Genomic DNA, 288,358 nt, shown 5'->3' on the forward strand with positions numbered 1-288,358 from the left:
ACCTTCACGCCTGAATTTAGTGAGGAAGGCCAACTTCAGGTCGTCCCATGTGCCAAAAGTTCCTGCTGCTTGTCTCTCATACCACTGAAATGCCGCGCCCTTGAAAGTGGCGGGGAATATTGCTAACCAATGCTCAGGGGTTCTGGCATTGTTAGCCACACACGCTACCATAAACTCTGCTACATGAAGATCGGGGTCTTCATTGTACTCTCCCTTAAAAACTGGCAATGGGACTACATTCGCTGGTCTGTCATCAATATTTCCAGGACGGATCTGGCTTGGAAGTGGACCTCCAGCAGGAGGAGGAAGGGCTTGATGTGCCATTGGGACTTCTGTAAAGAGTTCCGCAAGGGCGTCAAAGGCGGCTTCTGCTGCGAGCTCGCTCTCGGCTCTGATTCTTGCTTTCTCTCTTCTCACGTACCTCTAGACTCGTTCCAACGCTTGCCTTTTTATTGCGTCATTCATCAGGGGGTTGACTCCACTATGTTGTTAGTGCTCCACAGAGGGTTAACAGAAGGCTTCAGTCTCTGGAGGACTCTCTTGCCAACATTTCTTCTACTTCTTTCTTTTCAACGTCCCTGAATTCTGCTTTCACGCCGCTGCACAGAGGAAGGTATTCGGTTCTGAAGGTGTCAAAATGCATACGTCTGAGCATTGTGGTGGTGCCATCATCATAGTAATGCCAGCTTCTGATGGTTTCAATAGTGTATGTTGTGAAAAACACTCTATCTACCAACTTCCAGTGGGTTGCTAATTGAACAAACAGAAGATTATCAGTACACCAAGCATCCCATGTATCTTGCTGTTGAGCATCCACGAACAAATTCCAACTCTTTTCCTTCTTGTCTTTGTGAACCTCTACAGATCAAGACTCCTGAAGCTTCTTCACAATCTCCCACTTGATGTTGTCTGGAAACTTCTCAATGAATGCCAAATCTTCCATGGATGTTCATTCTCTCTGTTTCTGTTCTTCAGTTTGTTCCCAAACAGTTTGCCACCAAGATGCAAGTTTCTGCTGCTTTAATAGGAAGAGAAAACTGTCCACCACATAGAGCATGCATCATGATGGTGATATGTTTCCGCCATTGTGGGATGAACTTCTTATGAAAAGTGGCTTTGATTATAAGGAATTCCAACTCTTCAGTGGAAGAAGGAACTTTACAATCATCCATTGAATTCTTCTCTTCTTGGCAATGCCATTTCCTTCATTTTCAGCCTCTTTTGGTGCTTGTTGATGGCAAGTTTCCCCGGCTGCGCACCAAAAACATGGAGCCCCGAGAGGAATACCAAGGAAAAGGGAATTCTCTTGCAAGAAAATCTATCTTGTAACATCAACAAGCTTGTTTATCATGTTTCATATTGTCACAATGAAGAAAAGAACACCAGGCACAACAAATCTTCATGCAGCATCATGTAAATCTCCCACGGTTTTAATAGAATCAACCATATTCTTCAATATCTTCACAAAATCCATCAATATCACAAAGAAAGCAAAGAAGTACACCATCTTTGAATGGAAATACATCACATAGTATTCATCTTCAATATCTTCATAGTCTTCTCTCTCAATCTCTCATATACAATCACTCTGTTTGAGTAGAATTGGCTATCTCTGACTCTCTCTCACTCACTCCATCAATAATACATCATATCCTCACTACAATCTCTCAAAAATTACTCTCAATAATCACTCTTAGGTCGTGGATACCCCTCCCAAGAGGTATGTCTGATATGAAAGGTCACCAGAGCCACTACAGTGTCTCTTCACAGCTCACTACTGTCACTTCACTCTAGTCTTCTCTTGAGTCTTCAACAGCTACTTCTTCCAGCTCCTTCAGCTCCTTTGCACTTGTATTCACCTCTTTCCAAGGCTAGAAAACTTTCCTCAAAGTCACACATACATTCCACAGAACACTTACAGAACAGTCTACAGAACAGTACCAGAACAGAGACAGTACAGAAACAGAACAGAAACAGAACAGAAACAGAACAGAAGCAGAACAGAAGCAGAAGCTCTACAGAAGATCTACAGAAGGTTACAGAACCATTCAGAACCTATCAGAATATCACAGAACCATCAACAAACATCATGATCTTCCAAAACACAATCAATATCATCCAAAACACTCTCAATCCACTTCCTAATCAATCAATCATCTCATAAAATCAACCATTCAGCTCTCAAAAACAACAAAAATCAGCCAAAAAACAAGTCATTTCAACACTCAACACAGCCATAGCAATTACTGCTCTTACGGTTGCCATCCCTGCAACCGGACTGAATGTTTCTTCATAGTCAATGCCATATGTTTGTGCATACCCCTTGACTACTAATCTTGCCTTGTATCTGTTCACAAAACCATCTGCATTGTGCTTCATCTTATAAACCCACTTACAGCCAATTGCATTCTTACCTTTAGGCAAAGGTACTGCTCCCATGTAGCATTTGCTTCCAAGGCATCCATTTCTTCATCCATGGCTTTCTCCCATTTTTCTTTTCCCATGTCTTGCTCAAAAGAAGTGGGTTCTGGTTCCTGTATCACTTTGACTATATATGCATAGTGAATGGTTGTAAATCCATCATATTTCAACCTATCCACAGGATACCTAGCTCTGGTAGACCTGCGCAAAGTAGGTTCACTCCCAGGTGCTCTCAAAACATCCCTGGTCTTCCTTACTCCAAGTGTAACAATAGAAGGAATACCCAACTCATCATCAATGCTCTGTTCTGAGCCACTGGATTCACCATCCACATAAGAGTGACATGCATTCACATCAAAGATCTACCTTCTCTTTTCCTTTTCGTGAAACCTGCATACCACTATCTGCATTGTTTTGAGGAGATTCTCTTGATCTCAATCCGCCTGTCCATGGCGAAGAATATGAACCACTGCTAGAGGACACTCCAGGTCCACTAATATTTTGTGACTGCTACTGTGAATTCTGTGCAGCATTACCATTTTATGCATCTACATCATCAATCACATTTACTGGTTTATACTAGCTACTCATCTCATAAAAAACAACATCTCTGCTCACTGTAAACTTACGAGTAGAAGGGTTATAGCATATATACCCTTTTTGCTGCAGAGAGTAACCAATAAAGATGCACTTCTCAGCTTTTGGATCCAACTTGGATCTCAACTCATCTGGCACATGTACATAGGCAATGCAACCAAAAATTTTCAAATGAGAAATATCTGGTTTCCTACCAATATACCTCTCCTCTGGAGTCATCTCATGTATTGCTGCAGTGGGAGTCCTGTTTAGCTGTAGCAACTGCTTCAGCCCAATAAAAATCTGGCAGGTCTTTTTCATTGAGCATGGAACGAGATACCTCTCCAATATGCCTGTTTTTCCTTTCTGCAATTCCATTTTGTTGTGGGGTATGACTGCATGAATATTGCTGCTTTATGCCATGCTCCTGCAAGAACCTTGCAAACTCATTTGAGAGGTACTCTCCCCCTCCATCTGACCTTAGGCATTTTATTTGCAGACCTGTTTCTTTTTCAGCCATAGCTTTAAGAGATTTGAAATGCCCAAAAACTTCACTTTTCTTTTTCATAAAATACACCCAAACTTTTCTGCTATAGTCATCAATAAAAGTGACAAAATAATGACAGCCTCCAAGAAATGCAGCTTTAGTAGTCCACACATCAGAGTGGATTAATTCCAATAGCTTCTTACTCTCTTGAACATGTCTAGGAAATGGTTTCCTTGCCTGTTTTCCAAATTGACAGGCTTCACATACCTTATGCATTTTTGCAACCTTGAATTTAGGTAACCCTGCAACAATATTTTGGGCCTGCATTGATTTAAGTCGCTGTACATTAACATGACCAATGCGTTTATGCCAGATATCAATATCTGCAACTACACCGGTCCCATGTGCAAACATTGCTGCACTCAATTCAGGCATGTCTGCATCTAACGTAAACATTCTGCCCTTCTTCTTTCCTTTTGCTATCAAGCGACCTTTATTTTTCATATCCTCAACAAAGCATCCATGAGGATTAAATCTGACCTGCAAGCCCTGCTCAACCATTTGACCAACAGAAACCAGATTCTTGGTGATATTCGGGACATGAAATACATTGTACAGGTATTTCTTTTTCCCATCCTGCATAGACAAAGGAATTTTTCCAATCTGCACAATAGGATGTGCAGTATCATCACCAGTCTCCACAAATCCTGGTTTTTCCATTTTCCTTGCATCCTCCATCCATTCTGCATGACCTGTCATGTGGTTTGATGCACCTGAGTCAACATACCATACATCATTGCTTTCTTCTGCACTTGTCACAGAATTGTTCATGTGCTGCACCATAAATAAGTACTCATTTCTGTCCTCACCCTATCTACTAGAAGATGCATAATTCCCTTGTTGCAATTTTCCATTCATGATGTCATTCTGCTTTTTATAGCAGTCTTTAGCCATATGACCCATTTTACCACAGTAGTAGCATTCAACATTGCTGTTTGCATTTTGACCTCTTTGCCATCCACCACGACCTCTTTGGCTCCCCCTGCCTCTAGAGTTACCACGTCCTCCTCCATAGGACTGGTTTTCTTGAGTTTGCTGCATATTTTGATTTTTACCACCACGGCCTCCAAATCGGCCTCCTCTACCTCTGCCTCTACCTCTTCCAGCATTTGAGTAGAAGACAGCTTCTTTTGAAGTTCCTCTTGAAGAAGATGCACCACCATTTCTCTGCTCCTCAGAAATTAGAAGAGCAATCAACTCCTCAAAATCAGGAAATCTTTCACGAACTGAAATGGATGTTCAAAACTGTGCATAATCCTTTCCTAGACCATTCAAGGTCACAGAAACTAAATCATCATCTTCTAGTGGCGACCCAATGGAAGCAAGTGCATCTGCAATCTTCTTTACCTTCATGTGGTAGTCATTGATGCTCATACTTTCTCTTTGCACATTATGCAACTCTTGCTTGAGCTGCATTTTTCTGGCTTGCGTATTTGTGCTATACATTTTTGACAAAGTATCCCATGCCTCCTTTGGCGTGCTTGCATCCTGAATATGCACAATCATAGAGTCTGAAATACTGATAGACAGCCAGTACATAACTTTCCTGGCTCTCTCATGCCATGCTTTGAATGCCTACATTTGCTGTTGATTGGGAACATCAGGAAGAACTGGTTCTTCTTCATTTCCTGCAACAAATTCCCAATATCCTTTTCCCATAAGGAAAATTTTCATTCTAAACTTCCATGCTTGGAAGTTGTTCTTGTCAAGCTTTTCAGTGACAATCTGTGAAAGAGAATCAGACGCCATTACAGAACACTGAAAAAAATTCTGTCACTGCAAAGAACACAGCTTCAGCCTCACAAGGGCAAATCTGCAAAACTAACGAAAGTGGTATTTGACCACACAGTCACTTCCTAGTGACGATTTTGCATCAACAGGCAACAAGGATGATTCTGTAACTCCCAATGTCTCTGCGCATAGGCATACAATGCAATTTCTACAATAACTTTTCACCGACCTGTAGAACAGTGGTCGCACAGCATAAAACAGGGCTGTTGAGATATCGAGCTATTATTCATCGGTGACATAAATGCACAACGGTCACCCTGGCATATCACGAGTGGAGCTCGATATCTCAACAGAACATTCACTTGGGATAAGCTTAAGGAAGCTGTGCGAGGGAGGTATCTGCCACCTGCCTACCGCACACAAAACATGAATGAATTCTATGACTTGAAGCAGCTAGGATTATCCCTGGAAGCATATTATTCAAAGTTTGTTTCACTCCTAAAGTATGCACCCCCAATGGATATGACACAACAGGTGTCAAAATTCTATGTTGGGTTGACTCTACCCATAAACACTTGATTGGAATTAATGCGCCCAATGGACCTACAAGACGCACTCATTCAAGCTGCTCCAATAATACAGGAGGTGCAGACCAAACCAAGGAACAACAAGATTTGGCCTTACAAAGATCAAAATAAGGGTATGTCTAAGGCTCAGACTAAGAGAGCGTAGGGTCAAAATTAGGGCCAAAGAAAGAAAGCTAGGGCCAATGCTATCAACAACTTTGTTCCAACACAAAGCAATGATCACAACCCACGTTGCTTCCATTGCAAGGAGCCCAGACACTTCAAGAGAGAGTGTCCCAAGCTTGGCAAAGAGCATCACCAAGGGCAATTCCAAGGTCAAAACAAAGTCACTCATGGCCAAGGAACCACCATTATGGCCAGAGGGAGAACCTCAAGTGTTCCCAATAAGGAGCTGGACAATGAAGAAGATCCATCCATGGATGCTGACATTGAGAGGGCAATGGTTCACGCCACTCTTCACAAAAAGGGTCCAAGTCGCCAATTCTCGGTGATTCAAACTCCATCAGAATATCGAGGTAAAAGCTTCAAAACCTTGATTGACTATGGCAGTACACATTCCTTCATCTCACCAATCTGTGCAAAAATATTAGGGATAGCCATGATAGATGCACCTACCTTACTTGTGGAATTAGCAAATGGTCGTGAGGTCACTTGTACTAGGCAAACTGCTAAGGTGAAATTCCTACTAGGTGGGAAGCCAACTTCTGTGAGATTCAGGGTAATGAACCTAGGTGTCCACGAATGTTTACTCGGAATAAATTGGCTAATACCCAATGATGCCCACATCCATTGTGGGAAGGGCCAAGTATCCTTCCAAAATTCTAAAGGGGAACTAGTCATGACTCAAGGTGAGGCTAGTAAGCCAAAAATACAGCTGGCAAAAGCAACACGTATAAAAAAAGGTGTTCAAAAGGGTCTATCTATCTATCTGATTAAACTGAATAAGCTAGATCAGAATCGAGAATCTGGAGAAGAACCTTCATGGTTAAAGGAATACGCAGACGTATTCCCTGAAGATCTGACAGAACTTCCTCCCCAAAGGGAAGTCAACCATGAAATCAAACTTGTGCCAGGAGCTGCACCAGTTGCAAAGAGGCCGTATAAGATGTCCATTTCAGAAGCTATCAAACTGAAAGAGCAACTCAAGAAATTGTTAGACCAAGACTACATCCATCCTAGCAGTTCACCATGGGGAGCTTCAGTGTTGTTCCAAAAGAAGAAATATGGAACGCTTCGCCTATGCATTGACTACAAAGGGTTGAATCAAGTAACCATAAAAAATAAATACCCCATTCCAAGAATAGATGATCTACTTGACCATCTTCAAGGGGCAAAGATCTTCTCAAAGATAGATTTTAGATCTGGATATTATCAAATAAGGATCAAAGAAGAAGATATTCTAAAGACTGCATTCAGTACAAGGTATGGACACTTCAAATTCCTAGTGATGTCATTCGGGCTAACGAAAGCTCATGCTACCTTCAATAGGTTAATGTAGGATATCTTTAGGCCCTATCTTGATGACTTTGTACTTGTCTTTTTTGACGATACCCTAGTCTACTCAAACAAGGAAAGGATCATGAACCCTAGCTTTGCATTGTTCTTGAAACAATGAGAGTACACAAGCTTTATGCCAAGAAAAAGAAGTGCACATTTTTCAAGCGACAGATTGAATATCTAGGATTCATTGTATCATCACTGAGGAATTTCAGTAGATCTAGCTAAGGTCAGAGACATTCTGGAATGGCCAATGCCAACTTCTGTCAAAGAAATACGTAGTTTTCTTGGGTTGTCAGGGTGGTATAGAATTTTCATCAAAGATTATGCCTTGGTTGCAGCACCTCTGATGACTGATCTACTAAACAAGCAAGTAGCAATTGTATGGTCACCTGTTGAACAGACAAGCTTTGACAAACTAAAGCAAAGCTTAGTATCAGCACCACCCAGCCTAAAACTTCTTGATCTTAGTAAGGAGTTTGAAGTGGTAAAACTGATGCTAGCGCAGTTGCTTTAGGATGTGTACTTATGCAAGAAGGTCATCCCATAGCATATTATTCAAGAAAATTGAAGATCCATGAAAGGAATTATACTACCCATGACCTGGAGATATTGGCTATCATCCATGCACTCAAACTTTAGAGACATTATTTGCTAGGTAACAAATTTTCCTTAGTAACAAACCACAAGAGTCTTAAATGGATTTTCACTCAGAATGAGCTTAATATGAGGCAACGTCGATGGATCGAAGTGCTGGAACAATATGATTTTGAAATCAAATATAGGCTTGGAATAGAGAATGTAGTTGCTGATGCACTCAGTCACAAGGCATTTCTAAATTCTCTTATTTTGCAAGATCCATCAACAACAAGGTCTCTAGCCACAAAGGTATCAATGCCAAACAACTTGATTCTTGAGCGAGAAAAAGAAGGGACATATCATGACCCAGTCTATCAGAAAATGCTAAGGGAGATCCCCATCAAGGATCAAGACCCGAAGCTAAAGACGAAGTATTAAGAATTCTCCATCAGTAGTGGACTTGTCTACTTTAGGACAAGATTATGTATCCTTGCAAGCCAAACTCTCAAGTAGAAGATACTTTGGGAAGCCCATGACTCCCCTTTCTCAAGGCATCCTGGTTATGTCAAGACCCTTAATACGGTCAGGAAGAGCTATTTTTGGGAAAGGCTCAAGGGAGACGTACTCAAATATGTCACGGAATGTTTGTCTTGTCAATGCATTAAGGCAGAGCATGTTAAAATGCCTAGGAAATTGCAACCACTTGACATTCCACAAATGAAATGGGAGTTCAGTAGTATGGACTTCATTGTTGGCTTACCCCAAGTTCAGGGAGGATATAACTCTATTATGGTTGTAGTAGATATGCTCACCAAGTTTGCACATCTCATCCCTGTCAAGACGAACTATAAAGCTTCAGACATCGCAAGATTATTCATCAAGAAAATATTCAAACTTCATGGGTTACCCAGAAGAATCATTAGCGATCGTAACTCTCTTTTCACATCACACTTCTGGAGGGCTATTTTTGAGGCTATTGGAACTCAACTCTGTTTCAGTACAAGTTACCATCCCCAAACTGATGGTAAAAAATAACGAGTCAATCAAGTCATTGAAGATATGCTTAGGGCATATTTCTGTCGCGAACCCAAAAAGTGGATTCAATACTTACCAATGTTGAGTTTGTTGAGATATCGAGCTCCACTCGTGATATGCCAGGGTGACCATTGTGTATTTATGTCACCAATTGTTAGCTGCAGATGCGGTTGGTACACTGCCCATGAATAATAGCTAGATGATAGCTATCCTTATCTACTCTAGTTCGTGGCTCAGTTAGTATGCCACCTTAGTTAGTTGAGTTTGGTTTGAGACCCATATATAGGGTTCTTCTATTTCTTTGTACTAGTGTTCTTTTTGGCTTACACAACTAAGAAGAGGAAAACTGTTTTCAGCCTCCACCTTTGTGTGTATTCCCCCATTGTGCAAGCAGAAAAGCTACAAGTGAAACTCCTTCCTTCTCTCCCACAATGTTGACATGGTATCAGAGCCTTGTTCGTGGTAAGGAGCTCAAGAAAGCAAACCAAGTTCGCGGTGTTCTGGTAAGAGGACCAGTGTTGCTTTCATTTTTCTGTTTTGGGAGCAAGTCTCTGCAGGTAGCACAGCCAGAAAGTGCAAGAGTGCATTGTCTCAGATTGAGACGCCCTTTGCGGTGTAGCAAGAGGGCGGTATATGCTGCGGGACAGGCCTTTAGCCCTTGGTTGCTCTATTTTTTTTATTTGAGGCCATTTCGGGGCCTGTTTTGGAGGCGGAAGTTTTCTGCACTCACTCAGGAAAAGGCCCAGTTTTATGCTGTGCGACCACTATTCTACAAGTCGGTGAAAAGTTACTGTAGAAATTGCATTGTATGCATGTGTGCAGAGACATTGGGAGTTACAGAATCATCCTTGTTGCCTGTTGATGCAAAATCATCACTAGGAAGTGACTGTGTGGTCAAATACCACTTTCGTCAATTTTGCAGATTTGCCCTTGTGAGACTGAAGCTGTGTTCTTTGCAGTGACAGAATTTTTTGCAGTGTTCTGTAATGGCGTCTGATTCTCTTTCACAAATTGTCACTGAAAAGCTTGACAAGAACAACTTCCAAGCATGGAATTTTAGAATGGCGAATTTCCTTATGGGAAAAGGATATTGGGAATTCGTTGCAGGAAATGAAGAAGAACCAGTTCTTCTTGATGTTCCCAATCAACAGCAAATGCAGGCATTTAAAGCATGGCATGAGAGAGCTAGGAAAGTTATGTACTGGCTGTCTATCAGCATTTCAGACTCTATGATTGTTCATATTCAAGATGCAAGTACACCAAAGGAGGCATGGGATACTTTGTCAAAAATATATAGCACAAATATGCAAGCCAGGAAAATTCAGCTCAAGCAAGAGTTGCACAATGTGCAAAGAGAAAATATGAGCATCAATGACTACCACATGAAGGTGAAGAAGATTGCAGATGCACTTGCTTCCATTGGGTCGCCAGTGGAAGATGATGATTTAGTTTCTGTGACCTTGAATGGTCTAAGAAAGGATTATGCACAGTTCCGAACATCCATTTCTGTCCGTGAAAGATTTCCTGATTTTGAGGAGTTGATTGCTCTTCTAATTTCTGAGAAGCAGAGAAATAGTGGTGCATCTTCTTTAGGAGGAACTTCAAAAGAAGCTGTCTTCTACTCAAATGCTGGAAGAGGTAGAGGCAGAGATAGAGGAGGCCGATCTGGGGGCCATGGTAGAAATCAGAATATGCAGCAAACTCAAGAAAACCAGTCCTATGGAGGAGGACGTGGTAACTCTAGAGGCAGGGGGAGCCAAAGAGGTCGTGGTGGATGGCAAAGAGGCCAAAATGCAAACAGTAATGTTGAATGCTACTACTGTGGTAAAATGGGTCATATGGCTAAAGACTGCTATAAAAAGCAGAATGACATCATGAATGAAAAATTGCAACAAGGTAATTATGCATCTTCTAGTAGACAGGGTGATGACAGAAATGAGCATTTGTTTATGGTGCAGCACATGAACAATTCTGTGACAAGTGCAGAAGAAAGCAATGATGTATGTTATGTTGACTTAGGTGCATCAAACCACATGACAGGTCATGCAGAATGGATGGAGGATGCAAGGAAAATGGAAAAACTAGGATTTGTGGAGACTGGTGATGATACTGCACATCTTATTGTGCGGATTGGAAAATTTCCTTTGTCTATGCATGATGGGAAAAAGAAATGCCTGTCCGATGTATTTCATGTCTCGAATATCACCAAGAATCTGGTTTCTGTTGGTCAAATGGTTGAGCAGGGCTTGCAAGTCAAATTTAATCCTCATGGATGCTTTGTTGAGGATATGAAAAATAAAGGTCGCTTGATAGCAAAAGGAAAGAAGAAGGGCAAAATATTTACGTTGGATGCAGACATGCCTGAATTGAGTGCAGCAATGTTTGCACATGGGACCGGTGTAGTTGCAGATATTGATATCTAGCATAAACGCATTGGTCATGTTAATGTACAACAACTTAAATCAATGCAGGCCCAAAATATTATTGTAGGATTGCCTAAATTCAAGGTTGCAGAAATGCATAAGGTATGTGAAGCCTGTCAATTTGGAAAATAGGCAAGGAAACCATTTCCTAGATATGTTCAAGAGAGTAAGAAGCTATTGGAATTAATCCACTCTGATGTGTGGACTACTAAAGATGCATCTCTTGGAGGCTGTCATTATTTTGTCACTTTTATTGGTGCCTATAGTAGAAAAGTTTGGGTATATTTTATGAAAAAGAAAAGTGAAGTTTTTGGGCATTTCAAAACTCTTAAAGCTATGGTTGAAAAAGAAGCAGGCCTACAAATAAAATGCCTCAGGTCAGATGGAGGGGGAGAGTACCTCTCAAATGAGTTTGCAAGGTTCCTGCAGGAGCATGGCATAAAGCAGCAATATTCATGCAGTCATATCCCAGAACAAAATGGAATTGCAAAAAGAAAAAACAGGCATATTGGAGAGGTATCTCATGCCATGCTCAACGAAAAAGACTTGCTAGATTTTTACTGGGCTGAGGCAGTTGCTACAGCAGTCTACATAATGAACAGAACTCCCACTGCAGCAATGCATGGGATGACTCTAGAGGAGAGGTATACTGGTAGGAAACCATATATTTTTCATTTGAAAATTTTTAGTTGCATTGCCTATGTTCATGTGCTAGATGAGTTGAGATCCAAGTTGGATCCAAAAGCTGAGAAGTGCATCTTTATTGGTTACTCTCTGCAGCAAAAAGGGTATAGATGCTATAACCCTTCTACTCGTAAGTTTACAGTGAGCAGAGATGTTGTTTTTTATGAGATGAGTAGCTGGTATAAACCAGTAAATGTGATTGATAATGTAGATGCACAAAATGGTAATGCCGCACAGAATTCACAGCAGCAGTCACAAGATATTAGTGGACCTGGAGCGTCCTCTAGCAGTGGTTCACATTCTTTGCCATGGATAGGCAGATTGAGATCAGGAGAATCTTCTCAAAACAATGCAGATAGTGGTATGCAGGTATCAGGAAAAGGAAAAGAGAAGGTAGATCAGCCCATGTTTGATGTGAATGCACGTCACTCTTATGTGGATGGTGAATCTAGTGGCTCAAAACAGAGCATTGATGATGAGTTGGGTATTCCTTCTATTATTACACCAGAGTAAGGAAGACCAGGGATGTTTTGAGAGCACCTGGGAGTGAACCTACTTTATGCAGGTCTACCAGAGCTAGGTATCCTGTGGATAGACTGAAATATGATGGATTTACAGCCATTCACTATGCCTATATGGTCAAAGTGATACAAGAACCAGAACCCGCTTCTTTTGAGCAAGCCATGGGAAAAGAAAAATGGGAGAAAGCCATGGATGAAGAAATGGATGCCTTGGAAGCAAATGCTACATGGGAATTGGTACCTTTGTCTAAAGATAAGAATGCATTTGGTTGTAAGTGGGTTTATAAGGTGAAGCACAATGCAGATGGTTCGGTGAACAGATACAAGGCAAGATTAGTAGTCAAGGGGTATGCACAAACATATGGCATTGATTATGAAGAAACATTCAGTCCTGTTGCAAGGATGGCAACCATAAGAGCAGTCATTCCTATGGCTGCATCAAAGGGATGGTCTTTACATCAAATGGATGTAAAGAATGCCTTCTTGCATGGTGATTTGCAAGAAGAGGTCTATATGGAGCAGCCACCAGGTTATGTGCATGCTATTCATCCTGAGTTTGTTTGCAAGTTAAATTAAGCCTTGTATGGCTTGAAGCAAGCACCTAGAGCATGGTCTGACAAGATAGGATAGTATCTTGTCACTATTGGCTTTCAGATTTCCAAGGCAGATTTCTCACTTTATGTGAGAAAAACAGAGAAAGGTATTATGCTACTTGTCATTTATGTTGATGATTTGATTATCAGAGGTGATAGTGATGAAGATACCCTTCATGTGAAAATGCTATTGAAGCAAAAGTTTAAGATGAAGGATTTGGGAGAGCTGCGTTATTTCTTGGGCATTGAGGTGATTAGATTACCAAGTGGGATATGGCTCTTGCAGAGGCAGTATGGATTGGACATGCTGTCCGAATATGGGATGACATGATGTAAGCCTATTTCAGTTCCTTTAGAGCAGAATGTGAAGTTGAGTGTAGATGCAGGTGAGCTTCTTGAAGACCCTACTATGTACAGACGCATAGTAGGAGGTTTGATTTATATGACTATTACCAGGCCAGATTTGAGCTATGCTGTTGGCTTGGTAAGTCAGTTTATGCAGGCTCCAAGGAAACCACATTTGGATGCGGCTAGACGCATACTCAGGTATGTGAAGTCCACATTGTAGTATGGACTACTTTATGAGATTGGGGTTTAGATACAGTTGCATGGATACACTGATGCTAATTGGGCTGGTAGTATTTCTAATAGACGATCTACCAGTGGATATGTGTTCTCTTTTGGGAGTGCTGCAGTCACTTGGAGTAGTAAGAAACAGCCTACAGTTGCCTTGTCGAGCACAGAGGCTGAGTACAGGGGCGCAACAATGGCTGCATGTGAGATAGCTTGGTTGCATAAGCTACTTTATGATATGCATCAGTCTACAGATAGGCTAATTGTCATTTATTGTGACAACATGAGTAGTATACACTTAGCAAATAACCCAGTCTATCATGCTAGAACAAAGCACATTGAGGTGCATTATCACTATGTGCGGGAGAGGGTTTTACTAGGTCTTATTGATCTAGTTTATGTCAGCACAGAGGATCATGTAGCTGACATATTTACGAAGGCATTGGGCGCAGAGAAGCTATGCAAGTTTAGAGACCTGCTTGGTGTGCAGGAATTGGGATTGAGCTCGAGGGGGAGTGTTGAGATATCGAGCTCCACTCCTGATATGCCAGGGTGACCGTTGTGCATTTATGTCACCGACTTGTTAGCTGCAGATACGATTGGTACACCGCCCATGAATAATAGCTAGATGACAGCTATCCTTATCTACTCTAGTTCGTGGCTCAGTTAGTATGCCACCTTAGTTAGTTGAGTTTGGTTTGAGACCCATATATAGGGTTCTTCTATTTCTTTGTACTAGTGTTCTTTTTGGCTTACACAACTAAGAAGAGGAAAACTATTTTCAGCCTCCACCTTTGTGTGTATTCCCCCATTGTGCAAGTAGGAAAGCTACAAGTGAGACTCCTTCCTTCTCTCCCACAATCTTGACAGAGTTTTCCTACAATTCTTCTTACCAACAAAGTATTCAAATGACTCCTTTCCAAGCATTGTATGGGCATGGTTGTCGTACCCCTTTGAACTTCTCAGATCCAACTTTGAGGGTAGAAGCTTCAAGACAGATGCTGGAAGACATGGATGATCAAATCAAATCAATAAGACAAGACATTCAAGCTGCCAAGGATAGACAGAAGGCTTGCGCTGACTTGAAATGGCAAGACAGATCCTTCGTTGGAGGTGATATGGTCTTCATCCGTGTACGCCGTAAAAAGAGTTCACTGTCCTTTGGAGAGTACAAGAAGCTAAGTCCAAGGTATTGTGGACCTTATAAGATCACCAAGTGCCTAGGGCCTATGCTTACAGACTACAGTTGTCCGCAACTCTAAAGATTCATAATGTATTCCATGTTAGCCTATTGAAAAAGTATCTACCTAATCCAAATCATGTACTTGATGATCAACAAATTGTAATGCCTAGCCAAGGAGTCCTTGAGCTATGGCCTAATAGAATCCTAGATGTTAGGGAGAGGCATTTGAGATCAAGGACCTTGAGGGAATACCTCATCTAGTGGAAAGATTATCCTGAAGAGGATGCCACCTGGATGGATGAAAATACTCTCAACAATACCCCCAGGTCTTCTCGAGATGAGGACATCTTGATTCCTCTAAGGGAGAGAGGATGTAATATCTCCCCCCCCCCGTACCTTCCCCATAAGAACCCCCCCTTAAAAATTTTTAAATTTAACTCAAATTTTATTACTCTCTCCCTCTCTCCCCCTACCAACTGCATGGTGGGGAGAGAGAGAGAGAGAGGAAGTAAAGAGAAGGAGGGGCATGCACCCCCCCAGGTGGAGGGGTGGCGGCCGAGAGAGGATGTAATACCTCCCCCTCGTACCTTCCCCATAAGAACCCCCCCTTAAATTTTTTAAATTTAACTCAAATTTTTTTACTCTCACCCTGCCGACTGCATGGCGGGGAGAGAGAGAGAGAGAGAGAGAGAGAGAGAGAGAGAGAGAGAGAGAGAGAGAGAGAGAGAGAGGAGTAAAGAGAAGGGGGGCATACACCCCCCCATAAACCACCCCCCCCCCACTTTAAAATGGGAGCCCTCCCCTCCCTCGTGGACAGCAGCCCCCCCCAGTGGTCTTCAGCACAGGCGCCACTCCCCTAGCCGTGATTTTAGCCCCCCTCCTCATCTTCATCGCAAGGGGAGAGAGAGAGAGAGAGAGAGAGAGAGAGAGAGAGAGAGAGAGAGAGAGAGAGAGAGAGAGAGAGAGAGAGAGAGAGAGAGAGAGAGAGGGAAGTTTCTGGAAGTTTCTTTTTTCACCCTCTTAAAGGGAGGTCACACACCCGTCTAATATTCCCGAAAATACACCCCCCTTCATTATCTTTTCTCCACTCAACGAGAGGCTACAAGAATTTACTTATAGTTGCATAGGAGAGTATGAGAATTCTATCTCTCGTACATGTGTCTTCGAGTATGGCCCCGAAGTGTAGTTCCACAAGGATGGCCAGAAACCTTGCAAGTGTGGATGGAGGTTCGAATCAAGATGGCACCGCAACCGCGAACAGTTTATCAAGCATAAATTCCATTGGAATCAAGACATCACTCCAAACCCAAGTTGCTCTATTATTAAATCATATATGATAATTATCATGGTGAAAATCATATTCACATGCATCTCATTAATTGCGTGATTGATAATTTCCTAGGTATGAACTTAGTTGTGATGTATGTAACAAACAATATAATTTTTGTTGTAAGATGACTTCATAATAGGTGAAATTGATTAGATAATTGCATCGTAAATTACCAAAAACGTCTTGCATGAATTCCTTCATAAAGTGCATTGCTCCTTGCATAAGTTCTTGCAAAATACATTTCAAAGGACATCGAAAGAAGCAAACTGCATCTCCATATCGCAAGATGGATTCTAAGGTACATGTAATAAACTGCAGAAAAGATTAAAGCTAGACTCATACAATAATCACCTAAAGTTGTAAAGATCAGATCATTCAAGAAGGTAAATAATTACATAGAGGATAATGTTGAGATTGTATGCATTGAAAATACATTCGCATGTGTGGCATAAAATATCGAATGGATTACATCAAAGTTGTAAGCGTTGAAATGAAGGCATGGCATTATGTTGCGTGCATTAAAGTTGTTGGGAAAATTCAACATTGTTTGTAATTTACCAAATGGGACTGAGATCCATGAGTCCCATGTCAAAGTCCTTGGCGACTTCAAGAGGAATAGGTAAAAGCTTAGTGCATGTGGGCATTATCCCACAAGGGTCAATTATTTTGTCAACATAATCCTCCAAAGAGTACAACTACTTGAAAAATGATATACATAACATTCCAATTTATGCGTTGGTTGCGATCAAGATAATGCATTTCAAGACTTTTCATATACTAAAAGGTTTCCTCCAAAAGGTGCAACATTTAATCATGTACAACCACTTCTTTATGGCACCACAAGGCATCTATCTTGGTGTTTAATTCAACCTAGGGATCAATGGGTCCCTTATAGACTCATCATATACTCCAATTCCTAGCTTAATGATTTAGGAGTCTAGTTTCATATGTCTAATCCTTCAAGGATTATTTCCTGTCTCAAGGTAAGGCATTAGTTAGCATATCTCAAAACACTATCAAGGCTCCGCTTAAGAACTTCGTGAGATGGTCTTTATATAAAGGAATAGTATACAAATGCATACCTTGCCTCATTAATTCCCATCTCAAGTACAAGTCCTTTGATGGCTAATCCTACATCTTCATACCTCATGCAATAGTACTAATTAAGATACATATCCTTAAGTGATGTTAATGTTGAGTTACATGCTTTTCTGGTACATTAAAGGCAATAGTAGTTAGCAAGCTTTTAAAGCCAAGAGCCGCCAATGGCACATTAAGGAGCCAATGGGCGTAGAAGAAATAATAAAAACTACCTAGTACAACATATGGGTAGAGATAATGTTTCGCTACAAGCAGTGGCCTATATGAAGGGAGCAAATTATTGTTTTTGTTGTTTGAGCATACACATAGCCATAGAGATCAAGTATCAAAGGGTTTGTCTTGCTTCACTACCATATCCTTCTCGAGTCCCTTCAGCCAATCTCTCTTGACTAGCACCTTGAGTGCTCTTTATCAGTAGAGCATATATTGTGTCATCTTCCATCACTACATTTAGTAGTAGTATTTCCTTAGTCTTGTATCTTACAATTATTTAGCACTCATGAGCTTGCACTAGTTGTTCCTAAAGTCTCATATCAATATCTAATTTTTGTATTGTCCTTATTTCATCAATATATTTTGGATTGATCTTTGAGTACATTTGGTTTTTTATCTCTTTGTTGTGATTATGCCTTGCTATACAACCCGAATCCAGATTGTCGAAAGTGATGTTAATGTCCACCTATGTCAATGTTCTGAGCACGCATGTTGTCTTTTCCATGGTGGTAGTGACTGGACAATTGATTACACATGGCAATAGCTATTACCATTCCTCCACACACTAAATTGAATGCATACACATTCACACAATCTACCTAAGGCAGTTCCAGTTTTAGGCCCCACATGACAGTCAAGGTCTCAACAATGCTAAATTATACTACCTTTTGAGGCTATTTTCATCCTTAATGAGGCTATATCTGGAGTGCAATAAGCTTCTCTAGAATTCTGAAAGTGTCATTCGTGTTCCACTCCTTCAATTGGCTACAAACCTTACCTTTCTGTCATTCTTCCACTACGCCCTTAAATCTAACAAGCTATTTCCTAACTTTTCTCAATCCGATAGGTATCCCAAAAATAGCCCCAACTCCACCCTCACTTTTTATTTCAATGGCACACCAACCGAGCATATCCTTCCCCAAGTTCTTTGGATCTTCCAATGAAGATCCAGATCCCTTTACATGACAATTCAATGTGGCATACATAGTTAACAACCTTGCTAGGTCAATGAAGCCCACAAGGTCGCCATATTCAAATCCTAGATGTAGAAAAAGTTACAACCTTCCTAGTAGCAAAACATGGTTGGATTTTATGGAATGAAGTAGTAAATGCCTTCTGTATCTGGTTCCAACCAGTCCAAGCAGATGTGTAGAAACTTGAAAGACTCCATCACCTTAAGTAAGGTGACAAATCCATTTAGGTGTATATCACCAAGTTCACAATACTCAATAATCGCATTGATCCCAAGACCTAGCCAAAAGATGACATAGTGAATACCCTTTATGTTCAAGGTTTCAATAAACCTATCTAGAAAGCATTCACTTCCTATTATCTATGGGGTGGGGTAACAGTATTGACCTATTTTATAAGAAAGCTCTCCAATTAGAGCAATTATTGTCAAAAGAAAAGTCAAGAAAAGGGAAGAAATCTAGTAAGTCCTCCCTAAAACATGAACATGATGACAACAGTGAATCCACTTCTAATTATAACCTAGAAGTAGAATCCAACAATGCAAAATTTAACACTAAAGAGGATGAAGAATAGTGGAAAACGCCAAGAACAATGAGGTGAAAAACCTCTAGTGCACACAATACAACAATCCTAGACATGTTGGTTGAATGATGTGACTTAAATCATAGATGGTGTAGCATGTGCAACATGGCCACACACAACACTAAGTACTACTAGTACAATGCCACGTATGAGATGGCCCGTCATCTTGAAGGATGGCAAGGAATTGGAGTGAGCACTTCTAACCAATGGACAAACCTCTAGGCCAATTTTGTTCCCACCCCAACTATGGTGTATACCAATCAAGACTACCAGTAGCTCGACAATGACTGTGGTGGGCATGGTAGAGGCCAAGGGAATTTTTGGCCCTTTGCTAAATATTACTTCTTTTGTATGCAAGAAGGGGACTAGAAATCCAAGTGTCCGGACACCCAAGCCTATGATGCTCAGAAAAGACAGGGACAAGGCTTGGCACATATGCCTGGTGCTAACATAGTGGAGATTAAGGAATTATCCAAATCAAAGGTACATGTGATTACCCAATCCAACAAAATATATAAGGATGTTGCATTGTGACCCATTGGCACTTCATGGGTTGACAAGTAAGAGAAAGTATGCCACCACGTGGTAGCAGGTGGGGCAAGCCAGTGGCCATGTACCATTCAGCCCCAAGCTTTAATCTAGAGGTTAATCTCGACAATTGGGCCCGACCGCTCAAAGCAGTCACAATCTACTTAGCATATCCCACCTAGTCATGGAATGTAGCAATCTGTGAAACTCATCCCCACCTAGCATGCCAAAACCCAATCCCCAAATCAAAAATTTAGATTCTATGAAGTTGAGACTGTAAAGTTCAAGACTTTGTCCAAATAACAACACACTCAACATAGAAGAAAAACAAGGTTGCACAAGAAGATCTACAACCAAAGGGAGTGAAGAACCCAAACAATTACCCTAGAGTTCAAATAACAATGTAGCTAGAACCTCACCTTGGCAAGCAATAAATTCATATTCTGGATGCCAACTCTAAAAAATCTCACAATGAGAATCCAAAAGATCATCTCAGATGATAGAGGCAAAGTAAAACCCTAGATGTTAATCCTAGAGGTAGTAGAAGTCAACAGAATGAAACCAAACCCACATCAATGGAAGGGAATCAAACCCACATCAGTGGAAGGGAACATCCCAACCACTTCAGCTATTTTGAACTCATACGAAGCATCAACTAAATGGGGACCTATTAATATTATCGCTCCACTAGGTGATCTCATAAATCTTGTCCCGTCTTTCAAATATCACCTCCTAAAAATGATTCAATCCGAGTGCCCCTAAACTAGAAAGTAGCGGCCCCATGACAACCCATGCTTTAAAGAAAATAGTTCAAAAGATCCAGTTTTCCTAGCAACAACCCACATCCCAACACGCCCCATGTCTAATCTGACCATTCCAATGATTCATGTTTGATGCAAGGACCACATCATCTCGAACATCCTGCTCAATAGTGGATCAGGGGTCAATATCATCACACTGGTACTTGCTAAGAATTAGGATTGATGGATTAGGAACTAGTCCCTTCCTAGAGTGAGTATGGCCAATTAGCAATGGGTAAGACCTCTAAGCATCATAAAATTTGTACTTGCCAAAATTACCATAATTCAGTCTCTAGTTTTCCTAATAGTCTTGAATATAGAGCGTGCTGGTGAAGATTACCACTTACTATTGGAAAGACCTATAACATTCCCACGCCTCCAATAAATTTTTGGTTAAAACATAAGGCTATTTATACATTACTTAGTAAGTTAGTGTATAAGTTAGTAAAGCTAGTTAGTAAGTTATGAGTTAGTAGTGAGTTAGTTATAAGGTTAGTTTATGTGTTAGTTAGTAAGTTCAATAGTTAGTTAGGTTAGTATTTAGCTTATATAGCTTGTATCACTTGCTAACCATTATAACTAACAATTAGAGCTAACGTTTTTTTGAAAGAAAAGAAAATGATTAGAAAAGATATCGGACTAAACTAGCGACGCCGAAAAGAGGGCCGCCTCCCAATTGAATAGGCCACATGCCTCATCATCATCATCATCATTAACAACCTCACAACTACATTTTACAAAAAAAAAAACTTTCACTCTAAGTCAAGGAGCTAATGTGTCTTAAAGAGAGGAGAAAGAGAAGGGAAGGGAGAGGTAGCATGCACTCCCTTCTACCTATATAAAGGCATTCCCTCTACTCAAATTATGAGGAAGAAGGATTCTTTGAGAGTCTCTGAGAGAGAGTTAGAGAGAGAGAGAGAGTTACCACGAGAGGTTGCAAGAGAGTGAGTTAGAGAGGAAGAGAGTTAATGCAACCACCCCCCTCTCTCGATCATCAACTAGGCAATCTTGCCTCACGCTCTCCCATCCCAAATTCATCCCTCCTTTTTATCTCTCAAGCTCACTTGCGAACAATGGCTCTAAAGCAATGAGGTACAAATACCATGAGAACCGCCGCAACCGGTCAAGGAACGGGTATTGCCAGAGATATGAGAGTGCCCGAGGTTGCTGGAGTTGCCACTACCAATGGAACATCAGGTGTGGTGAACACAAGTGTAAGCAAAGATGAAATTCTCAATGTCATCATGTCAAACCAGGTTATTCATGCCTAAAAAATAGACCATTGTTTTAAGGTTTTTGTCAAATTTTTGCCTAAAATGGTACAAGAACTACTTGTTAGATTGCATGAACAGGATCCATATAAAAATTAAGTACATAAAAGATTAGCTTCCATATTTACACCTACACAAAATGACAGCTTTCATCTAGAGAGTGTATTAGTATATGCATAAACTATTAACTGCTACCTATGATTTGTAGTTAGATGAGTCGAGATTATAATTTGTAGAATTATGATAGAAATAGTTGTAGGTGGATATTGCATGAAATAAGTAAAGGACTATATGTGCATTCAAGATTAGTTAAATAAAATAACTTGATATATCTATTGTCAAATGCTACAAGGTTAAGTATTGATTAAGGCTTGTAAAATTCTATTTAAAAGCCTTGTAAATCGTCTTGTCGCCATATTTTTAACTAGGTACCAACTAAAGTAAATTCGTTATTTCTTAGGACAGATCAATGTTAAGAAGATATTGGATGGAATCTAAAAATGTGAAGAACAACTTAGACTCTCCTAGTCTATCGTATTACCTACAAACTCCCAAAAATTGAAATAGAAGGATATTGCATATTCTTCATAAATAGTTTGTGCAATGATATTGCTTATGTTGGGTAAGTTAGCCCTCAATGGGAAATTCATGTCTTGCTTAACAAAGTTGAAAGAAATGTACTCAACACTTCTTTATGGGGAGGAGAATCCTCATTAGATTGTAAGGTTACCTTAAGCTAAGGTCTACCTTGGCTATGTGAAGCTATGAGCTGCACTATAGTATGATTGTCATTGCATCATTATATGTTTAAAAAGATTGTTTATGTTTGCTAGAATCTAGATCTCTTATTAAAAACATTAACAAACAAGATAAAAGAAAAGATCACAGTAAGCTACCCCCAAGCTAGTTGCAAGACCCTACTCCAAGGGGGTCATGGTTATTACTTCAAGAGGCTTAGACCAGCTTCATAGCGGAAAGGTCTATCCATAAGAATAGTCTTGAGCAATAGGAAATGTGGATGTGAGGGTGGCTCTGGCTGTAAATTCCACATTACTCCTAGAATCTGATGAGCCCCTTCTTTGTGACTCAAGATGGGAATATTTCCACACGAAATATTAAAGAATTTTGACAACTACACGCCCCGTGCTAAAGCAATGTTGAGTCATCTCCCGCAAGGGAATAATGCTAGTGACTAAGTCCTTACCCCGCACACGCAATAATAAACCCCAACCGCATTGTGCAAATAAGGCTGAGGCTAAAACCCGCAACCCGAGAAAAGTTAAATGGATAGTGGTCAATTTTGTGCAAATTTTTTTATTAATTACCCCCTCCCCTCAGCCAATGCATGTCAGGGGGAGAGGGAGTGTGAGAGGAATGGCATAGTGGTGGAGTGCATGGGGGAAGGGAGGAGGCATGCAAGCCATCCACTTGGTGGCTATCTCTCCCCCCCTCTTAGCCTATATAAACTCCCCCTTGGAGCTTGGGGAGAAAGGAGAGAGCGCCGTGCTGATAGGAGAGAGACGAGGAATTGGACACCGTGCTGCAGCCCATCATCGTCGCCCTGCTACAGCCTGCCGTCATCGCCGCCTTGCTGCGCCACGCAATCCGCTAGGCTGCCGCCTTCTTTGCCACGACCACCATCATCATCACTATAATCATCATCTTCATCTCGCTCAATCGTCGCCTTCATCCCTCCTCCCCAATCATTTCCACCCCACCCCACATCATTCTGTACTGGGAAGAGGTATAGAAGCTTCTAATTTAGAAGCTTCTAAAAGGCTTCCATAAGCCTTGTTCTTATCATGCCTTCCGGGGTGCTGTAAACCACGTCTTGTAAAAGAGATTCCTACGCAAGGGGGGGAGTACGCAGTTTTGAGGCCGTTTTGCCAAAGCCGGGAGGAAGTTCGTAGATCGGATAAAGGCAAGGACGAGTTTCTGGAGTCAAGAGTCTATGTCATCGATGGCCCCCAAACAAAAGACACAAGTTGCTCACGCGGGAGCCTCCAACCCAAGTTTACACGTGGACATCGCTGTGAGTCCTCATGCCCACGTTCTTAGAAGTTTAATTCCACATAAAAGGAATGAGGTAAGCACGTTTAAATTTCATGAGGAAGTTATGAATGCAATTATTCATTCGTCTTACAATTTTTAGTTGCATGTTGCACTTTGCTTGCATTTCCAAAGCTGCAATCCTAAACGCATATTGCATAGATTAAAAAGATGAAATTGTTTAAATGCATCCTTGTCTTCCTTGCAAGAAAGAACAAGCACTTAATGCATTTATGCAATGATTCCCTAGATGTGATTCGTAGGAAATAATCGTCGACATCCATAAAAATGTCATCCAAGTAATTGCATTACATGGAAGGGATTTATGTACCATGCATATTTCATGCGATGTTAATTGCATCCTAGGTTTGTTAAGTGTTGAAGGAAAAATTAAAATCATTAATGATCTCATGATATTCATGAATTTCTTTATCGAAGTTGTTTTAGAAAAAGATGCATTTCATATTAAATCATGAATTCAATGCATCGGACAAAGGGTTGATGCAATTCAACGTAGGCTTTTATATGAGTTAGCCATGAATTGTCTATCATTATAGATTAGGCAAGGAAAAGAGATGGTCATTTTACATTTTATAGCTGCATAGAAGGAAAAAGCCAATGAATCGCATATTTGCACGTAATGTGATGTCTTGCAACTATTTACACATTTTAGGACAAATATTAGCGTCTCTAAGAAAAGATCGTTTCTTGTCGCAAGACAAGTAGACCGATTTAGCTAAATCACTTGTAATGACATAACACACATGGGATTCTTAAAAGCATAAACTATTAGTACAACAGACACCTAAAGTGCTAGCTAGGGTTTAGTCACGTTAAAAAATTATGCCTAGTATCGCACTTGGGATGCCTAGTCAAGACTTTCGATCCCAAAGGTCCTACCCACATTCACGGAATGTTAGGGTTAATTGGATGCCCATACAATAACGATCTAGGTTTTTTACCCTAAGGATCAATTAGCCAAAGACTAGACCTCCGTATGGATTTAGAAACCTTAGGGCCAAACATTGTCGGCCTAGTAAGGTTAGGGTTGGGTTGGGTCAAGAGGACTCCCAAACCCTACATCTTGACCAAGGTATCCTTGACTAAGGAATATCAAGCGATGGGAGAAACAATCCCACAAGTTAGATGCAACACTTGTCTCATGCAACAAGTTGCAACGTCGCATGGCTTTGTGTTTAAGTCACGATATAGATTTGCCACCCTTTAGAACAGGGGTTGGCAGATTCTAAGTACAAGTCTAATTTCCAAGAGGATGAGTAGTCATCTTGTTACATAACCTTCTGTGAGGCTGAGTTGCCAAGTTAGGGTAACTTTGGATTACCTAGTAAGCAATTGACAAATCAAGTTAGAGTGACAAGGTTGCTCAGATTTACTGTCTTAGTTTAAGGTGTCAAGATTGTGGGAGAGAAGGAAGGAGTCTCACTTGTAGCTTTCTTGCTTGCACAATGGGGGAATACACACAGAGGTGGAGGCTGAAAACAGTTTTCCTCTTCTTAGTTGTGTAAGCCAAAAAGAACTCTAGTACATAGAAATAGAAGAACCCTATATATGGGTCTCACACCAAACTCAACTAACTAAGGTGGCATACTAACTGAGCCACAAACTAGAGTAGATAAGGATAGCTGTCATCTAGCTATTATTCATGGGCGGTGTACCAACCGCATCTGCAAACTGACAAGTCGGTGACATAAATGCACAACGGTCACCCTGGGATATCACGAGTGGAGCTCGATATCTCAACACTCCCCCTCGAGCTCAATCCCAATTCCTGCATACCAAGCAGGTCTCTGAACTTGCGCAGCTTCTCTGCGCCCAATGCCTTCGTAAATATGTCAGCTACCTAATCCTCTGTGCTGACATAAACTAGATCAATAAGACCTAGTAAAACCCTCTCCCACACATAGTGATAATGCACCTCAATGTGCTTTGTTCTAGCATGATAGACTGGGTTATTTGCCAAGTGTATACTACTCATGTTGTCACAATAAATGACAACTGGTCCATCTGTAGGCTGATGCATATCATAAAGTAGCTTATGCAACCAAGCTACCTCACATGCAGCCATTGCTGCACCCCCTGTACTCAGCCTCTGTGCTCGACAAGGCAACTGTAGGTTGTTTCTTGCTGCTCCAAGTGACTGTAGCACTCCCAAAAGAGAACACATATCCACTAGTAGATCGTCTATCAGAAATACTACCAACCCAATCAGCATCAGTGTATCCATGTAACTGTATCTGAACCCCAGTCTCATAAAATAGTCCATACTGCAATGTGGACTTCACATATCTGAGTATGCGTCTAGCCGCATCCAAATGTGGTTTCCTTAGAGCTTGCATAAACTGACTTACCAATCCAACAGCATAGCTCAAATCTGGCCTAGTAATAGTCATATAAATCAAACTTCCTACTATGCGTCTGTACATAGTAGGGTCTTTGAGAAGCTCACCTGCATCTGTGCTCAACTTCACATTCTGCTCCAAAGGAACTGAAATAGGCTTACAGCCTGTCATCCCATATTTGGACAGCATGTCCAATCCATACTGCCTCTGCAAGAGCCATATCCCACTTGGTGATCTAATCACCTCAATGCCCAAGAAATAACGTATGCGCTCTCCCAAAACCTTCATCTCAAACTTTTGCTTCAATAGCATTTTCACATGAAGGATATCTTCATCACTATCACCTGTGATAATCAAATCATCAACATAAATGACAAGCAGCATAATACCTTTCTCTATTTTTCTCACATAAAGTGAGAAATCTGCCTTGGAAATCTGAAAGCCAATAGTGACAAGATACTGTCCTATCTTGTCAGACCATGGTCTAGGTGCTTGCTTCAAGCCATACAAGGCTTTCTTCAACCTGCAAACAAACTCAGGATGAACAACATGCACATAACCTGGTGGCTGCTCCATATAGACCTCTTCTTGCAAATCACTATGCAAGAAGGCATTCTTTACATCCATCTGATGTAAAGAACATCCCTTTGATGCAGCCATAGCAATGACTGCTCTTACGGTTGCCATCCTTGCAACCAGACTGAATGTTTCTTCATAGTCAATGCCATATATTTGTGCATACCCCTTGACTACTAATCTTGCCTTGTATCTGTTCACAGAACCATCTGGGTTGTGCTTCACCTTATAAACTCACTTACAACCAATTGCATTCTTATCTTTAGGCAAAGGTACCAACTCCCATGTAGCATTTGCTTCCAAGGCATCCATTTCTTCATCCATAGCTTTCTCCCATTTTTCTTTTCCCATGGCTTGCTCAAAAGAAGTGGGTTTTAGTTCCTGTATCACTTTGACTATATATGCATAGTGAATGGCTATAAATCCATCATATTTTAGCCTATCCACAGGATACCTAGCACTAGTAGACCTATGCAAAGTAGGCTCACTTCCAGGTGCTCTCAAAACATCCCTGGTCTTCCTTACTCCAGGTGTAATAATAGAAGGAATACCCAACTCATCATCAATGCTCTGCTCTGAGCCATTGGATTCACCATCCACATAAGAGTGACCTGCATTCACATCAAACATGGGCTGATCTACCTTCTTTTTTCCTTTTCATGATACCTGCATACCACTATCTGCATTGCTTTGAGAATATTCTCCTGATCTCAATCTGCCTGTCCATGGCGAAGAATGTGAACCACTGCTAGAGGACGCTCCAGGTCCACTAATATCTTGTGACTGCTGCTGTGAATTCTGTGCAACATTACCATTTTGTGCATCTACATTATCAATCACATTTACTGGTTTATACCAGCTACTCATCTCATCAAAAACAACATCTCTGCTCACTGTAAACTTACGAGTAGAAGGGTTATAGCATCTATACCCTTTCTGCTGCAAAGAGTAACCAATAAAGATGCACTTCTCAGCTTTTGGATCCAACTTGGATCTCAACTCATCTGGCACATGAACATAGGCAATGCAACCAAAAAATTTCAAATGAGAAATATCTGGTTTCCTACCAGTATACCTCTCCTCTCGAGTCATCCCATTAGTATTGCTGCAGTGGGAGTTCTGTTCATTATGTAGACTGCTGTAGCAACTGTCTCAGCCTAATAAAAATCTAGCAGGCCTTTTTCATTGAGCATGGCACGAGATACCTCTCCAATATGTCTGTTTTTCCTTTCTGCAATTCCATTTTGTTGTGGGGTATGACTGCATGAATATTGCTGCTTTATGCCATGCTCCTACAGGAACCTTGCAAACTCATTTGAGAGGTACTCTCCCCCTCCATTTGACCTTAGGCCTTTTATTTGCAGGCCTGTTTCTTTTTCAACCATAGCTTTAAGAGTTTTGAAATGCCCAAAAACTTCACTTTTCTTTTTCATAAAATACACCCAAACTTTTCTGCTATAGTCATCAATAAAAGTAACAAAATAATGAAAACCTCCAAGAGATGCAGCTTTAGTAGTCCACACATCAGAGTGGATTAATTCCAATGGCTTCTTACTCTCTTGAACATGTCTAGGAAATGGTTTCCTTGCCTGTTTTTCAAACTGACAGGCTTCACATACCTTATGCATTTCTGCAACCTTGAATTTAGGCAATCTTGCAACAATATTTTTGGCCTGCATTGATTTAAGTCGCTGTACATTAACATGACCAATGCGTTTATGCCAGATATCAATATCTGCAACTATACCGGTCCCATGTGCAAACATTGCTGCACTCAATTCAGGCATGTCTGCATCCAATGTAAACATTCTGCCCTTCTTCTTTCCTTTTGCTATCAAGCGACCTTTATTTTTCATATCCTCAACAAAGCATCCATGAGGATTAAATCTGACCTGCAAGCCCTGCTCAACCATTTGACCAACAAAAACCAGATTCTTGGTGATATTTGGGACATGAAATACATCTGACAGGTATTTCTTTTTCCCATCCTGCATAGACAAATGATTTTTTCCAATCTGCACAATAGGATGTGCAGTATCATCACCAGTCTCCACAAATCCTGGTTTTTTCATTTTTCTTACATCCTACATCCATTCTGCATGACCTGTCTCGCTGAAACTCTTCTATTGTGATGTAGACTCAGTAGGGTCTAAGTGACAACCTTATCATACTCTAAGGGAGCCTCACAGGCAGCGTCATTTGGAAAACCTACTGATGGACTACTAAAGGTCCATCTTGGAATCAGCCTAGCAGACACCTCACAAGATCTTAGCTACACCAATCGTCATAATTAGTATAAGGATAAGCAAACAATCCTCCGGAATCAGCACAAGGTAACGATCTTTTTTACCAATGTTGCCCCACCTACCCTACATTTTGACTAGCTATAGCTAAAATAGTCAATATAGTTTAGGGCTTCACTAATAGTGAGGAAGAGGAGTTCTTGAAGGCTAATGTCAATCTACAATCCTTGTATCTTATAAATGTTCTCCAAATTAGTGAATGGTACATACAACCCTAGAGTGTACAACTACAAGTCCCAAAAGAGCAGGAAAAGAACAACAGTTTGGAACTTAGAGCCAGCACTACACAAAAGGTAATACCAATACTAACTAGATTACTGATGCTAACATCTGTGAAATCCTAAATTAAGAGTGCAAGTTTGAAGCACCGATGTAGAACATGACAATAGTAAAAGAAGACGAATTAAATACAATCTAAAACAAGTCAAGTTTAGTGCCAAATTGTAGCTAGTATTAAGTCAACAACTTGTTTGTTTACTGACCAAATTTAAAGATGTGTTCACCTGGGAATATTCCAACATGAAAGGACTGGATCCTCGTTTCTATTAGCACCAAATTCCTTTGAAACTGTATATTGTCCTCATTTGAATGCAACACTACAAGATGAACCCTCATATGGCTAAACAAGTTAAAAAGGATTTGGATTGAGTGCTCAGAGTAGGTTCCCTCACTCTAGTAGATTGAGCAGATTGGATCTCCTTGATTGTCATTGTTCTAAATAATAAAAAGAAGCTACGAATATATGTTGATTACAAAAATCTTAATGCATCCACAATCCCGAATCCCTTCCCTATCTCTTACTTGGATACCATACTACTGGATAAGTAGTTGGCCAAAAGATGTACTCCTTTCTCGATGGTTTCAATGGATATGATCAAGTGTGCCTTGCTCCAAAAGGCAAAGCTAAAAGAGCTTCCATCACTACATGGAGATTCAATGTTTCTACAGTGATGTGATTCAATCTCTATTGAGTACTAAAATTTTCAACTAGTTTTTATTAGGTTTTGGGTGATTTTTATTTGATTTTGTGGTTCATTGATAAATTTTGGATAATTTGAAGTGTTTTTAATATATTAGAATGGGTTAAGTAGGTTTGAGAAGCTCATAATGGTTTTTATGAGTTATGATGTGCTAATTGATTCTGTGATGTGTCTATTTGATTGCAATAGATCTATTTGTCTTTGTTTTGATATGTTTTCTTTTTGTTTAAAAGGTTATGGCTATAGATGATTAGTTTATGTAATATTTCTACAATGAAATATTGAAGACCCTAGATCTCCCGCAAAAGTGATTCAAAGTAACTTCCCGCAAAAAGAAAAAAACCTTGGGCTAAGTGCTCCACCCTTGCGCATTAACAAACACCAGCCCTGTGTCGTGTATAGGAAGCCGTGGCTCCAAAACATAGTCCACTGCGGGAAACACCCCTTCAAGGGGGAAAAGAGATAATGATTAACTTGCAAATTTTTTTACTAGCTCCCTCTCCTTCACCCGTTGCATGGCGGGGAGATAGAGAGGGAGTAGGAGTCATGGAGGGGGATGGGGAGGGGAAGCGTGCTACCTGCCACTTGTGTGACTACCCCCCCCCCCCCACCTTCAGCCTATAAGAACCCCCCCTCCCAAGCTTGAGGGGAGGGGGTTGAAGGACATCGTGCTGTTGCCGCCGTGAAGGAGACTGCCGCCGTCAATCCGTTGTCACCGCATGAGGCTGCTACCGCCAGGCTGCTGCACCTCGTTGCCTTCATCATCATCATCTTCTTCTTCACCTCCATCGTCATCCTCTCCATCATCATCTCCAATCATCACTCCCTCACACGTCATCTCCCTCTTTCCAGAACGTTGGAAGCTTCTATTGAAGCTTCCCTAGGCCTAGTTCACCCATGCCTCCCTATTTTTAAAACTGTGTTTTGCAAGGCCTGATTCCTGCGAAGGGAAAGAAATTATCGAGCAGTAGTGATTTCATAACACGTAAGAGAGCCAAGGGGAAGTTTGTTAAGTCGAGATCTATTTCATCGATGGCTCCTAAGCAAAAATCTAGAGGAGCACACGTGGGAGCTTCCACCCAAAGTACGAGAGTGGACAATGCCCCGATGTTGAATGTCCACGTTCCGAATAATATTCCCACATGGAAAGGATGCATTAAGCATGTTTTAATTCTCATAGAGAAGTTTAAATGCATTGGAAAATTTATATACTCATTTGATCTACAAAGTTTAGTTGCATGTCGAGTATTTGCAATTGCTTGCACTTCCGTGGTCAAGGGTAGTTGCAATTCTAAACGTATGATGCATAAGTAAAAAGACGGAATTGTGCAAAGGCATCCTTGTTGCATCGCGCAAAGGACCGGGCATATAACACATAATGCACTTATGTAATAATTTCCTAGTTGTGACTCATGTATAAGATAATCGTAGACGCCCATTAAATGATGTCCAAATAGTTGCAATGCATGGAAAGGATTTATGTACTTTGCAAATCACATGCGATGATAGTTACATTCTAGGTTTGGTTAAGTGCTAAAGGAAGGATTAAATCAATTATGGTCTCATGGCATTCGCTCATGCATGGAGTTCTTTTATCAAAGTTTGAATGCATCTTCATTAAAAATATTAAAGCTTTGATTTCCATGCATCAACGTAGGGTTTATAAGAGTTAGCTCTGAATGTCAATCATTATAGTATAGGGCAAGGAAGAGAAAGATCTCTATAGATCCTTTAAGTTGCATAAAGGCAAAAAGGTCTATGGTCTCAAAATTGCAAGGAATCATGCATCTCACCTATATTGCAGTTACTTACATCTTTTAGGGGAAAGTACTTGCAAATTTAGAAGAAAGTATTTGCATCTTTAAAAGGGAAGATCATCTTAAATCGTGGGTTGGTTAGATCAACTAAGTAATTTGCGTATAATTGAGTAGCTTACATGAGAATTATAAAGGTATGATTACTTAGCATATGATGATCACCTCAATGTAATAGGTAGGGTTAAGCTATGATGAAATTCTGCCTAGTATCACACTTGGAATGCCGACTTAATACTTCCAATCTTAAAGGTTCTACCCACATCCATGAAATGTTAGGATTATTTAATCGCCGTGCAAGAATGATCTAGGGTTCCCGCCCTCAGGATCAGTTGACCAAATATGAGACCTCCGCAAGGAATTTAAGAACCCTAGGGCCAAAACAACTATCAGCCTAGTAGCGTCAAGATTTTAGATTGGGTCAATAGGACTCGCAAACCCTACATCTTGATCAAAAGTATTCTTGACCAAGGAATACCATGTGATCACAAGTTAGGTGCTGACACCTATCTCGTGCAACAAGCTACAACGTCATATGGTCTTATGTCTAAATCACAAAATAGTATTTCCACTCCATAGACCAAGTTTGGCGAGTTCTAAGTACAAGTCTAACTTTTCTAGAGGATGAGTAGTCATGCTACTATATCACTCTTCCTTGGACTTATCTGCCAAGCTAGGGGAGTTACGAATTTGCCAAGAAAGTAGTTGACCAACCAAGTTAGGGCAACAAGGTTGCCCAGGATTTATTGACCTTAATATAAGGAAACCTAAGGTATTGTCAATTTGGGTCAACAGGGTATAAACCCTAACCCAAGGAAAGAGGGTAAACAAGCAACTCAGCTTACGAAACCCTTGGGATCTTACCAAGTCGCGATTGATCCAGGATCCAATTCTGGAAGCATTCGGGGAGAAGGAATCACACCTTAGCAGTTGGCTGTACAAACGACCACTGGAATGCTCGTGATTGTACACTTAGGTGCGCTGTTTGTACTTCTTTGCTCAAGGAACTAATTCAGGAAAAATAACTAATGTTTCAGGTTGAAAGCCTAGAGAGAGAAGTAGTACCAGTTACCTCCGACTGTCTACCTGACCCTATCCAAGGGGGTTGTTAACCGCGTCGGGTACATGGACCAAACCCGCTGCGAGAGGTCTCTTTGTGGGTGCTACTTGGAGCAGGAGGACACCTGGGTGCCAAGGGAGGCTCTGACCGTAAATCCCTTCCCTTCGAATCCTACACAAGAGGCCGACATGACTCGAGATGGGATTTGGAGGCCCGCATACTAGTCAACGGGCGGAACTTGGAATAGCGATCCCTGAGGATTACTGGTATAGCCTTCGGGCAGGTTATTTGATGTATTTCAAATACTAATAAATAAAGATCAAATGTTGAAAAAGGAACCTACTTGACATTGTTTTTCTGTGTCAGTGTCTAAGTTACGTGAAGGAACCAGTGATTAATTGGTTAATTAAGGAAGCTATTTTTGCTTGTCAAACTAAATGTGGTAGGTAATTAGATAACTAAAGCAACCCGAGAAAAGTGCGATGGATGTGACCCTAGGTCCGTCCTACGGAAGGGTGGTCCCGGTTTGCCGAGAACTTTTCTCAAAGGAATTGATAGCGAGGTAACAATGATCTAGAATTTATAGAGCTAGAGTCCCGATTTATCCTGTTTTAGGGGAACGGAATGGGACTATGCCTTACGGGCAGAGAGTCGAGCTTCGCATCCCTCTCATTTTCCATTCTCCTTGAACCAAGTGCAGTATAAATCCGCTTCGACCCTGATGTTTCTACACCAAGTAGTTCGTCTAACGCTAGCTACCTCCTAAGAGCTTGACCATTTAGGAAAACCCTAATTCAGGTCGGTCCTAAGTGGGAACGGTCGTAATGCTTCCGCTTCGTGGTAGACTTGAGAAGACCTAGATCGGAAACCCCGTGACATTCCTTGTGAGTACCGGGCGGCACTTTCTAGACTCTCCTCCCGATGGGTTGCTAAGACGTGTCCTACAAGCGGACAAGGGGGACACGTTATAGTTGGTATCAAAGCAAACCAACAGAATCTAATATTTAAAAGGAAACTTAATGAGGGAAAGTAGTGCAATGTCATCATTAAGAACATTTCCTTACTTACTTTTGATGTTGGCCTGTAGAGTCGTGAAGCATGGAACAAATTCTTGGTGTTCTAGGTTGTGTTTATGACAGCAATGTGTGCTTCGGATTATTGACGAAGGCTAGGCATAATGAATATTCTAGACTGTATCTACAATCCTTTGCCCCTGTACATGGAATGGAGATGGACAGGTGAATTAGAAATATATTACATAGCGACCCACCGACTTGCGTACCTTCGGACCAACTTGAAGAGAATCAAGTGGATGGAGGATTTAAAGATCGTAAAGTTGTACATCTTTGTTGAGGCTCACACAAACGCAACCCTACATATCGGCGGTCGAAAGGTCAAACAAAACAAGTATGTGTACGAAGAAGTGACTCGAGTAATCCTTGCCGACAGAATCAAGGTGTTTGGATGTTATGAGAGAAATGGGTATCAAAGGAAGGGATACCCCAAGCTTCCTATGACCTATCGATTCCTGAAAATCCAAGACCCCTCTCCATATTATTACTCAGTCTCTCGTAGCTGAATGTAACACAATCTTATTTTCCCCAAATTAATGTATCAGTTTGTTCTACCTTCCCAAATAAATGTACTCAAAAAGGGCTATGCCCACATGAATGAATAAGATTTTTTATCACTATCTGTCATGGCTGTAAGTGTTGGTAAAGGAGTTTAATGATTAGGTCCAAGCTGGAATTGGGCTTATTAATGTAATGTGAGAAATATTTAGCAAGTTTTTAATGTAAAGAATCATATTGTCCAGGTGCAATCTCAAGTGCAGATTCCTAGTCCGACCCCTGCACTAAGTATGACTATAGTTCAAGAGAAGAAGTTCCGTCTCAAACAAATCAAGCCACCTGAATTCGATGGTAAGGAAAGGACTGTCCAAACTGATGCCGAGGTCTAGATCGAATCCATAGAAGATTATTTTGAGGCAGCAGGTACTGCACCCGCTAACAAAGCTATGCTCGCCAAACTGAAGCTTACCGATGAAGCAATACTTTGGTGGAAACAATGGTGCAGAGACCAAGGGATCTCGAAAGGGTCAGTTACCTGAGAGAAGCTTAAAAAGGTTGTGCGAGAGAGATATCTACCACCTGCCTACCGTACACATAAGATAAACAAATTCTATGAATTAAAGCAGTTTGGACTATCCCTCGATGCATATTATTCAAAGTTCGTCTCTCTTTTAAAGTACGCGCCACAAATGGATATGACACAACAGGTGTCAAAGTTTTGTGCTGGGTTAAATCCACCCATAAACACCCGCTTGGAATAAATGCGCCCAACGGACCTACAAGACACGCTCATTTGAGCTGCGCCTATAATACAGGAGGTGTAGACCAAGCCAAGGAATAACAGGACTTGGTCTTATAGGGATCAGAACAAGGGAATGCTTACGTCTCAGGCCAAGAGAGTGCAGTGCCAAAATCAGGGACAAAGGAAGAAAGCTAGAGCCAACACTGCCAACAACTTCGTTCCTACACAAGGTAATGGCCGCAATCTCCGTTGCTTCCATTGCAACGAGCTTGGTCATTAAAAGGTAGTGTCCCAAGCTTAGTAGAGGACAACATCAAGGGCCATTCCAAGAAGCCGCCCATGGCCAAGGAGCCACCATTAGGGCTAGAGGGAGAACCTCTAGTGTTGCCAACAGGGAGCTGGGTGATGAAGAAGAACCATCCATGGAAGCTGACATAGAGAGGGCAACAGGTTATGAGCTCTTCACAAGAAAGGCCCGAATCGCCAATTCTTGGTGATTCAAACCCCATCAGATTATCAAGGTAAAAGCTTCAAAACCTTGATTGATTATGGCAGTACACATTCCTTCATTTCACCAGACTGTGCAAAAAGATTAGGAATAGTCACAAAAGATGCACCTACCTTACTTGTGGAATTAGCAAACGGTCGTGAGGTCTCTTTTACCATGCAAATTGCTAAGGTAAAATTCCTACTGGGTGGAAAGTTGACTTCGGTTAGATTTAAAGTAATGAACCTAGGTGTCCACGTTGCTCGGAATGGATTAGCTAATACCCAATGATGCCCACATTCACTGTGGAAAGGGCCAAGTCTCCTTTCGAAATTCTGAAGGGGAACTAGTCACAACTCAAGAAGAGGCTCGTAAGCCGAAAATTTAGCTGGAAAAAGCAACACTGATAATAAAAGGAGTTAGGAAGGGCCTACTTGTCTATTTGATTAAACTAAATAAGCTAGACCAAAATCAGGAATCTAAGGAAGAACCTTCATGGTTAAAGGAATACGCAGACGTATTTCCTGAAGAGCTGACAGAACTTCCTCCTCAAAGGGAAGTCGATCACAAAATCAAGCTGGCGCCAGGAGCTACACTAGTCGCAAAGAGACCATATAGGATGTCCATCCAAGAAGCGATTGAGCTAAAGGAGCAACTCAAGCAACTGTTAGACCAAGGCTACATCTGTCCTAGTAGTTCACCATGGGGAGCTCCAGTGCTATTCCAAAAGAAGAAAGATGGAACTCTTCGGCTATGCATTGACTACAGAGGGTTGAATCAATCGACCATTAAAAACAAATACCCCATTCCGAGAATAGATAAACTTGTTGACCGTCTTCAAGGTGCAAAGATCTTCTCTAAGATAGATCTCAGGTCTTGATATTATCATATAAGGATTAAGGAAGAAGATATCCCAAAGACGGCATTCAGCACAAGGTATGGACACTTTAAATTCCTAGTCATGTCATTCAGGCTGACAAATGCTCCTACTACCTTCAACATGTTAATGTAGGATATCTTTAGGCCCTATCTTAATGATTTTGTACTCATTTTCTTTGACGATACCCTAGTCTACTCCAAGTAGGAAAAAGATCATGAATCCCAGCTTCGCATTGTCCTTGAAACAATGAGGGCACACAAGCTTTATGCCAAGAAGAAGAAGTGTGCATTTTTCAAGCGATAGATTGAATATCTGGGATTCATTGTATTAGCAGAAGGAATTTCAGTGAATTCGGCCAAGGTCAACAAAGACGTTTTAGATTGGCCAACACTAACAAAATACGTAGTTTTCTTGGATTAACAGGATGGCACAGGGTCTTTATCAAAAACTATGCTTTGATTGCAGCACCTCTGACTAATCTACTAAAGAAGCAAGTATCTATTGTATGGTCACCTGCTGAACAGTCCAGCTTTGAATTACTAAAGCAAATCTTGGTATTAGCACCCATCCTGAAACTTCCTGATCTTAGTAAGAGGTTTGAAGTGATAACTGATGCTAGCACACTCGCCTTAGGATGTGTGCTTATGCAAGAAGGTCATCCCGTAGTATACTCTTCAAGGAAACTGAAGAGCCATGAAAGGAACTATGCTACCCACGATCTGGAGCTGTTGGCTGTCATCCATGCTCTCAAACTTTGGAGACACTACTTGCTGGGTAACAAAATTTACCTTAGTGACGGACCACAAGAGTCTTAAATGGATTTTCACCCAAAATGAGCTCAATATGAGGCAACGTCGATGGATCAAAGTATTGGAAGAATATGACTTTGAAATCAAATACCGGCCTGGAAAGGAGAATGTAGTTTCCAATGCACTCAGTCGCAAGGCATTTCTGAATTCTCTGATTCGCAAGATCCATCAACAGCCAAATCTCTAGCCATAAAGGTATCTATTCCAAATAACCCAATTCTTGAGCTAGCTAGAGAGGAGGCATGCCATGACCCAACCTATCAAAAATTGGTAAGGGAGATCCCCATCAAAGATCAAGACCCGAAACTACAAACAAAGTATCAAGAAATCTCTATCAATAGTGGACTTGTCTACTATAGGACAAGATTATGTATTCTGACAAGCCAGTCACTCAAGCAAAAGATACTTTGGGAAGCCCATGACTCCCCTTTCTTAGGACATCCTGGCTATGCCAAGACCCTTAATGCGGTCAGGAAGAGCTATTATTGGGATAGGCTCAAAGGTGACATTCTCAAATATGTCACAGAATGTTTGTCTTGTCAACGCATTAAGGCCGAACATGTCAAAATGCCAAGGAAATTGCAACCACTTGACATTCCCAAAATGGAATGGGAATTCATTAGTATGGACTTTGTTGTTGGCCTGTCCCAAGTTCAGGGAGGATACAACTCCATTATGGTCGTCGTAGATATGCTCACCAAGGTTGCCCATCTTATCGCTGTTAAGACAAACTATAAAGCCTCAGACATCGCAAGGTTATTCATCAAGGAGATTTTCAAACTACATGGGTTACCCAGAAGAATCATTAGTGATCATGACTCTCTCTTCACATCACACTTCTGGAGGGCTATCTTTGAGGCCATTGGGACTTAACTCTGTTTCAGTACAGCTTATCATTCCCAAACTGATGGTCAAATAGAACAAGTCAACCAAGTCATTCAAGATATGCTTAGGGAAAACTAATGTCGCAAACCCAAAAAGTGAATTCAATATTTGCCACTGGTTGAGTTTGACTACAGTGCTTCTTATCAACAAAGTATTCAGATGACCCCTTTTCAAGCATTGTATGGGCACAATTGTCATAGTCCTTTGAGTTTTTCGGATTCAACCTTGTGGGTTGAAGCTTCAAAGCATATGCTGGAAGACATGGATGACCAAATCAAATCAATAAGACAAGACATCCAAGCCGCCAAGGACAGATAGAAGGCTTACGTAGACCTGAAATGGAAAGACAGATCCTTCGTTGAAGGTGATATGGTCTTCATTCGCGTACGTCCAAAGAAGAGTTCCCTATCCTTAGGTGAATGCAAAAAGCTAAGTCCAAGGTATTGTGGACCCTACAAGATTCTCAAGTGCCTAGGGCTTAATGCTTACAGACTGCAACTCCCTAAAAACCTAAAAGTTCATAATGTATTCTATATCAGTCTATTGAAAAAGTATGTACCTAACCCTAGTCATGTGCTTGATGATCAACAAGTTTTAATGCCGAGCCAAGGAGTCCTTGAGCTATGGCCTGACAAGATCTTAGATGTTAGGGAGAGGCATTTGAGATCTAGGACCTTGAGAGAATACCTCATCCAGTGGAAAGATTACCCCGAAGAGGACACCACTTGGATGGATGAAAGTACTCTCAACCAACAATACCCCCAGATTTTCTCGAGATGAGGACATCTTGATTCCTCTAAGGGCAAGAGAATGTAATATTTTTACAATGAAATATTGAAGACCCTAGATCTCACACAAAAGCGATTCAACGTAACTTCTCGCAACAAAAAAAAACCTTGGGCTAAGTGCTCCACCCTCGCGCTTTAACAAACACCAGCCCCATGTTGTATATAGGAAGCCGTGGCTCGAAAACATAGTCCACCATGGGAACACCCCTTCAAGGGGAAAAAAAGATAATGATTAACTTGCAAATTTTTTTAATAACTCCCTCTCCTTCACCCGTTGCATGGCGGGGAGAGAGAGAGGGAGTAGGAGTCATGGAGGGGCATGGGGAGGGGAAGCATGCTACCTGCACTTGTGTGGCTACCCCCCACCTTCATCTTATAAGAACCCCCCCTCCCAAGCTTAAGGGGAGGGGGAGGAAGGACATTGTGCTGTCGCCGCCGTGAAGGAGACTGTCGCCGTCAGTCCGTTGTTGCCACAAGCTGCTGCCACCAGGCTCCTGTGCCCGTCGCCTTCATCATCATCATCATCTTCACCTCCATCATCATCCTCTCCATCATCATCTCCAATCATCACTCCCGCACACATCATCTCCTTGTTTCCAGAACGTTGGAAGCTTCTATTGAAGCCTAGGTCTAGTTCACCCGTGCCTCTTGATTTTTAAAACCGTGTTTTGCAAGGCCTGATTCCTGCGAAGGGAAAGAAATTCTCGGGCAGTAGTGATTTTGTAATGCGTAAGAGAGCCAAGGGGAATTTTGCTGAGTCGATATCTATTTCATCGATGGCTCCTAAGAAAAAGTCGAGAGGAGCGCACACGGGAGCTTCCACCCAAAGTACGAGAGTGGACAATGCCCCAATGTTGAATGCCGAGGTTCCGAATAATATTCCCTCATGGAAAGGATACATTAAGCATGTTTTAATTCTCATAGAGAAGTTTAAATGCATTGGAAAATTTATATACTCATTCGATCTACAAAGTTTAGTTGCATGTCAAGTATTTGCAATTTCTTGCACTTCCGTGGTCAAGGGTAGTTGCAATTCCAAACGTATGATGCATAAGTAAAAAGACGGAATTGTGCAAAGGCATCCTTGTTGCATCTCTCAAAGGACGGGGCATATAACACATAATGCACTTATGTAATAATTTCCTAGTTGTGACTCATGTATAAGATAATCGTAGACGCCCATTAAATGATGTCCGAATAGTTGCAATGCATGGAAAGGATTTATGTACTTTGCAAATCACATGTGATGATAGTTACATTCTAGGTTGGGTTAAGTGCTAAAAGAAGGATTAAATCAATTATAGACTCATGGCATTCGCTCATGCATGGAGTTCTTTTATCAAAGTTTGAATGCATCTTCATTAAAAATATAAAAGCTTTGATTTCGTTGCATCAATGTAGGGTTTATAAGAGTTAGCTCTGAATGTCAATCATTATAGTATAGGTCAAGGAAAAGAAAGATCTCTGTAGTTGCATAAAGGCAAAAAGGTCTATGGTCTCAAAATTGCAAGGAATGATGCATCTCACCTATCTTGCAGTTACCTACATCTTTTAGGGAAAAGTACTTGCAAATTTAGAAGAAAGTATTTGCATCTTTAAAAGGGAAGATCATCTTAAATCGTGGGTTGGTTAGATCAACTAAGTAATTTGCGTATAATTGAGTAGCTTACATGAGAATCATAAAGGTATGATTAGTTAGCATATGACGATCACCTCAATGTAATAGGTAGGGTTAAGCTATGATAAAATTCTGCCTAGTATCACACTTGGGATGCCGACTTAATACTTCAAATCTTAAAGGTCATACTCACATCCACGAAATGTTAGGATTATTTAATTGCCGTGCAAGAATGATCTAGGGTTCCCACCCTCAGGATCAGTGACCAAATACTAGACCTCCGCAAGGAATTTAGGAACCCTAGGGCCAAAACGACTATCAGCCTAGTAGGATCAAGGTTTTAGATTCGGTCAATAGGACCAAACCCTACATCTTGATCAAAAGTATTCTTGACCAAGGAATACCGTGTGATGAGAAAATAATCCCACAAGTTAGGTGCTAACACCTATCTTGTGCAACAAGCTGCAACGTTGTATGGTCTTGTGTCTAAATCACAAAATAGTATTGCCACTCCTTAGACCAAGTTTGGCGAGTTCTAAGTACAAGTCCAACTTTTCTAGAGAATGAGTAGTCATGCTGCTACGTCACTCTTCCTTGGACTTATCTGCCAAGCTAGGGGAGTTACAAATTTGCCAAGAAAGCAATTGACCAACCAAGTTAGGGCGACAAGGTTGCCCAGGATTTATTGACCTTAATATAAGGAAACCTAAGGTATTGACAATTTGGGTCAAGAGGGTATAAACCCTAACCCAAGGAAAGAGGGTAAACAAGCAACTCAGCTTACGAAACCCTTGGGATCTTGCCAAGTCATGATTGATCCAGGATCCAATGCTAGAAGAATTTGGGAAAAAGGAATCACACCTTAGCAGTTGGCCATACAAATGACCACTGGAATGCTCATGATTGTACACTTAGGTGCACTGTTTGTACTTCTTTCCTCAAGGAACTAATTCAAGAAAATTAACTAATGCTTCAGGTTGAAAGCCTAGAGGGAGAGGCAGTACCAGTTACCTCCGACTGTTTGCCTACCCTATCCAAGGGGGTTGTTAGTAGCCGCACCAGGTACGTGGACCGAATCTTCCGCAAGAGGTCTCCATGGATGCTACTTGGAGCAGGAGGACACCTGGGTGCCAAGGGAGGCTCTTGACATAAATCCCTTCCCTTCGGATCCTGCACAAGAGGCCGACATGACTCAAGATGGGATCTCGAGGCCTGCATACTAGTCAACGGGCGGAACTTGGAATAGCGATCCCTGAGGATTGCTCGTATAGCCTTCAGGCAGGTTATTTGATGTATTCCACAGACTGATAAATAAAGATCAAATGTTGACAAAGGAACTTTCTTGACATTTTTTTTCTGTGTCAGTACCTAAGTTACGTGAAGGAACTAGTGATTAATTGGTTAATTAAGGAAGTTATTTTTGCTTATCAAACTAAATGTGGTACGTAATTAGATAACTAAAGCAACCTGAGAAAAGTGCGGTGGATGTGACCCTGGGTCCATCCTACAGAAGGGTGGTCCCGGTTGGCCGGGAACTTTTCTCAAAGGAATTGACAGCGAGGTAACAATGACCTAGAATCTATAGAGCTAGAGTCCCAACTTATGTTGTTTTAGGGGAACGGAATGGGACTATGCCTTACGGGCAGAGAGGTTGAGCTTTGCATCCCTCTCGTTTCCCATTCTCCTTGAACCAAGTGTAGTATAAATCCGCTTCGACCCTGATGTTTCTACGCAAAGTAGTTTGTCTGGGACTCGATGCTAGCTACCTCTTAGGAACTTGACCATTTAGGAAAACCCTGATTCAAGTCGGTTCTAAGTGGGAACGGCCGGAATGCTTCTGCTCCATGGCAGACTCGGGAAGACCTAGATCGCAAACCCTGTGACACTCCTTATGAGTGCCGAGCGGCGCTTTGTAGACTCTCCTCCCGATGGGCTGCTAAGATGTGTCCTACAAGTGGACAAGGGGGACACATTGTAGTTTGAGAAATGATTTAGAGTGTGGTGGATGATTTTTGATGGTTTGAGTTGGTTTTGGTTGAGCTCTATTGTTTTTATATCTTTTGTAGACCTTTTGTAGTGTAGTGATGAGTTATGTATGCATTCTGGTATCTTTTATATGCTTTTGTAAGTGTTATGATGGATTGATTTTTAGCTTGGATATATTATCTAATCTTGTAAAGAGAATAATGAAATATCTTATTATCTTGAAGAAGTAAAATAAGTAATTGATAAAAACTTGAACTGAAGACTGAAGTGAAAAATATACTGATGAGCTCCCAATGGTCACTATAGTGGCTCTAGTGCCTCTTCATAACAAGCACACCTCTCATGAGAGGTATCCATGACCAAGAGAGGATTATTGAGAGTCATTCTTTGTTATTCTCATGTACTACTTAGAGAGAGAATATGTGAGCAAGTGCGTGTATGAGAGATAGCCAATTCTTATGAAAAAACATTGTATCTACATGAGAGAGATTGAGAGAAAGAATATTAAGACTATAAAGATGATGAAATATGAATACTATGTGATGAATTCTATTCAAAATTGAGCATTTCTTTGTGTTATTTTGGTTCTTTGTAGATTCTATGAAGAATATATTGGGATTTTACTAAGATAAATCTGTGGGAGATCCATCATATGATGCTACATGAAGATTGGTTGTTCTTGGTATTATTTTTCTTCTTGTAGTTGATTAAAGTATGAAGAACATGCTTGTTGGTGTGATAAGATAGATTTTCTTGTAGTAACTTTCCCATTTTCTTAGTGTTTCTCTTGGGGCTCCATGTTTTTGTGTGTATTAGGGAAACTAACATCAACAAGCACCAATAGAGGTTGAAAATGGAAGAAGTGGCACTGTTGAAGAGGAAGAAAAGCAGTGGAACACTATAGAATTCTTGCTACTGTTGAAGAATTGGAGATATTCATTACCAAATTCACTTTTTGCAAGAAGTGTATTCCTCAATGGCAGAAACATGTCACTATCTTGATGCAAGCTCTATGTGATAGACCAATCCCACTATCTTCTGAACCCACAGAAAGGTATATCATTAGAGTCAACTATTTTCCACAAAATGGAAGAGTAAAAGAGAAAGAGTGAGTATCAATGGATGATATTTCCTTCATTCAAAATTTTCCAAACATCATCAAGTGGAAGGTTGTGAAGAAGCTTCAAGAGTCATGATTAGTAAAGATTCACAAGAATAATTAAAAAAAGATATATGACTTATTCATGCATACACGATAGCAAGATATATGGGACATGTGGTATCCTAACAACATTTTGTTTGTTCAATTAGCAACCCATTGGAAGCCAAAAGATAGAGTGTTCTTCACAACTTATACTATTGAAACCTTCAAAGTTAGTACTATCAAGATAATGGCACTATGGCGAGATCCTCAGAAGAATGAATTTTAATACCTTCAAAATTGATATCTTCCCCTTTGTAATGGAATGAAAGAATAATTTAGAGACATTGAAAAGAAGAAAGTAGAAGAAACGTTAGCAAGAGAGTCCTCTAGAGATTGAAGTCCCTTTGGGTATAATGGCCCAACTAGGAGGCCCCAAAAAGCCCTCGCCGCCATGCAATATAGGTGTTACCACCACCACTCCACATTTCTTCCCCTCCCCCCCAAATATTACCCTCTCCCCCATATAACCCCCCCTTATCACGGAAGGGGATAGGAAGCCTTGAAGGCCGTGACATGTTGCTGCAGTGAGAGAGGATGATAGGGTGGGAGAGAGAGAGAGTAAGAGTGAGGAGAATAAGAAGAAGAAGAGAGAGAGAAAAAGAAGAAGAAGAAGAAGAGAGAGAGAGAGAGAGAGAGAGAGAGAGAGAGAGAGAGAAGAAGAAGAAGAAGAAGAAGAGAACAAGAAAAAGAAGAAGGAGAGGGACAGAGAGAGGAGAAGAAGAAGAGAAGAAGAAGAAGAGGAAGGAGAGAGAGAGGGAGGAAGAGAGAGACTCTCCGAGAGGGATCCCATTTCTCTTCCCCTCCCAAGAGGGTGGGCATCCTTTTTTCTCCCTTGCCCGTGGATCACTATACCTTTTTCTGCAAAATTATTGTCCACCCGCAAGCCTAATTCTTTCCCCCAATTCACTCTCACTAAAGGACTACAAGATGGGTAAGCCTTTTGTGAAACACGTCTAAAAAATAAGAGATCAGGAATGACCCTCGAGCAAAAATTTTCACACCCAGATGGCAATCCCTCAACAAGCAGCGAAACCTTGGGTGAGGGCATCACTACTAATCCGCATGCGATAGTGGTCGTAAGTAATGTATTTCCAAATTAATAGATGATTGCTTTGATTTTCCACATGAGGAGCATTTGACCCCTATTATGCTGCGTGAGAATAGGACATTGAAAAGGATAAACTACTTCGCAAGTATTTGAAGGATTGAATTCCCAAATGAATGTATCAAGAGAAGTTAATTGTATTTAGATGCTATGCGATGAATTCATAAACAACATTTAAGGCTTCAAGCATGTCCTCGCAATAGTATGTGTGTTTTCCTCGCTTTGAAGGTATATGTTGCAACTTTCATGCCTAAAGGATTGCATGGTAAGCAGCTTAGTCTAGAAAAGAAATCATTATCAAAGCTCTAGACCTTTGTTCAAGCTCTCGTTAATAGCATATGTCTAGTAGATTGGGAATCTTGATGTTGTGCGTAGTTAATACAAACGGCGATCATAAGGGCTCAAATTGAGATGCCTTGAGATCCATCTGATAGCTACAATGTTATCAATCCTATTTAGGGATTGGAATAGATACAAACAACTCTAGGCCTCAAAGGCAAATGAAGAGCTCAAGGGTTAGGAAACCGACCCTAACTCAAAGGAAAGACCGATGCTTTTGTACTCATTATAAAGAAGGTTCAGTTATCAATCAAAGTAAGGGATTATTAGAACTCATGTCTTGAGCAATGTTGAGGGATTATTAGAACTCATGTCTTGAGCAATGTTGAGGGATTATTAGAACTCATGTCTTGAGCAATGTTGAAACTTCGACATATGTCCTAGCTGAATGGAGGAAGTGTTAAGTGAATTTTACATGGAATCGCTTAGATCCCAAGGGGGAGAGCAAATAAGCGATGGAAAGGTTATCGTGACTATTCTTGCAATGTTTGGAAAAGGATACCATTCTTTTTGTTGAATGATTGAATAACATCCTAAATGCTTTTGCATTAAACTGATTGTAAGATGTGATTTGGATGATTATTCCAAGTATTTGTATTTGATGATAAATGCATGGCAGGGGTCAGTAATGACAAGTTTCCATGGGAAATAAATGAATCTTTTCCTGGAAGATAATATTAGGTTGATTGCCTTGATTGTTCTTGATTCTTAATTGGATTAATTAAGGAATGATATTTTGTGTGGGTGGATCATCTCCAAGGTCAGGCCACGTTTCAACTGGAGAGGGAATTGCTTGATTCAGAGGCCGAAGATCCAGTGGTGAAAAGGTCAACCACGGAAATTGTGTCTAACTCTCAGATCACTTGGGGTCAGTGGAGCTCTGAACACCCCTTGTCGAATCTAGGACAGAGTTGTAGACTATTGTGAGCCCAACATCTAGGGAATTGGAAGATCTTATTCTAGATAATGGATGGAAATTATGGTGCCATGTGATTTGGACCGGGTACTTCTGTTGGATAGAAGGGATACTTAATTTCTCCTATATGGACAAGGACAAATCTTAACTTAAAGACAAGTTAAGAAACTTGTTTGTCAAAAGGACTTCTTGCTCTATTTTCGTGTTTGTGCCATAAATTACGCGAAACGAACCCTATTCCCTAAAAGGCTTAATTAAGGAAGTTGGTTTTAAATGTCACACATAAATGTGATAGGACCTAATTAGATAACTAAAGAGCACCTATTGAAAGAAGTGGGTGGGCGAAACCTGTGATAGGTCTATCCTACAGGCAGGGTAGTCCCAAAGAGCTGGGAGGCTTCTCACAAGGTTTTACTGTCATTCGAACTTTAAGTATTGATAGATTAGAACCCAATTTGTGCCATTTTAGGGGACTGGAATAGGACTCTGTCCTACAGGCAGAGAGGTTGTGCAGTGCATCCCTCTCATTTCCCATTCTCTTTGAACCAAGTGAATTATGGATCTGATTCGGATTGGGTATCTCTACGTAAAGTAGGATGTCCAAAACCCAATGCTAGAATGCTAAGGAGACCTTGGCCCCTGGAAACCCAAATTTTAGATCGATCCTAGTGGGTTTGGCCATGAACATTCCGTTGCAAGGCGGACAAATAAAACCCCATGCGACAAACCTCGAAAGATTCCAAGGGAGTATAAGGCAGCGACGCTTAGATTCATTTCTTGATGGACCGTTAAAAGTGCTTCAATAGCCAATAGTAGACAGGCATGTTATAGTTGGTATCAGAGCAAAACTTCGTAATGATGTGTAATTGATTAATGTAAGGTTCATAGGTATATTCAAAACAAAGTAACCTTAGTGGTATGGGTTGATTATCGAGCACCTTTTGCACCTATGAAACAAGAGAAGAAATTCCTTCTCAAGTAATTTAAGACACCTGAGTTTAATAGAGAAGGTATAGACATCGCAGTAGAGGCAGAGGTATGGATTGAGTGGATGGATGATTATTTCTCTACTTCGGGAACTACCTCTACCAATCAAGCAATGACAGGCAAGAATTAAGTTAGTATGGTGGAAGCAATGATGCAAAGATCAAGGTATTTCTGAAGTTGGTGTTACTTGGGCTCAGCTGAAAGATGTTGTACGTGGATGATACCTTCCGCCAACCTACCAAACTTTAAGGATGAATGAATTCTTCAAGCTCAAGCGGTTGGAATTAACCTTTAAATCCTACTACTCAAAGTTTGTAACCCTACGAAAATATGCGCCACCTATGGATATTGTGCAGCAAGTATCCAAGTTTTACTATGGCCTGAACACTCCTCTAAAACACCATCTTGAAGCAATGCGTCCAACAGACTTGCAAGATGCATTACTTCGAGCAAAGCCAATCGTCCAAGAACTCAAACTGGGAAATTGTGACAAAGATGATTCTCGAGATCAAGGCAAGACATGTCACACGTGAAGAGAGATAGGGCATATTCGTAGGAGATGTCCCTACCGTCAATGCTTCCATTGCAATGAGCTAGAACACATCCAAGCCAACTGCCCTTACTTAAGTCCATAAGACGTTGAGCCTCCAAGAAAATGAACCTAAACATGCGCAATCTATGGATATATAGAGGAATTAGATAAGGACAAAGACAAAGACCTAGATCCTATTACACCTCTTCAGGATGATTAGAAATCCTGGGAGTTTTATCGACATGTAATACAACTTGTATTGGAAATAAATCCTACTCTTGTACCTACGGTTAATTGCAATAATATGAGTTGCACTACTTGAGTCATTAGGAGTAGCGCAGCGGACGCATGGTGGGTCCTAACCCACATGCCTTAAGCCCCATTAATGCTTGCCTTCCTTAGTTCTTCTGAGACGAGGACATCTTGAGTTCTCTAAGGGGGACGGGATATAACATTCCGTTCAAAATTTTTATTAAAAAAATTTCACCCCCCAGTCGCCACCGAATAGGCGGGAGGAAAGGGAGGAGGCGACGATGACAGGTGTCATGAACAAGAAGAATGTCTCAATAATGAGAATAATGGAGGGGGGGAGGCCATGTGGCAAAACACCCTCCCTTGGACATAACAACCTGGCTGGGAGGCCCCAAAAAGCCCTCACCGCCATGCAAGATAGGTTGTGGTTACCACCACCACTCCACGTTTCTTTCCCCCCCCCCCCCCCCCCAATATTATCCTCCTCTCCCCTACATAAACCCCCCTCCCCCTACCATGGAAGGGGATAGGAAGCCTTGAAGGCCGCGACCTACTACTATAGTGAGAGAGGGTAATAGAGAGAGAGAGAGAGAGAGAGAGAGAGAGAGAGAGAGAGAGAGAGAGAGAGAGAGAGAGAGAGAGAGAGAGAGAGAGAGAGAGAGAGAGAGAGAGAGAGTGTGTGTGTGTGTGTGTGTGTGTGTGTGTGTGTGTGTGTGTGTGAGGAGAAGAAGAGAAGAAGAAGAAGAGGAAGAGTTAAAGGGAGAGTGAGAGAGAGAGAAGAAGAAGAAGAAGAAGAAGAAGAAGAAGAAGAGGGAGAGGGAGAGAAAGAGGAAAAGAAAAAGGAGAGAGAGAGAGAGAGAGAGAGAAGAAGAAGGAAGAAGAAAAAGAAGAAGAGGGAGAGAGGGAGGGAGGGAGGGAGGGAGGGAGAGAGAGAGGAGAAGAAGAAGAGAAGAAGAAGAAGAGGGAGGGAGAGAGAGGGAGAGAGAGGAGAGAGAGACTCTTCGAGGGATCCCATTTCTCTTCCCCTCCTAAGAGGGTGGGCATCCTTTTTTCCCCCTTGCCCGTAGATCACTATACCTTTTTCCGCAAGATTATTGTCCACCCACAAGCCTAATTCTTTCCCCCAAAAACTGACCCTCACTAAATGAGTACAATATGTGGAAGCCTTGTGCAAAGCACATCTAAAAAAGAAGAGATCAGAGATGGCACCCAAGCGGAAATTGTCACACCCAGATGGAAATCCCTCAACGAGCAATGAAACCTCGGGCAAGGGCATCACTACTAATCCACATGTGATACCGGTCGTAATTAATATATTTCCAAATTAATAGATGCTTGCTTTAATTTCCCGCATGAGGAGCATTAGACCCCTATTGTTCCGTGTGAGAATAGGACATTGAAAAGAATAAACTACTTCGCAAGTATTCGAAGGATTGAATTCCCCAAATGCATGTATCAAGAGATTCAGTTAATTTTATTTAGACCCTATGCGATGAATTCAAAAAAAACATTTAAGGCTTCACCCATGTCCTTGCAATAGTAGGTGTGTTTTTCTTGCTTTGAAGGTATATTTTGCAACTTACATGCTTGAAGGATTGCATGGCAAGCAGCTTAGTCTAGAAAAGGAATCATTATCGAAGCTCTAGACCTTTGTCCAAGCTCTCATTAATAGCTTATGTTTGATAAATTGGTAGTCTTGATGTTGTGTGTACTTAACACAAATGCCAATCATAAGGGCTAAAATTGAGATGCCTTGAGATCCATCCGATAGCTACAATGTTATCAATCCTATTCAGGGATTGAAATAGATACAAACAACTCTAGGCCTCAAAGGCAAATGAAGAGCTCAAGGGTTAGGAACCTGACCCTAACTCAAAGGAAAGACCGATGCTTTTATACTCATTATAAAGAATGTTCAGTTTTATCAATCAAAGTAAGGGATTATTAGAACTCATGTCTTGAGCAATGTTGAAACTTTGACATATGTCCTAGCCGAATGGAGGAAGTGTTAAGTGAATTTTACATGGAATCGCTTAGATCCCAAGGGGGAGAGCAAATAAGCGATGGAAAGGTTATCGTGACTATTCCTACAATGTTTGGAAAAGGATACCATTCTTTTTGTTGAATGATTGAATAACGTCCTAAATGCTTTTACATTAAACTGATTGTGGGGTGTGATTTAGATGATTATTCCAAGTGTTTGCATTTGATGGTAAATGCATGGCAAGGATCAATAATGACAAGTTGCCATGGAAAATAAAGGAATATTTTTGTGAAAGATTATATTAGGTCGATTGCCTTGATTGTACTTGATTCTTAATTGGATTAATCAAGGAATGATATTTTGTGTGGGTGGATCATCTCCAAGGTCACACCGCCTTTCAACCCAAGAGGACATTGCTTGATTTAGAGGCCGAAGGTTGAGTGGTGAAAAGGCCAACCACGAAAATTGTATCTTACTCCTAGATCACTTGGGGTCAGTGGAGCTCTGGACAACCCTTGCTGAGTCTAGGACAGAGTTGAAGACTGCCGTGAGCCCAACATCTAGAGCATTGAAAGATCCTATTCTAGATCATGGATGGAAATTATGGTGCCATGTGATTTAGACCGAATACTTCTGTTGGACAGAAGGGATACTTAATTTCTCCTATGTGGGCAGGGGACAAAGCTTAACTTGAAGATAAGTTAAGAAACTTGTTTATCAAAAGGACTGCTTGCTCTGTTTTCGTGTATGTGCCATAAATTACGCGAACGAACCCTATCCCCTAAAAGGTTTAATTAAGGAAGCTAGTTTTAAATGTCACACATAAATGTGGTAGGACCTAATAAGATAATTAAAGAATTCCTATTGAGGGAAGCGGGTGGACGAAACCCCTGAAGGGTTATCCCAGAGAGCTAGGAGTCTTCTCACAAGGTTTTACCATTGTTTGACCTTTAAGTATTGATAGGTTAGAACCCAATTCATATCGTTTTAGGGGACAAGAATGGGACTATGCCTACAAGCAGAGAGGTTGAGCAGCACATTCCTCTCATTTCCCATTCTCTTTAAACCAAGTGTGGTATGGATCTAATTCGCATTGGGTATCTCTACATAAAGTAGGATGTCCGAAACCCAACACTAGAATGCTGTCAAGAGACCTTGGCTCCCCTAGGAACCCAAATTTTAGGTCAATCCTAGTGGGTTTGGCCGCAAAAATTCCGTTGGGAGGTGGACTCAGGAAGCCCCAGGTGACAAACCCCGAAACATTCCAAGGGAGTGCCGGGCAGAGACGCTTAGATTGGACCACTAAAATGTACTTGGACAGCCAATAGTCAAGCACATTACAAGAAGCTTCCTCTGATGCCCTTGCGGCACTCTTCACAGAATTCACAATGGAAATAAAAGGTTCCCTTCCAAGCCAGATGCATCCTAGAAATGTTAATGATAGGCCAACAAATGTAGTTCCATTTCCAATCTTTAAGGGAAAATACAATGAAGACCCCAATCTTCATGTAGCTAAGTTCATGGTATCCTGTGCAGCCAATAATGCAAAATCCCAAAGCATTGGTTAGTGATATTTTCTAGTACTTTCAAAGGTGTGGCATTTCAGTGGTATTAGAGACAAGCAACAAGAACTTTTGACACATGGGATGACCTAAAGGTAGCCATTCTTACCAAATTCAGGTGCAAAGGTTTTGAAGAGCGCATGTGAGAAGAGTTTATAAACTTTAGTCAGTTTTTTTTAGAACAGGTAAAAGCATATGTCTCTAGAATTGAATTCATAATGAAGAGATGGACCAATCATAATTTCGATGAAGATATCCAAAAGGGAGTTAAGAAGACCAGTCAACTTATAAACTACAATGGAAGGTGCAAGATTATTTGATGAAGTTGAAGCAAGGTTATATATGACCTCATGAAGAGGAGTCATAACTCCTCCAATGCCAGGAATGGTATAACCACCAAATGTAATCCAAGGGACTATTCCTTACCCCTATTCCCATATGTAAACAGTGCCACAATATAGTGCATCAAATCCACATTGATCTTAGACGGCAATGTCTCAAATGATGGTTCAACCACAACAACAATGGTCTCAAACAATTTTCCCAATGGCAACTCAACAACAAAAATGGAACCCTACCAATTGGAACAAGCAAAACCAATAGCCTCAACAGGAGATCCGAATCAAAATTAGAACAGAGGACCAACCCAACTATCTATATAATGATTATAGAGACTTCAAAAAACCCTACTGCAAGTACTCTAGGAGGAGAAATTTTCAAGGACTATTTGTCCAATTCAATTGTTGCAAGCATCAAGAAAGAGTTTATGAATGTGATCACAAAATAGTTGCAAACACTGAAAGTGAATACCACTACATATCCATATTGTAGGAGCAAGAAGAGATGTTATGAGATCAAACACATGGTTTTGAAAGTGCCATCAAGCAGGAGATTTAGCCATTGAATGTACCTAAAAGCTAACTATCATTGGAGCCTTCTGTTTTTACTGTCTAAGAAAGAATCACACAGAGGATATCTGCTCTCTACATGAGATGCATGATAGAATAAAGAAAGATGAGGAACCAAGGTTCAACATGCTGGAATCCAAGATAACAACCTAAGATATCAACCCAAATCCTAGAGATTTTGGTCCTAATTTTGATCCAAGGAGGTACCCTGTCTAAAATTACAAAGGAAGACAGGATAGAGATCAAAAGTGAAATGCTACAAATATGGAGAGAATGATCACATCTCCTCAAATTGCCCAAACCCTAGAAAATTCATGGATTACAAGCCCCTCTATAGCTAATGCAAAAGAGAAGGTTACACTGCTAAAGACTACCCTAGTCTAGTTCTTGTTAAGTCTAATGCCACACACAACCAATAGAAGAATCATGAGCTTGCCTCCCATCTCATAAAATTGAAAGTAGTTGCAGTTATACGTGCTAAGAAAAGAGAGGCAACAGTTCTAAAAGAGAAAATTCCACTTATAAAAGTTGTCAAGTTCAAGCTCCCAACAGAGCCACAGAGCAATATAGTACAAGACAATCTAGTGCCATAGAAGGTTACATAGGCAATCCATGACGTAGAACCAAAGGACTAGGAGATAGAAGAGATGGATGTACCACCATTGATAGATTAAGTAGTGATGTAGCCCTTGCTTGAAGAAAGAGAAAAATGAAAGAGAATATCATTCCCCTCCCTAGCCGTTTGGAAAAGCCAATGAACCCTACCAAGGAGTATGACTTGGTGAAGGACTTGGATACCTTTCACCCTAATGTGACATTTTGAAAAGCTGTTGATGTTGTCACCCTATTGTTGTAGAAAGAGATTCAAAATCATTCTCACATGAAGATGAGGCTTGAGGCTTATCAATCGGGCATCTACATTCAAAAACCAATAAGGTTCCAAAGCCTTTCTAGATCTTGGCACTCCAAAGATTGGCATTTGGATAGAAGGCTCCTTCATTGCAAGTGCATTGATAGATGGAGGCTCTTGAGTAAACATAATGACAAATGTGATGATGAAAGATCTAGGCCTGCAAAGCATGCAACCTACTTAGTGGCTCATTAGACTAGTTTATTAGATCATAATAAAGCCTTTAAGTATCCTTTCTTACATAAAGACCACAGTTGTAGAGGCAGAGATTACTGGATGACATATCTAGTGGTAAATTCTAACTCTTATGGAACATCTTACCAGTTGTTACTCGAAAGACCATGTCTATTTGAAGCACGAGCATGGATGGATTGGTTTAAAGGAAACCTAAACCTAGGTAGGGGACCCAACAAAGTAGTGTTGAAGCTCTATGATTCGCAAAAGGAAATGGGTCCACCTTGATAAAAGTCTCCTTTGACTCTCCCAATGAATCAGAGGATGGATCAGTTGAACAAGATACTGTCAAGCAGATTTTCCAAAAGAAACCTAAAGCACAGTCCCTAATAGTGGACATTAAAAGCCTCAACTCCCAAAAGATGCAAAGTCATTATTGATGGGTTAATATCTCCTACCTAAAATAGGAATGACATTCGAAATTATCTCTAATAATGAGATAGAGGAATAAATATATTGCTCTCCTTATTACATGGCCATAGCAGAGCCAAAGACAAAAGCCGAAGCAAAAATAAAGAGCTTGTTCTTCTCTTACAGAGCCCCTATAGAGGCAGAGATAGAGTCCAAAGAGGACAATGATGAAAGTGAAGATGTAGATTATGAAAGTGACATGGAAGAAGCAATCCAACCAGAAGAGGATACTAATGAGAAAAATGTCCTAGAGGTCACTGAAGCTGAAGATCCCATTCTGTCAGATAGAATGACTATGATACCCTTCAGACCTGTAAATGAATCTCATCATATGGAAAAGATTTATAAAAAGTGGATTAAGTAAAATAAGCCTTCCTTTGGCAATGGATATTGTCCCCCTAACCTACCCTTCTCGAGAAAGGATGATGATGACACACCCTACTAGCAAGCACGAGTCCTACAGCCCAAAAAAAACTTACATAGTCCATGTTATGTGACATTCCTAAATGCATTCTCAAAAGATGAATCCTCAAGTCAAGAAGTGAGTACCCCACAACTCACATTAGTGAAAATCTTCATACTATTCTAGCATCCAGAAGGATTTGCAGAGTTGCAAAGCTGAAAGTAAAAAATGATGATTCTAGTGGAGCATCAGATGAGGACACCACTCCCTTGAAAGAGTCGGATCTATATCTAGAAGCAATCCACAGAACCTTCATCAAAGAGGTAGAAGGTGAAAAGTAGTTGACATTTATTGATATAGATGGCATGGAAAGACAGCTCAATGTGGGTAGCAACCTTCCAAAAGAGGAGTTATTGACCCTTCATAACCTACTGAAGGAGAATTTGGATATTTTGCTTGGTCTTACAAAGACTTAAAGGGGATTGATCCCACTCTATGTTAACATCGCATTGACCTAGAACCAATGCTAAACTAGTACAGTAACATCAAAGGTACATAAATCCTAACTATTCAGCCTTAGTTAAGACAGAGTTGTTGATACTCTTAAAAGCGAAGTTCATCAATCCAGTGGCAAATAGTGAATGGGTTTTTCCCATCGTAGTCATACCTAGGAAGAGTGGAAAGTTTCAAATCTATGTGGACTTTTGAAATCTGAATTTCAAAACAAAGAAATATCATTTCACTATCCCCTTCACCGATGAATTGTTAGACACAATTGCAAGTCATAAACTTTATTCCTTACTGGATGGTTTTAGTGGATACAATCAGGTAGAGATTGTAGAAGAAGACTAGTCCAAGATGATCTTCACAACAGAATGTGGTACCTATGCCTACAAAGTGATGCCATTTGGGCTTTGTGACACCCTTGCTACCTTTCAACAATGAGTCATGATAGTTGCATTCCAAAACCACTTGCATGATTTTATTGAGGTATATTTAGACGATTTCTATGTCTTCAATTCACATTGTAAGCATTGTGGACACATGGAGCAATGCTTTAGGAGTATGGAATCTCCCTCAACCGTGACAAATGTATCTTTGGAGTCTCCTTAGGTATTCTATTGGGCCGCATTTTCTCTATATAGGGGATAGCAATAGACCCTGCCAAGATTAAAAGATTGCAATCCTAATTGCACCAACTAATCTAAAACAGTTGAGGGTATTTCTTGGTCATGTGGGCTACTATAGGCGATTTATTGCTCACTTCACAACTAAGGCCTCCCCCAATATAGAAGCTCTTGAGAAAATATACAAAGTTCATTTGGACATATGACTCTAAAGAAGCCTTTAGTACCTTGAAGTAATGCTTGATCAGAGCACCCATCCTACAACCTTGTGATGATTGGATGAAGGAATTCCATGTGCACATTGATGCATCAGTCAAAGAGGCACCGACCAATTTATTATGCAAGCCTAAAAGTCATTGATAGAGAGAAGAAATTTACAATGATAACAGAGCTTTAGTGCTTGGCAATGGTGTTCGCTTTGGAGAAGTTTTGGCATTACCTTCTATCAACACATTTCAAGTTTTACATGGATCATGAAGCTCAGTCCTTCTTAATGAATAAGGCAAGTGTCAAAGGCAAAATGATGATATGGCTCCTTCTATTTCAAGTTTTACGTGGATCATGAAGCTCTATCCCTCTCAATGAATAAGGAAAATGTCAAAGGCAAAATGATAATATGGCTCCTTTTATTCCAAGAGTTTAATTTTGAAGTGGTCACTAAATCGAGTTGTTCCCATGTCCTCACTAATCATCTGTATGAATCAACGAATGGAAAAGCCTACAAAAACCAATGTAATACCACTACAACCGATCCTTCCCTTGAAGTCGTTTTAGAAATAGGGCACTGACTTCGTGGGTCCCATTGACCCTCCAACCAAAAGGAAGCAGAATAAATACATTCTAGTATGTACTAATTATGTGACAAAGTGGTGTGAAGCCAAAGCTCTCAAGTGCGATGATGGCAACAGTGTGGCTTTGTTTCTATACAAGAATATTATCACTCACTTTGGCAATCCCTTAGACCTTGTCGATGAAAAAGGTACTCACTTTCTAAATAAGATCATGGAAGAGCTAATGTAGATCTATAAGATCAATCATTACAAGTCCACACCCTATTACCCTAGAGCCAATGGCCAAGTCAAAGTCACCAATCACATCCTTTGTTCAATCTTGACAAAGATAATTGTCACATATCACCGTGATTGGGATGTTTGACTTACAGAAGCCCTCTAGGCATAAAAAACTCCATAAGGCCACAACACACCAGACACCTTTCCAATTCCTATATCGTATAGAACCTCCCATAAGGCCACAACATGCCAGACATCTTTCCAGTTGCTATATCATACAAAATTCATTTTTTCTATTAAGTTGAAATTTCCCTCTCTTTGACGACCAGTGGCCATCACACAGTGCCTAGGAGATGTTGAGTCCCTACATTGCCATCTCCTATACTTAGAATGTTTGGACGACACTCAAAGAATGGCCTTAGAATGTATGGAAGCCACACAAGCTCGATGCAAAGCTTACCATGATAGCTTCATCAAATAGAAAGAATTCAAAAGAAGGTGATCTCATCCTTATCTATGATTCACACTTTAGCATTTCTTGGAAAGGTTCAACAACATTGGATGGGCCCTTAGAATGTACTTACAATCAACCCTAATAGCTCTAGATGCTTCTAATGATCCTTTCATGATCAGTGGCTATCGCCTAAAGAAGTATCATTCTCTCTAGGGATATTGAAAATCATCGTTCATAGTCCATTTCTCCCTTTGGCATTGCTTCTTAATGCTTCTTATGTTGCTTTGATAGTCATCACCATGTGGATTTTATTGCTGAAGCGATTGATATCTTTTGTGCCCTATATTCTAGCTCTTGTTCCTATTCTATTTTTTTTCTTTCCAATCTAACAAATGTGGTGGGGTTAATTTTGAACACTGGGATTTTTTATTGAAAAAGAAATAGAGAAAAAATAATAAGTTATGGGAGAAAATGACCAGTCCTTGCCATACCAACCTACTCTTTCGGGAAAAGATGGCAACACCCTTGAGAGTGGGAGGAAGAGAAAGAAATAAAAAACTAATAAAATATTATGGAAGAAAATGAAGAAATTACATGTCATAACATGCCTCACTCTAAGCAAATGTAGTAATACCCTTGGGCGGGAAACAGGCTGTGAAAAAGGTAGTAATATCCTGCAGTATAGATTGGTTGAGTAATCAGTCAATTTTCCAAGATACAATCCTGAAGCTACCTCCCTTGGTACACTTTGTCCTATCACTTTACAAAACATCTAACTCCTACAATAGACAAAAGTTCTTCATACAACCCATATTCCTAATTTATTGGCTAACTCCATGGGTATGCCTCGTCTTTAGAAGATATTCATCATCATCAACAAGCCTAAGCTGATCTTCATTGACAACCCCTTTGAGTGATGCAAGTATTCATCCTAATCAGATGGGGATGTGAGTATGGACTACCCTATATTCATCAACAAAGTGTGAGACACATGGTGAGGTGAGTGACCAATCCTTGCCCTTCAAATCCAAATGAGAGATGAGATGTGTGAATGGAGTGTTGCACGCTTGAGTTGGGCCTCTCAATGCAAAAAGCATGATTTGTTCTTGTGAACGGCACTAAAAGGCTCCCTGGCCTTCCTTCTCGCACTCTATGCCAACACAAGATGGAATGCACATTTGCACCATCCATTGTGCACAAGGCATACAAACCTTTACACAAGTGAAAATAAGGATTACATCAATAGGTGTAAGGAGCTGGATTTCCCTTCTATATCTACCAACAAAGCGTGAGACAGAAGTGGGACTAAGCATAAGTAATCTTTTCTTCAATCAATTGAGAGGTAAGGATTGTGAGATGTTTGGGTCAAGTATGTTCATGTTTCCATCTACACACATGGGATAAGCCTTTGTCACCACATCAAGACATGTCATTATATAATGTACATTGTACCACCATACTCCTTGGCCTTCCTTCTTGCACCTATCCCAAATGGGACCAAACGAATTGATGCACCATCACTTTTGGAAGCCGGAATACTCTCTCTATGCCATCTCTTGTGTCAATTTCTAAACCAGTGTGAGATAAGGGTTTTCTTCATTCGTCTTCAAGTGACATGAGGTATGGAATGAGAGACTACTCTATCCACATGAGTGGCTGTTGAGCTGACTCTTGTATTCTTTGTCCCCTCAGCAACTTAATGCATCTTTATTAACAATGCTACCCCCCTTGGTACTGATGCTTGGTCCCTACCTAGATTGAAGTATGCTATGGAGAGTTATGATACCTCTTCAGTCAACTTCGACCCTTAGCACATCAATGTTATCCACATCAACCCCTAGCTAAATAGGCCAAGTGTTTTTAATCCTATCTCTTATGTTTATATATATATATATATATATATATATCATAGCTTAATTATGGGGATGCAAGGGTTTGATTGACTGATAAGTTTTAGACCCCTACTAATTCGCAATACCAATCCATTAAGCTTTTAAGTCTAGGAATGAGTCATTGCGTATCTATTCTATACACACTTATGAAAACCCTTCTCTATCTGCTCTTTAAATGATATAATTTTTTTTCTATACCCTGCTATGGTCCCTCCCCCATCCATCCCTCTTGTTCTACCCCGTACCTGGGGTCTTCCCTTCTCCCTTTCGTTATTTTTCTCTTTTTCTCATTTTTTCAAGTGAACACACCCTTGCTTCAGCGCAATTGCACTTTAATGTTATAGCCATGTTTGTTCCTTTGAACTCGATATTTTTTCCTTTTACAGTCCCATGTTTTGACTTACAGTTCATCCATTATTTATTTTTTACCATTTTTATACTCTTTGGATGTATTTTCATGGGCACATCAACAGAATGCCAAATTATTGTTAGGACCTAGACTTGCATAGAGATTTGCGCTAGATGCATAGATCACTTTTAATCACGACTCTATCTCCTTTGCTCATGTAATTGCAGTATCTATATCAACAAGATGAACACTACTCAATTGCACTTGGATATTGAAATCCAATCCATGTAGAAAATACTATAGTTGGACAATAAGTGGAATGGGAATAGAGGCTTGGAATTTGAAAAACACCTCCTTCAATTTCTTGGCATAAGCTCAAGCATTCTCACTACAAGATATAGGCCTTATACCAATATTAAAAGCGACGAAAATGTTCATAAAGAAATTTACCCCCATCGTCGCAAAAAGTGTCGTTATTAGCGATGCCATATAACAGTTGGTATTAGCGTTGTTATCAACATTACTATTTGCGTCGGTACAGACGCAAATAACTACGCTGATAACTATACTTTGTGACGCACTTTGTGATGCTAATAGCGACGCATGCAGTAAATTTGTGACGATAATAGCGACGGTAAGAGGAAAAAAATAATTTTTATGGCAGGGCAGCAAGATACCCTGCCACATATAGCACTATGTGCTTTATTTAGGCCATACAAAATAGTTTCAGTAATGTGTACAATGCTCATGTAAATAATGATAAAGTGTACTTAAATCATAACACTAATATATGAAATAAATATATTATCGCATAATGAAAGCGACCGGTACAATCATGGCAAGATACTACTACTACATAAAAAATGTCTACACAGGTCACGTGACCAAAAAAGAAGGGTATGTGAGCTCCAAGGATCCCAGGGTGAGCTATAGATCCTTGCCATCTGAAATCTCGTCCCACCGCAAAGGAGCATCAAATGAACTCTGCAAAAAAAGCAACAACTACACATCAGTCCACCATACAATAATGCATTCTAATTAAACATAGTAACTACGGACAAGAAAGATGAGTGACTTACAGGGTCACCACGTCCATACAATCGATCAATCAATGCAGTGAGACCATGCCTCTCTGTATATCGAGTCTCAAGGCCGATGGGATCGCGATTTGTAATGGAGTACTACAAAGAAAACAAAATACAATTGTTAATAACATGATTGTCAGTACAAAGAACATTGCAAAAAAATAAGCAAGCAAAATAAAAGAAAAACTTACAAAGTCCTTCAGATATGTCATGTGGCCACCACTTCCAAGATGATGGATCACTTTGATCTCTAGTCATGCCCTCGCCATCTCGCGCTGCTGTTTTCAACATCTTGGAGAATCTGTAGCCTCCTCCCTAAGTCAGCGCCAGCCATCCACGTCTAGCCACTCGGGCTTTGAAGCCCCACTCTTGAGTGTCTTGCGTGCATCCGATCGTCTATGTGATGTATATGCACGCATGCACTCCATTATCTAGCCCGTAGAAAATCTATCTGCTGCGACTGGTACCGAAAACTTCTCATGAAAGGATACTACTATGTAGTCATTGTCCCCCTCCGATATGTTATTTCAATGATCCAAGACGTGCCAAAAAACTTGTTGGCACAACTCTCTCATGCAAGCCATCACCCTCCTCCCCTCATCATTTATGATAATGACTCCTGATCTATCATCTATAAGGTGGGCATACCTCTCTAGAGTATGCCTAAGATGGGTTATCTCCCACCTGCGACCACGCTTCTGGGCATATCCAAGAGACCCCTGTACATCCAGTGTACCTACCGGGGTAGTATCTATCGGAGTAGCACCCATAGGGGTGCCACTTGCGAACAACTGAGCAAAATTCAAAGTGACTAGAGTAGACGTTCCCACAGGTGTGACAAATCCCGAAGGTGACGCAACTCCAGCAGATCGGCGAGATGGAGACACTGCATTCGTACCTCCATAGCAACTACCTAAGCCACGCTCTCTCGAACCACCACGAGAGCGAGGAGTAGCACCTGTATCCCGAGCCGACTGTGGGCTCACTGCATCCGGATCTCTGTAACATCCCCTTGAACCACTCCCTCCATCTAGCCTAAGTCTGAAGCGTTGAACTCGTCTGCTAGAAACTAAAGCATCAAAGCGCGTCGAAGTAGATCTAATAGAGCAGCCTGATGATGTCCGAGATAGCTCTTGGTCCGCCGTATCTCTGAATCTCACCATCTGATCTGGAGATATACGCATAAAGATCTCCTATAGCTCCTCGTCGCTCATCCTGATAATCTAAATATCCACAAAGGTCACCTGGACACACAAAAAATGATGTTAGCATAATCAATATAAATCATACAAAGCACCGTAATATAAATCTTTTAAAAATGATCTTACTTAAAATGCATATCTTATGTACTCTTATAAGCGATTCATCAACGAATTGAGTAGGTGGATGCTCCAAGTATGAAATACCCTATAGTCCCATGTCAATCTCTTGACACAACTCCGCATACACTAAAAGGTCAATAGACATGTCACCACAAAATGATGAGTCCACCTCATTCTCAAACAATTCTTGGACTCCTATATTTCCATCATTGTTACCCGATATTGGCTTCTCTATATGCTCCAAGCTTTCGGTGGCCTTCACCCCTTGCAATATCGACCCCTCTATTTGCATATTGTCCTCATCTATGCTTAGAACATCACTTTGATCATATACTCTCACACTTCGGAGAGCTAAAGGTATAACATACCACCATCGAGATCATCAGGGGTTTTGATAGAAAATTACATATTCACAATCACGTACAATAGAGATTTAACTATTGTGGCATGTACCATATCGCAATATAATTTAAAAACACATGAGTTCATGCACTTGTTCACAATGAGTCGACAACACAAACGTGTCGCGTAAATCCATCCATTTTTTTTCGGAATCTATTTCAAGAAATCCAGATGGACCTCGTCGAACTATTGCTCCAGCTCCTTCAAGTACCACTTTGAAGAACTGCACATCAAATAGGATCATGGAGAAACTACGATAATCCACCGTGACAATACTTTGCAAGTTCCCAAAATACTTCATCTCATCTATAACCATATTTGGATCCATTGCTCGTCGTCGGCTCTCTTGCTCGAACCTTGCCATGATACCACAATATGTTATGGAGTGCATATTGTTAATATGCTCCACGTAAAAATGTTATCCGCATAGCCATATTATACTATATATTTTATACTATATATTGAAACACTCAATTAGTTGTCACATATTAAATATAGATACGACAAACCCTAAACACGTCATCACCTTTGGACTACATCCCCTCGAGAATTTTCACTCCTCGATTGAGACCTCCGCCCCTTCGTGACATGTTGCGATCAAAGCTCCATGCAACCATCGCGTTGACATAAACCGTGGCATCTCCTCCATGCCCTCGGGATATCAAATTGGTCAATGGCGCGTACTACGTCGAAATTCAGATCGCACTTCCTCTTGATCTTTCCTAGCTTGCTGGTATCTAGCAAGCCACGTCTCCATAGAGGCATGATGCAACATACAAAAGCAATTTACTTTCTCCTCCATTGCAACATCCATTCTTTTTTCTATCCCATTTCCAACCACCACATCTCCGGTCAGTCTATCCTCGTCATTCAATGACCATAGCATACTATTGTCTGAATCCACTGTTGGTAGCCATTGTGAAATATGCACTAGAGTCTTAGATACCAACCAACCTTCAACCATGCTACCTTCTGGACGAGCTCGTTGTCGCACAAAGCCTTTTAGGTTTTTCATGAAGCGCTCCAGGAAGAACCTCCATTGCGTATGGACAGGTCTAGCAATCTCCACTTCATCTAAAAGATACACAAAAAGGTGGATTCGTATCGTGAGCATGCTGGTAGGCATGTATTTCTCAAAGAGATAGACCGTCTCCACTGCTCCCCGACTCGCGGATTCAATAGAGGACGTCTTAATCTCCTTCTGTGAGATCCATTTCACTAAAGTTGACAACCTGTAAATTGCCCTGCGTATTTCTGGAGTAAGGCATCCTACGATCACGATCAGTAGTACAAACTACCACAAACGAGAAAGCATTATGAACAACGACTACACTTCAAATAGCAAAATATGCAGGCCACTTACAATCCATTCGTAGTACAAACCTAACATATCTTATGCCAATCATGGGACTTTAGCCGTGATAATTGGTTGTCTTTAGAAAACACAGACCTGAGGGAACGTATCATACCCATCGGAGTGCAAATAGACTTGACTATTTACTTCACAATGCGCTCTTCTTTAGTGAACAAAACCCAAGGAGCGCGAGGTAGCTGCAAGCGACCATCACCACTTAACTACGGCCAAAGCGTCTCCATCTTGCCTACCTCCTTCAAATCCATTCGTGCCCCTACAGTGTCTCCCTTTCCTGTGATGTGGTCCCATGGCAAGCTGCCCACGTTCTTGAAAATATACATGGGATCCAACAAGTGGTTGATTTGTAAGTGGGTCCAATATGGCAACTCATAGAAAACTGAGAACTGTCGCATTCCATTTGGATGTGACTCCGTGTGGACCATTTTCAGCTCGTATCAGCTTTGGGCATTCATACGTCCTGGAGGTCGTCTAAGAAAACCTTCCCTAAGTTCATGACCCTCTGGCAAGAAAGTGGCATGTCCTTGATGATATAGCATCTTCTTCATGGTTCGTGACCTTCGAGAGTCTAACTGTGGCTTGCACAATGGACATGCATGATAACTTGAGGTAACCAAACATGCCCCAACATCTATATCCAGTGAATGCAAACTTGAACAAGCTATGATAGATATTGCCAATGACGAGTTATAATAGATATTACTAACGAGAACGGAAGCCTACTTACTTGAGCACTCTCCCAATCCCGAAAAGTCATGCATGGTCCACATAAGAATGGCTCGAATATTAGCGGACTGCCAACCATCGTGCTTACTCATATCTTGCACGGTGACTCCCTCCTCCCACAAAATCTTAAGCTCATCGACTAATAGACAAAGATACACATCCATAATTTTGACTTTGTAGCGACTGGGAACGAGTAAGCTAAGAATGAGATGTCATTTCTTCGTAAAAAGCCATGGAGAGATATTGTAGTTGACAAGGACTATAGACCGCCACACACTGTAAGAAGTTGAGCGCAGACCAAATGGGTTCACACCATCCATAGTAAGACCAAGCCAAAGATTCCTAGAAAGGTAGAGTCAATATGGCTCCATGCCCGTAAATTCGCTGACATTCATTGAACTCCATATGTGGACCTATTCCGTGCATGCCACGTTGTCAAGCTCGCCATACCAGACATACAAAACATGTGGTTTATGCGGGGGATAAGCGAAAAGTCTCTAAGAACTTTTTGAGGAATGGTTTTTCCTTGCAAGTCCTGTCAATACCTGTGAGCACCACACATTGGACATGTCTTCATAGTCTCGTATTCTCTTTGAAACAGTATGCAATCATTGATACATGCATGGATGTTGTTATAGTCCATACCAAGCTTTCGTAAAACATGCCGTGCATCATCACAAGACTCACGTATGGTATTTACAAGTGGTAATATATGATACTTCAGTAATCTTTTAAAAAATCATAAAATACATTTAAAAAGCACAAATATTTTTAATGATAGTGCCAAAAAGGAATCAACAAAGCGTACGTACAAGGTACCTAAACAACTCGGTCACACTCACATCGCTCCACACATATTTTGCTTGCACACTTAGAAGTGCAAGCAGTATCCTCAGGCGAGATACTCGGCACCCATCATATAATGGTATGGATGCTTTCTCTTTAAGCGGATCAGAAGTCTCGACATCCATGGGTATCAATGCATGGCCTTTTGGATTGTCCAATAAGAAGGCTAGATGTTGACATCCATGGAGGGTAAATCTTCTCTCTCCAAATCTTGAGTTTTCTATTAAAAAAAGGGGTAGTGGGGATTAAAAAATGGAGAATGAATAGTACACAAAATTTGAGTTTCTCTCACCTCGTATTTCTCCCGTTTTTTTTGGAGAATTTTCAATTTTGATTTTTTCCCCTCACGAAATCAATTTGACCCAAAAGTTGAGCAACATACCACTTTTCCTCTCTTCTCTATACTCATGAATTTTCATCTCCATTGAAGCTCCCTGCTAAGAGTAATTAGGGTTTTAAGCATTCTGCTTACCTCTGCACTTTCTTATCCACGTAGCTCCAGATTTTGGGCAAAACACAGGTGCCCATCTCTCTTTGCATTTTCTCTTGTTTGCTAATTTTTCAATAGGGTTTGATGTTGTTTCTTACTATTGTTGTTGTTTTATTACAGAGGTTGTTTGGGGCAGGAGACAGAGGTGCTCATCTCTCTCTCCTTTCTTTTTCCCCTCTCTCTATGTATTGTTTCTCTTTTATGTTGTGTTTTCAATAGAATTTGATGTTGGTTCTAATTGTTGTTTTCTTGCAGAGTTTATTTGGAGCAAGACGCAAATGTGTTAATCTCTCTCTCTATTTGGTTTTTTTTTGCTGATATCTTTTTAATACAACACAATGTTAGTTCTAACCCTTGTCGTTGTTTTATTGTAGAGATCATTTTGGGTGACATTGCAAAAGTGCTTATCTCTCTCTCCCTCTCTCTTTCTCTCTCTATGTTTCCTCTTTTCTATTGTTTTTTCAGTATATCTTCATGTAAATACTAACTCTTGCAAAATTGTATTTTGCAAAGATCAATTTGGGCAAGATTGGATATGTACTCATTTCTTTCTCTCTCCCGCGTACTCAGACACTCTCTCTTTCTTCCTCTCTATCTTATCCATTTTCTAATATCTTTACAATAGGGTTTGATGCTAGTTCTAACTTAAGGATCAATTGTTGTTGCAGCACTTAACACAAGGTAGAGCAGAGATTCTGTAGCTCAATTTACAGGTAAATCTGCCATATTTTGTGGTGCCAAAATTTATTCATTTAATTAGCGACTTTTATGTTTAATGGGATTAATGTTTTCTTATGTCCATCATTTGCAATGGGTTTTGATTAGCAATGATTCAATCTTATCTTCAGCAGATCAGCTTATAGGTAAATTGGCCCTATTTTGTATTACTTCTATTCATGCAGTTATCTAGATATTTTTTGCTAAAAGAGATTCATGCAAGCATTTTTGTTAAAAATGAATTCATGTATGTGTTTTTTTGTACATGCAGGTATTGTACAATGTTTAGGTAAAGCATATAATTCTTGATCAACTATTTTGATATGGTGAGTGATTCCTTTGTGTTGGATGATATGGATCTACTGGAAGTCGATGGTTCAATAATCCTCTGCTTTATTGGTCCTATGTGTCTATTTGGATCTCCATGCCAATTGGCAATGATCCATGAACAACTAAGCAACTTGAAGAGGACCTTGTTTTTTTCTATGACTCCAAGTACATATTGCCCAAGGGGAGTCGAGAATATGGAACCCTTGAGTCTATGCACATATCGAATCTCAATAGCATAGAATGCCCATTGTGTAGTAGCAACATTTTGTACATGTGTAGCACAAAAATTTCAGCAGACATTGAATTCTATGAAGCTAAGCACCGGCTCAAAGAATGTACATCTAAGCTAGTTCATACCGATTGCAATTTTTGCACATGTATTCAAGGAATGTAAGGGTTTGAGACGTACCAAAAGCACGTACGTCATAAAAAATACATCAGAGGATTATGTAACAAGGATTCTAGGCAAAACTTGGGTATAAAAAATAACTCAGAGTCCTAACACAGTGGAGTGTCGAGTCACAACAAGGGACATGGCTTTCAGGTTCAAAATTTCTCTCTTAGTTTACTATTATCTTACTTTGGGATGAATCGGCTAACTTTCCTTTCCAATTACAGGTACTTTGTCACATGACAAACTTTATGCCTAGTATTCAAGTATCGTAGATGGAGGATGCTCAAGGGTAAATGGTTATGCCTTGATCAAGACATGCGTGAAAGTGCAGTTGTGGATGTTACTGTCATTTGTGAGGGCCGCAAACCCCAAGTGTTGCAAATGAATGATGATTAGCCCTTGAATATAATGCGCCATGAAATTACAATGTTAATGCAGAATCCACCTGTTAGCTTCTATTTTAAACTAGATGGTAGAAAAATTTGAAGCCGAGCTGAGGATATTGTTATCAACGGAAAGTGTGTGGCTCTGCATATTTTAGAAATTGTAGAGTCTCACTAAAAATCCCAACACCACAAGTTCTAATATCTAACACCTATAAATTTTTGGATTTTTTTGGCTAATAGAATATTGTCGCTTACAAACTTGTAATTTTTAAAAATTATGGTATTTTTACAAAATCATACACTTGTTATACACTTCTCACATCAACACATTTACATATGCATGTAAACTTTACAAAGATGTAAGTAAATCCATAACTAAATATCGTATGCAAACAACTCTTAATGGTTTAAAACTTAAGGTTTTTAAGGTAGAACTAGTTTAGTTCTTATTTCATTGTTTCATTTCACACTTTCTCTCTTCATCTCTTTATATCCACCACATCCCTCCTACCTGCTACAATGGATGCTCACGCACACTTTGATGAGTGAATCCACAAGACTATCTTTGCCAACCAAGGTGACGAGATATTCTAGGTTTTCTCCAAGAACTTCAACCTTGAAACCGTGCTCTCATCGTTGGATCCCCCCTTCAAGTTTTGGAAGACTTTGTGAGCACCATTGCTACATGCACATAGTCCATTGAGGGATCTGACATGACTTGGGTGCCTCTGAAACAGCTCATGGTATTTCAGGCAAGGAAGAATCACCAAAAAGTTGTGAATAAGTGTCTAGCCCATGTGGATCCTTTGCATAGAGTATGCACTATTCCCATGGAAAGTACACTAGGTACATCACATTTGGATCTCGTGGAGTGTGATTGCTCATTGGCAATTTATCTCTTGCATTGGATACACCCCTAGAGGAGGAGAGCGATGAAGATACAACTCCAAAGGTTGTTTCTATCACATACACGGGAGAAGAACAGATTGAAGAGCTCATAAATGTTGAAGAGGAATATCGAGTGGTGGTAGAACAAGGGTTGGCTCTCATGGTGCCATCTTCTTTAGAACAGTCACAAGTCGAAAAACCCAACCTTGCCTCTTTTGACACCCATTGGAGTAGATGGTATACAATACTTGTTTCTATCAAATGTACTGCAATACTTGAAAATGAAGAAATAAGAGTTATTTTCAATCCTAGTCTGGGATTCAATGGAAGACTTGATCGATTATGATTACATGGATGTGCATCCAACAATGGCAGAGATTGGAAGATATGATGGCACAAGCTTAGATACTATGAGTGCGATCATAGCAGCACAAGAGCATATTACCTTAGTTAAAGAAAATTACCTTATGCCAGATGCTGAATTTGAAGCACTACAATGTGATTTGTTCGGACCAAGGCCCTAGCTTCCTACCAAGGAGTTTGTAGATCCCTCTGCCCAAAGAGATGCCTCCCTAACACACGAGGAAATGAAGATACAAGATGATCTAGAGAAGGTGATTTCTAACTACCATATATTTTTATACAATGAAACTTGACGATAGGATGCATCGGGTCCCCCAAAGTCCACCGGTGAAATCTTGGCAAAAAATGATGCATGCAGCTGCCCTGTTGGCATTTGGGGCCACGTTTTCATGGCCCCAGACACCGGACTTCAAGACAGGGCAGCTGTACGCATCATTTTTTGCCAAGATTTCACCGGTGGACTACTCCGGGGGACCCGATACACCCTACAATTAAGTTTCATCACTTTCTGATAACTCTAGGTTAGTCGCTAAATATATTGTTTGATTTGACTTTGTCATTCAGGACATATTGTATATAGATGAGTTTGCATCAAGACAAGAAGGAGCTCGACATGCGGATTGATGCAAGGATTCAGCTCTGAATGAGTATATTGGTAACCTTGTTTTCCAGATTTGGTGGTCTTCCATAAAAATGCTCACTAGGAGGGCAATAAATAATCATGAAAATTTGAGCTTTGACCAAGTTTGGACCTTTTCGAGCGATAGCGATGATATCTAGCTTGGAGAAGGTGGTGCTAATCAAGCGATCAAAGATTCTTTACTTGTTTGACCAAACGCGTGGTGGAGCAATGTGTGTGCTTGCTACATTAGGCGACCTTGCTAAAGTGTCAGATCTGCTTCTCCTGGAGAAAGAGCTGAAGGGGGAGCGCATCATTTTTTAAGCAAAGAATGAACTTATATTTTCATTGTAAGCTCGCCCCTCCTCTCCACCGATGAAAAAGCCAAGGAACAATTGAGAGTTCTTGTTGGCTATTGGCTATTTGTATCTACCATCACTAACAGCCATCACATGTATTTTTCTTGATGAATATAACATACTTTACTTTGTTCCTTTAAAAAAATATTTATTAAATAAACGTGTGGTTCGTATAAGTGTGACGATAATGTGTGGTACGTGAATGACGCATTCGCATACGTTAACATAATTCAATGCGTAGTACTGCACTTACGATTGTGTAAGTGTGACAATAATGTGTGGTACATAAATGACGCATCCACATATATTAGCATAATTCAACGCGTAGTATTGCACTTGCGATTGTGCATAAGCAATAACGTAACTTGTATCCATACGTATTACTACTTTTGATGTGTTCGTACATTAAACAAAAATTAAGAGTCATGCGTTTCAAGAAACGAAACAAAACAACTTTACTTAATTATTTGAATTCAGTACACATCGCATGAGATATTATGTATATATAAATAAATATTCCAATGTGGCAGAGTATACAAAATTTTTTGGCCTTCCAAGATGTTATGGCGATGTAACACTCATTACAAACCTTGCATCATTAATCTAGTAAACTATGGTGAAGTCTCCTTGCCGTGTCAAAGCCGAATGATAAAGTTCATGTCTTTATCTCTGATCGTGACACGCTTTGCATGAATGGCCGCAAGCTGTGTATCATCGAACAAGTCGATGAGAAACCCCTCTACAGCTGTTTGTAGGGCCTCCATAGCTGCAGCAGTCCACCTTCTTGCTAGGCCATCTTGCACTTGTACCCAAAATCTTCCTATGCCTTTCAACTCCAAGCCTTGCATGACTTCTCGAACAACCTTATGAAAAGAACTTTTCGAGATGAGAAGCTCGTATCCGCGTTGGATTCTCCTTATCTCTCGAAGGGCGACAGTGCCCGGTTTTCATCTCCTTTTCTTCTATGGTGGTCCTTGAGCTCTATGTGGAGTACCTATTGTTGCACTAGAGGAGACTTGACCTTGTACTCCAGGTAGCGGGCCTTGGCGTGATATCTTTGCGGGGCCAAAACGGCGACATGCTTGCTTGGTGCGTACCATGCAAGCTCAAGGAGGGCAAGACAGAGAAGAGACAGAGATTGGGAATGTGAAAATGGAGGAAGTGAAGAAATCAAGATGTGAAAATGAGAAGAAGAATGAACTTTTAACCCTTTGAAACCCCAAAACCGGGTTAATGCAGCTTCATACGCACTATCCATCGTGTGATCATAAATCCATAACCTTTTATCAGAATGCAACAAAACTTCATATGCACACTCATTAGGTGACCAAGAGCCCAAATTATTATTATTTTTTAAAAAAGTACATGCAGACCCCTAGTCCGAAGTTTGGCGCATTTGAATGAGATCTAGATGCGCCAGACTTCGGACCAGGGGTCTGCAGGCACTTTTTTCCAAAAAAATAATAATTTGGACAGAAAAGTAGCTCCAGACGCCAAACTTCGGACCAAGGATCTGCATGTACTTTTTTTATTTAAAAAAATAAGCTTTTGGTCACCTAACAAGTGCACATGTGAAGTTTCGTCGCATTTTTATATAATTTAGTATTTAAAAAATTATCCCACACCAAAATTATGGATAGATTGATAATTGAGAAATCAACATCGCGACTACTAGCCCTTAGAAACTTCGCACCACATAGACTATACAGAGGCATTAGGAGTAAAGTCTACAACAAGAAATTGTAATTTTTTTCATGTTATTCCTATTGAAATTAATAGTGCTAACAAAAACTATAAGTAAAAAATGAAAATACAGCGAATATGCACAGTCAAAGTTGAGAGTGAACGACAAGTATAAAATTTTCATTCATATTTTAAGGATGCATACAATAGTTTTGCACTGGGACATAGTCATATGTCCAATGCACGAGGATAATACTACGCCAAAAAAGATAACATTGAAAACTGTGTTCATTCCATTGGAACGAATGCATCCTTCATTGCTTAAAGATTTCTTACAAGTTGGAAGTTCTTGGGAGTTACAATGATGTGCTTCGTGTCACGATTGTGGGAGAGAAGGAAGGAGTCTCACTTGTAGCTTTCTTCCTTGCACAATGGGGGAATACACACAAGGGTGGAGGCTGAAAACAGATTTCCTCTTCTTAGTTGTGTAAGTCAAAAGAACTCTAGTACAAAGAAATAGAAGAACCCTATATAAGGGTCTCAAAACCAAACTCAACTAACTAAGGTGGCATACTAACTGAGCCACGAACTAGAGTAGATAAGGATAGCTGTCATCTAGCTATTATTCATAAGCGGTGTACCAACCGCATCTGCAACAACTGACACGTCGGTGATATAAATGCACAACGGTCACCCTGGCATATCACAAGTGGAGCTCGATATCTCAACACTCCCCCTTGAGCTCAATCCCAATTCCTGCACACCAAGCAGGTCTCTGAACTTGCGCAGCTTCTCTGCGCCCAATGCCTTCGTGAATATGTCAGCTACATGATCCTCTGTGCTGACATAAACTAGATCAATAAGACCTAGTAAAAACCCTCTCCCGCACATAGTGATAATGCACCTCAATGTGCTTTGTTCTAGCATGATAGACTGGGTTATTTGCCAAGTGTATACTACTCATGTTGTCACAATAAATGACAACTGGCCCATCTGTAGGCTGATGCATATCATAAAGTAGCTTATGCAACCAAGCTACCTCACATGCAGCCATTGCTGCACCCCTGTACTCGGCCTCTATGCTCGACAAGGCAACTGTAGGCTGTTTCTTGCTGCTCCAAGTGACTGCAGCACTCCCAAAAGAAAACACATATCCACTGGTAGATCGTCTATCAGAAATGCTACCAGCCCAATCAGTATCAGTCTATCCATGCAACTGTATCTCAACCCTAGTCTCATAAAATAGTCCATACTGCAATGTCGACTTCACATACCTGAGTATACGTCTAGCCGCATCCAAATGAGGTTTCTTTGGAGCCCGCATAAACTGACTTACCAATCCAACAGCATAGCTCAAATCTCTCCTGGTAATAGTCATATAAATCAAGCTTTCTACTATGCGTCTGTACATAGTAGGGTCTTCGAGAAGCTCACCTGCATCTACGCTCAGCTTCACATTCTGCTCCAAAGAAACTGAAATAGGCTTACAGCCTGTCATCCCATATTTGGACAGCATGTGCAATCCATATTGCCTCTGCAAGAGCTGTATCCCACTTGGTGATCTAATCACCTCAATGCCCAAGAAATAACGCAGCTCTCCCAAATCCTTCATCTCAAACTTCTGCTTCAATAGCACTTTCACATTAAGGATATTTTCATCACTGTCACCTGTCATAATCAAATCATCAACATAAATGACAAGCAGCATAATACCTTTCTCTGTTTTTCTCACATAAAGTGATAAATCTGCCTTGGAAATTTGAAAGCCAATAGTGACAAGATACTGTCCTATCTTGTCAGACCATGCTCTAGGTGCTTGCTTCAAGCCATACAAGGCTTTCTTCAACCTGCAAACAAACTCAGGATGAACAGCATGCACATAACCTGGTGGCTGCTCCATATATACCTCTTCTTGCAAATCACCATGCAAGAAGGCATTCTTTACATCCATCTGATGTAAAGACCATCCCTTTGATGCAGCCATAGCAATGACTGCTCTTACGGTTGCCATCCTTGCAACCAGACTGAATGTTTCTTCATAGTCAATGCCATATATTTGTGCATACCCCTTAACTACTAATCTTGCCTTGTATCTGTTCACAGAACCATTTACATTGTGCTTCACCTTATAAACCCACTTACAGCCAATTGCATTCTTACATTTAGGCAAAGGTACTAACTCCCATGTAGCATTTGCTTCCAAGGCATCCATTTCTTCATCCATGGCTTTCTCCTATTTTTCTTTTCCCATGGCTTGCTCAAAAGAAGTGGGTTCTGGTTCATGTATCACTTTGACCATATATGCATAGTGAATGGCTGTAAATCCATCATATTTCAGCCTATCCACAGGATACCTAGCTCTCGTAGACCTGCGCAAAATAGGTTCACTCCCAGGTGCTCTCAAAACATCCTTGGTCTTCCTTACTCCATGTGTAACAATAGAAGGAATACCCAACTCATCATCAATGCTCTGTTCTGAGCCACTGGATTCACCATCCATATAAGAGTGACCTGCATTCACATCAAACATGGGCTGATCTACCTTCTCTTTTCCTTTTCGTGATACCTACATACCACTATCTGCATTGCTTTGAGAAGATTCTCCTAATCTCAATCTGCCTGTCCATGGCGAAGAATGTGAACCACTGCTAGAGGACACTCCATGTCCACTAATATTTTGTGACTGCTGCTGTGAATTTTGTGCAGCATTACCATTTTGTGCATCTATATCATCAATCACATTTACTGGTTTATACCAGCTACTCATCTCATCAAAAACAACATCTCTGCTCACTGTAAACTTACGAGTAGAAGGGTTATAGTATCTATACCCTTTTTGCTCTGCAGAGAGTAACCAATAAAGATGCAATTCTCAGCTTTTGGATCCAACTTGGATCTCAACTCATCTGACACATGTACATAGGCAATGCAACCAAAAATTTTCAAATGAGAAATATCTGGTTTCCTACCAGTATACCTCTCCTCTGGAGTCATCCCATGTATTGCTGTAGTGGGAGTCCTGTTCATTATGTAGATTGCTATAGCAACTGCTTCAGCCCAATAAAAATCTGGCAGGTCTTTTTCATTGAGCATGGCACGAGATACCTCTCCAATATGCCTATTTTTCCTTTCTGTAACTCCATTTTGTTGTGGGGTATGACTGCATGAATATTGCTGCTTTATGCCATGCTCTTGCAAAAACCTTGCAAACTCATTTGAGAGGTACTCTCCCTCTCCATCTGACCTTAGGCATTTTATTTGCAAGCCTGTTTCTTTTTCAACCATAGCTTTAAGAGTTTTGAAATGCCCAAAAACTTCACTTTTCTTTTTCATAAAATACACCCAAACTTTTCTGCTATAGTCATCAATAAAACTGACAAAATAATGATAGCCTCCAAGAGATGCAGCTTTAGTAGTCTACACATCAGAGTGGATTAATTCCAATGGCTTCTTACTCTCTTGAACATGTCTAGGAAATGGTTTCCTTGCGTGTTTTCCAAACTGACAGGCTTCATATATCTTATGCATTTCTGTACCCTTGAATTTAGGCAATCCTGCAACAATGTTTTGGGCCTGCATTGATTTAAGTCGTTGTACATTAACATGACCAATGCGTTTATGCCAGATATCAATATCTGCAACTACACCGGTCCCATGTGCAAACATTGCTGCACTTAATTCAGACATGTCTGCATCCAACGTAAACATTCTGCCCTTCTTCTTTCCTTTTGCTATCAAGCGACCTTTATTTTTCATATCCTCAATAAAGCATCCATGAGGATTAAATCTGACATGCAAGCCCTGCTCAACCATTTGACCAACAGAAACCAGATTCTTGGTGATATTCGGGACATGAAATACATCAGACATGTATTTCTTTTTCCCATCCTGCATAGACAAATGAATTTTTCCAATCTGCACAATAGGATGTGCAATATCATCACCAGTCTCCACAAATCCTGGTTTTTCCATTTTCCTTGCATCCTCCATCCATTCTGCATGACCTATCATGTGGTTTGATGCACCTGAGTCAACATACTATACATCGTTGCTTTCTTCTACACTTGTCACAGAATTGTTCATGTGCTGTACCATAAACAAATGCTCATTTCTGTCATCACCCTCTCTACTAGAAGATGCATAATTTCCTTGTTGCAGTTTTCCATTCATGATGTCATTCTGCTTTTTATAGCAGTCTTTAGCCATATGACCCATTTTACCACAGTAGTAGCATTCAACATTGTTGTTTGCATTTTGGCCTCTTTGCCATCCACCACGACCTCTTTGGCTCCCCCTGCCTCTAGAGTTACCACGTCCTCCTCCATAGGACTGGTTTTCTTGAGTTTGCTGCATATTCTGATTTCTACCACGGCCTCCAAATCGGCCTCCTCTACCTCTGTCTCTACCTCTTCCAGCATTTGAGTAGAAGACAGCTTCTTTTGAAGTTTCTCCTGAAGAAGATGCACCACCATTTCTTTGCTCCTCAGAAATTAGAAGAGCAATCAGCTCCTCAAAATCAGGAAATCTTTCACGAACTGAAATGGATGTCCGAAACTATGCATAATCCTTTCCTAGACCATTCAAGGTCACAGAAACTAAATCATCATCTTCCACTGGCGACCCAATGGAAGCAAGTGCATCTGCAATCTTCTTCACCTTCATGTGGTAGTCATTGATGCTCATATTTTCTCTTTGCACATTATGTAACTCTTGTTTGAGCTGCATTTTCCTGGCTTGCGTATTTGTGCTATACATTTTTGACAAAGTATCCCATACCTCCTTTGGCGTACTTGCATCCTGAATATGCACAATCATAGAGTCTGAAATGCTGATAGACAGCTAGTACATAACTTTCCTGGCTCTCTCATGCCATGCTTTGAATGCCTGCATTTGCTATTGATTGGGAACATCATGAAGAACTGGTTCTTCTTTATTTCCTGCAACAAATCCCAATATCCTTTTCCCATAAGGAAATTCATCATTCTAAACTTCCATGCTTGGAAGTTGTTCTTGTCAAGCTTTTCAGTTACAATCTGTGAAAGAGAATCAGACGCCATTACAGAACACTGCAAAAATTCTGTCACTGCAAAAAACACAGCTTCACCCTCACAAGGGCAAATCTACAAAACTGGCGAAAGTGGTATTTGACCACACAGTCACTTCCTAGTGACGATTTTACATAAACAGGAACCAAGGATGATTCTGTAACTCCCAACATCTCTGCGCACAGGCATAGGATGCAATTTCTACAGTAACTTTTCATCGATCTGTAGAATAGTAGTCGCACAACATAAAATTGGGCCTTTTCTTGAGTGCGTGCAGAAAACTTCCGCCTCTAAAACAGGCCCCGAAATGGCCTCAAATAAAAAAAATAGGGTCGCCAAGGGCTAAAGGCCTCCCCCGCAACATATACTGCCATCTTGCTTCACCGCGAAGGGCGTCTCAACCTGAGACAATGCACTCTTGCAATTTCCGGCTGTGCTACCTGCAGAGATCTGCTCCCAAAACAGAAAATGAAAGCAACACTGCTCCTCTTACCAGAACACCACGAGCTTGGCTTGCTTTCTTGAGCTTCTTACCACGAACAAGGCTCTGATACCATGTCACGATTGTGGGAGAGAATGAAGGAGTCTCACTTGTAGCTTTCTTGCTTGCACAATGGGGGAATACACATAAGGGTGGAGGCTGAAAACAGTTTTCCTCTTCTTAGTTGTATAAGCCAAAAGAACTCTAGTATAAAGAAATAGAAGAACCCTATATATGGGTCTCAAAACCAAACTCAACTAACTAAGGTGGCATACTAACTGAGGCACGAACTAGAGTAGATAAGGATAGCTGTCATCTAGCTATTATTCATGAGTGGTGTACCAACCGTATCTGCAACTGACACGTCGGTGACATAAATACACAACGGTTACCCTGGCATATCATGAGTGGAGCTCGATATCTCAACACTTCGCATGTATTGCACAGCGTTGAGCATCAGTTATCAAGTCAACTAAAAAGGCCTCTTGATGGGACCTGAAATGGGCCAGCACTGGCTATGGTACTAGCCGGACCTCATGCTTAAGACACACAAACACCCTCACGGTCTCTGGACCAGGAGCGTCAATCTAAGGCTGAAGGACAAACTGCCCTAAAGCTTAATTCCTGCGTTTTTAGTTTATATTCCAGCATTTCCCTAAAACTCCTCAAAGGGAGAATCCAAAGTACATAGACATAACGCCTCATCACATACATATAGGAGGCACTCTACCAACTAATAGTCGGAGCCCCACTGCAGCTCTCCTACATCGCAGAGATTGGCCCCTTGATGCGCTGCTAAACATATAACACAAACGAGCACAAACTCCTCTCAAGGTACCAATATTTTATGTTCCAGGATGTACCATTTCTCACAACAATTTTTCTTTACGACCCAACGACTAACCTACAGCTTGGAACGTCCTGTCACGCTCATCGTTGGTCACAACCTAAGAAAGACAAGTGCCATGCATCCAGGAGGTTTTTCTGATACTTTTTAATTATTATGCTTAATGCAAATCGTATATGGCTATGTATTCAGAAAAAAGAAAGATCACCATCATGCATGGTGCATAAAACATTCTTTTCATGAATTTTACTAGCGCATGCTGCGTTGAAAGGAGGCACCGAGCCATATGCTCATGCTACTATCCTCTTTATTTAAACCATTTCCTATTTGCCAAGTGTAATGCATAAATCAAATATTTTCTTATCTTTCAATGTTTCAACCCCTTTTCATCCAACTCTTAACATTTTGTATCGTTGATCAGTTAGATAGGGTTTCTATGCATTTCTCCATTTTAAAAAACTCAATAAATACACACAAAACATAAAAACGGGGTCAAACCGAGACCAACCTCATGCTTTGCCATCGTTATACATCGCACAAACATAGATATAATTTTTTCTAATTTTCCTCAGTTTATTTTTTATTTTTTCCTGGTTTTAAACCTATTTTTTCTATTTTTAGGTAATTTTTTCCTATTTTTCTTTAATAAATAATGACTGAAAATAAAAATTGATTGTGGGATATAGCCCTTAGGTTCACTGACAGAAAAAAAACTCAGATTTAATTGGTGTGACATATCATATTTTTCATTTATGTAGCAAAAAATCCAATTTTACCCTTAAAACGCATGTTTTTCATGTATTTTAACACTAATTCTGACCATATAGCCTTATATTTTTTGATTTTCTGATTGTAAACAATTGAAACTCATGGAAAATAATATTATAATAAACTTTCATCCCATATGAACAAGGTTTCATAAAGCAAATAACATAAAAAGATCATTTTTCTTTGTAAAAATAGCATTACAGCTTATTTTCAGATCTCGATTTCTTGGTCTTGATTACAAGACTGATTTCCAGCATGCATTTAATACTCAACATCTTCAAGAATAGCACTCTTCATGTCTTCATCCATCTGAAAGCAATCCGGTCTCATCCGGACAAGCTTTCCTCCACCATTCTTCATTGTCTTCTTCCACACAAGAATAACCCCTTAAGGGAGAGAGAGGGAGGAGAGAGAAAGACTAAAATCAGAATTCTCCATTTAGGCCACCATTTGAGGAGTGAAGGGCAGCGATATGCTCGGCCCACAGGGGGGAATCAAGGCCCAAGATTTGTTCCATGAATTGTATGCAACCCCCAAATCATGAGAGAGAGGAGAGAGAGCGCAAAATTTGGCGTGAAGATGATGGCGCCTCCATCTCCTCCTTCATCTTCTCTCTCCACATTTTTTCATCTTGTATGCTTAAAATTTTGAAGGGGGGGTCCAAACTCAAAAGGCATGCCCAATTTTGGTCTCCCAAGTGTCCACATTTTCATATCTTGACCATTTTGTAGCCATTTTCCCGTCCGGGCTCCAAATCGAGCTCTAAAAAATCCCGGGCATCTGGCTTGATATCTTGCATTGGCTGGCAACTCTTGACAACCTGCACGGTACTCTAAAAAATTATCAAAAATCAACAAGTGTCGCTCGGACGCCTTTTAAAAGTCGTATTTCACTTTGTGCTTAAAATCGTCCTAGCTGGAGCCGCCGCCTTCGACGTTGAATATTTTTTCTTCGATATTCGTAATTTATTTGCTATTTTTAAGTACTTCTCTGCATTAAAACTCCGCTCTCATTGGTGACCACGGGATAAGGCGACTCAGCCCGTCGAATCCCACAGTAGATTTGCATAAAACAACCAAAGGAAGCATCAAGCTGATACAAAATAGATACATATTAAAACACAGCACAACGCTCACCCTACCCCCTGACAAAACCAAGGCATGGCATCCACAAGGAGTAGGCCTAGCATAATTTGATAGAAGATCCAAAGCTAGTCACTAACCGACTGCTCCAACACGGCCAAACTAAAAAGAACTATCAAAGAGGTCGCCCTAAGTGGTGGTCTGGACTACCTACCTAACTAAGGATAACACAACCAGGAGCTCCTACTAGGCGAGGACTCCTATAGCCTGATCAAGAAGTATTTGCTTTCAGCACACTTCTTCTTTTAAGGTTTTATTTTCCATACTCGATCATGTAAAAAGGAGGGAGCTGAGCGTAAGTGACCCAAGGAGAACAAGGCATCGGCCTTAAGTCTTATCACAGTATCCAAGAATCTACTAAGCCCTCGCAAGGCGACACTTAATCCTTTTCTGACACTCACTTTTATTTTCGCTCCAACCTTCCTTAAGTTCTTCTTTTCTAGCAAGAAGCCACCCCTAGGAAGACAAGGCATCGGCCCTAGGTCGCAAACTCCTCCCGAGGAACCTACCAGGCCTTCGCAAGGCGATGAACAACTGCTTATAAATTTTCATTTCTTTTCTTTTCTACTTTTATAGGGGTTAGAACCCCTTTTTACACACCTTTGTATATATTTATTTCTTTTAAGATATTCAGGGTTTCTCTTCCTTTTATATCAGCATTATTTTCTTCTGGCAAGCTTCTCTAACTGCCTCACAACTAACAAGAACTTCTAGAATGGCTGCCTAGTAGGCTAGCAGAACAGGGTTACTAGGACTGCCTTCTAAAACAGGTCTTTTGATGTCTGGCAATGTCTTTACAGGAGGCAACAACTACTCAGACCTCCCTCAAGCATACTGAACCTAAACCTCAGGACTTCATGCCTTGGACTCTGGTCCCCAATAAGAAAAGAAAAATCCCCTACAAGTACACAGACACATATAGCATAAAAACCACAGTACTCATAAAGGAGAGATATCACCTGGATAGGGCCACGAGAAGCTTCCGCGCAACAAAAGGCTCCTTTCAAGCTCTTTTTCAAACCTATCTAGCACAAAACTAAAACAATAAATCATTAACTACACCTGCACTAAACAGACAATTGGCCCTCTTGGCCGAATAAAATAACACACTTTACTACAAAAACAAATCGGCCCTCTTGGCCTAATGAAATAAAACAGTAAAACCTCGCAAAACGGGCCCTCTTGGCCTAACGAAATCAAACAAAATAGCACCTACACATCCCTCCCTGAAATAATACAGATATACAATAATAGGCTCCTTTCCAAGGAGGAAAAACAGGCTCACAACCCTAAACTAAATGCATAAGGTTATAACCCATCCCTCCTGCATATATACCAAGAGGCATACGCATAGTATGTTGTCTAATCAGCCTATGGGTCCAAGATAATAACGGTAGATTGGTCTCAGCTACTCTTTGCATCACCCATATCAACCATCGTATGCCATATATTGCATGCTCTGATAACATACCCCACAAGCGACCAGCTCATGTTTCATCATTGATCACAATATCCAAACTAGGACCACAATTGAAGAAGAGGTCTTCCTCATAAACAAGATTTGCTAGTGAATCCACAAACTGATTCCAATAACGTGGAATCAGCTGAAAAGACACTCTCTCAAAATCCTCAAGTAGGGTCATAGCAGTGGAGCCCCAAGAGAAACACCGAGGAAAATGGAATTCTCTTGCAAGAAAATCTATCTTGTAACATCAACAAGCTTTTTTATTAGGTTTTATATGATCACAATGAAGAAAAGAACACCAGGCACAACAAATATTCATGCAGCATCATGTAGATCTCCCACGGATTTGATAGAATCAACCATATTATTCAATATCTTCACAACATCCATTAATAGAACAAAGAAAGCAAAGGAATACACCATCTTTGAATGGAAATACATCACATAGTATTCATCTTCAATGTCTTCATAGTCTTCTCTCTCAATCTCTCATATACAATCACACTGTTTTAGTAGATTTGGCTATCTCTGACTCTCTCTGACTCTCTCTCTCTCTCTCTCTCCATCAATAATACATCATATCCTCACTACAATGCTCAATAATCACTCTCAATAATCCTTCTTAGGTCGTGGATACCCCTCCCAAGAAGTATGTCTAATATGAAGAGGCACCAGAGCCACTACAGTGTCCTTTCGTAGCTCACCACTGTCACTTCACTCCAGTCTTTACTTGAGTATTCAGTAGCTACTTCTTTCACTTCTTTTAGCTCTTTTATACTTATATTCACCTCTTTCCAAGGCTAGAAAACTTTCCCAAGCTACACTCTCATCCATCAGAACACATACAGAAGCATACAGAAGGTCTACAGAAGCTCACAGAAGGTCTACAGAAGGTCAACAAAAAGCATCAGAACCACATAACTCATACCAAAACCATTTCAAACCATCAAAAATCACTCAATAAGCTTCCAAACAATCTCAAACCCTTTTAATTAATACTCCATCCCTCCTTACAGAGAGAAAACAGAACAAAACAGAAGCTTAATATAACCAATCAGAACATATCAGAACATCATCAGAACTTCACATCTCTACTAATAAATATCATAAGCTTAATAAAACCATTCCAACCTATCCAAAACACTCTCAAAACACTTCCAAACTAATCAATCATCTCATAAAATCAACCATTCAGCTCCCAAAAATAACAAAAAGCAGCCAAAAAATAGATCATTTCAACACTCAACATAACCCCACACTTAATAAGGAAGCGTCCTCACGACCCAAGAAAAAGGAAATACAAGTTCATTCAAAAGCTCAACTTTGATCTTCAATAAATCTTCAAAAACAGTCCATCCAACCACGACTCCAACTTATAACATGTATCTGATATAAAAAGTACAAAGAAAGGAAAACTCTTTATACATTAACACTTCTTATCAAACTGAAAATCACAACAAACTTGTAAAGGATATAAGAGGTTTCTTCTTCTTTTGCATCAGCATCTTCAACTATCCAACCAGCAACACCATCACCACAATTCTCCAAAAATATAGCTCGCACGAAAGTAAATCAAATAGGCAACCACCACGATCTTATTACATAAATTAATCCACAACACAAATACTACACACAACACAACCATCTGAATGACTCCTCCAAAAAGAGAGATTTATCATTAAAAATCATCCACCATACATGGCAAAGGTATCAATGAAGATGATCTCTCTTGAAAGATTGGTGATTTCGAAAACGATTCATGGATAAGGATTCATCTACAAATGTCTTGGGAGGATTCTGAAAAAACTGAAGGCAGCACATCCTTTCCAACAAGACAAGGTATCTGCTAGGCAAACAGAGGGCATGAAAGTACAATACATCCAATTGCCGGGAATCAATACTCACATTGACATTCATGCACAACTTTGGAATAGGCTTTGAATCATTATGAGAATGCTTATGCATATACGCCAGGTACCAAGTAAAATGAGCAGTTAAGCGCATAGAAGGATCTGCAAACTGAGAATACTGTTGAGCAAAATGCAGATAATTCTGATAAGCCTGACTAGCACTTATCCATTCTCCTGGGATCAATGGCCAATTGATTTGAGGTCCAGTAAGGGAATCATTTGAACTCCAGCCTCTTCTTCGAAGAATCTTCTGATCAAATCCTGGATATCCACTAACCAACTGAGGAGGATTAGGAATAGAAGTGTTAGGAGACGGAAGAGGGACTAATGAAAGAGGATGAAGTGATGGATAGGCAAAATCATAAAAGGAAGAATGGATTAAAGATGGATTTGCTGAAAATTGAGGAGATTCTGTTAAGAAATGCGTTAAAAGATAAGGAGAAAATTTTGAGAGAATGTCAGGGGATGGGGAAGAACAAGGATCAGGAGGGAGAAAAACTCGATCTTCAATAAAAGAACAATGGGTAAAAATAGGAATTTGAGGAGATCCTTGAGGTTGGAAAAGAAGGGGTAAAATGACTTTTGGGTTAGATTGAAAAAGGAAAATATAAGCATCATACCTATGAGCCATTTGTTGATAATGAGTTAAGCATGGTAAGGATGGACCTAAAGCTGAACTACGATGATAGGCTTCAAAGAAAGAAGTATCAAATGGAGGTTGATTGGAAAGATAGGCTAAAAGATCCACCCTCAGTTGGTTAGTGTTCTGGGCATGAGCTGTTGAAGCTTTGACCTGTCGGTGATTCAAAATGATAGAATCAACCATAGTGTGCCATGAAAACTCAGGACACTCAGCCACCTTTGAAAAATATCCCTGGAACATCTCATCAATCCTCAACTCCAAATGTAGGATATACAAAGAAGCTTGCAATACTACATCTCCGACATACCAAGCCAAATCTTCCTCATCTGGAATCAGTAAATCACCCCTCAAATACATATAGGACAGAAGCATCGTATCTGGAGTGACAGTCTTCAAAAACCATCCTTACGACTTCTATCAGCAAATCAGATGACCAAGCTCCACTTCATCCATCCTCTGGAATAGGTAAATCCATCATGGAAAGCTTGATATAGAAAGCCAACTTCTGTTGTTGATAATGGACAAAAAAGGAATGATCTGGTGGAACATATTCTTGATACTGCTCAAAAGAAGACCATAACAAATCCATGCGAGATTGCAATCTTTCCACCTTGGCCTGGAATAAGGGACATAAGGTAGTCTGTCTTTGAAGAGCTGCCAAGTCTGCAGGGGATAAAAGAGAAACTGGCTGCACAGGACTCTATGTTTTAGACCGAGACTAAGCCAACTGATCTTTGAGTTACTGGATTTGAACATTGCTCTGGTCTAAAATAGCTGTGGTGGATTTCAACTTCTCTGCTTCGGCAGCTATCTCCTCCATCTCTTGATTCTCCTTCTGTAACTTATCACTCTCCTCTGTTACAGCAACTACTTAAGACCTATATTCTGCCTGAGCATTTCTCCTCGAGTAGCTCGAATAAAATGGTGATCCATCTTGGAGAGGAGGTAAGTACTCAAATCAATAGTTATGCCTTTCAAAATCATTCGTAAAGCTGTAAACAACTCCTTGAAAAGATAATAAGATGGGGATTTTGCAGGCATGAACCTGTCCTGAAGGAATTGGCAAATCTGTTTCCACAAGGGATTGAAAATCATGGAAACACCCACTCCTGACGTGGTAATGACCTTCTTCGGAGACTCCCCACGATACGGCAGACCAAGAGCCTTGCCTAGACTCTTCGGTGTCATAAGAACAGTTGTGCCACGAACTGGACCACACCTCTTACTGTAAGAGGTTAGAAACTCGTCACAAAGGGAAGGATCATCTGGAACCAGGGGGAAAGATAGGCTCACGAACTTGGACAAGCCCGCTTTAGCAACAACGTCCGAATCCAGTAACAAAGAATAATCATGGACAGCCAAAGAAACATACTGAATCGAGGAAGGAGTACGAGAGGGCGCCGTTCAGATGGTTACACACACACCACAAACACAGACAAACCAAGAGAATGCTTGCAAAGCAACAGATAAAAACCAAGGATAAGATATCAACCAAGGCGGTAAAACATGACTCGGCCAACTATCCCCAAGCAAACCACAGCCTAGAAAAAATTTGATATGACCTCTATACTTATGCGACCGAAAGCTTCATGCTATGCAACATGCAAACACCCAAATCCCCGTATCAAGCAATAAAGAAAAAAACTACACACCGTACCCTTAACCGTAACAAAGAAACTGAACCAAAACATAACAACCCACACATATCAAGACCACAACTTTGATAATCAGGTTTTAACCATGGAGACAACTCCGAAGACTTCGCGTACCCATCCCACGAAACGAGTTCATTAAAAAGGAAAAATAAGTGCAATGAGGGAGAATTAATTTAATGAAATGTTAATTTCAATAAATTATTAAAAAATAGGTGAATTTTTATTAAGTAATAAATCTTAACAAGAAAACGACGGTTCCTTCTTAAATTTTTAATTACAAATTATTAGATTGAAGCGGTGCTTTAATCCGAATCCCGGACTTCGATACCCAGACTGGATCTCTAAATAAAAATTCATTTATTAAAAATGAAGGTGATGTGGAGCACTTTTTTGTCAGCACGTGCTTTTGTGACGGCTGATTCATTTTTATTAAAATATTAAAGTGTCTCTTAGGCGCACTTAGTGCGTGCTAAGTGAACGGCGAGTTTATTTTTAGTTAAAAAATTGTGTGTTTAGCGCGAGTGCGGGTGCCATGGTGGTGTTTAGGGTTCATTTTAATAATTAACTGTGAATTTTGGGATAGCGAAAAAAAATAAAAAATATAAAAGAAAAAAAATACCTAGTAGTGGGTGTATGCGTATGTAATGAATGCACACTTCTCAATCTAAAATGGAGGTCAGCAATCCAAAAAGAACCAAGGTATCTCGATTTTTCTAGAATTTTCAGTTTGTATTTTGAATGAAAGATGTTTTTTTATGAATTTAGCATTTAATGAAGTATTTTTACAGCTTCGAAAATATTTCAAAAATAAGTAAAGGGGGTGGGGGTGTGTGGTGGTGGAGTGTGTGCCTGTGGGGGGAAAAGGGGGCTTACAAGGGGAGTTGGTGGTGTTTGGGACTAGGGGCTTGGGTGGGGGTGGTGGGTGTGGGGGTGCCTTGGAGAGGGAAAAGGGGGCTTGTGTGGGGGGTTGGTGGTGTGTGGGGTTGGTGGACAGGGCACGTGGAGGAGCAGGGGTGGCCAGGACAGAGCCGACAGGGCGGGGCAAAGGCGGTGGCGGGAGGCAGGCGGGCGCACAAGCACCGTGGCGGGAGGCAAGCGGGCAGTGCAGAAGAGAAGAGGGAGGGGGCGTGAAGGAGGCACCGTGGAGGAGGGAGGGAGGAGAGGAGGGGAAGGAGGGGAAGGAGAGTAGGAGTAGGGGAAGAAGAAGAGGAGGAGGGGAGGGTGAAGAAGAAGAAGATGGAGGTGGAGATGGAGGGAGCGGGAAGGAGACACACAGGGGGAGGGAAATGGAGGCAGTTGGGGGAAGGGTCCGGGAGAGAGAAAGGTGGGGGGGAATAGGGGAGGGCGCCTTGGGTGGGGTGGAAAGGCGCCCGGGGGTTGGGGGTGGGGTGCCCAGGGAATGGGTGGGGGAAAGGGTGTGGGGGGTGTCCATGGGGGTGGGTGGTGGGTAGGTGCCCATAGGGGGGTGCTTATAGGGGAATGGGCATAGGGGAATGGGCGGGGTCCCAATGGGGGAAGGGTAGGGGTAGGAAAAAGGGTGTAAATGGGGGGGAAGGGTGCCCATGGGGTGTGGGCGGGGGTGCCAAGGGGTACCCATCATAAGAGAAAGGCGTGCCCCCATCCCGCGCGCGTGCACGGAGGAGGGTAAAAAAATTTGCTGTGACGAGATCGAAATAGCGCCGGGATGGCGGTACGGGGCACGCGTACGCGACCGGGGCGCGTTGAGACGCGTGAAATCGAAAACAGGGGCGTTCACGCGCGGGACGAGTCACGCGAAAATACATAAAAAGAAAGAAAAATGAATATCTCAACATCCAGGCATCAAAACGAAATGTCGTTAAAACAAAAACTGGGCAAGACGGCAGGGAAAATGTGCAACGGGGGGTTCCGGGGGGGTAAAGGACGTTCACATGCAAAAAACACGAAAAATGGCCCCGAAAACACAAACGAAAATTAATATCGAAAGATCCGTGCATCGGAACAAGGTGCAAGAAAAAGAAAAAATGTGCAGAAGCACGTGCCCAACAATCCTATCACGTCAAAACATGGTTTTGACTGAGATAAGACGCGTTCACGTGGAAAAAACCCAAAAATAGACCCGAAAATAGAATCGGAAATTAATATTGGACGAACCGTTGGCCGGAATGACATGCAGGAAAAAGGAAAAATGTCCGCAGGAAGGGGGGGTACAAGATTGTCATGTCAAAATGCAGTTCCGACGGAAGTAGGAGGGGTTCACATGCGAAAAACACAAAAAACACCTGAAAACACATTTAAAAATTAATAATTAAAAATCCAAAAGTCGAAAGAAGGTGGAGGAAAAAAAAAAAGGTGGTGGAAGGCGCGAGGGACACGAGTGTCAAATCAAATTGGAATTCCGATCCAAACAAGGCAGGTTCACATGGAAAAATGTCAAAAAGACGCACGAAAAAATCTCGAGAAATCGCAAAAATTAATATTGGACAAACCGTGCATCAAAAGGATACAGAGTAAAAAGGAAAAATGTCAGGGAGAAAATGGTTGTTAGGGCTATGACGTCAGATCACGGTTCCGAAGCAAATAAAGCGCGTTCACATGGAAAACCGGCTAATGTGCGCAAAATGCTTCAAAAAATAATAACTCGAGAACCGGGCACCGGAACAGGGGTAGGTAAAAAGGAAAAATGATCATTTCAAAGGGAGGAACAGGGTTGTAAAGTTAGATTGGAAGTCCGTTGAATGTAGGGTGCGTTCACATAAAAACATAGCAAAATAAGAGAAAAAGAGAAATGGAGGAGGAACGGTCCCAAGGGAGAGGTGACAGTGAACGGGTGGGTGGGAAGAGACCCCATCAGGGTAAAAGCAAGTCATGGCATAGAGGCATTAGCAAGTTGAGACATATGCAGAGGGATATGCAATGTAGACGCGTAGGGAGGCGTCCCCACACTTAAAACCTTAACGGATAGGGTGAACCAAGCAACAGGGACCTAGGACCACATTACAGACCATCCGCTAACGTCCCCACACTTAAAACATGAACGTCATTGAGAAACAGAAGGTGTAGGGTTAGAAAAACTTGGCCCATGTTGTCGAGGATCAAGTTGGATTGTCGATGGCACGTCCACTGTCGCTGTCGGCTGCAGGAGATACCAAGGCATCTTCACAGCACTCGTCCTTCATGGCAGGGACCACGCGGAAGCACCCAGGGAGGTAGCTGGTTGAAGGAATCGCAGGAAATTCATCGATGGCGAGGGATATTGCACTCAACTCACAATCACGCAAATGGAATGAAAGAACTGTCACTCGCCCCATGACTAATATCACTCAAGGAATAATGATTGAAACCCATATCTTATACTCGGTTTAGAAATCGACAAGGGGGATGGTACAGGAGTATGCTAGGGTGCACAGTTGATGGTGCATTAGTGCGTCCAACCCGTCTGGCATGACTACAAGGAGGAAGGCAAGGGAGCCTTACAGTGCAGTGTACAGAACAGGGTAACGTGCCTTATGTTGATGATGGTAGAGACCCATCCCGTGGGTGCATAGGAAAACGGGAACATACCTGACTCCAAGTGTCGTAACATCCCTCAATCTCACCTATCGGTAAAATTGATTGAATAAACTCCAGTCACACTCAGCCCACCCTCTGTCTCACGCTCAGTTGATAGATACAGGAGGGCAGCCCTTTCCTAAAACCCATTAATGTTATCCTCACGGGCACTTGTGCAAAGGTTGTATGCCTTGTGCACATTTGATGGTGCAATTGTGCATCCCACCCTGTGTCGACATACGGTGCGAGAAGAAAGGCCAGGGAGCCTTATAGTGTAGTGCACAAAAACAAATTGTGCTTTGCGCATTGAGAGGCCCGTCCCGTGCGTGCAACACTTCATTCACACTTCTCACCTCTCATTTGATTTGAAGAAAAAAGACTGGTCACCCGCCCCACCCTCTTTCTCACACTCTGTTGATAGTTACAGAGGGCAACCATACTCACTTCCCCATCCGGTTAGGGTGAAAGCTCACATCACTTAATTGTTTTTCGATGAAGATCGCGTCGTCAGTTGTTGAAGAGGCATACCCAGGGAGGTAGCCATCAAATCGAACGTTGTGTTACATAGGACCATGGCGTCTGCTAGAGGACAGTTAGACACTCTGCAGAAAGACCCAGGACACAGTGTACCAAGGGAGGCAGCTTCGGAACTGGATCCTGGGGATATCAATTGATGAATCCACTGTCTGGACTGCTGGGTGTTGCCACCTTTTCCACAGCCAGCTTCTCGCCCAAGGGTGTTGACCACCTTTTCTTGGAACGAGGCCTACTATAATAGGGAATTGCTTCCTTTTCTCCCATAACAGATTTTTTTTTCTTCTTCTTCTTTTCTTTTTCTCTTACTCCCGAGGGTGTTTCCACCTTTTCTCGAAGAATAGGTCGGCATGACAGGGACCTAAGTCCTTTTCTCCCATGACCGATATGTATATTTTTTTTTCTTTTTTCTTTTTCGAATTAAGCAAGGGAATGGTAGAAATAGAATTTGTCAGAATCCACATCGCCATTGCCGCTGGTGGAAAATAGAGGATAAGAGATCAAGGCTGAAAGGTGGGGCTAAGGGGACAGAGGGTTGCGTCCATCTCATCAGGAGTGGCTGAAGAACGGCTATCAGAAGTAGCATCATGAGAGTGATAGTGCCACACCAACGGGGGAAAGGATCAGGTGACCATGATTGTCAAGATCCCCAAGGAGGGAAGTACTTCTTAAGGTGATATCCATTGATCAGGAAGGGATCATCAGAGGCATCAACGGTCTGCACTTGGACAGAGCCATTAGGGTTGACAGCAAGTACCTTATATGGGCCCATCCACCGCTGTTGAAGCTTGCCAGGAAACTTGTCAAATCGTGAATCATAGGCTAGGACTAAATCACCTTCTTTGAACTCCTTGTGCTTGATGAAGCTGTCATGGTAAGCCTTGCGTCGAGCTTGCATGGCTTCCATGCACTGTAGAGCCATCCTGCGAGTTTCGTCCAAACATTCCAGGTGGAGGAGACGGCGTTGCAGTGAATCATCGTCTCCCAAACGCTCTTTGATAGCCACTCTCAAAGAGGGTGATTCCAGTTCAATAAGGAAAACAGCTTCTGTACCATACACCAGCTGGAAGGGTGTTTGTCATGTTGCTGCTTTATGGGAGGTTCTGTATGCCTAGAGGGCCTCTGTAAGTCGATCATCCCAATCACGATGATGTGCGACAATCGTCCTTGTCAAGATCGAGCAGAGGATGCAATTCCTGACTTCGACTTGGCCGTTGGCTCTGGGGTAATAAGGAGTGGACTTGCGATGGCGGATCTTATACAGCTCTGTCAACTCTTCCATGACTTTATTAATGAAATGAGTGCCTCTGTCACTTACCAGCTCTAAGGGACTGCCAAAACAGGTGATGATATTCTCGTACATGAACAGGGCTACGATGTCACCATAGTCCCGCTTTAGGGCTTTAGCTTCACACCACTTTGTGACATAATCCGTACATACGAGGATGTATCGGTTCTGTTTCCTTCTGGTGGGAGGATCGATCGGACCTACGAAGTCGATGCCCCACTTCTCAAACGGCTTTAAAGGAAGGATAGGTTGAGTGGCATGGCACTTGTCTTGGTAGGTTTCCCCATTCTCTGATAAGTATCACATCTTTTACAGTAATCATAGGCATCCTTATAAATGGTAGGCCACCAGTATCCTGCTAGCAGAGCCTTCCTGGCTGTGGCTTCTCCTGCAAAGTGGTCTCCACACGGCTCGTCATGGCAAGCCTTCAGAACAATCCCAATCTCATCCCCTGCAACACATCTTCTGAGCACTTCATCTTTGCCTTTCTTATATAGTGCACCGCCTAGCAGAGTGTAGGGGGCTGATTCTAACATAAGCTTCTTCCTTTCCCTACTAGAAATACCAGGAGGGTACTGTTGGGTTACCAGCAGATTGGCAATGTCTACATACCAGGAAGTTACAGTTTCTACCAAGAATAGAGAAGCATCAGGGAGGTCTGGATCACCTTGCTCATCTGTAGTTTGTGGGATACGCGACAGATGATCAGCCAGAACATGGGAACGACCAGGTTTGGTAATTACCTCAAAGTCGAACTCCTGGAATAGAAGGAGCCATCTCATCATTCGTCCTTTCACATCCGCTTTATTCATCAGGAAGGATAGGGCCTCATGATCCACATAAAATTTAAAGTGGGTAGACAGTAGGTAGCGGCGGAACTTCTCTAGGGCAAACACCATTGCCAAGCACTCCAGCTCTGTCACTGTATAGTTCTGCTCTCTATCCCTGACTTTTCGGCTTGCGTAATAGAGTTGATCCAACTTCGAGGAGCCCTTCTGGCAGAGAACTGCGCCTAAGCCTTCAATGGATGCATCAGTGTGTACATGAAACTCCTTCGTCCAATCAGGAGGTTGCACAATGGGTGCCTCAATCAAACACTGCTTCAGAGTGTTGAAGGCTTTGTCACATTCTTCCGTCCAAATAAACTCTGCATCTTTCCTCAAAAGCTTGTGCAAGGAGCTTGCCTTTGTTGCAAAATGAGCTATGAACCTTTTGTAGTAACCCACATGGCCTAGGAATCCCCTCAACTGTTTGAGGTTGGTGGATGCTATCAGAGCTGCAATCTTTTCGATCTTTGCAGGGTCTGTTGATATCCCTTGTGCAGAGATAATGTGGCCCAACAGAACTCCAAAAGAGACCCCAAAGATGTATTTGTTGGGGTTGAGGTAAATCCCATACTCCCGACATCGATCAAAGCATTATTCCAGGTGTCCCCAGTGTTCTCGAATCAAACTATAGACACAGAAGTCATCCAAATACACCTCAATAAAGTCGTGCAGATGATTTTGGAATGCGGCCATCATGACTCGCTGAAAAGTAGCAGGGGCATTGCAGAGCCCAAATGGCATCACTCGATAAGCGTAGGTCCCCCATTCTGTGGTGAAGGTTGTTTTGGATTCGTCTTTTTCTGTTATCTGCACTTGGTTGTATCCCCTGAATCCATCCAAGGGAATAAAGCTCATGTCCTGCCACTGTGTTCAACAGTTGGTCTGTGAAAGGGATAGGAAAGTGATCCTTCTTCGTCTTGGAATTCAACTTGCGGAAATCCACACATATACAAAGCTTGCCATTCTTCTTGGGTACCACCACGATGGGTGAAACCCATTCACTATTTGCCACTGAATAGATGAACTCGGCTTCTAGAAGATTCAGCAGCTCTGCTTTCACCAATGTTGAATAATTCGGATTCATTCACCTCTGTCGTTGCCGTACAGGCTTGGCATCAGGCTCCAAATCAATATGATACTGACATATTGTGGGATCAATCCCCTTTAGGTCTTTGTAGGACCAAGCAAACACGTCCAAATTCTCTTTCAACAAGTTTTACAAAGTTTACAACTCCTCCTCTGGTAGGCTGCTATCCACCTTCAAGTGGCGTTCAGTGCCATCTGCATCCACAAAAGTTAATTGCCTTTCACCTTCTACTTCACAGATGAAGGTCCCGCGGACTGCTTCTGGGTACAGATCTGACTCCTTCAAGGGGGTGGTGTCCTCATCTGATGTCCCACTAGAACCAACTTCTTCTTTTGGTGGAGACTTAGGTTGCTCCTTGAGATGTTAAAATGGGATTAGAGCCGTTTCGGGTTTGGTTTCAAGATGAATTACCTCTTGGCTTGAAGACTCATTTTCTGATGACGCATCCAAGAACGTCACATAACAGGGACCCTCTGAAGCCTGTTGGAATCGTGAGACTGGTGCTTGTTGGCACGGTGCATCATCATCATCTTTCTTTGGAAAGGATGGTTGCGGACGGCAAGAGCCACTGCTGAAAGACGGCTTGGTCTTCTTAACCCAATTCTTATAACGATTTTACATATGAGAAAATCCATTTACCAGACCAAATGGTACCATCGCCATTCTATCCCACAGCATGAGCTCGTCTGCTTCTGATGCTTCTGGAACTTCTTCTTCATATATATCCTCTTCAGGTGGGATAGACTCTTTCGTCTCGCTTTCATAACCTTCTTGTTCCATATCATCTCCTTCCTCTCCTATTTCTATTTCTATCTCTGTCTCTGTCTCTGATTGTATCTCTGTATGTGTCTGTGTCTGTATCTCTGTCTCTGTAGGAGGTCTGTAAGAGAAGAACAGGTTCTCTGTTTCATCTTCTACCTCTGTCTCTGGCTCTGCTATGGCCATGTAACAGGGAGAGCAGTACATCCATGCTTCTATCTCACTGTCAGAAGTGATTTTGGAAATCATTTCTGGTTCAGGCAGAAAGTATTCACCCATTGATAATGGCTTTGCATCTTAATGGAGTTGGCTTACAGTATCAACTGTTAAGGAACGTGCCACTATTTTCTTGGGAAAGATCTGCTTGACAGCTTCTTCTTCTGCTGATGTACCATCTGTACCTTCATTGGAGGAATCTGATAAGACTTCAATGGAGGTAGATCCATTACCTTTCTGCGACCCATACAACTTCAACACCACGTTGTTGGGTCCTCTGCCTAGGGTTAGGGTTTCTTTGAACCAATCCGTCCTTGCTCTAGCTTCAAAAAGCCATGGTCTACCCAGTAACAGGGGGTAGGATGTACCATAAGAGTCTGGCTTCACCACCAGATAGGTTAGCCAATAATCTTTTCCAGCCACTGTAGTCTTCACATATGGGAGAATGCCCAAAGGCTTGATTCTTCTCTGATCCGCGAGTCTGATGAGCCGTTGGGTTGGTTGCACACCTTGTAGGCCTAGATCCTTCATTGTCACATCCGTCATAATGTTCACTGATGAACCACCATCAATCAGTGCATTTGCAATAAAGCAACCTTCTATCCACATGCCAGTCTCTAGGGTACCCAGATCTAGGAAGGCGTTAGCCACGTCCACTTCTTTTACAGGCTCTGGAGCTTTGTTCGACTTTGTTGCTATTGAGGGAGCAATCTTTAATCCACGTCTTCTTGTTAGTATACTTTTGAATCTTTTTCGGCAACCGAAAGACAGCATCAATAATTGTCGGAATGTGAGGTTTGGTTTAAAGGTATCTAGATCTCTAACCAGATCGTATTCCTTAATAAGATCCATTGGCTTCTCTAACGGTTAGGAAATGGGACAACACCCATTTTCATTTTCCGTTTTTCTTCCAACAGGGGCATCATGGGAACGTTTTCTACCACTTGTGGCACTTCCTCCTCTTCTATCTCCTGGACCTCTGGTCCTGTCTCTGGAACTGTCTCTGTGACTCTTTGTGGCACTGTAGTGCTCTGTACGGCACTGTCATGCTCTGTTTTGTTCTGTTCTGTTCTTCTGTTGGAAGATTGAACTTCACAGTTCTGGCAAGAGGATTATTTTCTTTCTGGATAAGGGGTTCCTTCTTCTTCGCACGCGTGATGGCAGCAACTTCCAATTCCACTAAATTGGAGGTAGGCTCTTGGGCCTTGGCCGGACTATCAGTAGCACTGTTTTTCACTGGGACTGGGCTTGGACAGTCTTTTGCAGTGTGGCCTTCTCCTTTCCATCGACTGCATAAGGGCTTATAATCCACTAACCTTCTGGGATTTGGACAATTTGGTGAAATGTGTCCATTTTCTCCGCATCTGTAACACTCCACTTCTGATCTCTGACCATTGCCAGACTGTCTTCCTCTGTAACTTTGAGAGGAAAACCTCCTTGGACCAAAATTAGGACCAAACTCCCGAGGCTTGGGTCCAATATCTTGTGTTATCATTTTGGATTTCAGCAAGTTGAATCTTGTGTCTTCTTCTTTCCTTCTCCTATCATGCATCTCCTTCAGAGAGCAAATATCCTCTGTATGGTTCTTTCGCAAATAATAGGAACAGAAAGCTCCAGGGATGGTCGGTTTTCGTATACATTCAGTGGCTAAATGGCCTGCTTGATGACACTTACCACACCAAGTATTTGACCACATCACATCTCTTCCTGCTCCTGCAACGTTGGATATGCTAGCAGTATTCACTTTCAGCGTCTGTAGCTGCTCTGTAATCACATCCATCAACTCCTTTTTTATATTTGCAACTGAGTTGGATAAATAATCCTTCAATCTTTCTCCTCCTGAGGTACTGGCAGTAGGGTTTTGAGGAGTCTTTGTAATCACTGCACAAACAGGTTGGGCTAGCACAGAGGGATCTCTATTTCGATTCTGATTCAGAGCTCTTGTTTGAACTGTTGGCTGTTGGCTCCAGTTGGTAGGGTTCCACTATTGCTGCTGATTTGGCATTGAGAAAATTGGTTAGGACCATTATTATTGTGGTTGAACCATCATTTGAGGCATGGATTGTGGCCACTGTGGATTTGGTGCACTGTACTGTGATACTGGGGGCATCTGTTGGTAGGGATAGGGAACAGACCCTGGGACTGCATTTGGTGGGTACAACATTCCTAGCATCAGAGGAGGTAGGACTCCTCTTCCTGGATTCATCGCCAATCTAGCTTCCACTTCATCGTACAGTCTTGCACCTTCTGTTGCAGCTTGCAGTGTGGCTGGTCTTTGCAGCTCCACAAACTTACGGACTTCTGGTTGTAATCCTCTGAGAAACACCCTCTTCTAAATGCCATCATCTAGATTATGATTAGTCCATCTCTTCAGGATGGATTCCATTCGTGAGACATAAGCTTCTACTCTTTCTCCAGAGGACTGACTTAAATTCATAAATTCCTCTCGCATCCGCTCTTCAAAACCTTCACGTCTGAATTTAGTGAGGAATGCCAACTTCAGGCCGTCCCATATGCCAAAAGTTCCTGGTGCTTGTCTCTCATACCACTGAAACGCCGCGCCCTTGAAAGTGGCGGGGAATATTGCCAACCAATGCTCAAGGGTTCTGGCATTGTGAGCCACACATGCTACCATAAACTCTGCTACATGAAGATCAGGATCTTCATTGTACTCTCCCTTAAAAACTGGTAATGGATCTACATTCGCTGGCCTGTCATCAATATTTCCAGGACGGATCTGGCTTGGAAGTGGACCTCCAGGAGGAGGAGGAAGGGCTTCATGTGCCATTGGGACTTTTGTAAAGAGTTCCGCAAGGGCGTCAAAGGCAGCTTCTGCTGCGAGCTCGTTCTCAGCTCTGATTTTTGCTTTCTCTCTTCTCACGTACCTCTGGACTCGTTCTAACGCTTGCCTCTTTATTGCGTCATTCATCGGGGGGTTGGCTCCACTATGTTGTTAGTGCTCCACAGAGGGATAACAGAAGGCTTCAGTCTCTGGAGGACTCTCTTGCCAACATTTCTTCTTCTTCCTTTTCAACGTCTCTGAATTCTGCTTTCATGCCACTGCACAGGGAAATGTATTCGGTTCTGAAGGTGTCAAAATGCATACGTCTAAGCATTGTGGTGGTGCCATCATCATAGTAATGCCAGCTTCTGATGGTTTCAACAGTGTATGTTATAAAGAACACTCTGTCTACCAACTTCCAGTGGGTTGCTAATTGAACAAACAGAAGATTGTCAGTGCACCAAGCATCCCATGTATCTTGCTGTTGAGCATCTACGAACAAATTCTAACTCTTTTCCTTCTTGTCTTTGTGAACCTCCACAGACAAAGACTCTTGAAGCTTCTTCACAATCTCCCACTTGATGATGTTTGGAAACTTCTCAATGAATACCAAATCTTCTATGTATGGTCATTCTCTCTGTTTTTGCTCTTCAGTTATTCCCAAACAGTTTGCCACCAAGATGCAAGTTTCTGCTGCTTCAACAAGAAGAGGAAACTATCCACCACATAGAGCATGCATCATGATGATGATGTGTTTCCGCTATTGTGGGATGAACTTCTTGTGGAAACTGGCTTTGATTATGAGAAATTTCAACTCTTCAGTGGAAGAATGAACTTTACAAATATCCATTGAATTCTTCTCTTCTTGGCAATGCCATTTCCTTCATTTTCAGTCTCTTCTGGTGCTTGTTGATGGCAAGTTTCCCCGACTGCACACCAAAAACATGGAGCCCAAGAGGAACACCAAGGAAAAGGGAATTCTCTTGCAAGAAAATCTATCTTGTAACATCAACAAGCTTTTTTATTAGGTTTTATATGATCACAATGAAGAAAAGAACACCAGGCACAACAAATATTCATGCAGCATCATGTAGATCTCCCACGGATTTGATAGAATCAACCATATTATTCAATATATTCACAACATCCATCAATAGAACAAAGAAAGCAAAGGAATACACCATCTTTGAATGGAAATACATCACATAGTATTCATCTTCAATATCTTCATAGTCTTCTCTCTCAATCTCTCATATACAATCACACTGTTTTAGTAGATTTGGCTATCTCTGACTCTCTCTCTCTCTCTCTCTCTCTCCATCAATAATACATCATATACTCACTACAATGCTCAATAATCACTCTCAATAATCCTTCTTAGGTCCTGGATACCCCTCCCAAGAGGTATGTCTGATATGAAGAGGCACCAGAGCCACTACAGTGTCCTTTCGTAGCTCACCACTATCACTTCACTCCAATCTTTACTTGAGTCTTCAGCAACTACAGCTTTCACTTCTTTTAGCTCTTTTATACTTGTATTCACCTCTTTCCAAGGCTAGAAAACTTTCCCAAGCTACACTCTCATCCATCAAAACACATACAGAAGCATACAGAAGGTCTACAGAAGCTCACCAGAAGCTTATCAGAGAGTTACAAAAGGTCAACAAAAAGCATCAGAACCACATAACTCATACCAAAACCATTCCAAACCATCAAAAATCACTCAATAATCTTCCAAATAATCTCAAACCCTTTTAATCAATACTCCATCCCTCCTTACAGAGAGAAAACAGAACAAAACATAAACTCAACATAACCAATCAGGACCAATCAGAACATATCAGAACATCATCAGAACTTCACATCTCTACTAATAAACATCATAAGCTTAATAAAACCATTCCAACCTATCTAAAACACTCTCAAAACACTTCCAAACCAATCAATCATCTCATAAAATCAACCATTCAGCTCCCAAAAACAATAAAAATCAGCAAAAAAATAGATCATTTCAACACTCAAGCAGTTCGATGATACATACAAAGAATGGGATTCCGCATTGTGTATGTCCCATCGAGCTGATTTAAGATCAACTGGGAATCCCCTTTTACTAACAACCAACGAATACCACCTTGTTTGGTAATATGCAGTCCCGTAATCAAGGCTTTATACTCTGTCATATTGTTAGTGAATCCTACCCCGAGATAAGCAGCTAACTTCATCGTAACTCTACGTCGGGAATCTCGAATTACTACTCTAACACTCTCTTTTTTATTAGGGCCCCTAGGCACTCCATCAAAATATAATGTATACGTCCACAATGAGTTTACACAGCCTGCCATCACGAACTCCTCTATTCGTAATTATGATAGTCAAAGTTCAACACGTTGAGAGGATGAACTGACGGCTCCATCGCACCTTCTTCATTAAACTCAACAGGGATACTCGTCAATAGTCTCGCAAGCAATGATGGCAGAAGACTTTGATCACCCACACAAAGGTCTCGTCTTCTTGCTCAATCACTTTATATCCTTTGCTCCACTAGATGAGTTTTCCTTGATGGTATCTCTGCTCGAGATATGGGTGCTCTAAATAAGGAATTAACCAACTCATCAACCGGCTTTAAGCTCTTTTGCATGTCTCAAATCATCCCCAGCATGGACCTGCAATGCATTTTCTTTGTATTAGCATACTTAGAAATAATAAGGTTTAATCTTATTAAGATTAACCTTATTTTTAAACTCTACTCCTTGTAGATCAGCTAATAGAGCCGTAGACCTATTTTTTCCTAGTCTGACAATCTTGTAGGGGCCATCCCATTTAGGTTCCAGCTCCCTAGAAACAGCTCCCTATGCGTATCATAATATAGAACTAATTGCCCTTTTTTAAAGGTATACTTCTTCGCTCTAAGGTCGTGCAACTGCTTCATCCGACGTTTAGCTACCTCCTGGTGTAATAAGCTCTGCAACTTCAACTCATCTAGGTGGGCTATGGTCGTGAAATGTTCAAAGACAGAATCCTCGTCTCCCAAAGAGTGGTTAATTGCAAACCGTATGGTTGGCAACTCAATCTCGAGGGGTAATACACACTCTTCCCCATAAACCAATTTAAATGGAGTATGGCTGGTAGCTCGCTTTGTGGTATTGTACGCCTATACTGCCACATACAACTTCATGTCCCAGTCTCGTTTCTTCTCAGAGACTATTTTAGACAAGATCCCCACAAGCTATTTATTAGTACTTTCAACTTGCCCATTTGCTTGCGGATTATAAGGAGTCATTTTATTGTGCTAATTTGCCAAGCTTTAGTCAAGTTTTTGATCACTTTATTCAAAAAATGGGTTCCACGGTCCGACACTAGTTCCTTTGGGGGACCGAAACGGCAGATAATCTGCTCTAAAAGAAAACTTGCAGTCTCTTTTGCATTGTCATGCCTCGTCGCCCGCGCTTCTGACCATTTTGTAAAATAATCAGTGGCTACTATAATGTACCTCTTTTGCATAGTAGACGATGGAGTAATCGGACCCACAAAGTCAATGCCCCACTTCTCAAATGGAAGGATAGCCATGATGGGCGTAAGTGGACGTTTTCTATTCTCTCTACTGTCATGCCTTTGACAGGTATCACATCCCTTAACATACTCAAAGGAATCTTGGAAGATGGACGGCCACCAATACCCAGCTCTTAAAGCTTTCTGCACCGTCAACCGTCCCGCGAAGTGCCCTCCACATGCAGAGTCATGGCACTCTTCTAAAATAAAAGGAACCTCATCAGGCATCACACATCGGCGGTAGATATCATCAACACCTTGCCGATATAGTGTCCCTGCGATCAAGCAAAACTTCAAAGCCTATTGTTTGATTTTTCTCTTTTTAGATTTTGATAAACCAACTCCCATCTCTCCTGTTGATAGATAGTGTGTAATAACAGCATACCAAGATGGAATAGAAGCTGTATCAATTTTAAACATTTCTCCAATGTCGCTTCCTTCTACCAAAGTCTCTTTCGGCTCCCCGAAATCCACAAGGCATTCCACAATACCCTGCAACCTTGATGGCTTACTCTTAATCTCATAATCAAACTCCTACAAAGTGATTAACCACTTTGCCAAACGATCAGGCAGTTGCAGTTTGTTCATAAGCAATCTAAGCCCTTCCGTCTTCGTATAAAACACTATCTTTTCATAGAGGATGTAGTGCCTGAATTTCTTAGTCCCAAAGACCATCGCAAGACACAACTTCTCCATGTAAGTATAATTGATCTCTGAAATGCCCAATTTTCGACTAGCAAAAGCTATCGGATGATACCACTTGTCCTCTCAAATTTGGGTTAAACAACTGCTGATACTATGCATGGTGGTTGGCTGCTGAAAATATATAGAACACCTTGCCTCTTTTAGGTGCTTTTAAAATGGGTGCTTTTACTAGCTCCTGTTTCACATCCTCGAAAGCTACCTTACAAGGGTCGCTCCATTTAAATAGACAGTTAAAGGATAATAAGTTTGTTAATGGCAACGTTCTTTCTGCCAAGGCATTTATAAACCTCAGATAGTACCCTATTGACGACAGAAAACTATGAACCTCTTTCGGAGTGCATGGTGGACTCATAGCGACTGTGACCTTGATCTTTTCACGGTCAGTTGCGATCCCCACTGAACTGACCACATGACCTAGCAATAGCCCATAAGACATTCCAAAGACACACTTCCTTGGATTAAGAGCGATACAAAATTGTCTGCAACGCTCAAAGCATTTTCTTAAAATAATCAACATCCTTTCCCTTACAATGGCGACCCCAGGTCATCAATAAATACTTTCAACTCATTTGGGGCGATGTCACCAAAGGTCTTGTCTGCTGTTCGTTGCCATGATCCAGGTGCATTGCACAATCCAAAGGCCATCACATAGTACGAAAAAGTACCAAAGACAGTAATAAAAGTTGTTTTCAACTTGTCCTCTTCTGCAATTGCCATCTGATTATAACTCGCAAAGCAATCCATGAATGAATATACTTCTCTACCCACTAATTGATCCAAGATCTGGTCAATAAATGACAACGGGTAGTAATCCTTAACCGTCTGCTTATTCAGCTCTCTAAAATCTACACATAGTCGAATCTGATTGTTTTTCTTCTTCCTGATAACAATTGGTGAACACCATTTTGTGTGTTATACAGGAAAGATTAAACCAGCTCTTCTTAACTTCTGTAACTCCTCAAATAACCTGTCCCTCAATTCAAAAGGCATACGCCTTACCTTCTAACGCACAGGGTGACTGCCTTCTTTTACGGGAATAGTATGAACAGCCAGGCTGGGAGGAATACCTCTCAGCTCATCATAACTCCAAGCAAAGATATCGCGGAATTCTTGAATCAGGGACACATAGTCCTCCCTTTCTGCTAAACTGAGCATGGAACCTAATTTAATTGGCCACAAATCATTCGGCATGTCGAGGTCTAACTCAATCACATCTGCATCTCTTATCCTATCTTGCGGCTCAATCGGCTCATTTAGAGTTATCTGATAGATATCCTCTGTAGTGGACCCCTCTTTAGATTCATCACTAGATGATGTCTCACTACCATATGGATCGTCTGTTGTTTCTAATTCAGTAGAAGATAAAGGAGCTCTCTCACTCTAAGGAAACTCAGGGTAAGCATCGATTATTACTCAATTAGCACCTCTACCTAGAACCACTCGACCGGCGGGTATATCGACTTGACAACTTGTTTGTAAGATCCAAGGCCTGCCTAGCAAAACTCGATAGCTAGGACGTCCTGCAAATCTAATCACCCTAAAGTCCAAGAAACATTCTACACTCGCAACTGTAACATGGATCTTAGTGACGCAACCTTCTAGTTGTCTTAGACTATCATCAACCATTCTCAGAATGGTAGAGTTGTCTTTCTGGATGCATAGACCCAACCTCTTCATCAATTCTGAACTCATGATATTGATGGAGGATCCAATGTCTACAATGGCATGTTCCACTAATATTCCATCCACATAAGCTGGAACCCTAGGACAGTTCTTTTCAGCATGGTCAAACCAATCTTCTCCTACTCGTGCTATGCCCAAGGGTTCTACAATATACCCAGTACGCAAGATCTTCTTAAATTCTTTGCATACTCCTGGAGATAATTTAATCAATTGCAAGAGGTTCACATCTGGTTTAACTTCGCAAAGAGAACTTGCTAAATCAAAGTCATGATAAGTAACCAAAGCTCTCTTTTCTTGCCAAACCATCCTCTCTTTTGGTATTTGGACCGGTTTTGGTATTCTTTTTTAGCTCTTGCCTTCTTTCTTGGCACTTCCTCATCCTTCTTAAGGTCACCTTTTCTGTTAATCGGCCTTAGCGGTCCCCCTTCCATGCTAGGACTCTGGACTTGCGTCCCCTTATCCCCTTGCTTAGAGTTTCCCTCAATCGGTTTTACATTATCTTTATCAACCTCTTTAGCCTTTTGGCCTCTTGTCACGGCTCTTAAGTTAGAGGTTTCGGCATCATTGACTCGTACAGCCTCAATAAGGCTGACTCCGTTGCCTTGTGGAAACTCTTCTATAGTTGTTTTTCCCCTCTACAATATTTGTCTTGGTGCATCATTCTGTTGCAAGTTATTTTCTTGAGCTCTATGATTCACTGGGCCCGGCTGTTTACTCCCTTGTTGGAGAGAACTAATCTTACTCCAACAAGTAGCAGCTAAATGGCCCGACGTCCCACAAATGTCACATTTCACATTTGGATAGTTTCTGGGGAAGTGATGTCCACCACACCACTTACAACTAAATCTTGAGGGTCCACCCTCTTCAGGGCGTCGACTCCCTATCAGATTTTGTTGCTTCTTTAAGAAATTAACGTCGACAACTATTTTTCGATATTGTTCGGAAATCATGTCAGTATAATGCTTCATCATATCCTTAACTTCGCCAAGGACATTAGATGCACTCGACTCATAGCCTTGATTGTCGACTCGTCGTTCCATTGGCTTAACAATCTGATTTGGCATTGGCTGTTGACCCACAGGAACAACATTAGAATTCGAAACTTGGCCTCCAATATTTGGTGGAGCCAACTGACCTGCCATATGCATAGTCACACTGGAAGGAGCTGACAGCAAATGTACATTCTGAACCACGCTCCCTCTCCCATTAGGGTTAGTCATAGGCATCCCTTGACTTCCATTCATCAATGGTAGATTGTCTCTAGGTACTAAACCCGCATTAACGTTCATTCGAGAGGAGTAGGCCGTTTGTAATCGTGCTTCTACTCCCTCTGCCCGCGTAATAGCGATGTCTATATCTGCCAAGGCCACACTGCTCAATTGTACTTGGATATTAAAATCCAACCCATGCAAAAAGTATTGCAATTGGGCAGCCGACGGAATAGGAATGTAAGTTTGTAACTTACGAAATACTTCCTTCAGCTTCTTGGCATATGCTTTCACATTCTCATGAGAATCTTGACGTGTTACATTTAGGACACGCAACCAATATTGGCCACCTCTTTCACGGGCATATTCTCCTCAGAAAGCTGCATAAAATTGATCAATTGTGGTTATGGTTCCAGACTCTATGCTGTGATACCATACCGCAGCCCTTCCTTTTAACGTCATATTAAATAACATCATGAGATGTCCCTCGTCTTGGATGCGATAATTGAACATCAATCTTTGAAATTCACAAATGTGAAATTCTGCATCCTCTTCAGCTAACCCACTAAAAATGGACAAGGGAACGACTAAGGCTGGTAAATCCGGCATCCCTGCAGGAATTGCAATAGACTGTGCCATGGTGACAATTGGATTAGCAATGGGAGTTTGAACGGGTAAATTCACCCCGCCACTTGAAGTGGGTAAACTTGGTGGAGGAGAGGAAGAACTTACACTTCCTCCTGCACCTAACGGACTATGTACAGCAGTTGGGTTACTAAGACCGCTGCCTCTTATACGTATTGGGCTACTCCTTTGAGGAGAATAACGACTTATAATCTCTGACCGCTGTCTAGCCCTCTCAGCACGTTCTGCTTTTTGGATTTCGTCTTGACGGTCCTTGTCAGAGGACATAAACCAACTTTTTTTTTGTCCCTAAAAACCCTAGATCCGAAAACTACCACTTATTGGTGGCTCCCGATAGACGCACCACTGATGGGACCTGAAATGGGCCGACACTGGCTATGGCACTAGCCGAACCTCATGCTCATGACACACAAACATCCTCATGGTCTCGTGGACCAGGACCGTCAATCTAAGGCTGAAGGACAAACTGTCCTAAAGCTTAATTCCTGCGGTTTTAGTTTATAGTCCAACATTTTTCTAAAACTCCTCAAAGAGAGAACCCAAAGTACATAGGCATAACGCCTCGTCACACATATATAGGAGGCACTCCACCGACTAATAGTCGGAGCCCCACTGCAGCTCTCCTACATCACAGGGATTGGCCCCTTGATGCGCTGCTAAACATATAACACAAACGAGCACAAACTTCTCTCAAGGTACCAATATTTTACGTTCCAAAATATACCATTTCTCACAACAATTTCCCTTTAGGACCCAACAACTAACCTATAGCTTGGGACGTTCTCTTACGCTCATCATTGGTCACAACCTAAGAAAGACATGTGCCATGCATCCAGGATTTTTTTCTGATACCTTTTAATTATTATGCCCAATGCAAATCGTGTATAGCTATGTGCTCAGAAAAAAGAAAGATCAGCATCGTGCATGGTGCATAAAGCATACTTTCCATGAATTTTACTAGCGCATTCTACGTCGAAAGGAGGCACCGAGCCATATGCTCATGCTACCATCCTCTTTATTTAAACAGTTTCCTATTTGTCAAGTGTAATGTATAAATCAAATCTTTTATTATCTTTCAATGTTTCAACCCCTTTTCATCCAACTCTTAGCATTTTGTATCATTGATCAGTTAGATAGGGTTTCTATACATTTCTCCCTTTTAAAAAATCCAATAAATATATACAAAACATAGAAACGGGGACAAACTGAGGCCAACCTCGTGCTTTGCCATCATTATATATCGCACAAACATAGATATAAATTTTTCTAATTTTTTTCAGTTCATTTTTTATTTTTTCCTAATTTTAAACCTATTTTTTTCATTTTTGGGTAATTTTTCTATTTTTCTTTAATAAATAATGACTGAAAATGAAAATTGATTGTTGGCTGTGGCCCTTAGGTTCATTGACAGAAAAAAACTCAGATTTAGTTTGTGTGACATATCATATTTCTCATTTATCTAGCAAAAAACCCAATTTTACCCTTAAAATACGTGTTTTTTATATATTTTAACACTAATTCTGACCATGTAGCCTTATATTTTTTTATTTTCAAGTTATAAACAGTTATAAATCATGGCAAATAATATTATAATAAACTTTCATCCCATATGAACAAGGTTTCATAAAGCAAATAGCATAAAAAGATCTTTTTTTTTATAAAAATAGCATTACCGCTTATTTTCACGTCTCGATTTCTTGGTCTTAATTACGGGACTAATTTCTAGCATGCATTTAATGCTCAGCATCTTCAAGAACAGCACTCTTCATGTCTTCATCCATCCGGACGCAATCTAGTCTCATCCGGACAAGCTTTCCTCCACCATTCTTCATTGTCTTCTTCCACACAAGAACAGCCCCTTAAGGGAGAGAGAGGAAGAAGAGTGAAAGACTAAAATCAGAATTCTCCATTCAGGCCACCATTTGAGGGGCGAAGAGCGGCGATATGCTCGGCCCATAGGGGGGAATCAAGGCCCAAGATCTGTTCCATGGGTTGTATGCAACCCCCCAATCATGAGAGAGAGAGCAAAATTTGGCGTGAAAATGATGGCACCTCCATCTCCTCCTTTATCTTCTCTCTCCATGTTTTTTCATCTTGTATGCTTAAAATTTTGAAGGGAGAGGGGGAGGTCCAAACTCAAAAGGCATGCCCAATTTTGGCCTCCCAAGTGTCCAACTTTTCATATCTTGACCATTTTGTGGCCATTTTTCAGTCCGGGCTCCAAATCGAGCTCTGAAAAATCCTCGGCGTCCGGCTTGACATCTTGCATTGTCTGGCAACTCTTGACAACCTGCACGGTAGTCTCAAAATTTATCAAAAGTCAACAAGTGTCACTCGGACGCCTTTTAAAAGTCGTATTTCACTTGGTACTTAAAATCGTCCTAGTTGGAGCCGCCGCCTTCGACGTTGAATATTTTTCCCTCGATATTCGTAATTTTTGGCTATTTTTAAGCACGTCTCGGCATCAAAACTCCGCTCTCACCTCTACAGCACACTATAGAGCATGAAGACATTCTTTTATGAAGCGATCAGATCTATCCTAACCTTGTACCAAAAACCACCTCCTGATTTATGTGTGATAGAGATCTTACACAATCTCGCGAATAAGTCTCTAGAAGCTTGCATTTGGAATGATGAGATCAAAAGAGCATTGATACCTTCTAATTTCTCTCAAGGCCACTGTACTTGGTTTCCACTTGTGTTTCTTATGGGGATGCTGAGGGCAACTTGAGGAATGTGGATTACGTTGAGAAGGGGATGCATCTAAGCTAGTAGATGCTCCAAGGGACTAAACACGATATGGGGCTCTGAGTGAAAGCTTATTTGTAACTACCTTAGACCTAGCCATGTTTCTTGCACAAGAGATGTGAGAACTCAATGAATAAGATAGAAAGTGAAACCCTCTTTTATATAACCCTAAACTATGAGACTCATTCACATAGATGCACACTCTCTCTTTCTCTCTTAAACTATGAATTGCATTCACACTAACTCACATTGTTCATTTTACTATCTTAGCTCCTTTCGAACCCATTTGTTGCTTTATTGAAGCCTTGTTTCTAGCCACTTTGCATGGTTTTCTTTGGCACTTGAGGCTTCATAATGCACTCTTTTAGTGACACGATGTGATTCCATCATGTCTGCAGTCGATTCATCAACACTTTCATTTGCTCTCTTTTGCGAGAGTTTAGCTTCATTCGCTACTATAATCCTATACCACCAAGATAGCAATTGGATCATTGGATTGCTACCATTCACCCCTCCACCATGATCAGTTTTTCTTTGGTATGCACCACGCGCTATCCAATGTGAATTTTCCATCCCTTGTGTGGACCAAATTCTGATACTTCTCTTTTCTGCAAAGTATGGTCCATGTGCCTCAAGGATATGCCACAAAGACATATATCACACATAAGTAAAACTATGCTCAATAGTTTATACAATTCATTCAATTTTAAATTATTAACTTAGTACGCACCATGTAATGTGTGATAGAGCTTTTTTCCCATGCTTCCACCATGTTTTCGTAGAAGCTATGCACAACATTGATAAATTCTTGCTTATCTTCATTGTTAAAACAACAACAATAAACAAGAAAAGAAAAAAATACTACTACTACCACTACTACAACAACAACAACAAACAAGATAAACAAGAAAACAAAAAAACTACTACTACTACTACTACTACAAAAATAAGAAAACCACTACTACTACTACAACCACGACTACGACTACGGCTACGGCTACGGCTACAACAAAGAAAGAAAACCACTACTACTACTACTACAACCACGATTATGACGACTACAACTACAACTACGACGATGACGATGACGACTAGCACTACCACTACCACTACAATAAACAAGAAAAGAAGAAAAAACAACAACAACAACAACAACTACTACTACTACTACAATAACAATAAACAAGAAAAGAAGAAAAAACTACTACTACTACTACTACTGCAACAACAACAACAACAAACAAGAAAACTAAACAACAATAAACAAGAAAACCAAAAAAACTACTACTACTACAAACAAGAAAACTACTATTACTACTAGTAGTACTACTACTACAATCATGACTACAACTACCACGACAACTCTCCCTCACTACCACTACCACTACAATAAACAAGAATAGAAGAAAAAATAACAACAACAACAACTACTACTACTACTACTACAATAACAAACAAGAAAAGAAAAAAAAACTACTACTATTACCACTACTACAACAACAATAAACAAAAAAACTAAACAACAATCATGACTACAACTACCACAACAACTCTCCCTCACTACCACTACCACTACCACTACCACTACCACTACAATAAACAAGAATAGAAGAAAAAATAACAACAACAACAACTACTACTACTACTACTACAATAACAAACAAGAAAAGAAAAAAAAACTACTACTATTACCACTACTACTACAACAATAAACAAAAAAACTAAACAACAATAAATAAGAAAATGAAAAAAAAAACTACTACTACAAACAAGAAAACCACTACTACTACTATTACTACTACTACTACGACTACGACTACGACTACGACTACGACAAACCACTACCACTACCACTACAATAAACAAGAAAAGAAGAAAAAACAACTACTACTGCTGCTACTACTACTACAATAACAACAAACAAAAAAAAAGAAGAAAAAACTACTACTACTACTACTACTATAACAACAACAACAAACAAGAAAACTAAACAAAAATAAACAAGAAAAGAAAAAAAACCACTACTACTACAACAACAACAAACAAGAAAACTACTATTTCTACTACTACAATCACGACTACGACGACTATGACTACGACCACGACTACCACAACAACAACAAACAAGAAGAGAAGAAATTAAACAACTACTACTACTATCACTACTACTACTACTATGACTACCACAACAACAACAAACAAGAAAATAAGAAATTAAACAACTACCACTACCACTACCACTACCACGACTACCACAACAACAAACAAGGAAAAAAGAAAAGAAGAAATAAAACAATAACAACAATAACAAGCTCTCCCTTCCTCTCTCTCTCCCTCCCTTCCTCCCTCCCTCTCCCTCTCTTTCTCTCTTTTCCTATTATGTTTAATGTTTTCTCCCTCTCTCTCTCTCGCTCCTTCTTTTCTTTTCTCTATTTCTCTCCCTCTCTCAATACACATGATTTTTAACAAAAACAAGTAAAAGAAAAATAGAAAAAACAAAAACAAAGCAAGAAGGAATAATGCACTCACCGCAAAGGCCCGAGGATGGATTCGGCGGCTCCTCTTCGACCTCCGTACACTTTCTCCTCTTCTTCACGAACGGCAGCGGCGACAGTGAGAAGCTTTCCTTCTCTCTCTTTCTCTCATTCTCTCTCTCTCCCTCTCAAATGCAAGATGGAGTTCGCTCTCTCTTTCGTTCGTTCACGCAAAATAATGTGCTCAGGTTTCAGCCCGCGTTTTTTCGTCTAAGCACCGTCGCTAATAGCGACACCGCTATTTTACATTGGAAAGCGCTGTCGCTATGCCTCCATATCCTTGTAGTGTCTCATGAGACTCTTGACATATTAGATTCAAAGCACATTGCCTCAATATTAACCACCTCTCTCAAGGGAAAACTCTCTTTGAAAGGCCATATAAAATAGATCCATCATGGCTATGGTTCTTTCAAAGTCATATTACAGAATGTCATAAGATGCCCTTTGTCTTGAATCTGAAAGTTAAACATCAACTTTTGAAACTTACTTATATGGATTTCCACATCCTGTTTTGCTAATCCATTAAAAATTGGTAGGGGAAAACCAAGCACCAGCAAATCCATTGTTCCTGCAGGTATCACAATTGATTGTGCCATCATAATGACTGGATTTGATCTAGGAGTTTGTATCAAGGGATTACACTTCTACTCGAAATAGATTGACTTTTTGGGGAGAGGGAAATACTAGAGCTTCCTTCTTTCTCTGAAGAACTAACTAGGATATTAATTGGGTCAATAAGACCTCACTCTTAGCGATACTAGACTACTGCATTTAGGAGAATACCTCCTGATGATCTCTGCTCTCCATCTAGCCCTTTCAACTCTTGTTGTTGAATCTCAGCTTGATAGTTTCTATCAAGATATATTGGACCTATCTCCACCTTTTTTGGCATACACTAACTAACCGAATCCCTATTAGCCGAGGCTCAAAAACTACCACTTATTAGCAACTCCAAGAAAACACACCACCTCTATCGGGACCGAAAATGGGCCCAACACTAGCTCCAATGCTCTAGCCAAGCTCCTATACACACCAAACAACCCCCATGGCCTCGTGGCCAAGATCATTTGGATACTCATTCAAATCTTATCTCTTTTCAATCATTTTCCTCCTACCATTTAGGTTTTACTTCCGTTCATAGGTGTAAAAGGATTTTGTCATCATTTTTTACATGAATAAGTGATAAATACACACATTTCACACACAAATAGAGATAGGCTAAAGAAAATCATCACGCCCTACTCTCATTATATATCCACACTCTATCTCTCTTAATTTTTTATAATTTTTTGTGTATTTTTTTTCTATTTTTTAAGACCATTTTCATAATTTTTTTCATTTATTTGAATGTAAATTACTAATTTTTCTTGATTTTTTATTTATATGACTAGTATCCATTTGTATTCCATGCAAGCAACATTGAACCCTCAAAATCCAACAAAAATCCGATTTTCACATTAAATCCCACATATCGAGTTTTGCAGTTTGAATCTTTATTATATAAATGACTGAAAGTGACTAAGTTTTTTATCATTTCAAACATCACCAAACATAACTCAAGCATTTTCAATCATATTCTACAATAGACACAAGAGATACAACATAATATGCAATAAATCAGCACTTACGCTAAATCTTGCACACGCGATGCATAATCGTATTTCAAAAATTGGAGCCACTATAATGCCATCACATAGCATCACCTTTGTGCTTCCTTGTTTCATTTCTTGCATCACATCACGAACTGGCATCCATTCCCCCTCATCCTCTCAACCCACATGAATAGCAATTAAGGAGAGAGAAAGAGAGAGAGAGAGAAAGAAAGAAAGAGAAGAGAAAAATACCAAAATCTAAACTTTCCATAGAATGCATTGTTTCTCTTGCTATTTGCGGCAATATGGAGCGAAGAAATTAGGGATCTTAGAGCCAAGAGAAGGAGGCATGATTCCGGACAGGTAGACAATGTCATTATTTATTAAAAATGGCACTCCCCCTTCCCATTCATGATGTTTCTTGGAGATTAGGTTTCTTTTAGGCCTCATTAAACTATGACTTATCAAATAACCAATTCAACCCCATCGTGTTCGCACTAATTGGAAGTGGTTTCAAACCAAACGGAGGGGCAACAATCTCGAATTTGCAATCCAACTAGAGGAGTGGTTTCCTAGTATCGAAAACTATTACCTTGGCCTACATCACTTGTTTTTTGACTTCTAGACTAGGTAGCTGCTTTATAACTCAAAACCTTGCAGCCATTAAATGGGGGATCAAATGGACTCTGATCCGACAAATGGACACTTGTGTTGGATTTTTTATGTCGAAATGCACCAAAAAAAACTCCAACTACTTGATCCATGATCGACACAATTTTTGCCAAATTGTCACTTTTACGGCTCTCATGCCACTTTTACACTTTGAATTTCACCTTAAAATCATCTCGCATTGGTGATCTCAAGATAAAGCAACTCAGCTTGTCAAACTCAAGAACTAATCTACACACACATAAACCACAATTTAGAGCATCAAGCTACTATAAATAAAATACACAACATAGCACAACATAGCCTAAGACAAGTGGACTGGGAACTTTTACTAGGCAAGTGCTCCTCTAGCTTGTCTCATTTATATTTATTTTCTTTTGGCTCAATCTCTATTATTCATTATATTATAGGTAGGAGGGAGCTGAGCATTGTGTGATCCAAGGAGAATAGGGCATTGGAGAGTCTCGGTATCCAAGAACCTACCAAGCTCTCCCGAGACGACACGATTTTCCTTTTTGTTCTTTCTCACTTTAATTTTTGCTCCAACTATCCTCATATTCTTCTCGGCAAAATGCCACCCCTAGGAAGACAAAGCATTGGCCTCCAGTCTCTAGCTCATCCCTAGGAACTACCAAGCCTTTGCAAGGCAATGAACATTAGTCCTTTGAAATTTTTCTTTCTTTTGGTTTTCTTATTTCAAGGGTTAGAATTCCTTTTTACACACCTCCATATTATATATATTTCAAATATATTTATCATTTTTCTCTTTTACTTATAAAGCTTTCCTAACTTCCTCACAACTAATAGGTATTCCTAGAACCAACTTCCTAATAGGCTAAAGGGATAAGGTTACTAGGACTGCCCTCCGAAACAACTCTTTACATGCTTGATAATGTCTTCACAAGAGGTCAGCAACAACTACTCAAACCTCCCCAAACATACCTTACCTAATCTTGGGACTTCATACCTTGACTACCAGTCCCCAACTAAAGAAAGAAAAATTTTCCAAAATACACATAATACATTCTGCTTAAGGGAAAATAACTTGGAAAGGAAATATATTACTTGGACTAGCCGCAAAAAGTGTCCATGTACCAATTGGCTCCCTCTAGGTGGGCTCCTTCAAACCTGTCTAATGCAATACTAGAACAAAGAACCATTAAACACACCCACACCAAATAGACACATGGCCCTCTTGCCCTAATGAAATATGGCATTTCACCATACAAAAAAATGGCCCTCTTAGCCTAATGAAATAGAATATTATATCCAAAGCAATAGGCCATCTTGGCCTAACAGAATTAACCATAAAGCATACCATTCAACAACCTACACTAAAGCACAAAACTAGACCAAGGGGATGGGCTACTCAATCCCTACACTAAATGCATAACATTATTAGCTAAGCCCAGTGCATAAATGGCAAGGGGAGTTTGATGAATATAATGTTGAATAATCCAATGTGTGCGTAAAAGAATAGGAAGATGGTTAATGGTTACCTAGCTCATAACCCATATTAACTATCGGCAACCAAAACGGGACATGTCAGCACAAGCAATCCCCATAGTAGCTCTAGGGAGCTGATATCACTATGCAATTATAAAAGCCCCTCAAGGCCATAGTTAAAAAGACATCTTCAATAAAGGCATAATTAGCCAAGGAGTTTGCAAAGTGATTCCATTGATGGAAAATCAATTGGCAATTTATTGCCTCAAAGATCTCAAGGATGTCGAAGGCTACATGATGGTACATCCTTAGAATGGAATCTCTCACACTATAGGTCCCATTCAATTGGTTGATCACTTAGTGTGAGTCGTCTTTCACCAATAACCAACGAATACCACCACATCTGTCTAAATTTAGCCCCATAAGCAAAGCCTTGTATTCTACCATGTTATTAAAAATGGTGCCTAAATACACTCCCATTTTCAAAAATACTCAATGATGGGGGTCTTGTATGACAACCCATATACTCATATGCTTAGCAAGTCCTCAAGAAGCTCCATCAAAATATAATGTATAAACCAAGACTTCATTGATGTAACCTACCATAACAATCAACCTACTCATACTTATGATAATCAAAGTCTACCGAGAGAGGGAATATAAGACAGGTACGATCCCTCCTTCCTCATTGAACTCAACCTACTCACACTTATGATAATCAAAGTCTAACCGAGAGAGGGAATATAAGACAAGTACAATCCCTCCTTCCTCACTAAACTCAATGGGGATGCTAGTAAGAACCCGCTGATAATGATGGCAATAGACTTGAATGTCTCTATGTGAAAGATCCACCTTGTCACTTAGTAATGTGATAACCCTTACTCCACTAGATCACTTTACCTTGGTGGTAATGCTACTCTAAATATGGATGCTGAAGATAAGGAATAACTTTTCCCATCCAATAGTCTTGGTACCCTCCTCTACAAGTTTAAGTTGAATCCTGAAGGACCTGCAAACAAGTCTCACGTCAATCCCTATACATAATAGGGCTTCGGTTTATTGAAGTTTACTTTAATTTTGAACTCTATCCCTTGAAAATCTACTAAAAAAGTTGTAAAGCCATTATTTCCTATCCAAATAATCTTATAAGGGCCATCCCACTGGGTTCTAACTTGCCAAGGAATAGCTCACGCCACAGGTATCATCATATAGGACCAATTGATCCTTGGTAAATTTATATCTCTTAGCACAAAGATCGTGAAGTATTTTCATTCGCTTCTTCCTTACTTCTTGATGTAACAAGACTTACAATCTAATCTCATCAAGATATGCAAGGAAAGTGAAGCTTTCTTGCAATGTTTCCTCTTCACCCCAAGAATGGTTTGAAGTGAACCTTATTGTAGGCAGCTCAATCTCTAGACGTAAAGCATACTCTTCGCCATATACTAATTTGAAAGGGGTGTGGCATGTAGCTCTTTTAAATGTCATATTATAAGCCCAAATATCTACCTTCAGATACCATCTTAGATAAAATCTCCACAAGTTACTTATTGGTACTTTCTACTTGCACCTTTGCTTGGGGGTTGTAAGGCAAGGTCTTATTATGTTTAATATTTAGTGCTTCTATCAAATCCTCAATCACTTTATTCAAAAAATGTGTCCCACAGTCAAACACAAGCTCTTTAGGTGGACCAAAACGGCAAACAATTAGCTCCAAAATAAAACTAGCGATCTCCTTGGCATTATCCTTCATCATAGAGTAAGCTTCCAACCACTTTGTAAAATAGTCTACCGGCACAATGATATAACACTTTTGTGTAGCAGATGAAGGATGCATAGGTTCAATAAAATCAATGTCCCACTTCTCAAAGGGTAGGATAACCAGAATGGGATTTAGCAATCTCTTAAGATTTTCCCTTACATCGTGTCTTTGACAAACAATGCTTAACATATGCAAAAGCACCATGAAAAACCATTGGACCCACCAAGAACCAACACATAAAGCTTTTTAGGTGGTAAGCCATTTAGCAAAATGATCACCACATATTGAAGCATGGCATTCCTCTAAAATGAATGGTACCTCATCAAGCACCACATAACAATGATGCACATCATCCACTCTGCTTTTGTACAAGACACCAGCTATAATGGAAAAGCAAAGTGCTTATTGCTTAACCTTCCTCTTCTCAGATTTAGAAAGAGTCGCCATTAGGTTACCTATGGATAGATAATGTGTAATAGATGCATATCATGATGGGATGATTGGGGCTATATCAATCTTGCATAGATCCTTGCATTCACTAATATCATCCCACTCTTCCTTAGGCTCACCAAAAACTACTAAACATTTAAAAATACCCTGCAATTTTGGTGGCTTACTTCAAATCTCATAGTCAAACTCCTAAAAAGAGATTAACCACTTAGCTAGGCGATCAGTGGATTAAAGCTTGTTCAACAATAATCGTAGACCCTTACACTTGGTGAAAAACACCACCTTCTCATAATAAAAAATTGTAATGTCTAAACTTCTTGGTGGCAAACACCATAGCCAAACATACTTTTTTAAAATAACTATAACAGAGCTTCAAAACGCCTAATTTTTGGCTTGCAAAAGTGAACGGATGATAAAGCTATGCCTTCCAAATATGGGATAAGAAACGACTGATACTATACCTCATTGCAGCTGTAAAGATATAAAAAACCTCACCTCTCTTTAGAGCTTTTAATATTGGCATTTTGGATAATTCCATCTTCACATCTTCAAATGCCACTACACATGGTTCAGTCCATTTGAAAACATGGCTGTGTGCCAAGAGATTCGTCAAAGGTAATGAACGCTCAACCAATGCATTAATGAACCAACGATAATAGCCCATAAAGGAAACAAAGCTATGAACCTCCCTAGGGCTGGTGGGTGGGCTCATGGCCACAATTATTGCTACTTTCGCAGGATCAGTGTGCCGGCCACATTCACAACATGACTAAGCAATAAGCTGTAAGGAACCCCAAATACACACTTCCAAGGATTTAACGCTATGTAATACTCACAACAACGCTCAAAGCAATTACATAGAACGATGAGTTATCTATCACAGGTTGTGGTAGCCGCCCCTAAATTATTTATAAAACCTTAAGTTCTTCAAAGGAGATGTCAACAAATACATCTTATCAGTCGTTATTTGCCAAGACCCATGAGCATTGCATAGACCAAAAGCCATGACATGGTACAAAATGTCATTTTCAAATTATCCTCCTTAGCTATGGCCATCTAATTGTAATATGGAAAAAAATCCATGGAGTGCATTTCTCACCTTGCCAACAACTGTTCTAAAATCTAATCAATAAAGGGCAAAGGGTAGTAGTCCTTTATTGTCTACTTGTTTAGCTCTATAAAAACTGTGCATAGGTGGATTTGATTGTTCTTCTTCTTCCTTATCACAATCAGTAAGCACCATTCAATGCATTCAACAGGAAAGATCTCACTTGCCTTTCTTAGATGCATCAATTCCTTAAAAAGAGGCTCTCTCAGCTCAAAAGGCATTCATCTAACCTTCTGCCTTATTGGCTTACTGCCTTCTTTCAATGGGATTGTATACATGGCAATAGAAGGGGAAATCCCTTTAACTCATCATAGCTCTATACAAATATATCCCTAAACTCTTGTAGAAGCAATACATAGTTTGCACACTCATCGTTAGATTACTAGTACCGAGATTGACTAAATGGGGATCATTAGGAGTCCCAAAATCCCTCTCTATTACATCGATGTCACATTATCCAAAATCATTCTCCTCAAACCATGCCCAAACATCAACCAACCAACTAGGATGTCTACCAAACAATCAGAGTGTAATATCCACGGTCCTCCTAATAGCATTTGATAGCTTGGTCTCTTAGTAAATCAGATAACACGAAAATCAAAACACACTCAATATGTGCTACTGTTATATATACTTGAGAGACTATTCCTTTCGACTGTCTTAAACTATCATCATCCATTTTTAGGATAGTTGTAATATCCTTTTGAATGGGTAAACCAAGCCTCTCCAGTACATCCATTCACATGTTCCCACCATTCAACAGTGCCCACTCGATTGACACTAGTAGGTTCTACAACATAACCCATTCTTAGGATTCTCTTGAACTCCTTGCAAATGTTAGGTGACAATTGTATTAATTGTAGCAAGTTCACATCTCTCTTGACTTCACATAGAGCATTTGCTCACGGAAGTTTACAACAGCCTTTTTTTCTTACCACACCATCCTCTCCTTCAACTTTCTGACAACATTAACAACCTCCTTAGTGTTTGAGTTATGCTTTCTCTTAACCATGGGCTCCCCCAAAACACCTTCAGATTTAAGAGGACCCGCCTGAATACTTGCATTTGTAACCTTCTTGTCAACCATGATAGACTTAGGTTGGATTTACTTGTACTTGGATCATCATTCTAAGCCTCTTTCATTTTCTGGCCCCTAGTGACCACTCTTACATTGTTGGAGGCTATGTTCCCAAATTGGAAGCAGCTCTACTCGACTAACCCCACTAGACACTTTCTCTAGGGTAGCTTTTTTTCTCTACAATGTTTTCTTAGGGCCCTCCCCTCAACGATTTGCATCATTTGAACAATGATTCATTGGCCCAAGTTGCTGACTACCTTGCTGGAGTGAACTAACTCTACTCCAACATGTGTTGGCCATATGTCTTGACTTCCCATATATATCACACTTCACATAAGGGAAATTCCATGGGAGGTGCTAACCACCATACCACTTACAACAAAATCTTAATGGACCATCCTCTTCAGGACATCAACTTTCTACTAAATTTTTTTGCTTCTTCAAGAAGTTTTCATCTATAGCTATTTGTCTATATTGTTTAGTTATCATATCAGTATAATGCTTCATCATGTCCTGGACTATCCCAAGAATATTTGATACACTAGACTCGTAACCATAATCATCCACTTGGCATCCCAATGGCTTAACCACCTCCTTAGGTATTGCGGGTTGATTAGTTGGGATTACATTGAGGTCCATCATTTGGCTCCCACTATTTAATGGGTCCATTTGGCTAGCCATTGGTATGGCAGCATTAAGAGGAGCTGGCAGCATGGGCATATTTTGTGTAATGCCTTCTCTTGACTTAGGATTTGTTATCAATAGAATTATCACACCTTGACTTCCACTAACTATAAGTATAGGACCTAGCCTTGAATAGAGGTTTTCCCTAGATGTGTAGGCTGCTTGTAATTGTGGCTCTTATCTCCTCTGCTCATGTAATGGTAATATCTATATGAGCGAGAGAAACACTACTCAACTGCACTTGCATATTGAAATCCAATCCATGTAAAAAAATATTGTAGTTGGGTAACATGTGGAATGGGAATAGAGGCTTGTAATTTGTGAAATACCTTCTTTAATTTCTTGGCATAAGCTTGAGCATTCTCATCAGGCTATTGACGTGTTACATGCAAAACATGTAGCCAATATTGACCACCTCTCTATTCGAAAGGCTGCATAAAATAGATCTATCATAGTTAATATGGTTTTGGCTTCCAAGCCATGATATTATACCGTAGCTCTTCCTTTCAAAGTCATATTTAAAAACATCATAATATGCCCTTGTCCTAAATCCAACAATTAAACATTAATTTTTGAAACTTGCTTAATATAGATTTCTGCATCCTCTTCTGCTAACCCATTAAAAATTGATAAGGTAAAACCAAACGTCAACAAATTCGTCGTTCCTCTAGATATAGCAATTAGTTGTACCATCGTAATGATCGGGTTTACTCTAGGAGTTTGTATTGGGGGTTACACTTCCACTCGAAGTAGACCGACTTTTCAAAGAAAGAGAAACACTAGAGTTTCCTCCTTTCCTTGACGGACTAATTGTAATATTAATTGGATCAATAAGACCTCTCACTCTTATAGATATTGAACTATTGTGCTTAGGAGAATACCTCCTAATGATCTCTACTCTCCGTCTAGCCCTTTCAGCTCTTTCTTGTCATTGAATCTTGGCTTGACAGTTTCTATCAAGATCTATTGGATCTATCCCCACCCTTTTTGGATCATACACTAACTAGCTGGATGCCTCTATTAGCTAAGGTTTAAAAATCGCCACTTATTATACTAGCTCCTAGTAAATGCACCACTGTCGGGCCCGTCGACACTCGCTCTAAGACTCTACCCAAGACTCCTACACACACCAAACAACGCCCACAACCTCACAACTAGGAGCGTCTGGATGCTACAAAATGATTTATCTAACTAACATGTTTGTAGACATAAGTTTCAAACTGTAGTCCAATGTATTGCCCATTACAACTCCAAGCAAAGGGAGTATTCCATATGTATATGTGACTAACACCTCGCTTATACACACAAATAAAGCACCCCCTAGGCTAATTGTTGTAGATAACTTGTGCTACTATTCCTCTTCAAACTTAAACAAACTGAAGCCTAAACGCCATAGTATGTAATGAAATCAAAACTCATTCACATCTATTCTCTTTTCAGTTATTTTTTCCCTACCATTTGGGTTTTGCTTCCATGCATAGATGTAAAAGAGTTTTATCATCATTTTTTGCATGAATAAGTCATAAATACATACTTTTCACACACAAATGGAGATAGATAGAGGCAAATTCTCATGACCTACCCTCATTTTACATCCACACACTCTTAATTTTTGATAATTTTTTGTGTATTAAAACTTTTTTTATTTTTCTTTAAAAAGACTTTTTTTCTATTTATTTGAGCATAAATTATTGATTTTTCTTGATTTTTTGATTTATGTTACTAGTTTGGACTATCGTCCATTAATATATCCATTGTATTCCATGTGAACAACATTGAATCCTCGAAATCTAACAAAAACCCCATTTCCACATTAAATCTCGCATTACGGGTTTTGCAGTTTGAATCTTTTTTATATAAACGATTGAAAGTGATTGAGTTTTTTATGATTTCAGAACAAACATAACTCAAACCTTTTTAACCATATTCCATGACAAACACAAGATATACGACATAATATGCAATAAATCGACACTTATACTAAATCTCACACACATGATGCATCATATTTCAAAAAATGGAGCCGCTCACACCACCACACAACTGCTGATCTTTGTGCTTCCTTGTTCGATTCCTCGCATCTCGTCACAAACCGGAACCCATTTCCCCTCATCCTCTCAACCCGCATGAACAACGATTATGGTGAGAGAGAAAGAGGAGAGAGAAATACCAAAATTTGAATTTTCCATAGAATGCATCATTTCTCTTATTGTTTGTGTGGCAATATGGAGCGAAGAAATTAGGGATCTTAGAGCCAAGAGGAGAAGGCATGATTCGAAGAGACACAAAATGCTATTTTTTAATTAAAAATGGGGCATCAAAAAATGGGACTCCTCCCATTCATAATGTTTCTTGAAGATTAGACTTCTTTTAAGCCTCATTAAACCATAACTTGCCAAATAACCGATTCGACCCCATCACATTCACACTGCCCAAAAGTGGTTTCGGGCCAAACGAAGGGGCAAATGACCTCGAATTCACAATCCAATTAGACAAGTGGCCTCCTAGCATCAAAATTTGTTACCTTGAGCTCCCTCACTTGCCTTTTGGCTTCCAAATTAGGTATCTACTTTATAAATCCTCTGTTGATGTGTCAAGGGGTAAGTCTCCTATGCCTCACAATGATGGACCTAATCTAGGTATAATATGGGTGCCTTGGTCATCCACCAAATGGTCGAGGTCTCCATGATTAACAAAGTGCAATGGCCCTCTATCTGGTGTGACTCCACAGTGTGGGATGGATGAAATCTGACAAGATGACTTATGCTTGTTGAACCAATAGTGCATGTGGCATCTAATTACTCTCTACTCGAATCCCTTTGGGTGAGTTGGTCTCCTATCTCATAGTAGTGTTGTGTGGCCTTTGGAGCTATAGTAGAAAAAGCCCTGGAAATCTCTAGTCCTTGTACTCCATGACATGACAAAGAGGTCCAAATCCCCCATAGAAGAGGAAATTATACCTACATGGTATGTCATAGTACACGGCACATCTTTGCATATGTAGTGCTCCTCTATCTCAAGCTTTATATCACAAAGATGGCATATCCTATCCTCTACTGAGGTATTTTTCCATTTTTTTGTATCTATCCTCAACTAGTGGGAGGAGATACATATCTATCCAATAGCAACTTGCTTTCCATGGGAGAGGTGTGTGTCCATATACTATAATTCGACAATAAATCCATCCTCAAAGAGATTTAGGAAGTGGCTTCGAGAAAACTCCATCTTTGGTCCTGGAGGGAGAGGCTACTAGATCCAAGTCCCCCCATGTCTCTCAACTTGCAAGACATGGGCCCTAATGATTGAATTCAACTCAGATCGGTCGAGGGGAATAAAGGGAGGTGAGCCGTGAAGTGGAAGCACGAGCGTGAGCAAGAGCTATTGTGGAAGGAGCAAGAGCAAGAGAGAGACACACACACAATGTGGGAACTCCAACAGTCACAATGTGTGACCCGCCTTTCCTTTATTAAAATGTCACTGAAAGAATAAATAATAAAGTGATAGTGATGGGCACCCACCACCTGCAGTGTGTGTAGGCGTGGGTACTGTTAGTGTAGTAATACGCAAGCGACTAGGCAGAGGCACCTTTAGCCCCAACAACCTCCCACTTAAAGAAGAATCTACCTCAATGAAGAGTGAAAAGAAAAAAATGAAAGATAGTACAACATATACATAGATACAACAGGATGAGCCTAAAGATGTCATCTCATCCGACGCCCATCAACCTCCTAAGGAAGGCAAAGCACTCTGTAGAGAGACTTTTCATGAGCAAGTCTACAGGATTGTGGTTAGTTGAGATCTTGACAAGGTCAACAGACCTATCCTCAATGACCTCACAAATGAAGTGATACCTCACCTCAATGTGTTTCATCTTCACATGGAAGACTGGATTCTTGGCTAACTGGATAGCACTCATAGAATCTAAATGCACTGTAGGGATAGCATCTGCAATACCCATGTCAGCAACCAAATAACCCAACCAAATGGCCTCCTTGCTAGCCTCAATGGCTGCAACATACTTGGCCTCTATAGTAGAAATGGTCGTGCATTTTTGCACCCTACACATCCATGAAACAGTACCTCCAACAAAAGTGAACACATAGCCAGAAGTGGACTTCCTACTATCTGCATATCTTGCATAGTTAGAGTCAGTGTATCCCACGACTCCTATATATTGGCTACCATAACATATGCACATATCAACAGTGCTCTTCAGGTACCTCATGCTACCCTTCACAGTATCCCAATGCCTCTTACCAGGTGTAGCCATATAACGTGCCACAACACCAACCAATTACAAATGCAATACTTGGACGGGTGGCTATCATGGCATACATAAGAGTGCCCATTGTGGATACATAGAAAATCTTGGCCATCTCGGCCCTCTACTTATCTGTCTCTGGATAATCGGCATGTAATACCTTCACATGAGAAGGAAATGGATAGCCAATAGGCTTCACATCCTGCATATGGAAGCACTCAAGGACTTTAAGGGCATAATCTTGTGACAGATAGAGTAGTCCCTCAGACCTATCATGCGTAATGTGCATACCAATTATATAAGAGGCATGTCCTAGATCTTTCATCTCAAAGCTCTTCTTGAGCTGATCCTTAAGATCATCTAGCTCGTCATGACCTTTCCCTGCGGAAAGAATATCATCCACATAAAGTACCAAAATCAGTCATGAACCATTACAAGCTTTCTTCATATACATGCACAAATCCATAGCACTATGGTTGTAGCCCTATGACTGCATAAATGCATCAAATTTATGGTATCATTCCCTAGGTGGCTTCAATCCATAAAGACCATTCCTTAATCTACACACTAGGTGTTCCCTGTCAGGCTCTGTAAAGCCCTTAGGCTACTCCATGTATATCTCATCATACAAGTCTCCACGTAAAAAAGTTGTCTTGACATCCAACTAATACAAGTCCAAGTCAAGTTGTGCAACCAAAGCCAAGACTAAGCATAGGGTAGTCCTCTTAACCATATGAGAGAAGACCGCATCAAAGTCAACACCACGCTCCTACTACTTAAAACCCTTTGCTACCATTCTGGCCTTGTATACCGGCTTGGGGTGCCCAAGGTTACTTTTCAACTTGTACACCCACTTGCCACTAGGCAAGGAAACCAAATCCCACATACTATTCTTATGCAATGCATCAATCTCAAACTACAGAGTCCTCTCCCAAGAGTGACTGTCACCCATGTGCATAGCCTCATCATAGGTGAAAGGCTCTCTTGCATCTGTAACCAATACATAATTTATGGAGGGCTCATAATAGTCAAGAGGCCATCTATCTCTAGTAGAACGCCTCAATGCAAGCTGTGTTGCCTATCCAACATCCAGTCTAACATCCTATCTAACATTCTATCCATGAGAATTGGCTGCTAGTGCAGGTTGTCTAGCTAGTTGTGCGGGAGCAGGAGGCTCCTCCTAAAAAATAACCCTATGTATCTCAACAGCACTCTCACGCTGCATATGCATTTTATTTCCATGAAACACAACATCATGGTTGTGGATCACTTTTCGCACCTGCAAATTCCAAAGACGATATCCCATCTCACTTGCATCTCCATAGCCAAGGAGAATGCTTTTTACACTTTTAGGATCCAACTTACTATGTTTGTCCTTGGGCACATGGTTGAAGGCCTCACATCCAAAGACACGCAAATGAGCAAATGAGAGAGGCTTTCCTATCTATACCTCCTGTGCAACCTGGAAGTCAATACCACTGCAAGGTGACCTATTAATGGGATGTACGACAGTAGAGACTATCTCAACCCAAAAATGATGTGGTAAGCCTGCTTGGCTAAGCATACTGTTGACCCTCTCTTGGAGAGTCATATTCATACTCTCAATGCCATACCATTTTGGGGAGGGGTGTAAGGGCTTAATACCCCGCTCATCACAAAACTGCTCAAAGACAAGTGAGATGTACTCACCCCTATTATCGGTCCTTAGGCATTTCATCCTATGCCGAGATTGGTTCTCTGCTAAAGCAAGCCAATGCCGAAAGACTACCAAGACATCAGATTTCTACTTTATGGGATAAGCCCAAACCTTAAATGAATAATCGTCAATAAATGTGACAAAGTACTTTGTACCCCCTAATAACTGACAGGGCATGGATCCACATACATCTGAATGCACAAGAGCCAAAGGCTCACCCATGTGTGGAATACCGTACTTTTTATGTGAATTCCTAGTCTGTGTGGCATATAAACAATGATCATACGACTCAAAATGCGAGTAGTCAAAAGAAGACGGAAGTTATTGCAAAGCACTAAGCATTTTCATTCCCTTTAGCGACATATACCCAAGATGAGCATGCCAAAGAGAGACATGTCGAATAGAACCCACTGACAAAACATAGTCAATAGTACCAGATACAACCAAGGGTAGAGGCTGCCACACTTGGCACCTCTTGCAAGACTCCAAGCCTGCCACAAGTTATCTTCTATGTAGAATTACCAAAGCATGTATGATAGCCTGCATCATCAAGCTACCCAGCAGACATAAGGCTTTTAGTCAGTGTATGTACATAATACATATTATGCAGAACAAAAGTGCTACCAAAGGGAAACTGTAGAGTGGCATCACCAATGCCAACAATAGCGAGAGACCAATCATCACCTAAGTGCACACTACCAGATACACTGTAATAGAGGTATGAAACCACTCACGGTAGAGGGGGTCGCATGAAAAGACGCACCCGAATCCAAGAGCCAACACTGTGCATGCATAGATTAAGCCTCAGTCAGCTGAGAGACATTACATGAAGAGACTGCTAAGATGTAGTCACCATCAGACTCCTCAGGCTACATGGCATTTATCTCCTCAATATTTACAATGGATTTTGGAGGTATAATGCTGCGATCATTGGATTTTTCCTGTCGTTGGATTTCTCCTACACTTTTTATTTCCCCTTTTCTTTGCACTTATCATCACGCATCTTATGGCACTATGGTTGTATGTGTCCTATTGTTCCACAATAATGACATGTAATATTAGACTTACATCCTTGGAACTTGTTGCGTCCACGTGACTTAGACTGGGACTTCTGTGAGAGTCCTCCCATGACGATCATTATCTTTCTTGCCACTTTTGCCACCTCTAATAGATAAATCATGTGAATTGCGAGAAGCATCATTGTTTTTCTTGTTAATTTCTTCAGTCAAAAGGGCACTCTCTACATCTTTCAATTTCAACCCATCAAGTTTGTTGATACCAAATCGCAATGCGAAATACATCCCAAGACTCAGATAAAGTGCCAAGTAGAGACAAAGGATGCAGATTATCCTGAAACTCAATACCCTATTGAAGCAAATCTTCATGATAGAATGAAACTAGCTAAAGTGAGCAAACAATGGAATCCCCTCCATGCAGAGATCCATCAATTGTTTAAGCCAATACATCTGCGAAGCAAGGCTCTGCTTTGCATTAAGTTTCTGAATCTTCTCCCATAGATTCCATGTACTCTGATATTCATCTTCAACAACATTATTGTGGACCTCTTCAAAGAGTGATAAAATGATAGTGGACTTGCATAGTGCATCTAAATCAGCCCAATCATCATCATCCATGTTCTCGGGCTTAATAATCTTGTTTGTTAGTAGCTTAATCTGCAATTTCTACACCTAAATCTACCATATTTGAAACTTCCAGCAGCCATAGCTTGTTTCATCCAACTTGGCAATGTTAAACAAAGTCGTATCTTTGAGATGACCAACCATAATGAGTCAAACACAAGCAAATTATGTAAAAAATAGTGTGTTGTAATTAGCAGTAAACATGCCAAAACCACTGCCAAAACAAACTGAAAATAAGAGAAACTGCTAAAATGACTGGATGTCCACCAAATAGTACCAAAAGTACATCAAAATGACATGATTAAGCTCAATAAATACATCACAATCCGCATAAAACAGCTTGTTGTAATAAATCACATCAAAGTGAGAAAAAGAGAGCAAACAATGAGCTAACAGTGATCCAAAGACAAGTATGATTGCCAAGTCAAACACTATAGCAATCAAGAACCATAAGCCAAACACCCAAATATGTTAGAGCAATCGATGTCAGTAGGAGGATACAAGCCCTGGCATAAAGAACTCAGAGAGTTAGCCAAGCTAGGTGTGTGCCTAATTGATATGACCTGACAAAGATCAGTATATGATCAAAGAGAAGATGGATCAAATCAGCCCAAAGGCATCCAATGCAGACAGGTATCTATCAAGAGCATAGACATGTAAGAGATCCCAGTCTCATCTACTCAAGAAGCTCAACTGCATAAACCACAAGCTCTGTAATATCCAAAGATAGCATGAAGCTCCCACTGGCAAAAAGATCAATGTCAATCGAGCAACCAAGCTCAAAGATAGTATGTGAATACATAAAGGATCATGGAGCCAAGATCGTATATCAATGGAGCATCTTGAGTAAGGGATTACCTTTAACATCTAGTACATCTTGTAACAATCAATGTCGAATCTCTAACAACCCAAATAAGCATCCAAGAGCTCTGAAGTATGCAAATGAATGCCCAAATGAATCTCCAAGTAGCAATCAAACACAGACAATGTAAGGAGCATGCATTTCTGACATATGCATCAAAGCATGTACCAAAGGGTCAAGCATAGACCATAGGCATAATGACTATGACAAAGCATGCCATTTAGACCAATGTCAATCAAATGCCAACCAAGACGGAGCTCGATCAAAGCTCAAAAGGCATTCCGAAGCAATAAAAGACATGTATCAACCTCCGTATTCATCCATGTAGTCATATGAGTCACCGGAAAAGCAACCATGACCAATAGGTAGAGTATACACTAACCAAATAGGCTTCATCCCTTGTTATTACAGCAATAAATTCACTGTCAAAATTGAGCAAATCAAGCTCAAAGCCACCTCAAATCATGGGCATATGATATATCAATGTACTAGCATCAATGGTACACATCAGTAGTGCAAATTGAACATCTGAATCATAACCGAAGCAATAGGCATATAAAATCCATGTTAAAAGGGGTTCAACCCTATTGTATACACCAATGAATACACTGTCAAACCAAGCTATTTCGGTACCAAAATCAGCTCCAAATACAACCCATAACATGGGCATAGCATTCGCATACCTATAGATATTACCCCAGCATAACCAGGCATCATGAGACCAACAAAGCTAGCCATAGAAGCATCAAATAGAGTGCTTCCATGTATTTCCATCCAGCAAACCTCAGCCAAAACAAAGTAAATGAAGTGGTTAAGTCGGTCTAAATCAACTCCAAGTAATGACCTAGCATCCTTGAATACATAAGCATCAACCATGCATCATCCAACCAATGGCAATAAGTGTAGACATCAAAGATAATTGTTGCCATGTTTTATGACAGTATGTGGACTATTATAACAATCCAAAACTGAAGCTTAGCACTCAAATCGAATGGCAACAATGGAAGGATCAATGCCAAGCATCAAAACCAAGTATATAAATACTTGTATAGTAGCCAAATGAAGAAGATATGTTGTAGAAGATGAGAAATGCGAGCTATTGCTAAAAAAAGACATATTCCACACAATGTGGTGCTACACGAGCAAGGTGAGGGCTATGGGTGTAAAAAATTACACGTCGCAGCGAACAGAATTTGAGAAAGAGATAGAGATAGAGAGTACACAACAGATAAGAGGAGAATTAGAAAAATTCTTTAGCTCCAAACAACTGATACAAAGATGGCTCTGTCCACCCGTGCGCTTCCACTGTGAAGCTTAGATGGCGATCTAGACAAAAGATAGGTGAAGAGCTTAAGACTAGCTGAAACAACTCTGACTGGATGAAAGATAGATGACCGATGGTTGTGAAGGGATTTAGCTTTTATAGCCCGCGAAGGCAATTAGGTCGGCCTGACCAGCCTACCATATGAGCCTCCACTAGTCGGCCAAGGAATATTCTAGGAAATATTCCCTTTACCGTTGAGCCGAGGGCGCTGCCCCCAAACCCCAAAATAGGGACCCCTTTTAACTCCCTTACCCCGCAACTCGATACAATATGCCTCGAGTTGCTACCAACTTATGAGGAGGCAATGCAAGCTAATCCAAATTATTTGTGAGTGTGCCAACATTTTCTCTCATATGCTTCTACTAGCTATATGAGGAGGTCAATGTTAATCTAGGATATCTATGGTGCGAGAGCTCTCCTATCTTATGTAAGAAAGTCACTACTCTAAAGAGTGCCTCCAAAGCCATAGGTATTGCCCCTAACTTTGCTTTGATGATACTATGTAGGGTGGAGGACTTACTCCTAATCATACATGATATCATCATCATCAATGGTCTCTATATGCAATTCCAACCACACACATACACACACACACACACACACAGACTAGATAGAGAAAGAATGAAATTTTTGATGAAAGAGAGAGAAGGAAAAAAAATTGGAGGAAATTAAACAATTTAGACAAAGACAAAATCAAAGAGAGGAATGAACAATTTTAGAGATAAAGAATGGGGGGTGTGTGTGCATGCGTGCATGTGTATATATACACGTGTGTGTGCACGCACGTGCACATACACACGCACACGTATATATAAACATACATGTGTGTGCACACTCACGCGTGCTCATGGGTGTATGAGAGAGAGAGAGAGAGAGAGAGAGAGATGGAACAAAAGTTTGAATAGAGAGAGAGAGAGAGAGAAAGAGAGATGGAACAAAAGTTTGAATAGAGAGAGAGAGGAGAAAAACTATGGAAAGAGAAGAAAAAATTTTGGAGAAAGAGACAAAAAATTTTGGAGAGAAGAGTGTGTAAGTGAAGGAAAAAATTTGGAGCAAGAGAGAGATTTGAGTATACACACACACAAATATATATGTACATTTTTATAAAGGTAAAATAAAGTCAATTATCCAACCCAAAGGGTTAAACTCTATTATAACATTAAAATATAAACACGCTATTGGTCTGCCTCCTTAGCTAGGCTAGATCACCAGGCAAGCCTAATAGGGGCTAGCGAGGCTAATTGAGAGCATGCAGTTTGTTATTTACTCCTAAGAGTACTGTGTGTGTGTGTGTGTGTGTGTGTGTGTGTGTGTGTGTGTGTGTGTGTGTGTAGAGAGAGAGAAATGAAATGATATATTAACATCTACAAAAGGCCAAATTGACCTATGAGACCATGAGTTACAATCATGTGTATGATGATACAACTGTTTGGGCAAAATATGTAGCGTAAAGCAAAATAAGAAAGGAAACTAACTATGGCTATGTGTAAAACATAGAGCTCTATCTTGTAACAATGAGCTCCAAATGGTACAATCTCATGTGGGTATGGAGGGCCTAGCTCTAGCTCGAGCAACAATCCCTTGTATCCACCTATGATGGTGTCATCGGTGTCTGTGTCGGAGGCCTAGGCCGTCTGGATCAGCTAAGCTGAATGACTCGATCAATCAATACTCCTTGTCTATGTGCGACTATGGCAATGAGAGAGGCTCTCATGTGGACTGTGGTTGTAACTGTATTGAAGTCTTTTGAGTCTCCTTTGAAAAGAAGTCTATGAGCTGCCTCTATGGTGAAGGGCCTCAGTGTCCTGGAGCAATTGTACTCCTAAGGCACATGTCAAGAAGCCATCGTATCTCAAGAAGAAAGAGGCCAAGGCATCGCTGATCGGTAAAATCAATGACTCTAGATAGTGGTCCAAATCTATCTCTAAAGAGAGTGGAAACAACCACTGACCTCATGATATGCTAGGCAACAACAAATATAATGCTCGTCTGTCTTTGGCTCTAATTGGCATATCTGGCATATGCACTCCTCTCGTGGGATGGATCTATATCTGCAAGTCTCAATCTCTAGCTAATGTGAGGAGGTGTGCAACTAGCCAATAGTACATCTGATCCCATGGGAAAGGTGGGTATCCATGTATATCGGGCGAACAATAAATCCATCATCTGTAGTATGAAGGAAATGCTCGCGGTAGAAAGCCATCTTTATTGCCATGGCATCAACCATGTCCGCCTGATATCCAACTGGGTAAGGATCCATCCTAATGATCTTGTGAATCTCTAACCTGCTCAGATCAAGAGACAGTGCATCAAGGGAGTACTGGAAGGGGGGTAACTTGTCCATGTAGCTCAAACCAGGCCGACATCTGTGCATACCAACATGAAGTATCACTCTCTCTAGCAAGCTGCCTGGAGGACTCAAGGGCCAACCGTGCATATCTGTATCTAGGTAAGTCCCATAGGCTATATATGTATGCGACCTATCCGATGAGGGCCTCTACCACAATCGGGGTAGCTGCTAGCTCGACTCTAATGATCTCATGCGACACTGAGGCCTTACATCTGATCATCCTAGATATCATGGACACTAGGGGTTTCTTCATCAACCTCCGTTTGTAAGTGTGCCCTTCCATACAACTTCTCATATATATATATATATATATATATATATAGAGAGAGAGAGAGAGAGAGAGAGAAAAGAAAGAAAGATGAGGAAAGAAAATTACAATGTTTGGGGAAGTATTAAGGCAACCTACCATACAACTTCACTTCTCTCATGAAGCCGCTTTGCAACAGCTTTTGTGCAAAGTTACCATGAATTCCTTGTTTGCTTTGTTTAATATTCTGTAAGTAATCCAAGGGAAAAGTTGCATTGTGTTCTGTAAACCCATAAGTTGGGAAAAGGATAGACTAATGTATTTTGTTCACTTGATTAATACTAGTTGTCAATTCTTTAAGAGGTTAGAAATCTTATTATTTCATACACAAAGGAACTCTGTGTGTGTGTGTGTGTGTGTGTGTGTGTGTGTGTGTGTGTGTGTGTGTGTGTGTGTGTGTGTGTGTGTGTGTGTGTGTGTGTGTTAATTCTTGCTTTACACATTGACACTAGCACATAGGCATTTAATATTTGTGAGTAAAACAATAAAAGAGTAATCTACCACTAGCTCCATCCAATGGGTATACAAAATGCATACATGATTGAGCATTCCTTGCCCTAGCCCACTTCTTATGCTTATATATTAAGGATTTCAACTCTCTAATCTTCCAAAACTCCTCAACCAAATGAAGGGCTTGTTACAATTTCTATCTTCTTCTCAATCTCAACTACTCATGTCTACCTCTTCCAATTAGGTGATGTGCTTCTTATAATGAACATCAAAAACAACCACACAAGTTATCAGCAACTAACCATTGTTTGTTATCCCTCACTAACTTCTAGTTGTAGTTAGATTGGAAGTAGTAGACACATCCATTTATCATGGCTTGTATTTCTTAACTTAATTGGTTAATGCTCTTGGGAGATACTCCTTAACTATGGTGGCCACTAATGCCACATTGGTTTCAATTAATTGCACCAGTAAGAATCTCTTCCCTTGATGTTTAACCTTGTATCTAATGATTTTTCCTCATTTGAAAATTTTACTATTGTCATAGGAAATGTCAAATGAAATTTGTTTGTATATACACCCCTCTACGAACTTGATAGATTGAGGATCTACTTATCAATGTAAAATTTTCAATGAGATGCCATTACAATGCTATGCTTTTAAAATTTTTACGCACACACACACACACACACTCTCTCTCTCTCTCTCTCTCTCTCTCTCTCTCTCTCTCTCTCTCAAGGTTGACTTAAAACATGCCCCAAAACTACAAGTGCAGCTCATGCTCCCTTGAACCTAGAAAGAGGAAGGCTTACATGGGAGGATGGAGCTACAATATTGATAACCTAGTTTGTGTTTTCTTCACACAAAGGCTTCTTTCATATACTCTTTGTTTGACTATTCTGCATGGTTTCTTGCACATTAGGTCAATAGGATGTTTTTCTAATGGTTTAGTATGTGCCTTATCATGGTAGAGGATGCTATGTAATTTATTCTTAGAGCGTGCTTTCCTATCGCCTCCATTTATTGAATGGCTTCATCATGTACTCGCAAGCACATACATTCAAATAGCACATGGAATATAAAGTCCTTGTTTACCCAAATACTAGAACCTCCCTACAATGTGGGAATAGCAATCTTCAAACGCTCTCACAACAAGTTAGCTACTAAGTCCTTGCCTACAAATAAGCTAGAATGCCCTTACCTTGTAATCCATGGTAAGTCCCATAAATAAGCCCCTCCTTGCATGGGCTGCTTCTTGCATGGAATCCAATCTCCTTGCCTTGATCTTCAATTTCATCTCCTTGAGCAAGTTCCTCCAAGCTCTAAGCATGTTCCTAAGAACAAGGCAAAGAAGAAGAGAAGAGAACGATAAAGCACACACACACTCAAAGCCTTCACCCCCTCTCACACTCTTACAATTAAGCCCCAAGAGAACACAAGTTGCACAAGAAAGAGGGTGAGATTGAATCTTGTTTTTACAAGATCTGTAAAAGCACATGTGCAATTTATGAGGCTCTTAAATATTTCTAGGCCTTCACCTATAATCTAAGGGGATTCTTTTGCACCCATGAGCCTCCAAAAGGGATGTTCTTAAGGCCTAGACATAGGGTTTACAACATTACTTATCACAAGCTTATAAGGTTTCCTAACCATTCATAGTCGCATGGCCTACAAGCGATACGCATGTAATAGTTTGGGACACCCGGATGTTGTTGTATGCAGGCATAGATCTCGGTAACTACACCTTGGAGTATAGCAAGATGCTTGAATAGGAGGAATTGGCCCAAAATGCGATTTTGATCATCACATTCAATTTGAGGCCTACTCAAGCATTAAAGAGCAATGAAAAGGGAGCAATATTCAATACAAGAGGGCAAGACCACTTCAAGGTTTTAAAAATCATAAGAGGATAATTAAATATTGATGTGTGTTAAGGCCTTGCATGGCGCATCTTGCCACATCGCCCTGCAAAGGGCAACATCAAGAGGATGTGAGGCAAGCAGAGGAGCATATCTACATGGCAATGGAAGCTCAAAGTTTGTCAACCATGGCTAGTAATGCTTGTTGCTCTTGCTCTCGCCCTTTTCTCAATCACCTTGTTTCCTTGCTTTTGCTCATCCTCTCACAAATACAACGAAGAAGAATATGTTTTACAACAGTTCAAAGATTCCGAAGTCCCAAAATAATGGCTTTCCAACAAACATGAGGAAGAGGGATATGTTTTATATCGCAAGTCCCAAAATAATGGCTTTCCAAATAATCCTATCTTACCTGTTTTTGTACCGTCTCTTTTCTCGATGTGGTTAACGCGCAATGGATCATGGATGTCTCTGTTTTGATGTCCTTGACTCCTCAGCTGCATACTACCTTGGTAGGTGGAGGGGCCAGGGATTTTCAAAGTAATGCTGAAAGGCACACTCTGCAAATGAATACAGAAAACTACTGATTTTTTCTCGGAAAAAAATCATAAGATCATAATGTAAACCATCGAGGAAAGCGTAGTTGCCACAGATTATTGACAACAGACTTAATGACAACAAAATTCAATACAACACCTCACATAATGTGGTAGACATCAGAATGCAAAACCCAAGGATGGCTCCAATCAATGAAAAAGAATTATACCCATGCATACATACTCATTTGCATATTATGCGCGTAAAATATCATAATGAGAACTGCCATAGCCGGATCCTTCCATCTGGGTGAGTTGTGACTAGCTTTGTCATGCCTATCCTCAAACACAAGATAGGGGAACCATTTCTTTTCGGAACACCTTCCAATGAAAATGATACACCTTTATGATCAAGAGACAAAACCTTCAATTTGTTGCTAGTTGCAGCTCCATCCTTTTGACTCAAAGCATAGCATTTCAAGATTGTGCCGATTTCTCCATCTAAAATAGTGATCACACCATTGATGCTTCCAACAATGAGGGTTGTTGCATCATAAAATTGCGAATGCAATGAAGTCACAGAGTTTGAGCCTACGCGAACACTCCAAAGTCGCTTAAGATTCCTGAAACAACATGCACACACATACACCCATCATGTTAGTTGCTTTAGTCATACAAGGTAGAGACCAAAATAAGACCATCCTTGGAAGAGCAAGGATTCAATTGGGTGGTACAATGGAGTCTCACAAAGTAGTTTGATGTTTGGAGACATACAAAATAAAGTTGAAGTATTAAGACAATCAAAATGGTTCAAGAGAACAAAAAATGTGACTCATAGAAAGGCTCACATCAACACAACTCAAAGCATGACCAAGATGAAGGCAGCTAGTAAACATGACCAAGATGAAGGCAGCTAGTAAAGAGGGGGAATGGGCAGTTTATTGAAGCAGTAAAATCATCATAGAGGAGTTCAAAAGACCAAAGCCACTTGTAGCTTCAACAATTGGGCTTTCATTTTTCATGCCATTGGCACCCCGAAGTGGATTGTAACTAAAATCTTGACATCTATCGTTTTGTCCTATGCGCCTTTTAGGCATCTTAAAGGATGTTAATACAACTTTCTTCTTCCTCTTCACCCACCGCACCTCAAAAAAACACCTCAATACCGAAGGCAAAACATAGCTCTAATTTTTCTAGTCTTTGGGCAAAATAAACTAGGGTTTCTATTTTTATCCACCACCCTAGAGTGATCTTTAAAGAGTACTAATTTAAAAACTTATATCATCCCACTGGGCTATCACACATCTAAACACAAGATTGTCCTTTAATTCACCATCATCCTATGTGCATGTGCATGGATCATGTTGCTAGCATTTATCGCATTTCTGCTGGTCGTCTTCTGTTTGTGAGCTCCAATCTGATAGGGGCATCTTGTATCCTAGTCTTAAGGCAAAACAAACTCAGGTTTCTAATTTTTATCCATCACATTCTTTTCTTGCATGATCATTACAGAATACTACGTAAAAACCTGTATCACACCATTGGATCCTCACACACATGGATACAAGATTGTCCCTATAGTTTCATCATAGCATTCATCGCATTTTTGCAGGTCATTTTATGTTCATGAGCCCCAGTTTGATAGGCACATTTGCAGCTCACATATTGTCATCATTGCATGTGATCATGCTCAAATTTATGATACCTTGCCTCGCATTTTTGCTGGTAATCACTATGCCTTTTTCAATTTATGGCCAGTCCGCCCATTTCTCCTACAGTCCACCCATTCTTGGATAGGGCGGAAAATTTGGCAGATTCACTGCTATATACCGCAGCTCTCCTTGTTGCCACCATTCTCTTGCCCTCACCCTCTTTTACGTCATCATTCTCCTCGCCATTGCCTATTCTTCTCTTGACCTCCTGCATTTGTCCAGCACCCTCACTGACATGAACATCCTGGTGCAAGGCTTCCCCCTTGTATGCTACTATGCTGCCACTGTTCAAATAAGTTTGGTTCATTCTTCCTTCTTGCACTCGCTCTCTTTCTTTTCATGAAGGATTTTGAATTAATGAATAGAAATAGTTACGAAGGGCCATCCCATCAATCAAGCACACTGCGTCTCCAAGACACGTTGAAAACAACACAAGAAGCCACAAGGCTACAAACAACATACACATTTTCTACACCAATCTTCTCACCTCATGTGTGAGGGATACCATCACCTAGGAGTAAGTGCCAATGATTTTCGAGCAAGATGCCCATCATAAGCAAATGTGTTTAGGTGGACCACATTCATTAGCCGTGCTTTGCTCATGGCATATCAAGGATGCACAAAAAAAGAAGAAAGTAAAGAAAGGCAAACAGGAACAGGTCCAAGAGGCATTCCGCAAGGTATTACAGTAACTACAGGACATCTGCTCCCACACAATTCTCTATGGAGAAAGGACCACACTCTCAAGCTAGTGAGATTTGGGCAAGTAATATTCACACCTGCAAACCTCATGTTATGCCTTTACCCTTGGATCTGATCCAATCTCTTGGAGCAGTAAAAAGCAACCTACCAGCCCTTTCTTTGTTGGAGGCATGGTACAATGAAATGTACTCATCAACTGGAGAGTTAATCTCGCTTCAAAGCATGCTAGCAGACATTGGACCTTAACAAGGACCTACTCTTCTTCGATGGGGCAACCAATGTGCTCTTGCCAATGCAAAGAACCTCTACTTCATGCTCCCATAAAACACATTGAGGTCCAATACCATACTGTACAACAGCACATCTGGGATGGAGATTTGGAACTCAAGTCACTAGAATATGCAAAATATGATATCCAAGAGTGCAAAGTGTGAATTTGTCCCTCCCTCGGCCTCTCAATGCTAGAATGATGCTCAGCCAACCCCCAAACAGCTCCCCTCTAGTTTGCATGGGAAGTTTTGACAAGTGGCAGCCTGTTTTGCCACTTGGCAGCTTTCCAAAAGTAATTTGCAGATTTAATTACTTACTTTTCAAATTTTAATTTTAGAATTTAATTTCTGAAAAATAATTAATTAACCATTTGACCCTACCCAAGAACTGGCTAGTGCCCATTCACATTAATTGTGCTAACCCCCACTAGACATTCAATTGTCACACACATTAATTGGCTTGGAACTAGCATTAATTAATTAATTAAGTCCTAGCATTAATTAAATAATTAATGCCTAGCCCCAATGTCATTGTTGGACATTTAAGGGCCCAAATAATGGCCTAAACCCAAACTAAGACCAAGCACCTACAAGCATAACTTAATACAACATTTGCCAATGGCACCCACTGATCACTTGGGTCACTAGGGTATTCACCATCACTTAACCGACTTTGCACCTCGCATATGCACAGCTTAAAAATGCTAAAGCTAAGCATTAAAAATGCAAGTCCTCAAAACATCAGCTCAGTCACGTACTAATGTCGCTGGCAAATCTCCCTCATCTCTCTCTAGTGTAGCCTCTCTATCCGCTGCGCCTACACCCGCAGGCGAAGTGCCACTCCGATCTCCACAATTCTCTGGACTATCACCCCTCTCTATGTAGGTGTAGCGTGTGGGGTCACTGTCTAAAAGAAATCGATGGTGACTATCGCCCACCCCTCTGCAAAGTGCCTACTTGTAGTAGCGAAGTGCAGAGCCTCTGAATCAAGTGTAGAAACCCACCCAAGCAATGCTGATCTAGGGACTCCATGACTAGTCTAAGGGAGGTATCTCGTCTAAATACTGTGGGGTATCTAACCTAGACTGTACTACAGGCTCTACATCTATAGATGTAGTGCTCCTTGCTCTCCACCTCCTCCTAGCATAGTTTGCAGATCTTCTTGGCTCTAGGGACACAAGCTATCATGGCTATGCAGGGACCTGTAGTACAGGATATGTATGATACAGGTATAGTCTGACAAATGGGGCCGCCTATCAAAGGAAGATTGAATGGTCTCCGCATCTGAGTCATCAAACCCGTCAAACTAGTACTCCGTAACTCTTGAAAGACACTTGCAAACACCCAAGAAACTCCTACATTTTGGGGTCAGGCTTACCAAACGAAGGGAAAATCAGCTACACCCTATGAAGAGAAGTTGTAGATGCCCCACACACTTCATAGAAAGTCCAAACAAGGTACAAGATCTCCATTCTTCACAACAGATCTGCTCTAAACAGCAAGTTGTGTGTGGTCTTCTCTTCGTAGAACCTCTGAGTCCTCACTTTGGTGATGATACCATGTGAGAGTACACAACAAAAGAGGAAACAGGAACAAGGAGAGAGAAGGGAACAAAAAGACTACAATGCAAGAAGAGAATGGAAGAGGAAAATCTGCACTGAACTCCAAAAGAATGTTGAATACAGAGAAGACTGATCAGTCCTTGCACTAAGCCCAAGGCACCAATGAGGGTGCCCAATCAGGTTGATGACAGAAGGTAGCACCGACAGACAGAGGAGAAGCCTTGAATGTCAGAGTGTTCTGAAACCTACAATGGATAATGATGGCAGCCACTAAAGGCAGGCTATACATAGCCAAATCTACCCAAAACTGGCTGACTGCATAAATCTAGAGCCAAACATCTTGGCCAATCTAATAATCAACAAAATAATAATAAATAAATGATTATCGCCAATATACAATTGATCACCCTCATCTTGGCCAATGTTAATGCAATCCAGATCCACTGAAAAAGAAATACACTGAGCTGAAAAAATAACCACTTTATGAACACATCTAAAATCAACTCAAAAAAAATGCATGCTATAAATAGAGCTACCTCCTCCGTCAAAACACATGACAAACTGAGTGTTAGAGCTCCTACTGTCCCTGCCTAATTCAGACCGAGGCTCACACACAAGAGATGACTGAGCAAGATACGCATGACTGCTAAGATTCCCCTCAAATCTTGGATATGGCTGAAGGCCAAAGAAGACAAAATGGATCCAAGGGTGGCAAAATAAGTGCAATATGGATAAAGTCTGTCAATGAAGAAGCTTCTCATGATCCCAAGAATCCCCCTGTGAAACATAAGGGGCCAGGGAATCCACAATCACATCATCAATATCGTCCCCCTCTGAAAAGGATAGGAGGTACAAGGGAACAACCAGAGGAGATGGTGGAGGAAGGGATGAAACATGTGGAAAAGATGGTGCACAAGTAGAAAGAGGTGCAGCGACGGAACACTACCTTTGAGGACCTTGTGAAATGAAAGGGGAATGGAGCCTATACAGCCCTCTCTCCTGCCAACCTGCCACTAAAATGGCTCCTATAGAAGAATCCTCAATAAAAACACCTTTCTTGGTGGAGACAACTCGGGTACCCAATCTAGTAAGGCCATGAATGGAGAGAAAAGGGAAGCCCAAGTCTGAAACATGTAGGCCTTACAAAGCAAAGCTCAATGGACAGTCAAGCAATAATGGTAAAATACCAACACCACGAATAGGCACCAAACGAATGTCACTAGCAGTGACTATATCATGATTCGTTGTATGACTCAAAGCACCGCTTTTTATAAGCCAAGGTCTCGTTGAAGATGAGACAACCAATGAAGAAGGTGACTCCATCTCATGGATGTGAAGGAACACGAACTTGTGTAACACCTAGTGAAAAGGTAGAGGGCTCAGATGTTTTAGCTCCATCCTTCACACCCGTATGAAGGTGAGGGTATTTCTTCCAACACTTCTCCTCTGGATGGGTACCCTTCCCACAATGTGGACATTTAGGCTTCGTTGAATCTGTGTTAGAGCTCCAGGAAGACTCCAAATTTAAACTTGGTTCTTCTTGTTCTTGGCCTTTTCGGCCTTCTTCTTGCCCCCTCCCAAACCTGCAATAAAAGCTTTCGAAAGGTTGGATCTACTATCACCAATTTCTTTGAGTTGCTCTTCATGCTCCAAGACAAGTGGTGCTAGCTCTTCCCATAGAAGAGTTTTCCAAACCTTGGAGGTAAGCAAGCTAGTATAGAAGACATCATACTTGGGAGATTGCAACTGAGTAAGGAGAATCATCCCCATGTCCTCTAATGAGATCATCCTGCCAAGGGATGCAAGCTCATCGCACATGTCCTCCGTCTTGTTGATGTGATCCTACAGAAGGGGAATCATCAACAGAAAGCATCTGGAGTTTCTTCTCTATGTTGATACAGTGGGTGAAAATCTTCTAATGGTAGAGAGAAGAGAGCTTCGTCCAAACCTCCACTACAATCCTAAGTCTGCACACATGCACAAGGACAAAATCACGTAGACTCATAAAGAGAGATCGTGCTCTAGATTTGAGCCAATCCCAAATTGCAAATTGCTGCTTGATCCATCATAGAAAGGCTTTGTCGGAACTTGAAAACACCCCTTTCCTTGAGGGGTAAATGATAGGACTTGGCAAATACCACTCTATAGGGTAGTTATGCTTGTCAATAGAGGAGAACGTGTACCTGGGAACTGCCTCTGTCTATGGGGAGAATCTCACATTGTGTAGCAACATATTAGTTAGGGTGTAGACAAAGTTTGCTCTTGGAGTCTTTGGTCGGGTGGGTGGGGACTGAATATATCCAATGTGGGACCGGCTCCACACATGTATTGATCTAGCATCAAAGCTTGGTGGGTTGAATCCACTTTTAGGCAGGAGCTTCAACTCGAGGCTAGGGCTAAGCTTGTCATAAGATTGAAAACAAAGCACCCAACTTTAACTCCAGAATCTATCATGCCATCACACATGACTAGGAAAGCAAAGGAGAATATGTGACAAGGGACAAGGGGCTAGAAACAACAGAACAAACAAGTGCATGGAGGAGAAAGTCTACTGTGCTGAGACACAAACAACAGGGGCTGGCCTGATCCTAGATTTATTGGACTGGGGAGACTAGCTCCATGAAAAGATAAACTTGATGAAAGGAGCCAAAATACTCACATTAAAGATGTCTAATCTTCTTAGCAACACCTTGAGAGCTACAATTTCGGAAGTCCGTAAAAATAGTATCTGTTTCTAGCGAATGCACCTTTGATCTTACTTTGACTTACAGCTAACTACTTCCCACCCGTTCTTTGCACTATACAGACATCCACTTTTACTGAAGCTAGTAACTAGTTATACAAGTCCATGCATTCACTAGATCTTTCTAGGTAGATTTATCATCTCTCATAATAAACAATAAGATTGATCAACCTAATCCGTGCATGGCTGTCAGATGTGATGGAAGGACCAGCAATTTGTTGGGTACTGCCCTCAAGAAGAGAAATGGTTTGATTTGGACAACCATCAAAAAAGGCATAAAGGAATAGAAATGTAAAAGGTTTGTCTCATGATAGAACTAAAGTTTTTTTAGCACTATTGCCAATAGCATTGCATCTCAGAAACAAGCAGTGCTCTTCTCAACCCGACTAGAGCTATACTGTCTTTGGCAGAGCTCATTCATGCCCTCAGGATTGAGGATCATATGCCTTCCTTTTGGTATGGGCAGAGCAAAAAAGAATCTCATTTGAGAATCTTTGGATACTCAACCTACATTGCCACATCCTATCAAGACTAGCTTGGCCCTACAGGGATCCAGCCTACTGTACTAGACAGAACTCTTCTGCATACTCACCCAGATGGATAAGAACTGTCAGGAGACTGCAAGAGGTATATCACTAGTTTGAGCTTGAACACCTTATCACCTGTTTACTAATCCAGCTAGACATGACTTTTTCCACATTAAAAGCACAAGCATTGAGAAAGGTGGAGTTTTGAACAACACTATAATTAAAAAAAGCTTGAAATTCTTTGTGTATGGAGCACTGAAACATTGGACATACAACTGCAATGAAACATATCCTTTTTCAATAGGAAAATAGATGATTAGTCTTTGAATTCGAAAGGAGATTGATTAATCAAAAGAAATCAACGATTACTTTACATCCCAGGCATGAACATGCCCTGCCGTTGTCCCTGCTATAAGCGTAGAGTGATCAGACTGAAGATGCAAACAAGTTACACCTGGAAAATGGAAAATTTCTTCAATGAAATTTACAACTGCTGGCTATCTCCAAGTAAAAGCTGCATACAGTACAGACATGAATCTCATTTTCAGAAAATTAAATATCCAATCAAAACAATATATGACATGACATGCAGCAAGGTAACACCTTATTTGCAATAAATAATATGGGCACAAGATTACCCTCAAACATCAGTTGAAGCCAACAGTTTTGTACTCCCCATTTAATTTTTCTCCACAAAATCCATACTTTGGGCTGATGGAGAAGATTGTTTTCCCAATATTACAACATTACTTGCCTCAAGGGGTTTCTTGAGCTCCAAATGTAATATTTTGCACCATCAAACACTTCGGCACTTACCCAAACTCTGCAGCGAAGCTCTCTACACAGAATCAACCACTTTCCAAGAATAGAAGGAAAAGTGAAAGAGATTAGAGTGTCCATCATCACCTCTAAATGTGTGCAGTTCCTGCTGACAGAAGGCCTCCACTACTTCTGACTCAAATGTTGCCCTGAGTAGGAAGTTCTAAATCCATCAATCAAAATGCTCATCAGAGAATATGCTGCCAAGCCTGCACTCTCTCCCCTGTACTCTCTGAATCAAGCTTTGCCTGAAATGCCCTGTAGCAAGGCTCATGACTATTTGGCTTTGTCTGCATCACATATACTGTGTTCTTTAAAACTCATACTGCATTAGTGAGACCCCTAATCTGATCTCATTTATGTTTGGGTCCATGAGCTATAAATATTTCCTTCCTCATCCTCTCCATTGTCTTGGACCGAAAAGATCCAGAAGCAAATAATAATAATTAGCTTGTTCAGCTACTCTGATCTCCAGGGCTGTCCTGGTTCTCTCCCCTGTAGAGACACTCTAGCTCTCCTCTTGCAAAGACACCCTAGCTCTCTCCTCTTGCAGAGACAACTCCTCTCTCCCTGTAGGCATGCTGTAGAACTGATCATTGACTCCAGTTCCACAACCTGCAGGGCACCACTGCACACAGCTACAATGTCTCCTCTCCTCTCCGTCACACCACCACCTCTCTTCTCTCCCAATTTCTCCAGTCACATGAGCTGCTGAAAACAGCGACAGGCCCACCTCTCTCCTTCCCCTCCTGCACAATATTCCCCTTCTCCAGCCCGCCTGCTCCTTCAACTTGTGACGATGCCCTAACCAGCAGCACACTCACCCTCCTCCCTCTCACTATGCTGTTCCTCCTCCAGCTCAGGTGTTGCCTTCTCTCTCTCCTCTCTTCTGTCATTTCACCTCTATCAAATGTATCCGTGTCCATTCCCTCACTATATAGCCGCTTTCCTCAATCTATTGGCTTTCAGCAGCTCAGTCCAGGGAACACTTCATGCATGTACAATTGAAAACAATGCTCTAACGCCAACAAAACCTACTGGTGCCCCCCAATCTGCTCCTTTGCATGTTGTTCTTTTGGAGGAACATTTTTGGTCAATATGAGAAATATAGGAGTACTCTGAGATAGCTGTTTTGGGCAAAATGTGGATCACTCCCCACCCCTTGCTCCTTCAAGATTGGTTGCACTCCATTGCAACTTCGAGCATTACCAATGCTTGCATTTGGGGAGGAATTTTCATCGACAAACTCATTACACCTGCCCAGGAGTTGGATGACAACTCCCCAGTGGTATAAAGTATATGGGATCATCTGCCAGATTGCCTTGCACGACTTCAGTTTAGGAGGTAAGGTTTTGTTGCCACTCTCCTCTTCCCAGACTTCGCAGTGAAAATACCATTCTTTGGTGGAGGCTTCAAGTATCTGTTCAGCATGGCACTTCCTACCTCTTTTGCTGAGACAACGACTAGCATAGGTTTGTTGAAGGTTCGGGTAGCTACCGTGGACCTCAGAAGGATTTCCAATGCTATTGAGATGGTGGTACACTGGTAGGAGAAACCACAATTTGACAGTCAATCTTCATTACTGGACAACCGGAACTGACAAATCAGATGTTACAAGTTTTTCCACCGCCAAGCCAAATATGGCAGAGTGGCCAGTGCCACAAGCAGCCCACTCCTATAATGCAAGTGAGATCTGACTAACCAATTAGCTCCTGAAGACCCACTCCATGGTTTAAGGGGCAAACACTAACCCCCTCCTACATCCTCAAGCTAGCATGAGAGAGGCTCTAGCAGGACGGATTGATACTTTTTGGTTGCAGAAGCACAAGCCCTCCCACTCACAATTATTTTGGACTTTTTCTTTTCATCTCCCTTAAGGGGCAAACACCACACCCCTCCTATCCCCTCAAGCTGGCTAGGAGAGGGAATGCCACCTTCTAAACTGGCAACCACAGACTGCTACCGGGCCTACCATCTTGATCAACCTTGTCTTTGAACATGCCAAGCTCTAGCTGAATGGATTGCTACTCCTGTTGCATAAACACAAGCTCCTCTTTGACCATCCAAGCTCTAACCCTCCGGATTGCCAATCTTCTGTTGCATGAGCACAAGCTCTCTCACACAGGCAAGTCCCATCAAGAAGGTATTCCTGTTGGAAACAGTCATTTCACAAGTTCATGGGTGCCCACACTGAAACCAGCCTTCCTTCTGCGGATAGGTGGTAAATCCCTAATTACAACTTAATTACAGCAGCAAACAGTTAATACAAATCTGAAAATACAAATTTACCTATTGATCTTGGACAATGCACACCTAATTGGCCCCAGAATTGGCGCCCCTTTCAGTATTTCTTAAGCTTTATTGAAAAAGAAGTTGATTTACAATGGGATTCTCCCAATCCCTTTCGGTATTCCAACTCCCCTTGCTGTGATGGATCACCAGCAAGTCTTTAATCCGATTTGCCCCTTGATTCGGGCGATCAATTGGCCTTCACCCGCTTTGATGGAAATGGAAAATGCCCCAAATTCAATTATTTGCTGGTCCCTCCACTTGAATAGGCTAAAAAAAGCTTCATCCCTGTTCAATCCAAGTCTCGGAGCTTCGAATTTCTGGCACAATTCTGGAGGCTACTGCTAAACCCTAATTTCTACTGCATATTAGGATTTACAGAGCAGAGAAATCTGAAATTTCTCAGCCTCCAAGGATCCAAATGCTCAGATCTTCAGAGCAAGGCTATGAAATGGCTGGGAGATGAGAGGGAAAGCTATAGAGAGAGAAAATTCAGAGTTTTGTCATTAAGAATGACTGAAAATCAGTCAAATGCAATTGTTGCCTTGCCACACCAGCTTGTAGATGCAAAGAACTTAAGAAAATCAGTCATTTACAGCTATCGCCTTGTCTCAACAGCTTGTAGATACTGTCTTCTGCTGTTGATCGGTCTTCTCCTGTCTGCCCTTGGCAACCTCAAAAGGTCCTCCAATGGAGGCAAATCAAACCAGCAGCCTCCCCTTCCTCTCCCTTGCAAGCTGAATTTATAGAAATGCTTCTCTTCAATCTCTAAAGACGTTTTTCAATCTTGTATGGGCATTTTTGACAAGTGGCAACCTTCCCAAAGGGTTTTTCCAACATTTTTCATAATTAAATATTAACTTTTAATCTTTAAATACGGAAATTTAATCTAGTAATTATTTAGGTGCCCTAAAAAATAATCTGACTGCCAATAATTAAATTGGCTAGGCAACTTTCATTCCCAAGTGTCTCTGTGCCATCTTTGTCCATCAGATTGGCATTAGGTACCATTAAACACCACTTCTCTAGTGTCACCAACTGACACTTCTGGCCAAATGGATGACCTAGGCCAACGACTGGCACCAGATACCACCAAGTATCCATGCAGCATAACTTATAGCAACTTTTGCCTTCGACATCTCGTCATTTCTTTCGGTCCCGGGCTCGTAAATTTACTTTAACCCCGATTGTACCTCACATGTGCAACATTTACTTAATCATGTGATCAAGAATTAATCCACATGTTAAGTGAGGTTTCAAGAATACACGTCCTCATGACAACTCTCCCCCTTGAAATCCCTACAATCCTCCTCGATTGCACTGCCAAATGCATCAAAAGCAAAGTACTACATTGGAATTTCCATAGGGCATCATAGTCAGCACAACATTACGCACTTCTGTTCAACCATTTCATATGCCTAACATATGCTGAAAATTATCAGCCAACATAACATAACATAAGACTCACAAAGAATCTCAAAAACATTGCCAGATTATCATGTGGCATGTCTATTTCTCATGAGCTCAACTCATCCGGCAAAAGCAAACCATAGCATAGCATAACCAAGCATAAACCATGGTTAAAACATCAATGGCATCATAACATATACTCTTGTCCATGGAGCTAGATGTAAATCATTGAAAACTGAGCATAATCTGATCATAAATTGATCACTTGCTAATCTGAGACTGATCACAAACTACTGCAAATGTTACCCCAAACTGATCACAAACTCATTGCAAAAATTGACCGGCAATCAATACAAAACTGATGCACAACTTATCCAAGAAGTGACCATAAACGATTCTCAAGCTGATCAAAAACTTTGTGTCTGAAAGTTGAGGCAAAATTCATGCTAAATTGATCATAAGCTGATGCAAAATTATAGTTTTAGTGTCCGGGTGAAACTGATACTCATCTGCATACATCTCACAGTGACTAGTACACTAAGTAGTGATCTCATGGCAAACGTACTGTCAGTGCAGTACCTTGGACGGATGCTGAATACATCCAAGATTCACTACATACGAGAGTTGTCCATAACCGGAGGAGGGAAAGTGATACCTCCCCCTTGAGCATTAGGCAATACTCTGGACCCTTGCTCTGTTGAACCTGACGGAGCCCGAAACTAAAGTCAGCTCTAACTGAAAGGCATCTAAGTAAAGCTGCAACAACTGAGGATGGTCTGTCAAGTCATCCTCTTCCATCCATTTGGCATCCATTGGTGAATAATTCTGAAATTTCACCAAGTATCTCCTGGAAACTTTACCTTTGACATTTCTTTCCTTATATGTCAAAATCTGCTCAAGTACCAAAATCTCATCTAGCTCCTCTACCTTAGGCTGAATTTCAACAAACGTATCCTCTAGCACATTACCATGAAAAGGCCTCAACAAACTAACATGAAAGGCATTATGTACCCGCCAATGTGGAGGTAATTTCAACCGATATGCCACATCGCTGATCTTCTCCAACACCTAGAAGGGCCCATAGTATCTCATACTCAACTTCGGATACAATCTTTATCTTCCTTTTATCTTTTTCAGCCTTGCCTTTTCAAAACGCAACAATACATATTACATAATCACCCTCTACAAACTGCAAAGCACATCTGTGTCAATCAGCTGCCCTCTTTTACTTTTCTTGCGATCTCTGAAGAAGTGTATATTTTATCTTTGCATAGGCTACATCCAAGTTTTTCACATAACGATCAACCTCAAAGATCTTATCCTTACTTTGCAAAATAGATGGTACCTTCTTGTTGTCAGAGTGCAGCGATGTGGAAGGATAGGACAAAGACTAAGAGAGAGTGAACACAGAGAGGAGAGAGAGAGAGAGAGAGAGAGAGAGGAGATTGTAAACGCAGAAAATCTGCGGTGTAATATACTATATAAGAGTGCAGAAATACACAAGGGGACATAGTAAATATCTGCTTATGTCTTCGACTTAATGATCTCGATCTCAGTCAGTCCGAGCACAATTTGTCTCAGCCAACAGATCTCAAGATCAGAATCAGAATAATGAATACTGAAGTGTGCCACAAAACCGGCTATAAATAGCTGAAAAATAGGAAATAATTGCAGCAGGTCGGCTGCATTAAATGCAGCCGGACTACAGTAAATACTGTCCGACTGCAGGTGCTGACGTGGCACCTGCTGACGTGGCATTGATGTCCACTCTGTCTAGGAAATGACTAGCTAACACCCCCTCTCAGATCCTAGATGGGTGAAAAGACTGAGGGATCTGGAATGCTACCCAAGAAGAGCCTGGGGAAGCGCCTTTGTGAACAAATCTGCAAGATTATCCTCGGTCTTGCAGTACTCCACATCAATGGTCCCATCCAGAAGCTTCTCCTGAATGAAGTGATACTGGATCTCAATGTGCTTCGTCCGGGTTTGGAATACAGAATTCCATACCAAGGTAATGCAACTCTGATTGTCGCACCGCAAAAGAGTAGGACAAGTCTGGGGGTAGCCAAGCTCCTCCAACAATCTTCGAAGCCACACAACCTCACATGTGGTGGAAGACATAGCCCGATACTCCGCCTCAATAGAAGAAAGGGCTACCATGGGCTGCTTCTTGCTACTCCAAGAGATAACACCTGTACCAAGATAAAATAATAGCCTGTAGTAGACCGGCAGTGGTCCACATCGCCAGCCCAATCTGAATCACTCCAACCTCCAAGAACCAGATCTGAAGCATCTGTACCTGTGGGATAAGAAATCCCTAAGTCAGAGGTCCCCCTCAAATACCAAAGAATCCTCAAGGCAGCTTACCAATGCACCTATTTGGGTTCCGTCATGAACCCTGCCAAAAGACCCACAATAAAACAAAGATCAACACGAGTGTTGAGAAGCCAAATCAAGGATCCAATCAACTGACGATAGCATGAAGAATCCATCATGGGAGAATCTGAGTGTGAAGTGGCCTTCCAATTTGAATCCATAGGAGTAATGAGCCGACAAGTCTCCATCTCAAAAGTCACCAAGAGCTCTTGAATGTACCTTTGCTGAGAGATGAAAATCCCCCTCTCAGACTAATAAATCTCATGACCCAAGAAGAAATGAGGAAGTCCCAAATCCGTCATCTTGAATGCCTGATATAAAGTTGTCTTGGTCTCTCGAACCTTCTCTGCATGATCCCCTATCAAAATCAAATCAACAAACACACGACCAATCGCGAAAGTGTGCACATAAAGCTGTGGATCGGCCTTGGAGCACCGATATCCCAACTTCAACTGAAGAAACAAGTCAATCTTCTCGTTCCATGCATGCGGAGCCTGCTTGAGGCCATACAAGGCCTTCTTCAACCTGTAAACTATCCCATCCGAGGATCCAAAGCCAGGAGGCTGCTCAACATAGATCTCCTCCTGCAAGTCACTATTGAGAAAGGCCAACTTCACATCCAACTGATAAACAGGCCATCTCCTATGGCCAGCCAAGGCAAGAACAACTCGAATAGTCGCCATACGAGCAGTGGGGGCAAAAGTATCATGGAAATCAATGCCTAGACACTGAGCAAAACCTTTAGCAACAAGGCAAGCCTTGTGCTTGTCCAAGTAAACATCACTAAGGTACTTGGTCTTGAAGACCCACTTGACACCAATCACCTTCTTGGAGAGGGACGAGGCACAAGAGACCAAGTGCCATTCCTCTCAATAGCCTCCAACTCAGCTTCCATGGCCTTCCGCCAATGATCAGACTGCAAAGCCTCCTTCATTGAAGTGGGCTCTCAATCCTGCATAACACGGGTCAGTAAACAATAGTTGGAGCACACAAGCTCCGAAGAATGGGCTTGATTCCTCCGTGACCTCCACGGTCCATCCTGTGGTTCCCACTCCTCAGGGACCCCCTCGATCCCTGAATCTCGAAGTGTGTCACGGGCCCAACGAAGAGGAGGACGAACCTCTCCCTGTCACTCTCCATCTGCTGAAGACTCAGGAACATCCACCGGCAGAAGCTCCTCGGGGGTGGCCGATGGAAGAGAAGACTCTAAATCCGAAGAAGAATCTCCATCAAGAAGCTCTAGCTCCAAAGAAACTATCTCGGGAGCCCAACTCTCCCCTGGATCTCCAAGGACGGGGTGCTCCTCACCCCCCTCTGTGGCTGGTACTTCCACGAACCGCACATCTCGACTTATGTAGACATCCCGCTTAACGGGATCAAACAAACAATAACCTTGGGATTGGGAGCTATAGCCAACAAAAACCTGTCGTCGAGAAGCCGCCTCGAACTTATCACGTTGCATCTTCGGAATGTGCACATAAGCGTCACACCCAAAGATCCTGAAATAAGAGACATCAGGCTAAGTCCCGAAGTAAGCCTCAAAAGGTATCATCCTGTCAACGGCCGAAGTGGGAGATCGATTAAGGATGTGAACTACGGTAGCCATAGCCTTGGCCCACAAAAACTGAGGTGTCTTGCGGTGCTCCATCATGGTGCGTGCCATCTCCATCACACTTCGGTTCTTCCGCTCCAAAATGCCATTCTCTTGGGGAGTGTTGGTGTTAGCAAACTCCTGGTGAATGCCCCTATCTACACAAAAACGAGCAAACTTATTAGAGATAAATTCACCTCCCTTGTCTGAACGCAAGGTCTTCAGTCGCTGGCCAGAACGGTTCTCCTCAAAGAGAAGCCAATCCTTGAAATGAGAGAAAGTCTCCAACTTCAAAGTCAAGAAATAGGCCCAAGTCATCTTGCTATAGTCATCTACGATCAACATGAAGTACAAGCTCCCCTTCACGGACTCGGTCCTCATCGGGCCACAAAGATCCGTAGATACAAGCTCCATGGGTAAAGTAGACCGCCTAGAAGCTTTGTTGGGAATCGCATTGCGATACAGTTTCCCACGAATGCAAGAGATACATGGCTGATGGCTCACCACTATGTCCGGCAAGCCTCAAATGACCCTCGCGACACCTTCCGAAGGTACTCGTAGTTCAGGTGGCCAAACCGAGCATGCCATAGCTCGAACTATGTCTGAGAAGTAAGAAAAAGAGAAGCAAGAACTGAAGAAGACTTCAATTTGTAGACTCCATTCTCCTTATACCCTGTAGAGAGAACCTTCCTCAATCCACGATCAAGGACTCGAAGTATCACTGTCAAACTCCACCAAGAGGCCAAGAGCACAAATCTTATGAACCGAAAGTAAATGATACCCCAATCTTGGCACATACAACTTCTCAGAGGTGTGGGTACTACCATGTCCATATGGAATAAGCTACATCTCACCCCGCGCAGCAATAGACATAGAAGAGCTGTCTCCAATGAGAATCTGCCCACGCGAAGGTCGCAAATGGACAATACCAACGGAAGGAGTCATGTGCCGTGAGGCACCGCTGTCCACAATCCACTCTCGAGCCTAGGGAGCTATCATCGCAACATCAGAAGTTGTCGGTGTAGAGTCCTCAATGACTGCTAAGTGTAGAAAAGCAGCTAATGAGGGTGTAGCCACCGCTCCAAAGTCCTTCGTGTCCTTCTTCTTGGTATCCTTCTTGTCTTTGTCGAGGCAATCCTTCTTCTAGTAACCAGTCTTACCACTCTTCTTTGGTCCTTCCCCTTCTTCTGAGAGGCTTGACCAACCAATGTCTCCGATTTGGAAGCATTCTGTCCCTTCAATTGTTTCTCCTGGTCCAAGACCATAGGAACGAACTCTTTCCACCGAAGAGTCGACTCCCGCCCTGAAGCAATAAGAGCGGAATAAAAAGTACCGAATCATGGCGGCAACTGGCATAGTAAGGTGATCGCCATGTCTTCGGAAGAAATAGGCTTCCCCGTATTTTGAACTTGCATCTAAAGCTGTCGAAGCTTGTTGATGTGTTACCGAAGCGAAGAAGACTTATTCACGGACAAAGTCCGCATCTACACCTCCAAAGAAACCCTCTTCATCAGCGTCATCCAGTTATACATCTGGTCGAGCTCCAGTCATATCTCATGAGCCACCGCCAAGGGCTCGATGTGAGCTATCACGACTATGGAGCAAGACAGAAACAGAAAAAATCGAATCCTGGCATTCAATTTGTCCCAATGAGACTGGGCCTTGGTCAACTCCACACAAGCATTGAAAGAGAGTTTAGGCTCATCCCTCACCAAGGGCCTGTTAATCTCCTCCATCACCAGTTCTACCAAATCATAAGACTCTAAAATGGCCAACATCATCACCAGCCAGATGCAGTAATTGTCACCATCAAGCTTTTGATCCGTTGGAAAAGCTAGTAGGACAGGCACCTTCCCGTCCATGATCGCCTGAAACTCCAAATCAGTCTCTAAAGACATATTAACCTGCAATACCTACACAAACGCAAAAGCAGCCCCCTCTAACTGTGAAAACGCAACCTTCTAGGACTGATTCCTCCGCTGCCCAAACCTTCTTCACCCGTTGAAGGCAATGAAAAGGTAAAATCTGCAATGGAAGGCCTTAAACGCAACCTTTCTCCCCTTCGAACAACAATAACCTGCATCAAATTCACCGATTAGACTCCTTTTCCACACGCCCACACTCGCTTCAGCCTTGATCCGATGCGCAGCCCTCTTGCTCACCCTCAAAACCTGGAAACGCAGCCTTGTGTCGCAATGAAATCTCCTCTTCAGATAGGTTCAACCCTTAGTCAATCCATCTTCACCGCTCTGATACCATGTCAAAATGCAGCGATGCAGAAGCGTAGGACAAAGACTGAGAGAGAGTGAACACAGAGAGGAGAGAGAGAGAGAGAGAGAGAGAGAGAGAGAAGGAGACAGTGTAAACTTAAAAAATCTACGGTGTAATATGCTGTATAAGAGTGCAGAAATACAAAAGGGGGCAGAGGAAATATCTGCATATGTCTCCGACTCGATGACCTTGATCTCCGTCAGCCTGAGCACAGTCTATCTCAGCCAATAGATCTTAAGATCAGAATCTGAATAATGAATACTGAAGTGTGCCACAAAACCGGCTATAAATAGCCAAAAAATAGGAAATAATTGCAGCAAGTCGGTTGCATTAAATGCAGCCGACTGCAATAAATACTATCCGACTGCTTAAATGGAGCCTTGCCCGTAGAACTATGCATTGTGTTGTTGTAAGCAAACTCAACTAAGGGCAAATATTGCTCCCATTGTGTCTTGTGGTCTAAAACATAGCACATCAAAAGATCTAACACTGTGGAATTTGCTTCCTCAGACTAACCATCTGTCTGCAAATGGAAGGATGATGAGAATTTCAGCATGGTACCCATATTCTCAAATAAGCCCTTCCAAAATAAGGGCAAATATTGCTCCCATTGTGTCTTGTGGTCTGAAACATAGCACATCAAAAGATCTAACACTGTGGAATTTGCTTTCTCAAACTAACCATCTGTCTGCAAATGGAAGGATGATAAGAATTTCAGCGTGGCATCCATATTCTCAAATAAGCCCTTCCAAAATAAACCGGTCCTCCATGGGTCTCGATCACTAATGATCGACTCTGGCATACCATGATACTTAAAGATGTGCTGCAAAAACAATCATGCCATATAATCAGCCTTTATTTTCTTCCTCATCGGAATGAAATGGGCTTGTTTGCTAAACCTGCAAATGATAGTCCATATCCCATCATTCCCTGTAGGTGTCTTAGGAAACTCAAAAATAAAGTCCATTGCAATGCTCTGCCAAGGCCGATCTGGAATAGGCAAGGGCTGCAATAAACCCGGCAACTTTTGCCTATTATGCCTTACCTTCTGGCATACAATGCATGTCTTAACAAACTGTTCTACATCATGCCTCAAAGCTGACCAATAAAAGAAATGCTCCACTGCCTTGACCATGGAATCAATACCTCTGTGTCCTGCATACGGAGGAACATGACTTTCAGTGATAACTCTAGGCCTTACTGCTTTGTGACACATAGTCGTCCATGCATCATCAGAAATCCATCTCTTAGTACAAAGTGTTCATGCCTTTGGCCGTAGCAAAGCTGATCATAAACATTAGCAAAGTCCGAATCAGCAACATATTGCTCTTTCATGGCATCCAACTTAGTGTGATAAACCATGCTGATAACTAAAATTTGTGGCTTATGTGACAGTGCATCAGCCACAACATTCTTTTTACCATCAATATGTACAATCTGAAAATGAAACATAGAGAGAAAATTTGCCCATCTCATATACTTCTTTGACAACTTTGTCTACGTTAGAAAGTACCTCAAAGTTTGATGGTCTGTCTGCACTGTAAAATCAGCCCCCAACACACATAGACAGTGCATGAATCACAGTCAAGCGCTCTTTCTCATAGACCTACAAATTATTTTCTGCACCGTGGAGAATTCGGCTCTCATAAGCCACAACTCGGCCATCCTGCATAAGAACAACCCCAATGTTGTTACCATATGCATCACATTGAACTATGAATGACTTTCTTAGATCGGGCAACACAAGCACAAGATCAAAAGTCATCTTTTCCTTTAACTTTTCAAATGCTGAAATTTCCACTATTGTCCATCTCCTTCTTCTGCAAGGCATGCAATGGAGATGCAATTTCAGCAAACCCACGTATATACTTCCTGTAGTAAGAACATAAACCCAAGAAGCTGCGGATCTCGTGCACATTCCTCAAAGGTGGCCATGATCGTATGCAAGGGCAGCTACAGATACAACAGGGATAGATTCACCTTTCAACTTTACATCAAGTGTGAGTATCTTTCCCTTATGCTGAATAGTGATCTTTTTTGCACGAGAATCAATCACTACATGTATACGATGACACCACAACATACCAAGCAATACATCACAACCCTCAAGTGGAGCAATGAAGAACTCTTCACTATCCACATATCCTTATATGTACAACCGAAGCTTTCCAATGAGCAGGGTGACAAGCTCTGCATGGCCTTTACATGACATTCCAACTTTCCCCATGGGTCCCATGTCATCCTCTCTGATGCCTACACGGGCGGTCATGTCAACAGAGATAAAGTTAGCTCATGCACCATTATCAAAGAAAATCAATACATGTTGCTCCCTAATTTTTCCCCATGCTCTACACAACTCAGTAGCATCATCATTGGGCTGATCACTAACAACATCAGGCACCAATCCCACTGATGCTTTAGGCTTCTTTCCTTTAGAATCTCCTTGATTTTCTGATATTCCAACTTGCTGCCTATTGGGGCAATCCCTTGTAATGTGACCCTCCTGTTCACAAATAAAACATTTATTTGCAGCCATCAATTCCCTACTACATTGGGCCTTGCACTCCATGCATTGGTTGCTACATACCATAGGGATTTGTGCCATACATTCCCGTATGCAGTCCTTGTCCAACTGTAGCATGAAAAATCGTGCTTCAACCAAAATATCCTGGCTACCCCATCATAGCATGCACGCTGGCTGTCCAAGATCCATTGAATTGGCACTTCCGTGATGGCCTTGCATTTGCATTCCTTACCCCGTAGGTACCAATTGGCACGCCTAGCTATCCAAGATCCATTGAATTGGCACTTCCGTGATGGCCTTGCATTTGCATTCCTTACCCCGTAGGTACCAACTGTTTTATTTTATTAGCATCTTTGGGAGCTTCAAATGAAGGGTTTGACATTATCTTCAATGCATCTTGCTGTCCCGAAGGTGTAGAAGACGTCTTCTTCTTCTTGCATTTGCTATCCTTCTTTGGAGCATTCAAAAATCAGGTAAATTGAGGATCGTTTGCCAATTCAGCAAAGAGATTTGCTATTGTCCTCATCCAATTCTTGAACTGGTCATCAAATTCCTCTTCACTTTGCTGGTCATCAGCCTCCTTATGCCCGAAAGACCGTACATCTTGCCCAACAACAACATTTTCAGCTTGATGTCCATGGTCTGAGCCTTGTCCAAGGTCAGGCATTGCATTTCCTTCATTCCCATGTGAACATTCATACTGAGAGGCATCATCACTGCTTGAGTCCATCTCACTGTATGAAGACATATTGCTGTAATTTCTCAACTAAGAGTAAAAATCAGCACTAGCACAAAGCTTTGGCTTGCAATCAGGTGCCTCGGGCCCACGAAATCAAGGGATTGAGTGGTATCCCGAAAACAGAACCATGAAACCAGCCTTCCTTCTGTGGATGTGTGGTAAATCCCTGATTACAACTTAATCACAGCAACAAATAGTTAATGCAAATCTGAAAATACAAATTTCCCTATTGATCTTGGACAATGCACACCCAATTGGCCCCAAAATCGGCACTCCTTTCAGTATTTCTTAAGCTTTATTGAAAAGGAAGTTGATTTACAATGGGATTCTCCCAATCCCTTTCGGTATTCCAACTCCCCTTGTTGTGATGAATCACCAGCAAGTCTTTAATCCGATTTTCCCCTTAATTCGAGCAATCAATTGGCCTTCACCCGCTTTGATGGAAATGGAAAATGCCCCAAATTCAATTATTTGCTTGTCCCTCCACTTGAATAGTCTAAAAAAAGGTTGAGCCCTATTCAATCAAGTCTTGGAGCTTCCAATTTTTTGCATGATTCTCGAGGCTACTGCTAAACCCTAATTTCTGCTACATATTAGGGTTTACAGCAGAGAAATCTGAAATTTCTCAACCTCCAAGGGTCCAAATGCTAAGATCTTCAGAGCAAGGCTGTGAAATGGATAGGAGATGAGAGGCAAAGCTGTAGAGAGAGAAAATTCAGAGTTTTGTCGCGAAAAATGACTGAAAATCAGTCAAATGCAAGTTTTGCCCTACCACAACAGCTTGTAGATGCAAAGAACTTAAGAAAATCAGTCATTTACAGCTGTTGCCTTGTCTCAACAGCTTGTAGATGCTGTATCCTGCTGTTGATTGGTCTTCTCCTGCCCTTGGTAGCCTCAGAAGGTCCTCCAATGGCTGCAAATCAGACCAGCAGCCTCCCCTCCCTCTCCCTTGCAGGCTGAATTTATAGAAATGCTTCTCTTTAGCCTCTAAAGACGTTTTTCAGTCTTGCTTGGGCATTTTTAGCAAGTGACAACCTTCCCAAAGGTAGGGTTTTTCCAACATTTTTCATAATTAAATATTAATTTTCAATCTTTAAATACTGAAATTTAATCTAGTAATTATTTCAGTGCCCTGAAAAATAATCTGACTTCCAATAATTAAATTGGCTAGGCAACTTCCATTCCCGAGTGTCTCTGCGCCATCTTTGTCCATCAGATTGGCACCTAGGCCAACAACTGGCACCAGATACCACTAAGTACCTGTGCGGCATAGCTTATAGCAACTTTTGCCTTTGACATCCCTTGATTTCTTTGGGTCTCGGGCTCGTAAATTTACTTTAACCCCAATTGCACCTCACATGTGCAACATTTACTTAATCATGTGATTAATAACTAATCCACATGTTAAGTGAGGGGTTCAAAAATACATGTCCTCATGAGACACACCCTGATTAATGGCGGCCTCTTATTGTTTATTTGATTATTGCCCAACGTATTTTGATAGGACAACTCTTTTCTAGTCTATAAAAGAAGAGAAATGGCCACAGTCAAAGTCATGTACTTGCAGATTCTTGGTGCAAAAGAGGCGGCAGACTGGCAGGGTACAGGCAGAGATGGCACATTGGCTGAATGGAGGGCAGCACTTAAGTGGCAGAAAGAGGGTCAATGCAGAGATGGCCACAGGCAAACACTCAGCTGGTGTTCAGCTCAGCACATTGAATCTCAGCATATATCTTTTATATGTGATGGTTTTCAATTTGTTTCATTCTCTTAATCAACACGACTGTCCAAAAATCCACATAACTTATCCTTAGCATTTCAAGGAAAGAAATTTACAAGAAAAAAAGCATATTGAATCCGTAGATTAAAATTAAAAACGGTATGGAATTACTAAATCAATAACATCACATCAGGCCTTTTCGATTTTCTTCTTTGGCAGACCTGTAGGTGGCGATGAAGGCAAAAGGCAGCTGATCTTTTCTCCAGAGACAGAATCACATAGCTTAACAGTGCCATCAGCAGATCCACTGGCCAGTAAGCCAGAATTTACATCAACAACCACAGTGCTTACACGTTCAGTATGTTGCCTGCAAACAAAGAATTGGATCAATATCTACGTACAACTTATACTAGCTGATCTTTGCTAAGTTTTCACTGTTACAAGTAATAAAAATCCAGTTAGCACATGAAAAGAGGAGGAGAATAAGTAGAAACAAGGAGGACCAGAATTTTTCTTTTGCAAGAGACGGCCAAAACATAACCATCTGATTTAACAAATGATAAAGCAGGTTTGAAACAAACCTCTACTCTCCAACAAAGGAGATATACTATCAAACTTTTAAAACTTTGAAAACCCCTAACTGATAATCATCACTAAGGTGCATAACAATACAACAAAGTGGAATAAGAATGGCCTGCATTACAATACAACAATCTGTAATAATATTTTACTCTCTCTGAATGTTGAAAACAGAAAAAAAAAAAAAAAAAAAAAAACGCTCCCTGCTGTCCGCTGCTGCCGCCATTGCGCCTCCCCCCCTCCTGTCGTGATCGCGCCCCCCTCCTCCAGCCTGCCCACCAACACGCCTTCCTCCCTCCTGACGCGCTGTTCCCCCCCCCCCCCTTCCCGCCAGCTCCTTCTCCTCACGCTCCCCTGGCCCTGCTGGCTGCCACAGGCAACCTCCTCCTCACGCTTTCCCCCCCCACCCCCCCGCCGCCCTGCTGGCCACCAGGAAACCCCTGCACTGCCCCACACCTGTAACTGCCCCCCCACCCGTGTGTTCCCATAGGGAGCCAGTCATCCATGGAGTACAGCACCTCCCCCACCGCTGGAAAACAGTAAACCCCCCCACCCCCCATTGCTCCCTCCATTTGCAGCAACACTCCCCCCTCCAGCAGCATAGCAAAGTCATTGGTAGGTTCCCAGCAAGGATGCACAATGGAAATCTCTGGTCAGACGCCGGTGCATTCTACAAGTGCCCCCCAGTCAAACGCCTTGCACATCGTCCTCTCTGAGAAACAGCTCTTAGCTGTCCATGCCACAGAGCTGGAGCTAAAAGAAATAGCGATCTTTGGTCAAGTCATAGGACACTCCCCATCCAAGGCCGAGTTTCGGGATTGGCTTCACTACACACTACGTATTGGCACAGCGCAAATCATGGAGGCGGTTCTCATGGGTCAAGGGATCTTCATGGTACGACTCACCTCGGCAAACGCAGTCCATGAGCTACTAGCTAGCTCACCCTATGCCTCCATGAAGGGGGTCATCTACACGGTTCCCTGGTACAATGGCTTCACAGTGGAAGCATTCACGCTCCACAACAGATTCCTTAGACATCCGGTCACCCTACTCTTCCCCGGACTAGCGTATCACCAATTAGTGGATAACTTTGGACAACTCTTCGGCACTGTCCTTCCCACCTCCTTCACGGACGCAATGACAACCACAGGAGTCCCAAAGGTACAGGTGGTAGTGAAAGAAAGAAAGAATATACCACAATTTCTAGAGATTGAGGCAGGCGGACACTCCTTCAAGCAGCAGGTTATTGTGACTGCGCAGCCAGGGCATTACCTTCGTTACCATGACTTTGGGAATCAGGCAACACATTGCACGCGCTTCGGAGCCAAGGCGGCTTCGCCGACAGGCCCACAAGTAGACGCGAACAGCTTTACACAGATCCAAAGATGACAGAGAGGAAGAGAGCAGGGGGAGCCGCAATCAGCCCCTCAGACAGCCACAGCAGGAAGGAGCAAGAAAGTGAGCTTCCCCCCCCCCCCCCCCTCCTCGTCCCACCTAGCAAGACCACAAACCTCCACATCCACCTCCCACGGAGACGTCACTGTAAACGCCCCAAACAACATAGTATGCTTAACAATTATGATATTCGCTTGTTTTCGAGATTTAATATAAAAGAGAACTAACACTTAAAGCTGAAAATGAAAATTACTCACAAAATTACACCCATGAAAATGTAAAAGTAATGGAGACAAGATTGAGGGTTGAAGATGGGTAAACCCCCCCCCTCCCCTTCCCCGAAGGAATGTATTTCTGCTCAACCCAAGTCCCTTAGGGAAGAGCTCAGTTACAATCAACCTAAGAGTGAGAAGAAGTAATTCTCACTCTCACAAGATCATGCAAAGATATACAAACACACATGCATTATCTATTATACAATGATAAGAACTGATTTCTTTACAATATGAGAGAAGAAAGAGGGGAAATCAGCATTTCTTCATCGTTGATCAACAGTACATGGATAGGGCTTGCTTCTTGTTGCTAAAATGGAAGAAAGAGCTCGAGAAGGAGGTACTGTAATGAATTTACAGGCTTGTTGTCCTGTAAAACAGCAGTGATAGAAGAGGGAATACGAAGGAATTTGATAATGGAGAAGTGGGGGATGATGATGGGGATGGATGGGGCCAGTTTCTGGCTATCTGTGGGTGCTGTACATGAGTTTACAGCACAGAAAAATGATGCTGAATGAAGAAAAACGAGCTCTTATTTATAGGAGAGGGAAGAGCTAGTATAAAAGGGGAAAGTGAAGTAGCACAAGACAAGTGTCCAGCCACATGTCATGAGATGTGACAAGTGGTGGGACACTTGGAAACTTGTGTGACAAGTGTCTTGACACTTGTCTCTTCTCTATGGCCTTCCTTTTTGGGCTGAATACTGTCAAGAATAAAAATAACCAAATTTAGTAAGCACAATCAAAGTACAAAATTTACTATTTTTAGAATGACATCCCTATTTTTTAGAACTAGCATTTTTAGGCTAATTCGAGGCTCCTAAAATTTAGGGACCTCCTAAAATTTAGGGACCCCCCAATATGGGTGTCATATAAAAGCTTTTTCCGTGTACATCACGAAAACGGTATCAGAATCTTCATGTAACTTTCCTATGCAAAGAAAATTGCATTCCAAGCTTTCAGCCCACACATGCACATTGTACAAGCATTTCATCATCATGCCATCTTGTTGATTGTAACTGTATGTTCTGGCGGATCTAGCCCACACTTCAAGGCATCAATCCGTTCTGTGTGCGAGTCTAATCCTGATATGCGTGAGTTCTGGTCACAGGCGCCCAATCGGGCCATATAGGTGGAAGTGTGAACTATCTTTTCTCTAATCCACCGCGTGGGTCCACCATAACCTGTGACCACTCATCAGTGGCCAGCTCCAATGTACTTTTCTTTATATCTAATTAGTGCAAAGGAAACAAATTTAATAAATCATTATATAGACAAATTAATGAAAAAGGATACAAATTCTGTTTCTATAGAGTTGTGACAGCCCTCTGCCTTTTATTCAGCTGTCCTCAGCTGAAAAGCTTCTTGATATGCCTGAAGAATGTCTGAGTAATCCTTCATGAATTTTTCGTCTACCCACTGTGCATCTGTTGTGGATAGATTCTTGAATTTCAGTAAGAATTTTCGTGTCACAAGGCCACTTCTCGTGGTTCGATCCTTGTGAAACAAAATCTGTTCAAGTTCCAAGAGTTGCTCTGTTTCTTCAACTTGTGGGGGATCTTCAGTAATGGATTCCTTTGGTTCTTGTCCTATGTAAGGTTTTAGCAAACTTACATGAAAAGCATTGTGTATTTTCCAATGAGCAAGAAGCTCAAGTCGATAAGAAACTTCATTTATTTTCTCAATCACTTTAAAGGGTCCAAAGTATCTACTGGAGAGCTTTGGAAAATATGAATTTTGACCGGAACCTTGTTTGACCCTGCTTTTATCAAACTTTAGCAAGACATATTGACATTTTTCAAAAGCCAAAGGTCTTCTTCGTTTATCTGCTTGCTTCTTTTGTCGCTCTTGGGCAACTTTTGATAGTGGCTCGAACTTGATCCATTGCTGTTTTTAAATCTGAAGCAAACTCATCAGCAGCAAAAATCTTATCTTTAGTGCGAATAATTGGAGGAGGAATCACTTCACCATGTACTATTTCATTTGGAGCTTTCCCTGTGGATGAGTGCACTGTATTGTTGTAAGCAAACTCTAATAATGGAAGATATTTCTCCCATTGTGACTTATGTTCACTAACATAAGCTTTCAACATATCCAAAAGAGTGAGATTCATCACCTCTGTTTGGCCGTTAGTTTGAGGATGAAAAGCTGAGGAGAACTTTAAAGTGGTTCCCAAATTCTCAAATAAAGCACGCCAAAAGTTACTTATGAATTTGGAGTCTCCATCTGAAATTATCTCAGAAGGCATACCATGTAATCTGAAGATATGTTAAATGAAAAGTCTTGCAGCTTGTGCGGATTTCAATGTTTTATGACATGGAATAAAATGTGACTGCTTACTGTATCGATCAATTATGACCCAAATCATATCACGACCTTGAGGTGTTCTTGGAATACCTGAGATGAAATCCATTGTGATAGATTCCCATGAATCTTTGGCCACTGGAAGAGATTGCAACAATCTTGGAGTCTTCTGCCTATCATACTTGGATTTTTGGCATACTAGACAAGCCTCAATGAAGTTATGTGTATCTCTTCGTAATGTTGGCCAATAAAAGTAGCGCTCAATTGCACTTAGAGTGGCTGTCCTCCCTCTATGCTCTGCATAAGGGGGTTCATGACTTTCTTTAAGCACCTTTTGTTGAACAGGAAAAGTGACACAAAGGCGATTGTTCATGAGAAGGTAACCGTCTTTGATTAAATAATCTGGATGAGAACCTCCTTGCTGTAAATTTGACCGAATTGCTGCAAAATCAGTATCTTCATCATAAGTATTCTTCATCGTTTGAAAATCTTCATGATGAGCCACTGTACTAGTTGCAATGCGAGGCACTCTAGAAAGTGCATCAGCAACTACATTTTGTTTCCCTGGAGTGTACATAATTTGAAAATGAAACATAGATAAGAAATTTTTCCATCTTGCATGTTTCCCCTGCAAATGCTTTTGAGTCTTGAAATATTTCAAGCCCTGATGATCAGTTTTAATAAGGAATTCATTGCCTAAAAGATAATGTTTCCATATCTTCAAAGCATGAACCACTGCTAAGAGCTCCTTTTCATAAATGTCATACATTTTTTCCACATCATTTAGACGACGGCTTTCAAAGCCTACGGCATGGCCTTCTTGATTTAGCACTGCACCAATACAATCACCGCAAGCATCTGCTTCCACCACAAATGGTTTTACCAAATCTGGGATGATAAGAACAAGTCCAGAAGTAAGAGCTGTTTTCAGCCTTGTGAAGGCTGCCTTCTCTTTTTCCTTCCATTGGAAAGAGGTCTTCTTCTTTGTAAGGTCATGAAGTGGAGAAGCCATATGTGCAAAATGCTTGATGAAGCGGCGGTAATAAGAGCATAAGCCAAGAAACGATCGCACCTCATGTACATCATGAAGATAAGGCCATTCTTGGATTATCTTGATCTTTTCAGGATTCATCTGAATCCCTTCAGAAGAGATCACATGCCCAAGGTAATTTATTTTATGCATGAAAATTTCACTCTTTTTACCATTTACCAAGAGTTGATTTTGTTGAAGTAATTGTAGAACAATCTCCAAGTATTGATGATGCTCCTCTTCATTCTTTAATCCAAGCTCTTTAGCTAATTGCAAGGAAATGACATTTTCATTCGCCCCAAGATCTATCAAGAATAGTGCTTGCTTACCTTGCAACTGTCCCCAAGCTTTTAATAATTTACGCATCTCTGGAGTGTGAGTTGTGTTTGCAACTACATCACTGATAGCATTGATTTTCACTAGCGACTTAGGCTTGTTGTTAGAAGCCTTGCTTTGTCCTTTGTTTGGACATTGCTTCGCTATGTGGCCTGTTTATCCACATTTAAAGCACTTCCCTTCTTTCATGAAGCGCTGCTTTTCTTCTTCGGAAAGTTGCTTTGCTTGTGGATATAGATTGGAGCGAAATTGAGGAGCATTAAGAGGTGCATAGGGCTTCATCTTCTTTTGATTTGATGGCTGCTTTTGCCGTTGTTTTTGTCCTTCATTTGGGTCTGAATACTCCTCATCATCAGCTATTCTCTTCTTATCATTCTTTTGGAATGATTTGTTGCCATTGTGCTCCATTTCCCATGTCTCAGCATGGTCAATGAGTTCCCCGAGACTAGAACAATGATAATGATTAAGAGCAGTACGAAGTTTAAAATGCAAACCTCCTTGAAACTTCCTAAGCTTTTCCGAACTGCTGATCTTCTTGAAATGTTGGACCTTCAAAAGTAGCTTCCAAAATCTCTTGATATAGTTACCAAGTGACTCATTTTTCCTTTGCCAAAGCCGATCCCATTCCATTTTTACATCTCTTTTGAAATGAACAAAAAGAAATTGGCTTTGTATCATGTAAATAAAGGACCGCCATGATTTTGGGACAGCATGATCATATTCCAACCCCGTCCACCAAGTATGGGCTAAGTCGGTCAAATATAAAGCTGCAAACTTAATCTTTTCTTTTTCTTTATACTTGTCACGACCATACAAAATTTGAAATTGACGAATAAACTTCAGAAGAAGATCAGGATTTCGGGAATCATCATACATACTAAACTTGATCTTCTTTTCAAGCTGAGAGAGTGACTTAGTCTTCTTCTTCTTCTTATGCCTTCGTCCATGCCTGGATCTTGAGGTTGAAGATGATGAAGTGCTTGATGGGAATGAAGATGGAGACGAGGGTGAAGAATGTCGACACCTTTGACGATGATGAGGTCTTCCACGAGAAGGATATGACTCTTCGTCACTAAAAGAGGGTCTATCAGAGTAGGCGCCAGATGACTTTGAAGAAGAGGATGAGCTTCAACGCGATCTCTTTCTTTCTCTTGAAGTAGAATGGGACTGCCTCTTAGAAGTAGTTGGACTTCTTGATTGGCTCCTTTCATTGGTATGGCTTTGTCTCCTTGAACCAGATGGGCTTCTTTCCTTGAATTCTTTGGGATTCTCAACTTTTTCTAGTTTGAGAAGTTACTCACGAATTTGCTGATTCTCCTCTCTAAGACTTTGAATGGCTTAAACGATAGCACTCGACTGATCCATTGAGACTCTAAGAAAAATATGCTCAAGCACTCAATGCAAGGGCTGAAAACAAACAAACTTATAATTGTAAGCACTACCAGTGCTGGGGTGAGGACTGAGCCAAAGCTCTAATACCACTATAAACGCCCCGAACAACATAGTATGCTTAACAATTATGATATTCGCTTGTTTTCGAGATTTAATATAAAAAAGAATTAACACTTAAAGCTGAAAATGAAAATTACTCACAAAATTACAGCCATGAAAATGTAAAAGTAATGGAGACAAGATTGAGGGTTGAAGATGGGCAAACCCCCCCTTCCCCCCCCGAAGGAATGTATTTCTGCTCAACCCAAGTCCCTTAGGGAAGAGCTCAGTTACAATCAACCTGAGAGTGAGGAGAAGTAATTCTCACTCTCACAAGATCATACAAAGATGTACAAACACACATGCATTATCTATTATGCAATGATAAGAACTAATTTCTTTACAATATAAGAGAAGAAAGAGGGGAAATCAGCCTTTCTTCATTGTTGATCAGCAGTACATGGATAGGGCTTACTTCTTGTTGCTAAAATGGAAGAAAGAGCTCGAGAAGGAGATGCTGTAATGAATTTACAGGCTTGCTGTCCTGTAAAACAGCAGTGATAGAAGAGGGAATATGGAGGAATTTGATAATGGAGAAGTGGGGGATGATGATGGGGATGGATGGAGCTAGTTTCTGGCTATTTGTGGGTGCTGTACATGAGTTTACAGCACAGAAAAATGATGCTAAATGAAGAAAAACGAGCTCTTATTTATAGAAGAGGGAAGAGCTAGTACAAAAGGGGAAAGTGAAGTAGCACAAGACAAGTGTCCAACCACATGTCATGAGATGTGACAAGTGGCGGGACGCTTGGAAACTTGTGTGAGAAGTGTCTTGACACTTGTCTCTTCTCTATGGCCTTTCTTTTTGGGCTGAATACTGTCAAGAATAGAAACAACCAAATTTAGTAAGCACAGTCAGAGTACAGAATTTACTATTTTTAGAATGGCATCCCTATTTTTTAGGACTAGCATTTTTAGGCTAAATCGAGGCTCTTAAAATTTAGAGACCTCCTAAAATTTAGGGACCCCCCAATATGGGTGTCATATGAAAGCTTTTTCCATGTACATCACAAAAACGGTATCAGAATCTTCATGTGACTTTCCTATGCAAAGAAATATGCATTCCAAGCTTTCAACCCACACATGCACATTGTACAAGCATTTCATGATCATGCCATCTTGTTGATTGTAACTGTCTGTTTTGGCGGATCTAGCCCACACTTCAAGGCATCAATCCTTTCTGTGTGCGAGTCTAACCCTGATATGCGTGAGTTCTGGTCAGGCGCCCAATCGGACCATATAGGTGGAAGTGTGAACTATCTTTTCTCTAACCCACCGCGTGGGTCCACCATAACCTGTGACCACTCATCAGTGGCCAGCTCCAATGCACTTTTCTTTATATCTAATTAGTGCAAAGGAAACAAATTTAATAAATCATTATATAGACAAATTAATGAAAAAGGATACAAATTCTGTTTCTATAGAGTTGTGACAGTCACAGGCCACATCCTCCACTCACCAGTAGCCTAGTCCCCCCCCCCCTCCCCACACAACCACCATCTCATCTGTCCATATCGCCCGTCACACTTTCTCGAGACAGGCACAGCTACTACCACAGGAGTTTTTTTCACAGTATTCCATGGTCTTACGTAAGAGTTGCAGAGCACAAAGAGTTTCCACTACCCCTGGAGGTGGAAATCTGCATGGTATGCAAGTCAAGGAGCAGTAAGGTTCATCTACTAGCACCACCGAATGGACCAAACTATGCTTTCTTCCTTCAGACCTCTCATACAAGAGACTGAACGATGACAGAGATAGAGGAGGTGAAGAGCCATGTGGCAAACCACATCTCCCAATGGATGGGAGAAGAAGGACTGGCACTCTTCTCCCAACAGTGGGGTCAAGTTACATGATGGACATTAACTGGTGGGCCGAGGTCCCACATCTAAGCATTATCTTTGGAGCCCCTCTGCAGTGGAGAGCTCCGATGGATGTGATCGAGTGGCCCCTAACACAAGCGGCCCATTTTTGCCAGTGTACAGAGTCACACCTCTCAGCCTAGTTGATAGATGTCCTTGTGGTACCACTAGGTGCATCCATCACCCCCATGGTTCCCGCCCGAGAGCTACCATGGAGGAATGGAGTTCACCTTCCACGCCTGTAGCAAAGCATATCCGCATGCCCCATAGCTCTTCTTCATCAGTAGCTTCCACACCGAACAAATGCCTGTTCAGTCAGTCATAGGTTTCCCTATGAGTTTACATCTTGCATCCTGGAATGTAAACAGCCTCCACTACAGTGGAGCACGTGGTTCCAAGAATTTGATTGTTCGACAAGAGCTACAACCTGCCTTTGTTGGACGGATCGACATCTTACTTTAGCAAGTGCACAAGCTCACTCCTGCCTAGGTCCAAGGGATAGGGAAGGTACTCCTTGGCACTTCACACACTTACTGGGAGCACACCATCAGTGCCCACGGCAGGAGTGGAGGCGTATGCACCTCTATTGGGCCAAGCTTCATTGCCTGTGTACAAGACCATGGGACGATTATGGCAGGGAGAGTTCTATGGATTAGATTGGATATTGGGGACTCGTGCCTTAGAGTCCTCAATGTCTATGCCCCTACTGAGGTTAGGACACGCAGCAAGTTCTGGGTGGAGATCGCAACAGGACTCCTAGAGGTGGACTCCTAGATTGTTGGAGGCCTTAAAGGACCAGCAGGGCAGAGGCAGAAACTACCAGGGCATGGCTAGAGAGGAGCAGGAGGCATGGGAGGTCTTCCTACTGGCAATAGGAGCATGCGATGCTTGGAGAGACCCAGCTTTCCACAGGAGGGAGAGGTCGCTCGACTTTTCTTGGGAATACAAGCGGCTAGGCGGAGTTTTGCTAGAGCAGCTGGATAGGTTTTATGTGGGAGAGTGGGGATGCTCTCGCAGAGGCCAGGTAGGGCAGTTAGCTCGCACCACTTTGTCTAATCACTGTCCGGTTCTCTTGACACTTGATGCCCCAGCCTCTGCCCTAGACACACGATCCTGTCGGATCTCTAACTTCATCTACAAGAGGGAGGAGGTGAAGAGACAAATTGAGCAGATTTGGACTAGAGAGTGGGGCAAAAGGGACATGAACGCAGAGGAGGTTGTAGAGGTCCGTAGGGTCTCCGCACTTTACAGATCGGCTACCAGTAGGGTTCTCATAGGTGGCAAGCGAGGAGAGGAGTTTCGGCTGGAGAGATCGGTCGACAGGGCCGCCCTCTGGCCCCGAATCTGTTCCTACTCTTTGCAAAGGCAATGTCTCACTTTCTCAGGTCACCTGTGAGTGGGTTACGTGGCCTCGGACTTTCAGTGAGAGAGGAGACACAACTATTAAACTCACAGTAGGCAAATAATACAACACTCTACATAGAGGATGATGAGCTAATGCTGGAGATACTGAGACTAGCTCTCGAGGTGTTTTGCACTGCAACGGGAGCGAAAATCAACTGGCAAAAGTCGGTTGGTTTCCTTATGGACCCGGACTCTAGCACAGAGTGGGGCATCCACTTGGGATTTAGATGGGTGTGTAGAGGGTAGAGCATCCGTTACCTAGGGTTCCAAGTGGGACTCGACATCACTCGTGCCCAGCAGTTTCTTCCAATCCTCGACTCTATTCGGAGAAAGCTGATCTACTGGAGTACTGCTCGCCTTTTCCTAGCGGGCCAAGCCCTAGTGGTTAACCAGGTCCTCCTAGCGACAACTTGGTACATCACTTCGTGTTGGTGCTTCTCCTCGTCCTGTGTAGTTCGCCTAGTGCGGAATTTTCTCTAGGCCAAGTCAAACAGTTCCAGGGACTCCAAGACCAAGGTGGCGTGGGCGACCATCATCTACCATCAGTCTGACGAAAAGCTTGGGATCATAGACCCAGAGTATCAAAGTCTAGCCCTTTTGGGCAAGCTAGTAGTCCACGGTCTCACACCAAGAAGGCAAACCTAGAAGGTCCTATTGCATGAGGGTCTCTAGGAGTGTAGATCGAGACTTGGCAATGATTGGAGACCGTCCTTGAGATGAATCCTCACGATAGCCCAAATCACGCCCCCCAGATCCTCCTTCCTGCGCAGTCTACTTCGTGTGTGGCACGGCCTCTATAAGGCCCTAATTCAGAGCCCCCCATGCTGCCAGGAGGAGATAGAATGCCAGCCGGTGATCTGGAACCCCAGGTCAAAGATCGGGATGGGGTACAGATTGGTAAGCACCCCCACATCTAGTGGGCTAGGTGGGAGGCCGGCCCGGCTCCGTACCATCAAGACATGGCAGGAGGTGTATAGAATGGTGGACCATGAGGTGTTGCAGTGAGCATCAAGTTGCCAAAGAGGAGTTAAGTTGAGGAGAAGGGAGATTGACGCAGCAATACCTCAGGAGTGGCTTGACCCTCCGATACGAGAGCCGGTAGACACCGGTGAGGTATGGGCCACTAGGTTTTCACCAACAGGTATCCCCCTACAGGCAGCAGGTAGAGTGGGTGACACCCCACATGGGACTTTCTTCACCGTGCAGGAGGGGGGGCGTCTAGTCCTTAATAGAGGACAACACGATAAGGGAATAGCTGTCCTTTCATGGAAGAGGATTCGAGTGGTTGGCCTTCAAGGGAAGACATGGCGACCGGGCCCTTATGTGTTCTAGGAGGAGCTCTGGGAGGGGCACCTTTGGATATGGGAGGGCAAGCCACTTGATGAGCTAGAGAGGGACCCGTGAGAGTGACTATGGCCGATCACTGCAGTCGCCAAGAAGCCACTGAGGTTTCTAGAGTACACAACGAGGATTGGTAGACACGTACTGATGCAGGAGGACATGGGCTGGGCACCGTCACGTAGTAGTCATGGCGACTGGGCCCTTATGTGTTCTAGGAGGAGCTCTGGGAGGGGCACCTTTGGATATGGGAGGGCAAGCCACTTGATGAGCTAGAGAGGGGCCTGTGAGAGTGGCTATGGCCGGCCACTGCAGTTGCCAAGAAGCCATCAAGGTTCCTAGAGTACACAGCCAAGATTGGTAGACACGTACTGATGCAGGAGGACATGAGCTGGGCAGGGCACCGTCACGTAGTAGATACTGGGCGGAGCACAACATCACGGATCCCTTTCGACGGACTTTCTGGCGCCACCTATGGGACAACTGGATGCCGAGAAGGATATTGTATCTCCTATGGCTGTTGGCACATGGAGGCCTAGCAGTGGAGAGTTGGTTAGCCCAAATGCAAAAGGATGGAGGTTGTAAATGCTGCACACAGCACTTTCTGGAAACTCCAAAGCACTACCTTTGGTCTTTGAGGCGACGCAGCTTGTGTAGAGAGGAGCATGTCACATTCTCCGCCATATAGCACCCAGTCTTGGATGTATCTCATGGGGAGCTTTCTACTAGCAGGCAGTCAATTAGGAGTCACCTTCTGTATAAGGCTGGGATGCACAACACGATCTTCATTATTGAGGCTAGGTCATGCGTAGCGGTCAGCTTGGAGACTCTACCCATCCGCTAGGTACTAGAGCCCATAGCAGACCGCTCTGAGGTATGGGAGACTGTAGGAAGTCTTACTGGATGGCATATCTGGAAGATGCGGTGTCAAGAGGTTTTTGGCGGGGAGAGACTTTCAGTATAGGCGACTTTGGCAGAGCTCTGGACCTCCATCATCCACTCCCTCCACGGCCGATGGGACCAGGTGCAAGGCGAGTCTCAAGCTCGTCAAAAGCTCCGTTTTCATTTCATGCACACTTGGGGCGGCCAGATGCTGTTCTTCATGATGCAAGCAAGCAACCCCAGATGGCGATACACTCCACCTCCATGGCTTCTTGCTCCAATCCCCCCTAGACTACCCTGCGAGGCTTGTATACTTGATATATCTATGACTTTGAATCAGCTTCAACTAGTCTATTGAGCATGAGCACTTCCTTGTATTCAAGTTTTTTCTTAAGTAATATAATTAGCCACACTTTATTTGCAAAAAAAAACAATATGTAATAAGAAGAAACTTAGTACAGGGAATAGGCATCTCCCTAGATGAAAGATGGTGTCTAAATCCCACGTGGCTAGAAATGCCTCGCACCACCTCCTCATATGCTACAAGTATCCTTGTAATCTATTACATCTACCTTTCTGGACAATATCTATTTGAATACAAGTAAGTGTCTCACACATCGAGGTATGTTGCTACTCAATAGCCTTAATTGCATTTTATCATCCAAATATACCGGGCAAATATATTGGAAATGAGCTTCCAAAATTGAGAACTATTGGGTATGAAGCTACTAAATATGGAGCAGCAGGCTATGTGGATGGTGGAGAGAGAGAGAGAGAGAGAGAGAGAGAGAGAGAGAGAGCTCTTGCAAGTACACAAACTGAAATATAGATTGATCATAATTAATATGATGCAAGTACAAGTGATGAGCCTGAATATAAAGGCTAAGATGTGTACCTAACCCTTTGACCCTTATTTAATGCTAAGTGGTGTAAAAGGTGTTCACACCTTTAACACACACATACACACACAAAAGGTGTGTTCACACGCAAGGAAAAATAACTAGCAAGTCCCCCCCTTCGGGTCATGGGTGACTAAACTCATGACATGAAACATACGAAAAAGGAAATGAAAAGGTTATTGGAATATCAGAATGGCAGCATGAAAAAGTGTGCACAAGAGGGAGAAGAGAGCTCAAAGTATAAGAACAAGATCTTGCTTAGTAAGTTGCTCACAAGTACAACTAGGGTACTCTCACACAATGAGAGTGACCCTTAGGGCTGTCTGAATAGCCTTTGAATGGCTAAGGTTAGGGTTTCCCCTGCCCTCCAAGCCATTCACACTCATCTACCCTTATCCACCCTTGGATACACTAGGTTCATGGCTGATCTAAAGGAGTCACATTGGAGGGCACCAAAGTGTGTTCTTAGAAACCTCAAAAGCACCTTTAATTGGGGTATTGAACACCTTTCATCACATGATATAGTATTATCTAAATTTTGTGATGCAAATTGGACAGCAAATATTGATGGTAGAAAATTAGTCTCTATTGAGAAACCCTTCACCCTTCACCTGCAGTTTTTGCGTTTCTGCGTTTTGCGTTTAGGGTTTGCAACCCCAAAAAGGGGCGCCATCCTAGACTGACTGTGCCTATTTATAGGCCACTCTCTCATTCATTCCTCACGGATGATTCATTTAGTCCGTCACCTCTTCTCTCTAGCCTCTCCACTATCCTCACACCCCTTCAAGAGGACATTGCGGTTCGTAGTTCGTGGCTATCTTCATCATCTTCCTTGTGCTACGGCACCCTTGTTCCCTTGTATCACATTCACTCCATGATTTAGAACTTCATCATTCCATTCATCAGAGTTTCTTCTCTCTTCTCTTCTCTTCTCCATGTTTGCCGAGTTCACTCCGTGTTCCTCCCTACCAACCCTACTATCTCGCTGGTACGTCATCTTTTGTCATGGTATCAGAGCTGGATCTGCTCACCTAGCAGCGAAGATCCTCCACTCTAGTGAAGGCAAAGACCGGTGGCGGGTTCGGCATCCACTTCTCTTCTTCTTCCGCTGCATCAAAATCTCGTTTTTGCAGATTTCAAGTGTTTCAACTTGCTGCCCACACCCCGTTCGCGGAGGACGTCCCAGCCAAAGCTGTCCATTGCTATCGCCATCAGTTGGCGCCTGATTTCCAATCCTCTTCACACAGTTTGAAACTGATTCCAGACATGCGATTACTATTCATGTGCTGACCTGCTGCCGTACAGTCTGCCACGTCATCAGTCTTGTTGTCTATGTTTTTAGTCTTTCTCTCTTCTGCAGGCTGTCCTACCTGCGTTTTTAGTCTTTCTTTCTCTTGCAGGTTGTCCCGCCTACGTTTTTAGTCTTTCTCACCTGCTGCATGCGTTTTTAGTCTTTCTCTCTCCTCACTTGCGTTTTTCTACATGATTCAGTATCTTACTGCTAGTCACATCCTCCTCCCACTAGCAGCTCACTTCCAACCCTTCCACTACCCTCCCACCCCTTGAGGCGGACATTGCGGGGTTCGTGCTTCACACTGCCCTCACACCCCTTGAGGCAGACATTGCGGTTCATGGTTTGTGGCTGACCTCTTCCTTCTTCAGTTTGCCACACCGATACCATGGCGTCTCCATCGACAAATTGTCAGTCTACTAGGTGTTCCTACTCGGCATGAACGGTCATCCAACAGAAGACTGTCAACATCGACCTTTACTCCCCACCCCTCCGGAGTACATGCGTCTTCCACCAGGCACTCCTTGTGCCACCTCTCCTTTCTGGGCCACAGAGATCGTTCTGCATTAGCTATCAAAGTACTATGCTCAAGGCAATAAGACGCATTTGATGCGCACTATGTCCTTTCAATCACATGGAGGATCGATCTGCACTACAACCTCCTGGAGATCGTCGTAATGCTAACGGCAGTCTTCTCCCACCTATTTTTTAGTACAGTGGCTACCACGGCCCGCGGTTCTGCAGTCCACTCCATCGAGAGACAATGATTGTTTGATACCGTCTCGTCGTCAATCTGCTTCTTCGAGAGACAGTGGCTCCTCGACTCCTTCCTCTTCTTCGGCTACCCACTCTGCTGCACTGAGAGATAGCAATTGTTGCCCACCTCTTGCTCATTCTAAGCCCCACCCTTCCCCACCCTCGACTACTCAGGTTCGAGAGGCTACCTCTGGGAGCTCTTCGACACCCCATATACCTTCTTCCGCACGACCGGCGGCACTTCCTTTGTCATCAGACATTTCAGAGTCTATGATCCATGAGTTTTTGGATTCCCTATCTACTTCAGAGGGGGATTCAGAGGGGGATGTTATTTCTTTGCCCTCAAAGGGGCCATCTACTTCTTCGACTTCAGCGGGGGCCCCTCCACCTCCCATCTTAGAGGGGGAACCTACTCCACATGAAGTTCTTCACCCATCCTCTACTTTCTTGGGGCGGCCGTCTTCAACTAGTCATCTCTTCTTCTGATACCCATGATCTTCAGGTACCACCTAGATCGGGACCTCAGAGGTTCAGTCGCGCCTTGGTTACGAGACCTTTGTATTCCTTCCAGCATGGTTGCACGAAGCTAGTGGCTTCTCTCCAAAGGTTGAGTTTCAGGTTCTCCGGTTCACTTTGTCTATTGTTCTTTACTGCAGGTTCCCTTCCAATGGAAATCTTGGATCTTCGGGGTCCTCTACTTCTTCTTGCCTTGGTCACTTGGTCAGCATGGAGCCACCTCCCAAGATTGCGTACGGGCATATCCTTACGGTTCTTGGCACCACACAAAGTCCGACATTCCTCCTATGCATTGCATGTTTTCATCATCTTTGTACTAGGGCACTTGGACAAGTGAACGATTTTCCCACGAGGGACACTGTCCAAGTAGCACCTACTACATGAGCATTCTTCAGCATTTAGCATTGCATCTCCACCTCGCTCTTCTCTTGTTCCCCTTTTTGGGCCTGAGAGGGGATGTTGAGAAACCCTTCATCCGTAGTTTTTGCGTTTCTGCATTTTGCGTTCCTGGCACTCCAAAGATTGGCATTTGGATAGAAGGCTCCTTCATTGCAAGTGCATTGATAGATGGAGGCCCTTCAGTAAACATAATGACGAATGTGATGATGAAAGATCTAGGCCTGCAAGGCATGCAACCTACTTAGTGGCTCATTAGACTAGTTTATCAGAGCATAATAAAGCCTTTAATTATCCTTTCTTACATAAAGACCACAGTTGTAGAGGCAAAGATTACTGGATGACATATCTGGTGATAAAGTCTAACTCTTACCTCTCAATTGACATCCGATTAGGATGAATACTCACATCACTCAAAGGGGTTGTCGATGAAGATCAGCTTAGACTTGTTGATGATGATGAACATCTACTAAAGACGAGGCGTACCCAGGGAGTTGGCCAATAAATTAGGAACGTGGGTTGTATGAAGAACTTTTGTCTACTGTAGAAGTCCGATGTTTTGTAAAGTGATAGGACAAAGCGTACCAAGGAATGTAGCTTCAGGATTGTATCTTGGAGAATTGATTGGTTACTCAACCAATCTATACTGCGGAATATTACTACCTTTTCCACAGTCCGTTTCCCGCCCAAGGGTATTGCTACATTTTCTTAGAGTGAGGCTTGTTATGACATGTAATTTCTTTCTTTTCTTCCATAATAGTTTATTAGTTTTTTTCTTCTTTTCTCTTCTTCCCACTCCCAAGGGTGTTGCCACCTTTTCCTTTAAGTGTAGGTTGGTATGGCAAGGACTAGTCATTTTCTCCCATAACTTATTATTTTTTCTTTTTTTCTTTTTCAATAAAAAATCCCAGTGTTCAAAATTAACCCCGCCACATTTGTTAGATTGGAAAGAAAGAAAATAGAATAGGAACAGGAGCTGGAACACAGGGTACAAAAGAAATCAATCGCTTCAGCAATAAAAGCCACATGGTGATGACTATCAGAGCAACATAAGAAGCATTAAGAAGCGATGCCAAAGGGAGAAAGGGACTATGAACAGTGATTTTCAATATCCCTAGGGAGAATAGTACTTCTTTAGGTGATAGCCATTAATCATGAAAGGACCATCAGAAGCATCTACAGCTTGGATCTGAATAGAGCTATTAGGGTTGACTGTAAGTACATTCTAAGGGCCCATCCAATGTTGTTGAACCTTTCCAAGAAACTTGCTAAAGTGTGAATCATAGATAAGGATGAGATCACCTTCTTTTGAATTCTTTCTATTTGATGAAGCTATCATGGTAAACTTTGCGTCAAGCTTGTGTGGCTTCCATACATTGTAAGGCCATTCTTTGAGTGTCGTCCAAACATTCTAAGTATATGAGATGGCAAGGTAGGGACTCAGCATCTCCTAGGCACTGTGTGATGGCCACTCGTCGTCGAAGAGAGGGACATTCCAACTTAATAGAAAAAATGAATTTTGTACGATACAACAACTAGAAAGATGTTTGGCATGTTGTGGCCTTATGGGAGGTTCTATACGATATAAGAATTGAAAAGGTGTCTGGCTTGTTGTAGCCTTATGGAGGTTTTGTATGCCCAGAGGACTTCTGTAAGTCAAACATCCCAATCGTGGTGATATGCAACAATTGTCTTTGTCAAGATTGAACAAAGGATGTGATTGGTGACTTTGACTTGGCCATTGGCTCTAGGGTGATAAGGTGTGGACTCGTAATGACAGATCTTATAGATCTCCATTAGCTCTTCCATGATCTTATTTAGAAAGTGAGTACCTTTTTCATCAACAAGCTCTAAGGGATTGCCAAAGTGGGTGATAATGTGCTCGTATAGATACAAATCCACACTGTTGCCATCATCGCACTTGAGAGCTTTGGCTTCATACCACTTTGTCACATAATTAGTACATACTAGAATGTATTTATTCTGTTTCCTTTTGGTTGGAGGGTCAATGGGGCCCACGAAGTCAATGCCTCATTTCTCAAACATGGAAACAACTAGGTTTAGTGACCACTTCAAAATCAAACTCTTGGAATAGAAGAAGCCATACTATCATTTTGCCTTTGACATTTGCCTTATCCATTGAGAAGGATAAAGCTTCATGATCCACGTAAACATAGTTGTCAGGTACGAAAAGTACGGTACGATATGGTACGATAAAATACGGTACCAAATGGTACCTTAAGATTTTATAAGGTACGGTATGATATTAGTATGAAAAAAAAAATTAACTTCATTATTTTGAGCTATAGATGATAGAACACATGTTTAAAGTTTAAATACCAATGCTAATGGAGTATATAAGATGAATACTTGAGGGTAGCACGCCAAAACCTCTATGGCATATGCCACATGCGCAACATGCGCTACAACTTACAAGTACATACATAGGAGTGGATACATCATACATGAATGATCATACAGATAAGAGGCATGTATGCTTAAGAGAGAGAAGGTTGAGAGAGAGGGAGAGGCGGGAGAGAGAGAGAGAGAGAGATGAAATGACATGAGATGCTTTATTAATGTCTACAAGAGGCCAAAATGACCTGTAAGACCAACAATTACCAAACAAACCACCAAAGGTTTTGATAAAAGATTTACGAATTTTGTTATGGTTTTGTTTGGCATTGCTAAGGCTAAAGTAGCTACCGATGGTACATTCACTAATTCGTGTACTCTCAGAAGGTACATTAGGCCAAGCTATCCTCTAGCCTAGTTTTATAAGCAACGTGTACTAATGCTTTGGGTTGGGTGGTGCAAAATGAGCTGTGAACAAAGGTAAAATCAATAGGATTAAGCTACTTGATGATTCTCAAATGGTGCTGAATTTATTTATTGATGACACTAACATATTGTGAAAAATGATGGGACATCAATTAGAAACGTTTGGAACTGCTTGAATACCTTATGTATGGCCTTTGGCTCTAGGATAAATCATAACAAAACATGTATGAGGAGTCTAATCAAGCTTCCACCCCCCTTTCTTAGTTGATCGATCAAGGCTACAAAATCACCACCACCACCACAACAACAGCAGCCAACAACAACAACAACCACGCCCAAAAAAAAAACCCCCCAAAAAATGCTTGTTTTTTTGTACGAATTCGTACGGTACGGTACGAACCGGTTCGTACTACGTACGAGTGCAACTATGTATGTAAAACTTGAAATAGAATGAGCCATATCATCATTTTGCCTTTGACATCTACCTTATTCATTCAGAATGACATAGCTTCATAATCCATGTAAAACTTGAAATGCGTTGATAGAAAGTAATGCCAAAACTTCTCCAAAGCGAACACCATTGCCAAGCACTAAAGCTCTGTCATCATTGTATATTTCTTCTCTCTATCAATGACTTTTGGGCTTGCATAATAAATTGGTTGGTGCCTTTTTTTATTGGTTGGTGCCTTTTTTATAGAGAATTGCACCTAGCTCTTTGACTGATGCACCAATGTGCACATGGAATTCCTTCATCCAATCATCACAAGGTTGTAGAATGGGTGCTCTGATCAAGCATTGCTTCAAGGTACTAAAGGCTTCTTTAGAGTCATATGTCCAAATGAACTTTGCATATTTTCTCAAGAGCTTGTGTATTGGGGAAGGCCTTAGTTGTGAAGTGAGCGATGAATCGCCTATAGTAGCCCACATGACCAAGAAATACTCTCGACTGTTTTAGATTAGTTGGTGCAATTAGGATTGCAATCTTTTTAATCTTGGCAGGGTTTATTGCTATCCCTTGTATAGAGAAAATGTGGCCCAATAGAATACCTAAGGAGACTCCAAAGATACATTTGTCAGGGTTGAGGAAGATTCCATACTCCCAAAGCATTGCTCCATGTGTTCGCAATGCTTACAAAGTGAATTGAAGACATAGAAATCATCTAAAAATACCTCAATAAAATCATGCAAGTGGTTTTGGAATGCAACTACCATGACTCGTTGTTGAAAGATAGCAAGGGTGTCACAAAGCCCGAATGGCATCATTTTGTAGGCATAGGTACCACATTCTGTTGTGAAGATCATCTTGGACTAGTCTTCTTCTACAATCTCTACCTGATTGTATCCACTAAAACCATCCAGTAAGGAATAAAGTTTATGACTTGCCATTGTGTCGAACAATTCGTCGATGAAGGGGATAGGGAAATGATCTTTCTTTGTTTTGAAATTCAGATTTCGAAAGTCCACATAGATCTCAAACTTTTCACTCTTCCTAGGTATAACTACGATAGGCAAAGCCCATTCACTATTTGCCACTAGATTGATGAACTTCGCTTTTAAGAGCTTCAACAACTCTGTCTTAACTAAGGCAGGATAGTTAGGATTTATGTACCTTTGATGTTACTGTATTGTTTTAGCATAGGTTCTAGGTCGATGTGATGTTCACATAGAATGGGATCAATCCCCTTTAAGTCTTTGTAAGATCCAAGCAAAAATATCCAAATTCTCCTTCAGTAGGTTATGAAGGGTCAATAACTCCTCTTCTGGAAGGTTGCTATCCACTTTGAGCTGTCTTTCCATGCCATCTATATCAATAAAAGTCAACTGCTTTTCACCTTCTACCTCTTTGATGAAGGTTCCGTGGATTGCTTCTAGATATAGATCCGACTCTTTCAAGGGAGTGGTGTCCTCATCTGATGCTCCACTAGAATCATTATTTTTTACTTTCAGCTTTGCAACTCTGCAAATCCTTTTGGATGCTAGAATAGTATGAGGATTGTCACTGATGTGACTTGTGGGGTACTCACTTCTTGACTTGAGGATTCATCTTTTGAGAATGCATTTAGGAATGTCACATAACACGAACTATCTAAGTTTTGTTTGGGATGTAGGACTGGTGCTTGTTGGTAGGGTGTGTCATTATCATCCTTTCTCGAGAAGGGTAGGTTAGGGGGGCAAGATCCATTGCCAAAGGAAGGCTTATTTTACTTAATCCACTTTTTATAAATCTTTTCCATATGATGAGATTCATTTACAGGTCTGAAGGGTTCCATAGTCATTCTATCTAACACGATGGGATCTTCAGCTTCAGTGACCTCTAGGATTTTCTCCTCATTAGTATCCTCTTCTGGTTGGATTGCTTCTTCCACGTCGCTTTCATAATCTGCATCTTCACTTTCATCATCGTCCTCTTCGGACTCTTATCTCTGCCTCTATAGGGGCTCTACAAGAGAAGAACAAGCTCTTTGTTTTTGCTTTTGCTTTTGTCTTTGGCTCTGCTATGGCCATGTAACAAGGAGAGCAATACATTTATGCCTCTATCTCATTATTAGAGATAATTTCAAATGTCATTCCTATTTCAGGTAGGAGATATTGACCCATCAATAATAACTTTGCATCTTTTGGGAGTTGAGGCTTTTAATGCCCACTATTAAGGACTATGCTTTAGGTTTCTTTTGGAAAATCTTCTTAACAATATCTTGTTTGACTGATCCATCCTCTCTTTCATTGGGAGAGTCAAAGGAGACTTCTATCAAGGTGGACCCATTTCCTTTTGCGAATCATACAACTTCAACACCACTTTGTTGGGTCCCCTACCTAGGTTTGCGTTTAGGATTTGCAGCCCCAAAAAGGGGCGCTATCCTAGACTGACTGTGCCTATTTATAGGCCACTCTCTCATTTATTCCTTGTGGTTGATTCATTCAGTATGTCACCTCTTCTCTCCAGCCTCTCCACTACCCTCACACCCCTTCAAGAGGACATTGCGGTTCGTGGTTTGTGGCTATCTTCACTACCCTCACACCCCTTCAAGAGGAACATTGCCTCTCCACTACCCTCACACCTCTTCTCACTCCAGCCTCTCCACTACCCTCACACCCCTTCAAGAGGACATTGCGGTTCGTGGTTCGTGGCTATCTTCATCATCTTCCTTGTGCTACGACACCCTTGTTCCCTTGTATCACATTCACTCCATGATTCAGAACTTCATCATTCCATTCATTAGAGTTTCTTCTCTCTTCTATTCTCTTCTCCATGTTTGCCGAGTTCACTCCGTGTTCCCGCCAACCCTACTGTCTCGCTGGTACATCATCTTTTGACAGTTTCAGCATATGTGTTTTCTCTTAGATTTGGGACAATACCTTGGAAGAGTAAGAAGCAATCTATAGTGGCATTATCATCTACAACGGCCAAATATAATGTAGCAAAGAATTCAGATTGTAAATGTGTTTGGTTGAAAAGATTGTCAGGTGAGATTATGGATGTTCCTAGTGGTCCAACTCAGATTATGTGTGATAATCAAATTTGTATCCAACTTGCTAAAAATTCAATATTTCATGATCGTAGCAAACATATTGAGATTTACTATCATTTTATTTGTGAGAAGGTCCAAGAAAACAGAGTTAAGCTTCTATATTACTCAACTAATGGGCAAGTTGCAAGTATTCTCTCCAAGTCGCTTATCAAAGATAAGTTCGAGTTTTTCAAATCTATGATGAACGTTGAAAAACAAATTGATTATCAAGTGGGAGAATTGAAGGATTTAATGATTGTGTATTTTCTTCATCGTCAACAATGTGTCGTGATTATTTAGGATGTACTATGTGTAGTGATTTATTGTATTTATTAAGACCTCTTGATTGATATCCATATTGCTTGAACATTATGTACTTTAGTAAAAGTTACCCAAAGGGTAAATAACCTTAGGATAATTAAAAGGAATATTATTTAAATAATTAACAAGAAGAGGATGTGAAGAGATATGCCACCCAACAAAGCCATGTAATGTAACTTTCATGTTAGATGAAGATGAACAAAGCAAGAGAAAAAGATTTGCTTGCTATCCATGTATTTGTGTCTTCTTTCTGTCACATAATAATTTGATGTTTCTTCAACATTAATTGTATTGAATTCAATCTCCACAACCTTGAATTTCCAACACATCGATGATGTAATTTGATTATTTTCTTACATACAAGGCAAAGCATCACAAAAGATATGATATTTCCTTAGCACAGCCTTGAAACACACCTACAAGTCAATCAAGAAAGTAAAAAGTCTGACCTGAAGATTCGAGTACAATGACTGCTATAGATATCAAATACACATATCATTCCATCAGCACAACCTACAAAGACATCTGGATCTGCATAGCTGGACAAGGAAAATAAAATAAAAACTTTATCCAATGTCATCAACCCCAACAAATTTGACAACGAGCTAAAACTGAAATTAAGAGGACAAGCATAATCCTATCAAGAAACTGAATTGCAGAAATGTCTAATATGCAAGATACCACATCGAATGAATATGCCGACCATGCCCACTGATATGCCGAAGAAGGCAGCCATCTTGACGACTCCATATATATACCTCTGTTCCAGATGCAGCCAAGATCTGTTGAAAGTGTCATAAACTTCAAGTTACGTTCCATAAAATATGCATGCATGTAATGCTCTAGTAAACAGAATATTGCAGTCTTTGAACATCAACCATGAATAACAGGAAACACTCGTTAACATTAAAGATTTCATTCAAACAGAAACTCTTGCACTTGCTGCCAATCAACGGACAAAATCTAGCAGGTAATTAGTACATCTAGCAGATCTCAAAAATACCATCTCATATTTGTTGGAGCAGCTCAAGCAGAATCCTAGTCTAAATGCTGAGATGTTTGCAATTCACTAGCTACAATCCTAAAAATTTCTTGAGGATGAATTCATTGCTCTTGCAAAGTGACTGCAGGTCCCCACACTCTCTTTTCATTATCTGAGGATGAATAGATAACTACAACCCTAGAAACTTGAGGTTGACTAGATTGCCCTTGCAAATTGACTGCAGCTCCCTTTCTCTCCTTGCATTACTATTTCCATCCATCCTAGTTTTCTCCATCTTGCTGATGGAGGCTACATTGGCACCTCATGTGTGTTTACACTAATTGGACCACTATTTGGTTCTTTTCATGGGGTGCTCATTTGGATTTTTCCTACAAATACCATCCCAGGATCCAAACTCTTATGATTGTATTTTGGCATCTCATTGCAGAGACCACCCTTGGACGTGAGTCATTGTCCAAAAGATGGATGGGAGGCTACCATTGTTGCTACTCACTATACTGCATCATGCTGCAGTAAGTCCATAATTGGATTTTGTTGCTCTCTCTTAATTCGCATGTGGCAGGTGATCACACTGCTATCATGCTCTGTTCAATGTGCTTTTCATTCCAGTTGATGGCTTGGATCTGTTGTTTAGTCTTCTGCCTGCATACTCAACACCTCTTAGTTGCCTATGCAGCTTGACACTGACACTCCCCTCCACAACTTGAGAGTGGTGGATGCAACTGCAGCTACAGTGATGCTGCTGCAGGCAGGCAGCAATAAGCAGCAATCTCGAGCAGGTGCAAGGTGTTGGCTGCTTTGCTTGCCTGAATTTTGTTTGATTTTCCAACCACCTGTCTTATTAATCGTCCTCTTACCTGGACTCTATTTCTTTTGAGTTATAGAAGCGCAAAACACCCCGAAATGCCTCTTGGAAGGACCCAAAATGCCAGAACATAAAGAGACAGGCCCTAAACATGTTTCGTCTTTGGGTAAGGCTGCCATGTGGCACTTCTGCTTGGGGAAATGTTTTAGGTTCACCCGTTTCTCTGCATGCCTAGAATGGGGTTTTTTTTTTAACATGGCTAACTAAAGGATTAATGTTTAATGTCTTTGGGTTTGTATTAGACGTTTTTAATGTTATCGGTTTTATTCTTTTAAAGTTTTATTTCAATCATTTTCAATGTTATCATTTATGAAGTTTCACTTTTCTTTTATTGTTATCTTTTTTTTTTTATGTTTCATTTTTATTCTTTGAGTCAACGAGGCTTCATGGCATGAACCAGTCCACACATACATGATCTATTCTAACTTCTGGAAAACCATGGCAAATTGCAATCGTTTCTCTCTACCACGATAATAGCCTTGATTGGTCGCTATGCTAAGAACGACCTAAACAGATCTGTTTCTAACTTTCTCTCTTTTTTTTTCATAATAGTTGTATTAGTTACCAAGAAAGTACAAGATTACATGATTGGAAGATGCCAAATAATCCTAGGCCATCATGCATAAACTCAACTCTCTTTTACAAGCAACATGAGAAAGGAACACCGAGGAGTACAAAAATCGGGGCAGGTTCACTAAAGAAACTGCCCAACACCAAGATACTAAATCTTCTGCAAACAAAGTATCAGCATGCTGAATAAGATCAAGCTGCCACTGAAGAAGTCCTTTAAGCTTGGCAACATAATTATGGATGCCCAAGGTAGCATTGAAAAGGAATGCATTGCACATGACCCAAATATGCCAGCAGACCCACAATCTGAGAAAGTGAAATAGAATCTTCACGTGAGGTTGCGACGGACCATGTGTCAAAAGGTGACGTACCAAACACCTTCTTCTCCAGTTTGAGTCTCTCTAAGGAATACTCCTCAAAGTCCTCCTCTGTCATGTTAGTCAAATCTGGTGAAGGTGGAGTGTTGTCCTCCTCACCGAGTCCATAGTGCCATCTCAAGGCCTCCAATGATGGAGAAGCCTGATAAGGCATCATAGGAACTGGAGAAGAAGATGTCTGGGACATTGTGATTCTTGTGTTACGCAAGGCTATATGATCAAGTCCACAAAAAATCCTCATCACAGCCTTATTCAAAGCAAAGGGGGTTGGTTGCCTCTTCTTCGAGAGGGAGAACCACTAGTGGCAAGAACTCGCTAGATACGAAGGCAAGCCAATCAAAGGGTGACTCTTCTTCCTCAGATGGAACCAAAGAATCTAGACCTATCTGGTAGCAACTCCCTAAGAAAAACCGGTTTTGCACACATTGCCAAAGAGCAGACCATGTGGACGAGGAGTGTCGCTCCAAGGCCCAAGGTCTTCCACCTAAAAAGCCTCAGCAGACCGTCGCGATTGCACAATCCAATGGGGCTACGCCTTCCACTCCTGCTTCATCTGCTCCTTTAGCACCTGTTGTTGCTGTTGGACATGTGGCTCAAGTACAGCCTCAGCGGCCCATCTCTTTCACTACCCCTACGGGATTGGCTGATTGATCTGCAGGTTCCGAACCCGTTGCACTTTATGTATCCATCTCACCTCCCTCTCCACCTCGTCCGGCATTCCCTTGGCAGAGCCCTGCTATTGGACATATGCGATGGTAGCCACCTTCTTCGACTCGCATGCCTCTAGGTCCTTTCGGATACCCTAGGTCAATCTAGCATTCATTTTTCGCACTCTTAGAGTCGGGCCCATAGGATTCATTATCCTTAGTTTTTCCATTTTGTTGTCTTCTGCTGCATTTACTCACACACATCCACATTCATTGCATTTATTTTGAGTTAGATACCACTAACCTCTGTGTTTACAGATTCTCATCTCTTTTGCAGGGTTTTGTCTTTCAGTGTAAGGCTAACTTGCAAATTGCTTTGGTTCTCCCTGGGATAGAGACGTGGGGATGCGCACAATTCCTTTCAAGGTTTCATCATCCTAAAAGTGCTTGCTCTTCTTCTAGCATGGCAGTTTTCCCTCCCGAGGCTGATCGTGCAGCATCTCTCTCGATGCTATCATGGCAGTGACTTCTACCTTGCTCTTCTAGCGGGGTGCTTCATCCACTTTATCTTCTTTCATTCCTTATGGTTCTCGGTACCATATGAAGACCAACATCAAGCTCCTCCTTCTTCGGCATCTACATCCAAGTTGAGAGGGGGTTCCTACCCTTCTTGGTATTCTACAAGCTTCAGCACTTTGTCTGCATTCTCTCTACACCCGTGTATAATTCCGCATTCTTATACAACATTGTTCACTGCAGATTTTCTATGTTTCACTGTCTCTTTCTCTCTCTCTCTTCTCTCTCCGTTCACTTTTTGTCATGGTCATTCGCTTCCGCATTGCTTCACTCTGACATGGTATCAGAGCATTGAAGGATTGACCTAGGGTGGACCTATCTAAAGAGGAGTTTTCAGTGCGACACAAGGCTGCGTTTTCAGTGTTCAAGTGCGAGCAGGTGGGCTGCGCATCAGAACAAGGCTGAGGCAAGCGTGGGCATGCGAGAAAAGAGAAGATTTGCTGAAGCTGCTACTGTTTTTCTACTATTAGGGAAGGAAGAAGGCTGTGTTTTTTGCCTTCAAGTGCAGATTTTACCTTTTCATTGCCTCCAGTGGCTAAAGAAGGTTCAGGAATCGGAGACAAGAGCCCTAGCAAGCTAGGTTTTCACAGTTAAAGGGGATTTCTTTTGCATTTGTGCAGGCATTGCAGGTGAAGATATCTACAGAGACTGACGTGGAGTTCCAGGCAATCATGGACCAAAAGGTGCCTGTCCTACCAGCTCTTCCATCAAATCAGAAGCTCGATGGCGACAATTACCGTATCTGGCGAGTGATGATGTTGGCCATATTGGAGTCTTATGATTTGGCAGGAGCTTGTGATGGAGATCAACCGGCCCTCGGTGAGAGATGAGTCCAAACTCTCTTCCAGTGCTCGTGTGAAGTTGACCAAAGCTCAATCTTATTGGGACAAATTGAATGCCAGGATTCGTTCTTTTCTCTTTCTATCTGTACAACAGCCGTGATAGCCCATATCGAGCACTTGACTGTGGCTCATGAGATATGGCTGAAACTTGACCAAATGTACAACCGGATGACCCTTATAAAGAGGGTTTCTTTGGAGGTGCAGATGCGGACCTTGTCCGTGAATAAGTCTTCTTCGCTTCGAGAACACATCAACAAGCTTCGACAACTTCAAATGCAAGTTCAATATGTGGGGAAGCCCATTTCCTTCGAAGACATGGCGATCACTTTATTGTCCAAATTGCCACCACGATTCGGTACTTTTTATTCCGCTCTTATTACTTCAGGACGAGAGTCGACTCTTCGATGGGAAGGGTTGGTTCCTATGGTCTTGGACCAAGAGGAACAATTGAAGGGCCAAAATGCTTCCAAATCGGAGACATTAGTCGGTCAAGCCTCTCAGAAGAAGGGGAGGGACCAAAAGAATAAGAAGCATGACAACAAATCCAAGAAGGACAAAGAGAAAGCATCAACATGCCATATTTGTGGTAAGACCGGCCATTGGAAGAAGGATTGATCCGACCAAGGACAAGAAGGACACAAAGGATTCTGGAGCGGTGGCTGCACCCTCATCAGCTGCTTTTCTACACTTGGCAGTCATTGAGGACCCCACACCGAAGACTTCTGATGCTGCAATGACAGCTCCCCAAGCTCGAGAGTGGATCGTGGACAATGGTGCCTCACGGCACATGACTCCTTCAACAATAGGTGTTGCCCATTTGCGACCCTCACGTGGGCAGATTCTCATAGGAGATAGCTCTTCTATGTCTATTGCTGCTCGGGATGAGGTACAACTGATCAAGATGGACGTGGCGGTACCCACACTTCCGAGGTGTTGCATGTGCTAGGTTTGGGGTATCATTTACTTTCGGTACATAAGATTTGTTCTCTTGGTCTCTTGGTGGAGTTTGACAATGATGTTGTTTGCGTTCTTGATTGTGGATCAAGAAAGGTTCTCTCTTCAAGGTATGAGGAGAATGGCATCTATAAATTGAAGTCTTCTTCCACTCTTCTTCTTACCTCTCAGACACAGTCCGAGCTATGGCATGCTCGGTTTGGCCACCTAAACTATGAGTATATTTGGAAGGCGTTGCGAGGCTCACTTATTCGAGGTTTGTCGAACATAGTGGTGAGCCAGCAATCATGTGTCTCCTACATTCGTGGGAAGCAACATAGGGATGCAATTCCCAACAAAGCTTCAAGGCGATCTACTTCACCTATGGAGCTTGTTTGTGGCCCGATGAGAAATGAGTCCCTCCAGGGGAGCTTGTACTTCATGTTGATCGTAGATGACTACAGCAGGATGACATGGGCCCACTTCTTGACACTGAAGTCAAAGGCTTTCTCCCACTTTAAGGATTGGCTTCTCTTCGAGGAGAGCCGATCTGGTCGAAGATTGAAGAACTTGCGATCAAACAAGGGTACTGAATTTATTTCCAATGAGTTTGCTCGTTTTTGTGCAGATAAAGGCATTCACCAGGAGTTTGCTAATACTAACACTCCTCAAGAGAATGGCATTTTGGAGCAGAAGAACCGAAGTGTGATTGAGATGGCAGACTCCATGATGGAGCACTGACAAACACCTCAAGTTCTGTGGGCCGAGGCAATGGCTACGGCAATCCACATCCTAAATCGATCTCCCACTTCGGCTATTGACAGAATGATACCTTTTGAGGCTTACTTTGGGACTAAGCCTGATGTCTCTTATTTCAGGATCTTTGGAAGTGACGCCTATGCGCACATCCCGAAGACGCAATGTGACAAGTTTGAGGCGGCTTCTCGACAACAGGTATTTGTTGACTACAGCTCCCAGTCCCAAGGTTATCACTTGTATGATCCCGTAAAGCGGGATGTCTACACGAGCCGAGATGTGCGGTTCGTGGAAGTTTTGGCCACAGAGGGGGGTGAGAGCACCCCGTACTTGGAGATCCAAGGGAGAGTTGGGCTCCTGTGACATTTCCTTTGGAGCCACTACCTCTTGATGGAGATTCTTCTTCAAATTCAAAGTCCTCTCTTCCACCGGCCACCCCAGTGGAGATCCCGCCAGAGGATGTACCCGAGTCTTCAGTGGATGGAGAGCGCAGAGGAGAGATCCAGCCTCCTCGTTTTGGGCCCGTGACACCCTCCAAGATTCAGGAACCAAGGGAGTCCCTGAGGAGTGGGAACCGCAGGATGGACCGCGGAGGTCACAGAGGCACCAAACACATACTACGAGCTTGTTTGCTCTAACTACTATTTGATGTCCCGCGTTATGTAGAATAGAGAGCCTACATCAGTAAAGGAGACTTTACAGTCTGATCATTGGCGGAAGGCAATGGAAACCGAGTTGGAGGCTATTGAGCGGAATGGCACTTGGTTCCTTATGCCTCGTCCCTCTCATAAGAAGATGATTGGTGTCAAATGGGTCTTCAAGACCAAGTACCATAGTGATGGCTCCTTGGACAAGCATAGGCTCGTCTTGTTGCTAAAGGTTTTGCACAGCGCCCAGGTGTTGACTTCCATGATACTTTTTCCCTAGCTCACATGGCAACTATTCGTGTTGTTCTTGCCTTGGCTGGCCATAGAAAATGGCCTATTTTTCAGTTAGATGTAAAGTCGGCCTTCTTGAATGGTGATTTGAAGGAGGAGATCTATGTAGAGCAGCCTCCTGGATTTGGTTCTTCAAATGGACAGGTTTACAGGTTAAAGAAGGCCTTCTTAATATGTGCACAATTCCAAGGGTGGTCGTGTGTTGTTTGTTTTGTATATTGATGACTTGATTATTGCAGGTGCTCATACTCAGAAGGCTGAAGAGACGAAGGCAGCCCTACACTAGAAGTTCAAGATTATGAATTTAGGACTTCTCCATTTCTTTTTGGGCCATGAGATTTATCAGTCTCAGAGGGGGATTTTCATCTCTCAGCAGAGATATGAACGAGAGCTCTTGGTGACTTTTGAGATGGAGGATTGTCGGTCCATTTCTACTCCTATGGATCCGAACTGGAAGGCCACTTCACACGCAGATTCTCCTTTGGTAGATGCTACTCGCTACCGTCATTGATTTGGCTCCTTAACACATGGGTTGATCTATGTTTTTTTGTAGGTCTCTTGGATGGGTTCATGACTTCGCCTCAATAGGTGTATTGGTAGGCTGCTCAGAGGATACTACAGTATCTGAGGGGGACCCCCAACTTAGGGATTCATTATCTAGTAGGTACAAGTGCTTCTGATCTTGTTCTTGCAGGTTGGAGTGATTCAAATTAGACTGGTGATGTGGATCACAGGCGGTCTACTACAGGTTATTGTTTTACCTTGGGTGTTGGTGCTATCTCTTGGAGTAGCAAGAAGCAGCCCATGGTAGCCCTATCTTCAACTGAGAAAGAATATCAAGCTACGTCTTCTACCACATGTGAGGTTGTGTGGCTTCGGCAGTTTGTTGGAGGAGCTTGGCTGCCCCCAAACTCGTCCTACTATCTTGCGGTGCGACAATGAGAGTTGCATTGCCTTGGCAAAGAATCCCCTATTCTATACCCGGACGAAGCACATCGAGATCCAATATCACTTCATCTGGATACAACCATTGATGTGGAGTACTGTTAGACTAAAGACAATCTTGCAGATTCGTTTATGAAGGCACTTCCCTAGGCTTTGCTTCATCGACATTCCAGATCCCTATATCTGTTGCCTTATCCAAGATTTGAGAGGGGATGTTAGTAGTCAGCTCCTTGCCACGTCAGCAGTGCCACATGGCAACAGTTGGACTATCCGACTGTAGTCGGCTGCATTTAACCTACCTATTTTGGCATTTTACGAGGCATTATTTTCAGCCTTTTAAAGGCTGAGTTTCCAGTAGTTTTGATCACTTATATCTGACAGATTTCAGCCTGCCGGTGACAAAGACAACACTCGGGCTGACGAAGATCGAGGTCCTCAAGGCGGAGACATACGCAAATATTCTCTCTGCACCCATGTATAATTCAGTATTCTTATGCAGCATTCTTCACTGCAGATTTTCTGTGTTTCACTATCTCTTTCTCTCTCTCTCTTCTCTCTCCGTTCACTTTTTGTCACGGTCATTCGCTTCTGCATTGCTTCACTCTGATAGAAGACACATAAATCAAAAATATTAAAGGATGAATAATTAAAATTTTAATGTCAAGTTTTGTTACTTCAAGTGAAAGCCTAACAAAACATGGGAAAAGTAGGAGATACGTGCAGAAGGTGTCAAAACACAGCTTTTTTCCATCATGTGGCCTTCATCTGGGCAGATCACGACTGGCAAGGGACATACGTCACCTGCCATTGCTGGTCATGAGGTTTCTACTGCGTATTGTGCTGTTTTCTCTTGGTGAAGCTGTTCAAGGCAAGGCAAAGCTGTCCTAAGCCTCTGGCAAAGCTATATCAAAGCAAGACAGGACTACCATGAGTATGGTGCTGCTTTTTTTGGGAGATTAGAGCATGAAGAAGCATTCCAAAGCTTGGCACAGACTTGCTAGAGCAGGGTTAGAGCTGATTTGAGCATGGTGGTGTTGTTACAAGCTGGGCAATGCTGATCTGAGACTGCCTGAGTGATCTCAAAGTGGGCAGTCTCAGAACTATTTTGTGGTTATTTGTTGTGGTTTGAGGTATCCTGGAGAGTTTTCTCATGAGACATTTTGTCAAATAAGATTTTTCTAGCAAGATCCTATGTCAAGCAGATTGGTCTTCTTATGCCTCCACGGACTCATAGCCGTTTTACACAAAATTGGTGTTCCTAGCCTTAGCTTTACAAGCAGCTGGAGACAAATACATCAGCACTGAGATCCATGATTAGCTGTATTCAATTGGCCCAGTGAGGGCTAAATTTGGAAAGCCAGTCAGCAGGGCTTATTTACCATGTACTGCATGTGGACACCCCCAAGAATTCACATTTTAGTGGGCAATTTCAGGAAACTTGATGAACTAGAACCTTGCAAGATTTAATCATTTGGCAGACACTAATTTTTTGCCAAAAGAAACAAACTTCTATCAATAAATCCCTTCAGAACAAATTATCCCAGGGTAAAGTATAAAATTAATCTTTTAAAGGATTGCTAAAATATCACAAAATAAAACCCAAAGAAAAAAAGCATTAGAAGACATGAGCAAATAAGCATTCAAGAGGTCTATAATCCTAGACCAAGTGTGATTCAAAATGAAAAGAAGTGGCAATTTTCCAAACCTTAAGAAAAGCATCTAACCTCCTTCTCATAGGCAGTAATGGCTATATAGCATCACTACATCTAGAGGTCCAAATGAAACCTGCAATGATACTTGCTATCAACTGCCATAATCCATTTGTGCCCTCCGTCCACTCTATCAGTGAAAAGTCTGGCTTGGCTATCATTGTTTGCCTTGACTCATATCCACATGCAAGGCCTCTAACTCAAGGCCCAGCTATTGTTCCCACATAATTATCATACTCTCTGGTGTACCATGCAAAAGTATCCTGAGGGCTCTCCTCCATACATCTTGAGTCCTAGGGCACTGCCATACGCAATGCATGTGCATCTCCTCTAGCTCTCCACATATCTAGCATAAGCAAGATACCCTGCTTTATCCAATAGCAACTGGCACCACTCTAAACCTACTCACTGGATGCTCCTCCCCAATCTAGTGGTATATGGCAAAGGAAACATCCCCGGCTATCTCTATAAAGGGATCACTCCAACTCCTCCAATACCTCCAACTATCCGTCATGCACATGGATCAATCTAGGTATAAGTATCATCTCCTGTCACAATGAGCTATCACTTTGATCCTCTGGCAAGAGCATCCTATAATCTTTGACTCATCCTAATCCTCTCTCATGACTCTATTGTTCTCTTGCAGAAAAAAAGTAAAGACTTTCCACTGGTGGCAACCACTGGAATAGGAATGTCTCTCTAGTAAAAAGACCAATCCACATCTAAATGTCCATAGTTGTTGTCCACTCAGGAGGTACTGCCTATAACAGTCCTGCCCCCCCTACTACCCTGAAGTATTTACTGGAAGTATTTGGTAAATATAGAGAGACTAATGTTCAAAACTTGAAAATAATTAACCTTGAAGGTTTGATTTATTGAAGGGAAAGAAAAGATATAAGATTAATATTGCACATTTAACCCAATATACAATTAACATGAAGTGATGAGTACTATAAATAAGTTATATGAGAGTGATAGATAGAGTCTAGTGAGGCATACTATATGAAGGAAATCCCATGTAATGTGGGACTATAGGCAAGGCCCAGTACTTGGGATTCAACAGCTGAAATTGGGAATTTCAGAGAATTCCATTAGTCCAGCCAACTCACATTGAATTTGGGGCAAAATTTGTCATCTAAGGAGGAAGGTAAAGGACAATTACCATGCAAACCAACAGGCAATTTTGTTTGAGGGCTTGCTGGTCATTTGTGACAGCAAAAGGCATTTGGATTAGCAGAGGAGGCTAAAGGAATCTCAATGTACTCCATCCAATTGCAATACAAGTTAAAGAAATACCACAAGAGGTGCCACTTTTGGGGCCAACGTGGTGTCCATAGTCCAAGATGAAGTGATAACTTTTGTATTTCAATTTATTTGAATTTTATTGCTTGCTATGATTAGTAGATAATCAGGTCTGCTAGTTTCACAAGTCAAGCTATCCAAAGTTACGATGTTATAATGCCTAGTATTCTTGTAAGCATGAGTGCTGCATGTTAGATTAGAACAGGTCAAGCAGCCTAGTACTGTTATCTCCATGAAGTGCTGCAAGTCGCACATCAATTCAGAGGGTCCCCTGATGTAATATTACTTTCCAATCCAACAAAATGCTTCCCATGTCAGAACAGCCATGAGCCAATGACAACTTAGGTTTCAGTGTGGTTCTCAGGAAGGTCCTTGCACACAAAGCTGAAGCAATTGCTTTGCACAGTCTACGTGGATGCACAATAAAAGACAGTCATATAATCCTGATCCATGAGACATCCTGTCTGAATACTTTTGTACCACAATGAACAAGGAAATCAAATAAGCTGAGGGATGGATGACGGGAGATATTCATGACAAAAGGTCATGTAAATACTTAGCAACCTTTGTGTCATCAAACTCCAAATCCACCACCCGTGATTTGTTTGGTACTATGTATGTCTCCTTACGGTGCAATGTTCCTGTGCACCAGGCACATACCATCTGAAATAACAAAGAATATCCTTGTTATCATTTCTGTACAAGACCACAACAATCATAGGAAGATGACACTCTTACCCCATCCCCAGAACCTGTCAAAATTGTGTCCATTTGGAACCTACAGCATTCTGCTCTGCACCACAACCAATTGAATTAGTTTTTAAGCTGATATATGCAGCCTACGTAATCCAAGGAATTTGTTGTTTGAAGGTAGAGAAATAAAGGAGGAATGGCAAAGCATTTGAGGAATGGATAAATGCATGCCTGCTGGAGTGACCTTTCCAGTCTTTGACAGTGACACGGCCACAAACAGTCAAGGCCCTGTGCTGCTTTTTCACAAATGCAGATTTCTGATCCTTTAGAGCTGTCATTTGAGGATTGTGACAGTTTTTTGCAGTCACGTCATGGTATGGGAGTTCCAATTGGTTAATTGATTCATCATAAATGTTATGCCATAAAGTTGAGCCTTCTATAATGGACCTCCTGCAAAACAATCATTAAGAGCACCTTAGAAATCTTAAACTGGTGGTTTGAACCTCTATAACCCATACTGCTTTGAGCTGCTATGTCAAAGGTCTGAAGCAATCACATTTATAATCTTTCAAAATGCCAAGATGAAATTACTTAGTAAAACCATATTTAAAACATGGTACTTCTCAACATATTAGATAACATTTGAAACAACTACTATTAACTGCAATGTGCAACATGCCTCCACAATTTATTTGAAAGAAAAAATTTTGAAGCTATTGTACTATGCTTTGAACTGCTATGTCAAAGGTCTGAAGCAATCACATTTATAAGCTTTCAAAATGCCAAGATGAAATTACTTAGTAAAACATGGTACTTCTCAACATGATAGTAGATAACATTTGAAACAACTACTATTAACTGCAATGTGCAACATGCCTCCACAATGTTTTGGAAAAGAAAATCTTTTGAAGCTATGGTACAATCAACCTTGGACATTTTGTGAGAACAATTGAGAGCTGGGCTCCCTCCCATGCAAATTGTATGCAATGTTTGATTGGCACCCAAAGTTAGAATGTACGCAAGTTAATTTGCACTTTAGGAGTAAGGCTTAAGCTAAGGTAGGTGCATGCAATTTGAAGGAAACTAGGCAAGAGACTTTGAAATAGGCTGGATGCCCAAGGAGAAGATGGAAACCCTAACCCTAAAAACTTATACATATAAGGAGAGATGGTGTGAGAGTGAAGGAGTGAGGGATAAGGAGTGAAGCTCTCTTCTCTCTTTTAACTTCTTCTCCATCCCATCTTAGTGAGCTTTGTGTCACTGAGAGTGTGTGTAGTTGAGAGCATGAGGGATTGAGGGATGCATAGCAAGAAGCTCTTGTTAGAGTGCAGCAAATGCAGAAGCGTACGACCGGACTAAAAGAAAATGAACACGAGAGAAGAGGGAGAAAGAAAAGAGATTAGAACATAGAAATCTACAATAGATGCTGCTGAAATGAAGAATGCAGATTTGTACACTGGCTGTCGAATGTATCTCTGCAAGCCGATCTCTCTCTCCACCTGAAAACCAAGTGAATGATGCCCGGAGCAGGCCAAGTAATAAATAGACCAAAAAATACACAATAATCACATTGGCCAATTAAAAACTGACCAACTACTGCCCAAGAAGCAATCACTAAATAAAATAATGCACAGAATGCTGTGCAATAAATGTGGCTGCCATGTGACATCCTGCATACCCTGTCTAACCTGCCTGATTGCCCGAAAATGCCGGAAATGACCTATAGACTGCATAGAACTGTCCAACCTCAAAATAGAAAATGCGTAGCTGTGCCCGAGAATACTAACAACACAACAATAAACTGCCAATGCCTGTCCAAGCGATGAATAAATCTCTAACAACCCCTCTCAGATCCTGGACGGTCATAAGGCTCAACAATCTGGAGTGTTGTCGAAGAGCAGTCTAAGGTAGAGCTTTCGTAAACAAATCTACCAAGTTATCCTCCATCTTATAGTAAACCACATCAATGGTGTCATCCAAGATTAATGAAATGGTAATGTATCTCAATGTGCTTCAACCTAGCATGGAATACAAGATTCCATGCCAAAGCAATGCAAGTCTCATTGTCGCAATGCAATGTAGTAGGACCTATCTAAGAACAGCCAAGCTCTCCTAACAATCACCTAAGCAACATTGTCTCACATATGGTAGAAAACACCGCTCTATACTCCACCTCTGTGGGTGATAGGGCAACAGTCAGCTGCTTCTTACTACTCCAAGAGATAGCACCTACACCCAAAGTGAAGCAATATCTTGATTTTGACCTCCTATGGTCAACATCTCCTGCGCAATCTAAATCCATCCAACCATGTAGAACTAAGGCAAAATCTCCTATACCTCCTAGATAATAAATACCTAGGTTAGGGGTCCCCCTCAGAAACCACAAAATCCTCATCCTACCAATGAACCAACTTAGGTTCACTCATGCACCCTACAAGAAAACCTACAAGAAAACACAAATCAATCCAAATGTTAAGGAGCCATATCAACGACCCAATCAACTGCTTGTAGTGGGTAGCATCTACTGTTGGTGAATCTACATAGGTCATAGCCCTCCAATTCAAATCAATGGGAGTAGAAAGAGCCTTACACCCCTCCATCTCAAGCGTAGTCAAGAGCTCCTACACATACCGCTCTTGGGAGATGAAAATCCCCCTCGAAGTTTGCAAAATCTCATGACCTAGAAAGAAGTGGAGAAATCCCATATCTGTCATCTCGAACATCTCATGGAGCACTTCCTTTGTTTACTTGACTTTCTAGGCATGGTCACTTGTCAAGATGAGATCATCCACATAAAGCACGAACAATGCATGCCCTCCAACTAAGGTGTGGACATATAACTGGGGATCAACAAAATAACGCCAATACCCTAACTTCCCTTGGCAGAACAAGTCTATTTTCTCATTCCAAGCAAGTGGAGCCTATTTTAGGCCATAAAGAGCTTTCTTCAACCTATACACTTGGCCAATTGATGAAAAAAAGCTAAGAGGCTACTCAACATAGATCTCCTCCTTCAAATCCCCGTTAAGGAATGCAAACTTTGAATCAAGCTGATAAACCAGCCATCTCCTATAGTTGGCTAAGACAAGAATGGCCCTAATGGTAGCCATCCGAGCTATAGGTGCAAAGATATCATGAAAATCCACTCTTGGCCACAATGTGAATACTTTTGCAACAACGAGCGGTGCCTTGTGCTTATCCAGAGTGTCATCACAATGATGCTCGGTCTTAATGACCCACTTGACTCCAATCACCTTCCAATAAATTGGCCGAGGCACAAGATTCCAAGAGTCATTCTACTCATTCATATCCAACTCCTACTCCATAGCCTTCTTCCAATGCTGTGACTACAAAGCCTCCTTCATAGAGGTGGGCTCCCTATCCTATGTGGCACAAGACATCAAACAATAGTTGGTACAAACGAGCTTGGTGAAGTGTATATGGTTCCTCCGAGGTCGCCATGGGCCATCCTGCAGCTACCACTCCTTAAGAACTCCCTCAATCCTTGCATCACAAAGTGTATCATGAAACCAACGAGAAGGAGGCTGATACTCCCCTCGTCGCTCTACCTCAACCAAAGTCTCTGGAATGTCCATCAGCACCGTCTCAATGGGTAAATCCAATGGTGAAGCAATCTCCTCCTCCACTATTGGTAGGCTCCAAAAGAATGATCTCAAGTACCCAACCATCACCTAGATCTTCAAGTAGTACGTGATGTTCAAAACCCCCCTCTACAGATGAAAACTCCACGAACTGAATGACTCAACTTGTGTATACCTCCCATGAAACGAGATCATAAAGCATGTATCCCTGGGATTGCTAGCTACAACCCACAAATTTGGAAGATATCCGCTTTTTCTTCTAGATGTGAACATAAGCATCACAGCTGGCACGCATCACGAGTTGTAGGATGGTCTATAGCCTCAATCATGAGCACTACCAAATCATACAACTCCAAGAGCTTCTTATCGAAAGAAAGAGCCAGTAGCACAGGGACCTTACAGTCCATAGTAGCCTAAAACTCCACATCGACCTTAAAAGACATTGTCACTTAAATAACCTGCACAAAAACAAGGGCAGTCCCCCTCTAACTCTGCAAACGGTGCTTTTGCTAGGGCTTTCTCTCCTTGTCCCAAACTTGCTTCAACCACCACCGTAGGCAATGAAAACTCAACTGCTCCAAAAGGCTGAAAACATAGCCTTTTCTCCTTCACGAATAGAAGAAACCTACAAAACACGCTTTCACCTGTTCGCCTCAACCTTGAAACACTAAAAACACAAACTTTTGTCACACTAAAATCTCCCATTTACGTCTATCTACAATCAATCAGCCCTTCAATGCTGCTCTGATAACTTATCAAAGCGCAGCAAATGCGAATGTGTGACCAGATTGAAAGAAAATGAACACGAGAGAAGAGGGAGAGAGAAAAGAGATAGTAGAATGCAAAAATCTGTAATAGATGAATGTTGAAATGAAGAAGGCAAATGTGTACACCGGCAATCGAATGTATCTCTGCGAGCCGATCTCTCTCCACTCGAAAACCAAGTGAATGATAGCTAGAGACATCATTACCCACTAGATGTGGTAATTCTCCCCATCGAGCTTCTGATCAAAAGGAAGAGCCAATAGCATAAGGACCTTACGGTCCATAATAGCCTGAAACTCCAAATCAATCTTGGAAGACATTGTCACCTAAATAACCTACACAAAAACAAGGGCAGCCCCCTCTAACTCCGCAAACTGTGCTCGCTAGGGCTTCCTCCGCTCATTCCAAAGTTGATTCAACCATGTCGGGGGCAATGAAAACTCGACTGCTCCAAAAGGCTGAAAACACAGCCTTTTCTTCTTCACGAATAGCAAAAACCTGTAAAAAACAGCAACCCCACTCATTTTCCACGCTTCACATATTTGCTCAACTTTCGAATACTGAAAATACAAACTTTTTTTGCACTGAAATCTCCCGTTCAAGTCTGCCCACTAACAATCAGCCCTATGACTGGACAAAAAGAAAATAAACACAAGAGAAGAGAGGAGAGAAAAGAGACAGTAGAACGCAGAAATTTGCAGTAGATGAATGCTAAAATGAAGAAGGCTAATATGTACATGGGCTGTCGAATGTATCTCTGTGAGCTGATTTCTCTCTCCACCTAAAAACCGAGTGAATGATGACCAAAGCAGGCCAGGCAATAAATAGGCAATAAGCATGGCTGCCACATTGCATCCTGCCAACCTGTCTAGCCTACCCGATTGTCTAGGAATGCCAAAATTTACCCATAGACTGCAAAGAACCATTTGACCTGAAAATAGGAAATGCATAACTGTGCCCAAGAGTACTAATGGTACAAAATAAACTGCCAATGCCTATCCAGGGGATGAATAAATCTCTAACAGTTCTCTACCTCTCTTCTTATCCTCAACCTTGCCTCTAGCGACTCCTCTCTTTGTATGGGTAACAATGGAAGCAAGATCATGAGCAAAGGGCTACACATGGATCGTGGAACGAAGCTTGTCAACACATTGCAACTATAACATGGTAACCATTGGTAAGTGCGCTCGATACAACAGCCTTAAACTGATCTATCATTTTTTAGGCTAGTTCATTATATATTATGCGTGTGAGTAGACTAGATGAGAGGTAGTCGTTGACTTTGTGCATCGAGTCCGATGTGTCCCACATTCCCGTATGAACAAGCATTAACCCTAGCCCCTTTGTTATTTTATTTAACTATTTTAAGCTCCCCTCCCCCACCCAAAAAAACAAACAAACAAAAAAACTTTTTGCATTCATTTTGGTGGGGGGGTTTAATCATGCCCCCCCCCCCCCTTCCTTATCATGTTGCACCTTGACACCATCATAAATGCCAGAATCTCCTACATCACCTTATGCTCTATCTTTAACATCACCTTGCACTCTGCCATCACCATCGCCACAACCTACCATCAACAAAGGCAACACATGTATGAGCAACGCTTGCCATGCCATCGCCTAGTGAGCCACCTATACCATTGTCACCTCCTTCAACTCACACACCAGGCTATTCTTGCCACCACCTAATCCTATGTTGCGCCACCCTCATTTCAAAGGCCATTGCAAGCCTGCAAAGGCCACCGCCATGCTATCCTTGCCACGCCTAGCTGCCTCTCAAACTCACCATTGGCTAGTATTGCCTAGCAGCATTTTAAAATCCACCATCTAGCTACCTCTCGACCAGCACCACCAAGCACAAACTCTGCTTCATTATAAAGCACCATATAAAACATCACTGCCACAATTGGGAGTTGTCTTAAGATCACAACTTGTGTGGATACAAGCCCATAGAGGGGTCCACAAAGTGGGCTGAGCAAGAGAAGAAGTTAGCCCAAATTCTTCATCTTCTTCTTCCCCCACCATCCCTTCACAACTCCTTATCCCCACCCTCTTTTCCATCCCTTCCTTAAGCTTCACACCCGCATATCCCTTCCTCTTCTTACCATCACCCCACCTACCACATCTGCACTATCTTCCCACCATCGCCTTCCTGATCTCCTCTGCCAACACCAACCATCTCTCCCCCTTTTCCGTACTGCCAACATCAATACACTGTACCCTCCTTCCCACCTCCTCCTCTTCTCCACTACTCATAGAAACACGAAACGGCCAGAACGGCCCCCTGGCACATAGAATTGCCGTCCCCGGCATGAATCCATCATGGGACGCGTTGCAAATCTGTGGAACCTTCCTTGTCCCGTTTCACACAGGGAACGCATTCCTTGTCTGAAACGGGGCAGGAAACGCCACGTGGCACCCACTTACCTTCGGCCCGCCTGCTGCTCCTGCCAGATCGTCTGCGCATTCCCACCCCCAGTGACCAATCCCCCCGTTCCCAGTCCCCCTGTCTCCTCCTGCCTCCAACCTCTCTTCTTCCTTCTTCTTTTCTCTTCACTTCTCCCTTCTCTTCTTCCTTCTTCCTTGGACCTTCTCCCTTCTCTTCCTTCTTCTCCTCTTGTCTTGAGTCTTCCTTCTTCTCCAAGTTCCAAGTTCTCCATTCTTCTCCTCTTCTCTTCTTCCTTCTCCCTTCTCTCATTTTCCCTTCTCTCTTAACTCTTGACTCTTGAGCCTTCTCCCTTCTCTTGAGACTCAAATTCTCACTTCTCTCAAGCCATTTTTATTTCAATTTTCAGCTTGAAATGGCTTCATCTTCCCACCCCGCTCGTCGGGCTAGTGGTCGAGGAAGAAGGTCCGATGATTGGTCATGGTGGGAAGAAGTAAATGCTGACCACCCATTGAGTGTTGGAGGATCTCAACCATGGGCTTGCAAGCTTTGCCCATACAATCGAACTAGTGGAGCAAACAAGGTAATCCATTGAGCCAAGCATTTGTATTTCGAATTTTTATTGATTTTAATTTTTCAAAGTTACTTAAAAATTAGAATATGGAATACCAATTGCCACTTGTTCCGTTTTATGCATTATCGGGTCCGAGCTTATCTCCTACATGAGCCAAATTCAAAGGTATAGTTTTGTCCGAATGTGACCTTGGAGAAGCAAAGGAAACTTCGTGACCATCTAGCAAGTCAACAAGCTTATCTTGCATCAAGACCATGACGTGTTGCAGTTAACCCTGTAACTTTTGTAACACCATCCCCATCAGATGTGTCTAGAGCAGGATCAGTATCAAGAAATGCTACCTTCACACCTACTACAGGCATTGCATCGGCCATGGCATCAACAGCGCCACATGTTACACATAGACAGAGCACACTTAATGCTAGTTGGAATCCCAAGAAGAAGGAAGGTGTGAATACATCAGTGACACATTTTTTTTATCATAACCACATTCAATTTCGTGTAGCCAAGTCAGAGTATTTTAAATTGATGTGCAAGAAGATTGGTGAGTATGGCCCTTCATATGTACCTCCATCATCAAAGACCTTACGCACCACTTTGCTCGACAAGGAAAAGCGCCTTGTTCAGCAAGCAGCACTGCAGCGATGACTAGAAAGAGCCTATTGTGGGCTAAAAATAGAGTTTCCTTGATTGCTGATGGTTGGAGTGATACACACAAGTGATCCATTCATGGTATGGTTGCTTATTCTCGTGGGGAAATGTATTTCATATCTTCACATTGATGCATCGGAGACAGGAAAGTCAGCAGATGTACTTGCAACAGAGTGGGTTACAGGTATTAAGCTTATTGGCCCAGAGCATGTTGTGGGATTTGTTGCAGATGGAGAGCCCGAAAATAGGGCAGCAAATGCTATTATCCAAGGATATTATCCGCATATCACAGTTTCATATTGTATGGCTCATTGCTTGAACAACCTACTAAAGGATATTGGTAACCTTTCATGGATTGCACTTGTTATAGAGCAAGGAGCTCAAATGGTTAGCTTTGTTTTGAATCACCAGTTTCTTCGCCATCACTTCTCTTTGCGGTCGAAGAAGATACTTTTAAAATACTCTCATACCAGATTTGCCTTTAACTTCTTGATGCTAGGCAGATCAAGAGAATGCAATGGTGCCTTGAGACACTTATTTCTTAGTGATGAGTTTACCTCATCAACATTGACAGATACTCCTACAGGTATCTTATGCTTGGAGAAAGCAAATAACTCCACTTTTTGGAATGATGCAAAGCGGATAGATACTATGGTATCACCTATTGTGCATTTATTGAGGGTTATGGATGCTATGCAACCTTGCATTGGCAAGGTATATGAGGCTATGGATAGGCTGAATGAAAAGCTACAGGTGTTGACACCAAATGATGAGGCGTATGAGAAGATACCTCATTTAGTTGTGACGAGGTGAAACTCCTATAGCTAACCCATGCATGCAGCTGCATTTGTTGTGGATCCTGAGTTCCAGGACAAGGGTCAAGAGAATGACACTGAGATTTGAAGGACTATGGTTGACACTAGAGGATCGTTGTAAGATTGGGGTAGCTTTGTGGTGGGAGGACTATGGTTCGGATGATCCTAAGTTGCAGCAACTAGCCATCCGTATTTTGAGTTAGTCAGTTAGCTCCTCTTGTTTGGAGCAATTGTGGAGTACATACGCTCGCATCGCTTCAAGGAAGAGGAACCGTCTTGGTGTGGAGAGGACAAACGATCTAGTATTCGTTAGTGCTAATTTGAGAATGTTATGTAACAGTATGATAACAAAGCTCGATCCATTCACACAGTGGAAGATACAATAAGAAGAGGAGACACATGCTGATGTTGAGCGAGATGCAGTAATTCATGATACACATGATGATGAGGCTGGCACTTCAAGAGTAGCTAGAGCAGCCTCAAATCATGATGATGATCTTTGATTTAGTTTACTTATCATGAGTCACATGATACATGACACATATACATTGTATTGTATATGATATTGTGATCATTGATGACAGTGTGACACTTGGACTATTGTGCCATGCCGATATTATATTTGTACTTGCAATCTTGCAGTTGCCCTTTGGGATATTTTGGCGTACCGCATTTTGCTTCAGTCTAGACTCTAGAGATTAGACTTTATATTTGTAGTCTTTTTTGGAGCAATGAGCATGTTCTTTCAAAGATTAGACTTCATATTTATAATCTTTTAAGTTTTTTGGCAATGGGACCATGGGCATATTCTTTCAACTTAGACTTTAACGTTTAGTTTATTGTTCATTGTTTTATCATTTATGACATATGTATTATGCATTTTATAATTGAATAGCTTACCTCTTGAGCCTTGTAAGTTGCAATTCAAAATCTAATGAGTAGTTTTAGAATGATGCACGATATCTTAAAGTTAAAACTTAAAATGATTTGTCCTTGTGGATTATATACCTTGGTTTTAACACTCCAAGGTCCATATGGATTATGAGTGAAATATTAATTTTTTTTCATGAATTTTAATTTTTTTAATGTTGTTCCCGTTCCCACATCCCCATTCCCTAGGTTTGGTGTCCCCGTCACCATCTCCATCATTGTTTTCTGTTCCCGTTCTCCGATTCATGTTTCTATGCCACTACCCCCTTTTATCACCTCTCTCCACCTACAATCCCTACCATCCCCGCCTATCACGAGGATGTGTATTTTTAATCCTTAGCTTTGGCATTATAAGTTTTGCTCATGTCAGATGCACATGTGAAGCTACAAGTGCAACTCGGTTAAGTTACCGTGATGGCCTAAGTAACCCCAACGAATAGTGGGTAATATTGGCATAGTTGTACAAAGTTATGTTGGGCAGGTACTTGTGGGCACTTAGTGCCAATTTGGGGTCCAAGGAATTAATTGGTCCATTAAATAACCAATGGTGGGGACATTGTGGAACTAGGAATTCAATAATAAATTAATGCTAGTCCAAGGTCAATTTATATTGGGACCATTAAATGCCCGATGGGGGTGAGCACATTAATTGTGAACAGGTACTAGCCAATTCTTGGGCAAGGTTAAATGGATCATTAATTAATTTCTAGAATTTGAATTAATGAAAGCTGAAAATTACAATTAGAAGGCTACCAAGTGGCAAAAGAGACTATCACTTGTCAAAATTACCCACGCAAGCTAAGAGGAGGTTGATTGGGGGTTGGCCGAAGATCATTCTAGCATTCAGAGACTCTGAGAGGTGGGAGCTACCATCGGATGAGCTCGAAGAAAGATGACAACTGATTGCACAACACATTCCCTTTTGAAGCTATTGGCACCATCAAAATTGTCATCGGAGCTACCATTCAAATAATATTCCTTTCAATTGATTTTCTCTCACATCCTCTGACATTCACTCAGTAATTCTCAACATATTCCAACCATTAGGTGAAGAGTAATTGAAGAAATTGCTGTACCCGAAAACCTAATTTGCACAACCATTATGGTTTCAACAACAGCCTCATGATCCATGCTCAATCACTAAAGACCCAGATACTCAGCATAGCAGCTAAAGACTTTAATTTGCGCATAAGAGCAAGAGATACCAATCCATGCCTCACCGTAAGTACAATGCTGCATTGCAATTGCATGTATTGCGATTACTTTGGAAATTGGGAAAGACAAGTCATTCTCTACCGTGCATGCCCGCCCACGCACGCGCACGCACACACACACATACTCTCTCTCTCTCTCTCTCTCTCTCTCTCTCTCTCTCTCTCTCTCTCTCTCTCTCGGCCGCCTTAAAGTCGCTGATGCCATTTCCACTTCTGCCATTCACGCAGATTTTATTGCAAACGACATAATAAACTCTATGTGACAACTTTTGATCATGCGCGTTTCCATACCTATATGCTAAAACAAAGTTAATTGAGCTGCACATGCTGCATGAGAGGGGTTGCTGCGATACAAATGCCATAGAAAGACAGGGGGCTTACCATGAGCTGCAGACCATGGAGGCGCGAGCCAGAGAGGGAGGGGGCAAGAACGAGAAGATCTTGAACAGGATGTCATTCGAGAGAGGAGGAAGACAGAAGACAGGGCGTGCTCTCTGCTCCTCCATATGGTTTACAAAGCACGGCAATCGTTTCGTGTAAGTAGGACGGGAACTTAATAATATATCAATCAGCGATCATCAATCAATATATTATCTATATCTATACTAATTTATCTATACTAATTTATTACTTCAGCTGCAGGGTCGGGAGGCACCGAACCACCAATGAGCTCCCAAACCTGCAACTCTCAAATCAAGGCAAATTTGAATTTTTGAGACTATTACTTCAGCTGCAGGGTCGGGAGGCACCGAACCACCAATGAGCTCCCAAACCTGCAACTCTCAAATCAAGGCAAATTTGAATTTTTGAGACTATTACTTCAGCTGCAGGGTCGGGAGGCACCGAACTACCAATGAGCTCCCGAACCTGCAACTCTCAAATCAAGGCAAATTTGAATTTTTGAGACTAATGGGTAATGATGAAAACAAAGGCAATCATGAGCTCTTTGGAAGTTGGCGGACCCTTTGCTTCTCCTCCCTCTCTCTCTATCTCTCTCAATAGCATTGGTAAGGGAGCAGTAGTAGTGGTAGTGGGGAGGACAAGCAGCAGTAAACTCTCTCTCTCTCTCTCTCTCTCTGAGGACCTACAGAGGCCAATGCTCGCTGCAGGACTAGCGATGGCAAAGGAGAAGGTAGTAATGTGGCCGAGGAGTGTCTACACACTACCTGTGCAGAACCTACGATTCGTTGGGGCCCCACCACCATTGCTCCAGGCCACATTCATCTGCGTGTTGCCATGCAGCCTGCCTCTCCGCATCTGCAGTGACCTCATGAACCGGCACAATTGACGTGGATCCCCACACCTCCTGGGTCAAGGGGCTAGCGGCTAAGGAGTGCCTACACACTGCCCGCACAGAACCTACGGTTCGCCGAGGCCCCGCCGTCGTTGTTGTTGGTGTTGCCGGAGTTAACCGCCGAGCTCCAAGCAACCTCATGAACCTCGACCTCTTGGGTCCAAGCCGCCACCACCCTTGGCTAGCTCTACTATGCCATCTTCCCTACCACTACCCCATGTGATAGAGTGGCTAACTCCTTCACCGCCCATTCCCCCTTCTTTCTCCTTGACCTGGGTCTAGGCCCGCACCACCCTCGATGAGCCCGAAGATTGGCTTCCCTGTCGGCTAACTACTATCTTACTACTATATTATTTTCATTATAGGTTCGAAAAACCCTGAAACTTTAGGGGGCTTCCCGAACCTACCCCATTTTCTAAACCTCCCTTTTTCAATCAAAACCCCCTCCCCTCCCCTCTCTCTCACATGTAATCTCTCCTTTTCTCTTTCTCCTCCCCTTTTTCATTAAAAGCCCATTCCCCCCCTCCCCTTTTCACCTACTTTTTTAAAATTAAAACCCCTTCTCCTCTCTCTCACTTATAATCTCTCTCTTTCTTTTCCACCTCCCCTTTATAATTAAATTCCTCCCCCCTCTCTCTCATGCGTAGGGCCTAGATTCTCTCTCTCTCTCTCTCTCTGAGAGATTAAACTTCCCCCTTCTCCCCTCTCTCATGTGGAGGGCCTAGGTTTCTCTCTCTCTCTCTCTCTCAAGTTTATCTCTTACACACACATATACTCTCTCTAACTCTTAGATTAAACTCTTTAATTTAAAATTTATTTTAAATAAATATTTTTAAAAAATAATTTAAAGTTTTTAAACATAGTTTTTCACACACTTTGAGAGGGAGATAGAAGAATAAGAGGATCAAGGAGAAGGATTAAAAAAGAAGAAGAAAGAAACAAAGACAAAAAGAGGGGGAAAGAGAAAACAATATAGTTTTTTTAATTAAACCTTTTTTATATGGTTTTTAACTTAGAGAGAGAGACAAAGAGGAAATATATAATTTGAAAGAGAGCAAAAATAGGGGAGAGAAAGGAAAAGAGAAAAAATAGAAAAATTGAGAGAAAAGAGAGTGAGAGAAACCCTTTTCCAAACCTCCCTTTTTCAATCAAAGTCCCCTCCCCTCCCCTCTCTCTCATGTGTAATCTCTCTTTTTCGCTTCCCTCTCCCATTTTTCATTAAAAACCCCTCGCTCCCTCCCCCCCCCCCCCCTTCTCCTTCATCTCCCTTTTTTTAATTAAAACCCCCTCCCCTCTCTCTCACTTATAATCTCTCTTTTTCTCCCCCCCCCCCCCTCTCTCTCTCTCTCTCTCTCTCTCTGTGTTAGATTAAACTTTTTAATTTAAACTATCTTTTAATTAAATATTTTCAAATCTTTATTTAAGCTGCAGGTTCAAGAGGCACAAAAACACCAAAGGGCTCCCAAACCTGCAACTCTCAAATCAAGGCAAATTTGAATTTTTGAGAGTGATGGGTGGTGAAAACCAAGGCAATCATAAGCTCCTCGGAAGTTGGTGGACCCTTTGCTTCTCTCTCTCTCTCTCTCTCTCTCTCTCTCTCTCTCTCTCTCTCTCTAACATTGACAAGGGAGCAATAGCAGTGTGGCACATGGGAGGACAAGCAATAAGTGAGCAGTAGCAAACTGTGACTCTCTCTCTCTCTCTCTCTCTCTCTCTCTCTCTCTCTCTCTCTCTCTCTCTCTCTCTCTCTCTCTCTCTCTCTCTCTCTCTAGCATTGACAAGGGAGCAACAGCAGTGTGGCACATGGGAGGACAAGCAACAAGCGAGCAGTAGCAAACTGTGACTCTCTCTCTCTCTCTCTCTCTCTCTCTCTCTCTCTCTCTCTCTAGCATTGACAAGGGAGCAACAGCAGTGTGGCACATGGGAGGACAAGCAACAAGCGAGCAGTAGCAAACTGTGACTCTGACTCTCTCTCTCTCTCTCTCTCTCTCTCTCTCTCTCTCTCTCTCTCTCTCTCTCTCTCTCTCTCTCTCTCTCTCTCTCTCTCTCTCTCTCTCTCTCTCTCTCTCTCTCTCTCTCTCTCTGTGTGCGGAGGCCAAGGCTCATTGCTTACAGAAACCAACGGGGAGACAGAGGAGGAGGTGGCAACGTGGCCAAGGAATGCCTACACGATGTCCACGCAGAATCTGTGATTCACCAAGGCCTCATCGTCGTTGCTCTAGGCCGCATTCATGTGCGCGCTGCCAAGCGGCCTGCCCTTCCACATCTATAGCAACCTCATGAACCCGCACGGTCGACATGGATCCCCGCACCTCCTGGATCTAGGCTGGCGACCGAGGAGTGCCTGCATGCTACCCGTACAGAACCTACAATTTGTGGGGGGGCCATCATCGTTGTTACTGGTGCTACCGGAGTCAACCATTGCCGAGCTCACCTCATGAATCTCGACCGCCTAGGTCCAGGCTTGTGCCACCCTCGGCCAGCTGTACTATGCCATCTCCTCCACCACACATGGTAGAGTGGTCAGCTCCTTCACCGCCGATTCCCCCTTCTTTCTTCTCGACCTGGGTCTAGGCCGACGCTACCCTCAGTCCCCTAGCTCGGAGCTTGGCTTCCCCGCCGACGTCTGCTCGATGGTGTCGCTGGTAGCCACATCACGGTGACGACTACGACTTCATGTCACGCTGGCAGCCAGGGGAGGACCTGTTCTGGGCCATCCGCATCAGTGGAAGCTAACTGGACTTGTGTTAGTTAGTTGTATGTATATTTGGTTAGTTAGTTAGTTATACTAACTAACTATACATATATTGTTAGTTATACTAACTAACTAAGTAACTATATATTAACCAACTAACTATATATTAACTAACTAAGTAACTAACTAACTATATATTAACCAACTAACTAACTAACTAACTATAAATTAGCTAACTACTATATATAACTGACTACTATATTATTTTCATTGTAGGTTTCGAAAACCCCTAACCTCCAGAGGGCTTCCCGAACCAATCGCCTTTTCCAAACCTCCCTTTTTCAATCAAAACCCCCTCCCCTTCCCTCTCCTCTCTCTCACGTGTAATCTCTCATTTTCTCTTCTCCCTCCCATTTTTCATTAAAAGCCTCTCCTTCCCCCCCCTTTTTACCTCTCTTTTTTAAATTAAAACCCCCTCCCCCTCTCTCACTTATAATCTCTCTCTTTCTTTTCCCTCTCCCCTTTATAATTAAATTCCTCCCCCCTCTCTCTCTCGTGTAGGGCTTAGGCTCTCTCTCTCTCTCTCTCTCTCTCTCTCTCTCTCTCTCTCTCTCTCTCTCTCTCTCTCTCTCTCTCTCTCTGTGTCAAAAGTTTCACACACACACACACACTCTCTCTCTCTCTCTCTCTCTCTTTCTCTCTCTCTCTTAGATTGAACTCTTTAATTTAAACTTTATTTTTGAGTAAATATTTTTTAAAAAAAATAAATTTAAAGTTTTTCAGACATAATTTTTCACACACTTTGAGAGGGAGATATAAGAAGAAGAGGATTAAGGAGGGATTAAAAAAAAGAAGAAAGTCACAGAGACAGAAAGAGAAAGGAAAGAGAAAACAAACCTTTTTTGATATAGTTTTTGACTTAGAGAAAGAGACAGAGAGGAAATATATAATTTGAAAGAGAGAGAAAGTAAGGGAGAGAAATGAAAAGAGAGAAAAGAAAGCGAGAGAAACCCTTTTCTAAACCTCTCTTTTTCAATCAAAACCCCCTCCCCTCCCCTCTCTCTCACGTGTAATCTCTCTTTTTCTCTTGCCCCTCCCATTTTTCATTAAAAGCCCCTCTCCCCCCCCCCCCCTTTCTTCACCTCCATTTTTAAAATTAAAACCCCTTCCCTCTCTCTAACTTATAATCTCTCTCTTTCTTTTTTCCCTCCCCTTTTAAATTAAATTCCTCCCCCCTCTCTCTCTCATGTATAGGGCCTAGGTTCTCTCTCTCTCTCTCTCTCTCTCTCTCTCATTAAACTTCCCCCTCCCTCCTCTCTCTCATGGGTAGGGCCTAGGTTCTCTCTCTCTCTCTCTCTCTCTCTCTCTCTCTCATTAAACTTTTTAATTTAAATTTTCTTTTAATTAAATATTTTCAAAGCTTTATTTAAGCTGCATGTTCGAAGAGGCAAGTACCAAAGAGCTCCCAAACCTACAACTATCAAATCAAGGTAAATTTGAATTTTTGAGAGTGATGGGTGGTGAAAACCAAGGCAATCATGAGTTCCTTGGATGTTGGCGAACCCTCTCTCTCTCTCTCTCTCTCTCTCTCTCTCTCTCTCTCTCTCTCTCTCTCTCTCTCTCTCTCTCTCTCTCTCTCTCTCTCTCTCAATAGCATTGGTAGGGGAGTAGCAACAGTGGCAGTGGAGAGGATGAGCAACAATGTTCATCATGCCGTCTTCCACCTGTGTGTGTGCCTACATGCCCTCTCAATCCTAGAAGCAACACAATTTTTTTTTACCCTCACCCCATGTACACACGCAAGATGAGAGGGATGACGGTCATTTCACAAAAAAACAAAAAAAAACACCTAGTCCCCACACATGACCCTTCCCTTCCCTTACAGGGCTCTCTCCCCAATGCCCCCTCATGAACCCCTGATCCCCCCCTCCCCCCGCTTCTAACTGTCCTACGCCCCTAATGCCCGTTTTCCCCCCTCCCTCCTTTGGCCTTGTCGGGACCATATTGGTGCGACTCTTGCTATAGGCACTAGCGGGGCCTCTATAACACTCAGAAGACAACCCCACATGGCCTTGTGGCCAAGAGCATCTACGTGACAACTGCCCTAACTTCTAATGTAGATATCACATTTGTAGTAAAACGTAGTCGAACGATTACCCTTCCCTACTCCTCAGAGGGAGATCCCATACATCTTGGTATAATATACCACCTAGTACAAACATAGAAGGCAACCCCTCGACTGAATGTTATGGCCAACTCTCCTACACCTTGGGGATTGGCCCCAAGATGAGCTGCTCTAAATTAAAGAATATACGAATAGACTCCACTCTTATATATTTTGAATGATCTAGGAGATTTGATATTTCCTTACCAAGCTTTTCCCTAAGAAACTGTTCATCAACCCTACAACTCGGGTTTCCTTACACACTCCACGTAGGTCAATGTTCAGAAAGCAATTACAATGCGTTCAGGTTTGATATCATGTTATACTCAATGCAAATGTGGATGACCATTGTGCTAAATAATTTTATAATTAGAAACCAACTAGGTGAAGTGCAAAAATAACCTTTTAATGTTTTTTCAACTAAGCGTACGTGTTGCCTTGATAGAGACTAACACTGAATTTCTTCATGCTACTACTCTCCTTAATTTAAATGATAATCCATCCTATATATCGTGCATAGACAAATAAATTAGAATTTGAATCATTTTCAGCAGCTAACCACTTTCACAAATGCTCTTCCCCCTACCCGTTAGGTTTTGCATGCATTAGGTAGGTATAAGGTTCATTTTTATGTAAATTTTCATATAAAAATCAATAAAAATATACTTTAACATAAAACAAGGCCTGAGTGAGGCTTGATCCTCATGCTCCAACCTTGCATATGCTCACGAACATAAAGTATATTTTTTCATAAATTTTTAGGTGCAAAAACTATTTTTTTTCTTATTTTTTCTATTTTTCATATTTATTTCTTCATAAAAATGGAATATTTCAAAATTATGAGTTCTTACTGATCAAGGGCACTCAATATAATTTTCATATCAATTTCTATCCCATATGATCCCAAAACACTCAACGAAAACCCCAAATTCCATTATTTTTTATAAAAACCGCAACTTGCAGGTTTTGCGTGTTTTGCGAAAACTTATTATATCATCATATTTTTTGGTTTTCTTTCATATTTTAGAGAGAATGCAACATGGAAAATAAAAAACAAACAAAATTAAGCAATTTCTTCAACTATTTTTCGAAAAAACAAATGAACCGCTCACTTACGCATAGAAACCAAGATTCTGAGGCTCGTATCTCATAGATGGGAGGCCGTTGACGCTTCTTCTTTGCCGCTGACACACTCTCTCAGCCCAATCTACGTCCTCCATTATTCTAGCATCATCATTTGCTCCGGATTCTTCATCACAACCCTCCCCCTTGTCTCTTGAATTGATGCATATGAACAGCCGCAAAGAGGAGAGAGAAATACTAGAAAATCAAAATTTGAAATTCTCCATAAAAATTAGTAAAATCACAGTCATCTCCTCCCTCTCTACCGCCCTAATCAAGAATCACTCACTCACTCACTCACTCACTCACTCACACACACACACACACACACACACACACACACTCTCTCTCTCTCTCTCTCTCTCTCTCTCTCTCTCTCTCTCTCTCTCTCTCACACACACACAACGGATGTGAATCGAAGAGGCACCGATCAGATTTTGAGAGGGCATCCCCCCCCCTTTTGTTAGTTTTTGATTAGTTTTGGGCTTCTTATTAAGCCTAAGGTTAATGCTTTTAAAATAACTGGTTCAGCTTTTTGTATTCACATTGTCATGCAAGTGGATATTTCAATTTTGAGGGGGCAAATAGACTTGGATTCACGATAGGTGACTCTGTGGCATCGAAATCTATCAAGTTGGCCTTCCTCGTGCACTTTTCAGCTTTTGGATCCAGTAGCTGCTTTATAATGCCAAACCTTGTGGGAATTAAATGAGGAGTCAAACGACCTCCGATTGACAAATTGAGACGTGTTGGATTCCTAACATCGAAATGCATCTAGAAAAACTCCAGTTTGACCATCCACCAGCCGTTTGATTTTTCATGAAAATTTGGTATTTGACACTTCTCGGGCACTTTTTGCTCCAAAAATGGCCTTAAATGCTTCAAGTATGGCTCAAAATTGGCTCCTAAAATCTAGCTCTCATTGGTGACCACGGGATAGGGCAAATCAGCCCGACGAATCCCACGAATAGATCTGCACACGCATAATCATAAAGAGCATCGAGCTGATACAAAAATCCACAACAAAACACATCACTACTCCTCTCACCCTACCCTCTGACAAAATCAACGCATGAAAATCCATAAGGGATAGGCCCAACATAATCTGATAGAAATCTAGAGCAACCAGTTGCTTGAATACGAACAAGCTAAAAAGCCTTTCAAAAAGGTCATCCTAGTGGTGATTTAAACTACCTACCTAACTTATGACAACTGGACCAAGACCCCCTACTAGCTGAGGACTCTTATAGCCTGGTCATTATATTCGTATGGTAACATATTTTCCTTTTAGGGTTTTCATACTCGGGTGTGTAAAAAGGAGGGAGTTGAGTCTAGAATGACCCAAGGAGAATAGGGTATCGGGCCTCAGGTGTCTTGATTGATCGGTATGCAAGAGCCTACCAAGCTCTCACGAGGCAACACTTAATCGTTTTTTAAAGCTTACTTTTATTTTCGCTCCAACCTTCCTTTTCTTCTCTATTTTTTTGCTAGCTGCTACCCCTAGGAAGACAAGGCATTGACTCGTCCCCATGAACCTACCAAGGCTTCTCAATGTGATAATCAACTGCTTGTAGGAAAATTTTCCTTTTTTTTTTCCTTATTGAGGGATTAGAACCTTTTTACACATCTCTATACTTTTTATTTTTAGATAGATTCAGAAGTTTCTCTTCTTTGATATTTTGACAAGCGTCTCTAAGTGCCTCACACTAGCAGGGACTCCCTAGAGCGGTCGCCTAGTAGGTTACAGAACAAGGTTACTAGGACTACCCTCTATCACAGGTCTTTATCACCTGGCAATGTCCTAATAGGAGGTAGACAACTACTCCAACCTCCCCGAGATATACTTCACCAAACCCTAGAACTTCATTCCTTCTTGATTGTCGGTCCCAACAAACGAAAAGAAATTAACCCCTATATACACATATAACATTATCTGCTTAAGGGAAAAAGACTCAGAAAGGACACGAAACCACTTGGAATGGCCACAAGAAGCTCCTCCACAGCAAAGGCTCTCTCCAGTAACTTTGTTAACCTATGTGATGCAATTACTAAAACAAAAAACCATTAAACATACTTGCACTAAACAAACATATGGCCCTCTTGGCCTAAAGAAATATCATAGTTCACCCTTACAAAACTAGCCCTCTTGTCCTAAAGAAATAAAGCATTTAAACTCGAAAAAAATTGTCCCTATTGGCCTAATGGAATAAAACAAAACAACTTGTAAATATTCCCCCTTGAAACATTGCAGATATGTGATGAACTACTCCATTCCAAGGAGAAAATAGGGATCTTGCCCTAAACTAAACACATCAAATTGTGACCCATGCCACTTACATAAATAGCAAGAGGTGTACGCATAACATTTCTTCTGACCAACCTATGAGTCCAAGATAACAAGGGCAAATGGTCTTGGCTGCTCTTTGCATCACCCATACTAACCATCGCCTGCCATATAGGGCATGTTTTGATAAAAGGCCCCATAATCGATCAGGTCCTATCTCATCATCCATAGAGATATCCAAACTAGGACCATAGTTGAAGAAAAGGTCTTCTTCATAAGCAAAGTTTGCTAGCAAGTCCGCAAACTGATTCCCATTGTCACCTCTACTTGTAATTATGATTGTCAAGCATATTCAGAGGATATACTGAAGGCTCCATCCCACCTTCTTTGTTGAATGTAAGAGTGATGCTTGTTAAAATTCGTAAGAAGTGATGACAAAAGACTTTGATTTCCCAAACGAATGATCCATCCTCTTACTCAATCACTTTATATCCTTTACTCCACCAGATAAGCTTCCCCTGATGATATATCTACTCCAAGTATGGGTGTTCTACATACGAAATGAACCGCCCCATCAACCTCTTTCGTCTCTTGTAGGTTCCTGATCAATCTAGTATTGACATGCAAGGTATTTATTTTGCTAGTGTATTTAGAGATAATAAGGTTTAATCTTATTAAGTTAACCTTATTTTTAAACTCCACTCCCTCAAGATTAGCTAGTAATACCGTGGACTTATTTTTCCCTATTCTAATGATCTTGTAGGGATCATCCCATTTGGGCTCAAGTTTTCCTGAAAACAATTCTCTACGTGCATCATAACATAGAACTAGTTGTCCCTTATTAAAGGTATGTTTCTTCGCTTTTAAATCATGCAGCTACTTCATCCGACGCTTAGCCACTTCCTGTTGCAACTGACTCTACAATTTGAGTTCATACAAGTAGACTAAGTCATAAAGCACTCGAAGAGGGCATCCTTGTTACCCAAAGATTGATTGATTGCGAATCTTATAGTCCACAACTCAATCTCTAAGGGCAAAACACACTCCTTCCCATAGACTAGCTTGAATGGGGTGTGGCTAGTGGATAGTTTAAACGTCATGTTATATGCCCACATCGCCACGTATAGTTTCTTATCCCAGTCCCCCTTATTTTCAGACACTATTTTCGATAGAATACCCACAAGCTGCTTGTTAGCGCTTTCAATTTGCCCATTCACCTATAGGTTATAATAGGGAGTTGTCTTATTATGCTTAGTTTACCACATGTCAATTAAGCTTTTAATCACCTTGTTTAGAAAATGGGTTCCGTGATCCAATACTAATTCTTTTGGTGGACCAAATAGGCATATAATTTGCTCTAGTAGGAAACTAACAATCTCCTTTGCGTCATCCTTCCTCGTCGCTCGTGTTTATGACCACTTTGTAAAATAGTCAATTGCCACTATGATATATCTCTTGTGCGTAGAAGATGACGGGGTAATAGGACCCACAAAGTCAATGCCCCACTTCTCAAATGGAAGTATAGCCATAATCGGAGTAAGTGGTCGTTTCCTATCCTCCCTAGTCGTATCAATTTTAAACATTTTCTCAATATCACTTCCTCCAACTAAAGTCTCTTTCAGCTCCGTGAAATCCACAAGGCATTCCACAATACCATGTAGCTTCGGTGGCTTACTTCTAATCTCATTATCATACTCATGCAAAGTGATTAACCACTTTGCTAAACAATTAGGCAACTGTAGCTTGTTCATAAGTGGAGCCCCAAGAGGAACACCAAGGAAAAGGGAATTCTCTTGCAAGAAAATCTATCTTGTAACATCAACAAGCTTGTTTATCATGTTTCATATGATCACAATGAAGAAAAGAACACCAGGCACAACAAATCTTCATGCAGCATCATGTAAATCTCCCACGGTTTTAATAGAATCAACCATATTCTTCAACATCTTCATAAAATCCATCAATGGAACAAAGAAAGCAAAGAAATACACCATCTTTGAATGGAAATACATCACATAGTATTCATCTTCAATATCTTCATAGTCTTCTCTCTCAATCTCTCATATACAATCACTCTGTTTCAGTAGAATTGGCTATCTCTGACTCTCTCTCTCTCACTCTATCAATAATACATCATATCCTCACTACAATCTCTCAAAAATTACTCTCAATAATCACTCTTAGGTCGTGGATACCCCTCCCAAGAGGTATGTCTGATATGAAGGGTCACCAGAGCCACTACAGTGTCTCTTCACAGCTCACTACTGTCACTTCACTCTAGTCTTCTCTTGAGTCTTCAGCAGCTACTTCTTCCACTTCCTTCAGCTCTTTTGCACTTATATTCACCTCTTTCCAAGGATAGAAAACTTTTCCAAAGTCACACATACATTCCACAGAACACTTACAGAAGCATACAGAACAGTCTACAGAACAGTACCGGAACAGAGACAGTACAGAACAGAAGCAGAAGCTCTACAGAAGACCTACAGAAGGTTACAGAAGATTATCAAAACCTCATAACTTACTCTCAAACCATTTCAAACTCTCACAAAACATTCACTAAGCTTTCACAATATCTCATTCTTCATCAATCAATACTCTATCCCTCCTTACAGAAGACAATCAGAACAAAACAAACCAAAACAGAACAAAACAGAAGGTATACAGAACCATTCAGAACCTATCAGAACATCACAGAACCATCAACAAACATCATGATTTTCCAAAACACAATCAATATCATCCAAAACACTCTCAAACCACTTCCAAATCAATCAATCATCCCATAAAATCAATCATTCAGCTCTCAAAAACAACAAAAATCAGCCAAAAAACAAGTCATTTCAACACTCAACATATCCCCACACTTAATAAGGAAGCGTCCTCGCGACCCAGGAAAAAGGGAATACAAGTTCATTGAAAAGCTTCACTGTGATCTTCAATATCTTCTTACAAAGAATCCATCCACCACGACCCCAACTTATAACCTGTTTCTGATATAAAAATACAAAGAAAGGAAAACTCTTTACACATTAACACCTCTTATCAAAACTAAAAATCACCACAAATTTGTAAAGGATATAAGAGTTTGCTTCTTCTTCTTCAGCATCAGCTTCAACTCTCCAACCACGACCCCATCACCACAAATCTCCAAAACATAGCTTGTACACAAGATCCAATAGGAAACCACCACGTTCGTTTGACATACATGAACTCACAACACAAACACTAATACACAACACAACCATCTGAATGACTTCTTCAAAAAGAAGAGTTTGGCATTAAAAAACTTGCACCATACATTGGAAAGGCATCAATGAAGATGATCCCTCTTAAAAGATTGATGTTGTCGGAATCGATCCATAGATAAGGATTCATCTACAAAGTTTTTAGGAGGATTTTGAAAAAATTGGAGACAGCACATCCTTTCCAATAGGACCAAGTATCTGCTAGGCAAATAGAGGGCATGAAAATACAATATCTCCAGCTGTTGAGAATCAATGCTAACATTGACATTCATGCACAACTTTGGAATAGGCTTTGAATCAGTATGAGAGTGCCTATGCATATACGCCAGATACCAAGCAAAGTGAGCAGTTAATCTCACTGAGGGATCTGCAGACTGTGAATATTGTTGGGCAAAATGAACATAGTTTTGATAAGCTTGACTTGAAGCTGTCCATTCCCCTAGAATAACTGGCCAATTAATCTGTGGTCCTGTAAGGCAATCATCCGAACTCCATCCCCTTCTTCTGGAAATCTGAGTATCAAAACCGTCACAGTCACTAACCAACTGAGGTGGTTGAGATATGGAAGTGTTAGGAGAGGGTAATGGAATAAGAGAAAGTAGATGTAGGGAAGGATAGGAAAAATCATAAAAGGAAGAAAAGGTTAAAGAAGGAGTGGCGGAAATTTGTAAGGAATCACTAAGGAAAGGTGTTAACTGATAAATAGGAAATGTGGAGGGTACATTTATGAGGGGTGAAGGACAGGGTGGAGAAGGGGATAATACCCTATCCTCAATAAAGGAACAGTAAGTGAAAATAGGAATTTGAGGGAAATTGGAAGGTTGGAAAAGAAGGGGTAAAATTACTGTGGAATTAGTTTGACAAAGGGAAAAATATATAGCATAGCGGTGAGCCAATTGTTGGTAATAAAGGAGGGTAGGAACAGAAGGTCCCAAGATAGATCGTCTATGATAGGCATCAAAGAAGGTAGCATCAAATGGATTATGTTTGGAAAGATAGGTTAAGAGATCCATCCTCAGTTGGTTAGTACTCTGTACAAAGGTAGGAGCTGTATTTTGTCTTTGATTTAGGACCACTGACTCAATCATGGGATGCCACGAATTATCCTGACAATCAGCCACTTTGGAGGAATAACTCTGAAACATATAAGCTATGCGCAACTCCAAATGATTGACATATAGAACAGCCTGTAAAACCACATCCCCCACATACCATGCCATATCTACCTCATCTGGAATTAACAAATCTCCTCGGAGATACATGTATGACATTAACATGGTGTCTGGCGTGACAGAATCTTCAAAGAGCATTCTGACGACCTCTGTCAACAACTCAGCAGACCAAGCCCCACTCCAGCCATCCTCTGGAAAAGGTAAATCCATCGTGGAAAGCTTCATATAGAAGACCAACTTCTGTAAGTGGTAGTGGATAAAGAAAGAATGGTCTGGTAAGACATATTCCTGAAATTGCTCAAAGGTAGACCATAACAAGTCCATTCTGGACTGCAACCTTTCCACTTTGTCTTGGAATAAAGGGCACAAAGTAGCCTGTCTCTGTAAGGCAGCCAAGTCCTGCTGTGAAAGAGAGGGAATTAATGGAACAGGAGGGCTTGGAGGAACAGAGCGGGACTTTGCAAGCTGATCTTGCAACTGCTGGATTTGGGAAGCTTGGTTGGCCACTGTGTCATTAGCCATCTGTAAAGCTGAAAGCTTGTCATCTAAGAGAACTTGGAATTTTTTCGCGTCACTGGACATCCTCTCCTTCTCTGTTGAAAGGCTAGTAACCTGTGACTGAGCCTCGAATAACTGGGTCTTCAATAAAGCAATCTCATCACTTTGAGTGGCAACCAGTTGGGTTTGCTATTCCATTTGCTTAAATAGATCTGCTAGGGTATCCTTAGCAGAAGCTAACTCAGATGTTGCCTTATGCAACTAGTCTTTGGACTGCATGAGCTCCTCATAGAAAGATGCGTACAGCTGTTGAACACAGGCTGTCACTGACAACTCAATGGAACTTTGAATATCCTTGCAGAGGAAAGGAATGGCATCTCCTGAAACGAGACTGTTCAGGGAGGGAACTGAGATCTCCAAGGAGCCTTCTCTATGTGCTCTGAACAGGTTATTGCAAGTGAGATACCCAGGGAGTTCACTGCCAGAAGTAGCAGGGATAGACACTGAGGGAAGTACAGCAGGGGCTTTGTCCGCTACCCTCTTCAAGCGTTTGCGCTGTATGACCAGGGGAGGCGGAGAATCATCATCCTCAATGTCAATAGGTGCTGACTCTTCTGAAGGTGGAGGAGGAGGTACGGGATCTGATGGAGGAGGTGGAGGTACAGTCTTCTGTAAACCCGAATAGGTCAAGAAGGCAGACAAATATGATCCATAGGTAACATTGGTAACATTACCCCTCGTGACTTTAACAAAATGTTGATCCATCTTAGTAAGGAGGTATGTGCTCCAATCAATGGCAACTCCTTTTAGCACCATCCTGGAAGCTGTGAAAAGCTCTTTGGACAAATAGTGGGATGGCGTTTTGGCAGGCATGAACCTGTCCTGAAGGAACTGGCACATCGTCTTCCAGACGGGATCAGTAATCATAGAAAACGAAACTCCTGAAGAGTTGATCACTTTTTTAACATCAAGGACTTCCCTTGTCTGCTTCTGCAACAGCTTGAGAATCTCTTCATTAGAGAAGAGCCGACGAGTGGTCACAAAAGGTTCTCCTTTGAAGGGTAAAGACAGAGCCTTCCCTAAGCCGCGAGACGTCAATGTCATAGACATGCCTTGGACTACGCCTGTCTTCTTGCTGTAAGAGGCCAGGAACTCATCACATACGGACGGATCCTCTGGAAGTAATGGAAAAGGAGTGGCCACAAAAGCAGCAAGTCCGGCCTTCGTGAGGGGCTCAAAAGTAAGTAGGGACGAGTAATCCCTACTAACTAGTGGGACGTACTGGATAGGGGGAGGAGCATGAGAAGGCGCCATTCAGATGGTTACACACACACCACAAACACAGACAATCAAGGAGAATGCCTGCAAAGCAACAAACAAAAAACCAAGGATAAGAGAATTACCAATCAAAACGTGACCCGACCTACCAACCCCAAGCAAACCACATCCTAGAAAAAATTTGACATGACCTCGAGACAAATGCGACCGAAAGCTTCATGCGATGCATCAAACAAACACCCTGAACCCCGTATCAGGCAATAAAAGAAAAAGAAAAAAACTGAATACCGTACCCGTAACCGTAACTAAAACAGGAAACCAAAACCAAACCATATCCAACACATATCAATACGACATCTGTGATAGAACCAAGACTAGACCATGGAAAATAACACTAATGACGCGCATATCCATCCCACGAAACGGTTCATTAGAAAAGGGAATTAAGTGCAGTGAGGGGGAATTAATTTAATGAAGAGTTGATTTTAATCAATTATTAAAAATGGGTGAAGTTTTATTAGGTGATAAACCTTAATAAGAAAACAGCGGTTCCTTATTATAAATTTATTTACCAATTATTAGGTTAAACGGTGCAGTTATTCGATTCTCGGACTTCGATTCCCGACTGGGTCTCTAAATGCAATTCATTGATTATAATTTAAGGTGATGTGGAGCGCTTTTTTGCCAGCGCGTGCTCATGTGACGGCTGGTTTATTTTAATTAAAAATTTAAAGTGCCTCTTTAGCGCACGTAGCGCGTGCTAAGTGAACGGCTGGTTTATTTTAATTAAAAAAAATTGTGTGTTTAGCGCGAATGCGCGTGGAACGGTGGGTGAATTAAAAGGATTATTTTAACAATTAATTGTGATTAAGGGGCAAAATAAATAAATAAATAACATAAAATAAATACATGGAAGGGTGTGTATGTAACGCAGGAATGCGCACGGAAGAATTCCAGTAAAGGAAAAGCAAAGAACACTGGTGAAACAACAATGAGAACACCTTAGCAGATGTGTTAATTTGGTTTATGTTGGTGTTTTTATTTTTATTTATTTTATTTTTTTTAAGTTGTGATTTTTTATGTTTGAATAAATGGAAAATGAGCAAGGGAGGTGAGGGAAATTTTTTAGAATGTTTTTAGAATTTTTTAGAATTTTTTACAAATTTTAAAATGAAATTTCTATATTTTTTGGCAATTTAGGGGTAATTTTAGGAAATATGGATTTTTCAGAAATTATAGGGAAGGCAATTCCGAGCAGACAAAGTTCCAAAAATTGGCAAAAAGCACAATGAATTTTTAGAAAATTTTCTGAAAATTTTTATGGAAAAATTAATGTAGTGATTAATGAAGTCACATTAAGCACATTAGTCAATTAAGTCATAAGTCAATTAAGTCAGGTTAGGAGGAATAAGTCAGGTTAGTCTACCTAAGGCTAGTCTGGTAAGTCTACCTAAGTCGAGTCTGGTTAGTTAAGTTTGATTAGGTAAGTTCTAACTAACCTAGTCAGGTTAGTTAAGTTTGATTAGGTTAGGGCTAACTAACCTAGTCTGGTTAGTACTAACTAACCTAGGGTGAGTTAGTGGGGGGAAAGACTAACCTGAGGTAGGTTAGTGGACTAACTAGAGTTAGGTAAGAGTTAACCTAACCCTAGTTAAATGTTGACTTAGGTTAGTGGTTAAGTAAACTAAGGTTAGTAATGAATTAAACTAAGGTTAGTAATTAACCTTAGGTGGGGGTGGTGGAGGAGAAGGGAGGTGGGGGTGGCGTGTCGGCGGGCGGTGCGGCTGCGTGGCGGCGGCGAGGACGTCGTGGCGACGGTCGTTTCGGCGGGCGGCGCGTCTGCGTTTGGCGGCGAGGAGCGGAGGCGGACACAGGGCTCCAGCAACGCGGCAGACTCCGGCAACGGCGGGCGAGGGCTTCAGCGACGGCAGCGCGGGCTTCAGCGACTCGGCGAAGACGGAGGGAAAGGAGGGGAAGGAGAAAGGGAGGAGAAGGAGAGAGGGGAGGAGAAGGAGAAGGCGTGGAGGGAGCAGAAGGCGGGGTGGGGGCGAGGAAGGAGGAGGGCAGTGTGGAGGCGAAGGAGGAGGGAGGAGACCGTGGTCAGGCGCTGTGAAGGAGGGGGGTGGAAGGGGAGGTCGCGGCGGTGGTAGGCGGGGGAGAAGGAGGAGGGAGTCGCACGCTGGGGGGGAGGAGGCGAGGGAGGAGACGGCAGACTGGGGGGAGGAGGAGGAGTGAAGGGAGGAGAAGGAGGAGAGAGGGGAATGAGGACAGCGGGAGGGAGAGGAGCAGAGAAGGAGGAGGGGAAGATGAAGGAAATGGAGGAGAAGGAGGAGAAGAGATGGAGGGAGGGAAGAGAGGAGGAGAAGGAGGAAGAGGGAGATGGAGGTAGCGATGGAGGTAGCGGGAAGGAGACACGCAGGGGGAGAGAGAAAAAGAAAGGGAGAGAGAAAGAGAGAGAGGGAAGGGCGGTTGGGGAAGGGGTGGACAGTTGGGGGGAGAAGGGGTGGGGGGGGGCCATGGGGTGGGCAAGTGGGGGGGAAGGGTAGATGGGCAGGGGCCCAAGGGGGTGCCCGAGGGAAGGGTAAAGGTGGGAAGGGATGGGCGCGTACCCCCGTCCCGCGCACGTGCGCGGGGCGGGGTAAAAAAAAATTTTGCCGTGACGGGATTGAAAGGGCGCTGCGATGACGGTATGGGTTATGCGGACATGACCGGGGCGCGTGGAGACTCGTAAAATCGAAAAAGGGCGCGTTCACGCGCAAAACGAGCGCGAGAAAAACAGAAAAATAAAGAAAAATTAATAACTCCCAATCCGGATGTCAAAACGAAATTGCGTAAAAACAAAAAGTGGGCAGGACGACAGGGGGGAAACAAGAAAAATACGGGACGGGGGTTCCGGGAGGGATAAAAGGGCGGTCACGTGCAAAAAACACAAAAAATGAATCAAAAACGCAATTTAAAAATTAAGACCGAAAGATCCGTGCATCGGAATGAGGTGCAGAAAAAGGAAAACTGTGCAAAAAGATGTGCCCGACAATCCTATCATGTCAAAACATAATTCCGACTAAGGTAAGACGCATTCACATGGAAAAAACCCAAAAAACAAACCCGAAAATGGGATCGGAAATTAATATCTGACAAACCGGGCACCGGAATGACGTGTAGTAAGAAGGAAAAATGTCCACAGAAAGGAGTGGCACAGGGTTATCATGTTAAACCGCAGTTCCGGTGGAAGTAGGAGGGGTTCCTATGCGAAAAACTCCAAAAATACTCCCGAAAACTCATTTAAAAATTAATAAGTAAAAATCCAGAAGTCGAAAAAGGGTGGAGGAAAAAGGAAGAAGGTAGGGGAAGGCACGGGGACACGGCTGTCAAATCAAATTGGAATTCCGATACAAACAGGGCAGGTTCACATGGAAAAATGTCAAAAATACACACGAAAAAGTCTTAAAAAACCGGAAAATTAATAACGGACAAACCATATATCGAAATGATGTGGAATAAAAAGGAAAAATGTTAGGGGAAAAGCGTTGGTCAGGGCTATGACATCAAATCACGGTTTCGAAGCAAGAAAAGCACGTTCACATGGAAAACCGTCTAAATTGCGTAAAATGCTTCAAAAATTAATAACTCGAAAACCATGCACCGGAACAGGGGTAGGTAAAAAAGAAAAATGGTCCATTCAAAGGGAGGAACAGGGCTATAAGGTTGGATTTGGATTTAAGTGAACGTAGGGTGCATTCACATGGCAGGACCGCAAAATCAGGGAATGAAGGAAAACTGCAAGGGAATAGCCCCAAGGGTGGGTGGAAAATGAATGGGTGGGTGGGAAGGGTCCCCAGGAGGGTAAAAGCAAGTCATGGTATACATGCATGAGCAAGATAAGGCATATGCAGATGAGTATGCAATGTAGACGCGCAGGGACGCGTCCCCACACTTAAGACCTTAACGGATAGGGTTAACCGAGCATTAGGGACCTAGGACCATGCCACAGACCATCCACTAACTTCCCCACACTTAAAACATGACCATCACTAAGAAACAGAAGTTGTAGGGTTAGAAAAAACTTGGCCCGTTTCGTCAAGAATCAAGGTTGAGTATCGACGGCACGTCCAGTGTGGTTGTCGGCGCTGGAGGGACCAAGGCATCTTCTCGGCACACGTTCGTCATGGCAAGGACCACGCCGCAGCACCCAGGAAGGTAGCTGATAGAAGGAATCGCAGGAAATTCGTCGATGATGAGGGATACTACACTCAACTCACAGTCACTCAATTGGAATGAAAGAACAGTCACTCGCCCCATGACTAATATCACTCAAGGAAGAATGATGGAACCCCATATCTCATACCCGGTTGAGGAATCAACAAGAGGAAAATGGTGCAGAAGGAGTATGCCAGGGTGCACAGTTGATGATGCAGTAGTGCGTCCAACCCGTCTGGCATAGGTGCAAGGAGGAAGGCAAGGGAGCCTTACAGTGCCGTGTACAGAACAGGGTGATGTGTCTTGTGTTGACGGTAAAAACCCATCCCGTGGGTGCATAGGGAAACGGGAACATACCTGACTCCAAGTATCGTAACGTCCCTCAATTTCACCTCTCGGTAATTGATTGAAGAAACTCCAGTCACACTCAACCCACCCTCTGTCTCACGCTCTGTTGATAAATACAGAAGGGCAGCCTTTTCCTGAAACCCATTGATGTAATCCTCTCAATCACTTGTGCAAAGGGTGTATACCTTGTGCGCAGTTGATGGTGTAACAGTGCATCCCGCCCTGTGCCGGCATACAGTGCGAGACGGAAGGCAAGGGAGCCTTATGGTGCAGTGCACATAAACAAATTGTGCTTTGTGCATTGAGAGGCCCATCCCGTGTGTGCAACACTTCATTCACACTTCTCACCTCTCATTTGATTTGAAGGGGAAAAACTGGTCTCTCGCCCCACCCTCTATCGCACTCGTTGTTGATAGATACAGAGGGCAACTTACTCACTTCCCCATCCGGTTAGGATGAAAGCTCACATCACTCAAGGGGTTATCGATGAAGATCGCGGCATCAGTTGTTGAGGAGGCGTACCTAGGGAGGTAGCCATCAAATCGAACATTGTGTTGGATAGGAATATGTCGTCCGCTAGAGGACAGGTAGTCACTTTGCAAAGAGACCCAGGACACAGCATACCAAGGGAGGCAGCTTCGGAATTGGATCCTAGGGATATCAATCAATGAATCCGCTTTCTGGACTGCTGGGTGTTACCACCTTTTCCACAGCCAGCTTCTCGCCCAAGGGTGTTTACCACCTTTTCTTGGAACGAGGCCTGCTATGACAGGGAATTGCTTCCTTTTCTCCCATAACAGATTTGTTTATTTGTTTGTTTTTTTTTTCTTTCTTCTTTTTTTTTTTTTCTGATTTTCCCCTATTCCCGAGGGTGTTTCCACCTTTTCTCGAAGAATAGGTCGGCATGACAGGGACCTAAGTCCTTTTCTCCCATGACCGATATGTTTTGTTTTTTTTTTTGTTTTTTTTTCTTCTGCAAATTTAGCAAGGGAATGGTAGAAAAACCATGTGTTAAGACCAACCTCGCCACTGTTGCTGGTGGAAAATAGAGGATAAGAGATCAAGGCTGAAAGGGGGGTTTAAGGGGACAGAGGGTTGCGCCCACTTCATCAGGAATGATTGAAGAACGGCTATCAGAAGTAGCATCATAAGAAGTACAGTGCCGCGCCAACGAGGGAAAAGATCAAGTGTCCGTAATTGTCAAGATCCCCAAGGAGGGAAGTACTTCTTCAGGCGATATCCATTGATCAGAAAGGGATCATCAGAGGCATCAACGGTCTGTATTTGAACAGAACCATTAGGGTTGACTGCAAGTACCTTATAGGGGCCCATCCACCGCTGCTGGAGCTTGCCAGGAAACTTGCCAAAGCGTGAATCATAGGCTAGGACCAAATCACCTTCTTTGAACTCCTTGTGCTTGATGAAGCTGTCATGGTAAGCCTTACGTCGAGCTTGCGTGGCTTCCATGCACTGTAGAGCCATCCGACGAATTTCGTCCAAACATTCCAAGTGCAGGAGACGGCGTTGCAGTGAATCATCATCCCCCAAACGCTCTTTGATCGCCACTCTCAAAGAGGGTAGTTCCAGTTCAACAGGAAAAACTGCTTCTGTACCATACACCAGCTGGAAAGGTGACTGTCCCGTTGCTGCTTTATGGGAGGTTTTGTACGCCCAGAGGGCCTCTGTAAGTCGATCGTCCCAATCACGACGATGTGCAGCAATTGTTCTTGTCAGAATCGAGCAGAGGATGCGATTCGTGACTTCGACTTGGCCGTTGGCTCTGGGGTAATAAGGAGTGGACTTGCGATGGCGGATCTTATACAATTCTGTCAACTCTTCCATGACTTTGTTAAGGAAATGCGTGCCTCTATCACTTACCAGCTCTAAGGGACTGCCAAAACGGGTGATGATATTCTCGTACATGAACAGGGCCACGCTGTTACCATCGTCCCGCTTTAGGGCTTTAGCTTCACACCACTTTGTGACATAATCCGTACATACGAGGATGTATCGGTTCTGTTTCCTTCTGGTGGAAGGATCGATTGGACCTACGAAGTCAATGCCCCACTTCTCAAACGGCTTCAACGGAAGGATAGGTTGCAATGGCATGGCACTTGTCTTCGTGGGTTTCCCCATTCTTTGACAAGCATCACATCTTTTACAGTAATCATAGGAATCCTTATGGATGGTAGGCCACCAATATCCTGCTAGCAGAGCCTTCCTGGCTGTAGCTTCTCCTGCAAAGTGACCTCCACATGGCTCGTCGTGGCAAGCCTTCAGAACAATCCCAATCTCATCTCCTGCAACACATCTTCTGAGTACTTCATCTTTGCCCTTCTTGTACAGTGCTCCGCCTAGCAAGGTGTATGGGGCTAATTCTAGCATGAGCTTCTTCCTTTCCCGACTAGAGATACCAGGAGGGTACTGTTGGGTTGCCAGCAGATTGGCAATGTCTGCATACCAGGGAGTGACAGTTTCTACCAAGAATAGGGAAGCATCAGGGAGGTCTGGATCATCCTGCTCCTCGTCTGCAGTTTGTGGGATATGCGACAGATGATCAGCCAGAACATGGGAACGACCAGGCTTAGTAATCACCTCAAAGTCGAACTCCTGGAATAGAAGGAGCCATCTCATCATTCGTCCTTTCACATCTGCTTTGTTCATCAAGAAGGACAGGGCCTCATGATCCACATAAAATTTAAAGTGGGTAGATAGGAGGTAATGGCGAAACTTTTCCAAGGCAAACACCATTGCCAAGCACTCCAGCTCTGTCACTGTATAGTTCCGTTCCCTATCAGTGACTTTTCAGCTTGCATAATAGATCGGTTGATCCAACTTCGAGGAGCCCTTTTGGCACAGGACAGCGCCTAAGCCTTCAATTGATGCATCAGTGTGTACGTGGAACTCTTTCATCCAATCAGGAGGTTGCAGAATGGGTGCCTCAACCAGACACTGCTTCAGAGTGTGGAAGGCTTTGTCACATTCTTCTGTCCAAGTAAACTCTGCATCTTTCCTCAGAAGCTTGTGCAAGGAAGTTGCCTTTGTCGCAAAATGGGCTATGAACCTTCTGTAGTAACCCACATGGCCTAGGAATCCCCTCAACTGTTTGAGGTTGGTGGGTGCTGTCAGAGCGGCGATCTTTTCGATCTTTGCAGGGTCTGTTGATATCCCTTGTGCAGAGACAATGTGGCCCAACAGAACTCCAGAAGAGACCCCAAAGATGCATTTGTCGGGGTTGAGGGAAATCCCATACTCCCGGCATCGGTCAAAGCATTGTTCCAGGTGGTCCCAGTGTTCACTGATCAAACTATAGACACAGAAGTCATCCAAATATACTTCGATAAAGTCATGCAGATGATTTTGAAATGCAGCCATCATGACTCGTTGGAAAGTAGCAGGGGCATTGCAGAGCCCAAATGGCATCACTCGGTAAGCGTAGGTCCCCCATTCTGTGGTGAAGGTTGTTTTGGACTGGTCTTCTTCTGCGATCTGCACTTGGTTGTATCCGCTGAATCCATCCAGAAGAGAATAAAGCTCATGTCCTGCCACTGTGTCCAACAGTTGGTTTGTGAAAGGGATAGGAAAGTGATCCTTCTTTGTCTTGGAATTAAGCTTTCGGAAATCCACACATATTCGCAATTTACCATTCTTCTTGGGTACAACCACGATGGGTGAAACCCATTCACTATTTGCCACTGGATAAATGAACTCGGCTTCTAGAAGCTTCAACAGCTCCGCTTTCACCAATGTGGAATAATTCGGGTTCATTCGCCTCTGTCGTTGCCGTACTGGCTTGGCATCAGGCTCTAAGTCAATATGATGTTGACATATTGTGGGATCAATCCCCTTTAGGTCTTTGTAAGACCATGCAAACACGTCCAAATTTTCTTTCAACAAGTTGTATAAGGTTGACAACTCCTCTTCTGGGAGACTGCTACCCACCTTCAAGTGGCGTTCAGTGCCTTCTGCATCCACAAAGGTTAACTGCCTTTCACCTTCTACTTCATGGATGAAGGTCCCACGGACTGCATCTGGGTAGAGCTCCGACTCCTTCAAGGGAGTGATATCCTCTTCTGATGTCCCACTAGAACCAACTTCTTCTTTTGGTGGAGACTTAGGTTGCTCCTTAAGACGTTGGAATGGGATAAGAGCCGTTTCGGGTTTGGTTTCAAAATTAATTACTTCTTGACTTGAAGACTCCTCTTCTGAAGATGACACATCCAGGAACGTCACATAACAGGAACCCTCTGATGCTTGTTGGATTAGTTGGAGTGGTGCTTGTTGGCACGGTGCATCATCATCATCTTTCTTTGGCAAAAATAGGTTAGGACGGCAGGAGCCACACTTAAAAGACGGCTTGTTCTTCTTAATCCATTTCTTATAAAGGTTTTGCATATGAGAAGATCCATTTACCAGACCAAATGGTACCATCGCCATTCTGTCCCATAGCATGAGCTCATCGGCTTCTGATACTTCTGGAACTTCTTCTTCAAATGTATCCTCTTCAGGTGGGATAGACTCTTCCATTTCACTTTCATAATCTTCTTCGTCCATATCATATTCATCCTCTTCTGTCTCTGTCTCTGCTTCTGCTTCTGCTTCTGTCTCTGCTTCTGCTTCTGTTTCTGTAGGAGCTCTGTAACAGAAGAATAGATTCTCTGGTTCCTCTCCTGCCTCTGTCTCTGCTTTTGCTTCTGCTGTGACCATGTAATAGGGAGAGCAGTACATCCATGCTTCTATCTCACTGTCAGAAGTGATTTCAGACGGCATTCCTGATTCAGGCAGAAAGTATTCACCCATTGATAATGGCTTTGCATCTTTTGGAAGTCAGCTTACAGTATCCACTGTTAAGGAATGTGCCACTGTTTTCTTGGGAAGGATCTGTTTGACAGCATCTTCGTCTGCTGATGTTCCATCTGTAGCCTCATTAGGGGAATCATAAGATAATTCCAAGGAGGTGGATCCATGTCCTTTTTGAGAACCATACAGTTTCAGCACCACTTTGTTGGGTCCTCTACCCAAGGTCAAGGTTCCTTTGAACCAATCCGTCCTTGCTCGGGCTTCAAAAAGCCATGGTCTACCCAGTAACAAAGGATAGGATGTACCATAAGAGTTTGGCTTCACCACCAAATAGGTCAGCCAATAATCTTTTCCAGCCACAGTAGTCTTCACATATGGGAGAATGCCCAAAGGCTTGATTCTACTCTGATCCGCCAGTCTGATGAGCCATTGGGTTGGTTGCACACCTTGTAGGCCTAGATCCTTCATTGTCACATCTGTCATAATGTTCACTGATGAGCCTCCATCAATCAGTGCATTGGCAATGAAGCAACCTTCTATCCATACGCCAGTCTCTGGAGTACCCGGATCTAGAAAAGCATTAGCCACATCCATTTCTTTTACAGGCTCTGGAGCCTTGTTGGACTTTGTTACTGTTGAGGGAGCAATCCTTAAACCACGTCTTTTCGTCAGTATACTTTTGAATCTTTTCCGGCAACTGGGGGACAACATCAATAATTGTCGGAATGTGAGGTTTGGTTTAAAGGTATCTAGATCTCTAACTAGATCGTATTCCTTAATAGGATCCACTGGCTTTTTTAATCGGTTAGGAAATGGGGCAACACCCATTTTCATTTTCCCTTTTTCTTCCATCAGAGGAATTACAGGAGCTTCTTCTGCCACTTGTGGCACTTCCTCCTCTTCTGTATCCTGGACCTCTGGTCCTGTCTCTGTAACTCTCTGTGGCACTGTAGGGCTCTGTACGGCACTGTTAGGCTCTGTTCTGTTCTGTTCTTCTGGTGGAAGATTGAACTTCACTGTTCTGGCAGGAGGGTTATTTTCTTTCTGGATAGGTGGTTCCTTCTGCTTTGCACGCGTGATGGCAGCAACTTCCAATTCCACCAAATTGGAGGTAGGCTCTTGGGCCTTGGACGGACTATCAGTAGCACTGTTTTTCACTGGGGCTGGGCTTGGACAGTCTTTTGCAGTGTGGCCTTCTCCTTTGCATCGACTGCATAAGGGCTTGTAATCCACTGACCTTCGAGGATTTGGACAATTTGGTGAAATGTGTCCCTTTTCTCCGCATCTGTAACACTCCACTTCTGATCTCTGACCACTGCCAGACTGTCTTCCTCTGTAACTTTGGGAAGGAAATCTTCTAGGTCCGAAATTAGGACCAAACTCTCTAGGCTTGGGTCCAATATCTTGTGCTGTCATTTTGGATTCTAGCAAGTTAAATCTTGCGTCTTCTTCCTTTCTTCTCCTATCATGCATCTCCTTCAGAGAGCAAATGTCCTCTGTATGATTCTTCCGCAAACAGTAGGAACAGAAGGCTCCAGGGATGGTTGGTTTCCGTGTACATTCAGTGGCTAAATGGCCTGCTTGATGACACTTACCACACCAAGTATTTGACCGCATCACATCTCTTCCTGCTCCTGCAACGTTGGATATGCTAGCGGTATTCACTTTCAGCGTCTGTAGTTGCTCTGTAATCACATCCATCAACTCCTTTTTGATGTTTGCAACTGAGTTGGATAAATAATCCTTCAAGCTTTCTCCTCCTGACGTACTGGCAGGAGGGTTTTGAGGAGTCTTTGTAATCACTGCATAAACGGGTTGAGCTGGTACAGAGGGGTCTCTGTTCTGGTTCTGATTCTGAGCTCCTGTTTGAACTGTTGGCTGTTGGCTCCAGTTGGTAGGGTTCCACTGGTGCTGCTGATTTGGCATTGAGGAAATTGGTTGAGACCATGGTTGTTGTGGTGGAACCACCATTTGAGGCATGGATTGTGGCCACTGTGGATTTGGTGCACTGTACTGTGATACCGAGGGCATTTGTTGGTAGGGGTAGGGAACAGTCCCTGGGACTGCATTTGGTGGGTACATCATTCCTGGCACCAGAGGAGGTAGGACTCCTCTTCCTGTATTCATTGCTAATCTAGCTTCCACTTCATCGTACAGTCTGGCACCTTCTGTCGCAGCTTGCAGGGTGGCTGGTCTTTGCAGCTCCACAAACTTACGGACTTCTGGTTGTAATCCTCTGAGAAACACTCCCTTCTGAATGCCATCATCTAGATTATGGTTAGTCCACCTCTTCAGGATGGATTCCATTCTTGAGACATAAGCTTCTACTCTTTCTCCAGAGGACTGACTTAGGTTCATAAATTCCTCTCTCATCCGTTCTTCAAAACCTTCACGCCTGAATTTAGTGAGGAAGGCCAACTTCAGGTCGTCCCATGTGCCAAAAGTTCCTGCTGCTTGTCTCTCATACCACTGAAACGCCGCGCCCTTAAAAGTGGCGGGGAATATCGCTAACCAATGCTCAGGGGTTCTGGCATTGTTAGCCACACACGCTACCATAAACTCTGCTACATGAAGATCGGGGTCTTCATTGTACTCTCCCTTAAAAACTGGCAATGGGACTACATTCGCTGGTCTGTCATCAATATTTCCAGGACGGATCTGGCTTGGAAGTGGACCTCCAGCAGGAGGAGGAAGGGCTTGATGTGCCATTGGGACTTCTGTAAAGAGTTCCGCAAGGGCGTCAAAGGCGGCTTCCGCTGCGAGCTCGTTCTCAGCCTTGATTTTTGCTTTCTCTCTTCTCACGTACCTCTGGACTCGTTCTAATGCTTGCCTTTTTATTGCGTCATTCATCAGGGGGTTGACTCCACTATGTTGTTAGTGCTCCACAGAGGGTTAACAGAAGGCTTCAGTCTCTGGAGGACTCTCTTGCCAACATTTCTTCTACTTCTTTCTTTTCAACGTCCCTGAATTCTGCTTTCATGCCACTGCACAGAGGAAGGTATTCGGTTCTGAAGGTGTCAAAATGCATACGTCTGAGCATTGTGGTGGTGCCATCATCATAGTAATGCCAGCTTCTGATGGTTTCAATAGTGTATGTTGTGAAAAACACTTTGTCTACCAACTTCCAGTGGGTTGCTAATTGAACAAACAGAAGATTATCAGTACACCAAGCATCCCATGTATCTTGCTGTTGAGCATCCACGAACAAATTCCAACTCTTTTCCTTCTTATCTTTGTGAACCTCTACAGACCAAGACTCCTGAAGCTTCTTCACAATCTCCCACTTGATGTTATCTGGAAACTTTTCAATAAATGCCAAATCTTCCATGGATGTTCATTCTCTCTGTTTCTGCTCTTCAGTTTGTTCCCAAACAGTTTGCCACCAAGATGCAAGTTTCTGCTGCTTCAATAGGAAGAGGAAACTGTCCACCACATAGAGCATGCATCATGATGGTGATGTGTTTCCGCCATTGTGGGATGAACTTCTTATGGAAAGTTGCTTTGATTATGAGGAATTCCAACTCTTCAGTGGAAGAAGGAACTTTACAAACATCCATTGAATTCTTCTCTTCTTGGCAATGCCAATTCCTTCATTTTCAGCCTCTTTTTGGTGCTTGTTGATGGCAAGTTTCCCCGGCTGCGCACCAAAAACATGGAGCCCCGAGAGGAACACCAAGGAAAAGGGAATTCTCTTGCAAGAAAATCTATCTTGTAACATCAACAAGCTTGTTTATCATGTTTCATATGATCACAATGAAGAAAAGAACACCAGGCACAACAAATCTTCATGCAGCATCATGTAAATCTCCCACGGTTTTAATAGAATCAACCATATTCTTCAACATCTTCATAAAATCCATCAATGGAACAAAGAAAGCAAAGAAATACACCATCTTTGAATGGAAATACATCACATAGTATTCATCTTCAATATCTTCATAGTCTTCTCTCTCAATCTCTCATATACAATCACTCTGTTTCAGTAGAATTGGCTATCTCTGACTCTCTCTCTCTCACTCCATCAATAATACATCATATCCTCACTACAATCTCTCAAAAATTACTCTCAATAATCACGCTTAGGTCGTGGATACCCCTCCCAAGAGGTATGTCTGATATGAAGGGTCACTAGAGCCACTACAGTGTCTCTTCACAGCTCACTACTGTCACTTCACTCTAGTCTTCTCTTGAGTCTTCAGCAGCTACTTCTTCCACTTCCTTCAGCTCTTTTGCACTTATATTCACCTCTTTCCAAGGCTAGAAAACTTTCCCAAAGTCACACATACATTCCACAGAACACTTACAGAAGCATACAGAACAGTACCAGAACAGAGACAGTATAGAACAGAAGCAGAAGCTCTACAGAAGACCTACAGAAGGTTACAGAAGATCATCAAAACCTCATAACTTACTCTCAAACCATTTCAAACTCTCACAAAACATTCACTAAGCTTTCACAATATCTCATTCTTCATCAATCAATACTCTATCCCTCCTTACAGAAGACAATCAGAACAAAACAAACCAAAACAGAACAAAACAGAAGGTATACAGAACCATTCAGAACCTATCAGAACATCACAGAACCATCAACAAACATCATGATTTTCCAAAACACAATCAATATCATCCAAAACACTCTCAAACCACTTCCAAATCAATCAATCATCCCATAAAATCAATCATTCAGCTCTCAAAAACAACAAAAATCAGCCAAAAAACAAGTCATTTCAACACTCAACAATAAGCAATCTAAGTCCCTCCTCCTTCGTATAGAAAACTACCTTCTCATAGAGAATGTAGTGCCTGAATTTTTCAGTCGCAAACACCATTGCAAGGTATAGCTTCTCCATGTTGGTGCAGTTAATTTCTGATATGCCCAACTTTCGACTAGTAAAGACGATTAGGTGATACCATTTTCCCTCCTGGATTTGGGCTAAACAACAACTAGTAATATACATGGTGACTACTGAAAATACGTAGAATACTTCACCCCTTTTAGGTGCTTTTAAAATTGGTGCTTTTACTAGCTTTTGTTTCACATAATCAAAAGATACTTTACAAGGGTCACTCCATTCAAATAGATAGCTAAAGGATAATAGATTCGTTAGTGGCAATGTTCTTTCTGCTACGGCATTTATGAACCTTCGGTAGTACCCTACAAATGACAGAAAGCTGTGTACTTAGTTCGGAGTGCGTGGCAGACTCATGGCAACTATGACCTTGATCTTTTTAGGGTTAGTCGTGATCCCTACTGAATTAACTACATGGCCTAGTAATAGCCTATAAGGCACCCCAAAGACGTACTTCCGTGGGTTAAGAGCTATGCAAAATTGTCTATGGTGCTCAAAACACTTTCTTAAAATAATAAACTACCTTTCTCTTATGGTGGTTGGTCGTAGGTCATCGATAAATACTTTCAACTCCTTTGGGGAGATGTCACCAAAGGTCTTGTTTGCTGTTCGTTGCTACAAACTAGGTGCATTGCATAAACCAAAGGCCATCACATGGTATGCAAAGGTACCAAAGATAGTAATGAAAGTTGGTTTCAGCTTATCTTCTTTTGTAACTGGTCCAAAATCTGGTCAATAAAGGGTAATGGGTAGTAGTCCTTAGTTATAAAATAAATTAAGCTCTCTGAATTCTATGCAAAGCATGATTTTATTATGGTATGGACACTCAGGCTAGGAGGAATACCTCTTAGCTTTATCATAACTCCAAGAAAAAATGACAGGAACTCTTGGATAATGGACACATAGTCCTCCCTTTCTTCCACATTGAGCATGGACCTTAATTTAATTGGCAGGGAATCATTTGGTGTACCAAGATCCAACTCGATCACATCCGCATCTCTTATTTGATCTTGAGGATCTATTGGCTCATTCAGAGTTATTTGATAGATTTCCTGTATAGTGGACCCTTCTTTGGATTCATCACTTGATGAAGTCTCATTGGCATATACATCTTCTAATGTCTCTAATTTTGTAGAGGATAGAGAAGCTCTCTCACTTTGAGGAGACTCAAGATATGCATCTACAACCACACAATTGGCATGTCTACCAAATATCAATCGACCAGCAAGTATATCCACTTGAGAGTCGGATCGCAAGATCCATGGCCTTCCTAACAATACTTGATAGCTTGGCCATCCTGCAAACCTAATAACCCTAAAGTCCATAGTACAATCCACACTAGCAACGGTCACAAGGACTTTGGTAATACAACTTTCAGGTTGCCTTAGACTTCATTAGCTATTCGCAGAATTGTGGAGGCATCTTTTTGGATTGCTAGTCCTAGCCACTCCATCAATTCTGAACTCATTATATTAATAGACGATCATGTATCTATGATAGCATGATTGATTAGTATTCCACCAATGTAGGTTGCAACCCTTGGGCAATGTCTTTTAGCATGCTCCCACTAATCATCTTCTACTCGCGCTATGCACAGAGGTTCTATGATATACCCAGTATGCATGATCTTTTTAAATTCCTTGTGCACTCATGAAGATAGCTTAATCAACTGCAAGAGGTTCATGTCTGGTTTAACTTCACAAAGAGAGCTTGCCAAATTGAATTCATGATAATTTGCTAGAGCTCTCTTCTCTTGCCAAACCATTCTCTCTTTTGGTCGTTGAACTGGCCTTATTACTTTCTTCTTAGCTTTTGCCTTTCTCCTTTTTGGTACTTCTCTATCCTTCTTGGTGTCAGCTTTACTCTCTACAAGTTTTAAAGGTCCCCCTTCCATGTTGGGGTTAAGGTCTTGCGTCCCTTTGTCGTCTTGCTTAAGGTTTCCATTGACTGGTTTTCCATTACCTTTGTCACCTTCTCTACCGTTTTGACCTCTCGTAATAGCTTGCAGATTAGAAGCTTCAATGCCATTAATCCATGTAGCCTCAATGAGGCTAACTCCACTACCACTAGGCAGCTCCTCTACAATAGCCTTACCTCTTTGAAGTATTTATTTTGGCCCATCACCTTGCTGAAGATTGTTTCCTTGTGCACACTGGGGTTAACAGGCTTGGCTATCTACTACCTTGTTGGAAATAGCTAATCTTACTCCAACAAGTGGCAGCCAAATGTTCAGACTTCCCACAAATATCACATTAACATTTGGGCGATTTCTAGGGTAGTGCTGGCCGCCACACCATTTATAACTAAATCTTGAAGATGCACCCTCTTCAGGGCATCTACTTCCTATCAGATTCTATTATTTTTAAAGGAAATTGGCATTAATGGCTATTTGCCAATATTGTTTAGAAATCATGTCAGTGTAGTGCTTCATCATATCCTTAACTTTGCCAAGGACATCAGAGGCACTTGACTTATAGTTGTGATCATCTATCGGTCATTCCATTGGCCTAACAATTTGATTGCACATTGATTGTTGACTCATAGGAACAACATTAGAGTTCAATGCTTGGCCTCCAACATTTGATGGAGCCATCTAATTATCCATATGCATAGTCACAGTGGGAGGAAACGACAATAAGGACACATTTTGGACCATTCTTCCTCTCACATTTGGGTTAGTCATAGCTGTTCCTTGACTTCCATTGCCATTGGTCAATGCCAAATTATTTCTCGAAACTAGACCCATATTAAGATTGGTTTGAGAGGCATAGGCTACTTATAGTCTGGATTCTACTTCTTGTGCTCGTCTAATAGCAGTGTCTATATCCAGCAAAGTGACACTGTTCAATTGCACCTGAATGTTGAAATCTAGACCATGCAAAAAATATTGCACTTGGGCAACTACTGGGATAGGGATAGACATTTACAATTTGCGAAATACCTCTTTTAACTTCTTGGCATATGCTCGGATATCCTCATGTGGCTCTTAAAGTGTTACATTTAGTACATATAGCCAATATTGACCACCCCTTTTAGGGGCAAACTCCCTTCAAAAGGCTTTGAAAAATAAATCAATAGTGGTTATAGTTTTGGCCTCTAGGCCATGATACCATATGGTAGCTCTTGCTTTGAGAGTCATATTAAAGAACATTATTAAATGTCATTCATCCTAGATATGGCAGTTGAACATCAACTTTTGGAATTTATTAATGTGCAATTCCATATCCTCTTTGGCTAACCCATTAAAGATGGGTAGGGGGAGACCTAAAGCAACTAAATTCGTCGTTCCAGTAGGTATAGCAATAGGTTGCATTGCCATGGTAACAACCGGATTCACTACAGGGGTTCGAACAACTGGAACTAGAGATCCACTTGAAGTGCTGGGACTAATTGGAGGGGAGGAATAACTAGAGTTTCCTCCTCCTAATGCACTGTGTGCCAAGCTAGGGTTATTAAAACTCCACCCTTGCAAAGATATCGAGCCACTTCTTTGCGGAGAGTATCTTCTGTTTATCTCAGCCCTCCGTCTAGCTCATTTAGCCCTTTCTTACTTTTGGAGCTCCGCTTTGACGAATTTGTGAGTTTAGCTCACTAATTTTGGGCATACACTGGAGAACAGGTCCCAATCGACCAAGGCATGGAAACTGCCACTTGTACCACCTATCGCGACCAAAAACGGGCCCGACACTGGCTATAGGCACTAGCCAGGCCTCTATAGCACTCATAAGACAACCCCACATGGCCTCATGGGGCCAGGAGCGTCTAAGGGACACAATGCCCTAACTTTTAATGTAGATATCATGTTTGTAAAAAAACATAGTCCAACAATTATCCTTCCCTACTCCTCAGAGGGAGATCCCATACATCTTGGTATAATATACCATGTAGTACAAACATAGAAGGCAACCCCTCTGTTGAATGTCATGGCCCCCATGCAGCTCTCCTACACCTTGGGGATTGGCCCCAAGATGCATTGCTCCAACATAAAGAACATACAGACAAACTCCACTCTTATATATTTCGAACTATCTAAGAGATTTGATATTTTCTTACCAAGCTTTTCCCCAAGAAACCGTTCATCTACCCTATAGCTTGGGTTTCCTTACACACTCCACGTAGGTCAATGTTCGGAAAGCAATTGCAATGCGTCCAGGTTTAATATAATGTTATGCTCAATGGAAATGTGGATGACCATTGTGCTCAAGCATTTTCTCATTAGAAACCAGCTAGGTGAAGTGCAAAAACAATCTTTTAATGATTTTTCAACTAAGCATACATGTTGTGTTGATAGAAACTAGCACCGAATTTCTTCATGCTACTATTATCATTAATTCAAACAATAATCCATCCTATATGTTGTGCATAGATAAATAAATCAGATTTTGAATCATTTTCAACGGCTGACCAATTTCACAAACCCTCTTCCCCCCTACTGGTGAGGCTTTGCATTCTTTAATGTCCCGCCCACGGACGTAGGAGCCCCCCTAATTACTTTAATTGAATTTTTAAAATTTATTATTACTAACACCTCCCCCTATCATCGCGCTGACAGGAAGAGGTAGTGGAGTAGGTGAATGTGGGTTGACAAGGGAGGGCAGCTGCAGTCGACATTAGAGAAGACGACACAAGTGAAGATGTGGATGGGGAGCAACGCCATGATGATCCACGTGTTGGCAATGGGGGGAGGGGCACACCTATGCCACCTCACTCACCTCCCCCCACACTATTCGTTTCCCTCCCTAATTATAACGCCCTTCCCTATATAAACCCCCCTTAACGAGAGCTTAGAACACTACTTTTTTCCTTTCTCCCCTCCCCCCTTAAGCGAGGAGGGATACATTACCCCTCCCCCCCCCACCCCCCAATTGCTACCTACCTGAAAGAAAGGAGAGAGGAGAAGAAGAAGAAGAAGAAGAAGAAGAAGAGAGGGAGGAAGAGAGCAGAGAAGGAGAGAGGGAGGAGGAGAAGAAGAGGGAGAGAAAGAGAGGAGAAGAAGAGGAGGAGGAAAAGAAGAGAATAAGAAGAAGAAGAAGGAGAGAGAGAGAGAGAGAGAGAGAGAGAGAGAGAGAGAGAGAGAGAGAGAGAGAGAGAGAGAGAGAGAGAGAGAGAGAGAGAGAGAGAGAGAGAGAGAGAGAGAGAGAGAGAGAGAGAGAGAGAGAGAGAGAGAGAGAGAGAGAGAGAGAGAGAGAGAGAGAGAGAGAGAGAGAGAGAAGAAGAAGAAGAAAAGAAGAGAGAGGGACAGAGAGAGAGGAGAAGAAGAGAAGAAGAAGAAGAAAAGGAGAGAGAGAGAGAGAGAGAGAGAGAGAGAGAGAGAGAGAGAGAGGAGAGAAGAAGAAGAAGAAGAAGAAGAGAGAGATAGAAAGAGGAAGATGAAGAGAGAGGGAGAAGAAGAAGAAGAAGAAGAGAGAGAGATAGGAAGAGGAAGAGAGAGGGAGAAGAAGAGAGGAAGAAGGAGCCTTTCTCCTTCGTAGAAGGTGTCCACATGCATACCTTCTCTCCCATTCACCGTGAATCGATACTTCGTTTCTGCATGATTATCCCTCGACCATAAGCTCATTTCACTCTCCAATTGGCCCTTGCTAATTGAATCCAAGACACCGAAGTCTTGTGCAAAGCACATCTAAAGAGAAGATGTCGGGGATGGCACCCAAGCGGAAGTTGTCACACCTAGATGGCAATCTCGCAATGAAAGCCTCGAGTGAGGAAATCACTGCCCATCCCAAGGTACCAGTCGTCGTAAGTAACGTATTTCCAGTTTGATAAATGCTTGTTTTGAGTCTCGCATGAAATGCATTAGATCCGTATGAGATAGGACATTAAGAAGGATAAATTGCATTGCAAGTATTCGATAGAGTGAATTTCCCAAACACACGTATCAGGAGAAGACCATTGTATTTAAATGCTGTACGATGAACTCATAAAAGACTCAAGCATTGCCAATTCTCCATCATCGCAATAGTAGGTGCAATTTTTGTCATTTCAAAGGTATATGTCGCAACTCACATGTCTAGTAGATTGCATGGCAAGCAACTTATTCTAGAAGAGATTCATTTACGAAGCTCTAGACCTTGGCCAAACTCTCACTAGTAGCTCATGCAGTTAGATTGGGAATCTTGACGTTGTACTTAACTCGTACAAACAATGATCATAAGGATTAGAGGCTAAGTTGCCTTGGGATCCACTTGATAAACACTATGTTTATCAATCCAAATATGGGAATTGGGATAGATATAGACAACTTTGGGCCTCAAAGGCAAGTAGAGAGCTCAAGGAAAACTCGAGACAAAGGAAAGACCAATGCTTTCGAACTTGCTGAGAAGAGAGTTATGTTATTAATCAATATAAGTGCTCAATAGAATTTACATTCTCGCTTAGTTCTATAAGACCTTGGCGTGTGTCTTAGCCAAAGTGTTAAGTAGATTTTGCATGAAATCGCTTAGACCCCAAGGGGGAGAGTGAGTATGCGATGGAAGGTTATTGCGAACTGTTCTTGCAATGTTAGAAAATGTTATCATTGTTTTTGTTGAATTGAGCTAATATCATCTTAAAATGATTTTGCATTAATCTGATTGTGGATTGTGATTTGGATGATTATTCCAAGTACTCATGTTTGATGGAAAATGCATGGCAAGGGTCAGTGATGACAAGTTACCATGGGGGAAATAAATGAATGTTTTTCCTGAGAAATGATATTAGACTAATTACCTTGATTCCTTAAATTGGGTTAATTAAGAAAGGATATTTTGCACGAGTGGATCATCTCCAAGGTCACACCGTGTTTCAACCCAAGAGAGCACTGCTCGATTCACGGGTCAAAGATTGAGTGGTGAAAAGGCCAACCACGGAAAGTGTGTCTCACTCCTAGGTCACTTGGGGTCAATGGAGCTTTGGACACCCCTTGGCGAGTCTGAAACAGAGCTATAGATTGCCGTGAGCCCAACGTCTGGGGCATTGGAAGATCCTATTCTAGATATTGGATAAAAATTATGGTGCCATGTGATTTTGGACGGGGACTTCTGTTAGACAGAAGGGATACATAATTCTCCTGTATGGGCAGGAGACAAATATTAACTTGAAGATAAGTTAAGGAACTTGTTTGTCAAAAGGACTACTTGTTTTGCTTTTGTATTTGTGCTATAAATTATGCAAACGAACCCTGTGTCCTAAAATGCTTAATTAATGAAGCCGATTTTAAATGTTGCACATAAATGTGGTAGGACCTAATTAGAAAACTTAAGCTATCAAGGGAAGCAAGTGGACGGAATCCTGACGAGTCGACAGGGTGGTCCCAGAGAACTGGGAGGCTTCTCACAAGGTTTTACCATCATTTGACCTTTAGATATAGCTAAGCTAGATCTAGATTCATGCCATTTTAGGGGACCGGAATGGGACTATGCCCTATGGGTAGAGAGGTTGAGCAATGTATCCCTCTCATTTCCCATTCTCTTTGAATCAAGTGCGGTATGGATCTCTTCAGATTGGGTATCTCTGTGTAAAGTAGGATGTCCAAAACCCAACGCTAGAATGCTGTTAGGAGACCTTGGCCCTAGGAACCCGGATTTCAGGTCGATCCTAGTGGGTTTGGCCGTGAACGTTCTGTTACAAGGTGGACTCGGGAAACCCTAGATGACAAACCTTGAACCATTTCTTGGGAGTGCTAGGCGGCGACGCTTAGATTTGTTTCTCGATGGATCGCTAAAACGTGCTTGGATAGCTGATAGACATGCATGTTAGACATTCGTTGGGTAGGTGTAGGGCTCAATTTTATATAAAATTTCATATAAAAATCGATAAGAACATACTATAATACAAAAACAAGGCTTGTCTTGCTATATGCTTATCCACGAACATAAAATGCATTTGTTCTAATTTTTAGGTGCAAAAACTAATTTTTTTTCTATTTTTTTATTTTTCTCAATTTATTTCTTCATAAAAATGAGATATTTCAGAATTATGAGTTCTTACTAATCAAGGACACTCAGTATCATTTTCATATCAATTTCTATCCCATACGACCCTAAAACACTCAACAAAAATCCCAAATTTCATTATTTCTTATAAAAACCATAACTTGCGGATTTTGCATGTTTTACGAAAAATTATTGTATCATCATATTTTTGAGTTTTCTTTCATATTTCAAAGAGAATGCAACATGGAAAATCAAGAACAAAAAAAATCAAGTACTTTCTTCAACCATTTTTTGAAAAAACAAATGAATCGCTCACTTAGGCATAGATACCGGAATTCCGAGGCTCGTGTACACGGGAGACCGCCGATGCTTCTTCTTTGCCGTTGATGTACTCTCTGAGCCCGATCTACGTCCTCCATTGCTCCAGCATCATCATTTGCTTCGGATTCTTCATCACAACCCTTCCCCTTCTCTCTTGAATTGATGCATATGAACGGTTGCAAAGAGGAGAGAGGAGAGAGGAGAGAAAAATACTAAAAAATTAGATTTTTAAATCATCCATAAATATAAGAAAAATCACAGTCATATTCTTTCTCTCTCTGCCTTGATCAAGAATCTCTCTCTCTTTCTCTCTCTCTACTCAGATGTGAATTGGAGAGGCACCGATCAAATTTTGAGAGGGTACAAAATAATTTGCATCCCCCCTCCCCTCTTTCATCAGTTTTTGATTAGTTTTGGGCTTCTTATAAAGCCTAAGTTTAATACTTTTAAAATAACGGATTCAGCTTTTTGTGTTCACACTATCGCATAAGTAGATATTTTGATTTTGAGGGGGCAAATGGACTCGAATTCAAGATCTATCTAAACAAGTGACTCCGTGGCATCGAAATCTATTAACTTAACATTTTTTGCACACTTTTCGACACTTGGATTTAGTAGTTTCTTTATAATGCCAAACCTTGCGGGGATTAAATGGGGGGTCAAACGACCTCCAATCGACGAACCAAGACTTGTGTTGGATTCCTAACGTCGAAATGCATATTGAAAAACTCTAGCTTAGTCATTCGTGAACATTTAATTTTTCATGAAAATTTGATATTTGACGCTTCCCAAGCACTCTCTCGACCTCAAATGCTTCAAGCATGGCTCAAAATTGGCTCCTAAAATCTAACTGTTAAGCCTCCCCCCCAAATACCTATTTTTCTCATTCCTACTAGTGAACCCCCCTAGCCCCACACACACCATTTCCATCCTCCCTACTACCCCCCTCATGCCCCTACCCATGTGACCTACCCCCTCCCCCTCTCCCTTCTAATGTCCCCCCCTCCCCCCCCCCCCCCCCTCTTCTAACTGTCCTACCCACCTAATGCCCATTTCCCCCCTCCCTAGTGGCCTCCCCCTAGTTACCCCCCTCCCAATGTTCTCCCCTCTCCCTAATGGCCCCCCTCACATGACCCCCCCTCAGTGCATAGCATACGCGACGATCACCGGATAGAGGGTTGTGATGCACAACTTCAATTTCATTCTTATCCATCGGCTTGCTCCTAAAGACGCATCTATGGTGGCCACACGAAACGGATGAGCATCTTGGCTCATTGTATGTAGCCCCATGTAGTACAGCCTTGGATTTTACCCTCCCGCTGTTGATTGATCTGGCCCAGCGGGCGGAGAAGCTCAGATTACTCACAGTGAGACACAATACATTACCGACACATTCAGCGGAGGATAAGTAACGTTGCCAGTCCTACGCTGGCTATTTTGGGCCCGCGATGGACCCAACGATGATCATAGGAGGTAGCACGCAACGAAACCTCTCTCTCTCTCTCTCTACATACATACATACATACATACATACATACATACATACATACATACATACATACATACATACATACATACATACATACATACATACATATATATATATATATATATATATATATATATATATATATATATATATATATATATAAAACTCATTTTAATTACATTCACAAAAAAAAAAACCAGCAACCAACAAGCAAAAAACCAACACACAACCCAACCTAATCCTCCACCCCCTAATACTGTTTTCCCTACCCACGTTTCTTTTCCTTCTTTCATGTGTGACCCCCTCTTTCCCTTGTCTTGTGTGCATGTTTGTCTTCTAAGGTCTTGTTCACGTATGAGGCTTTGGATCTCGTGTGACATGTGTTCGTGATTGCAGTTGTTCACGTGGACGTATGCGCATGCAGTTTTTGCGTGGGGTGAGATGCTAGCTTATGTTCACACACAACCCATTCTCGAGTATATTTTTTTGAATAATCACAATTAATTGGGAACCAATTAATTCAATAAGAAACCCTTATTAAATGTGTAAATTCTTTGAAAAAAAATTTCCACTCCAAAAATAGCTAATTTTTTTTTGGAAAGTTTTGAAAATTTTATTGGACCTTTGTGCTTAGCTTTCAGCCCCCATTGTTGAATAAATAAAAAAGAAAAAATATCAATCCAACATTCATTAAGAAAAAAATTCATAGACAAATCCCAATTTGACAAATAAACCAGAACATACATTGTATAAACAAATTCAACACATTTTATGGACATAATTGAATGGAAAATATTTCACCATTTATTGAAACTTATTAGCCATGGTGTTTGGTTTCTTTAAGCTTATATTGGCAAACTTTTTTAGCTCGTTGGATTGTCTTGTTGGATTCCATTGTGGTTGCATCATCTCCATTACTAATAGTGCATTTAGACTGTACTTGCATACACACCCCTCCTAAGTTTTGTTTTGGTTACTCGAAAACTCACAATTAATTTTTAAAATGAATCATGATCACCACGTTTTTCAAATGCATCTGTGCCACACACACATTTTTAAATTAAAATCAACTCGTCATTCACTTATCACATGCTTCGTGTGTTATAGATATGTTTTATTTTAATTAAAAATGAATCAGTCCTGTCACCAAAAAGCATGCGACAGTAAAAAAGTGCCCATCACACAATTAATTTTTAATAAATAAATTTACATTTAGAGACCCTCAATCAAGGTCCAAAGTCTAGGTTATGTCTAAAAGCATCGTGTCAAACTTAATAATTTTTAAATAAATGATAAAGTAAGAGTCATTCTCTTTTTAAGGTTTATTACCTAACAAAAATTCACCTATTATTAATAATTTTATTAAAATAAATCATTCATTACATTTATTTCTTCCACACTACACATTTTTCTTTTTAATGAACGCACTTCGTGGGGATGGGAACGGTGAAGTCTTGTCTAATTCCTCTTATCGATGATGGTCAAACAGTTTGAGTATAATGTCGGTATGATTAGTTCTTATGTGATTCTATAATTTTGTTTTGCTTATGTTAATGAGTCAGGATACAGTATGCATTTTTCTTTTTCTTTTGTGCAAGATATGGGGATTTAGGGTGTTTGTTTATCCGCATTGCATGAAGCTTGCAGTCGCATGTGTGTAGAGGTCATGCCAAATTTTTTCTAGGATGTGGATTGCTTGGGATGGATAATCAGTCAGTCAAGTTGTGTGAGTTTATTATGATTGATATCTTATATATTCCTATCATGTTGTTTTACAGGCAGTCATTGTGATTGTCTCTGTATGTGTTGTGTGTGTAAACAATCTAAATGCTGCCTCGAACCCCTCCCCCGATCTAATATGTGCATTTGGTATTGCATGATGATTTCTTATTGCTAGATTCGGACCTTGTTGCTAAAGCGTGATTATCCAAGTTTGTGGGTCTTTCCTTATTGCTAGTTCCTGATGAACTTGACATCTCTAATCAAATTTTAACCTCTTACACTAAGAGGTCTGGTCCTATTCATGGTACAACTATTCTTATGACACCTAAGAGTCTAGGGAAGGCTCTTTCTTTGCCATATCATGGGGAGTCCTTCCCTACTGCCCGTCAGTTGTTCTCTAACAAGGATATTCTAAAGTTGTTACAGAAGTAAACTTCGGATATTCTGGATTCGAAGAAGGTTATTACCATGTCAAGGGTTAGTGTCTCTATGATTTCCAATTTCCTATGAAAGTAGTTGTGCCTATTTCTTGAGGGTGCTTGCCAAAACCCCATCTCATTACCTCTCCCAAGGAGTTGTTCACAGCTTCTCGTATGGTTCTGAAAGGTATTACCATTGATTGGAGTACTTATCTCCTGGCAAAGATAGATCAACATTTCATCAGAGCTACTAGAGGAAATGTGACTAATATCACATTTGGTTTGTACCTTTATGTATTCTTGATGAATGTTGCCCTTCGTGTAAAGGAAGTCCCTTTAACTCCAGTTGATCCTCCAAAGGTTTCCCTTCCCATGGACCGCTTATTGCTTCTAGCATTTCAAGCGAGCACAAATGGCTATCTCTTACCTAGCAGATGCACCTTGGATCATATGGGGGTGCTGTGAGCTTACCTTGATGCCCAAATGCGTAGCCTCCACCCTTAAGTAAGCCGATAGCTCCACGATTCGAGATGCAAGCTCAAGCAAACTCAAGCCTCCTCCTTCAATCCCCATCCTCCATAAACACGCACAAGAAGAAGAAGAAGAAGAAGAAGAAGAAGAAGAAGAAGAAGAAGAAGAAGAAGAAGAAAAAGAAGAAGAGAGGAGATGATGAAGAGCTTCTTCTCCAAGATCCCTCAGCCTCATACACTCACTCCCTCACTCCCTCACACTCCCTCTCTCAAGCACACTCAAGCAAGCAAGAAGGAGAGAAGAAGAGAAAGAGAAGAGACCACTTTCACCACACACTAAAGAATGAGCTTCTCATTCACTTTTTGCGTTTATATAAAAAACCCTAAATTCCTTGGGCACCCATTCCCTTTTTCTACATGACCGGTCATCTTATCAAGGTCCTCTTTCTCTATTCCCTTCTAGTTTCCTTATCCCTTCACCTATGTCCATTTAGGCTTTACAACTTGTACATGAGGGAACTTAGAACTCTTATAAAATGAATTACATTGTACCCTGCACTTTCCTTTGTGAGAGCTCTCAGAGGCTCTCCTTCATCCTTGAGAGAGCATTTTCATCTTTGAGAGGACCTTGCTAGAATATTCAGTGGTCTCCCATGTTTTTTTGGAGCTTGCCTTCTCCTCCATATTTTCTTGCCTAGGTAGAATGAGCTTCTTCATTCACTTTTTTGACTTGGGCTTTCTTGGTCTTTCTAGTATTTCTCTGCTTCTTTTTGGTTGTGTGGTCCTTGTCCAAGACATGTCCCCCCTCCTAGATGAGTGCCAATCCCATGGCACTTGTGGGTTTAAGTCGATGAAGATTCATTGTTTTGAAAGGTGGCCATGTGAGTTGATGATGATGGGGCCTCATGGGGATTGGTCTTGGAGAGAAGATGATTAAGTGATTGAGGTGGTGGAGGTTGAGTGGATGGCGAGGCCTCCAAAATTGGTGGTTTGCAGCATTTGTATTCTCCTAAAAAGAAAATAAAGTATACTACCTGAGGTTGTGTCTACCTTACCATGTGGTGCATTGTGCTTGTGCTAATAGATTTTAGAGTTGGGTTAAACCACAGGCAACAAGCCTGGGTGTTGTCCCACACTTGAGGACCTAGTTCATACATAAGGGTGGTGTGGTGAGTGTGGCTTAGGGAGACCGGTCTAACCGTAGGTGAGGGTGACCTCCCTAGGTATGTCCTGCCCTTGATGTGCCCTAAGCGTGATGTGGGGAATTGAAATTGGTTAGGGGGTTAGGGACGGAGCTGATCAAATAAAGCCATTGGACATTCCCAACTTGAGGACCCCTAGGTGCAGTGATGATTATGACCTACATGTAGTAAGATGGTGCGATTGCTTTCCCTTGTGATTTCCTTCTAGTGGTCTCTTATTCTTTACCTTTTCTTTTCTTTTTTCTTTATATGTTCTCTTCTTTTATACTACTTATTTATTTTTCAAATTAAATATAAATAGATGAAGATCTTATCCTCTTCATCAGAGATATAAGAGGGAGAGATTGGAGACTTAATGGATTTGCTAAGAAATTGACTACTTTGGATGTATCCTTTTAGATCTATTCGAGCATTAGGAGGAGTGGTGGATAGGAAGGGATGGTTGTAGCTAGTGAAATACTGTCACTCATATCCTCTAAGAGGGTTGCGTAGAAAGAGGGCAGGAGGGCAACATGCATCATTAGCCTAGCAATTGCATAGCTATCTATGTTGGCATTGAAATAAAAAAAGAGTTGCGGGAGGTGGTATTCCTGTGGTGTAGGCTCTTGTCAAGGTAGTACCCTAAGTAATCTCAAATATTAACCAATAGTAATAAAAGCAAGATTTGGACAAAAAGTGAACTTGTTGAGAAAATGGGCAATTGAGTTCCATAGATCAGTTTCGAAGAAGATTAAGGTGTCCTCTGTCTTGGCGGCATTTATGTTATATATCTTCAAAAAATCATATCTACCATGGATGTTAGGGTTGAAATCCACCCCTAATCTTCTTGGATCTGGCACATATGTGGGGTCATTTCTCTCAAAGGGTATTGTGTTGCAAAATGACATCAAGTCATCCATGTTGCCATCCCAGATTCTCCTTTTCCACTTTGATTGGGACTCGTAGCCTTGAACTATATGGGCACCTCCATGACTTTGTTTTCCCAGTATTTTGGTGCCTCCGTTTTCCATCATGTTGGGTTTTTCTCCCTCTCCCAGTGCCACCTACTATATCGAGCCTTCATCCCACACTTATTACCTCATCCACCACTTTGGTCGATAGCACATTGCATAAGGTGGAGGGGAATTTGAAGGTGAAGTCAAAGGGTTGGTGGCCATTTTCTTTTTTCTCCCACACTATGAGCTCCGCATTCCAATCCACTGGGAAGCAATCCGCTTGTGGTGGAATGTGTGCTTTAGGGGCTATTTTTGGTTGGGCTTTTAATCTTCTCCTTGCTTGCTCCAACATCCTTGCCCTTTTCCTCTTAGTTCTTATTTTCTCTTGGTAGTGGTGTCCACCTCTTGTTGCATTTCTGGTTGTGGAGAGGGAGGTTGCGGTCCTAGTTCCTCTTCCAACTCCAGCCCGCCAACTCTAGCCCGTCTTCTGAAAGTGGCCTTTTCCCTCCTTCACCTTCACTCCTGGGCTCTTGTGGTTCTCCTTCCTTGAAGCTTAGTGGCCCCACCTCTTCGACGATTAGCCCTGCTCTTAGCAAGTAATCCCTTTGCTCTTTTGTGGTCCCTTCTTTTTGGGGTTGAGCACACAGCCCATAACTTATTGCTCTCTCCAATTTTTTCTTTAGTGTTGAGGAAGGCATCCATTATAGTATTGAGGAAGGCACAATGTGCAAAGAGAAAGTATGAGCATCAATGACTACCACATGAAGGTGAAGAAGATTGTAGATGCACTTGCTTCCATTGGGTCGCCAGTGGAAGATGATGATTTAGTTTCCGTGACCTAGAATGGTCTAGGAAAGGATTATGCACAATTCCGAACACCCATTTCTGTCTATGAAAGATTTCCTGATTTTGAGGAGTTGATTGCTCTTCTAATTTCTGAGGAGCAGAGAAATGGTGGTGCATCTTCTTCAGGAGGAACTTCAAAAGAAACTGTCTTCTACTCAAATGCTGGAAGAGATAGAGGCAGAGGTAGAGGAGGCCAATCTGGAGGCCGTGGTAGAAATCAGAATATGCAGCAAACTCAAGAAAACCAGTCCTATGGAGGAGGACGTGGCAACTCTAGAGGCAGGGGGAGCCAAAGAGGTCGTGGTGGATGGCAAAGAGGCCAAAATGCAAACAGAAATGTTGAATGCTACTACTGTAGTAAAGTGGGTCATATGGCTAAAGACTGCTATAAAAAGCAGAATGACATCATGAATGGAAAATTGCAACAAGGGAATTATGCATCTTCTAGTAGACAGGGTGATGACAGAAATGAGCATTTGTTTATGGTGCAACACATGAACAATTCTGTGACAAGTGTAGAAGAAAGCAACGAAGTGTGGTATGTTGACTCAGGTACGTCAAACCACAAGACAGGTCATGCAGAATGGATGCAGGATGCAAGGAAAATGGAAAAACTAGGATTTGTGGAGACTGATGATGATACTGCATATCCTATTGTGCAGATTGGAAAAATTCCTTTGTCTATGCAGGATGGGAAAAAGAAATACCTATCGGGTGTATTTCATGTCCCGAATATCACCAAGAACCTGGTTTCTGTTGGTCAAATGATTGAGCAGGGCTTGCAGGTCAGATTTAATCCTCATGGATGCTTTGTTGAGGATATGAAAAATAAAGGTCGCTTGATAGCAAAATGAAAGAAGAAGGGCAGAATGTTTACATTGGATGCAGACATGCCTAAATTGAGTACAACAATGTTTGTACATGAGACCGATGTAGTTGCAGATATTGATATCTGGCATAAACGCATTGGTCATGTTAATGTACAGTGACTTAAATCAATGTAGACCCAAAATATTGTTGTAGGATTGCCTAAATTCAAGGTTGCAGAAATGCATAACATATGTGAAGCCTGTCAATTTGGAAAACAGGCAAGGAAACCATTTCCTAGACATGTTCAAGAGAGTAAGAAACCATTGGAATTAATCCACTCTGATGGGTGGACTACTAAAGCTACATCTATTGGAAGCTGTCATTATTTTGTCACTTTTATTGATGACTATAGCAGAAAAGTTTAGGTGTATTTTATGAAAAAGAAAAGTGAAGTGTTTGGGCATTTCAAAACTCTTAAAGCTATGGTTGAAAAAGAAACAGGCCTGCAAATAAAATGCCTAAGGTCAGATGGAGGGGGAGAGTACCTCTCAAATGAGTTTGCAAGGTTCCGGCAGGAGCATGGCATAAAGCAGCAATATTCATGCAGTCATACCCCACAACAAAATGGAATTGTAGAAAGGAAAAACAGGCATATTGGATTGAGCTCGAGGAAAGAGAGCAAGTATAATCCTTTTTAGGAAACTGGATGGTAGCACTTCTGTAATGTGCCGCCTATCAGTTGTCCAAGAATGTTTTTAGTGGTCCGTCAAGAGGGGAGTCTAAGTGACGCTGCCCGCACTCTCATGGAATGTCACGAGGTTTGTTGCTTAGGGTTTCTCAAGTCTACCTCACAACGGAATGTTTACGGCCAAACCCACTACAATCGACTTGAACTTGAGTCCCTAGTAGCCAAGGTCTCCTGAAAGCTTTCTAGCTTCGGTTTCAGACATCCTACTTTGCATAGAGATAACCAAGCTGAAGCAAACCCATGCCGCCCTTGGTTCAAAGAGAATGGGAAACGAGAGGGATGCGGTGCTCCACCTCTCTACCCATAGGGCATAGTCCCATTCCAGTCCCCTAAAACGGCATGAGTCGGGGTTCTAGTCTAACGATTTCTAAGCATCGGTCATCATCAATAAAACCTTGCGAGAAGCCTCCCAATTCTATGGGACCACCCTACCGTAGGATAGACCCATCAGGGGTTCCACCCTTCCACTTCCCTCACTTGGTGTACTTTAGTTATCTAATTAGTCCTATCACTTTTAAGTGTGACATGTAAAAATAGGATTCCTTAATTAACCTTTTTTTTAAACAGGGTTCCTTCACGTAATCTTATGGCATTGACACAAAAACAAATTCGAACAGTTTCCCTGGAAGTACTTAATATGAGCAAATTATGAGGGTTACAAGTCTTGTTCAAAAGGGCAATATTTGCAATCTGTAAGGATGCACTTTATTTCCACCAAGTTTTCGCCTTGCACTAGTAATAAGGGCTCTCAAAAATCTATTCCGAGTCATGCTCATCGTTTGAGGGATCCGGAGGCAGGGAATTTATAGTTAGAGCCCCCCTTGGCATCCAAGTGTCCTCCTACATTTAAACCAATCTGCGGAGAGACCTCTCATGGTGGGTTCTGTCCATGTTCCCGTCACGGCTATTTAGAACCCCCTTGGTTAGGGTTGGCATCCAGTTGGGGGTGGTTTGGCACGCCCTCCAAAGTTCAACCTGATTCACTATACTCATTTATGAGTTTGGGATTACACAATCTTTTTTTTTTGTTTTTTAATTTAGAAACAGTGTTCCTAAATTTACAAGCTCAAACAAAGGTGCATGTGAGTGCTTGAGACATCTGCTAAGGTGGGTTCCCTCTCTTGACCCTAGCATTTGTCCTTCTTGCCTTAGCGGTAATTTCCAATATCCTTCGAAGGGTAGGGAATTTCTTCGTTCCATCCCCCTATGAAGTAACCATAGATTGGCTTAATTTCTTCGAAACCCTAAATAAGTTGAGTTGAGCCCTATCCTTGCGTGTATAGGGTTCATTTTATTGAACGGCTCTTGAACAAATTTTTATATTTTGTAAGTGCAACTAATAGTTATCTTCTAGATGAATCCCTAGCAGCGCAACTAAACTGATCATGATGCCATGCAATTTGGAGGCGTATCATTCCTAGACAATACAATGCTGCAAAGCAGCCTTTGCTTTTGGGAATTCATTTCGATGTGCTTATGCCAAACACAAATAGAGACTTGCACACACACACACACACACACACACACACACACACACACACACACACACACACACACACACACACACACACACACACACACACACACACACACACACACACACACACACACACACACACACACACATAGGGGTGGAGGACGTGAAGCTATCAGTCCTAAGGCAAAAACGAACACTCCCTCTGAAAGTTTATAGGAGTCGAATACTTGTTTTAGTCTTGCAATGGCCTACATATACTTAAACGTCATCGTAGCAATTCAGGAATTTCATGTACTTGATTCAAACCCTCACTTCTACCTTTCCAATTTCACAAGTTTTGTGATGCAAATAAAAAAAGTACGATTTCTGCTTAATTGACAAATATGCACGACTGTTTCGACAACCCATTTTTAAGCATGCTAACATTAGTTCATAATCTAAAGTATTATGAGCATAATCAATAAGGTCATGGCTTCTTCTTTTGCGTGCATGAATACACGATTTTTGATATGATAAAATGATGTAAACTAAATGGTGGTTAGTTATGATAGACTTTTGCTGAATAGTTTCCCATTCCCAATGAAGCGGATCTATGTCCTTAAGACTCCCCATTAGGGTAGGGTGAATGGAATGCACATGATTATTAAGTGATGTGGTTCCTTACCCCATGGTTCCATTGGTTGAGGTGGGACTCGTGTTTGGTTGGACCTTACTTCGTTTGGGAGGCATCATATGATTTGGCTTTTGCTTCGCGGCTATGCACCTAGATTGCGGAAGAGATGACTTCTTGACTAGTCTGCGAGGATTTTCTCCAAGAGGGGGAGGAAGGAAAGAGAGACGGCGAGCTCTGAGTTCTTCAATGAGGGAAGAAAAAACAATTTCCTTCTCTCTCTCTATCTCTCTTTCTCTCTTCTCTTACCCTCCTCCTCCTTCTTCTCTTCTTCTTCTCCTCTCTCTCCCCCTTTCTTCTTATTCTTCTCTTCTTCTCTACTCTCTCTCCCTCTCCCCCTCTCCTTCTTATTCCTCTCTTCTTCTCTACTCACACACTCTCTCTTCTTCTTATTCCTCTCTTCTTCTCTACTCACTCACTCCCTCTTCTTCTTATTCTTCTCTTCTTCTTATTCTCTCTCTCCCTCTTCTTCTTTACTCACTCTCTCCCTCTTCTTCTTATTCCTCTCTTCTTCTCTACTCACACTCTCCCTCTTCTTCTTATTCGAGTAGCAGCAAGTTGTGGCCTTCCTCATGTCCTCATCCCCTTAATGATGGGGTTTATATAGGTATTTGAGGGGGGGGGGGGATTAGTAATGGCAACCCCCTGCCACCTCTCCATGGTCGTGGCACCCTCCCGCCTCTCTCGTGAGCTGTGGCAGCGCCCCCCTGGCACCTCCATGGCCGTGGTAGCCTCCCGACAACCCCCCTTGCTGGTTTGTCGACACCATGCCCCCCTCCCCTCACACTGTCCGCCAGTTGGGGGCGTAACTAGGGGGTTAATTTATTTTTTTAAATATAAAAGTTTTATTTTATTAGGGGGGAGGGGAGTCCTATAGCAAGACTGTTACATTCTTCCTGCCTGAAGGGGATCGAGATGTCCTCATCTCGAAAGGAATTGGGGGTATTGTTGGTTGAGAGTACTCTCATCAATCCATGCGGCATCTTCTTTTGAAAAGTCCTTCCACTAGATGAGGTACTCCTTGAGGATTCTACTCCTCAATCTCTTTTCTCGAATGTCCAGGATTCTAGATGGCTAGAGCTCAAGGACTCCTTGGCTTGGCATTACAACTTGTTGATCATCGAGTATATGGCTAGGATTTGGTACATGTTTCTTTAGTAGGCTAACATGAAATACATTGTGAACCTTTATGTTCTCAGGGAGTTGGAGTTTGTAGGCATTGGGCCCTAGGCATTGAGGATCCTATAGGGTCCGCAATACCTTGGACTCAAATTTTTAAATTTCCCCAATGACAGGGAACTCCTCTTGGGCTATACACGAATAAAAACCATGTCTCCCCTCATTGAAGATTTGCTCTTGTCTATTTAGATCTGCATAGGCTTTGTGCCTATATTTGGTGGCTCTAATGTCTTGTCTGATGGTCTTAACATGCTCATCCATTTCCTTGAGCATTTCCTTAGAAGCTTCTACTCTTAAGGTAGGATCTGAGAAGTTCAATGGGGTGCAACAATCATGCCCATATAATGCTTGAAAGGGTGTCATTTGGATGCTTTAATTATAGGCAAACTCTACTAATGGTAGACATTGAATCCATTTCTTGGGTTTGCAACAACAATAAGCTCTAAGGATATCTTCAATGACTTGATTGACCCTCTCTGTTTGGCCGTCACTTTGAGGGTGATAGGATGTGCTAAAATAGAGTTGAGTCCCAATGGCCCCAAATATCCCTCTCTAGAAGTGAGACGTGAAGAGGAAGTCGCTGTCACTAAGGATCCTTCTAGGCAACCCATGGAGACGTGAAGAGGGAGTCGCGGTCACTAACGATCCTTCTAGGCAACCCATGGAGCCTGAATATCTCCTTGATGAACGGTCTAGCAATATCTGAAGCCTTATAACTTGTTTTGACTGGAATGAGATGTGCAACCTTGGTGAGCATATCTACTATAACCATAATTGAGTTGACGCCCCGTTGCACTGACGGTAACTCAACAACAAAATCCATGTTGATAAATTCCCACTTCATTTGGGGGATGTCGAGAGGTTACAACTTCCTAGGCATGTTGACATGCTCTGCCTTGATGCATTGGCAAGACAAACATTCTATGATGTATTTAAGCACATCTCCCTTAAGCCTTCCTCAATGGTAGCTTTTTTTGATCGTATTGAGGGTTTTGGCATATATGGGATGGCCTGAAAAGGGGGAATCATGTGCTTCCCAAAGTATTCTATGTTTGAGTTACCTGTTGGAGGGTATGCATAATCTTGTCCTAAAATAGACAAGTCCCTCATTGACAGAGAATTCTTGATATTTGACCTTAAGTTTCGGGTTTTGGTCCTTCCCCAAAATTTCTTATATCATCATGAGATATTCCAGATCATGGCTAGCTTCTTCCTTGGCTAGTTCAATAATAGGGTTGCTAGGCATTGATACCATAGTTGCCAAAGATTTAGCCATCGAGGGTTCCTCCATGATAAGAGAGTTGAGGAATGCCTTGTGACTTAAAGCATCTACAACCACATTCTCTTTGCCGGGTCAATACCTGATCTCAAAATCATACTCCTGTAGAACTTCTATCCAACGACATTGCCTCATGTTGAGGTTGGTCTGGGTGAAAATCCATTTAAGGCTCTTATGGTTTGTGATCAAAGAAAACTTGTTACCAAGCAAGTAATGTCGCCAAAGTTTGAGGGTGTGGATCACTACTAGTAGTTCCAAATCATGGGTGGCATAATTCCTCTCATGGGATTTTAGCTTTCGTGAGGAATAAGCTACGGGATGACCTTCTTGCATTAGTACACATCCTAGTGCAAGTGTGCTAGCATCTGTGATAACTTCAAATTCCTTGCTTAATTCAGGGAGCTTCAGAATTGGTGCTATCACCAAGCTATGCTTGAGTTGATCAAAACTTGCTTGTTCAGAGGGCGTCCACATTATGGCAACTTGTTTTTTCAGCAAATTTATGAGGGAGTTGCGATTAAAGCATAGTACTTAATGAAGATCCTATACTAACCTGTTAATCCAAGAAAGCTACGCACTTCTTTAATAGTAGTTGGTGGAGACCACTCTTGGACATCCTTAACCTTGGTAGGATCTACAGAGATCCCTTCATTTGACACAATAAATCCGAGATATTCAGCCTACCTTTTTAAGAAGGCACACTTTTTCTTCTTAGCATAGAGCTTGTGAGTTCTTATGGTCTCAAGGACGATGCGAACTTTGGACTCATGATCTACCTCCTTTTTGGAGTAAACCAAGGTGTCATCAAAGAAGACGAGTACAAAATCATCGAGGTGTGGTCTAATAATGTCTTGCATTAGCCTGTTAAATGTGGCAGGGGCATTAGTCAATCCAAAAGACATTACTGTGAATTCAAAATGACCATATCTGGTATTGAATGCCGTCTTTGGAATATCCTCATGTTTGATGTGAATCCGATAATACCCTGACCTTAAATCAATCTTGGAGAAGATTTTTGCTCCCTACAGTCGATCGCGTAACTCATCTATCCTTGGAATGGGATTTTTTTTTTGATGGTTACTTGGTTCGGGCCTCTATAATCAATGCAGAGATGAAGTGTACTATCCTTTTTCTTTTGGAACAAGACTGGAGCTCCCCAAGGAGAACTGCTAGGGCGTATGTACCCTTGGTCCAGCAGTTGCTTGATTTGTTACTTTAACTCAATGGCCTCAGGAACAGACATCTTGCAGGGCCTTTTCGCAACTGGAGCAGCTCATGGGATGGCGGTAATTCAGTCAGTTCCTCTGGGAACACATCCACATATTCTTTTAGCCATGATGGTTCTTCATTAGTGTCTTTTGCCTAATCACGTTTGTTTAGCTTAATCAGGTAAATAGGTAACCCCTTCCTTATTCCTTGAACTATTTGCGTTGCCTTAGCTAGCTGGATCTTTGGTTTACCTGCTTCACCTTGTGTTGTAAATAGCTCACCCTTAGTATTCCGAAAGGAGGCTTGGCCCTTTCCATAATGAATGTGAGCATCATTGGGGATTAGCCAATCCTTCCAGAGTAGACATTCATGGACACCTAGATTCATTACTATAAACCTAATAGTTGTGGGCTCGTTTCCGAGTAGGAATTCCACCTTAGCAGTTTTTCTAGTGCAAGTGACTTCTCGCCCATTTGCTAGTTTGACAAGCAAAGTCGGTGCAGCTATAGTGGCTATCCCTAACCTTCTTGCACATGTTGGTGAGATGAAAGAATGAGTGCTCCCATAGTCAATAAGGGTTTTGAAATCCTTAACTTGGTAGTTCGATGGTGTTTGAATCATCGAGAATTGGCGGTTTGGCCCCTTCATACGGAGGGTGGCATGAACAGTTGCGCTCTCGATCTTGGCTTCCATGCACGGATCTTCTTCTTCATTTAATCCTTTAATGGTAATATTGTAAGTTTTTTCCCTTCCAAATGCTGCATGACCGCGGCCATGGGTAGCCCTGGCTTGGCCACTGAATTTTCCTTGACGGCGGTCCCCACCAAGTTTGGGACATTCTCTTTTGAAATGCCTGGGTTCATTGCAGTGAAAACAATGTAGGCTTGGTTCACTTCTTTGAGTGGGGACAAAGTCACTCTCAACATCCCTGGATTTTGGTCTCTGTAAGCCCAAGGTCTAGACTTTTTGGCTGTGGCTGGACTTCTTGGGCAATAGGTCCTGCTCTTATCAATGCATCTTGCAAGTCCAAGGGATGCATTGATTCCAAGCGAGTGTTTATTGGTAGATTTAGTACATTACAAAACTTTGAGACCTGTTGGGGGATGCTCATTGGCAGGGCGTATTTTAGCAAAGAAACAAATTTTGAGTAGTATGCTTCCAGAGATAGGCCCAACTGCCTCAACTTAAAAAACTCATTCATTTTTTGAGTTTTATACGCAGGTTGCATATACCTCCCCTACACTGCTTCCTTTAGTTTTTCCCAAGTTATTGTGCTTTCACTGTTGACTACTTGGCCCTTACACCATTGCTTCCACCACAGCCTAGCCTCGCCGATGAGCTTGATCTTAGCAATCATGGCTCGGTTCACATGTGCTATTCTTGTTGCACTAAGATAGTATTCCATAGATTCAATCCATATTTCAACATCAGCTTCAATAGTCTTCCCCTTTCCATCAAATTTTGGTGGCTTAATTTGTTTGAGAAGAAACTTCTTCTCTTGTACTTCTGCTGGGATTAATGTGGTAACACGGTTCTAGATCTGTGCTTGGGGGTGATTCTGATTACCATTTAAACTTTTCCCTGTTAGGTTTGCATTTACATACCCCTATACAACTTAAATCAAAGCGCACATATTTTTCCATTGCAACCATTCAAATGAACATACAATTCTTATTTAACCATAGGGAAACGTAAGCCTCAAGTACAATTATTCGAGAGTGGATAGGGTTTGGCTGAGATGATTTTTTTCCTTTTTAGAAGTTATATTAATGCTAGGTTAATAATTCTCTATTGGATTCAGCTACAAGGACAATAGTAGTTTGGATTTGGGGAATGGACTCTTAGGAAGTGATAAGTCATGGGAAGTTCAAAAAATCCTTGTTTTTGATAGCCATGACATTCGTGTCGCCAGACAAACACACCCTCACGGCCTTGCGGACCAGGAGCATCAATCTGCTACTAAGGGACAAACTACCCTAAAGCCTAATCTATGCGTTTATAGTTTCATAAATTTGTAGTCCAACATTTCCATTTCTATAAACTCCACAGAGGGAGAACCCATACACATTGGCAATAAATACCACAATCACATACACGGAGGCAGCCTCTCCGTAGAAACACCGCGGCCCCACTGCAGCTCTCTTACATTGTAGGGATTGGCCCCTTGATGCGCTACTCAACATGTAACACAAACAAACACAAACTCCTCTCTCTTATATTTTGAATCCAGGAGATATACCATGTTTCCTCACTAAACAGTCCCTTAGGAAACCGCCCCTCTATCCTACGGCAAGGGATAACCTTACGCTCTCAATCGTGGATCAAATTCCTAAGAAAACAATTGCTATGTAGTCCAGAAGCTTTTCCGTTGATACCATGAACTATGCATAGTGCATAATGTGAACCATTTAGTGCACAAACCGAAGAAAATCAGCATTGTGTATTGTGCGAAACCATTCTTTTCATGATTTCCATGCTAGCGTTTATGTAATGAGAAAAGACACCGAGCCTTACGCTCATGCTGCCTTTCCCTTTATTGTAAAACAACGTCCTATAGGCATGATGCAACACATAAACCAGATTTTAATTTATATTTTGACGCCCAAACTCCCCTCTCACCCTACCGTTTAATGTTTTGCATCTGTTGATAGGTGAAAAGGTCATTTTATGTGTGTTTCCTTACAAAGAAAGCAATAAACATGAACAGAAACATATAAACGAGGGTAGGACAAGGTCAACCTCGTGCTTTATCTTCGTTATACGCTGCATATACACACATGTAATTTTTTGGAATTTTCCTTTTACCATTTTCTAATTTTCTCCCATTTAAAATCCATTTTCACCATTTTTTGGTATTTTTCCTCTATTTTCTTCAATAAAAAATGACTTAAAATTAAGATTGATTGTGGGTTATGGCCCTTAGGTTCCTTGACAACAAAATTTCAGGTTTTTTAGGCATTATGTTTTATATTTCCGATTTATTTTGCAAAAACCCCATTTTTACCCCTTAACCGCGTGTTTTTCGGGTTTTATAACATTAATTTCAGCCATATCACTTATGATTTTCTGATTCTCAGATTTTAAACTGTTGAAACTCATAGGAAACAACATCATTATGCATATTCAGCCCATGGGAACAATGTTTCATCAATCAAATGGCATAAAAACTCATTTTTTCCTCATAAAAATTAAATTACCGCTTAGGTTTTGTGTTTCGGGATTTCGGTTTTGCTCCGGGACTGCGGTTCAACCCACATTCAATGTTTAACATCTTCACAATCAGCAATCTTCATGTGTACATCAATCCGGAAGCAATCCGGTCCCAACTGGATAAGCTTTCCTTCACCATTCTTCATTCCTCTTGCACACAAGAACAATCCCTTAGGGGTGAGAGAGGGAGGAGAGAGAAAGACTAGATTTCCATCTCTTCATTCCCACAGCTATTTCACGGGCGAAGACAAGCGATAAGACCAGCAGACATAGAGAAATCAAGGGCCAATGTCGGTTGCAGGGGTTGTTTGCAGACAACCATCATGATCTCCATCCATGAGGGCGCATTTTTCGGCCGTTGTTGATCACACTATGCTCCCACATTCTCTCTCCACATTTTTTGCTTCATTCTTGGTTAAAATTTTTTTGGGGGGGGGGGAGGGTTCAAGGCTGCAAAGGGCATCCCTTTTGGTCCTCTCAAATGTCCACCTCTTCATATCTTGCCAATTTTGTGGCCATTTCCCCGTCCTGGCTCCGATTCCAGCTCCGAAAAATCCTGCGCATCCGACTTGACATCTCGCATTGACTGGCAACTCCTGATAACCTGCACAGTAGTCTGAAAAATTATAAAAAATCCACAAGTGTCGCTCGGGCGCCTTTTAAGAGTCGTCTTTCACTTGGTGCTTAAAATCGTCCTAGCTGGAGCCACCGCCTTCGATGTTGAATATTTTCCCCTAAATTTTGGATTTTTTGGCAAATTTTAGGCACATCCCGGGTTCAAAACTCCGCTCTCATTGGCGACCACGGGATAGGGCGACTCAGCCCGTCGAATCCCACAACAGATCTGCAGAAAACAACTAAAGGAAGCATCAAGCTGATGCAAAATAGATACATATTAAAACACAGCACAATACTCACCCTATCCCCTGACAAAACCAAGGCATGAAATCCACAAGGAGTAGGCCTAGCATAATCTGATAAAAGGTCCGAAGCTAGTCACTAACCGACTCCTCCAACACGGCCAAACTAAAAAGAACTATCAAAGAGGTCACCCTAAGTGGTGGTCTGAACTACCTACCTAACTAAGGACAACACAACCAGGAGCTCCTACTAGGCGAGGACTCCTATAGCCTGATCAAGAAGTATTTCCTTTTAGCACATTTCTTCTTTTAGGTTCTATTGTTCCATACTCGGGCATGTAAAAAGGAGGGAGCTGAGCTTAGTGACCCAAGGAGAACAGGGTATCGGCCTCAGGTCCCGTCTCGGTACCCAAGAACCTACCAAGCCCTCGCAAGGTGACACTTAATCCTTTTCTGACGCTCACTTTTATTTTCGCTCCAACCTTCCTTACTTTCTTCTTTTCCAGCAAGACGCCACCCCTAGGAAGACAAGGCATCGGCCCAAGTCCGGCCTCGAGTCTAACTCGTCCCCAGGAACCTACCAGGCCTCTGCAAGGTGATGATCAACTGCTTATAAATTTTCCTCTCTTTTCTATTCTATTTTTTTAGGGGTTAGAATCCCTTTTTACACACCTTTGTATATATTTATTGTCTTTAAGATATTCAGGGCTTCTTTTCCTCTATCATTATTTTTTCCTTTGGCAGGCTTCTCTAACTGCCTCACAACTAACAAGAACTCCTAGAATGGCTGCCTAACAGGCTAGCAGAACGGGGTCACTAGGACTGTCGTCTAAAACATGTCTCTTGATGCCTGGCAATGTCTTTACAGGAGGCAATGACTACTCAAACCTCCCTCAAACATACCTAACCTAAACTTGGGACTTCATGCCTTGGTTGCCGGTCCCCAACAAGAAGAGAAAATCCCCTACAAGTACACAGACACATATAGCACAAAAACACGGTACTCATAAAGGAGAGATATCACTTGGATAGGGCCACGAGAAGCTTCCATGTGACAAAGGCTCCTTCCAAGCTCTTCTTTAAACCTGTCTACCACAAGACTAAAACAAGAAACCATTAACCGCACCTGCACTAAGCAGACAACTAGCCCTCTTGGCCTAATGAAATCTGTACGTAATATCCAAAGCAGCTAGCCTTCCTCACTTAAAACTAGATAGGTCATTTTAGTCCACGTAATACTGATGTCCTTAGCATATACATCACACCTTATCAGACTACCCAGGGTACTAAGGATAGCATATCATAGGTCGACTAGCCCCATGCTACTCATGCAAGTTAGCTAAAAGCTTGATCTTGTATTTTTTGATCTTAGGTTTTTTTTTTTGTAGAGCTACAAGTCCAAGCCTTTCCACAAATAACTCATCAATAAGACCGATCCCTTCTTGGGCACTATGAGTTGAATGAACGGCCTCAGTGGGCTCGCATGTCCCACATTTATTATTATTCGAATAAACTGGTCGTTCAAGCGGCTAAGTGGCTCCTTTGGGAGAAAGAATCATAGCTTTGTACTCATTCGAACCTCCCCTATTTGGGTTTTCACATAAATCAGTGCTACGACCCAAACTAGGTAGAGCTTCACATAAATCAGTGCTGTGACCCAAACTAGGTAGAGCTTCAAGCCTAGGCACATCACATGGGTGTATCCCAAGGTAGTGTATATTGTCAGATGTATATCCAGTCTTATCCTCTGGGAGGTTCGACAAAATATATCCAGATGGGATCCTTGGCCTTGCATCCGACACTCCTGCCATACTTTTGGAGATTTTGGGTCTCCAAACCCATCTCACATTTCCCTTAATATTCTTGCATTCCCTCAATTTGCTGCACTGGTCTAACGAACTCAATGCAAACTTATCCCTATGGCCAAATGGCCTCACATCCTTATGATCTTTGTGAAGCACAGGTGGACTTTTAGCATTTTGCATCCTCTTTACAAAAGATGTCTTTACTTGTTTACGTCCATACTGCAAATTTTTCCCCACAAGAACCATGCTTTCACTAAAGGGAACAACATCCACCCGGAAGCATGATTCCAACACCAAAGGTCTCTCAAGAGCTTTACTGGCAAAAAAATTAGAACCACACACATAATGCTTATCAACACTCATAGGCCCATTGGTTCTATCCATATTGCCATCACAACTACCTCTCGTGGAAGTGTTGCAAGCCCTAATGGGACTTATATGGCTTGGAACCTCTTCAGTGAGAGGCATGTCATTACTACTCATAGGATGGCCATTTTCTGCTTTGAGATTTTGGCGACCAAGGTTCCCCTCATAGGCTGGCTTGGTATCAACAAGTGAGCTATCTTCTTGCAGAAATGGTTGGAAGCTAGGATGCACTTGTACTGGGCAGGGAAAACTCCAAAAGTTTTCCCAACATCTCTGAATATGACCCTCATAATCAACGGCATGCATTTTTGCTTCCCTTAACGACTTAGGATTCTGCAGTCCCACCTGGATTTGCGTATTAATCTCTAAACCATTCAAAAAGAGACCACAAAGCACATCATCTGGTAATGCACTGGCTCTTCTTGGCCAAAGCCTAAGAGTACTATCAAAGGCTCTAGCATACTCTTTAACAGAAGGATAAGACTCTTGTCTAAACTGCATAAGTTGCCCTAAGACCTGAATCATAAGGAGCTTCTTTTCATACTCATCTAGAAATCTATTACAAGACTCCTCAAATGATTTGATCGACCCTCTTGGGAGGCTCCAGTACCATTTCCTTTCCTCTCCCTTTAGGGTACTTGGGAATACGAGCATCCGATGTATATCGTCGAACCCACTTGCAATGTGAGTTAGGCCATATTCTCTTAAATGAATCATCGGATCCTCATTTGGCAACCCATAAAACATTGGGAGATCCCTATAAAGAGGATGACACTTAGTCCTCCCTTTTGGGATCAACACCGGGTCATTAAAATCTTCATATTCATCATGATCTGGGTCCAACCTCTTAGGATCTTTAACCTCTTCCATCCCCACCCTTTCCGGTGTAGGGAGGTTAATACCCTCATTGACATCCCTTTCTGCTAACTCACTAAGAGGTCTAGGGAGTCCTATAAGTTTTAACATGCCATTTTTGATCCCCTCTTAAAGGATCTTCCATACCTTTTCCTTTAAAAGGAAAGTCCATAACAGGTTTATATAAGAGCTTTTGGTCCTTATCTAAAGCAGATTTATCATTACCACTTCTTAAAACTTGGGAACCGTGCCTTTTAAGCAACGGTTTTCCCTTGATAGCTAGGGCATCTAACATCCTTATGATGCCTACTATGTCATCATGGTGGTTTATTACACGGGATGTTTCAACCACAAGCATATTCCATCGTATATCAGCACTTTCCCATGGCATTATGGCTTTAACATGATGATCTACTGATGCCATAACTACCCTAGTTTCCAACATGCTTGTTTCATGCCCTCTAAGTTGATGGATGGTTAAACATGATTTCTCTTGGGTAGAGACCACACCAAGGCGAATCTCGGCCCATGCCATCGTATTAGAGGATGGGGTAACCACTAATTGGCTACTCTTTTCATCACATAAATTATCTTTCGCAGAGGACTCATACTCTACATAACTAACTAAGTCCATTAGTAAGTTTTGTATAGGGAAAGCCAAGTTTTTCCATCCTTGAACAAACCCCATTTTATGGATAATTTAGGGTCCCTTGAAACCCTAGATTCAAAAACCGCCACTTATTGGTAGCTCCCGGCACATGCACCACTGATGGGACCTGAAATGGGCCGGCACTGGCTATGGCACTAGCCGGACCTCATGCTCATGATAGACAAACACACCCTCACGGCCTCGCGGACCAGGAGCGTCAATTTGCTGTGAAAGGACAAACTGCCCTCAAGCCTAATCTATGCGTTTATAGTTTCATAATTTTGTAGTCTAACGTTTCCATTTCTATAAACTCCACAGAGGGAGAACCCATACACATTAGCAATAAATACCACGATCACATACATGGAGGCAGCCTCTCGGTAGAACACCGCGGCCCCATTGCAGCTCTCCTGCATCGCAGGGATTGGCCCCTTGATGCGCTGCTCAACATATAATACAAACAAACACAAACTCCTCTCTCTTATATTTCGAATCCAGGAGATATACCATATTCCCTCTAAACGGTCCCTTAGGAAACCACCCCTCTATCCTACGGCAAGGGATAACCTTACGCTCTCAATCGTGGGTCAAATTCCTAAGAAAACATTTGCTATATAGTCCAGGAGCTTTTCCATTGATACCATGAACTATGCATAGTGCATAATGTGAACCGTTTAATGCACAAACAGAAGAAAATCAGCATTGTGCATCATGCGAAACCATTCTTTTCATGATTTCCATGCTAGCGTTTATGTAATGAGAAAAGACACCGAGCCTTATGCTCATGCTGCCTTTCCCTTTATTGTAAAACAACGTCCTATAGGCATGATGCAACATGTAAACCAGATTTTAATTTATATTTTGACGCTCAAACTCCCCTCTCACCCTACCGTTTAATGTTTTGCATCCGTTGATTAGGTGAAAAGTCATTTTATGTGTATTTCCTTACAAAGAAAGCAATAAACATGAACGAAAACATAGAAACGAGGGTAAACCGACGCCAATCTCATGCTTTACCTTCATTATACGCTGCACAAACACACATGTAATTTTTTGGAATTTTTCTTTTACCGTTTTCTAATTTTCTCCCATTTAAAACCCATTTTTCACCATTTTTTGGTATTTTTCCTTTATTTTCTTCAATAAAAAATGACTAAAAATTAAGATTGATTATGGGTTGTGGCCTTTAGGTTCCTTGATAGCAAAATTTTGGGTTTTGTAGGCATTATGTCTCATATTTTCCATTTATTTTGCAAAAATCCCATTTTTACCCCTTAAACGCGTGTTTTTCGGGTTTTATAACATTAATTTCAGCCATATCACTTATGATTTTCTGATTCTCAGATTATAAACTATTGAAGCTCATAGAAAACAACATCGTAATGCATATTCAGCCGATGGGAACAATGTTGTATCAATCAAATGGCATAAAAACTCATTTTTTCCTCATAAAAATTGAATTACCGCTTTGGTTTCATGTTTCGGGATTCCGGTTTTGCTCCGGGACTTCGGGTTAGCCCACATTCAATGTCCAGCATCTTTACAATCAGCAATCTTCATGTCTACATCAATCCGGAAGCAATCCGGTCCCAACCGGACAAGCTTCCCTTCACCATTCTTCATTTCCTCTTGCACACAAGAACAACCCCTTAGGGGTGAGAGAGGGAGGAGAAAGAAAGACTAGATTTCCATCTCTTAATTCCCATAGCCATTTCATGGGCGAAGACAGGCGATAAGACCAGCAGACATAGAGAAATCAAGGGCCAATGTCGGTTGCAGGGGTTGTTTGCAGGTAGCCATCATGATCTCCATCCATGAGGGCGCATTTTTCGGCCGTTGTTGATCACGCCATGCTCCCACATTCTCTCTCCACATTTTTTGCTTCATTCTTGGTTAAAATTTTTAGGGGGGGAGGGTTCAAGGCTGCAAAGGGCATCCCTTTTGGTCCTCTCAAATGTCCACCTCTTCATATCTTGCCCATTTTGTGGCCATTTCCTCGTCCTGGCTCCGATTCCAGCTCCGAAAAATCCTGCGTATCCGACTTGACATCTCGCATTGACTGGCAACTCCTGACAACCCGCACAGTAGTCTGAAAAATTATAAAAAATCCACAAGTGTCGCTCGGGCGCCTTTTAAGAGTCGTCTTTCACTTAGTTCTTAAAATCGTCCTAGCTGGAGCCACCGCCTTCGATGTTGAATATTTTTCCCCTAAATTCTGGACTTTTTTGGCAAATTTTAGGCACATTCCGGGTTCAAAACTCCGCTCTCACGTCCTCCTACGCCAAGTAATTTCCATGGAGAGACCTCTCGCGGTGGGTTCGGTCCACATTCCCAGCGCGGTTTCATAACCCCCTTGGTTTAGGGTTTGGTGGTTTGCGGGGGGTAGCTAGTGCCATCTTTCCTTAATTATCCCTTTAGGAAATCATCCACAGCTGAAGCACCCAGCCCAATAACATTTACTAGGAAAAACATCCCTTTTGTTCCCATGGCAATCAATCATCACAGACCCGGCCATGAAATCATCAATCACAACAACTTGGATTAGCATCCAAAACCACAACCATTCCTTATCCTTTAGGGAATCAACCAAAGCTGAAACAACCAGCCTGACATCATTTACTTAGAAAAAATGTCCTTTTCCATATCAACAATAACTTGCTCAATCCATCCTTTTTCCACAACTTACTCCCTCACATAAACTTATAACATGGCTTCCAAATTAAACCAGGTATCCTAAAGGCAGAAACCAAGGGATTGAGGTAGCAACCACTGTACTCTTCCCAAGATACAGTTTATTCTCTTTACTTACATCTAGAACATTACTTCAAGCATCCAAAGGCTATCATCCAAGTATTGGAACCAAGAGTTATTGTATTCCTTTTGAGAATATAGCTTACTCTGCCTTGAGATGCACCATAAGGGTCTATGATGAGTGAACATTCTTGTTTACTCTCTGCCTTGGGAACTTTCCTCCCTTGGTAGGTATTCGAGTTAGATTTCTCTAGGACTTAGAGGCTTTGTCTCTCTCAACTTGTCAATGCAAGACAAGTTTGTATTTTTCCCAGAATACATTGTAGCTACCCATACGATAATTCAATTGTCCTTGTTCTGAATTGGAAGTAGTGCCTCCTCTCACGGTCTAGGGTCTTGATAAGTTTATTTACCTATGCACCTCACAAGGTGAAGCCTAGTTAGATCGAGTACCTTGGTATTCCATGCTAGTTAGGAGGTAGATTTATTTCATGACTTGGCTCCCTAGGTACGGTTTTCAATGATGCATGGCAGTTTCTCTAAGCTTCTTGTTACGAATTGCAACAGATCCCATCAATGTTTATTCCTTTGTTGCAAGAAGAGACATCACTCTACTTTTGAGAATCAACAAGGACATTAGGTCCCAATACCTTTATCCACAAGATTATTGGTGTTTAACTTAACACAATTTAAGATTAAACTTAATGCAATGTGAGGTAATGAAACCTTCCCTTCATTTTAGTTTTATCCAAATGTTATGATTCCAGCATATCTCCTTTGAATGCAGGACATCCACAATACTTCAGTGATTACTTCCATTTAGGAAATAAGCTTCATGAGTTCTTCTAGCTTAGCTTAACGCACGCACTCAATGCTTTATATTCATGAACATTCTCTAGGAAGTCCTGTCTATCATGAACCATTTCTAGGAAAATCCTACCTAACATGCACTATTTCTAAGATTGTAAAAGGGACATCATTATGATTAAGAATTCTAATTCTTAAGCAATGAAACTTATTTTCTTATGTATGATCATATCCTTTCTTACTGCATTCCCCATCATGCAGATTCACTATTTTCCTCCCATGTTCTAATGCATTTAAACTATATTTACGAACTTATAATTTACCGTAAATCTTGGGTCTTAGGGAAAACCTGATTTTGATCTGCAGTTGTTTGAGACATTAACAGTTCCACTTGATTCGGTCTGCTTTTTTCCCCTTTCGCAGCTCCCACATGCATACTTCGATCGCATCAGACGAGCTCTCGTCCTCCTTCCTCAAGGTGCGAACCTTGCAAGGAACTCCATAGCCTTGCTAGGAATTCGGCAGCCCTCAATTTGAAGGGGATAGTGGCAATGTTCCCATTGTTTAAGTGAGGGGGAAGGGTGAGTAGGAATAAGGCTTAAGGAGGGGGGAGACCTTAGAATGTTCTAGAACCTCCCCTTTCTCTCTCGCTCTCTCTGCCTAGGGAGCATGCGATGGTGGCGCCGACTGTATTCGTGAGTGTGAGTCCCTTCTTTGAGAGCTTCTCTTCTCCTTCTCTCTCTCTCTTCTTCTTCTTCTTCTTCTTCTCTTCTTCTCTCCCTTTTCTTCTCCTTCTTCTTCTTCTTCTTTCTCTCCCTCTTCTTCTTCTTCTTCTTCTTCTTCTTCTCTCTCTCTCCTCTTCCTCTCCTTCCCTCTCTCCCTCCTTCTTCCTCTTCTTCTTCTTTTTCTCTTCTTCCTCTCCTTCTCTCTCTCCTCTCCTTCTTCCTCTTCTTCTTCTTCTTCTTCTTCTTCTCCTTATCTCTCTCCCTCTTCTTCTCCTTCTCCTTCTCCTTCTTCTTCTCCTCTCTTCTCCCTCTTCTTCTTCTCCTTCTTCTTCTCCTCTCTCTCCCTCTTCTTCTCCTTCTCTCTCTCCCTCTTCTTCTCCTTCTTCTTCTCCTTCTCTCTCTTCTCTCCCTCTCCCTCTCTTCTCTCCTTCTTTCTCTCCATTCCTCTCTCCCTCCTTCTTCCTCTTCTTCTTCTTCTTCTCTTCTTCCTCTCCTTCTCTCTTCCCGCTGAGCACACGGGGGGGGCTCTCTATTCATGGTTAGGGGGGGTTTCAGATGAGGAAGAGGGGGGGTTCTCTGTTGGAGCCAAGGAGGGGCGCTGTTGCAGTCTGCAGCGGGGGAGGACGCTGTCTGAAGGGGCGCTGTGCTGACGGACGATGATGGAGGGGGCCGCCTGTTGTCGAGGGAGAGGGAGGAAGGCTCCCCTTTATAAGGGGAGGGAGGACGGCACCACCCAACACCTAGGGGGCTGCATGTCCCCCTTATCATTTACTTCACTCCCTCTCGCTCTCTCTCTCTCTCTCTCTCTCTCTCTCCCCGCCATGCACACGGCAGGAGGAGAGAGAGGGAGAGATAAAAAATTTTCAAAATTTTTTAAAAAATTAAAAGGGGGAAGTTCCTATGGGGAGGCACGGGGGTCATGGGGGAGGAGATGTTACAATCTACACAGTAACCCATCTTGCCCCAACCTATAGAGTTGGCCTGCTATCAAATGATAAGGTTGGATCCTCAGGATGAGCCACCTAAGTCGTGGGTCTTTTCTATTTCTCATTCTGGTAGTCCGTGCTCAAGCACTTAAACTATGTCATCTGTCCAATACGGCGTCATGTCGGCTCTAAACAAATCCCTTTCACTAGACAAGCTGAATAGATTTTCTCCTGGAAGTTCATCTACAATGCCTTGCCCATTGGATTCTCCTGTGGGAATGCGAGACATAAGGTCAGCCATGTAATGCCACTTTTCTTTACCCACCACTAGGGAGAGGTCAAACTCCAAAAGCAAAAGTAGCCATCTAGCGATGCGTCCTGTAGCATAAGGATTGTTAACCAAATACAACAAGGCTTGATGGTCAACAAAGAAGGTAAAAGGTGTAGCCAGAAGAAAATGCCGAAATTCTTTACAACAAACACGATGGCCAAACCCTCTCTCTCCATTGTTGAATAATTCATTTTGATCTCAATGAGTTGTCTACAAAGCTCAATGGGTAATTCAGGTTGTGTTCACAAGGTTGGCACAGCACCTCTCCTATGGATAATCTTGAAGTGTCAATGTGCACATGGAATGTGAGTGCCCAATTTGGGGCTCGTAGAATTGGTGCCATGGTGGTCAGAGCCATTTCTAGTTCCTCATACGCACGCCGGCATTCCTCAGTCCATTGGAATATGATCAATAGCTTGTATAGCGGTCTAACAATCAATGCATATTTCAACACAAACTGTCAATAATACCCTGTATGTCCTAAGGAACACTAAATGCCCTTGTAATCAGTTGGGGATGGAAGGTCGACAATGACCTTGATCTTTGAGAAATCTGTGGCAATTCCAGTTTTTGACATCACATGTCCTAGGATGCATGCATGCTTCACCCAAAACTGGCACTTCAAGGGGTTCAATGAGAGACAGTATAGTCGACATCATTCAAAGACTGTCTAAGTGTTCTCTCCAAGTAGAGTGAACACACAAGTCATCCACAAAGACCTTTAACTCGTTTCTTAGCATGTCTTAGAATATTATACACATCAATCGTTGGAAGGTGACTAGCACATTAGTCAACCCAAAAGGCATGACTATGTAGGCAAAGACTCCCCATTCAATGGCGAATGCAGTCTTATGCCTATCGTTAGGATGCACTTGCACCTGATTGTATCCAGAGAAGCTATCTAGAAAAGTGTAGGCCTCTTTACCAACCACTCTCTCAAGCATGTGCTTGGTGTACGACAATGGGTAATTATCTCTCTTCATAGCTGCATTTACCCTCTTGTAATTGACACACACTCTAATCTTTCCATTCTTCTTTAATATGATGACTATGGGGGAAACCCAGTCTGTGTGTTCAATTTCATAGATGAATCCTACTCTCATTAGCTTGTCAATTTCTTCCCTGATGGCGTGGGCGTGCTTAGGATTCATGGGATATCGTCACTGCTTGACCAATGTTGTGGTAGGTGTCATGGGTATGTTGTGAGTCACCACACTCGAGTCTACTCCTTTAAGCTCTTTTAGGGACCAAGCAAGGACATCTATATAATCTTGCAAGAGAGTAATAAGAATTGCTTCATCTTGCTCTACCAAGTCATCAACTATTAAGACATGTCGTGAGGTCTCCCCTTCCCTGGCTAAATTGACCTCTTTGACCTTGGCAGGCCCCTTGATTGGTTCTCTACTTGCCCCTGTCATTTGTCTCCCAGCAAGATCACCACCCTATCTCCATTTTTGAACTTTGTGAATTGCTTTGGAAGGTCCTGCGATTTTCATTGCTCTTCTATTTGCATTTCTTTAGGTAGCTTCCATCATTCCTCCCTTAACTGTCAGTGTCTTAGGTGGACGAGTAGGTCCCCCTTGGTGTGTCGAGTCTTGGGAGGTCGAGGTATTTCAGGATCACTATCTGAGATGACTTTTGACTCAAAATAAAAGTCTTTGTCTTTGCTAGAAGAGGGGATCTCTTCGAGTGGTCGTAGCTCAAAAGGTGAGTCTGTTGTAGTGGTGCATCACTCGGTTGGGTTAGGCCTACCTGCTCGTAGTTGATTGCACGTGTGTACTCCAACCAAGTTTGATCGTAGTCCTTGTGCCTTACTCATTTCTCTACTCTAAGGGCACTCTACTTGCATGGTCTGGGGTCCACTCATATTTGTTTGATTATGCGCCCCCCACTGTTGTATTCTATAGTATCAATTTCCCTTTTGCTCTCATCATTGAAGGAACAACACTCCTCATATTCATTGTTAGAGTTATCTCTATCTAGTTAGGCATCATTCTCCAAGTTCTGATATATCTCTTCTTGCTGGTCTAGGATTAAAGCCCAAATTTACCTCAAGTTTAAATCGTGTACCTTGGACCATCGCCATTCAAGCTCATCTAAGAGATCTTGGAGTGGCTTAAGATTCATTGTTAGATTGCTAGCCAACTTGTCAGTCAAGTACCCTAGGATCTCCAAGAGCTCTTGTCTATTGTTCAAGACTTGGAATGTAACAAGGTTGGGTCTTCCAGGTAGGCTTCTAGTCATTATGCAGACTAGCACTGAAGGTGTATCCTTGGGCTCACTAGTTGCCTTGATGGCTTGTTCATACTCCTCTATGTCTAAGAATGGCAGGTCAATGGTAGCAAGAATATGCATCCAGTCTCGCTTGTCCTCAGGGCATAGGATATACTTGGTAAGGGCCCCATAGGATCTCCTAATCTGGCTATCACCCTTCAACATGGTGGAGATGGCATTTAGGTCAACCGGTGTAGTTTTCCAAGTGTCCATCTCTACTCTTACAGCCTCCATTCGATTGCCTAAGAAGATGAGACCATTGTCCCAATCTTCTATGACTCTCGCATTGCACATCCAAGGTCGGAGGCCTAGCAGGATGTCGTGCCAAGAATCGTGTGGTGGGGGGATTTGGTTGAGCTGCTGTGCCAAACACACACTGTATACATGAGGAAGCTCACTCAAGAACACAAGAAGAGAGATGGAGGCCAGAAAGTTTTCTTGCTGATTTTTTCTTCTTCTTCCAAACACTATACAATATACACAAAGTATAGATATGATACAACATAAATGAAAGTGGCCTACTAAGTCAAACAGTGCATAATAGACTACACTAATCAACTAGCGCTATATCTTTGCTAGCTATAGGTAGGTGTAACAAACTAAATATAATAAGTGATAAGTCAGTGGCCATGTGAGTATCATAATGACCACCAACATGCTAAGTGTAGACATGCGGACCCATCTAGCCTGGTGGTCCATCATCAATGTCCGTACGTGTTGAGCTTGCCATCTCAACACTCCCCCTCAAGCTCAACTCTATCTCTGCAACTCCAAGTAAGCTTCAAAAGTTTTGAAGCTTCTTTGCACCCAATGCCTTTGTGAAAATGTCAGCTATCTAATCTTGTGTGCTGACATATACCAAGTTAATCTCTCTTGCAAGTACCTTCTCTCTCACAAACTTGTAGTGCACCTCAATGTGTTTTGTCCTAGCATGGAACACTGGATTCCTAGCTAGCTATATGCTACTCATGTTGTCACAATGAATGACAACTGGACCATCTCCCTGCACATCCAAATCATCTAATAACTTTTGTAGACATACCATCTCACATGCTACCACAGGAGCACCTCTATACTCATCCATACTTGATAAATCAATTGTAGGTTACTTTTTGCTACTCCATGTAACTGCTACACTACCAAGGGAAAACATGAATCCACTAGTAGATCTTCTGTCTGATATGCTACCAGCCCAATCTGCATTTGTCTATCCAAAGACCTGTACATCCTTACCCACCTCATAAAAAAGTCCATAATGTAAAGTAGACTTCACATATCTCAATATACGATTACGTGCATCCAAATGAGGCTTTCTAGGCATCTACATAAACTGACTGACAAGGCCAACAATATAGCTCAAGTCTGGCCTTATCATAGTCATGTAAATCGAACTCCCTACCATCCTTCTGAACATAGTACGGTCTTCTATCTCATCCCCAACGTCGGCACTCAACTTCACATTTTGGTCCAATGGTACTGAAAGAGGCTTACATCCTATCATACCATACTTGGATAACATATCCAAGCCATACTGCCTTTGGGATAGCCATATACCATCATCACATCTGATCACGTCAATACCAAGAAAGTATCTCAGCTCACCCAAATCCTTCATCTCAAACTTCTTCTTCCTTAACTTCAGCAATCTCATTGTCACTATCACCTGTAATAATCAAGTCATCCACATAAATGACTATGATGACCCAACCTACATCTCTCCTTCTCACATAAAATGAGTGATCAGCATCGCAACGACAAAATCCAATATTGAAAAGATACTCTCCAATATTGTTACACCATGTTCTAGGTGCTTTCTGTATCCCATAGAGCACTTTCTTTAACCTGCACACATGTGGAATGCTCTAAATCCTCATAACCTGTTGGCTGCTCCATATACACTTCTTCTTGCAATTCACCATGCAAGAAGGCATTCTTAACATCTATTTGCTGCAAGATCCAATCTTTGAATGCTACCATGACAATCACATATCTAACAGTTGCCATCCTAGCAAATCGACTGAATGTCTCTTCATAATCTATGCCATATGTTAGAGAATAGCCTTTTGCAACAAGCCTAGCCTTATACTTGCTAACTGAATCATCTGCATTATGCTTGAATTTGTGAACCCACTTATAGCCAATATCTTTCTTGCCCTTCGGCAAGGGTACCAAATCCCAAGTCTTATTGGCTACTAATGCATCCATCTTCTCATCCATTGCTGCATCCCAATGAGCATGACCAACAACATCCTCAAAACAAGTGGGCTGAACATCCTCAACTAGTTTCACTATATAAGCATAATGGTGAGCTTCATAACCTTCAAAGCCAAATCTTTTAATAGGATATCTGACCATGCTAGACCTGTGTACCACTGGATCACTCAATGTAGCCTTTACATTACAATGAGCTCTCTATACACCTGATGTGTGATTGAAGGAATACCAAGCTCATCATCCAAACTCTATGAACCACTAGAATCTCCATCAAATCCCAAATGGATAGTAGATGTAACATTACCCATCCAACACTTTCTTCTTTCCTTTGTCTTTGCCTGCAACACTTTATAGATACATCTGAAGATGTGGGGCTACTCAGTCTCCCAGACCAAGGGCTCACTGTAGGTGTAGTATCAGATGATGTTTCTGGTCCACTAAGACTCTGTGATTCTTGCTTTTCTTTTTGCACATAGCTATCATGATCATCATCAAAATCTAATACATCACCATCAGGTGCATACCAACTACTCATCTCATTAAAAATAACATCCTTGCTCACTCTAAACTCACTTGCGACAGGGTTATAACAATGATACCTTTTCTGCTCTAAAGAGTATCCAATAAAAAAACATTTTTCAATCTTTGGATCAAGTTTCTTCTGTAGCTCATTTGGAACATGAACATATGCAACACAGCCAAATATCTTCAAGTGTAATATATCGGGCTTCTTGCCAGTAAAGCATTCTTTGGGAGTCATCCCATGAACTGAAGCTCTGGGGGTTTTGTTCATAATATAGACAACAATATGGACAGCTTCAGACCAAAAATATTTTGGCATATTCTTTTTAGCCATTAATGCCTGTGCAACTTCTGCAACATGTCTATTTTTTCTTTCTGCAACCCCATTTTGATGTGGGGTATACCTACAAGTAAATTGCCTCTTTATCCCATGAGTCCTCAAGAAGCCACTAAACTCATTAGAGAGATACTCTCCCCCTCCATCTAATCTCAAGAACTTCACTTTCAAGCATATTTCTATTTCAATAGCTACCTTGAAAGATTTGAAGTGCTCAAGTACATCACTCTTTTCCTTCATGAAATATACCCATAGATTCCTTGAACAATCATCAATAAATGTGACAAAGTATTTGCTGCCACCAAGAGATACATTCTGTGTAGGCCCCCAAACATCTGTATGCACTACATCAAGTATATTTTTGCTCACTTCTTTGTCATGCGAGAAGGGTTATCTCACCTGCTTACCAAACTAGCATGCTTCACAAACTTTATGAAATTCTATAACTCTAAAAGAAGGCAACCCTATAACCAATCCTCTGGATTGCATTAATTTCAGCCTTTGCACATTTGCATGTCCAATATGTTTATGCCATATTTCAATGTCTGCAACAACCACTCCTTTTCCTTTACATACATAGCAGGATCCATTGCGCAAATTCCAGCATCTAAAGTGAACATGTGGCTAACTCTACTTCTTTTTACGACCAACCTGCACTTATCATTAAAATCTTCTACAAAAAAACCTTTTGCATTGAATCGAACTTGCAACCCTTACTCTACCATTTGGCCAACAGACACTAGATTCTTTGTGATTGATGAAACATATAATACACCTGTCAGACTCTTTATCTGGCCATCATACAAGGACAAGGGAACCTTTCCAATGTGTGAAATTGGGTGGCATGAATCATCACATGTTTGCACATAACTTGGATTTTGTAAGTCCTACATCTCTCCAAACCATTCAACATGACTAGTCATATGATTAGATGCACCTAAATCAACGTACCATACATAATCATGTGTCCCCTTTCCTGTAACTACATTCATCATATGCTGTATAACAAACATACACTCATTTTTGTCTTCATTCTGTCGTGAAGACGATGCATAGTTTCACTACGAATATCATCCTTCTTAGCATAACAATGGGCTACAATATGACTTGTCTTGCCACAATAATGGCAAACAATAGAAGAATTTCTAGAACCTCTATTGTACCATCCACCTCTTCCTCTAGAGCTCCCCCTGCTTCTTAAGTTTCCTTAGCCTCTTGAAACTTGCATTTCACCAAATTGCTGATTCAACCTGTTTTGCTGGTTATCGCCAGCATGTCCCATACTACAGCCTCTCGAAGAGGATCTACCACATCCCCTTTGTGAGCTTGAGTAAAATGCTTGGACGTGTTCACCATTTCTTTTAGACGAGTCACCCTGCATATTGCTCTCTTTGGTAATCATGAGAGAGTCCAGCTCATCAAAATTTGGAAATGGCTTCCGTACGTATACTGAAGTAACAAATGATTTCCATGCCTTCTCATTATTGAGTCCACTCAAAGTGGATGAAACCAAATCATCATCATCAGGCATTGCATCAATCGCTACTAAAGCATTTGCAATGCTCCTCATCTTCAACACATACTCATTGACATGCATTTTTCCTTTCTTCAATGTATTCAACTCTTGCTTGAGTTGAGTCTTTTGTGCCTTTGTATTTACTAAAAACATATTCTCAAAAATTGTCCAGGCTACATGTGAAGTTTTCGCATTCCTGATATGTCCCGGCATAGTATTATCAATGACTGCGGATAGCCAGTACATCACCTTTTTGTCTTTTGCGTTCCACTCTTTCCATGCCTTTAATTCATCTCCAGTTTGAGGGATACCCAACTTTGGCTCCTTTTCTTCACCTGAAACAAACTCATAAAGGCCCTTTTCAATGAGGAAGTTGGTCACACGGAACTTCCATGAAGGGTAGTTGTTCTTGTCAAGCTTCTCAATAATGGGATTTTCACTGCTCTATGCCATTATCACAAAAAAGGATACAACACAACAAGCTAGTATTTTGTAGCCTCTCACAACAAGTGCACAGCAATACATCAAACAACCTTTTTCCTTGATTGCTCAATAATACATTTAATCTGCAACCTATTTGCAGATAAACCTTATGTTTGATTCTTGGCAAAACACCTAAAAAATTATAGATTTGAAATCTGTAACCTGTGCACCCACTTTTGATTACTATAGCTGAAATCACAGTGTACCTTGAAACTGTTGTCCGCAACCTTGCAGCTCTAAAATAGGGCCTGACACAGCCTCAGATGCCCAAAACAACTGCCAAAAGCCCTAAAGGACATAATTTGCAGAATATGCAGTGCTTCGCTTGCACACCAAATCTCACAGTAATTTGAGATTTTCACTCTATCTTGCTTTTGGTGCCTCCATAGGCACTTGGGGAGTCCACCTTATAGAAATGCAAGATACCATGTAAGTTCAAAAGAAGGGTATTATATTTAGTAAAATTTACACGATTATATTTACAAAAAGTATTTTTAAATTACAATTCGAAAAAAATTTGTAAGTTTAGTAAAGTAAAAGGGGTCATTTTCAGGTCTTATAGAATGTAAAGAAAGGGTATTTCTTAATATCTTTTGAATGCACATTATATAAATGATTTCTTATATGTGGACCCCTCGAGCACAGGCACTATCCAAGAGAAAGAGTAGAAGAGTGAGAGAGCTTCTTACCCATAGCTTGCTTGCTCAAACCTTGCTTCTTTTCCTTCACTTCAGCCTTCAAAATTAGCCTCTCTCAGTGGCGCGGCTCCGATACCGTGTCAAGAATCGTGTGGTGGGGAGACTTGCCTGAGCTTCTGTGCCAAACACACACTGTATATACAAGAGAAAGATCACTTAAGAACACAAGAAGAGAGATGGAGGCCAAAATGTTTTCTTGCTGATTTCTTCTTCTTCTTCCACATACTATACAATGTACATAAAGTATAGAAAAGTGGCCTACTAAGTCAAATAGTGCATAACATACTACACTAATCAATTGGCACTATATCTTTGCCAGCTGTAGGTAGGTGTAAGAAATAAGATATAATAAGTGATAAGTTAGTCTGAAAGCTTGGGAGTGTTGAGTAGGATCAGTGAGGCCATTGGCCTTGCAAACCTGCTCGAACTACTCCATAAAGCTATTTAGATTGGTATTTGTCCCAATTGCTTTGCCCCCACATGAATTTTTGATTGTCTTTTAGAGCCTTGGTTGACTCCTAACCATACTAGCAGCGATGTTGCTAATGCTGCAGTACTTTTCTATGTTGCTGTGTTATCTAGCAGTTGCTTTGTCAGGAGCTCGCTCAGTGTGAGGTCTCCTTCTAGCGCTCTCTCGCTTCTCTCTAACCAATTTTGTGCTGCTAGGGCTAGCACTCTTAGAATCTCTCACATTTCCATGCTCTAGTGTAAGCTCCTAGTTTGTTGGTCTTGGCTGTACATGGCTAGGCCGTATAGAGCCCTATCCACCACTTAGGGCGACCTCTTTGATAGTTCTTTTTAGTTTGACCATATTGGAGCAATCAGTTAGTGACTAGCTTCGGACCTTCTATCAGATTATGCTAGGCCTATTCCTTGTGGATGTCATGCCTTGGTTTTGTTAGGGGGTAGGGTGAGCATTGTGCTGTGTTTTAATATATATCTATTTTGTATCAGCTTCCTTTGGTTGTTTTGTGCAGATCTGTTGTGGGATTCGACGCGCTGAGTCGCTCTATCCTGTGGTCACCAATGAGACTGGAGTTTTGAGCCTGGGATGTGCCTAAAATTTTCCAAAAAATCTATAATTTAGGGGAAAAATATTTAACATCAAAGGTGGTGGCGGCTACAGCTAGGACGATTTTAAGCACCAAGTGAAAGACAGTTTTCAAAAGGCACCCGAGCGGTACTTGTGGATTTTTTATAGTTTTTTTGACTGCCGTACGGGATGTTAGGAGTTGCGAGTCAGTGCGGGATGTCAAGACGGACGCTTAGGATTTTTCAGAGCTCGAAATGGAGTTCGGACGCGGAAGAGGCCACAAAATGGGCAAGATACGAAGAGGTGGACAAATTTAAGGCCAAAGGGGGGTTGCCCTTTGGGACCTTTGACCGTGCCCCCACAATTTTATGCAAGAAGGATCAAAAAATGTGGAGGAGATGGCGTGGACAACAACGACACATTTTTCGCTTCCCTCCATGGATCTTGGATTTGCAGGCTGAAAGCAACCCATGCAACCGACAATGGGGCTAAACTTCTCCCTCTTGGCTGATTCTACCGCTGATCTTCGCACGAGGAATGGCTGTGTGGATGAAGAGAATAGATTGTAGTCTTTCTCTCTCCTCCCTCTCTCTCTTCTCTATGGGCTGTTCATGTGTACCCTCTTGAAGGAGGAACCGGGGAGGGAGAATAAAGGAAGTGGTGATGTAGATTGATAGAGATGCTAATGATTGATGAGCAGCATTGGATTGAGAGCAATGGAGGCTGCATTTTCTGGTTATGAAGTCATTTAAGGCATCTCGGGTTACGTGAAAACAAGATATGACCATTTTTATAAAGAAAATGAAGGATTTTTGATAGTTTATGATGATAATTATGTTCTTATTGGATGAAAATTTGTTTGTGTGCTGTTTGCACTATGAGTAATTGCTATTCATCAGAAAATCTTGATTTTTCAATGATTTACATGTTCTATTTAATTTCCATAAACTCGAAATGCGGTATTTTGGTGGTAAAATGGTAGTTTTTCCGTTTCAGGTGGGTAAAAAGTGTTCCCATGGGGGAAATATGGAAGATAAATTGAATGTTAGTATGCTGAAGTGATTGAAATAAGAAAAACCAAAAAATAGTATATTTTATTTCCAAATAAATCAAGACAATGGAAAAAATAAGGGAAAGATAGAAATACATCTTGGAAAAATAAGAAAAAATATAATAATTGTTTGTGGATGTGTGGTAGTGGTAAAGCATGAGGTTTACCCTCAGTTTGCCCTATCTCTTTGTCAAATTTTGTGATTTATCGCTTTTTATACATCAAAACATGACAAAATGAACCTCTACACCTGTGCAACGAAAGCAATACCTAAACGTAGGGGGTTAGGAGGTTTGAATGGTGTGATTTGTGTGCTGATTGTTGCTGATTTTATGATACACATCATGACATAGAGTCCATGTTATTTTAATTAAAAAGATAGTAGCACGAGTATTGTTTCGGTGCTATCCTTACATCGCCGCAACGCGTTAGTGAATAAGCATTGAAAGCCTGGTTGTGCATAAGCACGTTGCTGATTTGGAAATAATGTTTGAGCACTTTAGGATCATTCGCTTTTGCATGTGCATGTAAACCATGGTATCGGAAAAAAAAGACTGGATGCATAGCACATGTTTTCAATGACAATGACCCACACTTGAGTGTGGGAAGGCATCCTAAGCTGTAGGATAGACTTTCATTTCTTGGGAAATTATTTAGTAAGAAAACATGGTATCTCTTGGATTCGAAATGAAAGAGTGAGTTTGTTCATTTATTTTATATGTTGACCAGCGCATTAAGGGGCCAATCCTCTGCGATGTAGGAGAGCTACAGTGGGGCCGCGGTGTTTCTACCGAGAGGTTACCTCCCATGTATGTGATTATCGTGGCATTTATGGCGAAGTGTATGGGTTCTCCCTCTGAGGAGTTTATAGAAAGGGAAATGTTGGACTACAAAACTATAAAACTATAAACACATAGATTAGGCTTTAGGGCAGTTTGTCCTTTAGCATTAGATAGACGCTCCTGGTCCGCGAGGCCGTGAGGGTGTGTTTGTCTGTTATGAGCATGAGGTCCAACTAGTGCCATAGCCAGTGCCAGCCCATTTCAGGTCCCATCAGCTTAATTTTAAAAATTAGGCACAATAAAAACTGTTCTAAAACAACGTGCTGTCTTGATCCTGTCTGCACCATAACTAGCTCCATAATCAATAGGCTTCAGGCACTAATGTATCCTTTAAGAAACAAAACTCATCCAATATAGAATCAGGACTCCAAGAAGCTTCCTCAAGTGGTAAAACTTTCCATTTAATCAAATATTCCATGATAGAATGAGATCAAAGCTTCTGCACACGCTGACCTATAATAGCCTCTGAGATGTACTGAATAAGACCTTCATCAATAGGTGGTAGCTCATCAATTATATCCACTAGATTACCATAAAAAGGCTTGAGCTGACTAACATGAAAGACATTGTGAATTTTTGTGGAAGAGGGAAGCTCTAATCTGTATGGAAAGTCTCCAATGCGCTTTAGGATCTGGTAGGGGCCATAAAACCTATGAGCAAGCTTATTACTAGATCCATCTTTTAATGTAGAGTATTTAGACTTGGGCTCCTTCGGTAGGACCATCTCTCCTTCTTGGAACTCAAAAAGCTGCCTCTTTTCATCAGCATACATCTTCATTTGGTCTTGAGCTTTCCTAAGATTCATCTTACATTGTTGAAAAAGGGTTTGCATTCTTTCCAACTCTTCCTTCCCATGAGGGTTGATCCTTTCATTAAAGATGACAGTGGGTAAGGGCATCTTGTAGCCATACAGAGCCTCAAAGGGCGAAACTCCAATACTAGCGTGGGTAGAGTTGTTGTAAGCAACTCTGTTGCCAGGTGGCACCTACGCAAAGGGATGAGCACCTTAAATAGTTCTCTGTCAATGCCGGGCACATTCCAAAGAATTGTCTTAGGTGGAAGGTCGATGGGGATGCCTATCCTTTTCGGGCGTCGATGCAAGTGTGAACGCGGGTGGTACCATTTTATCCACACAAGTATTAACGTCTTCATGAACTAATTATTGTATGGAACTCCAAATTAATTGATTTATGTGGCTAGCTACAATTATTCATTTGGTTATTATTCTAATATGATTTTTTGAATTTTTGGCAGCTGATGTGTAGAGTAAGGAGAATTGAAAAGGCATGCCATGCGCAAGCATTCTAAAGATTATTTCTCTAAGAATTTATTGGATTATTATATTAGACACACGGCTATTTCTTATAAAGCATACACATAGCCTCTATGTAAATATTTATTAGCAAAATAGATTTTTAGAAGATATATCCAATAAAATATTAATGGTTCTAGAGAGTTGTGGAATACACAATTGCTAGCATCCATTAATTCAGATTACTGTATCTCTTTTTCAGTTCACTCAAACTCTTTATGCAAAGAGTGATTGTAAAGGGCCTAAATCTTGGGCAAAGAAGATTTCATAATATTATTATAAATAGGCATGAAGGGAGCTGCCCACTTCATGTCGGGGGGAGATTGAACCCAATCTTGAGTCATTTCATCTTACTTTACCTTCTCCTTTAGTCTATTTTCAATTTCTCATGAGTCGTGTGCAATTTTATGAGTAAAAGAGAGAAGGAGGGAGCTTCTTCCATTCGTTACGCACAAATCATGCATCCATTATTCGCAAGAAACTCAGCCAAATGTAACCACGAATCCCATGAAGTTTGGACATCATAGCAGAAATGGCGAAGATAAGTCTCCAACCATTTATTAACTCTTTTTGTCTATCCATCAGTTTGTGGATGATAGGCCATAGATGGAGCCAATTTAGCACCCATAGATGTAAATTCCATCTGCCAAAAGTTACTCTTAAACTTTGAGTCTCTATCATGAACAATCACCTGCGGTAATCCATGTAGTCTTTAAATGTGCTCCATAAACTGACTAGCCACTTGAGAGGTAGTAAATTGGATCTTGGTTGGAATAAAACGGGCTACCTTGGTGAGTCTATCTACCACCACATATATACTATTCCATCCCTTCTTGGTAATAGGCAAGCCAGTAATGAAATCCATAGTAATGTGATTCCATTTACCTATAGGATTAGGTAATGGCTGTAACAAACCTCCTGGCTTATGGGTGCTGTCCTTATTGTGCTGACAAGGCATACACTTCATGACAAAGTCCTTGACATCTTTCCACAGTCCTTTCCAATAGAATCTTTGTTGATCCTTGCATAGGTCTTGAAAACTCGGCAAAGAATGTAGTTCCTCCATAATTTTCAATGTAAAAGAAGAGGTAGAAGGAATGAAAAACTTGCCTTTCAACCAAATAAGACCATTTTTGAATTGATAATGTGAGTTTTCTTCCATAAGACATTGCTGTAATTTCTGAAAAATATGGCTGAATTCTTCATCCAAAAGATAAGTCTCCTGTAGTTCTTCAATCCAATCATTATGTAATTTAGTCATACCTGAAACTTTGCAAGCCCACATACGAGAAAGAGAATCAGCCACTATATTGTCTTTGCCCATCATATGAGTGATGTCAAAATCATATTCTGTAGTGTAGCTACCCACCGACACTGCTTAGGAGTAAGATTGGAGTGAGTAAGGAAATACTTAAGAACCTTGTGAACACTTTGGACTCTGAATCGACTGCCATACAAGTGATGGTGCCATTTCTTAATTGCATACAAGATAGCCAACAGCTCTTGGTCATAGACATTCATGGCCATTTCTTTATCTGTAAGCTTACGACTTTCAAAGGCAATCACTCCATACTCTTGTAACAAAACAGCCCCACTCCATACTCCTGTAACAAAACAGCCCCAATGCCATGGCCACTAGCATCACATTGTATGGTAAATTCTTTGGAGAAGTCTGAGTATACTAAAATAGGAGTAGAGGTAAGGAGTCCCTTTAACTGGTTGAAGCTACTTTTTGTAAGAGCATCCCAAAAGAAAGCCTCCTTCTTCAACTTGTCAGTTAAAGGAGATGCAATAGCCCCATAATGCTTGATGAATTGGCGATAGAATGAAGATAAACCAAGGAATCCTCTAAGATAGGTCGTAGTAGTGGGTGTTGGCCAATCTTTTATACACTGCACCTTCTTGGGATCAGCCTATATTCCTTTTTCACTGACAATATGTCCCTAGTATTCCACTTCACAGTCTACATTAAAGAACATTTCTTCTCCTTAGCAAAAGGCCTGTGATGTCTCAATACATCAAAAACCCTCCTCATATGTGCTAAGTGATCTTGTAAAGTCTTATTGTAGATCAGAATGTCATCAAAGAATACCAAGACAAATTGAAAGAGGAAGGGCTGCAAAATCTTAATCATCAGGCTCTGGAAGGTAGTTGGAGCATTTGTAAGCCCAAATGGCATCACTAAGAAATGATAGAGCCCTCGATCAGTCCGAAAAGCAGTCTTGACTTCATCACCCTCTTGCATGCGAATTTGATGATACACATATGACTTGCGTATATGAAAGTCTAGGGTTTTGTCCAACAGTGCAAGTGTATCTCATGAACAGAAACTAACATTTCATGTGTTTCTTTTAACCATGATTGCGAAATGTGAATTCTAAATGACTATTTATGCACTGAACTGGTTAAAAAGCTATCATTTTATGTGAAGTAAGGCGATAACCTTATCATTTTATGTGTGTAAAAGCTATCATTTCATGCATATAATCTTATGCGAATTCTAAACTCTACCGTTTCGCACATGCAACTTAGTACTTAGAGTATAACCCTAAGACTCGTTCTTGTTCCATGCACGTCACCAACCCTTTCATCTCTTCCACGAGATATAATACCTAATTAATTTTAAAGCTTAGAACATGGGTTTGATTTGTGTTTGCTGCGTTGGTCGCCCCACTCGCCTCTCCAGCATTACCGGTGGCTTTGGCTCCTACGCTTTCCGAACTTTCTTCTTGGGAGCCATTCGCCTCATGGAGATTGGACAGTGCGGACCTTAACGGTTTTCGGTCAACAGGTTCAAGTAGGAAAGATCGCTGGATGGGGTCCTTCACCGAGGGAGTGGTTTGAGTGTCGCTTTTTACATTTACTCACCAGCTCTCACTCCCTCTCCTTCTTTCTCTCTCTCTCTCTCTCTCTCTTCTTCTTCTTTTTCTCCTGTTCTCCTTCCCTCTCTCTCTTCCTCTTCTCTTCTTTTCTCCTTCTACCTCTTCTTCTTCTTCTTCTTCTTCTTCTTCTTCTTCTTCTTCTTCTTCTCTCCTATTCCTTCTCTTCTTCTCCTTCTCTCCCTCTACTTCCCTTCTTCTCACTCTCCCTCACAGGGGTCCCGCAGCAATTGGTGATCAGACCGGGGGGGGGGGGGGGGGGGGATGCAGCTACCGCCAAGCGAGGAGGGGGAGAAAGAGCCGACTGACAATGAGGGGGGGTGGTTATGGTCAAAAGCCCTAGGGGGTGACTACTGTTACTGTGGACGGAGAGAGGAATGATCTTCAATCGGGGGGCCCAGGGGCCCGCGCAGCAGTTGATGGGGGTGGTGACGTATGGAAGGGGGGCGTAATCTCCTCTGTTGTTGAGGGAGGGGAGGGGCCTCCCTTTATATGGGGGGGGAGGAGGTGGTTGGCATGGCCAACCCTTCCACCTGGGGGTTGCATGCCTCCCCCCCATCACCACCACTCCCTCTCTCTCCCCCCCACGTGCTTTCGGCGGGGAGAGAGGGGGAGTTAAAAAAATTATACTGATGATAAGAAACTTTTTTTTTTTTTGAAATTACAAAGGGGGGTTTCCTATGGCATGTTACATCCTCCCCCTTAGAGGAATCGAGATATCCTCATCTTGAAAGGACCTAGGGGTATTGTTGGTTGAGAGTATCTTCGTCCATCCAGGTGGCATCCTCTTCGGGATAATCTTTCCACTGGAGGAGGTATACTCTCAAGGTCCTTGACCTCAAATGCCTCTCCCTAACATCTAGGACTCTATCAGGCCGTAGCTCAAGGACTACTTGGCTAGGCATTACAATTTGCTAATCATCAAGTATATGATTTGAATTAGGTAGATACTTTTTCAATAGGCTAACGTGGAATACATTATGAATCTTTAGGGTTGCGGGCAGTTGTAGTTTGTAAGCATTAGGCCCTAGGCACTTAATGATCTTATAAGGTCTGCAATACCTCGGACTTAGCTTCTTGTACTCTCCCAGGGATAGTGAACTCTTTTTAGGACGTACGCGGATGAAGACCATACCACCTTCAATGAAGGATTTGTCTTGCCATTTCAAGTCCGCGTAAGCCTTCTTTCTATCCTTAGTAGCTTGGATATCTTGTCTTATTGACTTGATTTGATCATCCATGTCTTCCAGCATCTGCCTTGAAGCTTCTACCCTCAAAGTTGGGTTCGAGAAGCTCAAAGGGATACGACAATCGTGCCCATACAATGCTTGAAAAGGGGTCATCCGAATACTTTGTTGGTAAGAAGCATTGTATGCAAACTCAACTAGTGGCAAATATTGAATCCACCTTTTGGGTTCGCGACAACAATATGCCCTAAGCATATCTTCAATGACTTGATTTACTCATTCTGTTTGACCATCAATTTGGCGATGGTAAGCTGTACTAAAACAGAGTCCCAATAGCCTCAAAGATAGCCCTCTAAAAGTGTGATGTGAAGAGAGAGTCATGATCACTAATGATTCTTCTGGGTAACCCATGCAGTTTGAATATTTCCTTGATGAATAATCTTGCGATGTCTGAGGCTTTATAGTTTGTCTTGACAGGGATGAGATGTGCAACCTTGGTGAGCATATCTACTACAACCATAATAGAGTTGTATCCTCCCTGAACTTGGGGTAGGTCAACAATGAAGTCCATACTAATGAATTCCCATTTCATTTGGGGAATATCAAGTGGTTGCAATTTTCCAGGCATTTTTACATGTTCTGCCTCGATGCGTTGACAAGACAAACATTCCTGACATATTTGAGAACGTCACCCTTGAGCCTATCCCAATAATAGCTCTTCCTAACCGCATTAAGGGTCTTGGCATAGTCAGGATGTCCTGAGAAAGGGGAGTCATGGGCTTCCCAAAGTATCTTCTGCTTGAGGGTTTGGCTTGCAAGGATACATAATCTTGTCCTAAAGTAGACAAGTCCACTACTGACAAAGAATTCTTGATACTTCGTCTTTAGCTTTGGGTCTTGATCCTTGATGAGGATCTCACTTAGCAATTTCTGATAGACTCGGTCATGACATGCCTCTTCTTTAGCTAGCTCAAGAATTGGATTGTTTGGCATTGATACCTTTGTGGCTAGAGACCTTGCTGTTGATGGATCCTACAAAATAAGAGAATTTAGAAATGCCTTGCGATTGAGTGCATCAGCAAGTACATTCTCTTTTCCAGGCCTGTATTTGATTTCAAAATCATATTCTTCCATCACTTCGATCCATCGACGTTGTCTCATATTGAGCTCATTCTGGGTGAAGATCCATTTAAGACTCTTGTGCTCTGTCACTAAGAAAAATTTGTTACCTAGTAAGTAATGTCTCCAAAGTTTGAGAGCATGGATGACAACCAAGAGCTCCAGATCGTGGGTAGCATAATTCCTTTCATGGCTCTTCAATTTCCTTGAAGAGTATGCTATGGGATGACCTTCTTGCATAAGCATGCATCCTAAAGCAAGTGCGCTAGCATTAGTTACCACTTCAAACTCCTTACTAAGATCAGGAAGTTTCAGGATGGGTGTTGATATTAAGCTTTGCTTTAGTTTGTCAAAGTTGGTCTATTCGGCAGGTGACCATACAATTACTACTTGCTTCTTTAGTAGATCAGTCAGGGGCGCTGCAATCAAAGCGTAATCTTTGATGAAGATCCTGTACCATCCTGTCAATCCAAGAAAGCTATGTATTTCTTTGACAGAAGTTGGTGTTGGCCATTCCAGAACGTCTCTGACCTTAGCTGGATGTTCTGAAATTCCTTCCGCTGATACAATGAATCCCAGATATTTAATTTGTCGCTTGAAAAATGCACACTTCTTCTTCTTGGCATAAAGCTTGTGTGCTCTCATTGTTTCAAGAACAATGAGACGCTAGGGTTCATGGTCTTTTTCATGTTTAGAGTAGACTAGGGTATTGTCAAAGAAGACGAGTACGAAGTCATCAAGATAGGGCCTAAAGAAATCCTGCATTAACCTGTTGAAGGTAGCAGGAGCATTTGTTAGCCCGAATCACATCACAAGGAATTCAAAGTGTCCATACCTTGTGCTGAATGCAGTCTTCAGGATATCTTCGTCCTTGATCTTTATCTGATAATATCCAGATCTGAGATCTGTCTTAGAGAAGATCTTCGCACCTTGAAGATGGTCAAGTAATTCATCTATTCTTAGAATGGGGTATTTATTTTTTATGGTTGATTGATTCAACCCTCTGTAGTCAATGCATAGCCGAAGCGTTCCATCTTTCTTCTTCTGGAACAGTACTGGAGCTCCCCATGGTGAACTGCTAGGACGGATGTAGCCTTGGTCTAACAGTTGCTTGAGTTGCTCTTTCAGTTCAATAGCTTCCGGGATGGACATCCTATATGGCCTCTTTGCGACTGGTGTAGCTCCTGGCACCAGCTTGATTTCGTAGTCGATTTCCCTTTGGGGAGGAAGTTCTGTCAGCTCTTCAGGAAATATGTACACGTATTCCCTTAACCATGAAGGTTCTTCCCTAGATTCCTAATTCTGATCTAGCTTATTCAGTTTAATAAGATAGATAGGTAGGCCCTTTCTAACTCCTTTTATTATCTGTGTTGCTTTTGCCAGCTGTATTTTTGGCTTACCAGCCTCTCCTTGAGTTGTAACTAGTTACCCTTCAAATTTTCGGAAGGAGACTTGGCCCTTTCCACAGTGGATGTGGGCATCATTGGGTATAAGCCAATACTTTCCAAGTAAACATTTGTGGACACCTAGGTTCATGACCCTGAATCTCACCAAAGTTGACTTCCCACGCAGTAGGAATTTCACCTTAGTAGTTTGCCTAGTACAAGAGACCACACGACCATTTGCCAATTCCACAAGTAAAGTAGGTGTGTCTATTGTGGCTATCCCTAGCCTTTTTGCACAGATCGGTGAAGTGAAGGAATGTGTACTGCCACAGTCAGTTAGGGTTTTGAAGCTTTTACCTTCGTAATCTGATGGAGTTTGGATCATCTCGAGAATTGGCGATTTAGACCCTTCTTGTGAAGAGCAGCGTGAATTGTTGCCCTCTCAATGTCAGCATCCATGGATGGATCTTCTTCACCGCCCAGCTCCTTGTTGGAAACACTAGAGGTTCTCCCTTTGACCATGATGGTGGTTCCC

The 288,358-nt window shown here is 41.8% G+C and overlaps 1 protein-coding gene and 1 long non-coding RNA gene across 15 annotated transcripts; both read right to left on the minus strand.

Moving 5' to 3' along the window:
* Positions 1-60,151: 60,151 nt before the first annotated feature.
* On the minus strand, positions 60,152-61,547 carry LOC148037550 (uncharacterized). Its single transcript, XR_015690790.1, has 3 exons — positions 60,511-61,547; positions 60,314-60,415; positions 60,152-60,218 (listed from the first exon to the last, which is right to left on the minus strand). It is a non-coding gene; the product is annotated as an uncharacterized LOC148037550 (long non-coding RNA).
* A 19,936-nt stretch (positions 61,548-81,483) lies between these two features.
* LOC148037551 (F-box family protein with WD40/YVTN repeat doamin) lies at positions 81,484-203,596 on the minus strand. Of its 14 annotated transcripts, none has more exons than XM_087676486.1 (12): positions 203,429-203,596; positions 192,342-192,560; positions 192,156-192,210; positions 191,982-192,080; positions 180,636-180,736; positions 180,404-180,493; positions 156,818-156,963; positions 141,227-141,311; positions 132,149-132,281; positions 109,264-109,324; positions 107,465-107,519; positions 106,780-107,364 (listed from the first exon to the last, which is right to left on the minus strand). In XM_087676486.1, exons 1-12 carry the CDS (start codon positions 203,551-203,553, stop codon positions 107,286-107,288), a joined length of 1,248 nt encoding a protein of 415 aa, XP_087532612.1. In that variant the 5' UTR covers positions 203,554-203,596; the 3' UTR covers positions 106,780-107,285. The 14 variants fall into 14 exon arrangements, 12 of the variants coding, with proteins under 12 accessions (XP_087532617.1, XP_087532615.1, XP_087532613.1 ...); XR_015690657.1 differs by lacking the exons at positions 106,780-107,364; positions 107,465-107,519 and adding exons at positions 133,219-133,366; positions 133,767-133,965 and having other exon boundaries at positions 203,429-203,594; XM_087676491.1 differs by lacking the exons at positions 106,780-107,364; positions 107,465-107,519 and adding an exon at positions 81,484-81,848 and having other exon boundaries at positions 109,264-109,321; positions 203,429-203,595.
* Between the last annotated feature and the right edge of the window lie 84,762 nt (positions 203,597-288,358).

The sequence above is a fragment of the Lygodium microphyllum genome, chromosome 4 (assembly GCF_053477565.2).
Source record: "Lygodium microphyllum isolate KBCC chromosome 4, Lygodium_microphyllum_v1.1.10, whole genome shotgun sequence".
Lineage (NCBI taxonomy): Eukaryota > Viridiplantae > Streptophyta > Polypodiopsida > Schizaeales > Lygodiaceae > Lygodium > Lygodium microphyllum.

What these genes read in the sequence shown, in the direction of transcription:
- LOC148037551 (XM_087676479.1), bottom strand. Translation starts at nt 203,553, where the DNA reads ATGGAGGAGCAGAGAGCACGCCCTGTCTTCTGTCTTCCTCCTCTCTCG. An exon ending in TGGAGTTTGATGACACAAAG is followed by an intron (nt 180,737 to 191,981) that starts GTTGCTAAGTAT and finishes CACTTTCAACAG; the next exon opens with ATCTTGGCTGCATCTGGAAC. An exon ending in GCCTTCATCGCCACCTACAG is followed by an intron (nt 141,312 to 156,817) that starts GTCTGCCAAAGA and finishes TCCATTTTCCAG; the next exon opens with GTGTAACTTGTTTGCATCTT.